This window comes from Pipistrellus hanaki (assembly GCF_964339955.1).
Source record: "Pipistrellus hanaki genome assembly, chromosome: 5".
NCBI lineage: Eukaryota > Metazoa > Chordata > Mammalia > Chiroptera > Vespertilionidae > Pipistrellus > Pipistrellus hanaki.
The window spans coordinates 50,211,965-50,500,322 of NC_140507.1; the positions used below are offsets into that span (position 1 = coordinate 50,211,965).

A 288,358-nucleotide genomic window follows, 5' to 3' on the forward strand; every position below is an offset into this window, starting at 1 on the left:
AGGGAAAAAAGCATGTATTCAATTACAAATTTCTGCAGCTGGGATTTCTTACATTAAAACATTTTTAATGGCCCGTAAAATTCCTGCTCCCACCTGCAAGGTTGCCTAGTTTTACTACACCAAGCTACACTTTAAAGATATAACCATCCCCTAATTATGGTTGTTTCCTATATTATAAGATTAACTGCTACACTTTAGCACTGTGTTGAGCAGCTGGTGCAGCTTTAATGCTTTCTACCCAGACCGCACACTGATTCCTTTTATACTATTCCAGTGTTTCATATTAATTTTATACTTCTTAATTGTCCATTATAGTATTTCTTTTTTTTTTAATTATGGAGTCAAATAAAACATATCCTGGAACCACACAATCAGAACTTCAACTTTTCCAAATGAGTCACTCAACAACTTTATAAAACATAAACGTTTACAAAAGATAATAAAATTGCTCGACACCAAAGTTGGGATTTCAATCTAAATTATTTATAAAGCAGAAGGGAAGGATTAGATATTGCTGAAACAAAGGGATTTTTGCACTTGCAGTATTTTAAAATAATTCTACATGCACAGTATGTTTTTAAAAAGTGTACTGATCCCACATTTAGTAATAAGCTCCATGGGATGTCTGGCAGACATTCCCTGCCACAACAGTTTACAGCGACCATCTGTGTCGGCAAGCAGCTTTCAGATACTCTGCCACCTGACTCGCTGTCCCAACTCTTCTCACTTCTATTCACAGGCTTCGTTTCATTTCCATCGCATACTATATCTGCCCTATAGAGGAAGAAAATATTACCAAAACAATACAGTGTTACATGTTTCTTAAACCAAAATAAGGTTGAAGAAATTGTAACAACCAATTCCACGTGTGATGGATGGATGAAGCTCTTACTCTAAGCGCTGAGGATACATGTGCATCAGAGGAGGTGTCTTGAGAGATTGCTTAGTCCACTGCCTGCCTTAGGCCAGTAAGGACACTGAGGCCCCGCAGAATGATGTCAGTGGGCAGAGAGAACGTGTGGAGGGCAGGTGACTCCCTGCCAGGGCCCTTTTCAACACAGCACTCCGATACAGCATTCCTGCGTGACTAATGACTTCCTCTGTTCTGGATCCAAAGAACAGTCTCTCAATGACCCTTGTGGCTTTGGAGAAAATTTTCAAATATTTTCCCAAATTTCCAAATGCTGGCTTTTCTCAAAGAACTCTTTTTACTCACCCCCACAGCCCTATTTCCCTTCACCCAGTGTCCCCAAACTCTTTGTTTTACAATTGAGATGTAATTAACATGTTACATGTTGCTCTTTTGGGGCCTACAACATAATGATCCTTGGCATATATTGAGAAATGATCACTATAATAAGTCTAGTTAACATCCATCACCACATGCAGCTACAATTTTTTCTTGTGATGAGAACTTTTAGATTTATTCTCTTAGCAACTTTTAAATATACAAGACAGCATGAACTCTAGGCAGCATGCTATACATTATTATAGCCCCCGGACTTGGTTATTTTATAACAGAAAGTTTATTCCTTTTGATCCTCTTTTACCCATTTTCCCACTTCCCACCTACTTCCTCTGGCAAACACCCCCAGTTACCAGTGAATTAAAGGAAGGGCAAAATGGGTGAAGGGATCAATTGTATGATCATGGCTGGTAACTAGACTTATAGTGATAAACAACACACTGTAGTATATACAAATATCTAATTACAACATTGTACCCCTGACATATATGTAATTTTGTATACCAATTTTACCACACAAAAAAAAGAGAGAAGATGATTATAGATAGATAGATAGATAGATAGATAGATAGATAGATAGATAGATAGATTGAAAAAAGTGGCAGCAACAATTGTAAGAATTCCAAAGAAAATTAATGCAAACACAGTAAAGAGAACTGGGGAAAGAGTGAACTAGCTAATGAATAATTTTATAAAGTGTCAAAAGCAGCTGACAGGAAAATAATAATATTAATTCATACCAACTGGCTTCTCAAAAAATAGCTAGAAGTCCCTGTCAGGAAATGTGATCACTGGGTCAAAGTCCACAGATTCATATGGCATCTGGAGCAAATCCTGCACCTCTCACCATTCTGGACTGCGAAGAGCCCTCAGATGGAGCAGTAGTCTTGCTGAGCAGTAATCGTGCCAGGTCTTGGGTAACTTCCCCATCTTCTATCATCTCCCCACAAAACTGTGGGGGTAGGAAAAACTTAAGTTTTCTGTGTTAAAATGTTAACTTGAGTATTTGAGTTTAAATGTTTAAAAGAGGACAAGCAGCCAAAACCGGTTTGGCTCAGTGGTAGAGCGTCAGTCTGCGGACTGAAAGGTCCCAGGTTCGATTCCGGTCAGGGGCATGTACTTGTGGGCACATCCCCGGTAGGGGGTGTGCAAGAAGCAGCTGGTCGATATTTCTCTCTCATCGACATTTTTAGCTCTCTATCTCTCTCCCTTCCTCTCTGTAAAAAATCAATAAAATATATTTTTAAAAAAGAGGACAAGCAGGATTTTTTTAGAGCAAACTGATTCCCCACCCCCCTCTCTCTCTTTAATAATTTGTTTACTTGCAAAAGTAAGGCCTGTTTATTTTCTAGAACTTGGTACAGACAAACTTGTGCATAAAAAAGAAATGAAATCCACCCATAATTCCATCCGTCTTATTGTAACAGTTGATCATTTTTGCAATATAACAGAGATGTGCACCTTTGCATCCTTAGCACCAGCACACCTAGAAGGAAGAATGAGAGAAGTTCCTTCTGTTCCTTGCCTGTGTGAGAAACAGCTTGACTACCCAGTGGTGAAGCAGAATGTCTATCGTTGCAATTTTCCCACTTAAGACTCACATTCTATGGCATCTTTTTCTCAGTTCAAAGTATCTTAATACAAAGCATGTCTATCCTTAAATCCCTCACTTTCAGATGACATGTCTCTGAGGTATGGCCCAGAGTCCTCCCTGCATCCATCACATACTCTCTATTTAAATCGAAAGAGTCCCTCACATATGCCAAAATTGAGAGATACTTGTTCAGCCATTTTATCACAATATAGTAGTAGCTTACCATGAGAAATAGACCATGGTGGTTAAGTTCGGTTCAGTGCAAGAAATATTAATTATGTGTTATGTGCCGGCAACTATCCTAGAAATAAGTGCATAGAAGTAAGGACATTCCCTCTGCTCCTGAAAACCTCAGTCTGAAGAAATTACTTTTGTACAATATAGTAAGTGCATAGACAAAAGAGGGGTACTGTATTAACTTCCTTCCGGTAATTTTCCCCTATTTATACCACTTACTCCTCAGTTTCATTGATTTTGAGATTCTTGGGTTTGGGAATTATTTTTAATTCATTTAGCACTTAAGTATGACAGGCATGGTGTTAAATGAGATGAACATTGCTTCCACATTTTAAAGGTGAAGTAATAACTAAGACTCAGAGATTAAGTTCACCTAATGATAGAACTAGTAAAAGGACACAGTTAATATTCAAATAATACATCTCCAAAATTCATTTTCCCCCAAAAAAACCTAATGCTCTCAGATAAAAGCAGAGGATGGCGATTAGAATGGCAATCACTACAGAGTGAAGAAGTGGGAAGCTTGAATTGGGAATGCTATGCCCCAGTCCTTGAACAATGTTACTTTTTTTTAGGATTATGTTTATTTGGGCCCAATGAAGTGCTCACTATTAACTCAGTCTCATGCATTCCACTTCTTGATAAGTACCCATATTACAAAAGTGGTTCACTTTTGGGATATCAAAATAAATAATTACAGAAGGAAAGAAGTTTCCTTTGATAATATAATCTCCTTTAGCCATTTCCAATAATTACCATTGCCTTTGAGAAAGGTTTTCATCCAAAACATAAACCCTGGCATCCAAGACCCTGTCATAATCCTTCTCACTTCTACTGTGAAGCTTGAATTTACAAAGCCATTTTGAGCCCTCTTCCTCCTTATATAAAGTTATTTATCGGAAACTCACATATACACTACCAAACAGGACAAAGCTCCAATACATGAACATTTAAACTACTGATGTCAATATAAAGGAACCATTTTATTATGATAATGTTATAAAATGACAAAATGATTTTTATTTTCACTCCATCCATCTATATTTAACTCATGTAAAAGAAATAATGAGGTTTTATTTGAAAATTCAATTTTGTTGTATTCTGCCTCCAGACTCAAGAATTTTTAAGTTGCACTCTCTTAGGATCAAATTCAAAAATATATAATTTTTACTTAAATAGGATAATAATGTTTCAACTGCCATAAATTTGAGCTGATCTGCAGTTTTCTTTTATTATAATTTTAATAAAAGTCATATATGTGCACTGAAAAACATTATAAAATACAGACAAGCAAAATAAAAATTAAAATGCCATGTTCCTACCACCAAATAATTACTACTCTTCACCTTTTAGTGTATATCCATGATTTGTGTGTGAATATTTTTCTCAAATTTTATCTTTGAATGCTCAGATAAAAAATATGTTGTCTTTTTTACCATTAAATCTATTAACCATGTTCTGTACCTGTGTTCATGAAAAAGTAAATTCTACTATAAAGAGAAGCCCAAGAGAGGGAGCAGGTGAGCATAAAGAAGGAGCTGTGAAGTCCTAAGGAGGCACAAAATCATTTAAGGGTACACTGCTCTCTTTTAGAAATAACTTCATGACCATCCACAAACTGCTTAGCAACACAACTGGAGATTGTCAGTACAGACAAGATAAAGAAAAAAGCCCCCCAAAAAAAATGTTTTACAAAATCTGGGTACAGGACGAAGCACGGAAAAGAAATGGGAGCAGCAAGTGTAAAACAGAAAAGAAAAGAAAAAAAATCATTCTATAGTTCCAGTTTTTTAATGGCAACGAAGTGGGTGTTTTCCTTTTTGCCTGACCATCTTCTAGGCACCTGGCATGTAATCCTGCTTTTTATACTCACATGAACCCCATAAGATCAGTACTGTCATGCCTCCTTTTGCAAATGAGGAAAGTGAGGCACGGAAGAGCTGAGTAACTCGCCCAAGTGCACACAGCTGGTTAATGAAGGGCTCAGGAATCGAGTTCTGGCAATAAGGCTCCAGAGCTTGATCTTTAAAGAACTGCTCTGCTCTGTCCTTTAACGTCAGTTTCTGGGAAGGCCAACATGGAAAATGGGAAGGAGAAAGTGCCTGCAGGAAAATGTCTCCACCAAAGCCAATAAAGCAGAGTTTTCCAAATTAAGCAGGCAACTTTGATGTGCAAAACCTATCCCCATTTTGTTAGGGACTTCCCTGAGGAATCTCGCAAATACATCACCTTCATGAGCCTACAACTCTGAACCATACCCTGACTCATCCATAGAACCAATCTCCCACAAAAAGCTGGTCCAAGAAGAACCTTTCTCATTCAAACATTATTAGTAATTAAAATGTGTCACCATCAGATCTATGCTAAGATAGAGCTTTAAAAAAAAAAAAAGGAAGAAAAGGATGGGGGTAGGGGGAGGCGGCCGAGGGGAGGAGTCACACTTAAAACTCAAATACCAAATAAATGTAGCCACAGAGTCAATGAGAATTATCATCAAAACTCCATGACATCACCCAGCTGGTTTAGTTCAGTGGTTGAGCATCGAGCTACTAGTATGACCAGGAGGTCATGGTTTGATTCCTGGTCAGAGCACATGCCCAGGTTGTAGGCTTAATCCCCAGCAGGAAGCATGCAGGAGGCAGCTGATCAATGATTCTCTCTCATCATTGATGTTTCTTTCTCTCTCACTCTCCCTTCCTCTCTGAAATCAATAAAAAAATATTTTTTAAAAAGTGTATGACATCAAAAAATATGTATTAGATAAGTAATAAAGACTTCCATAAAATAAGAAATCAAAGAAAGATACAAGAATTTAGAAAAGTTGGCAAAATACCAGAAGGAGATGGCAATGACCTGGCAGACCTTACAAAAAAAGTAAAAAAGAAAATGAACCACCACAGAAATGAAGACTCATTTTGAGATAGTAAGACACTGCTGGAAACACAGTATGGGATACAAAAGACAGGATAAAGAAAAGTGAAAAAATGCAACAACAAAAAAAATAGAGAGAAAATGACTGTTTCCCCGAAAATAAGACAGTGTCTTATATTAATTTTTTCTCCCAAAGTTGCGCTAGGTCTTATTTTCAGGGTATGTCTTATCTTTCCATGTGCTAGGTCTTATTTTCAGAGGATGTCTTATTTTCGGGGAAACATGGGTAGCAAAGCCAAAGGGAGATCCACTATAGGTGTTTGGTGTTTCTAAATAAGAGAGACAAAGTACATTTTTAAAAAGTTATAAGTCCAGAAATTCATGCTAAGCAAAATAAGTCAGACAGAAAAAGTTAAGAACCATATGATTTCACTCATATATGGGATATGAAACTGAAATCAACAAAAGAATAAACAAGAAAAGCAAACAAAAACTCATAGATACAAACAACAACATGATAGTTACCCAGGGGAAGAGGAATGGGGAGTAACAAAGGGTAAATGAGGTCAAATATATGGTGAGGGAAAATTATTTTACTTTGATGGGCACACAATGCAATATACAGAACTTGCATCATAGATATGTACACTTGATACTGTATAATCTTATTAACCTATGTCACCCAAGGAATTTAAGTTTTTAAAAGTTATGTCAAAAACACACAGAATAAATCAAATAAGATTTAAATTTAAAGACTTAAAGATACACCCTGTTTAGGAAAAAATTAACACGTATAGCTTAACACCCAAATATATCCACACAAAATGAAAGGACTTTACATAAAGAATCCTTTAGACACTGAAGCACGAAAGAGCAAGCCATCTGTAAGGAGGGAAGTCAGGGTCCACTTAGATATTTCAGCAACTTTGGACACAAATATATAATTGGAAAAGCAAAAGTACCCCAAAGATTTAATAATCTGGAATCAAACAAACCTTAAATATAGTATAAAGATAACAGAACACATTAAGTGTACTTTCAAAAACTCAAAGAACTTATTTCTCCCTGAATCTTTCTGGAAGATGCTACTAGAGAATGAACCAACTGAGAGATGTATAGAGATCTCTAATAAAAAGAACAGACTGTGAGCATTGATTCTAGCCATAGGACTAAAACTGAAATAAGTCTAGAAATTTAAAAGTGAAGGTTAGTGTAATTATGCTGAGGGCCAAAAGTCATCCAATTTCCCTCTTCTTCCTCTGTCATAGAATTCCTGATTTTTAGCTGCTCTCGGCTTCATTTTCCTGACTCTCATATAGTTCACTGAAGTGCTTAGCCAATAGAATGTATACAAAACTGGTATGGGCAGCTTCCAAGAAGTGTCCTTAAAGGGAAAGGAAAGACCTTCCTTTATTGTTTTCTTTCTTCCTGCTGGCTGGCATCTCATGTTTGGTACAGAGTTCAAAAAGCCACCTTAGAGTATAAGATGACCTTAGAAATAGAAGTGAAGCCATGAGGTAGAAAGAACATAAATCCCTCATGTTGTAGATTATACAAGCTCTAGACTTACTACCTCCATGAAAGAGAGATATAAGCCTCAATTTTGTGTAATACATCATTATTTTATGTGTATTTATTCTTCTCAGCTAAACTTAGTCCTAACCAATGCAGTTCCCTTTGTCCTGGTATTAAATCTTACACAAAAATAAAGTCCAGGAGTCTTAAATATTTAAATGTTAAAAAAATAAAAGTGCTAAAAGAAAAGAGAATTATTTTTATAATTTTGATATAAGAAGGTCTTTCTAAATATAACACAAAACCTAGACCTAGACAATGTAAAATGAAAGGTTTATAAATTCAATAAAAACTAAACAGCAAAAACAAGACAAAACATTATTGTAGCTTGGTTACAAGACAAAGAAGCTGGGTAAATATTTGCAACCCACTTTCCATTAGACTAGGGCTAAAATTCATTCTATCTGTTGGTCAATAACACCAAGCAATAATACAATAGAAAAGTTGGCAATTATTATGAACAGACAGTTTAAACAAAAGGAAATGTGACTAACTCTTAAACATGAAAAGATGTTTGGTCTTACTCATAATAAGAGAAATACAAATTAAAATTACTAAGAGGTATCATTTTCTATTAGATAGCAAAAATCAAAAACTTTGATAATATATTTTTTTGGACAAGGCTTTGGGGGAAAAAAGATAGTTACATATTACTGAGAGCAATTTGACAGTATCTATAATAATAAAAGCGTAATATGCTAATTAGACCAGACAGCTGAACAACTTTCCAGGTGTCATTCCAGACATCCTTCCAGATGAAGCCACGGTGGCGGGAGCCAAGGCAGAGATGGTTAGGGGCAGTCACACAGGAAGGCAAGCAGTTAGGGGCAATCAGGCAGCCAGGCAAGTGGTTAGGGGTGATCAGGCAGGTAGGCAAGCAGTTAGGGGTGATCAGACAGGTAGGCAGAATGGATAGGGGAGATCAGGCAGGCAGGCAGGTGAGCAGTTAGGAGCCAGCAGTCCGGGATTGTGAAAGGGATGTCCAACTGCCAGTTTAGACACAATCCCAATCTACATTGATAGTTGGATATCCCCTGAGGGTCCCAGATTGCAAGAGAGTGCAGACTGGGCTGCAGAACTCCCCCACCCTCACCCCATGCATGAATTTTGTGCACTGGGCATCTAGTATATCTTAAGTACAAGTGCACATACCTTTGACCCAGAAATTATACATCTAGAAATGCATCCTACAATGCATGTGAATATTTCCCAAATAATGCATGTCCAAGGACTATTCATCACTGTGTAATTTGGAAAGATCAGAAAGGATCTAAATGTCCATCAATAGGAACTGGCTAAATGCAATGCAGTTTAATTATGCACTAGAATCCTATGCATCTGTTAAAAGGAGCTTTCTATACACTGATATAGAATGAAAAAAGATACATTGTTGTGTGAAGGAGTGCAGAAAATTTTGTTTTATAATTTGTTTTGTGTTTGAAAAAGCAATATATAGGAGTGTCCCCAAAAATTGATACACAAACTTTGAATAATTATAAACGCAATGTTTATTAAATAAAACATACTTTGTTTTCAAAATTGAGCTTTCAACTGTTACAGTGTGTATACATTTTAGGGGTATACCCTGTACATATATTTGTTTAAGTAATGAATATCTTTTGAAACATATATAAGAAACCCATAATATAAATTGCCTCCAGGGAAAAGAATCTTGATAGGTAGGCAAGAAATAGAGAAAGCTAACTCTTACGATTCACATCTCTGTGCCTATTTTTAATACTGCAAGTATTTATTATATTACCTATTCAAATTAATTATTTAATTAGATTTATATAAAATGGAAGAAAAATGCAAGTCACACACAATGAAAATGATTTAAAAACACACTTTATAATCTCTATTTGCATGTATCATCCTGGGCTATCTTTTCTAGATAGTTTGAAAAGAATATCTAGACTTTTAAACTCAGGTAGCAGTCCAAATATAAGTCCAAGATTTAAATCAGGTAGCTTTATAGAAGACAAAATGTTAAAGTAATTTATTAATAATTAAAATTTAAAATAAAGAAATGATGTCATTTCATTGTATAAAAGCAGTAGTTACAGAAATTCCAAAATAGTCTCCTGTTCTTTCATTTAAAGAAAATCAATACATTCCATGACAGCAGATTCTTTGTCATGTTCCTGGCCATCCCCAGACCTGACACAGAATAGGGACACAACAAATATTCACAGAACAAGTTAAAGGTTTAAGTGGAATTGCACTGGCAGAAACCATCAAAAATGTAATGTTCTACTGTATTATTGGAATTCATTGGCACCATCTTTATCTTAGTGAGTATGAATCCAAGTTTTTAGCCTTTTACTTTCATAGTCTTTTTACCTACTGTCACATTTACGTACTGTTTGCTCTAGTGAACACACTGTAAGGTTTACAATTTCTAGGGGAAATTTTCATGTTATGTCACTTGCTCTTTTCACACACACACACACACACACACACACACTCAAACTCTTCTCAGTTTTACTGTTGTCAGGCTGCTCACTTCTTCTCATACCAGCTGCTCCTCCCACCTGCTTCCCGAAAACATAATGTAAAGCCTCCATCTGATGCACAGAAGGGACATCAATGAAGATAAGGGTAAATTTCCAGGGATGGTTCTATTCTCGACTGAGGCAGAGAGTTTTGAAAGAGCTCCGAAGCTAGGTAGCAGGCAGATAATATGATTTCTGATCAGACATAAAAAATAGAAATGCTGCCGAAACCAGTTTGGCTCAGTGGTAGAGCGTTCGTCTGTGGACTGAAAGGTCTCGGGTTCGATTTTCCAGTCAAGGGCATGTACCTTGGTTGCGGGCACATCCCCGGTAGGGGTTGTGCAAGAGGCAACTGGTCGATGTTTCTCTCTCATCGACGTTTTTAGCTCTCTATCCCTCTCCCTTCCTCTCTGGGAAAAAAAAAAGAAAGAAAGAAAAAGAAATGCTGCAGCCTCAGTCAGAAAGTAGAGGCAGTTGTGATCTCAGGGGGATTTTTCCTTACGACTGAAGTTCCACATCATAAGTTTCTCCTTAGAATGAAGGCATTTAGTGATGAAGACTTCAGTCTTTTCTGAGAAAGCCATGAGATTCAGATAAGACATATTCTCTTGATATTAGTTCCTTCATTTTCAACTTGTGATGACATTCAATAAGGACATCTTATGCAGTATTTTTTTTAACATATATAATAGATTGACACAACTAATTTGGGCACTCTGAGGTCTTTAGAGAATATGAGGGGAATGTAGATATTTTTTCTAGGGAAACTTTCATTTATTTATTTTTAAATATATTTTATTGATTTTTTACAGAGAGGAAGGGAGAGAAATAGAGAGCTAGAAATGTCGATGAGAGAGAAACATTGACCAGCTGCCTCTTGCACACCCCCTACCGGGGATGTGCCCTCAACCAATGTACATGCCCTTGACCGGAATTGAACCAGGGACCTTTCAGTCCGCAGACCGATGCTCTACCACTGAGCCAAACCGGTTTCGGCTCTTCTATGGAAACTTTAAAAAGTTGCTCATAGTAATGTAGATTTGTTAACCCTCAAACTAAAGAATGGAATTTAAAAAGTAATTCATGTAATTTTTTAATTGTTAAATTAAGATGAGTTACTGATATAAAATTATATAGGGATCTGCTTCTTATTTTTCTTTTGAAGTAGATAGCTTATTTTTGTTCAATTAAATTATTTTTATTTTTATTGAAATTCATCTGCTGTGGGAATTTAAAGCAGAGAGAAGGAGGAAGACCCAGTCAAGACAGTGACAAGGCAGGACCCATTGCTAAGAATGAAAGCAGCAGAAGCTAGGAGAAACCAGGTTAAAACCAGAACCAGAGGCAAAAGCTGTGGTGGAGAACAGGCTGTCACAGAGCAAATAGAGTAAGCATCTAACAGAACCACGGCCTATAGCCCAGCCTAATCAAGAAAATAATATGAGAAGAATTCTATTAAGGAGCAATCTATAATAATAAAAGCATAATAAAAGTTAATTAGACCAGACATCATTTCAAAGACCTTCCGGACAAAGCCTGGGCTATAAGGGAAGCCCAGCTCCCAGGTACCATAGGGAAACCGGTGCCAGCAGCTGGGGGAAGAAAGGCCTACTCTTCATGATTTTCATGCACGGGGCCTCGAGTGTGAATAGAAGCATAAAGGTGTTTTTCAAGCACCGCACTGCCAAGTGGAAAAAAAAAAAAAAAAAAAAAAAAAGGAGCTACAATGGTATATGCAACTGACTCCTGAGGGTTTTGTTCCTACATTGTCCAACAAATATTAATTGATGACATAATCTGTGCAAAACGCTGAGTACTGGAGTAAATAAAGCAAACATGGTCTCTAACCTCATGGAGCTTATACTACATCAAAGGACAGGGTGGGCAGAGCAAAGAAAATAATAAGTAACCTGATTGGAAAATAAGAAATAAAATATTTAAGATGATAAGAGTGCAATGGAAGAAACAAGCACAATGCTGAGAGGTAGAGCAGAAGAGGGGACCTATTTTAGAAAGGGCAGCAAGGAAAAGCTGCCTGCAGAGACCTTGAGTTGAGGTGTGAGGGATGAGAAGAAGGCAGCCATGGGGAAAATGGAGGAAGAGATTTCTAGTCAAAGAAGCAGAAGTAAGAAGAACTCAACCCTTTTCAGAGAACTGTGAGAAAATCCACGTGGCTACAAACTGGTGCTCCTCCTGCAGCTGCCTTCTCCATCACAGTTTATACCACAGCTCACAAGCACCCTGGGATCAGAGCTGCCTGGAGCCTCTAAATTATTCCTCTTCTTTATTTCTCCTTAAGAAAGGCTTGTTAAATCATGACCTCAAGCTGGTGACAAATAGAAGAAATTTTTCTTGAAATGTTGTTTTGTGTTTCAGTGTAATGAAATACTTAAAATACAGAAATAACACCAGGAAGTTATCTAATGAATGCAAATGCATTTGTATGTTTCTCTGCAACCACCCACCCTAATTCAGAATCACTGGCCCTGCTCAGAGGTTACCATGGCAGCCATATGCACAGCACACAGCTCACTTACCATCGAGGTAGGTGTTTCCCTGGTAAGTCTCAGTAGGGAGAGATCTTTTAGGAACCCACACAGCAAGAAAGAATCGGCAGGCAGCCTAGACCTGATGAGAGAACAAAATACACAAGATTCAATTAATCACGCAGTCAAGTCCACTCCTCCCTGTATTCATGGATAGTAATGCTAATACTTGGAAAATATATTATTGTATATATGAAAATGTTGAACCTTGGTCCACAAAACAGGAATATAAGAAAGGGCACATTTCTTTATTTCCTTTTTGTGAACATAAATAAAAATTTCTGTCCCACCAGGTGGTGAGAAATTCAGTTTAATTCATTATGGAATTTCTTTCCCTCCTACTCACTGCTACCTCTAAGCAAGACCATGCAAAGGTCTCCTAGGCTCATTTAGAGAGATCAGAAATGATTTTTTTTAAGGCTCTGAAACCACACTATCTACATTTGTATCATGGTTCTGCCATAAGACTAAAACTCTGTGCCACGTAAGAGTGGCATTGGGTGACTTAATCTCTTTCATGATTAAGGGAGATAATGATAGTAACTACTTCAAAGATGGTTAGATGAGTTCATATACGCAATGTTCTTAGAATAATGTGTGGCTCTCATGTGTGCAGTAAGTGTTTATCACCATTATCATCACCATTTCAATATGATATAAAAGTGTCTGGAGCCGAAACCGGTTTGGCTCAATGGATAGAGCGTCTGCTGGGGGACTGAAGGGTCCCGGGTTTGATTCCGGTAAAGGGCATGTACCTTGGTTGCGGGCATATCCCCAGTAGTGGGTGTGCAAGAGGCAGCTGATCGATGACTCTCTCTCATCGATGTTTCTAACTCTGTATCTCTCTCCCTTCCTCTCTGTACAAAATCAATAAAAACATATATTTTTTTTAAAGTGTCTGGAACTTTCCTTCAGTAACTGATCCACTGTGGCAAATCTCCCAGCCCTAAGGGTTTCCTCATATCCCAAGGCCCTGCTGTTTCTGGCTGGAAGCACCTAAGCTTCTGAAATGTTGTCCCCACCCCAGAACAACACCGTAGAATGAGCCACAAGACCTCACCCAGGTGCCAACCATTCTCCAGGAATCTCGCTGCAAGCCTCTCCCCATCATCCCTCTTGGGACCCTTGAAAGCCTCTCCTCCTTCTGAGAACCCAACCAAACGTGAGGTCAGCCTTCATAACAACAAACAGCAGCCAAACTAAGCTTCAGAAATGTCAAGCAGCAATAAAAGACTAGCTGCTTGGGAATGGGTAGGAAAATGGAACAATACAGAGAGAACAAATGGGAATCTTTCTTTTTCTGCCACACTGGTTGTCACGCTTAATTAGGTGAAATGAGTCTGGCTTCACTGTGTGTTCTCTCTTTTTCCTGACAGAGGTCACTTGGCCTCTGTTAAGTCTCAGCTTCCTCATATATGGAAACAGGATAATAACAGAACCTATCTCACAGGATGGTGTGCAGGTTTGATAAAACGTGTATAAATGCTTGCAGCAAAGCGCCTAGCACAGAGTGAGCACTCCACAAATGCTAGTTCCCTCCCTTCGTTTTTCCTTTCCTATAAAGAGGCCACCACCTTTTATCTTTCTGAATTGAAAGTCACATACAAATCATTCCTTTGAGTTTAGGCAGAAGTGTGGTCTAGAAAAGGCAATAATTAAATGCAATTTGGTTACTAAGAAAGGAGTGGGTTTGGGCTTTTAACCCTTTCCTGGGCCACATGAGCCTGGGTTTTGTTTTATTAAACAAGTGGCTTGTCTACTTTTTATTTTATTAGGAAATGGCAAAAATTGCCTAGGGACAATAGAGCATCAGGCACAAACATTTATAAACTTCAAAGTAAGAGAAGGGGAACGAAACGGCCCAATGGCTTCTAACCAAGAGATAAGTATCAGATCACAAGGGAAAGAAAATGAAGAAGCAGTTTTCTGAATTCAGAATTATGCCCAGAATCAGCCTTGGCAACCTGCACCAGAAAAATAAAATAACACAGATCATTGTGATGACAAGTAGGTATTTTAATCAACTCAAATATGTCAATAAGAACTTGCAAGCAATACTTGTTATCTTATGAGAATTAACCACATTCTTTTTCGATTACAAGATTTCTCTAAGAGTAGAAAGATTTCTCAGTTCAACCAGCACCCATCATGCCTATTACATGCTCTCACGCTGGAAGTTCTTGCAGTGACAGGGAATCAGTTCTCTCTACTAACAGTAAACTCTGAAAGGTCCACTCCAAAAGACCAGACAAGGGTTCAGAAGGAATGTGCTATTCACATAAACTTTAATGATGTTTACACAGAATCCATTTTTTTCTGTTCCAGTTGACTTGAGACTGTCATATTTATGAGAGAGAAGATGGCTGATGAGGGTATGATTCTCAAAAGCTTATAGTGCTCTTCAAAAAAAAAAAAAAAAAAGTCAACACTTTTGTGATAATCAAAGCCCAGAATACTGAAGAACTATGGAAGCTATGGAAACTTAGCGTGCATAGAGAACTAAAGACAGCCACGAACTGCATGGAAGACTTCAAGAACAGGTAACTGGTAACCTGTGGGACAGCATATGCCAAAAAAAAGCTGGGGTCTTGATGATCATCAAGGTCTCAGTAGCAGAGCAGAAGGAAGGGTAACTGTGAATGGTACTATGTTTTTTTAAATTTTGTTTTCCACTTGTTTGTTGTCAGTACAGAGGAAAGCTATCAATTTTGTGTGTGCTGATCTTATATTCTGTGAGCTTTCTGAACTCACTTATTAATGCCAAGGCTTGTTCATTGGTTGGTAGGTTTTAGATTCCTTGGGATTTTCTACATAGACAATCATGTCATCTGCAATTAAAAACAGTGTTATTTCTCCTTTTCCAATATACATGTATTTCTTTTTCTTGCCCAATTTCACTGACTAGGACTTCAGGCACTATACACACACACAAACAACACACACACACACATACAACACACACACACGCGCACACACACACACACACATATGCCTAAGTGACCGAAACAACCGGTTGCTATGACTTTCACTGATCACAAGGGGCAGACACTCAAACAGGAGCTACCACTTGGTAGTCAGTGCACTCCCACAGCCAACCTCCCCTGGCCGGCAACCTCCTGAGGTCCCTCCCTGCAGCCAGCAGGTCTCAATCATCACCTGATCTGGGCTGACACTCAGGCTGGAAAGGGGAACTGGGAGTGGGTGGCAGCGGATGCAGCCCCTTTTCCAGGGGGAATGAGGGCTGGCTCCCTCCTTGGGGCCAGCAGCCAACCTCCCATGCCCTGTTCATCCCCTAGTCTAGGAGGCCCTGCTTGGCCCACCACCCACCCACTGCAGTGGCGAGGGAAGGAGGAGGGGGGAGGTGGTGAACCATGAGATGGCGGGACACTGATGATGGCGGTTAGTGTCCAGCATCCATTCCTTCTGCACCCAGCCCAGTGACCATTGCCTTCTCTCTGGCCCGGCCCTGATCAGCCTGGACCCAATTGGCCCTGATTACCAATCAGGCCTAGAGACCCCATCCGTGGACGAATTTTGTGCACTGGGCCTCTAGTGTTTACAAGAATAGTGAGAGCAGACATCTTTAACTTGCTTCTGATCTTAGAAGGAAAGCATTTTGTCTTTCTATCATTAAGTCTGATGTAAGCTGCAAGTTTTTGTTGATGCTTTTTGAATTTGAGGACATTCTCCCTGTATTTCTAGTGTACTGAGAGTTTTATTATGAATGAGTGTTGAATTATGTCAAATGTTGTTTTCAGAAAATTGGTAATGTGATTTTTCTTCTTCGGTTGGCAAGGTGTATTACCTTGATTGAGTTTTAGATATTGAGCCAAACATGTGTATCTGGAAAAAACCCCACTTGGATCTGAAGTATTATTCCTTTTATACATTGCTCTATTTGATTAGCTAAAATTTTGTCAAAGATTTTTATACCTAAATTCATGAGAACTATTGATCTGTAGTTCTCTTTTGGAGGCATTTGTCTAGTTTTTTGTTATCATAAAATGAGACATGTTTCCTTCTCTTCTATTTTCTAGAAGACATTGTATAAAATTTGTGTTAATTTTTTTGAATGTTTGATAAAATTCAAACATGGGCCTGGATATTTATTTTTATAGAGAGTTTTTAAATAATAAATTCTATTCCTTTGATTGTTGTTGGTCTATTCAAGCTGTTTATTTCATCTTTGCTGAGTTTTGGCAGATTGTGATTTTTGAGCAATTGGTTCATTTTTTTCCTAAATTGTCGAATTTATAAGTATAAAGTTGTTCATAGTTAACACTTATTATCCTGTTAATAGTTGCAGGATCTATAATTAAATTCCTTGCCATTAAATATATTGGTGACTTTTTTCAACTCTATTTTCATCTTTGTCAGTCTTATAGTTTATCAATTGCATTGCTTTTTTTTTAAAGAACCATCTTTTTGATTTATTAATTTCTCTAGTATTTTCCTATTATGAATTCTACTTATTTCTGCCTCCTTGATATCTGCTATCCATCCTTCTGCTTCCTTTGGGTTTATTTTTATATCATCTTTCTCATTTCTTGAGATAGAAACTTATATGATTGAGATTTTTCTTCTTTCCTAATGTAAGCATTGAGTCCTCTCAGCACCACTTTAGCTGCATCTCATAAATTTTGGTACTGCGCTTTCACTTTAATTCAGTTTTATGTATTTTTAAATTTCCTTTGAGATTTTCTCTTTGACCCATGTATTATTTAAAATTGCTTGTTCCATTTCTAAGTATGTAGAGATTTTCCTATTGTCTTTCTGTTAGTGATTTCTAGCTAAGTTAAATTACATTATTGTCAGAAAGCATATTCTATGTGATTTCAAATCTTTAAATTGCTTAATGTTGTTTTTTTATGATCCAGAATATGGCTTATATTGGTGAATTTCCATAGGGCTTAAAAAGAATATAGTCTATTTTTGTTGGACGGTGTATTCTATAAATATCAATCGCATCCTATTGTTTGTATGGTTCAGTTCTATAATAGTTATAGTTTTATCAGTTTTTGAGAGTATAATGTTGATGTCCCTAAGTATAAGCATTTTGTGTTTTAACAATCCCTCCAAAAGATTATGATATGCACTAAAGTTTGAGAACCTCTGGCCCAGAATAGAGTAACTCAATAAAGTTAGCTGAGTTGAGTGAAACGTCACTATTTTATAAACTGTAAATCATAATGTTTTAATGAACTTGATACTGTTTTCCGGTGACTAGAAAAAGTCATTTCACATTCGAAGGAAGAAATATAAGGGAAGCTTTCACCCTAATTGTTTTCCCGTATATAATTAAAATAAGCAATCAGTTGTGCCACTACCTAACCCCATGGGGACAGGCTTACCGCAAGTAGAACTACACATATGGGAGTACCCAGAAAACTTGGGAATTTTAGCTAAAGCCAAATTTTGTTTTTAAAGCAAATTTTTAAACTTAAGTGAGAATCTACTTAATCACTTAATTCATCATTTCTGATACTGGTCTGTATATTTGCATGTGCACTCAATTAGTGAGTGTTTATTGATCTCCTCTTACAGTCCAAGAACTGTATAAGGCACTAAAAATAGGGCAGAGAACAAGACATGGAGTTCAATACATACACAGATAATTATTTTATTTATAACTGTAATAAGTACTAGCAAAAAGGACAGACTACTAAAATAGCATTAACCACAGCAGCCCTAGCCTGGTCCAAAAAGATAAGGGAAATTTTTGTGACAGGTAATCTGAAATTTAAAGGAAGAATTAGACTTGACCTAATGAAGAGGAAGGAAATGAGGTTAAAAGCCAAAGAAGTTGCATTTACCAAAGCTAAAAATAATATCCTGGCCTTATACTGGGAAGTAAAGATACATTAGCAAGAAAACCCAGGGTGATGGTAGGATCCAAAGGAAGTACCACCTACCTAAAATGGTTTGTGTGAAGATCACAGCTTCCAGCCAACTCAAGTGCATCTCACCACCTCAGTGGAACTGAGATTTTTTTTTTTTAATATTATATTGATTTTTTTTTACAGATAGGAAAAGAGAGGGATAGAGAGCTAGAAACATCGATGAGAGAGAAACATCGACCAGCTGCCTCCTGCACACACCCTATTGGGGATGTGCCCGCAACCAAGGTACATGCCCTTGACCGGAATCGAACCTGGGACCCTTCAGTCCACAACTGACGCTCTATCCACTGAGCCAAACCTGTTTTGGCAGGAACTGAGATTTTAATAGGTTTCTTTCACCAAACCTACTATGCTCTGGGAACAATACCAAGAGCCTGCGGCACATTCATTCCTGAAATGTCTTGGTTCTGCATCCATGCATTGGTTCTACCAGAACGAAGGCCATGTGGGGCATACATAAAGGGGGAGTGGGGAAACTATCAAACTCTGCATTTGGAGACCTTCCTCCATTAATCCCTGGGCATTGGAGAGGATAAGCAAGATAGGAAAGAAGATTAACTTTTGTAAAGTGCTTACTATATGCCAGACACTAGACTCGGAGTTATCCGTGTTTATTTCTTCTAGCCTTCACTATAACCCTAGAAAATGGGCAGAACTTTTCTCATTTTAAAGAGTTTTTTTAAAAACTGGTTTTTAAAGAGAGGCAAAGGGAGAAGAAGATAGAAAGAAAGAAGCATTGATGTGAGAGCAGAACATCAACCAGCTGCCTCCTGCAGGCCCCCCTTTGGGGATCGAGCCTACAAACTAGGCATGTACCTTGACCTGAAATTGAACCAGTAGGGCACCCAACCAATGGAGCCATACTAGCTGGAGTAATTTTTCTCGTTTTAAAACATGAAAAGCGAGACTCAGAAAAGTGCAGTAACTTATCATGGTAAAAGCTGGTAAATAGCAACGTCAAGAGCTGAATGCAGGGCCTTGTGTGAAAACAAGCTGATTTATACTTGGAGCTGCTGCCCTAGGAGCTGTGTTCTATCCCAAGGACACTAGTCTGATTTTTCTTCTCATTGTTTCTCTTCCTTGCTCTCCTTGTCGACCCTCATCCCAGGACCTGCCCCTGTATGGCTCTCCCTCTTACATCCACCAAACTCCTTCTGGAATACTCAGAAACCAAAGCAAGAATTTTTCCCCCCCCAATATGAAAAACCTGAAAGCTAATAAGCGTAATGTCAAGAAGTCATAATGCCAGCCATATCACCTTAAGAAAGTCCAAATCCATTATTTTATCCTCCCTCCTTTATCACAGTTATGTAATCAAAATCTTAGGACTCAGAGTCTTAAAGAAAACATTTTTAGCTCTGCTACTGATATATTACTCTGTTTCAAAATCTTATTGCTATTGTATTGGTCTGATTTTATTTGGATTCTAATATGACTTTGGGGGAATGTAACATCTGTAAAATATATTTATGTAGCTGCAATAAAAGAATTGAGATGGCTGTGAAGGGAACAAAAAAGAACAAAACACTAAAAGATTCTGGGAATTAGTGTGGATATTCTATTTCTGCTATCTAGTATGAAATTCATACAGGAACAATTTCCTAAAGTACACAGATAAAAACTGAAAAGCCAAAATATAATTTCAGTGGGGAATAAGATTGTGTGTAAAAAAAAAAAAAAAAAGATTGTGTGTAGTGGGACTTTTTTTCTCTTCTGGACAAATAAAGAATATAAGGTCCAGAAAACTATGTTTTCCAAGTTCTGGGGTACACTTTAATAATGACTTTAGATTTTAATCAATTGTGAAACACACAAACATAATGCACCCAGGCTATGGTGGGAGCTACCAAGTTGAATGAGTATAAAAACATGTGAATACTATTTGCAAGATGAGTGGTATAGTTTGGTGAAAAAAATTCTAAATATCTATGAAGCTCGTGTATTATATTTTCTTCATCTCTAGAACAAAGCACCAATAAGCATTACTTTAAAATGATCCAATTTTGAATGCTGTTTCAAACAAAATGTATTTGTTTATACTTTAGATGAACAAGTGTTATGTAAACATCAGCGTTAGGTTGAGATCACTGCCCAGCCTAGCAGAGTACTGGAGAGTTCAAGGAAAAATAGAAAACCAGTCCCACTTACCCTAGGAGCTGCCCAGTAATACTGACAGAGCCTGATGTTGTTGAAAAGTAGAGTGAATTATCTGGTTTACCATGTGGCATTTACTTTTGAATCTCTACATTATACTTGGAACATAGATTTACATCCTTAGAGGTAAAAACTTCCAAGAGAAATATTAACCTGACCCCCGGTGACCTAAAGTAAAATGGTCATTCGGAGCTAAGGAACAGACTGGGAAATACTCCCGCTCCAGGTTGGGGAAATCACAGGGGAGAGGCTCTTCACTGCTCGTAGGGAAAAAACTCTTAAGAGTTGATCTTTATCTGAAAGATATTCAGGTGGATGGACCTAAACTGACCAATTGATTCAGTTACTACCCTAAAAGTGAGCATGTTTATATACGTGTATGTGCTCTGGATGTCTGTAGTGACACTCAGGTACGAGAGGAATCTCTTGTCACCCTTAAACAAACATCAGATGTGCTCAAAGCTAGATCGTGATATCTGTAAACTGTGTCTGGACCCACCTCCCCCACCAACACCTCTCAGATATATTTATCTTATAAGGAATCACCTTGATAAGCACACACATATCCAATCAACCTGGGAACAAATGTGTAAAGTAAGGTGACCAGATTTTTAAAATGCCGCAGGACACAGGAAAACTTGTTAAAAATCGGGACTGTCCATCCAAAAGCGGGACGCCTGGTCACCTTAGCGTAAAGCCAATGTGATTCAGCCAATTTTTACTGGCCACTTATATGCTGCTAGAGGCCCGGTGCATGAAAATTCATGCACTGGAGAGGTGTCCTGCAGCCCAGCCTGCCCCCTCTCACAGCCTGGGAGCCCTCAGGGATAGGAAGCAACCCGGCAATCAGGGGAAGGTGATGCCCCATCACATCTCTGCTGCTGCCACTGCCAGCAGTGCAAGCCTCAGCCAGCTCTGGTTATCTAAGCCTTGGGCGGCCCTGGGCGGCCGCCATCTGAGGCTTGCCTCCACCTCAAGCTGGCCCTGAGTGGCTGGGGGGCTGAGGGGACTGGGCACTGCCATCTTGTGGCTGGGGGCACCATCATCTTTGTGGATGTGGCATTCAATTAACATATTCCCTTTTTATTGACTGTGGGTGCCACCTTCTGTGAGGGCAGGGCAGTTAATTAGCATATTCCCTCCTTTATGACTGTGGGCACCACCATCTTTGAGGGTGGGGCAGTCAATTAGCATTTTCCCTCTTTATTAGATAGGATGAGCACACATAGACATCAGGGCTGGAGATATGAGGATGAATCAAGACCTTGATGTATTTCACCAGCTAAGGAATAGTGAAGGAAACAAGGAGGACCCTGCAGGTGGAGTAAACCACGTGAGTCATGGAAGCAAGGGTGTCCTATGAAAATAGCAAAGCTCATAATAGTCAGGTTGGTCTCAATGCATCCATGAGCAATTAGGAGACATTGAAAGGTTTTTACGGTTCCTGTTTGGGCAGAAGAAATGAGAGCACCAGATCCGTGTTTTAAATATATGACTCAGGCAGCACTGAGGAAAGGAGGTTGGTATGGGGAAGTCACTGGAAAGCAGAGGGAGAAGTCAGGAAGCTATTTTCACAGCGAAGAGATAATATAAGAGGAAAGCAGAAGTGGAAATTGGGTGAGTGTTAAGGGATATAATTTACAAAAACAATTCTGAAAGAGATAGAAAACTTAAAGAAAAACTAAAATAGAAGAAATATAAAATGTCAAAGAATTACTCACTACCACCTTCTCATCAACACAGACACACACACACACACACACACACACACACACACACACACACAGAAGCCAAATAATTCCAGTGCTACTTAAACTATTTCAGAGTATAAACAAAGGCATACAGTGGTGCCTCGCATAAAGAACGCCTCGCACAGCGAACGCTGCACACAACGAACTTCATTTCATGATTCATACAACGAACTTCGTTTCACACAACGAAGTCGCCCGACCTTCCACGACCGCTTCGCCCGAGCTTCCACGATCGCTGCCGATGTATTGCATCCTTCCGCGCAGGCACTGCAGGCAGTCGTTAGTCACTGCGCTTAACTTAAGCACGTATTGCGGCAATCGTTCTTCATTACGAATTAAATCACGCACGTTTCACGGCAGTCGTCCTTTTAAGTTAAACTCAATATTTTTTTATATCATGGCTTCTAAAAATTAAAAAAATGTGTGTTTTTTTTAAAAAAAATTATGTTTTTAGATGTATCTAAATAAAAATAATAACAAAAAATTTATCTTTTTTTATGTCATCTTAGCATATTTTATGCTACAGAACGAATTATTTTTTTTAACATGTATTGTTAAGGGAAAACGCGTTTCACATAACGAACTTTTCGCATAACAAACTTGCTCCTGGAACGAATTAAGTTCGTTGTGTGAGGCACCACTGTACGTAAATAAAGCACTACAGTAATACCTAAACCTGACAGAGCAGCCCTGGGCAGTGTGCTCAGCAGTTCGAGTGTTGGCCTGCACACCTACAGGTTGCAGTTCTGATTCCCGGTCAAGGGCATGTAACTGGGTTGCACATCAATGTCTCTTCTCTCTTTACCCCCTCACTCAACCATTCCACTCTCTTTTAAAAATCAATGGAGAAAATATCCTCTCGTGAGGCTTAAAAACAAAATTATTTTAAGAAAATAAAAATTACAGAGCACACAAAAAATACCAAACTACAGATGAATAGTTCAAGATTGCCCAATGCAAATTGCCTAACTGAAGTATCAGCAAACACGATCCAGAATTATATTAAATGAACAAGGGAAATTTGTTTTAGAAATTAAATACATATATTTAGTCACAGCTATATATTTAATGTTAGGAAATTATCAAGGATTATCTCCAAATACTCTGCAAATGCATATTTTTTTAAATTGACATCCATCTGTTTAAGACTTTTACCTATTTTTCTATTGGGTTACAAGTCGTTTTTATTAATTTGTAGAGTTCATATGGGAAGAATATTAATTTGTAGGAGTGCTTTAATGCAAATTCCTCTGTGGCAAATATTTTTCTCCCAGTCTGTGGTTTGTCTTTTAATTCTCCTTATGGTTTCTTTTGAAGAACAGAGGTTTTTAATTTTAGTCTTATCAAATACATTAATATTTTCCATTTTGTTTCTTATTATTTAATCTAAGCATCATTCTCCAAAAATTCTGAAGAAGTTTTATGTTTCAACATCTGCTCTTAATAAAATTAAGAGTTTTTTAAAATATGTTTTTATTTATTTTAGAGGGAGAGGAAGGGAGAGGGAGAGGGAGGCGGGGGGGAGTGGGGGAGACACGTCAATGTAAGAGAAAGTTACACACCCTGACTGGGGATTGAAGCTGCGATCTGCATGTGCCCTGACAGGGAATGAAACTAGTGTTTGTTTTCAGTGCGTGAGATGATGCTCAACCAATGGAGCCACGCCGGCTCAGGCTAAAATTAAGCTTTTAATAAAATGGAACACATATATACACCTTCCTAATAAAACACACACATTCAATTACAAAGTGAGAGCCAGGCTTAATGAGGAAATACAAGAAATATCTCCTTAAAGGCAGAACCTTACAAGGATGTTCTTCAAACCACCAATCTTCAACATTTTTCTGCACATAATAAGCAAAGCAATTAAAGGAGAGAAAGATACATGAAGGAAAGGGAGAGGTTAAATTACTTAATATGGCAGGATGGCACACCTGGAAAATCTAGAAGAGTTCACTGAAAAACTATGACAAACAAGAAAACTGGTCAAAGTAATGAAAGGCACTATTAATATTCAGAAATCAATAATTCATTCATGAAACCAATAACCAATTAGAAAAATCTAGCCATTTTATACAATAGAAATGCACTTTTTTAAAACATGCAAGATGGACATTATCAAATGTTTAAAATGCTATGAAGGCCTAAAAGAAGATTTGCACGAGAAAGTCATATATTCTCTGATAACAAGATTAAATATTACAAAGGTGATATACCTGTAAATATAACATAATTCTATTTTTTAAAAAATCAAACCAGCCCAACCAGTGTTGCTCTGTGGTTGAGCATCAACCCAAGAACCAAGAGGTCCCTGGCTCAATTCCCAGTCAGGGCACATGTAAGGTTGCAGGCTCGATGCCCAGATTCCCAGTAAGAGCTATGTGGGAGGCAACCAATCAATGTTTCTCTCTCATCAATGTTTCTATCTAACTTTCTCCCTTCTTCTCTCTCTAAAAAAAAATTTAAAAAAATTAAAAAAATAATAAAAACATATTTTTAAAATATCAAACCAATTTCTTTTAAATAGACATGCTTATTCTAAAACTCAGATGAAAAATAAACACAAAGATAAGATAAGTCTGAAAAACAAGAAGAAAAGGAGAAGGCTAGCACTAAAGACATTAAAATGTACCTATATGATAATGTAATAAAAATTAAAAGTGAGATATTGAAGCATAACCAAGAAGACACAGCAACTCAACAGAAAGAAAAAAAAGTGCCAGAAAGAGGTCCAAACACCTGTAAGAACGTTTAAATAATAAAGGCATTACTTCAAATTGGCTGGGAAAGAGTTGGCACTGAGAAGCGGTCTGCATGAGGTGATGGCACCGCAGTGGTGGTGTAGAAGAGCATGCCAACTTCCAGGGCCCCTGGATCAGGCTTTGTCATCTATCACTGGCTGGACACATTGCACTCTCCTACTGGAGAGCTGTGTGCCTGACTATCCCTGCTGAACCCGTCATCAGCCTCCACTGCCATGGGCTGTGGTGAGTCTCAGCATCCATAGTAATGCATGCCAACAACCAGTTGGCTCACAGTTAGGCCTGGCCTTGCTGCCTGCCCAGGCCCCCACCACCACATGTGTGTCTACAACCTGCCCCTGCCATGACAGCTGGCCCCAGCAACCAACTACGTGCACACCATTGGTTCCAGCCACCACTGTTGTGCTGGTTCCTAAGTGCCGGACCTAAAGGCAACACTGAGAATCCCCCCTAGTCCTTGCAGACACCGCAAACCAGCCCACAGTGCTCACAGAGGACCACAGAGTAGCAGATGCTGTGAACCTCAGAGCTTGAGCCAAAGAGACATCATGCCCCCTTCCACCACATATGCCTGCGCTTGACATCCTGCAACACCAGACGCAGGCTCACACCGTGATCCAGCACACACCACCTGCAGGTGAAAGTCTCCCTTACCAAGGTCCGTCCATAAAGTCTACAAGTGGCGAGTGCTTCTTCAAAATCACAGACACCTAGACAAAGTTAAGGGGATCATAAAGAAGCAGGGAAGCCCTGGCCGGGTGGCTCAGTTGGTTGGAGTGTCGTCCCATACACCAAAAGGTTGCAGGTTTGATCCCCAGTCAGGGCACATACTTAGGTTACAAGTTTGATCTCTGGTCAAGGTGCAAAAGGTCGGAACTCAAGAAACTAGAAAAATAATTAAGTAAGCCCCCAAACAATAAAATACATAGGAATAAGCTTCACCAAGGAGATAAAAGATCTGCAAATGAAAACTAGAAAACGTGAAAGAAATTGAAGAAGACACAAACAAATGGAAAGACAGGAATATTTTTGTACGGACTGGAAGAATTAATGTTAACATGCGTATGGAACCAACAAAAAGAAAAGAGCCCAAATATACAATACAAAGCAGTCCTGAGAAAGCAAATAAAGCTGGAGGCATCATGCTTTCTGGTTTCAAACTATCCTACAGAACTATAGTAATCAAAACAATATGATGCCAGGATAAAAAATAAACACATAGGCCAACGAAAAAGAATTGATGGCCCATAAATATCTAACAAGGAAGCCAAGAATACTCAAGGGAGAAAAGACAGTCCTTTCAATAAAAGATGCTGTGAACATTGGATATTTACATACAAAAGAAAAAAATAGACCCCTATCTTACACCACTCACAAAAATTAACTGTAAATGGATTAAAGACTTAAATGTAAGAACTAAAACCATAAACTCTTAGAAGAAAACTTGGGGGGAGGGGAGGCATCTCCATGGCATTAGTCTTGGCAATGATTTTCTTATATATATATGCCACCTAAAGTACAAGCTACAAAAGTGAAAATAAACAAGTGGGGCTAAATCAAACTAACAAATTCCTACACAGCAAAAGAAACAATGAGAAAATGAAAAGTTTTCTCATTTTTAAATAATCCAATTTTAAAATGGACAAAAAACCCTGGCCTGTATGGGTCGATGGTTAGAGTGTGGCCCTATGAACTAAAGGGTCCTGGGTTTGATTCCAGTCAGGATTACATACCTGGGTTGCAGGTTCAATCCATGGCCCAGGTCAGGGTGTGTGCAGGAGGCAACCAATTGACAAAGCTTTTTCACATTGTTGTTTTTCTCTCTCTCTCTCTGTCTCTCTGTCTCTCTCTCCCCCCACTCCCCTTGGGTGAGGATTAACAAAAAAAAAATTTAAATGGACAAAAACCTTGAATAGACAGCTTTCCAAAGGTGACATACAGATGACTAATAGGTGCATATTACTATTCATCAGAAAAATGCAAATCAAAATTTAAATGTAAAAAACTGAAATCAAAATGTATAAAATTATTTTTGTATAATGTTAAAATTTTAAAAATGTATAAAACTTATTTTTGAAATATCAGAATAGGAAAGCCTTTTTAAGTATAACTCATAACCCAAAAGCAATTTTTTAAAATTATGAAAATTTCTAGTGCATAAAAATAAAACAACTTCTGTTTAAAAAAAAAAAAAAAAAAAAAAGCCATGGTAAATATGTCTAAACTAAAAAGTTTGCAACAACTATCATAGACAAAGGGCTAATTTTCTTATTTAAAACATCAACATACAAAAAAAAAATGGGCAAAGAAAAGAAATAAAGAGTTCAGAAAAATTAATTAGTTTTTAAATATATTGCTAAATGCAAAAGCTTACAAATTATACACTAAAACAATGTTAAATTAAAATTACAATAGAGGGCTTCAAAAACGCATGAAGCAAAAACTAACAGGAGAAATAAACCTGCAATTTATAATGAAAGATGTACTTGAGCAACACCATCAACCCTTGACTTAATTGATATTTATAAACCGCTATACCCAAAACCAGCAGAAGAGACTCTTTTCAAGTTCACATGCAATATTCACCAAAATATAGCACATGATAGGATATAAAACAAGCTTCAATAAATTTCATTGGAAGTCATTTATGTTCTCTGACCAAAACTGCATTAAATTTAAAATCAGACAGTTATTTATGGAAAATCCCTGTATACATAGAAATTAAAAAACACATATGTAACATACCAAAGGGTCAAAAGAAGAAATATCAAAGGGAATTAGAAAACATCTTTAACTTTTAAAAAATGAAAATAATTTATAAAAATTTGTGGTAAGTAGTTAAAGTAGTGCCTAGAGGAAAAATTAAAGGCTTAAATGCTTTATCATAAAAGAAGGAAAAATTTTAAAGCCTCCAATTAATTATCTGAGTCCCTCTTAAGATGCTAGAAAAAGAGCACATTGAGAACCAAAGTAATTAGAAAGAAAGAAATAATAAAAATAAAATTAGTAGTCTGATAGATAAAGAATATATAAAGACAATAGAAATAATAGATCATAGTAGTCATAGATATAGAATACAGAAAAACAATAGAGTCAATAATTCCCAAATTTGGCTCATTGGGAGAAAAAAAAAATCAATAAAAAAATAATAAACTGCTAGCTAAAATATTCAGGGGGGAAAAAAGAGAAAACACATTATCAATATCAGAAATTAAATATTCCACAGACATTAAACAAAAATACAAGGGGAATATTGCTGACAACACTAATAAATTCAATAACCTAGATGAGATGAAGGAATTCTTTGAAAGATATAGACTACCAACGCTCAATGGTGGATCAAAGCTCAATGGCCTAGATGCTTCACTGATTAATTCAGTGAAACAGTGAAGGCAGAAATGAAACCAATCCCATACAAACCCTTCCAGAACATAGAGGAATGCCAAGTCAGCTCCAGATGTCCCTAACTACGAGAAAGCCTTCCCAATGTTTCTCATACCCTTCGCAAAGCACGATCAACACAGAAGGACCCAAAAGAAATGTAACATACTTTAACAACTGCTTTCTATTACATGTTGAAAATGAAATGCATTTTAATAAACCTGCCTTTTTAATATTCAAAGTATGTCTACATTTTTTGGTGAGGACACCCTATAGATTTAGCGAAAAGAAAGAGTAAAAAATATGTGCAAATGTGCTCTGCCCACTTTGTCACCCAGTTTGAAATCGTCCAAACAGCTTCTGTGGTGGGTGCTTGGGTACATGGTTTTGAAGATACCTCATCGGAGATTCTGATGGAAGGTGACCCAGCATCCGCCTGTGGAGCAGGGAGCCCTGCATCCGGAGAAGCCTCCCAGTCCCAGGAACATGGCATGAGGGCCACCCTTTTCGACCCTGAATTCCATTGCTGGGTAGACCCAAAACTTACTTTAACTCTCAAGGAAATTCTGCTTCTTTCATTTGGCTTCCTCCTTTACTTCCACAAATTCAAATCAAAAGGTAATTTAATTGTAAAGAATAAAATACGGGCATGAGGTTATCATTCTTACAAATTCCAGCCCCTGCTGTTTTTACAAGTGCTACTGAACAGTGAACTTTTTCAGAAGTCCTAAGCCTAAGGACAGAAAAGAAGGAAAAAACCCTGTAAGGGCAATTTTTACATTACAAAAAGTTAGAATATTCAAAGCACTGTTTTCCGGTGAACCTAAGCATTTTAACAAAAGGCATTAGGAAAACAGTCTTTACAAGATAATTGCCTTCAGTTGCATCCAGTCCTGAAGGTATTGGCTGTATTTACCTCTTCTGTACACCAGATGGCAGAAATGAGCGCTATTTTGTTGCTTCTTCCCTGGTAAGATTCTGAATTGAGTTAGATTTTTCTCAGTTCAAAGACATAAATCAGAACTGTCCTTAGAGTGACCTGTGGATGTAAATTGCCAGAATTTATCATCTGCTGTTACATATGTGGGATCCTTCCTGATGTCCTGCCTCAGAGAGTCATTTATTAAGTGTGTTCAAAAGGAACTTTTCCCTTTGAGGCCCCACAATGTGGTCACTGCAGCGGAGGGCCCATTTCCATAGTTAATGACATACCACTCTCTGGGCAAGGGACAAAGATGAAGAACACTTGAGAGGTATGAGAAGGAGCAAAAGGAAGGGGCTGGATAATGCATTCCATGTCTTCACATCTGTTACAGTCTCTGCAATGAATATGTAAACTGAAAAATACAGCATCTTAGAAGTCCCAGTTCCTCGTGACTTTCTCGGTCATCAGCTTCAAATGCTGTCAGTCTTCCTCTGTTCTTGGACCAAAGGCATAAGCTTGCATCTTTCCATTTGTTATATGATTGGAGAGGGAGTGGGGTAAACTGCATTCACACTGCACTGAGATATGCAAAGAAAAAACATAGCTTCTTTATTTTTCTATTATTTTGCCAACCTTCCAGTAGGTAAAGGAAAACTTTAAACTTGCTTGGAAATGACACCCAGTCATACTCCTTATTGAACAGTCTGCTTTCAGTTTGCAGTAGTTCTTCTCAGGTAAAATTCAGTCTTTTCAGAATTTTTTCCCTTTCCTCCCTCCCCCCGCCCCCTTCTCCTCTCCAAGGTGGCATCTTGGAACGGGGTTAAAAAAAAAATACTTTGCTCATCCTGGAGACCTGGGAATGTGACAAGAGAAAAATTCTGAGATGTCCCAAATTAAGTGAGAGAGTGAGAGAAAGAGACAAGAGTCATTAGCCAGGCCAGAGCTGCAGGCCAGCTAAGGAAGCACTGTTCACATACCTGAATGGATCTTGGCGCTCTCCATCAGCTTCCAGGCGGCTTGCTAGCAAGGTAGCTGACCACCAGCCCTCCACATCCTGCTCAGGCATGAACTTTCAGGACTACCGCCCTGAGCCAATCAAAAAGTAGGATTTTTTTTTTTTTTTTTTTTTTTTATGAACTGTGCACCTATTCCTAGAATGGCTCCCGCTTCCACTTTTCCTGCTCCCGGCCCCTTATTCATAGCCAAGGTAAATATTTTCAAAACCACATCTTTCTTCCCCAAAACATGAAGTATAAAAGAGCCATCAACTCCAGGGAAACGGACATGTCTTTCCCATCTAGTCCTGCTGTTGCTGGTGAAAACTCCATGCCCGGGAACCTGGTCCTTTCCCTGGCTAGCACATGTCTGCATCAACCCTATCTTTCAGGAAAGCTATCAGCCGCGGACGTTGTTTTGTTTCACAGGTGTTCCCCAGGCAGGGCCCGTGCTGGCCTTGGAGAATGATGTATTTTCTGCACCTGGTCAACTCACCCTGTGGACATCCACGCCTGCCATCCGCTCTCTCCCTCTATCCCCTCAGGGCTCTGCCGCCCTCCCTGCTGACTTAGCAACACCAGCCCCAGCTCTTTTCTCAACTCCCTATCTCTCCTGCGATGGGTCTTTGGTTCCCAGGGCAGGTGGCCCACGCTGCAGACTTTGGTTTAAGGTCCCCTACATTCCCATGGAGGGCGAGGAAAACAGCCTTCCTCGCCCTCAACAGGACAAGCCAGGACCTCTGGGTGCTTTCTCCCAGGTCAGAGATAAGGGAGTCTCTGAGGAGTCAGAGTCAGGCCCTCCCTCGGCCTAACCAAGTTATGCCCTGAATCTTAACCAGGTGAGGCCGTATGAACCTCTTTGACGTGGGTTTACCAACCTTATGGCTCTAGTTTCTTCCAGTTAATGAAGTTTTGGTGTTGCTGTTTCCAACCTTCTCAAGGATCTGCTTATCGATGCCACCTAACCTTTGAGAATAATTACACTTTTTGTTTACAAAGGACCTAGTATCTTAGAAAATCAATAAGACAATCCAAATAGATAAGATTAAAATGAAAAACCAATATAGTAGCAGGGCCAAGTATAGTCTCCAGCCATTTAGATATCTCAAAGGGTATATTATGTTAAAGTATCAGAACCATTAGAGGGGTTGGGGGGGAGCGGGGTAAGGGGAGGAACTACTGTTTTCAAAGTGTGGACTTGATAAAAGCCCTCAGGGTTTCATTGTTATGACATCTTTAGTCTTCACTTAAGGAGCCCGAATGCTTTGCAGGGTTTCTTGGAGCCACAATTATAAAACAGAATTGAGAATAACAGCAGCGGCTGTGTTGGACTCTCCCAGAAGTGTGGCCAGATCCTCTTGGAAGGCAGAACACATACAGAGTGCTGTTTCCCTGCGACTCTTCACAGCAAGGAGTCTAGCTGGGTCTGCTGCGTGCGTCCTGTGTTTTCAGACAGGAGTTTGCAAGGCCTGCTCTGTGGGGCCCGGAGGCTCTCCTGCTGTGCTCAGAGGACCCAGCAGGGCGAGGTTCATGTCAGCCTTCCAGTTATGCTGAAGAAAGAGCTTCTCTGTTTTAAAAACAGTTATAAAGCCACTACCCAAAGCCGGTTGTCCCCACCCCCCCAAACTAGTGTGAACTAAGAACATGTTTTGATGATTGGGGTGTAAAAAAAAAACTATGACAGATTGCATGCAAATTATCTTACTAACATTTATTTTGAAAATAATAAGAGGTACACACAAAGTCATTCTCGATCCAGGACACACATCTGAATGGCTGGAGACTTAAAAATAAAATAAAATAATAAAATAAAAGAGCCAGCCCTAGCCAGTTTGGCTCAGTGGATAGAGCACCAGCCTGTGGATTGAAAGGTCCCAGGTTCCATTCCAGTCAAGAGCACTTGCCCAGATTGTGGCCTCAATCCCCAGTGCGAGGCATGCAGGAGGCAGCCAATCAATGATTCTCTCTCATCATGGATGCTTCTATCTCTCTTCCTTTCCCTTCCCCTCTGAAAGCAATACAAATAATATTTTTTTTTAAAAGCCAGATACATAACTGAAAAGGTTCTGATTTAACTGGCCTAAAATGGAATTTAGAAATTAGTATTTTTCAGGTTTCCCAGTGATGCTAATGTGCAGTTATGTGAAGAAAGAGATTATACACATACACCCAGAGAGCAGAGAGCAGAGGTGCCTCTGACAGGATCCTGAAGCTTCCAGCCAGCCAGAGGCCTCCCGGCACCTGCTGCATCGAAGGCACCTGAGGAGCAGCTGTTACTCCTAAACGCTAATGGACACACTCCTCACACCCATGTCAGTCTTAACAACATTACGGTTTGCTTTGTCACAGTATTTTCAAAACGTATCATCTTAAGTGTCTGGAATTTCAAAACTAAACAGTTCAGGCTCTGCTCTTCTTGACTGGGATTCAGCTCAGGAATCTGTATGCTCAAAGGCACCCCGGGAGCCCTGGCCAGTTGGTTGGGCATCATCCTGTGCACCAAAAGGGTGCCAGTTTGATTCCTGGTCAAAGCACATGCCCAGGTTGTGGGCTTGATCCCCAATTGGGGTCCATGCAAGAGGCAGTGATTGAAACACGCGTCGATGTTTCTCTCTATCTCTCTCCCTCTCTTTTCCTCTCTCTGTAAATTAAATCCAAAAAAATATTAATAACACCCCAGGTAATGCTTATGATTTGACAGGCTGGGAACTCCTGCTCCAGAACCTGAATTGCTAAAAGAGCCTCTCATACCAGTCTTAAAATGTCACTATTTCAAGCCATCACACACATCAATTCTAGACCAATTTTGTAATGTCCTATATCCATTATGGCATTCTGTGCTGCCTAGCATGGCCTTTCTAGATATTTTAGCTCCCCTCCCTGCCAGGAATGCAGGAATTGGGTCTGGAAAAGAGGGTTCCATCTGGTCTTGAGCCACAGAACCTGGAGGTTAGGAAAATCCACAAATTTAACAAAACAAGGACAATGAAAGGAAGAAGTCACATTTGGAAGTCAAGCAGGAAGTACAACTGAAAAGCCTACTGAAATGTGCTAGCCCCATGAGTCCCACATATGCACCTGCTGGCAAGAAGCAGATGCAACAATAAATAATGATATACCATTTTTGCACACCTGGTGCTGAGCACTTTACATATACTTATCTAATTTAACCCACATAGTATATGAGGTGCATACTATTGTTGTCCCAGTTTACCTAGGAGAAGACATAGATGTGTAAACTAAGTAACTTGCCCAGTGACACCCAGTGGTGAAATAACAAACATAGACCCAGGAAGCAGGAGCCAGGCTGGGTTGTCTCTGAACCACTGAGCAATACAGTCTCCCACTTACAGAGAGCAGAAGCAAGCAGGTTCAGGAAGGAGCCTCAAGTCCAGGGGTCCTCAAACTTTTTAAAGTGGGGGCCAGATCACGGTCCCTCAGAGAGCTGGAGGGCCGGACTATACGAACTACTAATTCCTACTGTAACACCTCGGCTGCGCTCACTGCCCAAAAAACCTGGCGGGCCGGATCAGACTCCTCTGCGGGCCGCATGTGGCCCGAGGGCCGTAGTTTGAAGACCCCTGCTCAAGTCCATTGTCATCCTCATCCCCTGCTTCCAGGCAACAATTGGCCTTAAAAAACACCTACGCTTAAAAAACACTTGGGCTAGAGGCCAGTGCTCCAGGGAGACGGACGCCCCAGGTATCCCTCTGATGCCCCTTTTGATTAAAGATGCTCCAAAGCTGTTGAACAAAAGTATGCGTTAATCAGATGCAATTTTCTAAAAAGTGACTGTGTTCCCAAGCATGAGAGGATTGTTGGGCTCCTCTTTATGGCCTGACAACAAGACCGGGATTCTGGTACCTAGCCAGGGTTCTGTGTTCTGCTTCACATTAGTTTTTCATCACGATTCTGAGAAATGGGGCCATTCTCTCGGATGTGTTTCTTGTAGTAAGAGGTTCCAGGAACATGGTAATGAAAGAAAAAAGGGGGGGCGGGGGGAGAGGTGATGGGGGAGAAAGAAAGAAACCCCACTAAAACCTGATGTCTCTCCTTTTCTGAGGAATGTGAAAGGAAATCCTTTAGGAAATGGACTATAACATAAGGTAAAAAGGGAAAATAAATGGATTGGGAGTTAAACACAGCAAGCTCGCGGAGAGCTGTGTGCCCCAGATTGATGACTTCCCTCTCAAGGTGATGATGCTTCATCCTTAAAGGAAGGATGGTATTGCCTATCCACAGGCCAAATTGGGCTCCCTTGGATTGGTTTTTAAGGCCCTCCTTCCAAACAAGTTTAATTCTTTTTTTTCTTTTCTTTTCTTTTTTGTTTTTTTAGGGGATTGGATACAACAGAAATCCTATGTGGCCTGTGGAGCTTAAAATATGTACTATTTGGCCCTTTATAGAAAAAAAAAATTGCCAACCCCTGACCTAAAACTAAGATGACCTAATCTGCTCAGGTTATCATAAACAACAAAGCCAAGGTGGGCTGCAGAACCGTAAACAGTCCTCTCATTAGCTAATTGGCTCTCCATCAGCCTCTCAGTACTTGACGTTCAACTTTCTGCTTCAGCAACATTTCAAATGACCATGGGGTCCCTCACAAAAGAGAGAACCCTCCGAGTAAGGCAAAGATCTACTCCGTGCTGAAACTGCATCCATTATTGCTAAGCACCGGGTAGAGGCCTTAGAACAGAGAAAGAGAGAGGACTGGGAATCCATGCTCCTCCGAAAAGTCACACACAAGCCTAAACAAAGAACGGGTGGGTTCGGAGGGGAAGGGTCAGCTGAACCCTCCCTTGACCTTTCTGGGCAGAGCCAAGAGGCCACTTTAAAAACCCTGATGGAGAGAAAAGACATGGCCTTGGATCTTGAGGGGCTTCATGGAATCCCAGCTCAGCCAAAGTCACTCCTTTCATAAGTTTAGGCAAGTCCCATTCCCTCTTTACATCAGTTTTCTCAGTTTTAAAAGATGATCTACATATCTTCTAAAATTGTTTTTTTTAATCTAGTATTACTATATGTAAAGTAATTTATATATAACCACAAAGAATATGTGTTATATATACATATATCAATTATATGTCACTTAATTTGTTCAAACTTTGAAACATATTTTATATTTTTAATTTTATACAAATATAAATAAGTTTAGCTATAATATATGTTTCAAAAATTGAACAAAATGCCATTAACATGCTAAAAAGTACGATAGAAATGCTTACATTACCATGCTAAACGGTAGGATAAAAATACTTAGAATAACACTGGAGGCCTGGTGCACGAATTCCTGTATCAGTGGGGTACTTTGGCCTGGCCTGTGGGATCAGGATGAAACCGCCTCTCTGACATCCCCCAAGGGGTCCCAGATTGTGAGAGGATGCAGGCCAGGTTGAGGGACCCCACTTGTACACAATCAGACTAATGAGGGACACGGGAGGTTGGCCAGCCAGGGAGAGACTGTGGGAAGGCTCCAGCGTGTGTCTGGCCTGTCTTACTCAGTCCCAATTGGCCAGACCCCAGCAGCAAGCTAACCTACCAGTTGGAACATCTGCCTCCTGGTGGCCAGTGCATGTCAAGCAGGTTGAGTGGCCTTAGCATATCGTTAGCATATTACACTTTGATTGAATGAACAGATGACCTGACACTTTGCATATTAGGCTTTTATTATATAGGATGCTAAAAAGTTGAATAGAAATGCTGTATATTGTGAAAGTCTGAACTTCCCCTCATCAGTATGGTTAGGGAAAAGTAAATGTTTCAGCCAGAATGTGGAGAGCTTGCATTCTCTTTGGCTGCCTCCAGCCATCCCTTCAGTGTTTCTGGTTAAGGGACTCATATCAGTCACAGGAAAATTTAGCTTCCATCCAAAAGGAAAGGGAAGAAAACAAAAACAACTCCACTGTAAAACAGAAAGGAAAACGAACCTGACAGATTTATTACTTTCTGCATTTCCTGTTGCTGCTTCCCAAGGCCGGCTTTCAAAAGCAAGACTTAGTCCCTTGAGAATAATCCGTACAGCGGGGCAGCCCTCTTGGAAAAAGATCTGCCTCTCCCTCTTCACTTCTTGAATTATAAAAAAATAAAAAATAAAAAAAATCTGGAGCCAAAACAAGCCCCAGGTGTCCCGTGTGTCCAATACTCACATGTAATGATCTCTTTCCCCTGTTTGTATAAGACTTCAGAAAAGAAAGAGGCGAAAGTTGTCAGAGTCCCAAGGATAGGGAAGGGGAACTCAGGGGCACTCCCAGAGGGAAGAAGAGAGCCATGTGATATTTTCAGAACAAATAGAAATAATGACAAACTAACACTTTCCAAAAAAATGAGAACCATTCTCATTCATGTGTCTGTTTAAAAATGTATGCTTTGTAAGTACATGTAAGTGATACCCCAAAGACAGATTCAGGAGATTGGAGATAGGCAAGCACAGAAGGGCAGGCTCAGGCAAAGGATGGAATGATTCCGTGGGGGCAGAATGGTGAATTAATGTATATTGCATGTCAAAGTTTCTGCCAATGGGGTATGTTCTTATAAAGAATTAATGTTTCACTCACATTCAATACAGTTGACTTGCTCCAGCCGAAATGGACCTAGATAGCTATTTATTATTTGAATGGCTTTAACACAGTATTCTCTATCCTGCAGCTGAAGTTATTGAGTCTAACATGTGGTATTCATTAGTTGAAGTCCTGGAGTGTAATTGTCTAGATTTTAGGCATAAAACTTTGCAATAAAATTCTGCATTAAAAAGAAAGATTTATTTGAAATCTCCTGAGTTCTGCCACCAACATAGTAGAAGCAACATCAGTTTTCTTTTTCTTTGGCTTAACATACACATTTCATTGGCTTCCTGATAGGCAATTACATTCAGAAAAATTAGAGTTACTAATGCAAACAAATTTTAAATAATATTTAGATTTCCTTTCTGGAAAATGACTTAGGAAAAAGAATTCAGTCCCTCTTGTGATTACTACACTCTAAGCATTTAATTCCCTCCCACCATCTTCTTCCTCCTTCTCTTCCCCAATTCCCCACCCCACCCTCTTACTTGAGAATTATAATTATAGAGAGAAAGCAATGTTAATAACCTGAAAAATAACTTGTTAAACTTTGCTAATTAGCAAAATAGTATTTAATCTCTTTTCATATAACTTAAGTTTTGCAATTTATTTTCATTCACTTGTTATTTATTTTAACAGTGATGAAATCATAATGCTTGTAGCCTAAAAGAAAAATCTGGGAACCTTTTTAAGAGTAAGATTTAGGGAACAGTTGTGTTGTTGTTTTGTCCTAAGCACCTTTACTTCCAAAACAGAAAAGTTTTAGATTTTCAATTTGTTTATTTTTTTAAAATATATTTTATTGATTTTTTTATAGAGAGGAAAAGAGAGGGACAGAGAGTTAGAAACATCGATGAGAGATGAGAGAGAATCATCGATCAGCTGCCTCTTGCACACCCCCTACTGGGGATGTGCCCACAACCAAGGTACACGCCCTTGACCAGAATCAAACCCGGGACCTTTCAGTCCGCAGGCTGACACTCTATCCACTGAGCCAAACCAGTTTCAGCATAGATTTTCAATTTATTTTCATAATGAATAAAATATTTAAGATAAGGTCTTCAAATATTGAATAACTTAATTAAAACTGTACTACCATCAGTAACCTAAGGAGTTTGCAACAGAAAGATGTCATAGCAAATGACCTAGAGTTTCAAATTATGACACATATCTATACACTGACTAAAAATAATGCATTGGGGCCGAAACCGGTTTGGCTCAATGGTAGAGTGTCGGTCTGCGGACTGAAAGGTCCCAGGTTCAATTCTGGTCAAGGGGATGTACCTTGGTTGCGGGCACATCCCCAGTAGGTCGATGTTTCTTTCTCATCGATGTTTCTAGCTCTCTATCTCTCTCCATTCTTCTCTGTAAAAAAAATCAATAAAATATATTTAAAAAAAATAATAATGCATTGGGGTTTTTTTTGCTTTATTGTTTAGAGTATTTTTGCTTTATTGTTGAGAGTATTACACATGTCCTCCCCTTTTTCCCCCAGTGTCCCCCTCCACCCATCTCCTGCCCCACACCAGACCTTCACCACACTATTGTCTGTGTCCATGGGCAGTGCATATATGCATATAAATCCTTTGATTAATCTCTTCCAACTCCCCTTCTCCCTACCCCCTTCCCTCTGAGATTCTTAAGTCTCTTCCACATTTCTGTGCTTCTGGTTCTATTTTAGGCAATAGAATACTATTCAGTTGTAAAAAAAGGAAGGATCTCTCATTTTTTGAGACAACGTGGAGTGACCTGGAGATTATTATGCTAAGCAAAATAAGCCAATCAGAGAAAGACAAACAGCATATGATATCACTTATCTGTGGAATCTAATGAACAAAATAAACTGATTAATACATTGTCTTTTATGTTTTTTTATTTATAGTGAAGCAACACATATATCTACTTTAAAAAGTTAAATAGTTCATGTAAAAGAATGAAGTTGGACCCTTACCTTAAACCATATACAAAATTTAACTCCAAATACATCTAAGACCTAACTACCTAAAATTATAAAATGCTTAGAAGAAAACAGGTGACCATCTTCATGGCCTTGGGTTTGGCAATGATATCTTTTCTATGTCACCAAAAACATAGACAGCAAAAAGAAAAATAGGTAAAAATAAATAAATAAATAAATAAATAAATAAATAAATAAAAACTACTTCAAAATTAGGAGCTTCTGTGCATTGAAGGACATAATCAACAAAGTGAAAAAGCAACTTCTGGTTATGGTGGTAAATATTTTCAAGTGATATGTTTGATAAGGGGTTAATATCCTATATAATAAAACCCTAACATGTAAATTGACCCAAAGGTGGAAAGACCAACTGAGGCCTGCAAGCCAAATTCAGCTCACGGATTCTTTTTGTAAATAAAGTTTTATTGGAACACAGCCATGTTTATTTGTTTACACATTGTCTATGGCCGCTTTCAAGCTCTTTAGAGCTGAGTAGTTGTGAGAGAGGTTGTACGGCCTACCAAGCCCATGATATTTACTAGCTGATATTTAAAGGAAAAAGTTTGCCAGTGTTTGCTCTATGCTTCCATATGAGAAGAGGGTTTTGACCCTGCTTCCATGGCAACAGACTCTTTTTTCCTGTCTGGAGTAAAATTGAAAACTATTACCCCATTTGTACAGCACAAAGACATCTACTGTGTAACAGTATCACAAACCATTACCTAACCCCATTAGTGTCTAGGGATATTATTGTTTATTCACATCATGCACAAAAACATACAGATTACAATAATTTTTTTGAAATGTTTACACACAATTCTGAAGAGGCAGGTCAGGCCCATTTACATATGCAAAGGGTAGATGACAAAATATGTAATGGTCCCATCACTTCTCAGAAATTTTACCTAAAATATACATTATATTAAGCTTTAAAGTCACAGTGTAGGAAATCTTAGTGCTATAAAGAGTATTTCCTGAATGGAATTATGCAAAATCTACCATTTAATCTCTATTATGCAGCATATTCATATGCATCTAGAAAAATATGACAGAAGTGCTGAGCAACAAAAATGGTAGACATTTGTGATTTCAAAAAGCATTTAGGAAAGTATAGTATAGAAAACACACATGGCTTATGTGCATAGCATACTTAGATAATTAGCACCCAGATCTCAAAACAGAGTATCACCCCACATTTTCAGCTTTTGCCGAGGCTGACCATTATTCTGATTTCCAACTACAAAAATAAGTTTTGCCTGTTCTTACACTCTGTACTAGTATAGATGGAATCATACACAATGCTCACTTTTGTGTCTGGATTCCTTCATTAGGCATTTTTGTGTGAAACTGAATTGTGCTATTATTCATTCATTCTCTGCTTTACAGAATTCTGTGGTGGAAACATACCACTTAGGTTCATTGACTCTACTGCGTATATACCTGCAGATAGCTCTGGTTGCTGTATAAAAGGAAAGAAGATTACAATAATTTTTAAAGTGACCTACAAAGAAAAAATATTTTATTATCAGATAAAATGGGCATTTGAGTTGCCTGATTAACTATGAATGTGTATAAAGAAAAATCTATTTTAGTTTTATTAGGTGAAACACTTCATTGACTTGTAGAACTTATGATCAAATATTTTCAGAGTTGCTAGTATTCAAATTATTCTCTCCATAGTAGCCATTCTTGATAACTTCAATGAAAAATCTCTTCACAAAGCTGCTTTCCTATAACAAGTATCTATAATATTCTTTTATAATAATTGAATCGTTTTATAATAATTACTTTTTAAACCTATGCACAATGACATTAAAGCAAGAAGACAAAAAACCTAAATCCTCTTTCTCCTCCAAAGTTCCCCGTATCTCAATCACTGAAGCTATAGAAATTTTGTTCTCTCCAGTCAGCATATTTTATAGGTTGCCCAAAATTTGCATTTTAAATGGGAAATTATTGAACTCCATCATTCTGACATTTTAAAAATATTTAGTTAATTCTGCAGCATAAAGAATGGTTTGAGCTCAAATCCAGATTCTCAGAATACAAATGATCTGAGTGTATTTCCCTGCCTGGCAGAAGGTGGCACTAGAGTTATGCGTGCAAAATCACTGCTAGATGTCTACAGTGCTTAATTAGCCAGGCCTCAAACAGCTTGCTACAGTGGGAACTGTGACATATTTAAGTCAGTTTGTAGACTTCAAATATATTTACCAGAATCAAGCCCATGTCAATCAAACTTCGCAGAATCCCCCTCCAAAAACAAGTTGCAAAATACTCATTTTACAAATAGTTATTAATCCCTAATTATGGACAAAGCAGCCTATACAAATGTATGTGTGTGTACACATATGTGTGTATATGTGTATATATCATTAAACAATACAGATGTTGAAATTTACATTCTAATGGAAGAGACAGACATCAAATAAGCCCTAGACAATTAGCTACTTAAATGACAATCATTGCAAGTATTGCAAAGTTGACGTATAGGATGTTATGAAAAGATATGAAAAAAGAACATGACCTGGGTATTGGGCAGAGTAAGTGGTTTTCCTTGAGTCCTTCCTAATAATGCTTATTCTTCATTCCTTAAATGTCATTCTTTTAGGCCCTATTTTTGTTTCTGATCTTAAATACGACTCAATAATTAATGACATTATCACAGTTCTGTCCCATATTCCATTAGGTCATCCAGCACTACGTAATTTCCCTTGGTTTTGCAATGGTAGTTTCTTGTGACCATTCAATAGAGCAGTTCTCACCTGGGGCAGGACCACACTTGTGGACAATGATTTGGAGGGTGTTCCTGGCATTAATGAGTGACAGCCAGGATACTCATTACCCTGGGCACCCTGCCAGGTATGGGATCATCCTGTGCAAGAATAACCTACTCTTCATCCCTCATAACTTTCCAGTGCCCTGCTTGTCACTCATGAATGTGAACAGCCTGCTTATAATTAGCTCATGTTTTACATGTAAACACAAAGTCTTTTGCATGGTTTTTAATGTAAACTGAATTTTCCGGGAATACAACATGAGTATAAATAGAAGGGATACTGTACCTTGTTTCATTTGAATCTTTACCAGAAATTTTTAGCCATTTTTGGAAAATTTTTTCAACTAATGGCAGTGCCACAGCTGGTGTTTGAATTACAGATAGGTCACACCAGCACCATTCTGCTTTTATTGTTGACACATTCATGAAGATCCTATAGATGGTGTAAGCACCTGACCACTTCATGTCTTCCAGTGTAATCAAGTCAAACCATTCACATATTGAAATATATATTATTTCATTAAAAGTTACTTTCCTTTAAATTCTCCTTTATATGAAAGCCAGGGGATTTTTTTTTATTAATGTGTGTAGGGAGTTTGTATCATCTGTGAATTTCATTCCAGGGTAGTAAAGAAGATATTACATGATATTTGTTTTTAAAAGAGATCATTGGTTCTGATGAGGGGAGAGCCAACGCAGCAACAACTAATAGTTATGGAATCAGGAGTTGGCCAGACCAGAGTTAAATCCCCCCGACCCCCCATCCCTCACAGCCTTCAGTACTGTCTGTGTGTCCTTGGGCAAGTTCTTAAACATTTATCATTTCAGTGTCTTTATCTACGTAATGGGACATCAATAGAACATATCTCACAGAGTACTGTTGTTTCTATGAGGATTAACTGAGATAATGTTCAGAAAATGTACAGTGCAGTACCAAGCACATCATAAAAATATATTCATGTTATTTTATTATTTTAACAGTCTAAGTAGCAACGGGTAATACTTTAGAGATTATTTTCCTAGTCAGTTGAAGTATACTTGTGTCTATCCTCTGAATGTTAAACTCACTGTGTTGTGATTAAGAGTCCATATGATATGTGCACATTTTTTTAAAAAAAGTTTTTAATTATTGTTGTTTTAGGTTTTAATCCTTCAGGATTAAAGCCATCTGGCTTCTACTCTGAAACCAGCTACACCCTGCTCCATCATGTTCATTTACATTCCTGTTGCGTTAGCCTAATACATAAATGCATTTGGTGACCCAAAAATGGTAAATAGAAGTCAAGATCTTATATTTGATGAGGAAATATCCTTGGCCTCATTTCCTCTATAAACCCCAGACCTTATAAGCCCCAGACATTTATCAGAACCAAGTAGAGCATTGTCCAAATGAAAATTATTGTCAAATAAAACAGGTTGTAAAAAAAGATTGATATTATTTCTGAATAAACTATTATGCTTTTTTATAATGCCGAATAATTCAATTATTCAACAAATATTTGTTTGGCTCTTACTTTAAATAAGGAGGTGTGCTGGGAGCTAGAGTGAATACTAAACGATAGACTTGTAAGTTAGTATTCACTGATTTATTCTTTCAACAAATATGCATTGGCAAGGTAGGCTCTGGGCCAGGTGCAGTCTCCAAATTTAGTCACAAAGATGAATAATATATGGTCTTTGCTTCAAAAGTCTGAATCTTTGAGAAATAATTCGGAAGAATTTGAAATGTTAGCAATCACAGTTTGTCTCCGGGAAAGTTTGTAAGGTAGGAAGTAAACTAATTATTGAGTAGCTATCATGACCAAAATACTCTAGAGTATAATACTATCACATACACTAACATTCATTTTCTTTTAATCTCTGTACACAATCTGTGAGGAAAGCATTATATGCCTTTTGTTGTTTATGAGGAACTCAATTTAGGGAGACCATGTAAATTTTCCAAATTAGTAACAAACCCAAGAGCTAGTGTTTGCAGGGACAGGCACTGTACATGAAATTGCATTTCATTTTGATAAAAATCCTAACAGGTAGGGACTGTTTTGTTCATATTCTACATTGTGAAACAGAGAGTTAGGGAAGTGTAAGTAAATGCTGCAATCTCACACAACTAGCTGGGGAACCAGTATATGGCCCAGGCCATCTGCTTGTCAGGCTGGAACGCCCGACCACTGCATGACCGTTATCTATAGTCCTGCAGATGTATAGGAGAGCCAGAAAGAGGACTGCCTGACTTCCGACTCCCTGCTCTTTCTGCCAGACTCTACTTCCTCTAGCTCTGGAGTACGTCTGGAGACCGTGGAGGAGCTGAACCCTTAATGAAATGAGATAGAAAAGCAACTGCATATGAGATTGAATGGAACGGCTTGAGACAGACCAATGTTCCTACCCCTTCATTCAGAAAAGTCAAATAAAATACAAAATTCATAGATTTTTAAAGCATCCAAGAGCTTGCGAAGTAAGAGAAACACAAGGACTAAAATGCTGCAGAGGGGAGAGCCTCTCAGAGGTGAGCTGAAGGTCTGAGCTCTTTTGTCCTGTGGGCATTTGCTAATTCTGGATGGGTTCGTAAATTGGTAGCGTGATTTCTGGCTATTAAAACATTGTGTGACTGAGACTTGGAGTTTGACCCAGGCAGAGGCTCTTCTGTGGGAAGAGAAAACAGTAAGCTGTTAATTGCTCCAGGACTGGAGTGACAAAAATTGGGGACTTCAGGAGCCTCAAACGCACAGAGTTAATCATCCACAAAGTCACTAATTCTGAAGTTGCATGAGGTAAGAACTTAAGAACCTAAATCTAACATCTCTCATAAGCAGAGCTGACTTCCCATTTGTCTCTCTCGGTGCCAAAGAAACAAAAACGTGCCAAGCTCTGAATTAAAGCCCTGCAAGGGGCTGGAAGGTCCACGATCAAAGTTGCTGGCTGAACTGGTTTCTGGTGAGAGCTCTCTTACTGGCCTATAGATGGCTATCTTCTCGCAAGTCCTTACATGATGGAGAGAAAGATCTTTCTCTTTTTGTATAAAGCTACAGTTCTAAGAGAGTAGGGTCTCATTTTTATAATCTTTTTTATAAATATATTTTATTGATTTTTTACAGAGAGGATGGGAGAGGGATAGAGAGCCAGAAACATCGATTAGAGAGAAACATCCAATCAGCTGCCTCCTGCACACTCCCTACTGGGGATAAGCCCACAACCAAGGTACATGTCCTTGGCCGGAATCGAAGCTGGGACCCTTCAGTCTGCAGGCCAATGCTCTATCCACTGAGCCAAACTAGCCAGGGCTCACCCTTATAATCTTACTTAACCTTAAGCACTTCCTGCAAACCCTGTCTCCAAATTTAGTCACATTAGGGGTTAAGGCTTCAACATGTAAATTAGGGGGTGACATAATTCAGTCCATAGCACTTATCAAAGTGTGATCTGGCCTTGACACATCTAAATGTGGGGAAGTAAAATAAATATGATTTCCTAACAATGTTGTAAAAGGTTGTATAAATTTAGTCTCTGAGTGTGAACTATCAACAAAAAAAAAGTAGTTGAATGTATTTTTCTCTTTGTTGAAACTACTACCTCAAGATGTTGATCTCTAAAAATGAAACATAAGCAATTAGAAATTAGCAATAAGCTTTCATAGCAATCAATCCTATTTTATAGCATTCTTTTAAAAGCCAACATTATTGTGTAGAGCAGTTAGATCTTGCTGCTGAGCTAAGTGTTTGCTCGATTTGAATTTTCTGGATCTCATTTGTGACATCAATTAATGATTTGCTGAAAATACTTAGTCAGACTATGAGTTCATTTTATCAAACAAACTCTCTGGGGTCTTATTTCTTCATTTGTTCTTAGAAAATGTGTCAATGTCTTATTATTGTGAGGAAAACCTTAAATGTTATAGTTAACAGGCACTCTTAAATGATTCTAAAGTTGTCTTGAAGTCAAGGGTGTTTCTTCCTAATTTGGAGTCAGCCAAGTTCAGACTCCAGACACAGGGAAAATGCAGGACAGGACTATCAGTCTTCTTTGTTCAAAACAGATGACTCTGTAAGTATTCGCTAGTTAAAAATAACAGCATTCTTTCCCCTAAGTTATCAGCTGGACAGTCTAGCCTGCTCATATTTTTTTAACCCAGTCAGGGGAATTAAGGTCAAAAGGCTATGTACTCAGAATTAAATTTTTTTCACAATAGATTATACTGAAAAATTTGTCTACCTTTGATATTTCCCTTCAATGATCTTCCTGCTTCTCAATTATGAAAAATGTAAAAATTTACTTTAAAATGCCACTAAATTGCTTTTCTTTCACTAATTTGCATGTTGTTAGTAGAAAATGTAATTTGTTTCCAGCAAATTGTTGGTTTTCTTTATAGAAGTTTCCAGTAATTCCAATAACAACAATCTTGTTTGAACCAATAAAAACAATCTTGATAGCTAGTTGCTATGCCATCTACCTGGCATATTCTCATTCTGTGGTTTCATTTTCCATCCCCAAATAGATATATCCTTTTATTTCTTTTATTTGATTTAGATAGAAACTTGTCACATTCTTTCCTACTTTTCCTTTTTTTTTTTTTTTTTACTTTCTCATACTCTTTATTACAGCTCAAGGATTCCATGCAAGAGTTAATAAATATATTTTTTATGATAACATATTTTAGAATAATGTATCAGTGCAATATTCCAGACTCCTCCCTATTGATCTATGCTCTGACCCATTCCCAGCACCAAGAAAAGAGAGAAACCACTCAGAGTAAATAAAGTTATATGAACTTGTAAAATAAATGTCCATGCTTTCTCTTTTAAAATTCAGGTATAATTTATTGCTATTATAAAAGATTTACAGTGAAAGAGTAGTTGGTAGCATGACTTTTGGCCATTAGAACATTGTGAGTATTGAGGAGATATTTATATTCCAACCAACATTTCAAAGACTTCAGGAAGATTTTGCTTGTGGTAGTTTTTATTTTGATCATTCATTTGATATGCTGATTGAATCAAACGTTGAGTCATTCAGCATTGCTTTTCAGACCTTAGGGGGTGGGGGGAATTATGTTGTTAGAAAATCCACATCCCCTAAGGGATTCCTGTCACTTCTCCTCTTAATGCCCAGGAGATGTGGTACAAAAGGCAGTGCCTGGTGATATATATCAATGTGGTTCCTGATCCCATAGATAAAGATCATGCCATTGGTCCTGCATGTAAATAATCAGCACTGTTGATGCTGATCTTGACAATTTGCACAGTTAGGGTCCTGGCTACCTGAGATCATCTTTCTCCCCACTGAGTGCTTCACAGTAACCCGAGGGCAATGGAAGGCAGTAAACTTGGTCAAAGACACATGGAGCCACAGGGAGCTTTGAGGGTCACTGAAGGGCAAGTATGCTTTGTGCACCATTTGCACCCCCTCCTCTGTGATCACTGGTGATGAACTGGGGCATACTTCCTCTAATGATTCCCCCAGGAGGGTTTTTTTTCCCCCCATCAAGTTCATGCCCTTGACTTTCAGATCAAGCAATGAAATTACTTAGTTCAATAGCAACAAGGCTAGGAAAGTTAATGCTTCTCTAAATAACTGTAATGTAGCATTCATCGTTTGATTTCTGAGCTAATATTGCTAATATACAATTTTTAATTTAACTTAATGAATTTTTAATTAGGGTATAGAGGTGAGATGGCCCTCCATCCAAGTGAGAACAGAAGTTAGCCTTTTCAACTTTCAATAGAACATTAAGCTTGCCTTGTGCATGCTGATATCCAAATCATGGGAGTCTTCCTTCGAACAATAATGCCTAATACTTTGCACTCTAGGATTTTTGCCAGAATTTAATTTGAACAGACTGCTCCTTAGTTTCTGCCAAAAGGCAACAGAGAGAAACAATATTTGTGCAAGATAGTTTATCCATTCGTCTCTTTAGGTATTCTAAACTGTCTTCTTCATCAAAATAGATCTATAGAGAGCAATTCACTTGGATCATATATACTTAAGCCCTTAAAGAACTATACAGGTTCTGTGACTACTGTTCAACTTCACCATCATAGTGTAAAAGCAGCAGAGGACAATATGTAAATGAACGGACATGGCTGTGATCCAGCAAGACTTTATTTATAGACACTAGAATTTAAACTTCCTATAATTTCACATATTATCAAATAGTCTTCTTCCCCCATCCCCTTTATAAATATAAAAGCCATTCTTAGCACTCGGCCGTATCAAAACAGGTGATGGGCAAGATGTGGCCCGTGGGTCACAGTTTGAAAACCTCTATCTATTTTGTCTCTCTCCCTCTGCATGGCAGCCAGGGATCACTCTCTAAACACATCTGAACAAGTGTAGTCTCCTTTTCAAAGACCTCTGATTTCTTCCTTGCACTTACTCACTAGACTGAAATACAAGGCTCTTCCACCAGGTGGCCCCAAACTTATTTTCTAAGCTCATTTCTTACCATTCTCCCCTCACAGGATGTTCCCCATGCTCCTAAGACTGTAAACCTCAGGCTACTCCCTGAATCTCTTGTGCTCTCTCACCTCTGTGCCTTTATGTTAGCTCAAAGTTGACCTAAGCCAATTGGGTCATGTTCAACTCTTAGATGCTTTATGGTAGAGAACAACAGCCCCAGAAAACATTTATAATGAAAGCAAGTCTCAGGTCAAATTCTTCTACAATAGTCATTTATTAGTAAGCAGTCATAAAACAGGGAGGTTTGAGCTCTTTGTCACATTATTTCACTTGAAATTTCCCCTGAGGCAAATGAGACAGTCCTGGTGACGAGATCCCACTAACTATACACTTGGATTCTGGCAGCCAAGAATCAGGGAATAAACTATTAGGCCCAAAACTGATTGGGGATCAAATATGGGGTGCTATTTTTAAGAGAAAAAAAAAAACTTGCTAAATTTCTATACCCCATTCATACAAGATAGGAGCATCTCCAAAATATATTCACCAATATCCTGAACACCACTAATTTAACCACTAAAAGCCCATTTCTAATATCCTTATGCTAATTAAGTAGCACTAATTTCACCTACAAAAGTCACATAACATTTATTATGGCATATATACCTCACTTTCTTGCTCTCTCTCTCTCTTATAGAGAGGAGAGAGAGGGGGGGGGGAGAGAGAGAGAGAGAGAGCCTCTTATCATGATCAGGGATGAAAACAGCTAAAGTGCTTACAATAGCCACCTCTGGAGTATAGCTTGGCATTAAACATCAGTGTACACACTCCTTAGGTATACATTCAAATTAGATCAAGTAATGACCCCTCCTCTTGTAGAGTGTAGTTTTAACTAATAAATATTATATTGTTCACGTACATAACACCACAAGACATTTTTTCTACCTGAACTATTCTTTCTTCTTTGAAAAAAAAAAAAAAAAAAAAAAAGCCTGCCCTTAGTTGAAAGACTGTCTATTTTCATAAAGAATCCTTACCAGTTTATAAGAATTGCCTGTGATAGTATTGATTTCACCGTTTTGAGGCTCAAGGAGGTTAAGTGGTCATCCCAGGCTACGTGACAGAAGCAGAATTCATACCCCGGACGATGGTGCTGAGTCCTGTGAGTAAAATAATGGGGACATAATGAACAAAAGAGACCTAAGAAGTCCAATTCTCACCAACCTTAGAATCTGTGCTGAGTTTGGTGTTACTACTTGCTTGGAGATAATTGAACTGGGATAAAATATAGAGAATTAGGGGAAACAAAGGTGTCTGACATACCTGGCTGAGAGCCGTGATTTTATTGCATAGGTTTGAGGTGAAACTAGCACTATACTATGTCTTTTTTTATTAGGCATGTACCAAGCTCAATAAAAGTCCTCTCCACCCAATAATCAAGACGCCTGGGTCTCTCTTCCCCTAAAATAAATGCATTGATGACTTAGGTCAAGTAGCCGGACACATAATGAGTGCTCAATAAATATTAAATAAATGAGCTGCATGGCTTGCCATTTATTTCACAGTCTGACTCAAAGCCAGGCAATCAGACATAGGTTCTAGCTAATGATCCTACAGAAACAATTTCTTTGATATACTTCTTATCATTTGGCTAAGGTAACGTGAAGATCCTCTTTCAGAATTCACTTAGTCAACTGTTATTGAACCTTTATGGGTACTCAGAAACAATGTAATTTTCCCACACAAGGCATCTTTTGTAGAAGATAACTCATGCATATGGTTATTTAAATTCCTTAGGATCCTCAGGCATCTCATCTACACCCAATGTAAGACAGAAATAGTGTGGTAAACGTATAGTTATCTATTTAGTCATCTGGGAAAGATGAGTCAGGGCAGTTATAAAAATGGCAGAAATTTTAGGCATAATAGCAAAGCACAATCCAACTTCCCCAATCGCAAAGGATCAGGGCATCCATATTTAAAATAACTTCCCACTCACAGAGAAGTCCCAAGATCAAAACAAGACTGCAGAGCTCCTCACAAGGTGACCTAATTAAGGGTATAGAATTATCCTTATAGAAGGTCACGATGGAGGCATTTGATCAATCCAATTAATAAAATCCTAATATGCAAATCGACTGAACAGTGGAATGACTGGTTGCTATGATGTGCACTTACCACCAGGGGGCAGATGCTCAATGCAGGAGCTTCCCCCTGATGGTCAGTGCGCTCAGCCAGAAGCTGGGCTCACAGCTGGCTAGTGGCTGGAGCTTCTCCTACCTCCATGGCAGTGCTAAGGAGCAGCAAGCAGGCAGGTGGTAAGGAGTGAGGGGTCCTGAACTGCAAGAGGGTGCACATCAGGCTGAGGCCCACTTCAGTGCACGAATGTTGTGCACTGGGTCTCTAGTCTATAATAATAAAAGTGTAATATGCTAATTAGACCGAAAGTCCTTCCAGATGTCCTTCTTTCCAGACAAAACCACAGTGTATGTGGGCTGAGGCAGAGGCAGCAAGGGGAGGGGTGGGGCCACGACCCTTGCACGTATCCTCTAGAGTCTAGTATAAAATAAAAGGCATGACTAGAAAGGTGGTTGTAGAACTTCTAGACCATGCTCCTAATGGCAAGGATTTCTTTGTTGGCATGTATTCCATGGATGATCCAGGTTTTAATTAGTAAGACATTAAAACTCAATGTCTTCTCACATTTTGTATCTTCACACCCCTGTAATTGTTGGGAGAGCAGCAATATAACAAATAGGTTTATGTTCCTCATAATGCACCACCTTTGACTGAGAAACCAAAAATAACTTGAGATTATGGATAATGCCCTTCATCTGGAAGCTCAACACCATAGAGGGTCTTCGTAAAATGTGTAACACAATGACACCTCTTGCAGGAGAAGAAAAAAATGTTCGAAACTAAATAATCCTCGATATTTGGAAGCTTTTCTTTTCTGAAAAAGAGTATCATGGGTTTTACACGTTCTTTCGTGAGTAGGGTAAAGTCATTTTCACAGGTGCCTAAGGAGCACATTTCCTTTCATCATTTTATTGAAATGAAAAATTTCTTTGAGCCCATCTCCCGCTGATAATCCATTTATGTTCATATCACAAACAAAATTATAAATAATTCTTGGAATTCTATAATCTACATTCTAATTTAAAAACAAAAAAACAATATCATTGCTACAACATAAATTTCTGGTATTTGACTCCAAAAGCTCCTGATGAACAGTTTGTTAGCTCTAATGAAAAGAAGGAAGGAAGGAAGGAAGGAAGGAAGGAAGGAAGGAAGGAAGGAAGGAAGGAAGGAAGGAAGGAAGGAAGGAGGGAAGAAGGAAAGGGGGAAAGAAGAAGGGAAAGGGGAAGAGAAAGGGGAGGAAAGAAAAGGACAGGGAAGGGAAGGGAAAGGAAAGGAAGGGAAGGGAAGGGAAAGGAAGGGAAGAACGTCAGTCTGCTGGATAACTTCTGTGCTAGTCAAAGTTTCCCAACTGTTTTTACTTATATGCCAATTCTGGCAATGTCGATGAGCCACTGTTGATAAGCTATAAAGGCCTCCACTTCAGGGGGAAGAAAGTCAGAATTTATTGAGAGCATTCTCTAAATAGCATTCTTCTTAATATAGTCACAGCTTATGTGACTTTGGTGCTAGCATAATTGATATATCTCCTAGGCTTGTGAAACTGATGGGAAACATATGCTTATATAAGTTTTATCTTGTGCATGATACTGAACTTTTCTGCATTTCATTTTCTTCATCTATAAAAATTGAAGTAATAATAGCACTACCATTCCTACAAAATGTTTAAATCAGTTCCTGGCACGTAGTAAATGCTTAATAAATGGTGACTATTATCATATTTTTTTTTCTGACTTTCAAAGTGAAGTGAGAGAATCATTTACCAAAAATAGTCTTACTGGGCCCCTCTAATTCTTGAGAGAAACTGCCTTTAAGCTTCCCATTCTTGTGAAATCTGTTGACAAATTCATGCCATTTAAGAAATTCTCAAGATGAGAATGCACTAGGAGATAATGCAGTTTTACAAAATAAAATAGTGATGCCCTTACCAGTTTGGTGATTTCATTTGTGAAATGTAAATGCTTGAAAAGTGACTGATGGTATTGTGAGAGCTATGCTGCCAATTATCTCCTCAGGTTATTGCTATGGTTCTGTTCTTCACATTTTAAGTGAAGCAGGAAGGGAAGGACCTATTATGCCTTGACATTTGTACACACAGATTTCTGAAGACCCAGCCTATTTCTGTCCTTGTTTCTCTATGGAAGCTTCTGGAACAGAAAATAAGCTGATCAACATCAAAATGTTTTTAGATGCTCCCAAAACAGCTCTTTACACTTTTTATATAAGTAATGCATATTCAGTATAGAAATTTTTTAAAATGTTCCCATATCTAAAGGAAAATACAGTTATCTTAATTCAACCGCATGCACACACAAAAATAATAACAATAAATTTGGATTATACATTACATCCTATTTAGTAATAGACTATTTTTATTTAGTATGTTATTAATCTTTCCCACTCAATGTGAGTGACATAAAAAAACAACAACACAAATCTTGGGGTGGAAAAATAGGTGGAGATCTGGCAAACAGGCCACAGGTTGTAGGGAATTTCTCCAAGGACTAGAGGGAATGGCCAGAGGAGGGAGAGGATGCTGGGCAGAAGAAGCAGAAGATTGTAGGACAGAGAAAAAATTAGACATCAGGAAACCAGACAGGGACCCCACAGCTGAAACTAGAATACAAGGTCGAGACCTGGCAAATTAGAAGAAAGAACAAACACGTGAACAAAATGGAGTACAGTTATTAGACTTGGGACTAGTGACAGGGTTGTCCCGATGTGTAGATGTCACTGTGGTGAACAAGCAGATCAGACCAACAGGCGTGAGGGTTTGGGGCCAGGTTTCACACCGCCGTGCTGGGTCAGCTGTGGGGTGGGGCTGTGGTGGCTGTCGCAGCAGCCTCCTCCTGACCTCTAGGTGACAGCTATGCTGCCGGGACCTTGAAACTTGAAGTTCAATGGCAGCTCCCAGCTTCCACACTTTCATCCCTTCCTACGGTCCAGTAAGTACCTAATCCTTCGTGTTAAATTCCTTTCTGGGAGATTTCTGGTGCCCATTTCAACATGGAAAGAGTTTGGAAGCTTGTCACTCTGCCCTAGCAACCTGAAAAAATGCTGAAGAAACTGAAAAATCAAGAACTCTTTTTAGATGTTCAGAGAATGAAGCCAAACTGCTTTTCCTGAAACTAGAGAATACAGAGAATCACAGCTCCTTAGGAGTGGAACCCACAACAGGAGCCAATATGCAGCCCATACCTAGAGCTAGCCTTGGTAGGAAGGCTTTTAATTGAGGAATTGCTGGAGACTCAGTGTACATTGGCTTGAGAGTTAAAAACTTCAAAAGGCGGGGGAGGGCAGTCTTGGGGAGTGGGGAGAAGTTCATAAATTTTATCTCTTGGAATCTCACAGGGTTTCTCAGTGACAATCAGAGAAAATCATGTAGTAACTTCCCACAGAGGGGAAAATAACCATTTTGGAATGCGCCTGAAGAGCTCAGTTATCCTTAGTAAGGCCTGTTCTCAAGGGAAAGTATTTTAAAAGGGCCTAATGGGATGGGGTTTTACCAAAGCTTAATCTCCCTCAGGGAAAGAGAGATACTCATCTACAGCGCCCTCTACCATTTCTGTGGCAGCTAAGAAGGGAAAGGGGAGGGAAACTGAGAAGCACAGTGAAGGTTACAGCCCAAGGACACAGGCTCACTAAAAGACAGACCTAATCACAGGACTATACAATGCTTCCCTCCCCCCACACCTCACATTAGTAGGGCACCTGTAAAAAATGGGGAGATTATAACTGAAAGAATAGCAAGCCCCAGGCCCCATTTAAGGAGTCTCTAACAAAACATAAAGACAAAAGAAGACAAAAGCAAAGACTAGAGGAAATTTCAACCTCTTACACCACACAGCTGCAGCAACAGTAAACCCAGCCGCACTCCCAGGCAAATTAATATAATACTCAGGTGAAAGGCCTACTCATATAGTATATATATAACAAATCACCCTAATGAACATTTTAAATCTTACCATTTTATTTGTCAATTATACCCCAGTAAAGCCAAAATTTTCTGTGTGTGTGTGTGTGTGTGTGCGCGTGTGTGTGTTTTGTATATGTGTGTGCATGTGTGTGTGTTAATTCAGAGAGAGGAAGGGAAGGGAGAGATAGAAACATCAATGATGAGAGAGAATCACTGATTGGCTGCCTCCTGCATGCCCCCCACTGAAGACCGAGAGATGTCCGCAACTTGAGAGATGTGTCCTGACTGAATCAAACCCTGACCTCCTGGTTCATGGGTTGATGCTCAACCACTGAGCAACACTGGCCAGGCAAACTGAAATGTTTTTAACTACATTTCTTTTACCTAATGTATCATGTTCAGCTTTCAAAAACAAAATTGCAAGGCATGCCAAAAGGCAAAGACACAGTCTAAAACAGTGGTTCTCAATCTGTGGCTGCTGTAGAGCCTAAGACTATTGGAAAAGACAGATATTTACGTTGTGATTCATTAACAGTAGCAAAATTACAATTATGAAGAAGCAACGAAAATAATTTTATGGTTGGGGTTCACCACAACATGAGGTACTGTATTAAAGGGTCGAGACATTAGAAAGGTTGAGGACCACTGGTATAAAATAACAAAGCAAGTATTATAACCGGACTTAGATTTGGCAGACCTTTGGGGACTATCAGAGCTGGAATTTAAAATAACTATGATTAAAATGCTAAGTATTCTGATAAAAAGAAATTAACAATAAGCAAAAAACGATGGGTGATATAAACAGAGATATGGGAACTCAAAGAAAGGATCTGAAGAAAATGCTAGAAATAAAAATACTGTAACAGAAATGAAGAATGCCTTAATGGGCTCTTCAATAGACTGGACACAGAAAATGAAAGAATCAACAGGCCTTGAGAGCTGTCAATAGAAATTTCTAAAACTGAATCCAAAAATAGAAAAGCATGAAAAAAGACAAAACTGAATATGTGTAGACTGTGGGATAAATTACAAAAGATATAATGAATACCTAATGGAAATATCAAAAGAAGAAAGAAAGAAACAAACAAAAGAAATAATTGAAGTGAATGGCTGAAATTTTCCAGAATTAATGATAGACACAAAACCACAGATTCAAGAATCCCAGGAAACAAACAAGATAAATATTTAAAAATCTCCGTGTAGATATCTCATAGTTAGTAAACTTCAGAAAAATCAAATCCCTTTCTGTCTGAAACCACCAGTCATTTCTGTTTCCTGCACTGAACACCAGCTATGTGACACTCTTACTTAATTTTCTAAGCCCCAGTCTCTTCTTACATAAGATAACTCAAAGAGATGTTGAGAGAATTAAATTAGATTTTATATCTAAAAATTTTAGCAGAATGAGAGATTTTGAGAGACCTGTATTTCTCTCTATATCCTATATAATAAAAGGTTAATATGCAAATTGTCCCCTTGGGAGTTTGACCACCTGGGAGTTCAACCACACCAAGGTGTGGTGTGGAATGAAGAAAGGCCCCTGGCAGCCTCCTGAAGGCCCCATCAACACTGATCACCACCCAGGCCTAGGGACTTTACCTATGCATGAATTTCATGCATTGGGCCTCTAGGGTATATACATTTGCACAATATGTGTTAATTATAATCAGCATTATTACAGATGATAAAGCCCAGGAATTCTTCCATTTTTTCCTTTTTTATAAAATGTTTTTAATTGATTTTTAGAAAGAGAGGAAGGGAGAGGGAGGAGGAGAGATAAACATAAATGTGAGAGTGAAACATCCATTACTTCATTCTTGCATGCCCCTTTCTGGGATGGAGCCCACAACCCGGGCATGTGTCCTGACCAAGTATCAAATGGGCAAGCTTTCAGTGCACAGGATGACACCCAACAACTGAGCAACACTGGCCAGAGCTCTTTCATTTTTCGGATGGCAAATCACTGATCTAAATCTGAGCCAAGCCTCATGAGGAGTTACATGACCCCAGGTGTGAGGATGAACAGTTGTCTGGGCAAGAAGCCAGACAGAGCATTCTATTAACCTCCTTAATTCTCAGGAACATGCTCTCTGGGTACCTCTCCAGGGCACTTGCTACTTCTTTGCCAACTTTTTGCACCATATGGCCCAGTCCTATGCCACATGGATTTGCTCTTTCTAATTCATAATGTCACTAGTTCCTTTCACTCTACTCCAAGAGCCTTTCTGAAATGGTCCTTACACTCTTGGCCTTTTCACTATTTTCTAACTCCAGAATTTCAAGATTTTTGCTGTCGTTATATTTCATTCATAGGAGTTAATGGAGTACAGCATAGTATTTGGCACGTAGGTAATTTTGTCTACCACAAAGACATTCTCATGCCTGTGATTAGGATATTTGGAGTTGATATTGTACATTGTAAATGCACACCTATGCCCTGGATAATTTGTGGAGCCCTACACACTCATCTCGCTGGAAGTTGCTTATAATCATCCACTCTATTTGTCTAGAGAAATTAAAGAGGATTATTTTCTTTATCTGTGCTCTTGAAGAGCATTTAGAGAAATTGAGACTCAATGCACAGGCACATTTCCCACATCTTCTCTTCTCCCAGTTTTCTCACCTGACTCAGTTGTTCTAAAGCTTCTCATTCAACCACATCCCCCAAAGAAGTTCTCCCAAGCTACCAAGTTCAGTTCTCCCTCTTTTTTTATTTCCTATTTCCTATTGTAAGTCTTTTTATGATGTTAGTTGGGTCATCCTCTGAGCTCAGCAGAGTATTTCCGCACCTCCTCCACCCCCCAATTCATTTCTCCTGGTACCACATTACACATGCTAGGATCTAGTTGAGAATAAAAACATGAGAAACTGTTCTAGTGCAACCCCCATTTTACAAAGGAAGCCTCAAAAAGTCGAATTATGGAGTCATTTATTAAAAGCCAGGGCATACGAGGAAGCAAAAGTGCTCCAGACCTTGCAGCCCCGGACAGCTTGCCACACCTGGCCGAATATTATATTGGCCGAATATCATAAAGGTATGGATTACATATTTGGGTCAGGAATGAGGAACCTGTTTTGCAAAAAAGCATTTTTACAGAAGCAGAATTTGAGCAACTTAGTTATCTACGAATCACTGAATCAACAGAAACACATTATCTGGGATGGACCACATGGACAATTTAGAATAATTGTGCTGTCCAGATTCTGGGATCACTGAGTCAACAGAAATGTACTATCTGTAGCTACTAAGGCAATTTAGGATAATTGATCTGTCCTGGGTCCCAGAAGAATGTGCTTCGATGACCAGTGAGATAACAATCAATGGGATATTCAAACCATCATCAATGGAATATTGGGAGAGCATACATAAGTTCAGAAAATCAAAATAACTTTTAAATGAGTACAGAACGCAAAACAGCAAGGTTAAAATATTAACAAACAATTTTTACCCAAGTGTGGTTGCTACCAAACTTCAAAACCAGAGTTGTTCCTGGCTTGCACAAAAGAAGGGACCTTAACAGGTGGAGACAAATGAACACTTACCTATAAATAAATCTTAGTCTTGTCAACTAACAAGTTGTTGGCGTTCCTTCCTGCTGCTGCAGGCTGAGAACCCTGTTCTGCCTTCTCCCACCTTTGCTGCTGAGGGGCTCTGCCCTGGGCTCTGCCAGCTTGTGAGGCAGACAAGCAGGGCTCAGCAGTAGAAGGTCACGTCTGCCCCAAGCCCTTACAGCCCAGGGCCCATCCAACTCTATTGGTCTCTTGCTTCCCTCTGGGGTTTGCCCTGACCCTTTCTGGTTTTAAAACACACACACACACACACACACACACACACACACACACACACACACACACTCACATACTTCCCAAATAGGAAAAAAAAAAAAAATAGGCTCCTAGCTGAAACCGGTTTGGCTCAGTGGGTAGAGCGTCGGTCTGCGGACTGAAAGGTCCCAGGTTCGATTCCAGTCAGGGGCATGTAAGTTGGTTGCAGGCACATCCCCGGTAGGGGGTGTGCAAGAGGCAGCTGGTCGGTGTTTCTCTCTCATCGACGTTTCTAGCTCTCTGTCTCTTTCCCTTCCTCTCTGTAAAAAATCAATAAAAATATATTTTTAAAATAAATAAATAAATAAAAATAGGCTCCTAAATGTATCTCTTCAATGTCCTAAAATTACAGAGAATATTTATAATCACTTCTCTCCCCCCCTGGAAGTCTTAAGTACTTTTCCTGGGGAAGAGAAAAGGAAAAGAAGGAGGGCTTGTTTCTCTTCTTCCAACCTTCTTATCTCTCCTCCTAGTCTGTCTTTGATGCATCAAAGTTCCCAACCCACTAGTCCAAGTTCACAATTTTCAAAGCTATGTGCAGATGCCTCAGCAGAGCCCTAGCCTTTCATGGGATGTCACCGCACATGCCACAGGTGTGGGTCAGACGTGCTCAGGCACAGCAGCAGGTTCCTAGGGTGGGGCTCTCCTACACTATGATGACAGCTCTCTGGACCCAAAGAAGAAAGGGGCAGCCCTCTCCAATGCAGATTTAAAATCAAATGACCCTGAGAAACTATCCCATTATTTTTGGAGGTTTAATTCAGAAAGAGAGTATTTAAAAGGGGGTAACTGAGGAGAACTTCCTATTTTGGCAAGATAAATTAAGTCCATGGCTGCCTATCTTTCCCACTGATTAAAACTTAAAACTCTGGATGTGATACAAAAAGAAACTGCCTAAAGACTTTGAAAAGTTACAGAAACTGGTTTGGCTCAGTGGATAGAGTGTCAGCCTATGGACTGAAAAATCCCGGGTTCGGTTCCGGTCAAGGGCATGTACCTTGGTTGCGGGCACATCCCCAGTAGGGGGTGTGCGAGACAGCTGATCGATGATTCTCTCTCATCAATGTTTCTAACTCTCTATCCCTCTCTCTTCCTCTCTCTAAAAAAATCAAATATATATATATATATATATATATATATATATATATTTGATTTTTTAATATATATAAAGACTTTGAAAAGTAAACAATAACAGAAAGATTGAGGAGAAAATGTAAAACCCAAAGAACAAGGTGAATAGCAGTGAATTTCTTGACTTCTTTCCCTGTCTCATTTTTCTCCCAACTTTGACCAGAGGGCAGGCTAAATCACAGAACTAGTTAGTAGGTGCAAACACATACACAACAACAACAACAACAACAACAACAACAACAAAAACTACTTCTGAGAAGCCTAACTTTCTGGTCAGATGGCCAAAAAATCAGATCCTTCAGAGCTGGAAAAGTCACATACCTTCCCTAAGTATTGGTCACTTCTTGCAAAATAAGCCACCTCTCCCAGCTGACACCTGACACAAGCCAAATTTCTGTGATTATCCTCTCTTTACCCATGCTTCTGCTGCCATGATACCTGAAAGCAAGGGCCAGGGGCCCAATCTCATCTTAATTTCTACGGACAGTGTTTAGACCTGTGGGTGGCATCTTCCATACCTCTCAGCAACTAAGAACAGGGGTGGAAGACAGGTGGCAATCCCCTGGTGATCCGTCCACAGTGCCCACCCTCCCAATTTCTCTTTTCCCCAGCCCCAGGGCCACAAGATGAGTCAGCAAATCTGCTTTCAAATTGGCCAATGGGGAATAAGGTACTAGTTTCCCCTTCTTGAACACATCCCCCATGTCTTTGTGTGACTCTGGAACCTTTAATTGGGTTCAGATAAGGGGAATCACCTCCTCCTCTCCTGTATGGAGTAGAGGGTGGCATTCAGTGAGCATTTCACACCCCCTCAAAATACTACTTTCTCTCTCTCTCATAAATTCTGGGTGTGGGAACTGGAGTGGTAGAAAATCCAGACCTGGGCTATCTGGGGAAAACTTGTGGTGAAGAGACAGTTCCTAACTGTGAATGTAGAATATGGAATACTTGATAGCTTTTGCCTTCAGCTTTAGATCTTAGTCACGATTTGGGGACAACAGGAAAATCCTATCGGACATCTTCATGCACAACCCATTATTGGAAAAGGAAAAGATTGACCCAGTGTACAATAAAAAAATAAGGACAAATGGTTCTACATCCATCTCAGTTGACTTTCTCTGGCTGGTGTTAGATTATAATCAAGTATTTTCAAAATGGGCTTGAGCCCTGGCTGGGATAGCTCAGTGAGGGACCAATCTGTGGTGTTTACCACTCAAATAGATGTTTCTTCTCTCTCCCTCTCCGTTTCTCTCTCTCTCTCTCTCTCTCTCTCTCTCTCTCTCTCTCTCTCTCTCTCTCTCTCTCTCAAAAAAGCAATGAAAATATTTTTAATGGGCTTGAGACCCATAAAGGGTTGTAAAATCAACTTGGTCAATCAATCAAGTGGATTTTGATGATCATCATTTCAGATGCAATAGAATAGAATAATTCAGCATACTGTGTGAAATATTAGTTTGGAAAGCCAGTGATCTAACTGTAGGGCAGAGAAAGGAGGTGTCAACTATCCACACATGTGGAGAACCTGACATGGTGAGAGTTCCTCCGAAGAATCCTAGGGGAAATGGCACATTTCTCTTCCCTGATGACTGTTGGCTCCAGAGAACCATGGAGAATATATACAAAACAGAGTCAGGTACTGGCATTTGAAATGTCTTGGAGACAGAATATACCATTTTTATGTCCTGTCCAAATTTGAAAACTTTCTGAAATTTATGTTAGAAATCTCAAATATAATAGCAATAGTTTTTATGTATCCCTCCTTCCACTAATAAGAATTTTCAGTTTCCAACTAACTGTCCATTATTTTACTGCTCAACTAGATTCTGAAACAGAAGTTGGTATTGTTTTTTTCTAAGGTTAAAAGCCAAAATCAAGAAAGGCCATTTTGGAAATTGTGTTCGTATATAGGATTGCTCCCAATTTAATAGTTATTGCGAGTCAGCTATACAAGTCATTATTGGGGACAAAGAGAAAATGAATATGAGACATTTTCTATTAAAAAGAGACTTTTGCCCTGGTGTGACTCAGTGGTTGAGCATCAACCCATGAACCAGGAAGTCATGGTTTGACTCTAGGCCAGGGCACATGCCCCAGTTGCAGGCTTGATTCCCAGTAGGAGGTGTGCAGGAAGCAGCCCATCTATGATTCTCTCTCATCATTGATGTTTCTATCTCTTTCTTCCTTCCTTTCCTCTCTCTGAAATCAATAAAAACATAACTTTAAAGAAAAAAGAAAGAAAACTGTCTGAATTTCTCTGAAAAAAAAAAGGTTATGTATATATAGTACCTATTCAAATCACTTAAGAAAGACTTTGCTTGACTTTTTTAATCTTTGTTTGGATATAGCTGAAGCTCAAAGCAAAATTCAAGTGGGGAGAACTCATAAAACTGAGTAGGATAATCCCATTTAATAAACGTTGATACACACACACACAATGCTAACTCAGTGCTTCATTTAGAATTCTGTTAATGAAAGCAAGTGTTTTGTACCTGCCAATGACCCAATGAATTTATTATTGCTCACTTCAAATAGCTAGGAATACAAGTAGGGAAGCACCTAGAGATTCGGTTATATCTAGCATTTCACTTTTCCATAATGTTTGGCAGCTCACGGAGGCCACACTGGCTTATACCTTCAGAGATCAATGTGAGACATGTTGTTACCTTTTGGCTTAACAGAAAAATTAGCCTGAATGACCAAAACAATATAAGACAAAATTCTTAAATATTCTTGAATAGTGACTAAAATACATTTTTTTTAAAAAAGCCTAACTTGTTGTTTTAAGGGCACTAGACATTAATTAAATACTTGTTAAATTACATGAATTTGATTGTATTCCTACCTCTGGCTGCCTGCATTTATTTTCAGCCTTACTGGTATTAATTTTGTTATTCTTGGGTAGTTCTTTAACTTCTCTAAGACTTAATTTCATATTCATAAGATCTTGTTATGAAGAGGAATTGAGATAACCCATGTAAAGCTCTTAGCACAGTGCTTAACATACGTTAAGTGCTATTGAAGGTTATCCTTTATTATTCCATTTCTCAGAAGTTCTTACTAGTTAGATACTATCCTAATACCACACTGTTAAAATATTTCTATCTACAGTGTGGGCGGATAAAACAGCCTAGATTTTAGAAGTATTTTTTTAATGTTGTTTTTGTAATTTATTTTGCTTAAACCCAGTGTTCAGGATGACCTAGTTTTAGAAGCAAGTGAGCTTAACATTTATTTTCATTGCAATTAGGATAATTTGTTCTACCCTTTTTGTAGGCAAAAACGTAAATCCAAATGAGATTCTGAAGTAGAAAATAAAACTCACAAGTACTGTTAAGGCTTATGCCAAATGCTACTGTTTGTTTTTAATGTATTCATTTCAGAATCATGATATTTTAATATTAGCTGACACCACAATGACTCAAGCATGTCAAGATTCTTGTATATTTTCACTCATGGACCCTTCCCCACCCTTTTTTTAGTTCCAGAACCCACTCCCTGTTATGATTGGGTTTATGAATTTATCTGTCTGCCTATTTGCATCCAAGACTAATTCTCTTCTAAGACAGAATATGCTTAAGTAGTTTTTTGTTTAATGTCAAACCTGTTTCCTCATCTGTAAAGTGGACATCCTAATATATCTTCTTAGCACAGAGACTCACACATTAAATAAACAACAACTTAATACTTTTTAATATTAGAGATCATGACTTTTTTATTTAATAAGCTCCATCTTGATATTGATGCTTTTTCTCAAAGATCAAAATAGAATCTGACTTCTTATATGCCCTTCAGGGGTTTCTAAAATCACCCAACTAGGCAGTGTCCACTAACCCTATGCTTACAGGTTGGCTACAATTAATCCTGAAAGGACTAGGACAAAGTCTTCTTTTCTTTCATATCCACTACAGAAGCCAGAACAAATGTTAACAAAGCTTTTAAAATAATTCCCTTTTACTTAAATTCCCCCCAAAGTCACAATATTTTTTTAGAATTTGCTTTTTCCTTTATTTGTGTTTTTTTTTTTGTGTTTTTTTTTTTTTTTTAATTGTGATAGAATCATGCCTACTCTCTATTGGAGAAAGAGAGTGAGAAAATCAAAGTCAGTTAAAGAAGAAATGAAAAAGTTCTTGGTCCTAGATTAAGGATGTCTGTAAGGAAAGAGAAAAAAAAAATCTTAAACCAGAAGCGTTCCCAAGATAAGAATTTTCCTTGTGCTCAGTGATTTGAAAACAATATAACTGTTATTTAGAAATGAATCGAGACTTTAAAATTTGCTTTAGAAATATATAGCAAACAAATTCAAGTGAAATAAATCTGGATTTATAACTATTCAAAATCTATGCTATCAAGAAAATATTTGCTTTAATAATACAGTTGTCCATTTATAGTGTGTGAGGGGGGACAAACTTTTTTTTTTTAAAGATATGGCGTCCTTCTATTAAAATCATTTAGAACCATGGATTAATAGATTTTGGGGGAAGATCCAGTTATTATATGGCCACAAACACTTGGAATCCATGTCTCCACATAAGGAGAAATAGTGGAACTACCCAGTGAAGTTCAACTCTTCACCACATTTCCCACCATGCTTTCTGTGCAGCTCCTACGTTATTCTGCCTCTGCAGGGAAGTCCAGCCCTTTTGCAAAGTCAAACAAACCAATCGTTTCCTGGCCAATAGCAGTGGTTAAGACATTAGTCTTCAATATATATCCTGGTTCAATTATTTACTAGACCTGTGGCTTTACGTAAGTCACCTCTCAGCACATTTCACATATTCATTCATTCATTCAGTAAATGTTTCTAAGCACCTACAATGTGCCAGGCACTGTTCTGGTCATTAAGGATGTAATCAATGATGTGTAAAAAAAATAAAATAAACATAGTCTTTGAAGTAGATACCATGGGTTGGCTAACCAATACCCACTGTTAACTCTCTTCACTACTGCTATTCCGCAGCCAGCTGCATGACATGACCTCAGCTCCTTGAGCCACTTTTCTCATATGTCAAGTAGCTGGGTTGGTTTCTATTTACTCCATGATCTCATCCAACTCCGTGACTATATCTGCCTGAATTCCGGGTGTTATTACTTCAGCTTCTCCCTTGTGTAAGTGCTAAATGAAACTGAGCTAGAGAAGGAAGCTAAAACATGAAGGCAGGCTGAGGCAACCAAAGCTATAGGAAGAGTAAGCCATTGTCTCCAAGAACCTCTATGAGAGAACTATTGATACAAGTTGTCTTGACTAAAAATATCTCCCCTACCAAAGCATCTGTCAGTGGAGGTTGTGCAGAACTTATGAAATGACAGCATGTTCTTCCCAACCCCTCATAATAGTTTTACATTCATCAGACTGTATTAAAATAAGCATCCAGGTGAGAAAGAGATCACAAAAGAGTGAGGATATCCTCTGTCCTGTGGAAAGAATGGCAGCTTCATATAATTTGCCTCTATAATGGACTACCCATAATACGTATAGCATGTTTGTGGTAAAGAGAATTTGCTACTGAAGGTGTAGATTTTGCTATTTGTGGTCATTTGCATTGTTTGGTTATCCCGTTGCATTCTCTAAGCCTATGTCACCCCTGGGTGTAGACCATTTCTCTCTTGAATGGTGCGGAAACAATGTTGTGCAGACAAGAAGGTAGACCCTGAAGAGGACTTAGGGACCCAGAGAGAAGGACTTAAGCTGGCAAGAAGAAGGATTCAATCTTGCTCTCCTGTCTTCCTTTTCTTAACCTCTACTTTAATGGATAAATGTGGCTAATAATAGCCCTCCTGTTAGAAGGAAAGAGAGTCTTTGAAATGGGATTTTGGAGAATTTTGCAAGGAGAATTGGAGGTAGGGGGAAAAGAACACATAATTTGCCCACATTATCTGGATTCATATTATTCTATTTTTAATTTATTTTATTATTCCCCATCATTGGGATTAAAAAATAGAGCCATGTATAAATGGTTGATTGATTCCCCACAAAGGTATCAGTGCAACTCAGTGGGAAAGAAATATTTTCATAACCAATAATCAAATATTTATGGGGGAGAGGGGATTGAACCTAGATGCCTGCTTCATTCTATGTTTAATAATTAATCTAAGGTGGATTATAGACCTAAATACAAATCCTAGAACCATAACATTTCTAGAAAAAAGAAGGGGGGATAATTTCTTAGGGCACCAAAAGTACTAACAGTAAAAGAAAAAAATGACAACTTGGACTTTATAAAAATTTACAATTTCTATTCATCCAAAGATCCTTTGAAGCAAATGAATAGGCCAGACACAATCCAACAGGTAATGTTTATGATACACATAGGTGACTAAAGATTTATATTGAGAATTATAAAGAACTATAAATCAATAAAAAAATTAAAACCAAAAAAAATATTTAAATAGGTACTTCAAAAAATATACCAATCGCCAACAAGCACATAAAAAGTCATCAGAAAAATAAAAATTAAAACTACAATTTCATACCCACTAAATAGCTGATATCAGAAAAAAATGTCAATTAATTAATATTAACAAAGACGTGGAACAGTATTTAGGAAAACTGCTTGACAGTTCATATAACTCTACATAAATCTACTCTGTAGCCAACTAATTTCACTCCTTGGTAACTACCTAAGGGAAATTTTAAATTAGGTCCACAAAATACTATTCAGCAATAAAAAAGAACTACTAATAAATCAACAACATAGATGAATCTCACACACACAATACTGAGTGAATGAGGCCAGTCACAAAAGAATATATGTCTTACTTCAGTTATAAGAAGTCCAATGCCTATGGTAACAACCATGTCTGTGGTATTAAAACCAGAAAGGATTGACCAGAAAGGGCAAGAAGTGATATTCTGGGGTGAGAGAAATATTCTAGATCTCAATTTAGGTAGTGTTTACATGGGTGTATATAATTATAAAACTCATCAAACTACACATTTAATAACTGTGTATTCGATTGTATGGACTCAAAAATGTAAAATAAAGATACATATATTGACACTATATAGATAGTTGGGACAATTTTACCACTTACTATCCTAACCCACCAATACAATAATAAACATTCGGTTCTGAGCTTCCTGGAAACTGAGATCAAAGGAATGTTCACATTTTACCTGAGAGAAAAGTTTTTTACATGTAAAGGTTTGTTAACAATGAATAAGGGTAAAGATATCAGATTCACTCGCTATCACCTTGAAGCTAACTCAAAGTCATCATCTATATCACCAATCTTTAGAATCCTTCATTGCAATAGTTGCCTACATGTGCACCTGGCATCAGTTCTCCCTCCAATCTGTTTCTCAACTTACAATTAAAGAGATTAAAAAGAGTAATATGTCAGCTGAAGCCGTTTGGCTCAATGGATAGAGCGTCAACTTGCGGACTGAAAGGTCCTAGGTTCAATTCTGGTCAAGGGCATATACATTGGTTGCGGGCACATCCTCAGTAGGGGGTGTGCAGGAGGCAGCTGGTCGATGTTTATCTCTCATCGATGTTCTAACTCTCTATTCCTCTCTGTAAAAAAATCAATAAAACATGTTTGTGTTTTTTAAAAAAAGAGTAATATGTCAAAATATGGCAATGACTCCTTATTAACTACAAATAAAACAGAAACTTTTATAGTGTTACATATATGATACTAGATAACTTCATCCTTAAATACCTCTCTAGCCTCTTCTCCTACTACTCTTTGTTTTGTACCTTGAAGTCTTATAAAGCCCAGTTGTTTAAATGTCCTCACACCCACTGTGTCACTTAAAACCTTGGGCCTTGCTCATTATCACACTCTTCCTTATGCCCAGAGTGCCTTTTCAACCTATCGTGTTCTGAATAATTTACTCATCCTTTTCAGGCTCAGCTCAGGTGTCTTCTTGTCAGGATATGTTCCTCGAATCATCACAGCCCCACAGTACCCAATGTTGACCTCTATACTTTTATTTCATCAACAAAAACTTATTGAGCAAATGCTATGCACCATGCACCGTTTTGGCTCCTAGAATAAATACATCCATTAACTAAACCAAGTGTTTTAACTTCATGTAATTCAATTTGCAAATTGATGGTGTTCAACCAACCCACAAACTCCATGAAGTTCAGCCACGGGTTTTTCACCTTTGTACCTGTAGCAAAAGCAACGCTGGCACGTAATAGCTGCTCAGCACAAATTCTTGTGCATTGAAATGAAACAAATGGTGGGACAGGACATGAGATGGCGACAGTTTGATTAGTAGGAACCAAGGTGAGAACGCCTGATTCAGAACTGCCCATGAGGAGGCAGCAGCCACAGAGGGGGCTCTCCGCTGTCTGGAGCAGCAGTGCAGCTCTGGAAGCCACAGGAGATGAAGTGTAGAAACCAGGCTTCACTGTCTACATGATTTTGCCTAGAGCTACCTCTGCATGAAACAGCCAGAAATAATTTCAAGACCACATAAGCGCTGAGTTTTTAGTGGTGGCAGATCCCCGCTGACATCCCACCCGAGGATGTTTGATTGCCTCCTTATATTCCAAACCAGATGTCTCTGGATGGCAATCTACTTTCTCTCACCTTGGGGTGGCCAGAGGGGAAGTCGGATTAGAGGTAGGTGGGCAATAGGGTGAGGGTTTTAAAAAGTATATTCCATGACTGATTGCCTAAGATTATGTATGAGGTGTGATTATAAAGTAATGAGAGCCATTTTCATGTGTGACTTGTCTGATGTTTTAATCACACCTCATATATGGAATGTGTGTCATTTCATACAATGTTTGGAAATTACCACAACCGAAGGTATTTGGCAGGAAATGTTAAATTGTTATTGAGTGCTCTTTTGCAAGGTAACCGTACTCCGGGTTCTCTTCAGAGCATGTATGTAATTCTGAAACTATGAAGAGACTTTTTCTTATGAGAATATGTAATTCCAGACATGTTACCCAAGAAGAGAGAAACATTATAAAGTTGTGGTCACCTAAACACTCCAACACCTTTTGACAATTGTTATAAATGATTTGGCAGTAATAATAAAACTAGAACTCTTTTATAAATATAAAATGGACATACATTTAGAAATGAAGAGAGAAGTCAACTAAAATTATAGAAGTGAGAATAGTAGAGGATTTTTATATACTCAATAAGTATCATAATTCTTGCAAGTATTTATCATTGTTATCCAAAAGTCTTCAATTGGAATTTACATAGAGTTTGGGCAGACATTAAAACTTATGGGCTTTTTAAAAAAGCATTCTTGCTCTTTCTAAAAGAATACTTGCAGCTGAGTAAGCAAGAGAATAGCCATATTTTCAGAACCTAAGATTTGAAGTGAAAGATGTCAAATTAAAAAAAATAATAACAAAAAATATCCACAACCAATTATGACATAAATGATCATTGGATTCCGTCTTTGGCCACAAGGGATAAATTCCTATTAAAATCAAATCTTGAGGGAGAACTATGGCTAATGCAGCATGAGAAGTAAAAGTGCCAGCAGAAACTAGAGTGGCTGGCAAACTATGAAAAGGGAAATTGAAAGAGTCAATTTATCTGGATAGGTAATTTTCAAAATTACTTAGAGCAGGAGTTCTCAAACTTGATTGTTCATAGAAATTATCTGGAGTGCAAATAACTTATCAAGGGTGGGACAAAAATATGCATTTTATTATTTTTTTAAAATAAGGTCTTCATTTTATTTATTTTAAATGTATTTTTATTTATTTCAAAGAGGAAGGAGAGGGAAAGAGAGAAATAGAAACATCAATGATGAGAAAGAATAATCAATTGACTGCCTCCTGCACACCCCCTATTGGGGATCTAACCTGCAACTCCGGCATTGCCCTGAGTGGGAATCAACTGTGACCTTCTCTCAGGGGTCTACAAACTACGGCCCGCGGGCCACATGCGGCCCGCAGAGGAGTCTGATCCGGCCTGCCAGGTTTTTTGGGCAGTGAGCGCAGCCGAGGTGTTACAGTAGGAATTAGTAGTTCATATAGTCCGGCCCTCCAGCTCTCTGAGGGACCGTGATCTGGCCCCCACTTTAAAAAGTTTGAGGACCCCTGTGACTAGTTCATAGGACAATGCTCATCCACTGAGCCACGTTGGCCAGGCCATTTTATTCTTATACAGGTGGTCTTCTGACTACATTTTTAAAGTAACATATAGAAAATAGGAACTCTTATGTAAGCGTGGTTTTTCATTACAACTTCACTACATAAGCTAATAGTAACAAGACAAAAAGATTCAGCAAAATTTACTTGAGAAATAAACCCATTTAAAAATATTTTCCTGTAAGTTTAATTATTGGAGGGAATCTATATAATTTAGGGTATAGAAGAGAATGCACTGAGAATGTATATTTCTCTAGACTTTGATTAATGACTTGTAAATCATGAAGAAATAGGAAAAATAACATAAAATCTAAGGTTAATTTTTTAAAGCTAGAGGGTATAATAAATAGTCAAGTTGCCAGAGAGTGGTGATTTGACATGGAAATTAGGCGGGAGGCATTCATATTTGTACTGATCTAATATGAGTATGCAAATATAGACTCCTAGCTGAGAAGCCAATTTGCAAATTTTGCCCAGAATTGCAAATGTGAGCTCAGAATGTAATCCTCCCATAGCCTCCCAATGTTCCAAGGCTGAGCCAATCCCATCTGCCAGGGGATTCTACCACTTACAAAAGAAGAAGCTGCTGCTTCTCTGGTTTGTGTTGATGTGAAACTCCAGAGAAAATAAAAGATGGGCACCTGGGCTTAATTCAACTTCGATAGAAACTTTATGCTATGTTTATAATGATTCCAAGGGGGATTTTAAAAATAACAAATGAGGAAGATACATTCCTCAAAATTCCCAACTGAGTTCTCATATACATCTGATTACAAATGTGTCTGTCACAGAAAAACAGGATCTTATTACTTCTACTAATATATAATGGGATTGATGAATAAGATACTATATAAGCAAATACTGACAAAAAAAATTAGCTAACTTGTACTCCAGCTTCGGTATTTCCACATGGCAGTAGCTGTGCATGTGTGATTTTAAAATCAGTAAAAGTATATTTTTAAATGACATGAGGAAGATGACTTCCTTTCCAATGTCATGATTTGTGAGGGAGATGGAGGACCACATCTTGCTCTGATACAAGAACATACAGGTCAAAGATGGGGCAAAAGGAGAAAGAATGGGCCATTTACCTGGAGAAGACTGAGAATTCTTCATAGAGGAGCTGAGCTTATACTGTAAAAATAAATGAAGAGGCAAGGAGGAAAAGTGAATTGCATGCAGGATATCATGGGACTGTCACAGGAATCTGAGGACCCACCAGCAGTAGGATGTGGTGCAGAGAGCATAGTTGATGCCAAAACTAGAGAGCCAGACAGGAACAGGGGTGGCACTTCAGGAGCTCTGACTGAGGAGTAAATCAGAACCACGGGGGTGTAAGGCAGGAGTAAGAGACAAGGTCCTAATTTAGACCTTTTCATAGCTATGTAGGTGATTGTTATGTATTGCTCTCGTGTATCATCTTCAACTTTAACATACATAGTATAGGAACATTCAACATTATAATGTGAGGATTATGCAGTATATATAATACTAAAACTCCAACAGTTCTTTAGCATTACTGCTTCAAACAAATAATGTATTATTGTCATGGTAGTTGGGATAACCTGTGTGGAAGGGATTAGAGAAAAGAAATGGAGGTCCAGGTAGGAGGCTATCCCAGTAGTCCTGGAAATAAGCCTGCAGCCAGGCAAAAAAATCACGAAGGATGGATGTCAGAAATCAGAAGGAGCATAAGTGACAAGACTTGATCACAGATGCAGGGATACGGAGAAGACAAAATCAAGGGAGGCCCCAAGGTCTCTGGTTTGGATAGATCTATGAGTGACCTTAACAGGGATTTCCCACTTAAAAATATTTAGATGTCACCCTTCCTGCCCAAATAAGCAGAAATATCACTTCTCCCATGCATTCCCTGCTACAATAGATAGTGGTCTTACTTGCTTCCATCTTTAGGATTTGATTGCATTTCTCTTGGTACTTGTCATTTCTAACCAGAGCTGAATAATGCATATATGATGTGTATAATAGGTGTTCTAAACCTAATAATTCTGTGCAGTGAATAAGTGAAAGTTTGCCAATTATGCCTCCTGGAAGTTTCTTGCAGATGTAGATCTAAAGCCCATGTTCCTAAGCTTGTGTATCATCATCCCTGTTGACAACCTAGTAGCAATCTAGTGAGGCTATAGATCCCTTTCAGAATAATGTTTTTAAATGCAAAAAATACAACACACAGAATTACAATTATACTGAAACCAGTTACAATGCAATTTATAGTTATCAGGACTTTTGAAAAACAAATGTGTGATCTAATACTAAGTGTTTTTTATTAATGCATTAAATAAGAAAAATACATTAAAGTATAGACAAATTACAAAGAAATGTGTCTTTAAAAACTTATTAGTGGGGAGGCTGTTGTTGCTAGTTGAAGGAAACTCTGGAGAGGTTTTTGAAAGAAACTGCTAAGTAACAACTGAATTCTCAAAAGTTTTTTTTTTTTTAATTAAACAAAAGTTGTAGTTTGGTTCTTTATCTTAACACTAATGAATTCCTCTTTGGCTAGATCACCATCTTAATATATTTTATATCAAAAAGAAAAGGAATGATAACCGACAGTTGAACTTTGATGCCATCAAGATAAAATAACCTGTAAAACTTTTTGAAGTGTTTCCAAAGGTTTGCAAATTTCTCTTTTCAAAGAAATTGACACAGCATTTTGCATCTCATCTTCATGGGGTAAAGCATCTCCTCCAGCACTGATAGTTGACAAGATGTTCCACCTCGGCAGCTTAGAAAGTTTGTAGATTTCTAAGAGTATCCATGAGGTGGCATTGGAACCCAGGTACTGTGTTCAAAAGACCCTGTTGCATTATAGAGAGTTAAGAATTATTTTTTCAAATTTCTACTTTTGTAAAATTTAAAAAACTAATTCCTCATATCAATCAACAAACCATTGCAGACAGGGAAATCTACAAAGCAGCATAAACATTTGAAACACTGCCATAAGAAAACATGACCTCATGTTTGGTGATGGTACAGACTTGACCAATAGCTGGCCAGCAACACTGTTCGACATCTGTAAATATGAAGATTATGATTTCACATGATGTTTCTAATTTAGAAGTTATGAATGAAAATACTCCTGTGGTTTGTTATCTACAATAGATTCATAACTGAAAGGCAGTTAGAGTTAGATATAATAAAGGCATAATTTTTTTTATCCAAGTTCATGTCCTCCCCAGAATTTGTCTTCTTTCCACAGAACTCCCCCTACTCTTAAGATAAAGCAGAGACTACAAATTTACTTCTAAAATTCCAAATGAAAAATGTCAAATGTAAAGCCCTAAGGTTAGTGTACTCATGAAGTGGCATTGTCCCCAAACCATCTTTGGGAAGGAAATGAGTTATATTAATAATTTTGCCAGAACAAGAGTCTCCAAACAAGATCAACCTAAGCAAACTAAGCTTTTTGGCGATGCCATCCAAGTTAAAAAAATATATATATATATTAAAATGGGAGGTGATGCCGAGACCGGTTTGGCTCAATGGATAGAGCGTCGGCTTGGGGACTGAAGGGACCCGGGTTCGATTCTGGTCAAGGGCATGTACCTTGGTTGCGGTTGCGGGCATATCCCCAGTAGGGGGTGTGCAAGAGGCAGCTGATCGATGACTCTCTCTCATCGATGTTTCTAACTCTCTATCTCTCTCACTTCCTCTCTGTACAAAATCAATAAAATATATTTTTTAAAAAATGGGAGGTGAGACTATTGCAGAAGTCAAAGGTGGCTTTATTTTATAAAGGGGGAGATTCAATTCTCCCCTTTTACAAAGAATTGTGGAACCTGAGAGAATAGTGACCCCAACACACATTAATAGTTAGAATGTTTTGCTAACTTTTTAGGAAATATAGTGAGTTGTAGCCATTAATAAAGTAATTTTCCTATGTGTGAAAATTAAGTTTTTGGCACAATGCAAAATTTGCATTGGTCTCATATCCACTTTCTATTAAATATTTGTCCTGGTTGGGGCAAACTATCTTAACATGAAAGTCTAAACTATAATTAAAGCATTTAAATTATGCTTTTTTAACTCTATTACTGGATCGTCACCTGTTGTTAACCATGGTCTTTCGGTACTTTGTGGGCTCCTCACACAAGAAAAATAAGATAGGAATCAAGATAGCTGGCCTTTTCTTTGCCTATACTTTGGTATTGAAGGGCTTGAGTGAGCAAGGTAATTAGAGGTTTCTGAGCTTGACTTTTTCTCTGGAAGCTCACCAAGCTATAGAGACCCAGTGCTCCTGAGACAGAGGGCAGGGAAGAAATAAATCCTCTTCAGTCCCTGCAGTCTTTCCTGAGAGCAAAAGAAAAATATTTTTCCACTGGGAAATTCCCAGAAGGCATAGTAAATTCACAGGCTCTCCATGGAGGTACAAAATTGAGTGAGGAGAGAGTCTACACGGAGAAGAAGAAAGCACTCCTTTTTGGAGCTCTACTATGTACCAGGTATTTAACTATTACTTCATTTACTAATGGCCTGTGAAAGTGCCATTAACTCTGTTTTGGGAAATTTAGGATGGGAACTAATTCAACTTGTTGAAAGTCATGAAGCTTAGAAGTGCCAGAGTTAGGTTTTTGAATCCTGATCTTTTAGTCCAGAGCATTGTTGGCTGTATTCTGACACCTCAGTCCAGTTTGGGATATCAAAGACACCATGCTTACCGTGACCCTTCTCACCTCTCAAATAGGATGTCTACCTCCTCCTGAATCCAAGATCTAAGACTGATCCAAGAAAGAAACAGGAAGGTCTGAATCCCTGAGAAAGAAGAGTCAGGTTCTTTGGGAATACAGGTCAGAAAGGTATTTCATAAGGTAGATATTAAAGTTAAGTCACTAAATTGATGGGCTAAGAGAGCAGGGAGTCAAGGTTTTTCAACTCTCCAGGCAGATTTTTTTCACAGCCCAATGCAATTATCATTTTGACACAGAACACTTATTGGGCTTTGAACCAAGTCAATTATGATTTTATTCATTACAATTCAAATATAGATTCATTGCAACATATGTAGAAAACATGGCTTCAAGTAGTGTTTCATCAATCCTTTCCTGTGCCTACAAGCCATCCCATGTTTTTAGGCCTCAGCTATGTAAATAGAGCTGTTTTTGATTAGCAAAATTAGCTTCCACTCCCCTTTGTATTAACATGTAACACAAAAGTCTTCACTTAAAGATAAGACTGATTGCTCTCTTGGAGAAAAGAGCTTTCAACGGGAATCACAATTAATTGGAAAAGTTTCCCTTGAGCTATAAACCACAGGGTGTAAAAAAAAAAAAAAAAAAAAAAAGGAACAATAATGAAAAATTATCAGGAATTTAATGTTTTATTCTGAAAGACAGCAAAGATTTCACAGCTATGGTAATTATGCAATTTATATTTATCTATCATATTTTTCTATCAAGATACTCCAAAAATGTAAAAAAGATTATAACACTTTTCCATATTCACAACTGTGCACCTACTTTTTCTCACCTCTGTGTTTTTTAAATGACTGGAGTTGGAGGCTAGATTCATTCTTTTATTCATTCATCAATTTTTTAGCAAGAACCTAAAATACAGAGAGCCCCTTCAGAGACATAGTAACCTGAACCTCGTCTCTCCATTCTGACAAGAAAGGGAAAAGCCATTTTCACTAGTTTTTAGTGTCATAGGTGAACAAGAGAGGAAAATCAGAGGCAGAGAGAGAGAGGGGGGGGGGGGAACCACACCCACTAACCAATATAATAACTCATTATCAGGTTCTACTATAAGATAGTAAAAATCTCAACATAAAAGTTATGTAATACTTACAATCAGAGATATGTATGAAAATGAGATGTCAACATGTTCACTCAATTTGCATTTAAAGATGACTAATTTTTAGGCAGCTTTGGTCTCAATATATTTGGATAGTCTTCTAATTAAATCAGAAACTTTATTATTTGTTATGCTAATTGTTTGACCTACTAAAAAAGTAAGTGGATAAATTGGATGAGCATAAACATGCAATCTAGACAATATGGGCCAAACCCACTTTACATATATAGATCTCTAGCTTGAAGTATATAAAAATTGTCACATCTACCAACAAAGAATTGAAGATATTTCAATAGGTAAGAACAAACTGTCAAGTCATACTTGTTATTGATCAACATATGCCATCTAATGTAAGTCATATGGACACTAGCTAGCATCTAGTGTCTCCCAATTTAATGTTTAAATTCAGATCAGCCTAAAAGTGAATGAACCTGGAAAAAAAAATATTTGGAACTTCCTTAAGTGTCCTATAGTATTCATTTGCTAAATTGTACCCAAGTTTGCTTTCATTGAACCTGAATTAAAGTTCTAGTTATGGCATATATTAGCTGCATGACCTTCAGCAAGTTACTTGGCTATTCTGCACCTAAATTTTATCTGTAGAGTAAGAACTACAGAGATTGTTGTGAAAATTATATATATATTAATGTTTGGCCCTGGCCAGGTAGCTTGGTTGGTTTAAGCCTCGTTTGGTAGACCAAAAGGTTGCAGGTTAGATTTCCAGTCAGGGCACATACCCAGGTAGAGGGTTTAATCCTTAGTCCCCTATTGCTGTTTTTCTCACACATCGATGTCTCTCTCTCTCTCTCTCTCCCTCTCTCTCTCCCTCTCTCTCTATCTCTCTGTCCCCTCTCTTCTGGGTGGGGATTAAAAATTTAAAAAATTTAAAAATGAGTGTACTCCATAGAGTGCCAAACACAGAGTACATATTCAATAAATGGTAAATTGTTTGATATCAATGATTGATGCAGTCCTACAATGCTACTGAATTATAAATTTCCCTCAAAATGTTGAGGCACTGGAAACATTTCTATATGTGGAATTATAAACTAACTAAAATGTGGATCTTCTAGGTCATTAAAAGAGCAAGGGTCATAAGAATGTTTGCATCCATAACCTCACTCTTAGAAGTGTATTCTTGATAAATATGTCACAGGGGGAAAATTAAAATGTGTAATGTATTTAATGTGAATTTATAATAATATAGAACTGCAAATCAACTAAATTTCTAACAAAGAGAATTTTTATTAAATTTATTATTAAATTATTTTAATAATTAAAAATAAGATGAAGCTAAATGGAAAATGTAGAGCACAAATTGTATCTACACAAAAACTGTGAGTATGCACACAATGTATGTGTATGTACATTTGGGGAAGACTATACAGAGATGTGCTGAGCTGGCTTATATTGGCTTATGAGAGCCAACTGTTACATTTTCAGAAAATTTGCAGCCAGTTGTTAAACACAGTCATTATTAAAAATTAAATTAAGCAAATACCCATATAGTGAAAATACTATGTAACAGCATGCTACTGCACCTCACCTTACTTGGTGTCTCACTAATAGTTTGAAATTTGTCATGACAGAAGTGTTTACACCAAGGAAACTGGCAAATGCTTCAAACCAGGGCTTATATTTTTTGTTTTGTTGATGGTCCAGACATAAAAAAGCAGTAGAGAATATGCTAATAATGCAAGTTAAATTTTAAAGTGTATCCTATCTGTTGTCATTACATTGTGAATGACATTGAAAACTGAGGGAATATTTTCCCAGTATTTGAAAACTATTATCTAATTTAACCGAAAGTTTGCTGCTCTCATGACAAATAAGTTGTTATAATACATTTTTATTTTCTCTTTCTACTTAGACATTAATGTTAATAATGAAAATATCAACCAATGTTCATGGTAGAGCCACACTCAAGGAGCTGGTTGTTACACATTTGAGCATCATAACACTTTGTATACCTATAAAACTATGGTTAATGATGGTGAGAAAGCAACTCATGAACTAAAATTGCACATGAAATATTAATTTTAAGCAGTTCCATTTGTAACTATTTAAAGATAAAATAATAATTTTTAAAGTAAAAGAATACAACAAATATTTTCAGAAAATTTGATATTTTTCAAAAGAATTCAAATTGTGGTAGAATAATAATTTATCTCTTGACTTTCCTTTCTTTCTTTTTATTCCACAAATATGTATTGGGCCTTACTATGGGGCTCTGTACTATTTTACCACCCCTGACCTTGTATAATCCTGTGTGGAGTTAGAAGCCACACAAATAATTATGCAAACAAATATTTAAATGTAAATTTTGTTAAATACTATAAAGGGAAAGAGCAGGGAACCTCGACTAGGAGGACATAAAGAGCATCTTTTAGAAAGTGACTTTTAAGCTGATACCAGGAGAAAAAATATGAGTTAAGCCAAGAAAGATGGTGGAAAAGAGCATCCCAAGCAAAGGAAACAGTATAAGCAAAGACCCTGATCCAGGACAAAGCTTGGCCTGTAGCTGGACCTTAGGACAGGTCAGTGTAGGGTGGCATGGCCAATGCATGCAGGGTTGGACATGAGTGGCAACAAGCTGGAGCCAAATTATATAGGACTTCACAGACTATGGTGAGAGCTTTGATGGTTATTCTAAGAGTAATCAGAAGCCATCACTGAATTGTAGAATTTCTCAGAGAGTAGAAGCAACAAAAATTAAGAGTCAAGTTAGCACCACTGGGTTCCAGGTTAGAATTAAGCACATTGTAGAAAGTGATACAATCAAGACCTTTTTTCTTTTGCTTTACATTGCACTTTGTGATAATAGGTATAAAACAGAAAGGTCAAAAGGTCTCCGTCCCGACAAATGTACAATCTAAAGGAAATATTGTCATCAGAATGCTCCCTATATTCAGCTGAGATTTAAATCAGATTTGAACCTGCTTCTTTGAGATTCAAATGCAATTACCCCCAAGCCACCCATCCCACACAGTCCAATCTCCTTCCACGATTTCTGCAGATTCTCAGGGACTTCAGTTTGCCTGGTCACTCTGGAACATGAAGTTATTCAAGGAACATCTTGTAAATATTCTACCCAACTCTGGAACCAGCCTTGTCTAACTTCTTTTCCCTTTCCCTCCCTTCCTCCTCCCTTCCTTCTTTTCTCCCTTCTCCCTCCCCTCCTTCGCCTCTCTCTTTCTCTCCCCTCTCCCTCCCTCCCTTCCTCTCTTCCCCCTCCCTCCTTATCTCCTAAAAGTCATGAACTCATTTTGAAACCTCCAATTCCAATTCAGTATTGCAGGGTTTGTCCCCATTTCTCTCTTTCCATAGCTATAATTCCCTTTTCTTACAATGAAAAACCGGCTCCCATTAGCCTCAATATATTGACCTACTTGCTCATCCTTAGAATACACAGAATACCACGAAGACAACAGTCTTCTCCATGAAGAAAAGTAAAATAAAGAAACTGCAGTTCAGAATGCTTAAATGGTTTGCTTGAGAGATTAGTTAAATGTCTGAGCCAGGAGTTTACTTCTATTCTTCTGACTCCCACCACTTGTTTTTCTCAAGACACGAAACAAAATGATGACTCTTAATATTTTATCTCCCCTTATAATTAATCAGCCCTACACTTTAAACAGTACTTGAGATGTCAGAAACATAAGGGAGTTGTGCATGTTGCCAGTTTGGACTAGACTCTTGGGTGAATTATATACTTTTCATGAAGCAGACATTAAAATATAGAAGCAATTTTAAATATAACATGACTTATACTGCACTTTTTTTTAAAAAAATAGCTAATGGTATTAGTGAATTAATTCTAATTCCATGAAAATAGATTGTGGTAAAATAATTTTGACACCCATGGGCCTTTTCTCTAACTTTTACCCATCCACACTTCAAAGTAGGCTAAGCAGTGAGGGTAAAAATTAGCCTGACTCCAGATGGGTGGGGTGCTTGACAATCACAGGGTTAAGACTCTAACATTTGAGATCTTGCATGGACATTTTTATATAATTGAAGGTTACACACTGTATTGTCACCTTTGTGTCACTGTTAGGAAGGACATTGATGGCAGGGTCCAGGTATCATTAGGTCTATCATCAGGTTGAGGTATAAAAGTATAGACTGAAAATAGAAGCAGTTTTGATTTTTTTTTTTTCTTGAGCAAGAATATCTAGGTAAGAAGCATTGTAATTAGAATGCATACAGTAATTACAGATGTGCTAACAGAACATGGGTATTATACTCCCTCAAATCTATTATTGCTTGGTCTTCGAAGCAACCTTTATGATACCATGATGCTAAAGCTGTAATTAGAAGATACGTCCTACCAACACATTTTTGCAAAACAGAGTGAAAAATTTCACCCTTTTCCTCTCTGGAGGAAGCTGTGAGAGCATCTTACCCACACTGTTAAAAAATGAAGAGGTGGCCAAAACCAGTTTGGCTCAGTGGATAGAGCATTGGCCTGTGGACTGAAAGGTCCCAGGTTTGATTCTGGTCAAGGGCATGTACCTTGGTTTTGGGCACATCCCCAGTAGGAGGTGTGCAAGAGGCAGCTGATCGATGTTTCTTTCTCATCGATGTTTCTAACTCTCTATCCCTCTCTTCCTCTCTGTAAAAAATCAATTATATATATATACTTTTTTTTTTAATGAAGAGGTGTTAGAACTACATAGGGAAGGCAACTCTCTCACTTGTGGGCCCCTGGAGCACCGTTCTGCTGACTTTCCCTTCCCAGGACTGCCTCCTGCTACCAGGAAAAAGTCCCAGCAGAGCATGAGGTAAGCAGGAGGAGTTTTGAAAAAAATAGTCATTGTCCTAGAGTCCTCATTTGTAAAAAGGATTTTTAAGTGGACTCTTGGGGATTAAAGTTTTTGCCTTCCCCCACTACCCCCAAAATCTATTGATAAAACAGAATTGTGTGGTCTGCAGTGGGTGGTGGGATGTGATGAGGCTGTTGGAATATCGTCTCCAAGGTCAGTCTGTCTCCCATCCTCCCCAAGGACATCGGATGTAGGTTGGAACCCGGAGTCCCAGGCCCTCTCCAGCTCCATGCCAGCCCGGGAAAAAGCCTACTTGGTGAGCTCTACCGCAGATGGAAGCACAGATGATGTGTGCTTCCATCTCAGTCTCCCGGGGCCGACAGGTGACTGGCTCTCTGAAGCTAGCCTGAACTGGCTTAAAACCATCTCCTGCCATTGATGGATGAGTGAATGAACAAAGTGTGGTATAAACATACACTAGAACATTATTCAGTCTTAACCGGGAAGGAAATTCTGACACATGTTACAATAGGAATGAACTTAGAAAACATCATGCTAAATGAAATAAGCTGGACACAAAAGGACAAGTACTGTTTGATTCCACTTCTATGAGGTGCCTAGAATAGTCAGATTCATAGAGAGGAAAAGAAGACAGACCAGTGACTGCCAGGGGCTGGGGGAGGAGAGACTGGGGAGTTACTGTTTAATTGGTACCGTGTTTTGGTTGTGAATAGTGGAAAGCTTCTGGAGATGGATGGGGATAACTGTTGCTTAACAACGTGGGCACATTTAATGCCACTGAAGTGTATGTACACTTAAAAATGCTTAACATAGTACATCTTTTTAACATGGTAAATTTTAATGTTTCTTTTACCACAATTTTCTAACAGTAGCTCCTGTAACTTATAGGCTTTAATTGTTAAGTTTGAAGTGAGTTCTATCATCACAGTTTCTCATCACAATCTTAAATTATTATTCAAAGTAAAATGATAATGAATAATGAGACTTAAGAGTTCTTTGGGGGACCTTGCTATTCTCGCTACAGACATGCATTTCTTGCCCTCCCCTATAGGACTATTGGTCCTGTCTCCTTAACCCAGTTGAAATGCTTTTAATCTTTCTAAAACAAATACCCCAACTTCCCTTGTTTGCAGCTGCTCTTCTAAATGACCCAGTGGACTATGTCACTGGACCAGAACACTGGACAATGCCTCCTTTGGGCTCCTACTTTATAAGACTGACATGCCCCTTCCCTTGTAATTCTAGGCTGTAGTCAATCCCACCTAAACCCCTAATTCTTCCCATAACTTCCCCATCAGAAGTAATCTTTCTTTCCCTTTCACCCACACATTTTGTGTGTAACTGTGTTGTAGCGTCCATTCCCTAAGACACTTACTTATGTCTCATTGGAATGTGACCACTCTGAGAGTAGATAAATTCAACCACATGATACTAGAACAATTTGACCATTTTTGTTTGACCTATAAAACAAAAAAAATTTCATATAATGCAACTAAGTGCTATTGTATGTATTTATTACTGTATTAAAATAAATAACTGTACAATATTCATGTGTGTGTGCTTCATAGCCTGTATTGCCATGTTTTGCAACAATAGGTGCTCAATGTATAATGCACAAAAGTCTCACCTGAATGACATACTGCACAAAACCATGAGATGAGGTTCAGGGAGGGGTTAAAGATTCTCAGAGAGGAGGGCGTGGAGAGCACAAAATTCTGAGTCCTTTCTAAAGCTGGAGAAGACAGAGGAAAACCTCTGCTTTGCAGGCATGTATTTAATCTTCTCAACTCCCTGCTAACCATTACTTTACCCCATTTGACCCTTAACAGCACTGTAGCTTAGAAAAGTCTGTGATAATTTGCTCAAGTTACTTGTCATACTCTAAATCCTTACTCTACGCTGGGAAGCTAATTTAGTTGTTGAAACAGTGTTTTCTCTCTTTGGAACAGTATTTGTGGCAGGCCAACAGCAATCAGGTGATCATCAGCAGATACAAGCACACTGTTCTCACCAAGAAATGGAAACATTGCATTTTTCCAGAGTTAGGCTGGCAGAAGAACTGTGTACCTGACCTGCCATAGCCCCCATGTAAATAGAAATGGGTGTGCTGGGCCCAGCATCTGCTCAGCCCTAGAACTGCTTGGCTCTACCTGTTTGTGTAATGAAGAGCCCTACCCTCCTACCCATTGTGGCTCATCTCTAAGTTCACAGAACTCTCCCAGACTCACCTTGAGGGAGGGCCAGGCTTGGGCCCAATCTTCATTGCACCCATAGTGATAGGATCTACAGCAGCCCTGTGCCCATGCCTAACATGCCTGCACCTATAGAAGTCTGCCCCAGGTAGGTTCTAGTACCAGGCACACAACCTGGCTTCCCCAATGTGGCCATGTAATCAGCTAATAAGTGTTAGAAGGGGAAGTCACACTGATTCATTCAAAAGCCGTGTATTACAAGGGTTTGCTTTGTGTTAGATCTCCTCTAGAACCTGGGGAACCTGTGGTGAACTTAAGTGCCAGCTTTTAAGAAGTTCTCATTCTTTTGGGGGACTTGGAGCCTGTACTCTTAACCCCTGTGGCTTATTTCTCATTTCACTGGCCAATTATTATATTTGTATGCTAATTTCTATGGGAATATTTGGCAAGCGAAGAGGAACTGGATACACAAGGATCTGTTATAACTAAAACAGTCCCAAATGGCTGCATCTTCCACAGTTCTAATATCCTTCCTAAGTAACCCAGGAGGGTGTGTTGGGCATGATTCAGTGAAGGAAAAAGAAACCGCTCTTAAACAGAGAAGGACTAAACACACAGAATTAGGTGCTAATGAAATGTGTGGAAGAGCTTGGTCTCTAGAAATGAATCCTGAAGCCACCATTTCTTAGAACCAATTCACTGGGAAGCCATTCTTCAGAAGCTAGCATTTGAACAACTGGATTCAAGAACATGTGGTCATAGCTGTAGTGGAGAAATTAGGAAGTGGGAATCGAGACACTGCACACAGCATTCAGCTTCCCCTCCATAGTAACTCCTCTCGACACATGGAAGGTTGGGTAATGAACATGGTAACATTTCACTGACCCTATTTGCCAATGGAATAGGGCAAAAGTCAGGGGGGGAAAATAGCCTATGCTTCTCTTCTGCCTCCCAACTCTTATCCAAGTACACCAAATTGGAGGAATCTATTATGGGAAATGACATCTCCACCTTTCCACACCCTGTAATCTAGAAAAACATACCAGGAGAATGTTAAAAATTGAACTTATCTCCACCCATAAGGAAAGGCTGAGTTTACCATGGTGAGGGGTCACTATGGAATTAAGTCTCATCAGCTTAGTGCCTTGTTCAATGTCTGATACATATTAAATGCTCAACAAATAACTCATAAATGAATGGATAAATGCATTGTGGGTGTCATAGAAAATGACAATCATGGCTTTTTTCTTTTATCCTCTTTTAAAACATATTCCTAAATGATGCAGTGATGGTGGGTTGTTCTCTTATTTCAAGTACAAATTGAAATATTCTTTTTTAATTGAATTTACTGGGGTAATAGCAGTTCACAAAACCATGCAGGTTTCAAGTGTACAACTCAACAAGACATCGTCTGCACACTTCTGTTTCTAATTGAGGAACCTTTAGAAAACGCAGCAATTACAATATTTTTTTTAAATAGAAGAAAGCTAGATTTTTCTCCTTCCTTTTGTCAGCCATGAGTCCCACTTTCAGACTTTTGTGGTTGTTGCTAAATGTTCCCTCCAAGGAGAAGTCTTCCTATTTTGTTTATTTTTAGAAAGTAGAGATTGCAGATAGAGAAAGCTTTTGAAAACTGGAATCTTAAAAAGGAACTTCTAGGCAGTGGCTCTTTACCCAGCCTAAAATAGCAGCAGCTTTGAGTAGGTTATAAGAACACAGCCCTGCAGAGGATCACCCTCTGATCCTCTTTGTTCTGACCAATGCAGCATTAAACAGCATTTTTCAAAACTGCATTTCACTCTCTTTCCCTTTGGAAGGTAGACAACCAAATTCATTTATCTCCCCCACAACAAAAAGCTATCTCTATGTTTCCCTTGCTTAAATTGAAACTAATTAGGGTTGTCACTAAGTTACATAAATTGTTACCATAGACCAGTGTTTCTCAAAGTGTCTCCACAGGGGTATGGGAAGTGTTTGGTGGAGGTACGCGTTGCACCGGAGTTTGGTGGGGATATGCACTGCACCGTGCTTAGCTGTGCCTAATTCTATGTTCTCATGAGTACGAGGGGTACTCAGTGTTACAAAAATTATAGAAGGGGTACACATATGTCAAAAGTTTGGGAAACACTGCTAGACTATTAGAACCAAGAGGAATGTTAAGAGTCACATTATTCTATCCTGTTGTTTGCAGGCAAGGGAACAGAGAAGTTGAGTATTATTTTGTATATTCAGCGTCTTCTTTGTTGATATTCTCTCACATGTATTTATTTGTTCAGTAAATGTCTAGCATGTAGGACACACAAAGCTCTGGGAAAGGTCTTATATGGAAATGCTAGCGTGTTTTCAGCCACATGCCCCAGATCTACATCTAATAAGCAACACACAAGGTTAGCCACACAGAGCTATAATCCACTTTGCAAAATGACATACATTTTCATGATTGCTTATTTCTTTTAAATATTTTAAATATATTTTTTATTGATTTCAAAGAGGAAAGAGAGGGAGAGAGAGATAGAAACATCAATGGGCTGCCTCCTGCATGCCCCCTACTGGGGATCGAGCCTGAAACCTGGGCATGTGCCCTGACCAGGAATCAAACCATGACCTCCTGGTTCATAGGTTGATGCTCAACAACTGAGCCACACCAGTGGGCTTGATTGCTCATTTCTTACTTGAGATTTCCTCCACCAGATCCCATGCCTCCCTCTCTTCTTATCAAAATCCTATCTATTCTTCAAAGTCTGTTCAGTTGTTATTTATTGTAAGGGGTTGAATGTTTTCAATCCCACCCCACAAATTCACATTGAAGTCCTAATGCCCAACATGATGGTTATAGAAGGTGGGAACTTTTAGGTCATGAGGGTAGAACCCTCATGAAGAAGATTAGCGCTTTTATAAGAGATCCCACAAGTTCCTGCTTTCTTTCCATCAGGATAAAATGAGAAGTCCGCAACTTGGAAGACAGTCCTCACCTGGCCATGCTGAAACTGACATCCAACCTACAGAATAAGCTACTCGGGCTAAGGTAATTTGTTATAGCAGCCTTAACAGACAAAGGTATTACTCAATTAAGATACACAAACTCTGCAATCACAATTTATTGCTCCTTCTATGACTTATCATAGGACTTCCTTGACTTCTCTATTGTGATATGTATTAGGCTGACCTCTGGTGAAGTAGATATTATGTAGATGGATACACATCTACTTTTTTGTGGTTCCAGCAATATGGTGAACTAAGCTAATTTGGAAGCCTTCCAGCTATAAGCCCTTAGAAACACTGGGTAAAGAAAACTATAAGAACAGCCAAAACCGGTTTGGCTCAGTGGATAGAGCGTCAGCCTGTGGCCTGAAAGGTCCCAGGTTCGATTTCTGTCAAGGGCATATACCTTGGTTGTGGGCACATCCCCAGTAGGGGGCAGGAGGCAGCTGATCGATGTTTCTCTCTTTCTAACTCTCTATCCCTCTCTCTTCCTCTCTGTAAAGAATCAATAATATATATATATATATATATATATATATATATATATATACTACAAGAACAGAAAAAGTTATTTTTAACTGCTCTTTCCAGAAAGAAGGGAACCTTCAAGTGCTAGAAACATGGAGGAAATCCAAAGCCAGACTGATGAATATGAGAACTGAGGCTGATGGGAGCAGTGCTGTTGGTTCCTGGTTTGTTTCAGGGTTTATTTTTTATTTTTTTATTTTTATTTTTTAATATATTTTATTGATTTTGTACAGAGAGGAAAGGAGAGAGATAGAGAGTTGGAAACATCGATGAGAGTCATCGATCAGCTGCCTCTTGCACACCCCCTACTGGGGATGTGCCAGCAACCAAGGTACATGCCCTTGACCAGAATCGAACCCGGGACCTTTCAGTCCCCAAGCCGACGCTCTATCCATTGAGCCAAACCGGTTTTGGCTGTTTCAGGGGTTAATCCTCAGGAACAGATGCCCTCTAAGGCCTAACTGAAGGGGAAGGTAGAAACAGAGATACCTCCTTATGAGTAGGACCCTCAAAAGCTTCAGTCCCAGTCTAAGAGGACTAAACACCTCAGCCAACAAGGTAAGAAGATGACAATTAACTCTGTTTAGAGAAAAACAAGTCTTCTGATCCCTGACCAAGAATCGAACCATTAACCTTTTAATGGGTGGACAACCCCCAAACAACTGAGCCACACCAGCGAGGGCAAAAAGTAGTAATCTTTGTCCTAGATTCTTTGTAGAAGTGAAATGTACCAATAGGATGAACCAACTATTCATCCATTTTCTCATGAGAAAATAAAGTGCTTGTGTGCTATGCACATTTAAAGTATCCATATTGGAAGTTTTCTTCAATTCAACTGGTATTTTTATATAAGAAACAAGCTTGAATTTTTGAAAGGCTTACCAGTAATTTAAATGTTCTGAACTGAAAAGGTAGTTTTCATCATCCCCTCATGTATAGGTACTGAGGCCTGATGCATGAAATCTGTACGAGGGTAGGCCTTCCTTCCCCTGGCTGCCGGCACCAACTTCCCTCTGGCACCCCGAACCCAGGCTTCCCTCAGAGACCCAGCTTTGTCTGGAAGGACATGTGTTCTATAATACTTAGCATATTATGCTTTTATTATTATAGACTATTACGGATGGTTGATTGAATCATTAGCCATCTAATTGAACTCCACCTCCGGCCCCCCACCTCTCAGTGAAGGTCAGGCTGATAACATGTGGCTCAAATCCTTAATCCTTTAATCACATGGTTGTCTTTTGGGCATGGCCAGCCCTTCTCTGGCCACTAGTCATCTCCTTAAAGTAAACCGGGGACCCAACAACCCCTCATTAGCATAAACTATCAGGATCCCCCGTGAGCAACAAAAATACTCCTATATATTTCCAAAGAAGTCGTCAATATATTTTTAAAGTGCTGTAAAGGACAGCAAAGCTCCCACGGTGCAACAGCAAAATGAGAGAACCATTTGTCAGAAAGTCTTCCCGGTTTAGGTTCAGGTTACAGGGTAGGTTGGAGAGACTCTTCCTGAATAGTTTTGTTTTATGCCCTTTCCCCATTAAAGCTCGACAGAACACATGAGAATTTGTAATCATTAAAGACAATGATATAAAAAATAATGCTCAATTTCAAAAATTCAAGTTCCTAGTCATAGGCACTTTTACTGAAAAACAGTTGTTTCATCACTTTGGCTTCTGGGAGAAGTGCTTGGCACGCCATGAGCAGGATTTATGAAAATATGAGGCAGCAGAAAGTCTCAGCACAGTGCAGTCTAAAAGGTCTGTCAACATCCTTTACATAATAAATAATGGAGTCACTGGAAAACTACCTTTAAAAGCAGAAGCTTCTGGCCAAAATTAAAGATTTGCCAATGCATTTGAGAAATAAAGTAGCACGAAGCAAAAACCAGGAGATATTCAGGGCAAGTTTTTTTTTATGTAAACATCCACAAGGAAGTACATATGTAATAAAATCTCATTTAATCAAATTACACTAAATAAAAATTTGCATTGTATGTCTTTGTCAAGGTGGAGGTAAGGGAAGTGAGCAGGGGAGGAAGAGTTATCACTCGGCTAAAGGCAGCTCTGAAATGGTATTGCTAATCTGCGTGAGCCAAGGAGAAGTGTAGAGAACAGGACAAGCTGACTTTTCCTTCATGTTTGGTTGACTTTTTCTGCCCACATAGTTTTGAGAAGCCCCCTCGTGGGTATCACCAACAAATGGTTCACATCCACTGGATGTGAAATTTAAAATGATTGCATACCAAGAGCAGAAAGAAGTCATTTCTAATCATGGGGGGAAATATGGAAAAGAGATTTTGAATGGAAATTCTTGGATTCTCTGTAGCCAAGGAATGAAGCCATTTCTAAAGTACTCTGCACAAAAGATTTTACTCTGTGTTTGATTAAGAGGGGTTAGAAAAGGATATAGAAAATCCACAGCCCACCGAGAGCTAAGGCCAAGGATTTTCTGCGCGGTGAAGAATCAGGTCAGGGACTCCTAATAAGCCCTTTTACATCAGGCCCTGGCAGACAGAGCTGGTAGACTTTGCAACCACCAAGGGGAATTGGGCCATTTCTAGAAGAACAAATGATTAGGAAATCAGACACTCTTTCTTGGTCAGGACAAAAGGGGTATCTCAACAAAGGAAATGGTACTTAAAACATTTTACTCAGCAAATTCTGTGCAACTTCTTAAAAGGGGAGAATTTTAAATTATGGAGTAACCCAAATTAATTAATAGTTGCCTACCTAGAACCCCCAAATTTTGTTTGCATTAGAATTGTAATGCTAAAGTATTTTTCCACCTCATTAAATCTTCCAATTTTTGCCAGCTGGGTCTTATTATATACTATATTCACTAAGGAAATACCTTAGTCATTGGAAGTCAAGTGATTATATCTTTTATTTTAAATATATTTTATTGATTTTTTACAGAGAGGAAGGGAGAGGAATAGAGAGTTAGAAACATCGATGAGAGAGAAACGTTGATCAGCTGCCTCCTGCATACCTCCTCCTGGGGATGTGCCTGTAACCAAGGTACATGCCCTTGACTGGAATTGAACCTGGGACCTTTCAGTCCACGCAGGCCGAAGCTCTATCCTCTGAGGCAAACTGATTAGGGCTTCAAGTGATTATGTCTTAATTCTTATATGAGTTTCAGGGGTAAAATTCTTCAAACAGATTAATTCAAAGAGCAGGAGCAAAATATTTTTAAACTAAATAACAGCTTTATCTTTTTTCTCTACCCCTCTTTAAAAGCAGTAATCTTTTTTTAACTTAGGGATATAATGTTAGGGAGTAATGTCAAAATATTGACATATAAGATCACGAGAGGCCCAATGCACGAAACTTGTGCAAGAGTAGGCCTCCCCCCCACCCCCTCCTGGGCTGATGGCACTGGCTTCCCTCTGGCACCCAGACACAGGGTTTGTCCAGAAGGATGTCCAGTCTAATTAGCATATTGCACTTTTATTTTATTATTATAGACTAGAGGTCCGGTGCATTAAATACATGCATGGTGGGTGGGGGGAGTCCCTCAGCCCAGCCTGCAACCTCTTGCAATCTGGGACTGCTGGCTCCTAACTGCTCACCTGCCTGATTGCCCCTAACTGCTCACCTACCTGCTTGATCACCCCAACCACTCTGCCTACCTGCCTGATCGCCCTTAACTGCCTCTGCCTTGGCCCCCACTGCTATGGCTTCCTCTGGAAGATCATTTGGCTGTCAGGTTTACTTAGCAAATTACACTTTTTTTATTATTATATATTGTATTCTCTATTTTAAAAGGGCAAAATCTTTCATCAAGGATTTTTGAATGAGAAAATGTGTTTATGTCAGTGTCCTAAATTGAATGATTGAAACCTAAAGGTTTAATGATGGAAGCCTGTGCCATCGGCCTGCAGGATGACCCCAATGATCCCTGACTCCCGGTGGTCATGTCCTTGCATACTCTCCTCCCACATTGAATTGGGCTTACCTGTAACTTTTAGGATATTTGGGGAATGGCATTGTATGACTTCCAAGCCTACATCATGAAAGATGACTTTCACCGTGTTCTCTCTTGGATGCTTGCTCTGGAGAAAGGGATAACACTCAAGAGATTCTAGAGAGGTCCTCATGGCTGGGAAATGAGACCCCCTCCCAACATCTGTGTGAGTGAGCCATCTTGGAAGATGATCTTACAGTCCCAGTCAAATCTTCAGATGAATGCAGCCCAGGCATCATCTGATTTTTGAATCAGCGACTTGGGCTCAGTGGATAGAGCGTCGGTCTGCGGACTGAAAGGTCTCAGGTTCGATTCCAGTCAAGGGCATGTACCTGGGTTGCAGGCACATCCCCAGTAGGGAGTGTGCAGAAGGCAGCTGATTGATGTTTCTTTCTCGTTGATGTTTCTAATTCTCTATCCCTTCTCCCTTCTTCTCTGTAAAAAATCAATAAAATATTTTTAAAAAAATAATAAGTATTTGTAGGTTAAATAACCTCCTCAAAAACCAATAACTTCTGACCATTCATGCATTCCAAGTCGCTGAATGTGCCAAGTCAGTGAACCCCCAGTGGAAACTGTGGAGCCTGTTCCACCAAAGAATTTCTAAATAAAGCTCCAAATCTTTTTTTAAAAATTAAAATTTGTGCCCTAACGCAGTGCCATATTTCAAATGTCTTGCCTAATTTGCCCTGGATTCCTCATTTGGAGGCTGGCTGAGGGATGTGATCCCTGCCCTTGAATCTCCTTCCTTTGTGAGTTTTTTGTTTTTTTTTTTCCCCCTGTGCGTACACATTTCCCAGGCAGAGGAGCGCATGCCGCGGCTGCGCCCAGCCCATTGGCGCGTGTGCGCGCGGGTTTGGAGCTGTCAGCTGATGGAGGCTGCCTAGGACCCAGGGGGAGCCGCTCCCCTCGCCCTGCAGCGCCTCCGCGCCGACCGGTGCAGCCCCCTCCTCTCACCTCACAGCCCCCCGCCGGGGTTTTGGCACCTCTTGGGGGCGGAAAACTCCGCCATCCCTGACCGCGGGCCGCGCCCGTGGCTTGGGGGGGCCGAGCGCAGATGCCAGCCGGTGCGCTGGGTGGGCCTGCGGCGGGGATGGCGGGCGGCCTTATTCCCCGCTAGGGCCGGACTCAGGGGCAGGAAGGGGCCCGCCAGGCCCTCCCAGCCCAGCCAGCGCGCTCCGACCCTCCCGCTGGCCCAGGGCACCAGCTCGGCCGCAGCTCCGTGCCCGGGACCAGGCGCGAGTGGGCGGGCCCGCGGCGCCGCTCCCACGCTCCAGCCCCTCCCCCGCCCCTTCCTTCCTTCCCCGCCGCGCTCCGGGCGGCCGCCGGCGGATGCGAGCCGCACCGGGCGCCCCAGCTCTTGTGCGCCCGCGGGCCGGGGGCGAGCCTTGGGTGGTGGTGGCCCTTCTGGGCGGCTCGGGGCCGGCTCCCCGGCGGGCGCTGTGAGGCGGGGCCCGGGGGAGGAGGCGCTTGGCGGGGGCGTGGGGCTCCCCGGCGGCGGGCGGGAGGGACGGAGCCAGCCGCGCCGCCGGACAATGAGCCGGGCCGCCGGGCGCTGCGGCCGCTGCTAGGAGGAGGAGGAGGGCGCGGGAGGGCGGCTCAGCGCCTCCACCTGCGCGGAGGGCGGGATGCCCGAGCCAGGTGTCCCCGCGCTATAAAGGCCCCTGGCGGCCGGGCGTTCCGGAGGAGTCGGTTCTTGCATTGAGGCTGGGCTACCTGCAGGCTTTGGCTGGGACGTTTTTTGGTTTTGGTTGGGGTTTTTTTGTGTGTGTGTGTGCTGGGAGCCCTCGGAGCCGCCACGATGGCCAGCAGCACCAGGAGCATCGAGCTGGAGCACTTCGAGGAGCGGGACAAAAGGCCGCGGCCTGGGTCGCGGAGAGGGGCGCCCAGCTCGTCCGGGGGCAGCAGCAGCTCGGGCCCCAAGGGCAACGGGCTCATCCCCAGCCCGGCGCACAGCGCGCACTGCAGCTTCTACCGCACGCGCACCTTGCAGGCCCTGAGCTCCGAGAAGAAGGCCAAGAAGGCGCGCTTCTACCGCAACGGGGACCGCTACTTCAAGGGCCTGGTGTTCGCCATCTCCAGCGACCGCTTCCGCTCCTTCGACGCGCTGCTCATGGAGCTCACCCGCTCCCTGTCGGACAACGTGAACCTGCCCCAGGGCGTCCGCACCATCTACACCATCGACGGCAGCAGGAAGGTCACCAGCCTGGACGAGCTGCTGGAAGGTAAGGCGGGGAGGGCCCCGCGCAGCAGGTGCGGCCCAGCAGGTGCAGTCGCCGCGGGGCCGCGCGCGCACACCCACGTAGGGAGGCGGGGGGACGCCTTTCGGGGTGTCTTCTAGGCCACGGGAATTGTAGGGAATTGTACGTTATGCCTGCTTTTCCTTAAGCTCTGTGTGGAGCGCGCTGTTATCCTCTGATTGTCCTTCCCAAGAGATTTGCCTTAAAAAGAAAAAAGAAAAAAGAAAAAAATCCTAAAGGGCTTTGGACTTGGGTGACATCTCTTAAAATGGGCGAACTTGTTTTTTGTTTTTGTTAACTGCAAACTATTTGGAAAGGAGGCTCTCCCGTGAGGATCTGGGTAACCCTTGAGCTAATAAGCTGTTTGCTCAGCACTCTGCGGGCCTCAGTGGAGACACCTGTGGTGCCAGCCTGTGGGAGGGTCCCTGCGGTATCTGCTTTAGTCAGAAGGCTGTGCTAGGAAAAGCTCTGGGTTCGCTTTCCTGGTTGGACTCCCAGCAGAAGTTAGATGAGGTCAGGAGGGGTGATCCTAGGCGATTGTTCTGAATCTTGACTGCATCCTGGGTCACTGGCGACTTTAAAAAATATAGGTGCCCGCCACCGCCCTCCCCACTCCACTTCCAGGTTAGGATGTAATTGGTTTGCGGTGTGGTGTGGGCATCCCGAGTTGTGAAAGCTCCACAGGTGATTCGAATGTGCAGCTAAGGTTGAAAACCACTGTGCGCTAAAGGGTTTTCTACGTTTGGTTGGCGATGAGGTGAGTCAAGGTCAATCTCTCTTGCCCTCTCTTCTGTTGAAATTAGCTGGTTAGGAGGACGGTGAGAAGCCATTGGAATCAGCAGTTGCTTGGCAACTGCTTCACTCTAAAGGACTGATTGGATGTATGTTGTGTCATCCTTGAATTCCTGCAATGCTTACTCTTTTTTCCTTTTTGTAAAAAAAAATATATTTTATTGATTTTTTACAGAGAGGAAGAGAGAGGAATAGAGAGTTAGAAACATCGATGAGAGAGAATCACCGATCAGCTGCCTCTTGCACATCCCCTACTGGGGATGTGCCCTCAACCAAGGTACATGCCCTTGACCAGAATCGAACCTGGGACATTTCAGTCCACAGGCCGACGCTCTATCCACTGAGCCAAACCAGTTTCGGCATCTTCTTTCCTTTAAAATGAAAAAAAAAAAGCATTAGTAAGTACAGGCATACCTAGGAGACATTGCAGGTTCGGTTCTAGGCCACCACAATAAAGCGAGGATTACAATAAAGTGAGCTGTAATCTTTTTGCTGATGGAGTGTCTTGCCTTCAATTTGTAAAGAAACGCAACACCTGTGAAGCACAATAAAGTGAAATTCCAACAAAACGAAGTGTGCCTTTAGATATAATAATAGAACCTATTTCCAGATCTAAATACCCTGTTTCCCCAAAAATAAGACAGTGTCTTATACTAATTTTTTTCTCCCAAAGTTGCGCTAGGTCTTATTTTCAGGGGATGTCTTTCCATGCGCTAGGTCTTATTTTCGGAGGATGTCTTATTTTCAAGGAAACACGGTAGCACTTGTAAAGATTAGACAGAACCCAAATATTTTCTGCCTGCATGCTTACATAGAGTCTGCCCTTGGCACCTTTCTTCATGTCAATGGCACATTTGCTATAGTCAGAGCAACATTGGCTTGGCAGGGAGAGGAAACTGAACTTGGAGCCAACTCTTTTTCTTATATCATTTCATCCTGTTCTTATGTTATGTTCTGAAGGCACTGTGCCCATTTCTCTCTCTCTCTCTCTCTCTCTCTCTCTCTCTCTCTCTCTCTCTCACAAACACACACACACACACACACACAAACACACACGAGGAAAGTAACACGACTTGTCCTGTAATTGCTGCAGTAGATGCTCTTTCTTCTGCAGTTCACTTCCCATACACTGATGTGGCCACACTGAGGAGTCCTGGAAGTGGCTGAGTTTCTCTATTTAGTCGCTGTTGCCAGAAGTTTCCCCTTGTCTGGCTAGATGAGGACCCAGCCAAACTTACATTGTCTCATCAGCCTGTGTGTATGAGCGACTTCACACATTCTCTCGGTCAGTTGTGTGTTTTGGTTTTAAAGGCCACCCGAGGAGGTGATGCCAACTGGAGGAGGAGTTGTAAAATAAAGATACATTGTTAAACAGGCTTTTATCGCTTCCTTTCTTTATGGTGTTAGAAACGTGAAGAGCAACATTTGTCTAGATATTTCAAAACTGAGTAACAGATTGACTGGCCCAACACTAGAGTAGCAGTCCCATGGAAAGATCAAGGCTATGCCTATGGATTCCACACCCGTTACTGACACTGTGTCTGGGGTGGTCCGAAGAGTTTTAGTACCTTCCTCTGAAGTAATTTTAACAGTACATTTGCTATATGAAATTATTGTACTCCAAAGATGAGTATCATCGTAGTGGGAATTTGGTCAAGATAACCATTATGCACATTAATTAATGAGAACACATATTATACACTTGAGTTTGTCATTTGCCTACGCAATACATGGTCCACTGAGTCTAATTCTCAAACTGTAGTTTCGGCTGTACATGAAAGGGTTGGAACATTTTCTTCCCAAGAGGATGAGACCCATAGAGTCCACATTATACCATCAGATGATACATAATGATGCAACAAATATTTGCACAACAGAAATGTTTTCCTAGTCTAGTCAATTGATTGCTTGTTTCTAGCAGTATTCAGTTACTGCAAAAGAGAAAAATTTGTGCACTTCTTTTGTCATAGTGGCATTCTCTCTGACAATGGATCTTTGTCTAAGTCTTGAATATTCCAGTAGTGAGTGGAGTACCCTGTTGCAAGAGAGATTTTAAGAAAAAAGTAAACAAACAAAAAAACCATCTATGCTCTAATATCAATTATTAGAGAATTTAAATAATTTCACATTTTAATTAAAATTGTGTGCTCCAGTGTTTAGATTTACCACACAGAAGAACTTACAGTTTTTATTAGATCAGTAAAAATAGGTCTGTAATATTGCCCATGTTAAAATTGACTAAGATTCTCTGCTATTTTTTACACCATTATGGTTGACTCTCTTCTCCTCTGCCTCTTCTCTCCCATGAAGTTTGTAGTTTAGGAAACACTGTTTTTCCTAAAAGGTTTTCAGTGAGGAATAGAGAAGGTGATGGCTCAAAAGACTGCCCTTGGCATGAACTCTCCTTCAGAACCCCAATCCCATTGAACTCAGATGACAAAAGAAATTTGCATGACCCAGATTTTTTTTCTGCCCTTGACATTGAGAGTCTCTGGCAACTGAAAACAGTGCTGGTGTCTGCTGGCACTCCTGTGCTGCCCTAGGCCAGCGGGCATCAGCCTTTTCTTGGACCTCACCGTGCTAGCTTAATTTCACTAGTTGGTGCTGGGTATCCCAGTAGTCCTGTTTATTCTTTAAAACTGGATGGGGACCTTCTCTCAGTGGAGGACTGTTTGTCATAACCATCAATATTGGGGGAAATGAGACTGAGTTGGGTGAAGCTGTGAGCCAGCTGAGTTTGTGTCATCTCCGGTACATAACTGAAGCTGTCCTGATGACTCACTCTTCAGTTCTCACGTTCCAAGCTAAGAGTCAGAACTCCAAGTCTCAGCTTTATTCCGTGAGTGTTCTCACCTACTGAACATTTTGGCTGTATTTGTAAAATGTTGGTGTCCTAAGGAGAGATGGCCAAGGATAGTAGAAATGATGGCTGACCAAGTGAAGATCCCTGGGTTCTGCTCACTGTGGATTTGAGGGGGGAAACTCGCCTAGTTCCCAGGGCCTCAGTGTCCTTTTCTGTTCAGGAAAGGTGGAACATTTGGCAGATCCCCTCTCCAAGTCAGATGCCTTCAGGTCTAAAAGGACATGCTCTTTCTCTACCTATGTGGCTACTTACTGAGTATATGAGGGCCTGGACTGCCTTTCCCTACTCAGAACCTTCCAGAAAACTGACAAGGCTGAAGCTGTCCTTCTCTCAAGCAGGGAGTGGGCGTGTGGCTCTGGTGAAGTGTTTGCCAGGAGCCAAGATAATTAATTGCCACCAGTCTCTGCCTCTCTCATTCCAAAAGTAAAATGTAGTTTTGTGTTATCTCTGCCTGTTACCCCTCAGTCAACAGTAAGTAAGCTGATTGAATTTTTGGCATGTGAGAGAATTTTTGTGATTTTTAAAAAATAATTATTACTGAGCATGATTTTATTAATTGGAGGGAGGGAGGGAGGAAGGGAGGGAGGTAGAGGAGGGAGGGAGAAGGAGAAAGTGAGAGAGAGAGGGAGAGGGAGAGGGAGAGGGAGAGGGAGAGGGAGAGGGAGAGGGAGAGGGAGAGGGAGAGGGAGAGGGAGAGGGAGAGGGAGAGGGAGAGGGAGGGGAGAGGGAGAGGGAGAAGCATTGATTGCCTCCCACACACAAAACTTTGACTGGGAACTGAACCGTAACCTCTTGGCATATGGGATGATGCTCCAACCAACTGAGCACACATCCAGGGCCGTTTTTATGATTTTGGTAAGTGATAACTTCCATTCTTCAAGTTAACTTGAAATGCACATGAACTAATTTGAATTTAAGGAAAGTAAGCTTATAAAGAAATTAAGCACTCAAGTTTCTGAGGTTCTCTTACTAAATCTAGTTTATTGAATCTGCTGGGTTTGGTCAATTTATTTGAAGGTGTTAAACAAAAATGTAGTTACTGAGAGAGTTTTAAGTAAAAAATAAATCTCTAAGAACCCATATCCTGGGATTTTTTTTCCCACCCTCGAAAGGTGGATTTTTATAGTAAAAATCAAAACTTAGCTATTGGAACTTATTATGGGATTACATTTTCCCCCCTAACTGTGAGTTATAAGACATATTTGCAAAAATAAGTCAAAAGCTGAATGCATTAGAGGCATCTAGGATGATTGGACATGGCAGTTTAACATTGAATCTTAGGTCTGCTTGGCAGACTACTAGATTCTTTAGGACCTGCTTCACGTGTTATCCCTCCAGGACGTCTTTTCCCACACCTCGGGGACATTGGTCTCAAATAGTTGTTGATCAAGAGCATATTTTTGTTGTTTCAGGTGCTAAGGGTACAGTTTCTTCCCTTAAGATGCTCACAGTTAGAAGGAAAGAGATAGCAAACGTGTACACACACACACACACACACACACACACTCTCTCTCTCTCTCTCTCTCTCTCTCTCTCTCTCTCTTTTTCCAGGGAAAGTGTAGTATTGGCCAGGATGATAAAAAAAAAAAAAAAAAAAGCTTCCCAGGGGAACAGGTGTTGGAGCCAAGGCCTGAGGTCAAGCTTATAACTCGTCCTTCTACCTACACCATTTTCCTTTGCCTCTATTATACCACTTACCTTTCCAGTTAGTGGTTTATTGGTCTGTCTTTTGCATTAGACTGACAGCATCATGAGGTCAGGGATCTTGGACATGCAATAAATTCGTTGTATAAATAGCCCATAAAATTACTTTGTTTCTATTGATAAATAATTACTTAGAAAAAAGTAATAAATTTTACTTCAAATAAATAGTACAAAAAATGATTCCCCTGGCTATCATGGGAAGTTTTCTATGAATTAAGTTTAAATGGGGTTGTTCCTATTCAAATACATATTTCCTAAATGTGGAAATATGTATTTTGAAAAATTGGATTACATTTCAAAGGTGCTGTGCTCAGTCCTTATTATGGGGAGAAGGCCTCTTCCCTAAAACCTGCTTCTATAAATTTGATTCTTCTTTTCATCTCATTTACTTAAAATGGGGGAATTCAGCTGTGCAATAATACAGCAGCAAATAGACTCTTTCCAGACATAATGGGAAGAGAAATTTTAATTTGGAGAATAAAGAATTCTAAAGGGTTGGGGAAAGACAGGGAATATTTGGGAGAGCATTTATATGATTAGAGTATGCCATAAGGATTCTCTAGAGTTATAAGAAGAGATAAATATTTTATGGGCTTTAAAATACAGAAATGGATATTTTATGGTCCTGTGAGGTGAAATAAAGGAAGCTCATTTCCCTTGGGCAGTGCTGGTCAAACCCTTACTCCATTGCTGGTGGGACCAGGAGAGTTGCTGTAGGTCTGTACCTCGTAGCCAGGTCTCTTTCTCCTTACCCCACCTGCTCATGCTCCCACTTCTGCTTTTACCTCTTCTGATGAAATTAACAACGACCCTCCTTAGGGATTCTTTTTCTTCTCAGCATTACTGCTCTGTGTTAGATGTTTTATATGCAGTCACTGTGTGAGGGACTTGACCTTGTAATATCTGTGAAAAATGGCAGGGATGTCGTCTCGGTTTTACAGATGAGGAAGCTGAGGCCCAGCGAGCATAAGGAAATTGCCCCCTTGTGCTAATCCTAAGAGGTGGGGCTGGAAGTTGAGGTCTTTCTCCCTGGCTTTTGAACTTCTGTATTCTTTTTTAAAAATATATATTTTATTGATTTTTTAAAGAGAGGGAGAGGGAGAGGGAGAGGGAGAGGGAGAGGGAGAGGGAGAGGGAAACATTGATGAGAGAGAAACATCCATCAGCTGCCTCCTGCACACCCACCACCGGGGATGTGCTTGCAACCAAGGTACATGCCCTTGACCGGAATCGAACCTGGGACCCTTCAGTCCTCAGTCCTATGCTCTATCCACTGAGCCAAACCAATTTTGGCTGAACTTCTGTATTCTTAATTTCTATGCTCTACCACCTTTGAGGAAATGGGGTCCATTCCGACCCCTGAGGTTTGCATAGGCCATAGGACATAATAAATCAGCAGTCCAAACTTCCATCACTGTGAGCCCAATGTGAATCATTTAGAGCTGGGTAATGAAGATTGCAGTAGTGCCTCAGTCACTGTGGGCATTAAAAAAAAATAAAAATGTTAGGATGCTTCCTGTATGATTCCTGGAATAAACACACCATTCTGTACCCCTGCATGGTAGTGTCTGTGCATTCAGGCTCTACAGAGTTCCCTTGTTTGACCTCCATTTTCTCATCCCATCAATGAAAGCTTGAAAGCTGGGTTAGGTCAGTGGTTGGCAAACTCATTAGTCAACAGAGCCAAATACCAGTAGTACAATGATTGAAATTTCTTTTGAAAGCAAAATTTTTTAATCTTCTTCTAAAGCCAGTTCTTCAAAATAGAATCTCCCAGGCCGTGGTATTTTGTGGAAGAGCCACACTCAAGGGGCCAAAGAGCCTCATGTGGCTTGGGAGCCACAGTTTGCCGAATACGGGGTTAGGTAATTGCTAAATCCCCTTTGCTCTTTTGAAGTTCAGTGATCTTGGGAAATTCTTCTGACTCTGTCTGGCTCTATGGACCTCTTTAAAGTTGGCTAGGTCGCCCAGCTAGTGTGGCTTTGTGGTTGAGCATCGACCCATACACCAAGAGGTCCTGGGTTCAATTCCTTGCCAGGACACATGCCCAGGTTGTGGGCTCAATTCCTTGTTGGGGGGCATGCTGGAGGCAGCTGATCAATGTATTTCTTTCATCATTGATGTTTCTATCTCTCTATCCTTCTCTTTTTCTCTCCAAAAATTAAAGACATTTTAAAGCAATAGAAATAAATAAAAGTTGGCCAGGTCTTTTGATCAGATGTGATTACCAAGGTTTAGCTAAAGTTCTTAGAACCCCCCAATAACTTACAAAAGGGTCGTCTTCGTAAAATGCTCTGAGGAAAGGAAAAATTGCAAACCAAGTGAGGGCTCATTGATTTCTTTATCCAATGCAACACATACTACCAGCACAAGATGTTTGATAATTAATGCTACTTTTTTGCTACATGTGAGATATTTTAAATAGTGGGACTAGGTGGATATAGGTAATTTAAAAATCTTTCTGGTTAAGACGGCTAGCTGGACAGTTAGCTAGATTTACAGAAGTAGAATAAGTTCATGTGAAAATCAAGTATTTGTTGCCCTTTCATATTTTGGTATTTAAATATTTTTGTTCAAGAAAAATAATGCAATCTATTTTAATAATGTATAATTTTCACTGCTTCTAAGATGCCTGACTTGATTTTTCTCTTTGGACATCTGTCATAAGTGCATTCTCATACTTTTATTACTTGTGTGTGTGTTTAAATCCCAGGATTATTTTAAGCCTCTACATTTTTCAGTGTCACCTTTGAGTTAGTTCTCTGACATAGCTTATATTCAGTTTTATTCATATGTTGCATTCTTAAGCATTGTCTATAGCAAATTCAATTCATTTCATGTATAGTTTTAATACTACCAGATACATTTTAAGTTCCACTGTTTTAAGGCTAGAATTTTCATCTCTTAAAACCTGCTTTAATTTTTTTTTTTTTTACTACATTGTTTTTTTTTTAATATATTTTATTGATTTTGTACAGAGAGGAAGAGAGAGAGATAGAGAGTTAGAAACATCGATGAGAGAGAGTCATCGATCAGCTGCCTCTTGCACACCCCCCACTTGGGGATGTGCCCGCAACCAAGGTACATGCCCTTGACCGGAATCGAATCCGGGACCCTTCAGTCCCCAAGCCAACGCTTTATCCATTGAGCCAAACTGGTTTTGGCAAACCTTTAATTTTTATTATAATTCAGTGTTTTATTCTGTTTGCTATGTCTTCTGTGGCCTAAATTAAATCAGTCACCTAGTTAGATCGTGTAGTTTGTCAGATGCTACCACTTTATAGACTACGGTAAAACAGTGGTTTGTGAGATCAACTTACTTACTTTTGATTATACTATAACATTTACTATCATCTTAAACAAAGTGGCTACAATAATCTATAGTTATGGCCTACTATATTACCTTTTGTCTGTATGTTGATAAAATTATAATTACCTGCAACCAAAATATATCCTAGTGGACATTTGAAAGTACGGTCATTGATTTATCTCTTCCTTCACTCTGTATGTTTTGCAAACTTAAGATTATTTTTAAACTTTTCTTTAAGAAAAAACAACAACACTGAGCCTATATTGAGTGCTTGCTCTAAGTCCAGTGCTGATATACATGATCTTTATTTCTTAAAAGCAATGATTGATGAGCCCTTTCCCAATACCCTTGCTCATCATCTTGGTCTCTTTACTTCACAGTATTTTTTTTTTTTTTTTGCCTCATCTGCTAAAGAATCAAGAAAATAAAAAAGGAGTGTTGGAAACTTACTATTGGTTATACTCATGTTCATCAAGCCTCTGCGCAGGGAAGAACTTGAGAAACCGTCCAATGTAAACTCATCTCTTGTTAGGTTGGCGATCAAGGCCAATAGCCAGAAGATTCCACATGAACCGTATAATAAAACACTGAGCAGAGAGCCCTAGCAGGCAGTGGTTCTTTGATAAATAGGAGTGATCCTCAGCATCTTAAAACAAAATGTGTGTCCTTGCAGTTCTGCTCCTCACTCTATACCCCCACTTTCCCCTCCCCAGTAATCCTAGAGCCACCATTTGGATCTCTGTAAGGCTCATCATGCTTCTGCATGGCAGTCCTTCCGGTGTTTTGAAACAGTGCTCATATTTTCCTTCACCATTCCCCTTCCCTCCCACCCCCTAAACACCTATTTTCTGGACACACATCTGATTTTTGAGTCCTTCACCATCTGTCCTGGAGCTTTGCAAGCCATCCTCAGCATCAGTCACTACCTTAAAACTGGGCCAGGCCTTCCTCTTAGATCTCACAGCGAGGTTTCAGGGATGAAGGGGAAAGGTGTTTACAAAGAACTCCAGAAGTTGAGGAAGTTCTGTCCAGGAAAGTTTTACCTCTGCTTGGATGATGAGCAATTGAAGGACTGACCCTATACCCTTTATACCACATTTTATTTGCAAATATTATTAGAGGGATACATTTTGGTGTGAAGGTCTTTCTGTCTCTCTGTCTCTCTCTCAATATCCTTAAGATTGCAGTGTTTCTCTAATATTAGCAATGTTTGGGATACTTAAAAAGGAAAACCGTAAAAAGCTAACAGCCGCCGAAACCGGTGGACTGAAAGGTCCCAGGTTCGATTCCAGTCAAGGGCGTGTACATTGGTTGCGGGCACATCCCCAGTAGGGGTTGTGTAGGAGGCAGCTGGTCGATGTTTCTCTCTCATCGATGTTTCTAGCTCTCTATCCCTCTCCCTTCCTCTCTGTAAAAAATCATTAAAATAAATAAATATATATATGGCTAAGAGCAGAATTACAGAAGCCCATTATTGCCTTCATTACTTTAATTACATTGTTACTTAAATATTAATATTTATAAATATAAAGGTAGGTGTGTACTTATGCATATAGGTCTTGTACACCGATACACTCCATACAAATTGATAACGGAAATACCAATAAAACTGTATTGGTATTTACAATAAAAATGCAAAATAGCAACACAAAGCTGCAGATACTACTTGCTCACATTAAATTGTTGTTCCCAGTGTGGCCGTGGTGCTGAATGCTGAGTTCAGATGGCTGAGTGATGAGTCGGTTTTGTGCTGCTAATGAGCCTTCATTCCTGCAGAGTAAAACTGTCCTCCGGCCTTCACTTGCTGTGCACGTCTTTCCCTCGAGTCCACTTTCCCTCCTTCACTGACAGCAGAGTTACCACACCTGATGCCAAAAGATGTGGACAGTGGCCTGGCTGTCCTTGGTTCAGAAGCAGTTGTCCAGAGGTTCCAGAAATGGGTGATCTAAACATTTTAATCATCAAAATATAGGCACAGACTGAAAATGGCCATGGTGAGCTCCTGTAGATTGTGGTGTCCAGCTGGCTCAGACAAGAGGAACAGGTCTGAAGGTTTCATCCTACCAGGAGATTAGAAACAATTAGTACTTTCCCAGTGAGCAAGCTGGAAGGCTTTTTGGTTAATGAGTAGAATTTTTGTTTTCCTTTTACATATATATTTTTTTAAATCTTAAGCAACCCCGTAAATTTCAGTGGTGAAAAGTGGATTTGTGGACATACTTTCTTGTAGACACTCAGGTGTAGCTTTTGTGGATGGTACAGATGGTGAAGCTGGATGTGACTTTGGGAGACAATGTCTCTCTGCCCCTTGCCATCAGATGTGTTGAAAGAACGTTGGTCTTAGAGGTGAAAGATCTCATTTTGTGCCCTTAGTTCTACCCTGCAGGAAAGGCTATTGTATTCACTTTGTGAATGTGACAGCATTGGATCAGAGACACCGCAAAGGAATGCAGAGTGGGAACAGCTTCCGGGCCAGAGAGATGAACTCTGGGTTACTCTACTGATCCCCACGAGTTTAAATTCTGGGCACTGGACAGTTCAGACAGTAAACTTAAGTTGTTTTACACAGAGTAATAAATCAACCTTTTTCCTCACCCCGTGTTTTTCTTAACCAGCCGGGTGTGGGAGCTTCTCTCTTAATGTTCTCTAAATGGAGATAGGCACATTATAATCCACCTGTAGGAAAATCTCCCAGATGCTGTACTGATGAAGGACATCAAACTACCTTGTAGATGCAACACATCCAGCTTTATTTTCCATGGTTATATTCCTCTGGAAGTAATTTTTCTCATTTTGGAAGTTAGAAAAGAATTTAATTTATTTTTTTTCTGGTGCTAGATGTAAAGTGTCTTTTTGTGTTTCCTTTTCTATGGGAACATATTTAAATCTTTGGATGGGGGTTTCTCTAAGCTTGAGAGTCCTTGTACCATACTCTTGTAAACAAGTTTTCCTTTTCATCAAAGTTCAGTGCTTGCTGTCACTGCAAGAGTTAAGTATAGTTTCCGTGTCCGAATTTTGTGTAACTACTTTCTGCCATGAATGTCAAAATAGTTTATAATTACAAACTACTGGTGGTGTTAATGTAGATATCTTAATAGAAGTGGATGAAAGACTTAACAGTAACTGATAGGAAAATAGGCTAAAACATACTGCTGTTAAATTTCTAACTGCATATGGTTGCATGTAGCTATTTGTGTTTTCTCACAGTAACTTGAATTTTAAATGCTGAGGGACTATTGTGATTTAGCTATTAAATAGATATAGAGAATATATAGAGTGCTTCCCTCAAATATATATATATATATATATATATATATATATATATATATATACACACTTTAACAGCTGATGGCTAAATTTTGAAAATGAAATGTATTTTAATAAACACTGCCTTTTTAATTATTCAAAGTATGTGTATACATTTTTGGGGGACACCTTATGTATTATATGTCTGTATATATAACACATACCAGTCTACACTAATAAAAGAGAAAGTTGCAAATTGACCATACCTTCGAGACGCCCACCATCCAATCAAAGATGGTGGGTTAATTTGTATATGCAGGCACCTAATGGCAGGGGGCGGGGTGGGATCCTTGCATTGTCACCATGGCGATGGTACAGGTATTCTGCACTGCTCCAGCTGCTCAGGGCCTCTGGGCAGTGTGGGAAGGTGGGGCTGGAGTGGAAAGAGGCGGTTCCAGGGCCAAAGCAGAAAGGCGGTGATGGCAGCCAGGGAAAGGAAGGCCCATTCTTGCACAAATCTTCGTGCATTGGGCTTCTAATATATATATGAACACACACACACACACACACACCATTAATTGAAGGAGACATTACATCTGTTTGGACTAAAAAGCTACCCTGATCCTGATGCTTTGTAGTGAAAAAAAATGTTGGTGGGTACTAGATAGTCCTCATGTCCTTCTTTTTTTTTTCCTATGTGGCTTAGGTTTCTTTTTGTGGGTCTAGCATTACCTAAAAGTGTCTCAGATCATGCATGACATCTTTCAGGAGCCTGACCCTGAGCCTCCCAGGCCATCGTGTGTAAACAGCTATGCTGTGGAAAAGTAATGCAAATCAGTTTGTTTTGCAAATAGATATTTTTGTCATTCCTTGACAAACATGTTTTGAGTGCTTATTAGATTCCATGTGCTGCACTTATTAGGTGTGGGTGGTATGAAAAAGGTACAGTCAGTTTTTTCAAGGAGCTGCTAGTCCAGGCAATGGTTTGCAATGAGGGATTGTTTGCACATTCACCTGTGAAATTTAAAAATCTTACCTTTATTTTTTGGTGTACCACCTTCCAGTGATTGTGGCTTAGTTGAACTGTGCCGAGGCCTGGACATCTGTACCTATAAAACATAGTCACCTGATTTTTAAAAACTCTCTATTCATAAGCTCTGGGAGAGATAGATAAAGAATAAGTGATTATAAGTCCTACCTTGGAGGCTCAGTTGGTTGGAGCATTGTCCTATACAGCAAAAGGTTGCAGGTTTGATTCCCATTCAGGGCACATACATAGATTGTGGGTTTGATCCCTGGTCAGGGCACAAATGGGAGGCAACCCATTGGTGTTTACCTCTCACATTGATGTTTCTCTCTCTCTCTCTCTCTCTTCCCCTCCCTCACTCCCTCCCCCCTCTCCCTCTCTTTTTTCTTCCCCCTCTCCCACCTCTCCTCCTTCTCCCTCTAAATAAACAATGAAAATATATCCTCAGTTGAGGATTTAAAAAGAAAAATAAATGATTGAGAAATTAACATTGAAAATTCACAGTACAAGAGTGCCCAAGAATGATGTAATTTTAAAAATTTTACTTTAAAATTATGAAACATATTCCTACAGAAAGTTCATAAACCATACATGCACAGCCTATTGAGTTACTATGAGGTGAGCACCCCCATGATTACCAGCCATCTATGACAGTATCTGGGATGCTCTCCCTGAGCCTCTTCCCCGCTATACCTCTTCCAGGGGAACAGCAGCCTGACTCTTGCTATCTACACTAATAAAATAGTAAGATGCAAATTAACTGTACCTTCGTGGTGCCCATCAGCCAATCAGGAGTGAATATGCAAATTAACCCAACAAAGATGGCGGGTTACTTTGCATACGCAGGTGCCAAGCAGGGTGGGGCGAGACACCATGGCGATGGCACAGGTGTTTCGCACTGTCCCAGCCACTCTGGGCCTCTAGGCAGCATGGGAAGGCGGAAAGGTAGCTCTGTTCTGGAGAGAAAAGGCAGCTTCAACCTGAGCAAAAGTGGTGCCAGCAGCTAGGGTAAGAAAGGCCCATTCTTGCATGAATCTTCGTGCATCAGGCCTCTAGTTCTTTATATTTTTTCTACAATGAAGACATCCTAATCAAAATTGTTAACTGGTCTCTGTTTTGAACTCTACAGAAATTGACTCCTACTTCATATAGTCTTTTGTCATCATTGTTTCATATAGCTTGCTTGTTCATTTGCATTACTGTTATGACTGCACTATAATCTAAGTTGGATAATATGAATTGATTCTCATCTTTGGCTATTGAGCAATACTTCTATGAACATATATGTGTGTGCATGTATATATAGAGAGATAATATATATTCTGGCACCCATGTGCATTCATTTCTCTTGGGTACTTGCCTGGGGTGGATTTCTGGCTCTCATGTTACGTGGGTTGTCAATCCTCTCAGCAGTATGTGAAGGTTCTGCTGCTTTACCTCCTTATCAGTGGCAAGTAATCTTGACTAGTCATAAAAAGAGGTAAGGCAGAAGGAGGAGGGAGGCTATTTCAGGTGTATAAGAAGGGATGAGACTAAGAGGGTATGATGAGATTTGAAGGAAGGAAATTGCAGATCCACTGGTGTGGTGCTAACTTGGGAACCTGTGGGAAAGTGGCGGAAGGTGAAGCTGGAAGTGTGTGACGTGTTGAGGACTTTGTCCTGTGTTCTAAAGCCAAGGAAGCAGGCAGGAGATATCAGATGCACATTCTACAAACAAACCTCCCTGTGGAGGATGGGGGGGGGGGGTGAGGCCTGATACATGGGGCTAACTCTAATCCAGGGAGGATGAGAGAAGGCAGGGTTGAGGGTGGATTCTAGAGGTGCTTTGGCCAAAGTGAACAGTCTTGTGGGGAAAGGGAGGAGAGAAGCAGGAGTCTTGTTTTTTGCTTACGTGACTATATAGATAGTGATTTCATTCAATACGTTGTGAAATTCAGGAGGAAGAAAGTTTGAGGGAAGGATGGCAGTGATGGGGCATGATGTTAGTTTTAGACATGTAGCATGTGTGATATCCATGTATTATTTAGTAGAAATGTTCTGAAAGTGACTTGAACTCAAGAGAAAAGATGTCCTCATTGTTTGAGTTGTCTGGGTAGAAGTGGTGGTTGAAGCAAAGAGGGTGGAGAATCTAAGGGGGTTGAGAGATGTCTGGATTGGTGAGAGACAAGGATCCTGAAAAGCAGGCCGAAAGGGAACAATCGAAATAAAAGGTAAAAACAAAAGAAATTAGATCATGGAAGCCAAGAAGAAAGGATCTGCAGGAAGAGAATCATGACGGGTGTCCAGTGCTCTCAGAAAACATCAAGTAAAATTAGAAAAATGTGCTTTGCATTTAGCAGTTAAGAAAGAAGTACTTGGGGGTAAGGGTGAGCAAGGTTTCAGCCAGCCGAGTGCAGGGAGCAGAAGTGATGATGCAGTGGCTTAAGAGCAAATGCTGGGTGAGGAATAGGGAAAACAGATGAGGTGTGCTTAATTTTTTTTCCCAATTACAATTGGCATTCAATATTATATTAGAGTCAGGTACAGAATGGTTATTAAACACTTATTTAACTTACAAAACAATCATCTTCCCCCCCATAAGTCTAGTGCCCACTTGGCAATATACGTAGTTATAACACTATTGACTATATTCCCTGTCTATTTTGTAACTTCTGGTTTGTATTTCTTAATCCCTACACCTTTTTCACTTAGCCCCTTAACCCCTCTCTCACTTGGCAACCATCAGTTTGTTCTCTGTATCTGAGTTTGTTTGTTTTGTTCATTTATTTTGTCTTTTAGATTCCACATAAGTGAAATCATATGGTGTTTGTTTTTTTATGACTTATTTCACTTAGCATAATACCCTCGAGGTCCATCCATGTTGTCATAAATGGCAAATTTCATTCCTTTTATGGCCAAGTAATATTTCTGTGTGTGTGTGTGTGTGTGTGTGTGTGTGTGTGTGTGTGTGTGTGAGAGAGAGAGAGAGAGAGAGAGAGCGAGCTTTATTAATGCAATCATCTATTAATGATCATTTAGGTTGCTTCCATATATTGACTATTTGAAATAATGCTGTAATGAACATAGGGATGCATTTTTTTTTTTGAATTAGTGTTTCAGATTTCTTCAGATAAATACACAGAAGTGGAATTGCTGGATCATATGGTAGTTCTATTTTTAATTTTTTTAGGAACCTCCATACTATTTTCCACAGTGGCTGCATCAATTTGCAGTCCCACCAACAGTGACAAGGGTTCTGTTTTCTCCACATGGTCACCAACACTTACTTGTTGATTTATTGATGGGGGTCAGAGTGACCTGCCATTTTCCTGACAGGTGTGAAGTGATAAACCACTGTAGTTTTAATTTACATTTCTCTGATTTGTTAGGTTGAGCATCTTTTCATATGCCTATTGGCCATCTGTATGTCCTCAATAGAGAATTGTCTATTGAGGTCCTCTGCGCATTTTTTAATTAAATTGTTTGGGGGTTTTTGCTGTTAAGTTGTATAAGCTCTTTATATATTTTATTAACCCCTTATGAGATCTATCATAAGTAGGTATCTTCTCCCATTCAAGTTGCCTTTTTGTTTTGTTGATTTCCTTTGCTGTGCAGAAAAGTTTTAGTTTGATATCATCTACTCTGATTGCTTTTTCCTTTTGTTTCCCTTGCCCAGGAAGACATATTCATAAATATTACTGAGAGCAAGGTCAAATATTTTATGGTCTATTTTTCTTCTTCTAAGAGTTTTATGGTTTCAGGTCTTGCATTTAAGTCTTTAACTCATTTAGAGTTTATTCTTGTATGTGGTGTAAGAAAGTAGTCTAGCTTCATTTTTTGCATGTATCTGTCCAGTTTTCTCAGCACCATTTATTGAAGAAACTGTATTTACTCCACTGTATATTCTTGCCTCATTTGTTATATTGGGTCGGCAACTAAGTAATTGCGGATTTTTTAAAGATCAAAGACAATTTTTTCATGGAACTAAATAACTTTATTCTGTAATGTATTGCCCATTTTGATCAATGACCTTTTGCCATCTTTCAGGCAGCATCATAATCCCACGTTTAAAAAACCTCTGGTTTTTATTAGCAAAAAACTGAATCAGGTACGATTTGACATCATCATCATTATTGAAATTTTTACCGTTCAAGGAGTTTTGTAAAGATCGAAACAAAAAGTAATCAGATGGTGCAAGGTCAGGACTATATGGTGGATGTGGCAAAACATCCCAACCAAGCTCCATTAATTTTTGCCGAATGACCAAAGATGTGTGTGGCCTTGCATTGTCATGATGGAATACAACACCTTTTCGATTTGTCAATTCGGGCCGCTTTTCTTCAACTGCATTGTTTAATTTCATTAGTTGTTCAATGTAGACATCAGAATTGATCGTTCGGTTGGGTGGTAAGAGTTCAAAGTAGACAATTCCTTTGTAATCCCACCAAACTGATAACAAAACCTTCTTTTGATGAATATCAGCTTTTGATGTTGTTTGAGTTGGTTCACCTGGCCTGCTCCACGATCTTTTCCACTTGATATTGTTGTAAACAACCCATTTTTCATCGCCAGTTATCAGTCATTTTAAAAATGGATCATTTTCATTACGTTTCTTTAGCAAATTGCAGCTGCTAATGCGTTGCGTTAACTGTGATTCTTTCAGTTCGTGAGGAACCCATGTATCGAGTTTTTGAACATAGCCAAGTTGTTTTAAGTGATTTTTCATGCATGTATGTGATACATGAAGCTTCTCTGCAATCTCACGTGTTGTACTGTGACAGTCCGAATTGATTATTGCTTTGATTAGGGTGTCATCAACTTCAACTGGACGACCAGAGCGTTTTTCATCTTTGAGTGAAAAATCACCAGAACGAAATTTGGCAAACCAATTTTAACACTGCCGTTCTTTTAAGGCTTCGTCACCATAAACAGCACATAACTTTTTATGAGCTTGCCATGCGTTTTTTCCCTTTGCGGAAATAAAAAAGCAAAATATGACGAAAATGTTCCTTTTGATTTTCCATTTTTCAACGAACGCCAAACGAAAACTACAAAACAGATCAAAAAACTTTTTTTACTGATTAACAGCTGAATAGCCAACTATCAAATAACAAAATGTGTTTTACATTTGTACTACGTCTGCAAACCTAAAAATTCAATTGAAGCCATATATGTGTGAAACCCGCAATTACTTAGTTGCCGACCCAATAGATTAATTGACCATATAGGCTTGTGTTTATTTCTGAGCTGTCTATTCTTTTCCATTGTTCTGTGTGTCTGTTTTTATGCCAGTACCATGCTGTTTTGATTAGTATAGTTTTGCAGTATAGTTTGATAATCAGATAATGTGTATACTTCTGACATTGTTCCTCTTCCTTAAGAGTACTTTGGCTATTCAGGGTCATTTATGGATCCAGTGAGGAATGTTTATTTATTTATTTGTTTGTTTGTTTGTTTGTTTCTTAATTTTTTACCTTAGCAGTGAATGGAAGCCAAAGGTCCATTAGGTTTAGTGAGATGAGGAATGAAGAGGGGAGGATCTGTGTGTGAGAGACACTGTATACAATAATATTATAGGGAGACTGTCTAGTTTAACAGAGGGAAAAAAATGCCCTTGAAATCTAAGTATGAGGAGAGGGAAGGACCCAAGTCCTGGTAGAGGGACTTAACAATGACTAGGAGGAGGGTATCCTTATCACTGAAAAGGGAGAGGGGTGGAAAAATTGGCACAGACTGACATATATTTATAGGGAAGAAGGTTTTCAGAGAACAGGAAATTTGCAAGTTCCTAGGTTTTAACAGCCTTTTGCCTCTTAAATAGGAGACAGTTAATTTGTTTAGGGATAAAAATTAATGGTTAAGAAGTACCCAGGCTGTATTACACTGTTGTGAACTTAATTTGTCAGCCTTCTAAATATAGTCATAAAAAATGTCTTTGAACAAATGTCAATGGGGAAAAGCCACAACCATGGCTCTGGAGAGAACCTTAAGAGGAAATTGAAAGACTTTGTTTTATACCATGCTTGAAGACAATTAAGTGGTATAACCTGCTTAAGCTTCTATCTATCCTCTTTCTGTACAGAAAGCAAATCCTCTTTGTATATAGCACTCATATGATTATAGTTTTCAAAATGGTTTCCACTTAGCATCTTGTGGTCAAAGAACTGGTTTCAAAGAGAGTATATCGCAATTCTCTTCAGCCAAGAATACAACTATGGTTGGGTTTATTAGTCACTGCATCAGGGCTACACGGGCATAAGATGACATTATGGGGTGTTTTGGGAAGAGTGTTGGATCTGTCTTAGAATTGGGGCTTCGGTTGGATACTTTAGGGAGGATCTAAGGAAGCAGGGACTCATTCTGTAGTGAGTGCTGTGGAAAGGAAGGGCATTTCTGTAATTGGGTATCTCATTAAATCTTACAGGGAGAGCAAACTAGATTGAGGAAAAAGCTGTAACTGATAAAGAAGTTGTCATTCATTGAGTGTAAGAGAGGGATATTTGGGGATATTTGATATCGTGTGGATTGCACAGTGACCTAATTTTTGTGTTACTTTATCATAGTCTCAGAGTGACTTTGTTTGACATAGCTATTCTGTGAGATTAGATCCCACGGGAGAACATAGGTCTGATTGTGAGCATCAGACCAGCTTGAAATCACATTAAGTCTAGCTATGAATGTTAGATCAGTTTTGGACTTTAGGGACTGATTAATTTTCTTTATGTGTGTGTGTGTAATTTCATGTACTATGTGTATAATTTTCTTTATATATATATGTGTGTGTGTGTGTGTGTATAAATATATATAGTACATATATATGTGTATATATGTATATTTACACATTTATATCTTAGTTGAACTAGTTTTTAATGAGATTTTATCCTTTCCTTGCTTTGGCAAGTCCAGTATTACCATATATTGGGAAGAGTTAAATTCTCTCATGATGTATTTTAACAGTATATCGAGTCTTCAGGATATACTTTTTCAGCTGTATCAGTAGCATAAAATGTACCTCCATTTGGAAAACTTGTTATATTTTCTGGGAATGAGCAGAAATAGTATGCTTACACTGATCGTGGTAGGAAGCAGGTGGTGATGAAGGCAGATAGAAAGGGTATTTTCAGAAATATTTAAAGGATAGAGGGGACAGAACTCAATGTCAGGATGTATTTAGGGAACAAAAAGAAAGAAGGCTGACCCCTAAGTTTCTAGCTGACAGTTTGAGTAGGAAGTGAAGTTGCTGCCCAAGATGGGGAGGAGGGGATCAGTGGTAAGCTGGCAGGGGAGTAACAAATCTTAAACAAGACTCCACACAGTAGCATGAATCTGGTTGGGGCGAGGCTCATTGCTTCTAATCAATCTTGTAGGTGTCTAGTATCTAACAGAGAATAATAATTTATTGTGAAACTGCCCAAGGAACCAAGATCTTAAATTCTTTTGTCAGCACATAGGCAAAGCTCTTGCTGTAGGCAAATCTGTGTAAGTGACAAGATTACAAACAGGTTGTTTGGCCTGGGTGGGAACATGACAAGGGAAGCTGGCCTGGGTATTGTGGTGATATTGTTACCAAGGTATGAAATCTATACTGGAAGGTTTTATGTGCCAAGTATAAAGAAACACAAAGCTAACCTCAAAACCATGTCCTGGATAGCCATGTTAAAATGTTGAGTGACAAGGATGCCAAAGTAGGTTTCATATCATGTCAGCACCTAGCACACAAGCCGGTGCATAGTAGGTCTTCAGTGAATATTGTGAAGGTCAATCTAGGCTTAATAGAAGAGTATCCTATGAATTATTATTTACATCTCTTGTGAATGTGGAGAAGGGATGAGGCTCTCTCTAGCAGGCACTGGCCAGTCTTGGTTCAAAAATATACATCAAGTTATTATGGAACTGATCTAGGAGTTTTAAATAGAAATATGAAGGAAGGGAGAAGAAGAGATAATGAAAATTTTATCTGTAACTGCACAAAAACAAAAGACAGGCGTCCTTTGCCTATTTTCATTTTGATATTCTGAACCCATGTAATGAGGCAAAATACAGAAAGATTTAAAAGGCAGCTCTCTTGGTTAATATGTCAACTGTGCAGGGACTACATTGATCAAGGAAATCTGACATATTAAATATTTCTTGTTTTATTTTTTCCCCCAGTATCTTTTTCTCTTTCTATTGGGAAAGGCTTTTCTCCAGCTGACTTCTCTCTGGTCTTAAAAGAAAATCACCTTTTTCTTGCTGAGGTTCCTTTTTTTTATTGTAGTGTTTTTGGATCAGAACATACAATTTAATTTTTTATCATAGGTAAAATGAGTCAGAGCTTTTCAGTGGGAGAGTTGCTTTCTCTGTAAAGTTAAAGCAAAATCATAACTGTTTATTTTTTGCTCATTAATACATGAACATGCTATATGGTTTTATTTTATTAAATTCATACCTATTTTGAAAATATGTGACACTTTCCCAGATGATTACACTATGAAAAATTATTTAGATAAACCTACAGAGGTGAAAAAAAATCTCTAAATGGTGATGTTTGGGCTGGACTTCAAACTACTGGTGTGGACGCAGCCTTAAAGCCTGTGACCCATGCCCTAGTTTTCTTGGATAGGGACCCAATTATACCTTCTCTTTTTAGGCCCTTTATATGTCTGATCTGTGACTGACTTGTTCGTGTGCCTTTGGAAGTCTTTAAGTTCTCCAGTAATCAGGATTTAAACAACATCCTGGTAATAATTAAACATATGTGTATTAATAGGTTTTCCTCAGGACTTCTCCTTCAGTATTTTGGTTATTTTTGTTTTAAGCATTCACAGAATTTAAGGGTTGTATCCTATCATTATAATATTAAGAATGAGACTATTACACAGAATGAGTGAAAAGTAGATTCTTTTTGAGTTAGAAGATATCTTAGAGAAATTCTTAAATTGTAACTTTTATTTTATACTAGAGGCCTGATGCACAAAATTTGTGCATGGGAGGGGTGTCCCTCAGCCCAGCCTGCACCCTCTCCCTGCACCCTCTTCAATCTGGGCCTCTTGAGGGATATCCAACTGTCTGACTGCCAGGTAGGATTGGGCCTAAACAGGCAGTCGGACATCCCTCTCACAATCCAGGACTGCTGGCTCCTAACTGTTCACCTGCTTGCCTTCCTGATTGCCCCTAACTGCTTCTGCCTGCCAGCCTGATCACCCCCTAACCACTCCCCTGCCAGCCTGGTTGATGTCTAACTGCTCCCCTGCCAGCCTGTTTGCCCTTAACTGCCCTCCCCTGCAGGCCTGTTCCCCCCAACTGCTCTCTGCTGCAGGCCTGAGTCCCTTCCCTCGCAACTTCCCTCCTCTGCCGGCCTGGTCACCCCCAACTTCCCTCCTCTGCCGGCCTGGTCACCCCCAACTTCCCTCCTCTGCCGGCCTGGTCACCCCCAACTTCCCTCCTCTGCCGGCCTGGTCACCCCCAACTTCCCTCCTCTGCCGGCCTGGTCACCCCTAACTGCCCTCACCTGCAGGCTTGATCACCCCCAACTGCCCTCCCTTGCAGGCCTGGTCCCTTCCAACTGCCCTCCCCTGCTGGCCATCTTGTGGTGGCCATCTTGTGTCCACATGGGGGCAGCCATCTTGTGTGTTGGAGCGATGGTCAATTTGCATATTATTCTTTTATTAGATAGGATGCCAAAAAGTTGAGATTAAATTGGTGGCTTCTGAATCTCACAAAGGAAAAATTATTTTTTAAACTTATAATTATGCTTGTTCAATCAAAATATATTTTTTAACATATAATTTTGGATCTTTAATGAACATTAACTCAGTAAATCAATTGACATAGTATAGTTTTTATGTTTTTCTTAATAAAAATTGAGCATAACACTGTGTGATGAACACATCATTTTAACTACTTAATATCCTTTCCTATATAAATAGATATAGAAAAGGGTATCTACTTAAACTAATTATCTTAATTCACATTCTTTAAGGAAAAAATGCTGAGGTATGCTTCTTTGAGCTTTCAAAACTCTTTTTTGTGGTGCTTCATTAATTGAGTAAATGATCCTGTCACTGAATATAATTTAGCCAGTTATGTGAAGTCGTGGTGATGGTTCTTTGATTGGGACTGAAATCTATAATTAGAAGAAGGAGGAAAATAGTTTTATATATATGACTATTATTTTGCGATATAATTATTTCTTATTTAAAAATTAAATTAGTTAATGGACTTTGGAACTAAGGATACTTTAGAATTCATCTGTTGGCAACCACTTCACGTTACCGATAATGATGTTGAGACTCAGCTTGCAGAGAAACTTTCCAGGAAGACACTTTGGATCAGAACAAAACCTGATCTCTCTTGTTTCTCTATCCAGGGATTTTCACTTTGCGACGCATGTCATTCCCAATACCAACCTAGATGCTGCTAAAAGCAAAGGGAGGGCCGAGACCGGTTTGGCTCAATGCATAGAGCGTCGGCTTGGGGACTGAAGGGTCCCGGGTTCGATTCCAGTCAAGGGCATGTACCTTGGTTGCGGGCATATCCCCAGTAGGGGGTGTGCAAGAGGTAGCTGATCAATGACTCTCTCTCATCGATGTTTCTAACTCTCTATCTCTCTCCCTTCCTCTCTGTACAAAATCAATAAAATATATTTAAAAAAAATAAAATAAAAGCAAAGGGAGGGTGGGGAGAGCGCCAGAGAGGGGGGAGCATGGATCCCTTCAGTGAACCGTCCCAGTTCAAGGGTTCCTTCGATGGGTGTCCAGCATTTGTTCTCCCGTGGTGGGGAAATCATGCTAATAAAACCTCTGTTTGCTTTTCTAGGTGAGAGTTACGTGTGTGCATCGAACGAACCATTTCGGAAAGTTGATTACACCAAAAACATTAACCCGAACTGGTCTGTGAACATCAAGGGCGGGACCACCCGAGCCTTGGCCGCTGCCACCTCGGTGAAAAGTGAAGCGAAGGAAAGCAAAGATTTCATCAAACCCAAGCTGGTGACTGTGATTCGAAGCGGAGTGAAGCCCAGGAAAGCCGTGCGGATCCTCCTGAACAAGAAGACCGCACATTCCTTTGAACAAGTCTTAACCGACATCACCGAAGCCATTAAACTAGACTCAGGAGTGGTCAAGAGGCTCTGCACCCTGGACGGAAAGCAGGTACGGTGATGCTGGCCCCCAGCTCCCCGCCTTACTTTTAAATTCGCCTTGATCCATGGCAGCTACATGCTTGACAATGTGAGCTTTGTATCTGCTAGATATCTTAGTAGTTCTACTTGACCGGGTGTGTGTGTGTGTGTGTGTGTGTGTGTGTGTGTATGTGTGTGTACACGCATGCATGCATGCATGCATGTGTATGAATTAGCCTTTATCATGAAAGGTGTAAGCGGCTCACCTGTCTCTTTACACAAATGTCTCAAAATTATATAGAGAGAATTCTATAATTCTTATGGACACTGGAAGGGAAACGTAAACTTGTAAGGAAAAGTGTCTGTTGAAGAGGCTGCCTACATTAAGTGGGGATGTTCTCTACTGAAGAATAAGAACACCTAATGACTAGTAGAGTCATCATGGGTTTGGGAATGCCACAGAAGTAAAAAATTAAAGATATTTAGCATTTTTTTTTTTTTTTTAGCAAAGCGTTTCCTCCCCACTCGTGTATAATATGGAAAGTGCATTTAAAGGAAAATATTTTCATGAGAATGTTCATATGAATTTCATACGGAAGAATGGAGGCAATTAATTAGCATTTCTGAAAAAACACACACATAAATTACACAGGGAAATGCATGCCAAATTATGGTAACAATATACCAGGAACTCTAATGGACTAAAAAAAAAAAAAAAAAAGGGCAAATTGCAAGTACGCATGAATAACAGTTACACAAATACCGAGTTTTGCCACAATCAGATTATCATTCCTAAAAAGAAACATGTGGTTTCTGAAGTGTATTTTTCCCTAGTTTCAATGAGGTTAAATTGTTTATATTTACATTGTATAAACATAGTTTCCAGTATTCACTTTGTTTCTTCATTTCATTTTGTTTCTTCTCTTGAAAAGAATTTATTTTGAAGTGTTTGGCTCATGTAGTGCTGAAAATGAATAATACTAAACACTGGAGCAAAAATGTCTTCTGGTAGGGGGAAAAATCATTTTCTAAGACCAGATCTAGTTACTATGTTGCTTCCTGAATCATTAACAAAATTTAAAAAATAGTTTCCAAAAACTCCAGTAGAGTTTAATGAAGTTGTGACTTCTCTAACAAATTAATGATTAGAAGGCAGCCTGCCCCAAGACAGGTTCAGATGACTGGAAATAGCCACTTTCCAAGCTGATTTATTCCGCAAGTAAGTGACCACAAGGAAAAAGAGGGATTTGATAAGTCAAATAGCTAATTCTTGGTGGGCACATGGAGAATAGGAACTAGAGAGACAGGTATTTAAGATGCCTAATAAAAGAAAAAAGGAAAATTATAAGTATGCCAAATTAGAAAACCTAAGTGGCATATAAATAGTACATGGAGATGAGATTTTAAAAATTGAAACGTTTTTGGAAATCTCCAAATAAATTGTAGGGAAATTTTAAGTGAAATAAAAAAGTTGAATGTCCAATTGAAAAAGAAATCATTGAAAATTTAGTAGTTATCTTAAATTTATCTTTGAAAAAACTCCAGACTAGAAATATTTATATGGAAAAAATGTTGACTAAAACACAGGCAATCCAAAATTATTAACCTATTAAAAAATAATACACTGCTATGAGAAGGATTTATGACAGCAATGAAAGGATGACTTACTGTTAAGAAACCTGTCAAGCCGAAACTGTTTTGGCTCAGTGGATAGAGCGTCGGCCTGCGGACTGAAAGGTCCCACGTTTGATTCTGGTCAAGGGCATGTACCTTGGTTGCGGGCACATTCCCAGTAGGGGGTGTGCAGGAGGCAGCTGATCAATGATTCTCTCTCATCGATGTTTCTTGCTCTCTATCCCTCTCCCTTCCTTTCTGTAAAAAAATCAATAAAGTGTATTTTTTTTAAAAAATAAAGAAACCTGTTAATATACAGGATCTAGAAGATAAAGTTATTGCACACATAACCCCCAAAAATATTCACAAAAGCACTTGACAGAATACAAAATCTGAATTCAATTAGAGATTTAGTAATAAAAATGGAAAATTCCCTAACAAACTAAAAAAATCCTCTCTGAAACAAAAGGTCTGTGTAATTAGTATACAGATGAGATACTGGAAGTATTTCTATGATAATCTGGTAAGGATGCCTGATACCAGCAGTATTCAACATTCTTCTATACATTCTTCCTGATTTTTATTTATAGTTTAATTAAAATTTCAATTAGAATCTAAATTATTTTTGGAGGGGCAGGGGGATGTACACATGACAAAGTGATTTTAAAAGTTAATCTGAAAAAAAAAAAAAAAGGCAGGAAAATTCTGGAAATAATGATTAACGGGCTCTCATGCTACCAGATATTAAATCACTTTTCTCATAGTATAACAAAAATAAATTCCAGGTGTTTTAAAAATATTGATGTCAAAATGAAACCAAGGAACTAAAGGAAAAGATGTCAATGGTTAGGTTGACATGGGAATGGATTTTCTAAGCATAAAGGAAAAGGTTGGTTAGACAACATAAAAATTAAAACTTCCTAGCTGTTATCAGCAAGGATTATATACTTTTACATTAAGTCATAATAGTTTAATATGAAGAAAAAAAACACCTTCACACTGCCATGGCAAAATGAATTAAACACCAAACAGACAATTTGAAAAGGTAGAATTATAAATACTAAGTGTAAGAAAGTTCAATCTCACTAAATAAATATGCATGAAAACAATATGATCTTTTTTATATTTAAAGTTGACATGTTTTTGAAAAAGAAAATGTCCATTATATTTTGATATTCAATTAATTGGCATTCTCAACGAATGATGGAAGTGTAAATTTCATAATCTTTATGGAAAGCAGTTTGTTTTGTACAACTATACAAATGTCCTTTCCATTTGACCTAATAAATTAACTTATCCTAAATAACCTGAGATGCCAACATAATTATGTATGAGAATTCATCCCAGCAATAAGATCAAAATATTGAAAAACAATTTTAAAATCCCTAAAATAGAAAACAGTTAAATAGTATCACCATAGAATTCATAGGGGTGGCCTTTAAAAATTGTTCGGGGACCATTTAAAGACATGGGGAAATGTTAAGTGAAAAGGGCAGGAAATAAACTCTGTAGTATGGTTTCAATTTTGTGTTAAGAGAGAGAAGTAGAGGAAGAATTTTTTTAAGAACTAATTCAGAAGGAAACACAATCATAGTTGCCATCAGAAACCTAGTACTTGCTGTTCTGATTTCGACTGCTTCTTCCTCGTGTCTGTTTAAAAGCAAAAACTCAAGTGCTGAGAAAGAAAACAAAGACCGTTTCGATCAGATTGTGGAAATTAAAACATTATGAGTTAATCCTTGAAATGTTGGCATGTGGCTATAAAATGTTTCAAGCATCACTTTTGTTACTGTTTAGGTCTAAACATTATTTACCGTGTGCAAAGAGAAGAGATATTTTAAAACCTTCAAATAAGATTTCTTGAGAAAAATTAGATTTTGCTTTTCATAGGCACAGTTTTGGATATTGTATTTTCAGAGTGCCAGGTATCCTTCAAAGCTACAGTCTTCTTGGCATTGATTCAACATCTGTACTCTGGATGGACTTGCTATTTAAAACGTCATGTCTGTTGTGTGGTTGATATGTTATAAATATAAAGAGGACATTAAATCTTGCTTTGAAGTAGCATAAGAAATTTGTCTTATGCTTAAGATGAATGCGTATCTTTAAATGGGCATTGTTTGGTCTGATTTTACTTTATAAATTGATTTTTTTTAGGGGGCATGTAAAACGAGCTGCTTTCTGAAAATTCTCAAGAAAAGGACAGCTTTGCTTAGGTGAAGAGAGAGGCATGAGAAAAGAAGTAGGATCTGCTAATGAGTTGTTCCTGCAAAAAATTTTAGGCCATCTGCCTCAACTTCTTATGTGCTTTCCTACTCACATTGGTCGTTTTCATCTTAAATTAATCAGATCTTCGACACACGCAGAGATAAGCAGTTTCTAGGCAGTTCACTATGCAGTCACCAATTCCATTTCTGATACCCATGTGAAGAGTTTTACGGGGCCCTGGTTATCTTTTTTATGTGTTTGAAAGCTTTCCCTACTGAAGAGGCAATGGATGGTGTGGCATGTGCTAGTAGCATTTATGCTGTTAACGCAACGTCCTTTGAGTCTTTTCTGCTAAAATGGATAATCACGTCTTCCTAGTGGTACTGACTCAATTTACAAGGCCTGACGTGGTGAGTACAGCTAACTCACGTATTCCGTGTCTCTTGTGAAATCGCTTCAAATAAAATCAAATGTTAGGACTTATCCATTCTAACTCTTGGGTTTGCTCTAGTGTAGAGCAGCGTCTCTCAACTGGGTGTGTTTTTGCTCTGTGGGACAGTCAGTGGGGTTTGGAGTCATGCTTTGATGCCACAACTGGGGCTGAGGATTCTACTGGCAATGTAATGGGCAGAGGCCAGGATGCTGCTATCCAGCCTACAGTACACAGGACAGACGACAGACACAATGTAATTCTCAGGGGCCCAAAATGCCAATGGTGCTGAGATTCTGAAAACCAGGTGTAAGTAAGTGAAGTGATTCAGAAGGAAATGACACTTGTTTGAATGTTAACGTTACCGATGAGGCCACATGCTAAACTTTATTTCAGTACTTATCGATTTCCCCCTAACCTGTGTGTGCACTTTTCATCTCATTGAGGCAGGTATGTTGGAATATCATGATGTATGGTCTTTGTTGTCCTGGGTTTCCATTTATTTGTCTTTGTTGTGTAGGGCTGACATGTAGTTGGGGAGAACAGCTTCATAGGCAATTAAAAATGGTTTTGCATGTATTTAAAGAAAGCCTAAGAAGTGATGATTTTTATGGAGTTTTAAATATTTAATACTTAAAATGATGTGATGAGAATCAAAAAAAATTTTTTTTAAATCCACAGCCTATGCATTTATAGATGGGGTGACTAGAAAAAAAGGATCTATCAGTAGAAGTCATGACTATTCTCTTCAATAATTTTTTTTAAACTTGCAATTCATCTAGATCAGGGGTCTTCAAACTGTGGCCCGCGGGCCACATGCAGCCCCCAGGGGAGTCTGATCCTGCCCGCCAGGTTTTTTGGGCAGTGAGCGCAGCCAAGGTGTTACAGTAGGGATTAGTAGTTCATATAGTCCGGCCCTCCAGCTCTCTGAGGGACCGTGATCTGGCCCCCACTTTAAAAAGTTTGAGGACCCCTGATCTAGATTAAATGCTTCACTTTTGTTTTTCTCTTTACAAATGGAACCTTGAGCTTTTACATTAAAGGCATTATATAGGACAACAGGGTTTACTTTTTTAAATTCAAAAGTCACGGGGGGGCGCGGGTAAGTTTCTTATAATAAACTGCAGCAGGGGAGTTCTTTTTTAAAAAAAAAAAAAAAAAAAGTATTCTGTTAAGGGACTGAAAGGTCCAAATATAGCTTTTGTCCACATGTGTAAAAAATTCTAACTTTTAGCTTTCCCAGAAACAGCAGAGTTTTTAACATAAAAGAAACATATTTAGTGGAATTTTGGAACAAGTTGATTCTTGTCATGGGCAGAGGCAAAACAGACTCAGAAATTGCTAGCAGTTGATGCTTTGGGGGTAAAGTACTTCCAGACTTTGGGACCACTGCCAGCCTTTGGATGCCCACGTGCAGCGGGTTCTCCTAGGGGATCACGGATGCCTCCATGTTACCAGTCATCGTACGGTTTATGAAGGTTTCCATCCTCACTTTTCAAAAAGTTTGTTTCATGGGTAGCATAACATAAATATATTTATTTTGTACCTGACTAACTTTTCTGGCATCAGTTTCTTAGTAAAGGTTCATTTTCTTTGTAATGACCCAACCATTCTTATTTAAAGCAATCTCTTCTCAAGAATTGCTGCATAGAAATCAAACGGCTGAGACCTATTTATAAATATTTTCTACAATTCATTTGATCCTTATATAGTATTTCCTTGAAGTAGATGAGGACAGAGTTTGATTTTTAGTGCTCATGTTGCTCCCAATGCATGGGTTTTATTTTATGTTTTTGGGTAGTAGAAATCCAGACAACTGTTTTGTCTGACTAGATACCTCCATACCTCTGAAGCATGGTTCACCCTGATCTATTTCACGTAATGGAAAATTATCTCAATCAGGAATCAACAGATTACAGAAGGAACCATAGTGGAGTTCCCCCCCCCCCCCCCCCCCCCGAGAATAGTAGGAAGCTCAGGTAAAAGAAAGGCAGAAAACATTCATTTTGTTCTTTGATCCCTGATCCAAGCAGAAAAGGTTGAGAGAGGCTTAATCTTGATTTTTAATTTAATGAACACCTCCTTTCAAGGAGTGGGAAGAAAGAAGGAAGAACTTTGTTGAAGTAAAGTTTGTGTTTTCCTATTCTGGGATCCGTTGTATAAGCAGTTTCCCCAAACCTTTAATAAGATCTTTTCCCTTTTAATGGGAAACTGGACGCAAACACAAAAATGCTGTTTCTAATTACTGCAGTTGCAAATGAGCAGAATAGATGCTCAAGGTGTAGGTGAGATGAAAATGTCATCACTGTGAACTCTTGTTTCTTTATTTATTCTTTTGGTGTCTAAGCTGAAGTAACGGAGCGTAAAGATTGTGTTAAATTCATTTCAATTTTGTTATAAATGTATTTGTCAGTGGTTATAATAATAATTATTACAGTGTATACTTTGTTGCATATGGATTTTACAATGCTTAGACTAATAGCTAGCAGCCTAAGTAGCTAATAAAGAGCTAGTAGCTTCCTATGTTAGGCATTTTGATAATGCTTTCCATTACCCGTCCCCTCTCATCCTTACAATAACCTTGTGATGTTCTAATTCCTATTTTACATTGGGGAAATGGAAACAGAGAGAAATCAAGTAACCTGTTCAGAATCACACTGCTGGGGGAGCTGGATTCACACCAAGGAAGTGTGCTTCTAGCCCTTCCCCCAACCCCCAACCCCCAGCCCCCAACCCCCACTCCTCACACCTGTGCTCTAAGCCCTCTGTGGGCGGGCTTTGTGAAGGTCATCGGTGATAATGAGGAACAGGACAAATAACTAATAAGCTAATTGGATTATTTTATTTTAAAAACTGTGTTTGTATGCTTTTTAGAGTGATGCAGTTTTATCTGGGGGTTATCTACATGTGGTAAGATTATTCTTTGAGTAGGATCTGAAACATGAAAAAATAGGTTAAGGAATGATTATATACTTATCAAAAAATAACAGTTATTTTATAGGTTTAATTTTTAAAAAGTCAAGACTATGACCACAGAAAGTTTAGAAAATATAAGAAGAAATAAATATAAAATCTTTCCATTTTAATATTTTTTATAACTATTTCTATTTATTTTCATATACATGTTTTCTTTTTACTAAAGAGACTACTGCAAGTAAAATCAGTGCATTTCTACTGGAAAAAATTTAAACAATTCAGAGAAATGCAGAAAGGGAAAGTTTTTTTCCCCCCCACATCTGCTCTTCTTCACAAACCTCATTCTACTTCTTAAAGGGAATCACCAATAACAGTTTTGTAAATGCAATTTAAATATATATGTATACATAGTTTTTATATAATGTGGCTTTTCTCTGTGGCTTTTCTCTGTAATTTTGTATCTTATTTTTTCCCCATTCATTAATCATATTCTTCCATGTTATGTAATCTTCATATTTCATACTTAAGTGACTGAATACTATTCCATTGGCTAGATGCATCCTAATTTATTTAACCTATTGCTCGACATTTTGGTTTCCAGTTTTTCATTCTTTTAGTCTCTAGAAATTTTTTTGTCTGTAGATTTCAACATGCCTTGGATCATTTCCTTAGGGTAGATTCCTAAAGGTTAATTACTAGAAGAGACTCTTAAGTGTTTGGGGGCTTGAGAGATATTATCAAAGCTGTAGACAAAATTTTGTCCTCATTGGCAATATCACGGCCAGATGCCCAATATTTCCGTAGCTGGGAGAGACTAGTAAAGGTTAGTTGTGACAGCAAGGCTCAATGGACATGCTTAATTTGTTACATAGAAAACACACGTTCTGTGAAATTGAAACCCACCTTCATGCATTCCTTTTATCACTTCTACCTTTGCTGCTACTCTGTTCTAGAAAAATTATTTGAGGAGAAAAGCCAGTTAACCTATGTATCAGTTTTATGCCAGAGACCAGTGCTCAGGGCTAGTCTTGAAAATGTTAAGCTCAGTAGGGAGAACAAAAAGGAAACTTTTAAAGCAAGTAAACCACATTATGAAACTAGTAGTAGCTTTGCACACGAATGCGTGTGCCAGTAGCTCTCTGCTGCCCAGTGGCTCCCCGCGGCCCAGAGGCCCTCCATGGCCGGGGCGGGACACTTGCCTTGTCACTGCGGTGACGAAGTAGGCATTCTGCCAGGCCGCTCACACTGCCAGCTCTCAGCAGCCAGCCCCCAGGACGGGGGGACTCCTGCGTGGCTGAGGGAATTGGGCGCTACCATCTTTATGATGGGGTGATGGTTAATTTGCATATTACCCTTTTATTAGATAGGATGTGGCCTTAATCGTGAACTAAGAGACCTAATGCTTCAGTTAATGTTTGCTTTCTAACCTTTGTAGATGCACAAAATCCCGTATTTAGTGAATTCTGGTAAAATTTGCTTTGTGATATTTTGAGTCAAGATTACTTGAAATGGATACTTTGTAAAGTTCATTGATAGCTTTTGGTGAGTAACCACTAAATTTTACATTTGTTGTTTTTATAAAATATGAATGTCTGCTAATCCCAATTTCTACCACTATGTGCAATATATGATGTTATATTACAAGTTTTATTGAACTTCATGAGAGGGTCATTTATTCCTCATGCTTCATGAGAGCAAGGACAGGTGCACAGTCAGTATAGTATTTTAGAATGTACAACTGATGTGGAACATTATTTAGTCCAGCTTGCTAATTTTATAAAACCTGTTGAAATCTGTGCTGCTTCTCTTGTCAAGTAAAGCCTGACTCAAAAGCTTGTTTGTAGGTCACGGTGCAAATTTCATGACCTCTGCTTTGGCCTCTTCTTATTAGTTCTTTTAGTTGGGGGAAGTATTCATTTCAGACTTGTAGTCATTGACTCTTTTAGAGCAAACGTTAAGCTTACCCATGGTCCTCCACCTTCTTCGGAGTTAATTGAATCTAAACTGAAAATTACTTTGTGTGTGTGTGTGGGGGGGAAATGGTATTAGAGTCTGTGTTGGTTTTTTTTTTTCAGTAACCCTGCACAATTTTCCAGATTTGAAAATTAACCTCTTGCAGGTTTTCGTTTGTGGGTGTGTTTAAGTAATGAAGAACACCACACTTCAAACAGTGAAATGAGCTTCCATGAATGTTCTCCGTATATTTTTAGGACGTTTTAATTGTAGCGTGATGCAGCTGCCAGACTCCCGGCACAGAGTGTTGGAAGACTCTGTAGTCATTAGAGGTTCGCCTCCACAGAAGTGTAATTCTCTGAGCCGGGAGGCTGTCAGAGACGAAGCAACGCTTACCCAAACGGAACATTCTGTTTTTGTTGTTGTTTTTCTTCTTCTTCTTTTTCCTTATGTATTTCAGACTCTCCCTATTGTACTTGAAATAGTAAAAGTTTTATTTTAAAAATGTTTTTTGTATGGCAAGCGTCTCTAATTGTGAGCATAAAGACATTTGATTGCATTTGAAAATACTGCTCTCCCCACATGCTACATCATGAAAATGCCATCGTAAGTATGAGTTATGGGAGGTTTTTAAATACCTGTGTATTGGTGCTTATTAGAGCTGACATCAGTTACAGGGTTGTGTTTCTGAAGGATTAAGTTTATTAAACACCTAATCTTTAGGATCACTTGTGGTATATGTTTTCAGTGGTTAAAAGATTATGGCTGACACATGCCATTGTGAAACTGCAAATTAAAAAAGCTTTCTTTTTATAAATAAACCAGAGGTTGTGTAAATGGAAACTTGTAAAAGCCCCGTTAGGTTACTGAGTCCAAATTTTATCATTGTGTGTCTTTTTCACTTAATCTGGTAGTCCAGATTTTTACATGTAGACAAAAAGTGTAAAGGTTTTAAACTCTTTTTGGAAGTTTTAAAACTGGTTTTCACTTCCAGAGCCTTCCTGCTCAAGCAGCACCAGTGTCTTTCTTAGTCAGTTCTTGAGAACTTCCAGGAGTCAAGAGAGTTTTGGCCAGTGTGATGTGTGCCCGGAGGGACTGACTATAGGCATTGGAGTCAGAAAATGCAAATCTATATTTGATTTACATATATTCATTTCACCACTGCATTCTAGTATTGAATGAGGCAAGCTTCATGCTTAGGCATCGAGGAATGTCATTAAAGATTTTTAATGATGGGGAAGGACATCTGTAGTGCCAGCTATTGTGGCAGGCTGTTGACACATGTTGTCATTTGTTCTCACAATCAACGCACGGTAGATATACGGCGATATCGTTATGCGGGAGTGTGTCAGAGCACGTCGCAGGGCGTCTCTGAGTGCCAGCTCGGTCAGAATGAAGAGGAGACGAGTCTCTGCTCTTGAGGTTCCGGAGACTTGTTGCTCTTTGGTTTCTGTTAGACCCCGTGGATATGGCCGTGTACTTACCCTGTGAGGCTGCTTTTGACCCAGACATTTTTAAACTCTCGGGGCTATTTCTAAGAGTCAAAGGAAGATCCGTGTTACTGTTCTGACTGACATGCATGTGGCTTTGGAATGGCCAGCATAATGACGTAGGTATGCATGTCTGGTTGAGTGGAGATTTTTTTAATTGAAAAGTTAGACAAGGACGAGATTCCGCACAGTGTACACTGCATTTCCAAAGGGTAAACCTCATCGGCGGGGCTTTGGGTTGCCACGGAGGACCTGTAGGATCAAAGTTGCACCTTAGGAGGTTTACTCTGGACAGTGCGACATGGACACACGAAGATGAGCAATCCTAAGGCGGGAGGGGGAGCTATTTCAGGTAATATGCTCTCAGAGGTGTAATAGGTTACACAGTATCCTGATTGATAATGGTAAGCGTTTCCTAAACTCTATTCCAGGTAGGAAGCACACATTCCTAAAGAAATTTAAGTAGTTTCAGAGGGGACAGGTTTGGTTTTAGCAGGAAATAAGAAAGATGGAATGGGTCTGGGGGTGGAGTCTACGTTTATAGACAGAAAGTGTTACTTGGTTAACGATTATATCAAATCTTCATAGTGCCTAGAAAGTGGTATTTCATTTTAAATTTTAGAGTTTAAAAAAGAGCCTTCATGTTCCCTATGCTTTTTGTATTGCCAAACTATTTGAAAGGTTTGTGGCATGATGGGTATCAGAATTCTTTTTTTTTTTTTTTAATATATTTTATTGATTTTGTACAGAGAGGAAGGGGAGAGATAGAGAGTTAGAAACATCGATGAGAGAGAGTCATCGATCAGCTGCCTCTTGCACACCCCCTACTGGGGATATGCCCGCAACCAAGGTACATGCCCTTGACCGGAATCAAACCCGGGACCCTTCAGTCCCCAAGCCGACGCTCTATCCATTGAGCCAAACCGGTCTTGGCGGGTATCAGAATTCTTACTCAGAAGCAATGCTGGAGTGTAGGTAAACACGGCCTTTTCTTTTTATCTTTTTTTTTTTAAATTTAAGTATAACTAATACACAATATTATACCGGCTACATTTGTTTCAGGTGTGAACAGTGTAGTGATTCAACATTTTTATACCCTATGGTTTGATCACCCCACTACTTCTAGTAATCATCTGTCGCTGGGTAAACTTAAGATGATAACACTGCCTCTTCGGTGCCTCCTGGACCTGTGACAGCCTCCCCTCCTTTCCCAGCACACACCTGACATGACCGAGCAGTGGTCGGTGACCATGAGGCAAATCTGTATTGGGGGAAACCTGTTACCATAGTGTGCCAGTCCTGAAACCTTCTGTCTGTAATAACACGTTTATTCATGTTGATTTAAAAATACAGTCACTGTGACAACTAAGAAACTCGAACAAAAAAGTGCTTCTTGGCAGCAATAGATAAGAATACCTTTCTGTGAAATTATTAGAGTGGCATAGAAAAGAAATGGCCTAGTCTCGGGAGTCTGAAATAAGATCTAGTGACATACCTTTAAAATACTGATAGCTTTAAAAATGTAAATGCTCCTGGACTTTAGCTAGTAAAATGTGATCAGAAGCATATTGTTAAAGTAATTGTTGAAGACCTATCTCTACTTTATTTTATTTTTATATAATCCTCACCCAAGGATTTTTCTATTGATTTTTAGAGAGTGGAAGGGAGGAGGTGAGAGAGAGGGGGAGGGGGGGGGAGAGGGAGAGAGAAACATCAATGAGAGAGAGACCCAATGGTTGATTGCCTCCCATATGCTACCTGACTGGGCCAGGGACCAAGCCTGCAATGGAGGTACATGCCCTTAGCTGATCCTCTATCCACTGAGCCAAACCGGCTAGAGCCCTACTTTATTTTAAAAACAAATAATGATTCAGCTTTTTATGAAGTTGTATTTGCAGTTTCATGCTGATATTGCTAGGATAATTTGGTGACATGTACAATTTTGAATTGTTTATATTGTATAATGGATTCTGGTTAATGGCTTCCTCAAACTATATTCAGAACAATTTAGGCATCAATATCGGGATTTGAGAGAGCAAGATTGTGGACATTTTGTCTGGAGGGTTTCTATAAATATAGGCATCTATATACTTTATGTATATTCTATAGAAATGCATATAAAATTTACTTGCTTGGCAAACATCCAGTCTGCCAGTCTACTGAGTCTGGACTCTAAAGCAAGGCTGTGGTGTTCAGCGTGTGGTCGCAGAGCGTCTCTAAGTGCCAGCTCCATCAGAATGCAGAGGAGGCGAGGTCCCTGCTCTTGAGGTTCATATCCTCTATTGGGTGAGAAAGTCGAAAACGTGACATAATTAGACAATGACAAAGGGCTAGGAGACATTGCTATTCAGCTAAAGGCTGGAAGTGTGAACCAGGGGAGTAGGGAAAAGTTCATGAAAAATACGGAACGCAAACTGGGCTTCCGCTGGGGAGACAGATGTGGAGAGACTGTTTCCCCCATCCCCACCCCACTGCCACTCTCCCAGACACAGGCGGCAGCAGAGGAGAAAAGCAAGAGTGAGTGTGAATGGCAGCACCAAGGGGGATGAAAGTAGTATCAGGACATAGTAGGAAATGAGTTGGGAGAAATTTGGAGGGGGGAATAGGCTTAAGTTCAAACAGAAGGCTATTGCGGGGGGGGGGGGGGGGAGGGGCGGGGAGAATGCCAGCTTTAAAATATATATATATATATATGCGTGTGTGCGCGCGTGTGTGTGTGTGTGTGTGTGTGTGAAATTCAGAGAGGAAGGGAGAGAGAAATAACATCAGTAATAAGAGAGAAACATTGATTGGCTGCCTCTTGCATGCCCCACAGTGGGGATTGAGCCTGCAACCCAGGCATGTGCCCTGACTGGGAATTGAACCATGACCTCCTGGTTCATAGGTCGACCCTCAAGCACTGAGCCATGCTGGCTGGGCAAGAATGTCAGCTTTTGGTGAAGCAAAACTGTGCTTTGGGATCAGTCTGTCACTGGACTGATGCTAAAATGAGAGGAGGACCACACAGCCAAGCAGGAGACCCGCCCAGCAGTCTAGGTGTGGTCCAGAGAGCCTGGCAGATGTGGACAGAGGCAAAGATGTAAAGCAGAGAAATGGACTGAGTGCAAGATCTGGAACATGGACCCCTGGGGACATGGGAGAGGGCTAAGAGCAACACAGTGCCCTAGAGCCAGTTAGTTACCAAGCCCCGGCCACAGGTCGTACCACAGAAATGCTTTACAGTCCGTTTCCTAATGGGCCACTGAAGGTTGAACAAGCAGAAATATCGAGACTGATACTGCCTGGAAGCTTTTTATATATATACATGGATGTAGCTATATATTATATCAGTAAATGTATGCCTTCTACACTTCGGCAACCATTTTATTTAGGTGGTATGGCAATTTGTCATTAAGTCTGAGGTAGCACAAAAGCCTAGCTCATTTTCATCTAGGATTAAATTTATTTTTTTAAGACTCACTTTATTGTTGGCCTGATGAGGTAGAAATAATGTTTTTGTTTATTTACATGTCACAAATTGCTTTTGTGGGAGTTTTGCGGGTATATATATATATATATATATATATATATATATATATATATGTAGGGTTGTGTGTGTGTGTTTAAAAAAAAAAACTTTTTTTTTTTTTTTTAAGTAAAATGTAAACCCAATTTTACGTAGCAGATAATCCTTGTTTTGATGTTAGGCTAGTGTGATCTCAGAAAATGTGGCAGAGAACTACCTTGTGACTGGAGCAAATTTCACAGAATATTTGTAAGAACCTGTGCCACTCTCCTGTGGAAAAATAGCCGAGTTCCCTCTGAGTGTTTGTCTGGGTCGCCTCCAGCCATCCTACGGTTCCAGAGGGCCTGGGGCCTGGAGGCGCCGTTCTCGTCCCAAACCTTTTGAGTGGAGATGGGAACCCCGTAGGAGCCTGGGCAGACATTCTTGGCACTGGGGTCTCCTGCTGCCCCTGGGCGGCCCCTCCTTCCCCGTGCGGGTGGTGATGGGTGCTGCCCTTCCCTCCTGGGCAGAGGCGAGCTTCCCTTCCTTGGGACTCACGCTCTGAGTCACAGTGGAGGAGTCCTGTGGGCAGGACTGGCTATATAATTTGTGGGGCCCAAAGCGAAATGAAAAAATGCAGGGCTGCTTATTAAAACACTATCACGAATTTCGACAGCCACATCACACCATGAAAGCAAGCCTGGGGCTCCGTGCACCTTGACCTCTCTCAAGGTCTTAGGAGGCTCAGGTGGGCTGCCTTGCCTTCCATCTAGATCAGGGCTTGGGGACATCCGGCCCACAGGCTGTACGTATAAGGCTTGGAAGATCATTTGTCAGGAACAAGGCTCCCCAGCCCTGGCCTGGATGGAGAAGGGGCAGAGACGGGCTGCTTCTCCCGCCTGCTCCTCACACGCCTGCCCGTGGTCCAGCGGTAAGGAGGCAGGAAGGAGGGTAAGGGGGCAGGAAGGAGGGTAAGGGGGCAGGAAGGAGGGCAAGGGGGCAGGAAGGAGGGCAAGGAGGCAGGAAGGAGGGCAAGGGGGCAGGAAGGAGGGCAAGGAGGCAGGAAGGAGGGCAAGGGGGCAGGAGGGAGGGCAAGGGGGCAGGAAGGAGGGCAAGGGGGCAGGAAGGAGGGCAAGGGGGCAGGAAGGAGGGTAAGGGGGCAGGAAGGAGGATACGGGGGCAGGAAGGAGGGCGGCAGCTCCCCCAGCCCCTCTGCCCTCGGTTGGTTTTGTTCGGAGGAGCATTGTTCCCAGAGGTTAGGTTGACTTCTGACAGTCATGTGCTAGGTTGTGTGCTACTACCTACAGGTGAGGGCTGTGAATCCGGGTGTGCAGGTGGGACTGAACCTCGAGTGTAGAGTAGTATTAGGGTTTATTTAAGGAACAATTGCAAGATTGGGGAGCCTTCCCTGCCCTGGTACAGTTGCTTTTCGCTATTCCCTGTAGTTAGGTTCGATCAAGTTCCCACCAGCACTGAGTTAGAAAATATATGACCTTGCTTTAAGTGTGTCTCTGTTTAAAGACACCTTATTGAATATATATTAATCCATTTACATGAACTTAGGGGCAACAGCTCTGTGTCTCACGCCCAAAGGGAGTGTATCTGACACATGCATTTTCTCCGTAAGACACATTGCACTCTTCCTTACATTCTTCCTAGGCTCAGGGACATGAGACAGCACTTCAGCCCTGTACCAGGGCCATTGAAAGCAGAGAACCAACAACAAGCACCAAAATGCAAATAATGTGGCCACACTACTAAATAGGCCGCTCAAAATATAAGAGCTGAAACCACTCAGCAGAACCTCACTGTTCACACTCAGCCGTGGGATGTGTTCCTTGGGCAGCTCGAAGTTTTCACCACTGAGCACATGGCAGCAAATGACCCCAAAAGTGCCACATGAATTGATTTAGGGGCTAAAAATAAATGTCAGCAAGTAGGCGAATTTGCAAATACAGACGCTGCTGATGTGGATGTCTGAATGTATTTTGAATTTTAGCTCTTAGGTCATCGTGAGCAGGTCTTTATAAAGCAAAGCCATCTATCAACGTGGCAAAAAGAGTTTACTGCTGGTTTCTAAAGGGATGATACAGCAGGATGCTATGCATTCACAAGGCAATGTGTCAGACTTCCTAAAGTAAACTTGAAATGGGTATCCTTCCCTCAGATAAGAGAACATGAAGAGGTGGTGTGGGTTTGATAACTAACTGTGCTAATAATAATCATTAAGTGTCACCTAATTACAATGGGCAAAAATAAAAGGTTCAACTAACAGTAGGTTACATTAGTGTCAGATCCAATCCTCCTGTATAAACAAAGGCTATAACAATGGGAGGGCACGGGAAGGGTTCAGATAGGAAGAGGGGATAAGGGCTTTGCATGCCTTTAAAAGAACCTGAGGAATGGCCCCAGATGTTGTCCCGTCTCTGATTATGTCCTGATTAAAAGAATTACTTTGGAAAACAGAGTTCAGTGAGTATTTGTGATAGAATGTGGAAATTTAGAAAATGAGTGACACATTTTGAAAGCGTTCTCGTCTGAATGTCACTTGTGTGTTCCAAATATTTTGAGATGTTCCCATGGAAGGAACTATTTTGTGAAATAAGTTAGATAAGGCAGTGCTAGCTATGTTAAGATAACTGAAAATGTCTTGAAGAAAATGTTAGTCACTCATAAGAAGCAGTTTGTTATCTACTTGCCTGAATGTGTGTAGTGAGGGTTCACATATCAGTGTTTCATTTTGGTGGTGGTGTGTGTTTTTTTGTTGTTGTTGTTGTTTTTTGTTTGTTTGTTTGTTTTGGGGGAGATGTTTTTTTGTCTCACTATGTTGCCTTATCGCCCCTGAAACAATTCTGTCCAGTGGTGGCTCAGTATTATAGAGGCTAGACATCTTGCTTTCTTGCTGCAAAGGTTTGTGGGTATTTTTTTTAATTTTTTTTTTTTTTTTTTTTTTTTTTGAGTGGAAGAGAGAGATAGAGAGCTAGAAACATCGATGAGAAACATTGATTAGCTGCCTCCTGCATACCCCCTAAATTACAGTTAAAAAGTTGAGCAACGAAAATAATTTTATGGTTGGGGGTCACCACAACATGAGGAACTGTATTAAAAGGTTGTGGCATTAGAAAGGTTGAGAACCACTGGCTAGCACACAACTGGAATTCACAAGTTGTATCAGTTGTCTTTTGTTGCATACTAAATCACCCCAAACTCAAAGGTGTGTATAAGAAAGGGTTTCTTTCTCATCTTAGTGATGGTTGCAGAAGCTCACTGATCCCAAGGGAGCCTGGAGTGGGATGGGGCTGGCTTAGCTGGGGCAGCATTCCTCCACATTTTCATTCTCCTCCCACCTCAGACCAGCCTGGGTATTCTCATGGCACACTAGCTCCTTGATTAATGTCTTTTCATTTAACTTCATCTATATATATATATAAAAGACTAATATGCAAATTGTCCCCTCAAAAGTTTGACCAGGAGTCTGGGAGTTTGATCACTTGCTATTGATATAATGTGCGCTGACCACCAGGTGGTGGTGTAGAATGAATAAAAGTGTCTCCCCCCCACCCCCCGCCCCCCAGGAGGCAGGCAGCTGCTGGGGAAGGGAGGCTGGTAGCAGAAAGGCCCCAATCAACCCTGATACCTGGCCAGGCCTAGGGGACCCTACCTGTGCATGAATCTTGTGCACCAGGCCTCTAGTTTTGTTATAATGTTGAGAAGAACATTGATTCTTATAATTGTTATAACAATGATTCTATGCTGGGGACACTATCTGTGGAATGTACAGGTTCTCCCCACATCTTCGTGGGTTTTCTCCAGAGACCCCGGGTTCCTCCCACACCCCAAAAGTGTTAGATGAATTGGTCTGCACTGTCCCAGTCTGAATGAATGTGGGGTGTGCAAGAGTGGCCCCTCAGTGGAAGGGCATTCTGTCCAGGGTGGGTCCTGCCTTGTGCCCAGAGCTTCCGGGAGAGGCTCCAGCCACCCACAGCCCCATACTAGCAGGCTGGAAAATCATCATCTTGCTTGTTTTTACTCATCTTTTTAAGATGTATGTCTAGCGCACATTTATCTCAACATTGAATGTTAGAAGTTATTTGGGCCTTTATTTAGAAGTATGGTGATATTATTGTAACCAGAAATATGCTGTCGGAGCTTAACGCTTGCTTATGTCCATTAGCCTATGGTACGATTGGTTCCGTTATGCATCCTTTCACTTAAAGTCTCCATTTCAAAGAACTTATCAACAGTGTCAAGTGAAGAGTTTTTCTGTATATCACAGCACAGGGAGCAAGTGGAAATGTGTCTTATTGACTTAAAACATTACATCTGCCTCATTCTGTTGGCCACAGTGAGTCATGGCCAGGCTCCTGTGTCAGGGATAATGAAATACACGCAAGAGACGTGTGAGCAGAGAGGCAGGAAGAATAGGAGTCAGTGGTACCACCTATCACGGAATCCTGAAACATTGGACACTAAGATAGAATAGTTGGGTGCTCTGTCTGATACTTTCATTAGGACTATGTGCAAGAAATTTTTTATCTCTGCCTATTACTCATCAGCAATAATATCTACCCTTCTTCATAGGTTAGTTATTGAGATCAATGGTAATAAAGTATGTGAAAGTAGATTCAAGGCTATCCAGTATCATAAACCACTAATAAATAGTAGTTTCTCTAAGCTTTGAGCTCCTCAACCAAGGAGCCTGGGTCTGGTTTCTGCCTTGGTTGCAAGCGCAGTGGGATTTGGGCAGGGCAGGTAACTTCCCTGTGCCTCAGGTCCTCCTGGTTTGAAAAGGGACTGAGCGTCTTCTCCACGCTCTGAGGTAGCTGGGAGGACTCCGTGAGGTACAGTCTGTGTAAACCTTTTAGCTGGGACTCATTGTAAGTGCTCAGTAAGAGAAGCATGTTTTGCTACAACAAATAAAATATAAAGTTGCCATCGGGCCAACTAAAGGCTCAGAGATCTCTAAGGCAAATCTAAGATAGGCAGTATGTTTTGAGAATTTAAGAATCTGAATGGAAAAGCTCAAAGGGTTATATCCGCTTTGGGAGTTTTCAAGTCTCAGTTTTTTAAATAAGAGAGCCCTGGCTGGGTGGCTCAGTTGGTTTGAGCATCATCCCGAATACCCAAAGGTGGCAGCATCGCTTCTGGGTCAGGGCACGTACCCAGGTTTCAGGTTCCATCCCCAGTTGGAGCATGTTCAGGAGGCAACCAATTGATGTTTCCCTCCCTCCCTCCAATTGATGTTTTCCTCCCTCCCTCCTTCCTGGCTTCCCTCCCTTCCTTTTGTCTTCCCTCCCTCCCTTCCTCCTGTCTTCCCCCTGAAATCAAATAAATAAATAAATAAATAAATAAATACATACATCAATAAGAGGATTAATTTGCAAAAAAAAATCAACATTTACTGTGGGCTAGCCACATGTACAGGAATGTGTTAACACCTAGAAAAGATGTTAAGATATGGTCTCCAACCTTCAAGAAGCTAGCAGGCAGTTGGGAAAAGCAAAACTTGTCCCATCTGCCAAAACTGGTTTGGCTCAATGGATAGAGCGTCAGCCTGCGGACTGAAAGGTCCCGGGTTCGATTCCGGTCAAGGACATGTACTTTGGTTGCGGGCACAGTAGGGGGTGTGCAAGAGGCAGCTGATCGATGATTCTCTCTCATAGATGTTTCTAATTCTCTATCCCTCTCTCTTCCTCTCTGTAAAAAATCAATAAAATATATTTAAAAAAAAAAAAAAAAACTTGTCTCATCGAAGTGATGCCAGCGATAAGTGATATGGTGCGGACTTAACTTATAACGGATATAGCTATGAAGGAGCACCTATCCAAACTGCTGGGCAGGTGCCAGTGCAGCGCGGTCCTTAACTTGATAGCATTGTTCAGGTGACTGCCAATTGGTTACCCACATCCTCGTGCGGTTCTGTGCTCACTTCCCAGTGGCAGGAGATTGAACCGCGGCCTGGGCCAGGGGGGGCTTGTAGTGGAATTGAGAATCCACAGAGGGAGAGGGGAGTGTTGTAGCTGAGGCTGCAGTGCTTCTGCAGACTCGACTCCTCTTCCCGGGAGAGTGCAGAGACAGCCAGGCCAGCACATGCTGTGGGTCTCCTTACAGAGCCAGCGCATCCTGTGTCATTCACAATGAAGTGGTGTTGGCTAGTGCCCGGGGAGGCGGATACTGGTGTAGCCAGCATATGGCTCTGCATTGCCAACGCTAATGCCGGCCAAAAGTATATTCCAGTATATTTGAGCATGACTATCTCTGCAGTCTGAGTTTGTTTCTTAAGTATAATTTCAATGTTTATGGGAAATGCATTTTGATTGCCTATTTCTTATTCAAGTGATGTGGTTTATTTACATTTTTTGGCAAAATGTCACAAGTCAGATATACCTGAAAAATGTCACTACTTAGTTAGAGCTTAGCATTAACATAGTCTATAAAAGTGTGGGTCCATATCTCCATATGGAATAAAAAGGAAGCTTTAAGGAACAATTGTATCCAATAGAATCAAAAACTGGTAATAAGTCAAAGACAGGAATGTAGAATATCATGTCCGCTTCACAAAAACCATATGCATAATGGGTTTTTCTTTTCATCAAGTATATTAAAGCAACAAAAGAAACCCTAAAGCCAGACAGAAAAGGGAGGATTTGTTAGGTTAGCATCTCTATTTGTGATGTTTTAGTTCCTTATTTTTTTGAATTTTAATCTCCTACCTTTTAGAAATTAGCTGCCTTTTACCTTGTTCTCTCCAGCTGACCGGGGCTGAGGGGAAATATGCCACAGGCCTCCCTCAGCAAAAACGGAGGCTCCTCCTGCAGCCTCGTGGGTCTCTAAGTTCTGGGAGCTGTGACAAGAACTGCCCAGGGCCCACATGGCCGAGGGCAGCCATGGGGAAGCTGGGTGGCAGGCAGGAGAAAGGGTCAAAGTCACTCGCAAACCAGCTGCTTGGGAAAAATGGACTTCTTCACAAAATATTTTATAGTTTCCATGGTCTGTGTCCTGCCTTAAGCTCAAGGGTTGAAGATTAGTCTATGTGTGCTAGGGAGAAACTTAATATGTCCCATTTATCCTTCCTTTTCTTTTCCTGTTTGCTTTTCACAGAAATCCCTGAAGGTGCTGCAGCTTTATTTTTTATTTCAAAAATTTTTTTGTTATTGTCAGTGTACCCTTTTAGACACTGAGCTGGGGAATATTAGAAGAGGTTAAAATAATTTGTTGATAATAACAATGGAAAGATCGGAACTGGTAAATAAGTGTACTAGATTATAGCACACATTTATCATATCTGTGTACTTACTGGTTTTCAAAACCTTTGTAGAATGTGTAGAGAAATTGGTTGGGGAATTTATGCATTGTTCAGATTTTAAAAGTGTTTGCCTACTGAACCTAATTATGGGCAAGAATGCTGCTTATTCATCCTAGTTTATTCAAGCATGCAGATTCAGTTAATTAGCTATTTCATTTGTGGTTTTAAACCAAACTGCAAACTGTGTGTGGCTTTGGATTATCTGGCTTTAGGGTGGCAGAAGTTGGCATGGCATTTCTTTAGCCCAAGGAGTTTTGTGCCTCTTTATTGAATTTATTGGGGTGACACTGGTTAACAAAATTATACAGGTTTTAGGTGCACAGTTCTACAACACATCATCAGTGTGCTGTATTGTGTGTTTAGCACCCCAAGTCAAGTCTCCTCCCATCACCATTTAACTCCCCTATACTTTCCTCCACCTCCTCCATCTCCCCCCGCCACAATCACCACTACTGTTGTGTGTGTCTATGAATGTTTTTTTACTCAACCCCCCACCCTCATCCCCTTCCCCCGACAGCTGTCAGCTTGCAAGAGTTTTAATTACATCTTATTTCTTCCTTCTTAACGTGGGACAATATTTCATTAAATTCTCTGAAGTTTAACTTTATACAAATTTTAGGGTGATTCATGCTAGCCTCCCTTCCTCAGATCGTGACTCGTTTTCAGAGTTGTATTGGAAAAGCTTTGTAAGTTAAGCTGGACTATTTAGAGTTTGGCACTTGGCTGTTTTCCCGAAGACGCCATTGGTCTCTGCCAGCTGTGAGTGTGATGACAGGGTTAGGGTTTGTTTCTCAGGTGTTGCTGTTGGTGTTTCATTTTGAGGATCTAAATGGGGGGAGGAGGGGAAAGGGCAGTTAGAGGGGAGTGCTGAAACAGAAGAATAAGCCTTAAAGTTTGGGTTCTTATGAGATGGATGCCATTGAAGACACCTGGCCCATGGGGTTTTGTTAGTTTCTTAGCCTTTCTATTTTATCAGCATCCTTAAAAAGACCAGTCTATGGGAACATTGACTTTGTCTCCTCAGAGTTTCCATTGAAAGTATCTATAAACATTTCGTGCCACAAAGGAGAATATTAAAGCTATTAAGGAATAGAGCGGGATAAACTTGAGGTACACATCCATTTCCTAGTAGGAAAAAAAAAAATATGAAGGACTCTATTTGACTCTAGAGCAGACGTAAACTGCTTTACCAAGGTTTGAAAGAGGCCTTTGAGATTTTTTGTTTGTTTGTGCAGTTTGTCAACTTTGTTTTCCAAGACAAAGACCTCTTTTCCTCATGAGAGGAGCATGATTTCATGCTCTGGACTCTGATTGCTGCGAAGAATCACACAGCTATGATTATAACACACTAAATTGGCTCCAACTCCAGCTTGAGATTTAATGCTTGACATGCTAAATGCTTCCGTCCTCTTGTAGGAGAAATTTCTATAACAATGAAATCATACTGTGTTCAGCTAAACTAGTGGAGTATCTTTTAGGGGGAAAAAAATCATGAAATGTCTGAATTTTTGCCCATTTCTAATGAAAAAAATTTATGAAACTGTCTTGAGTAAAATAATTAGTGTAGTTTGCCTTTAATTTTCTACATTGCCACATACTCTTCTGTGAATCTTTCTTTCATCATTCTCTTCTCACTCCCTTCTTAAATCTGCAATCAGTTTTCAGGAGCACATCTGTCATCATCTTGTATATAATTAATGCAGTGTCTTCGGTGGTGTCATCTGAATTACTCAGCAGGGATGATGGGTTATTTGAGATGTCATAATTGACCCCAGACCTTCCTTCTCTGAAGGGTAATAGTAAATAATGGTTTCTAAACAATTGCACCCTTTTCAGTTGAATAGAATTAGGAGAAAGAATAAAGGGAGGGAGAGAAAGAAGGAAGGAAGGGAGGAAGAGAGGGAGAGAGGGAGGGAGAGAGGGAGAGAGGGAGGGAGAGAGGGAAGGAGGGAAAGAGGGAATGAGGGAATGAGGGAGAGAAGAAAGGAAGAGAGGAAGGGCAGAAAGGAGAGAGGGTGGGAAAGAGGAACAGGGCGGGGGAGGAAGAAGAGAAGGAATGAGAAAGGGAAGGAGGAGGACCAGTCAATGATTCTCTCTTATCACTGATGCTTCTATCTTTCTCCCTTTCTCTGTGAAATAAGGCTGATGAATTTCTGCAGGTAGGTGGGGGTAGGGGGTGAGGGGAAGAGATTAACTGGGGAACTTATATGCATATATGTATAGCCCATGGACCTAGACAATAGTGTGCTAAAGGCCTGGAAGGGGCGATTCGGGGTGGAGGCGGTCAATTCGGGGTAGAGGGGGACACACACACATACACACACACAAAGGGGACATCTGTAATATTTTCCACAATAAAAATAAATTTAAAAACAAAACAAGAAAATGTATGTTGTTGTTGTTTTCAATGAAAATATTCAGCAGGCGTGACTCAGTGGTTGAGCATTTACCTATGAACCAGGAGGTCAAGGTTAGATTCCCAATCAGGGCACATGCCTTGCTGTGGGCTGGACTCCTCAGTGTGGGGGCTTGCAGGAGACAGCTGATCAATGCTTTTCTCTCACCATTGATGTTTCTATCTCTCTCTCCATCTCCCTTTCTCAAGTCAGTAAGAAAAAAAATATATTTTTAAAGGAAGGAAGGAAAAAAGGAAGGAAAGTAGGCAAATCCTTCCTGGGTGTTTTTAGTTTCTGTTGTGTCCTTTATTTGTTATTCAGCATGCTAAGTTTCTATCGAATTTGTTTTCTTTACTCATGCTTCAAATTAGAGTCAGTTTCCTCCGGTATTTGTTGACATCAGAATTGACTTCAAGCATTTTATTTGTGGAATCTCTGCTGGAGTAAGCAATAAGCCAAGCTTCAGGGGAAATAGTATATTAAATCGAGTATTATTTGAGCACCCCTAAATTCAAGATCCTATACTTAGAAGATGGAAAAGTCCCTAAGATGTGGTTCATAACTTCAGTGAACTTATGTTTGAATTGTCTAAGTAAGTATAAAGAAACAGCTTCATTAACAGGGACTAAAATCCTCAATTCTGTGTAAGGTTTTTCTTAAGAAGACCCTCAGAAGGGCAGTGAGATAAGATGTTTCAAGGGATGCTGACTCAGTTTCTCACTGTGTCCCATGTGCTTGGTTCTTGCTGGATCCTGACTCTGATCAGGTCATAATTAGTTTTATTCCTTAAATACTGCAAATTGTACACCCTTGTTGTTCAAGCCCATGGTGTGGAATTAATTGCATTGGAAAACTGGACTATAGAGGAAGCAGCTCTTATTCGAGGGAGTGGCCTGCCTGCAGCCGTGCTGGCAGTACAGAGGGGCGAAAGCACAATCCACAGTATACTCAGCGGCCGGCGTGTCAGTTTGGGGAGAACATTGCCAGGGCATTTCCCTTTCTGGCCGTGATTTGACATTTCATGGAGAGGTATAATAAACAGATTAAGTGAATTACCAATCTGGGCACTGTTTATTGGTACAGTGTTGAAAAGCATTTTGCCCAGTGATGGATAGGGTAGATAGATGCTGAAACAACGGTTGCCTTGGAACTGTGGCAGTGTTAAAAAGTTGCCCACAATAAGAACTGCTGTAGAAATCCTCTTATTTGAATGCATTGCTATAGTGGTTGGTTGATGAAAAGTCTTACCTGAAAGGATCATAAAAAAATTACATGTTTTTTGTAGTAGATTTTAACTTAAAACATTGAGTGTGCTTTGATGCTACAAATATTTGATGTACAGCCAAGGCCTTTGCTTAGAGTGTGATCAGCTGAAGAAAGTTCTACCTTATCGCTCTTGTATAAACCACATCTACAAGGACAAGCCCATCATCGCTAGTTTTCCGTTCTTTGGAGTGAGACCTTCAATCCTGTGAACCAATCGGAGGGCAGGACCCCATTTGTATTTTTATTAGGCCTCATCCCCCAAATCCTAGATGCTTTGAGAACATTCAATTCAATAGCAATTTATTTTAATAACCTATCTTTATGGAGTATTTCCAAATCATTCGAATTTCCATGAAAACTCTGTTTTATAGTCACATTTATGATTTTAACAAGCACACCTGGCATAAGCAGGTTTGGGAAGAAACAAAACTGACCCTTTGTATGTATGAAGTCCAGCCAGTGGAAGCCGATGTGCTTGGGGTCCTAGGAGGTAGCCTGTGAGTACTGAGCGTTCAGCATCTCTCTCATTAAGGCAGGATGTTTCACAGAAGAAATGGAGAGTATCGTGGAGAGAGAACAAGCAACTTTTTACTATAGTATACATTTTGGCAACTGCCTGTAAGATTCCTGGCATGAAATGAAGTGCTTTGTGTTCTGTTTTTTTGGAGGTTTTTTTTTTTTTCTTTTTCTTTTGCTTGACGTTTCGTGAAGTGTAAGATCATTTGGCCAACATGTGCTGTTTCACAACATGAAAGCCTTTTTTCTCTTGGGGCAAGAAACAAGAACACATTTTTCTTTGCTACTGTGAACGTCTCTCGCTCTTGGCTTTGGAATTATGTTTAATATGGAAAATCTGTGCTGATTCTGGACTTGCTGGAAGAGGTCTTGGTGGGCTGGTGGGGATGGAGGAGAGGTGGTCTAGTGACTTAAAATGCTACTGAGTTGTGCATCCAGTTCTTATAGAACCAAAGGACTCAAATTTTGGTCCCCAAAAAATCATTTACATTTTTAAGTTGCTTGTGTTTTCAAATGAATGCTTTCCCTGTTTTGTTCAAACAACATTTTGACAAAGAGCAAAGAGCACAGTTGAAGTTCCTGTGAGTGCCTATATAATATTAGAGGCACGGTGCATGAAATTCGTGCACTGGGGTAAGGTGGGGGGTCATCTCAGCCTGGCCTGTGCCCTCTCGCAGTCTGGGAGCCCTCTGGGGATGTCCAACTGCAGGGAGCCACTGCACTCACCAGCAGTGAGCCCAGCTCAGGGCTTCTGGCTGAGCAGCACTCCCCCTGTGGGAGTGCACTGACCACCAATGGGCAGCTCCTGCATTGAGTGTTTGCCCCCTGGTGGTCAGTGGGCATCACAGTGACCAGTCGTTCTGCCGTTCATTCGATTTACATATTAGCCTTTTATTATAGAGGATGCTCACTTCTAAAAATGGGCAAAGGTGGGTTTTTCCCCCCCACTCCCTTAGAGTTCCATTGTTTAATGGAAAAGTTTAACTAAATGTGTTTGAGATTGAATCGTTTAGAAAGAGAGAACAGTTTATATCCTGTAAGCCATGCCTAGTCTTACCATTGCAGGAAGATCAGTAGATTTGCTTCTGGACTTATGATTAGGTTACATCTTGGGGAATCCATATTCAGTGGGAAATATTTAATATGTCTAAGCTGATCGAACACCATAGCATAGCCCAGCCAGTTTCTGCTGATGAGTTTTACTCGGGCACCGTTGTAAAGTGAAAAAAATTGTAAGACGACTCAATGTGGTTTGGGTACCGCCTGGACAATCGTCTTTCACTCGCTACGAGACAAAGAAGATACGCAATCCCTTGGCAGGAAGAGCACTGGACCTGGAGCCAGACACTTCGATTTCACACCCTGGGCTGCACGCTGTCTGGAGTGCCACTTAATCACTCTGAGCGCTAGTTTCTTCATCAGTAGAATGATGGCAATAAGGCCTCTTTCATCCATAAAGCAGGAGTGATTATACCAACTCCCAAGGCTGTTGTCAGGATTAAGTGAGATACAACATATTAAAAGCATTTAGCACTGTGTTTGGCACAGAGTCAGTGCTTGATAAATGTGGCATTTATCGTTTTAAAAATACAGAGGTGATTGCTCCAGGCCTTTACCCTTGAGCATGACACTTCCATTTATGTAAGGCTCAGTGCCCTCCTGTGCTGAGTAATAGCATTCTGGACACATTGTTCCGGCCTGCTTCCTTCCATCTCTTGCCTAATGCCCCCAAAATAGAGCGAAATTACAGTGAAGGGACTAATAGCCAATTCCTGCTTCATCTTGGCCTTTGTTGTCTGGCAAGCGGCTGGCCATTTATGAGCTGTGAATTGCTCTTGGCCTGTCCTGTGGAGCCCCAAGTGGGAACCTTCCCTGCTGATAGTAAGGCTGGCAAAGCTGAAAGGGATGGTCAGGCCCTCTCCTTCCTTCCCTCTCTGCAGTTCCCAGCAGTAAGGCTGTGGCATAGCCAGCACCTGCCCATGCTGGGAAGGGCTCTTTGGGTACACGGTGCCCACTGCCCTGTAGGTCTCCTGCTGCTGCCCAGGTGGTTTGCTAATCTCTTCTCATCCCTTCCAGATCACACCCTGACTGTATAGGAAGGAGGGCGATCATTGTAGACAGCAATTGCAACCTTTATTTCTGGAGAGGGCAGCCTGCAGAGGATTTGCAGAGGACTGAATGGTTTGCGGGTTAGGGGAAGCATCCTGATCAACATACTTGAGCCCATGGAAGAGTCAAGGTCTTCACATGGATATTGGGAAGGTCCCTATAACCTCTATAAGACCCAGAAAGGAATATACTAGAGCACTGGCTTTCAACCACAAGATTTTGTAAAACATGCAATCACTAACTATAATACTCAGTCAGGGGCACTGGCCTCTTTCCCCTTAGATTGTCAGATTAAAAATGGCAACAGCCAACACTACAATAGCCATCCAGTGTGACTGGATCAAAATTATACTTTTTTCTTTTTTGTCAGATTGACAAAAACTATATTTTTCAGTGTGGCACAGAATTTTGAGTAATTAGTTTATGTGTACCATGAGATGAGAAAGGTTGAAGATCACTGTACTAGAGTGAAGTCAGCCTAGCTTTTTGCCTGAGGCCACTGGTATTTTTCTGCAGATAAGGACCACTGAATTAACTACTTCGGAAGTCTAGAAAAATTGTATTTTGAATGTTTCATTTCTTAAGAAACTTGATATGAAAAACATGGCTCTAGATAAGACCTAAAAAGCTCCAGTGGAATTTTCCCAGGAATTTTTGATTTACAAAAATGTATTAATGTGCCCTGGTTAAGATCTATAGGTAAGGAAATGAACTGCTGTACATAATAACATTAATGTTGTCATTGTAATACCAGCTCACTCAACTCATGTATTTTGTGTCAGTTTGAATCATGTACCAAATTGTTCACTGGTGTGTATGAAGCATTTTTATATATTAATAATATTAAATATATTAATGAGAACAGAAGAGAAAAACCTTACGGCACAGTGAGCATAGATTTGGATCCACAAGATTTGGATCCCATCTTCTGATCTCAGTGTTTGTGAGTGGGGAACGTATAGGTAATTTGAAAGCCCTCCTGTGACATAAATGATTTTTTTTTTACATTGGAGAAGTGAGAGCCTAACTGGTCCAAAACAATGAATTCTCCATATACTGACCTCAAAGTAGCATCTTAGATTGAATTTTTGAAAATGACTATAATTAAATGGCTAAGGTAAGACCATAAATACACATCATCATTGCTCAAAGACACATTTAAAAAAATAAAACCCATCTCTTTTTATTTACAAAGGAAGAAAGAAAAAAGTAATAATAAACCCTGTCTTGCTGGTGTTTGAATATTTAAAATAGCGATTTAAATGCAACAGGCTTACAGAGCAACTTCAAAGCCAGTAGTATTCATTTGTCAGCAAGAAGAGCTGAGTCGTGAACTTGGTAAATGCTTGAAGATATTAAACAAAATACTGCAGGAACAAAGGAGTGATTCATTATGACTGAGAGAGGATATTCCCTCTTCTGGGAAGGTTGGGACATTTTGAATAAGTCTTTGACTTCTACTGGCCAAGGAGGAAGGGACTTGAGGTGATCTGGACAAAGGCATCCAAAGTCCATGGAGCACTTGACCGTTGGTGGAAGAGCTCACCATCGCTCTGGGTGGTTATCTCCTCCTGGTGGTCCCGCGGCAGCTTCAGGGCTAACACAGACCCGGGTTCCCCTCGTTCCTTCTACAAGCTTCTCTACAGGAATTCTACTGTTGTAGCATAATTTCAGAATCGAAACATACTTAGAGACAGTGCTCTGATGGCACTGATCAGAGGCCATCCTGATGGAGTGGAGACAGATGGTTCCCCAAGGAAGAAGTGTGTTCTGTTTCCAGAAAAGTGGGGACCTAGAGGTTGGGAGCCAGAACCCAGATTGCTAAACGAGCTTGGCTCAAAGTCTCCTTGTCTGTGGTTTTGCAATAATCCATTTGCCACCCTTGCCCTTCATTTGCTAATGGCCACTGATGAAAGATTCATTTAATTACATTTCCCCCACTGCACTGGAAGCTCCCTGAAACCGGGATTCATTTATTCAGCTCAATAGTGTCAGTTTCCATTTTGTACCAGAAATCTTTTTAAAAAAAATACATTTTATTGATTTTTTTTTTTATAGAGAGGAATGGAGAGGGATAGAGAAACAGAAACAGTGGAGAGAGAGAGAGAGAGAGAGAGAGAGAGAGAGAGAGAGAGAGAGAGATGGAGAGAGAGAGAGAGAGAGAGAGAGAGAGAGAGAGAGAGAGAGAGAGAGAGAGAGAAATATCTATCAGCTGCCTCCTGCATACCTCCTACCCGGGATGTGCCTGCAACCAAGGTCCATGCTCTTCACCAGAACCGAACCTGGGACCTTTCAGTCCACAAGCCAACGCTCTATCCACTGAGCCAAACCGGTCAGGGTTGTACCAGAAATCTTGCTACGTGTTAGGGGTGTAAAGAGTAAAGAAGTTTGGACCCTATTCTCTTAGGGTTCTTATCATGACCCACATCTGAAAGGTAATTTGAATATTCCATTTTAATGATGAGGTTACAGATCAAGACACTTCATTTCTGTAAAGAGATTTAAATTTCAAATCCAGCTTGAATTTTATGTGGAATGATGATATGACTTTTTTCCTTTTTTTTTTTTTTTTTGTGTGTGTGTGTGTGTGTGTGTGTATGTGTGTGTGTGTGTTTGTTTGTTTGTTTGTGTGGTTTTTTTTCAAGCATTCTTGTTATTACCATGTGCCTTTAAACATGTAAAGGAAACAAATCAACTAATTGTATAAGCCTCAACTAGGTAAGTGTGCGGAGACAGAAATGGGGTGATAGGTTGTTGTTGTTTTTTGTCTTTGTTGTGTTAGAAAGTAATTTTTATTAGCAATAAGCAATGTGTGTGAATGCACACCCTCATTTCAGTAACAATAACTCATGAAAAAGACTCAGGAGTGAATTCACCAGCCTCACCAGCATGTAGGTAAACATATGCTACATAATTTTCTCATGAATCAAGCCATTTGTTTTCCTTCTGTATAGTAGCTGAGATATAATAAGTCCATTTCAACTTTAGGGTTGGAATGTTTTTCAAGGTGAGGCTCTGTCTTTGTACTTAGCAAAGCACTACTTGCTGAAAGGAAGAGAATGTCTGTAGGATGTTTGAAAAGTGAATAAATTGCTTGTCGCCTGTCTGAAAATGTGTTGGGTAACCGTGGTGACCTGGGCCATGGGGATGCCTCTCTGAGGGTCAGGAATGCTGAGGGAGATAGAGAGGCTGACTGGTTACCAACAATAAGGTAACAATTGAGAATGGCTCCCACGCATCAGGGGGGGAAATCTTGCGAGTTCCAGTGAGGCAGGCTACACTGGGCGTTGCTCATCAGCGTGGGCATTTTGAGTTTTTACCCTAGAAATAATGGGAGGAGGGCAGCATCAAGATTGTGCAAATGGGTGGATAGAAGAGTATTCAGGAAAATGGCCATCCTGAAGGAAGGTTAGACTTGTAATTGAAATCGTGAACAAATATTCTGCAGAGTGTAGACCAAGAAGACAGATGGGGCCTAGGACTGAGATTTGAAGAACTCCAGCAGAAATGGACAGGAGGGGGAGGATATGTGGAGATTGGGGAAAAACAGGTGAATTAAAAGCTAAGGGATAGCCTGGTCAGAGTAGCTCGGTGGTTGAGCATAGACCTATGTAACAAGAGGTCACCAGTTGGATTCCCGGTCAGGGCACATGTAGTTGCAGACTCGATCCCCAGTAGGAGTCCTGCAGGAGGCAGCTGATCTATTTCTCTCTCTCATTGATGCTTCTTTTTCTCTCTGCCCCTTTCTGTCTCTCTCAAATAAATAAAAATAAAATAATATATATTATTTTAAAGCCAAGGTGTACGTCTTTCAGGAAGGAGATAGACAAATGCTTCTATGAAATCGCTGGGCAGTGGGCACTGAAATATGCCCATTGGACTTGGATCAGGAGCCTGCGTGAGGCTGGTGGTAGAACACCAGAGTGCCCTCAGGGAGAAAACGGGGAAGACAATCTTCCAGGTATGTTGGTGTGAAAGGGAAGGCAGGTGAGGAAGATCAGGTGGGCTCTGTGGAGACTTCTTGTTTTTGAGGTGGGCAACACTTGAGAAATAATGCAAATGCTCTTACAAATCTATAATAATAAAAGCATAATATGCTAATTAGACAGGATGTCCTTCTGGATGACCTTCCAGGTGAAACCGGACTGCAAGGGAAGCTCAGGTCCCTGATGCTGGAGGGAAGCCTGGGTCCCGGGTGCCAGAGGGAAGCCGATGCCAGCAGCCAGGGGAAGGAAGGCCTACTCTGTATGAATTTCGTGCATCAGGCCTCTAGTAATCCCATAAAGAAGTAAAAACTGACAAGGTTCTGAGAAGATAGGAGGGAGGTGGGTTTGAAGGTGGAAAGAACAGGTGTGGATATAGATTTTGGGAAATTACTCTTTTCCAGTGCTTTTGTTTCTGTCCAGACTTGACAACTACAATAGCCGCTTGTATTAGCCACTCCAGTACTTATCAACTTTCCTTTTTTCATTATCATCCTCAGAGGAGAAAAATTAAAAGTAATATACACATTTATTAACTCAAAATGTATGAACTAATTGGTAAAGATGACAGTGGGTTTTGCTCTGTGGATCGAGAATAAGGGTGTAAAGGTTCATTCCTGTTTGAGCACTTAATGTATGTCAGGCACTGTGTTAGTCTCCAGGAATAAATACGTCTTCAAGGAATGCTCAGCCACACACACTGAAATGCTGCTGTGTAATAGGATAGATACACTCCTAACAGACGGAGATAATGAATGAGTGAGTATCTGTTGGCTGAATAATCAAAGTGTTAGGGTGACTAATTCTGCGGCAAGAAGGAGGTTAGGAAAAACTCCCTGGGAACGGGGCCATATGCGGGGGATGCTGAAGGGTGAATTGGCTGTGTGTGTTTTTTTTAATATGGAAAAGGGCAGCTCAAGCAAAAGTCCAGCTGGATCACAGGCACAAAGGAGTGAACGTGTGGGGCTTACTGAAAGACTCATGAGTAGCAGGGTGTGTGGAAACCTTAGGGAGTGGGATGGGGAAAGAAAGGGTGGGATGTGCAGCTTGATTCTGAAGGATATCGCATAAGATGTTGTTAGGGGATTTGAATTTCTGGCAATCAGGAATCGGCAAAGCAAGCAGGAAGGAGGTCCTGTCAAATACTTGGATTGCACCCTGTAGAAGGACACCCTGTTCTAGGTATGAACCTGGGAGTGGCTGGTGGGGAGGTGCCAGGCGTCTCCGGTGAGCCAGGAGGCCACGGAGGCCAGGCCCTCCTGCATAGGTCCCACCAGCACGTACGAAATCCATGCATAAGCTAATGGCACACAGATATGTGTCTGCTGCACCACTTCATCTACATTCTGGATGCCCCCTGAGGTGGCTCCTCTAGCCCATCTGCCACCTTTAGGTCCCTAGTACTCAACCTCTCACCAACTTGGAACCAGACACACCTCATCTGGAAGACATGGCCCGGGGAGTGGGCACCCTTCTGATGGCTGAGGGTGGGTGTTGTGAGCAGGTGAGAGTGTGGGCTTCTGTACGTACCGGGAAAGCTATGACCCATGCTGGTTCCCCTGAATAGAGCTTTCATGGTGTGCAATAATATCCTAAAGTATACCTTTTTCAAATTTGCACCAAGGTGAGTTGGGAAATGACAGTGAACGTGACAGGACCAGGAAAGTGTTATAGAAGAGTAATCCTGGTGGCAATACAGAATTTGATTAGATAGGCATTGGGACCAGGGGGGAGGAGGTGGCCAAGAGAGCGGAATATGTTTCTTCTTTTCCGCTGCAACAGGAAGAGCAGGAAGCCCTGGGCATGGGACTTAGGAGAGAAGCCTGTAAAACGCGCAGTGGCCCAGCGTGCAAAAGATGGTGAGCCAGTGAGATTTCCTTTTTATCCCCCCTCTTGTTTGCAGACCCTCCCTGAGCTTGGTCTTTGCCCCCTGATAACCAGGTTTGTCATTTTGCAGCTTTGAAGATTTTTTTTATATTCCGTATTCTAGCACCATGTTCATCAGGAGGCCCTGAAGATGACTGTGACCTTCAGCCAGGTGTTTTAGGATCCTGGTATCTCAGTGGTTAACAGCCAAAACTCAAGAATGTTAAAGGGTTCACTGCAGCTCCTGCAAGGGTGTGGCAAGGGTAGTATTCAAGGAAGTGGCTGGCTTTGTGTCCCAGTGAGTTGGGTTAGCCTCAGGACTGATGACCCTTGCTCACTCAGACGCTCCAGAAGTGAAGGTGGACAGTGCCCCCCAAAAGTTGCCCAGTGCACTGAGTTCCGAGAAGAGGAAAAGGAAGGGAAGCATTCATGGCTTAAGGTAGGAGGACCCTTAAAAATACTCTGTGTTCATTTAATTGGTGAGATAATTAAGATCCAGAGAGGCTGTGTCTCGATGGAAATAATGCAGCTATTCGGTGACAAGACTCCTGATTCCAAATTCAGTGAGTATGTGTGTGTGTGTTGTTTTCCCCCCAATCATCCCCACTGGCCTAAGGTTAATAAAACAAAAATGCAACAACTCACTGAGCTAGAGAAGACCATTTGTATTGAAAGGAAATGAGAAAAAGGAGGGAAGCAATATTTAGGTCAAACATCTGATTGCTTTGTAGGAACTTTAAATTATATAGATTGTGAGCAGGAACTATAAAAATCAGTCACTGGGGGTGTAGAAAACTTCGTTTAAGCTTCCCTTTTGTGATGTAAATCAGCCTAGAAATACCTAGATGTAGGCTGTCTTTTAACTCATAAGGGTCTTGTAAAACAGTAATAAATGTGCCTTCTATTTGCAGGCTCAGCTAACCTCCATAAATTAGAAAAATTAATGGGTGCCAGTGAATCTGATAGGTTCTCCCTCAAGAACTAGATACCAGTCTCTGTTTGTGTGCTCAGAAGGCAATACATCTAGGATGTGCATCACACAGGAACAAAACAAGTTTTTTAGTTCCCAGAGGTTTAAGAGCTTTTCTGCTTCTTTAGATTATACCAGATAATTTATAAGATGTGAAACTGATAAAAGACCCCGTGACGCCCCATAATTCAGTACAGTAACTCACAAAAGATCTCTGGAATCAGTTTGGCTTTCTAATATATTAACAGTTTGTGAGGAAAGGAAGGAAACCAGATCGCATACATCTAAAAGTATGCACAGATGTGCCCGGCATCCACAGAATGGGGTTTCCATTTGTAAGTATTTTATTCCATTGGCAAATTACAAAAGGCTGGGGAAATGGGAGATGAGAGCTCGCGATTTGTGGAATTATTTGAGAGCTGAGTCGTCCAGGGAGCTTAAATTAAAAAGGAGGTTGTAAGATATTATGCCTGACTCCTCACATCCATAGTGGGGAGCTACCTCCAGGTTGTATCCTGGGGACTTGGGACCAATGGTTTGTGATTCTTCCCCAGGCCCCGTCAGGCCCCAGCAGCGCCCTGAACATTTCCCCTGCTGTGACTTTTCTTCTTGTCACCACCTTCTGTTTATTGATTTTCATTTGCTTTTAACATATTAAAAGTTGAATTCTTAGGGACAGGGGAGTAGCTCCAGACTCTGCCATTTTTCTAAGGGTGGGGATTTAGGACCAGCTTAAATCAACCAAATGGTACATCCTCCATAGATATTTGGCCTTCTAAATTTTCAGTTCCATATTAGGAAAGATTAGGAAGTTAATTTCTATTAACATGATAAATACCTAAATATCTTAAGGTACTTTAGTACAGATTGTTTCAAATCACATGCGTTTTCTCAGCTTTTACTCCCTCATTATTTAAGACTCTCCTTGCTGTAGACACTTTATATATATATATTAAATGTTATTTCAGAGAGGAAGAGAGAGGGAGAGAGAGAGATAGAAACATCAATGATGAGAGAGAATCATTGATCGGTTGTCTCCTGCATGTCCCTTACTGGGGACTGAGCCCACAACCCAGGCATGTGCCCTGACCAGGAATCTAACCTTGATCTAGTTCATAGGTTGACACTCAACCACTGAGACACATCAGCCAGGCTGCTATAGGCACTTTTGATTCTGAGAGTATTGATATAAGTTCAGTCTGTAACACTGAGGGCGATAACTCAGACCCAACTCAGAACAATCTTCTTTTCACGCCTTTATTCTGCTTCCTGCTCCCACCATTCAGCTTATATTTATTATGGCAGTAGAATTTCCTAATGCCATGGTCGGTAAACTGCAGCTCATGAGCCACATGCAGCTCTTTGGCCCCTAGAGTCTGATTCTTCCACAAAATACCATGGCCTGGGGGAGTCTATTTTGAAGAAGTGGTATTAGAAGAAGTTTAAGTTTAAAAAATTTGGCTCTCTTAAGAAATGTCAATTGTTGTACTATTGGCTCATGAGTTTACATATTACTGGCCTAATGGGTAGTGGTTCTGAGAGTGAACTATGACTGTGTAACACATTTTTCTTTCTTCCAAAATAGCAATTGTTTAATCATTCTGTAGGGCAGCCACCTCATCAAATAAGAGTCCGTTTTGAAACTAGACCTTTAAATAATTCATTTTCTTTTAATAACAGTAAGTTCTATACTAGTTCAGAGTCCAGGATCTTAGCTCACCCTGTACTCCCCTGCTGAATGACTTGATCTTGGAAGTTAATCTGAGTCCCTCTCCTTATCTATATAAGGAGGATAATTATAGTGCCCACCTTTCAAGGTTGTTCTTAGGATTAAAAGAACTTCCAGAAAGTGTTTTCTCTAGCTTTTGTACATAATAACTCACTAAAAACTATGTTATTAGGTATTTGCTATGGAAAAAAAACAGTGTGTAGGTAAGCTCAATATTATATTGTGAGAGGCAAACTTAATTTGTTTCAGATTTTTTTTATATCTAAAATTTCCTGGCTTGCATTCCCATTTGAACCTCATAATAAGAAAATAATGGCTATGATTAAGATGAAGGGTCACCGTAGTATTCTATTTTGTACATATACCACAGCTTTTTTTATCCACTCATTTACTGAGGGGTATTTCAGCTGTTTCCAGATCTCAGCTATTGCAAATAACACTGCTATGAACATAGGGGTGCATATATTCTTTGAATTGGTGTTTTGGGGATTCTTAGGATATATTCCCAGGAGTAGGATCACTGGGTCAGAAGGCAGTTCCATTTTTAAGTTTTTGAGGAGACTCCATAGTGTTTTCCATGGTGGCTGCACCAGTCTGCATTCCTACCAACAATGTACTAGGGCTCCCTTTTCATCCTCGCCAGCACTTGTTTGTTGATTTATTGATGGCACAATAAAAATAAAGAAAAATAAATTTTGTAAAAAAAAAAGATGAAGGATCATGAAAGTTCTCATTGATCTTGGGTAGTTAGTTGTTTTATTTTTAAATTTTCTCAAATTTCCATAGTTAAGGAAGGCACCAAACCATTAAACCATCTAACACTTTGCCATATCCATGGTATTCCTGACACTCATAGTTTTTATGCCAGCATAGTAAATGTAACCTTTAGTTTTTTCCTTGGAAATGAGGGTAGAATGTCTATTCTCTCAGACAGTGGATCTTAACCAGAGATGCACATTAGGGTCACCTGAGGAAGGTTTTGAATGCCACTGATGAAGTACAGATGCCTGACCCCATGCTCCAAAGAGATCAGATGGTCTTGGACAGGGACCCCTGGCATCAGCATTTTGGCTGTGGTGGAAACCACTGCTGTAAGGAATACTCTTGTTAGTACACATGCCTTCCCCACCTCCTACCCCTCCTCTCAATTAAATCCTGTGACTTCTGAACAATTGTAGCAATTCTAGACATACTACTAGAATAGATTCACAGCTGTTCATTAAAAGACAAATTAGAAAGTGTATATACTGTTTAAAAATATTTGAAAACTGGTACAGTGTAGATTAACTATAAAATGTTTTTGGTTTATTGTGAGTTGTGGTTTATTGTGAGTTGCAATCCTATCTAATAAAGGAGTAATATACAAATTGACCATCACTCCAGCACACAAGATGACTGCCCCCAGTGTATATACTATTTAAAAATATTTGAAAACTGGTACAGTGAAGATTAACTATAAAATGCTTTTGGTTTATTGTGAGTTATGGTTTATTGTGAGTTGCAATCCTATCTAATAAAGGAGTAATATACAAATTGACCATCACTCCAGCACACACGATGACTGCCCCCATGTGGACACAAGATGGCCACCACAAGATGGCCAGCAGGTTAGGGCAGTTGGGGGTGACCAGGCCTGCAGGGGAGGACAGCTAGAGGTGACCAGGCTGGCAGGAGAGGGCAGTTAGGGTTAACCAGGCCAGCAGGGAGGGCAGCTAGGGATGATCAGAGTGGCAGGCAGAAGTGGTTAGGGGCAATCAGGCAGGCAGGCAAGCTGTTGGGAACCAGCAGACCTGGATTGTGAGAGGTAGTCAGACATCCGTCAAAGGGTCTCAGATTGGAGAGGGTGCAGGCTGGGCTGAGGAACACTGCTCTTCCGTCCCCCTATCAACCCCCCCCTCCCTGTGCACAAATTTTGTGCACCAGGCCCCTAGTAATATACAGAAGCAAAACCCCCCTTGTTTTCTATCACTCTGTAAGATCTAATGGTTCTCCTTTAAAGATTTTTATCACACTGATTTATGAAAAGAACTGTTTTGGTTTCCTTCAGTAATATTTGATTTTGTAGGCAAGAAATGGGCGCAGCCGTCCTGAGACAAGTTCATTCACAGCCTTTAGGGAAGATTCCCTGAGGGCATGAATATTGCTTCTGTGTCTAAGAAGGAACATACCTTCTGGGAAGGAACTCCTTGTTTAAACGCATAACTGTTAACGACTCTGGACTACTACGGGGTTTTGTAATCAAATGAGAGTGGTCTCTGCCCTGTGAATGTTTATTCTGTGGTTTCTTCTGATCTTTGCCTGCCTTTGGGTGCCTTAGCACTATTTCTGTTCTGTAGGTCTAGCAGCTGTTAGAAATACCACGGCTGTTTGCTGAAATTAGGTGGTAATTTTATATACAGTTGCTGCTGATTGGATTGCCCGGGGTTGAGGTTTGTTTTTTTTTAATCTGCCTTCCCCCATAAAGTTGGTTAGATTGGGGAATTTTCCACAATTGCTAACGATTGCTTTAAAACACGCAGCCTGTGAGCCACAGTTGTTGCCATAAGCAGCTGGACACTGTATTAGCTTGAACACATGGCAAACGTTTTATGGGTGGATTAGTGGATGTTGCTTGGAGAAGAGAGGATATGATGGGTCTATGAGAGAGAGACAGAGAGAGAGAGAGACAGAGAGAGAGAGAGACAGAGAGAGAGAGAGAGAGAGAGAGAGAGAGAGAGAGAGAGAGAGAGGAGAAACCTTGCACCTTCTTAGGATGTTGTATTTGTGAGTCTTCTGTTTAGAACAAACAGAGGGCTTCCCTGAATCCTCGGTTACATTTTACAGTTATCTGCCTTCATTTAAATGGGCCCACCCAGTGTCTGAGTCTGGATTCCAGTCATGGCAGTGAGTTCAGATGCTAATACCAACACACTATTTGTTTTAAAATCTCACCAAAGCTCCACTTGTTCCTAAGCACTCTTGGTCGCTTGTGAAATGGAGAGCATATTTATCTCTGAAGGGCGGAAAGTCTGGGCGCTGACTTGTATGAAGAGCCAACATTTCCCTGTTTCCTTTGTGTGACAGATGACTACCCAGGATGCACGTGTTAATGCAGACGGTAATTAGAGCAGGGCCCCAAGCAGTGATTAAAGGGCCTCTTGCTCAGGCAGGCTTTGTGTGCTGTCATGAAGAGGAGGAGGAGGGGACTCTTGCCTGGCTGATTGCTGGTCCTTTTCTGATTAGGAGACAACCCTCAAAAAGCAGTGTTTCTGATTTTATTTTATTTTTTTCAGATCCCCTGAATGGCAGAGAGCCTAGCCTCCTTTTCAGAGTTCTTCCTTGTGAGGAGGATAAATGGTGGGCGGGACAGCGTCTGATGATGAGTGTGATCATGTAAAATAGCCCTGATTAAAGAGGAGCTCAGTGGGCCTGTCTGGGTGCATTTTTCTCTTGGGAGCCGCATTACTGGGGTGGGGTGGAGGGGGTTCTCTTTCATATTCAGGAGATAAATTGCACTCATCAGAGAACTGTCCTTTAGTTAAGGTAATTTAGAATGAGCTTTTCTCATTTCAAGGGGAGAAAAAAAAATGCCAAATTTTTTCTATTTCAACTGGAAGGCAGAGAGAGGAATAAACATTCTGGCATCAAGCCTGCAGACAGGGTGCTCTCTGGGACTTTGCAAGAGTTATATCCCTGGTTCATGAAGGGCAGACTCGGTGGCAACACAAGTCACTGTGAGAGAGAGACTGTGTATTTAACATTCACGACAGGTTTCCGATAAAGTTGCAGAAGAAAATAGTTTGTATCTGCCTCCTCACCGTGCACCAATCTGCTGCATTATATGTCAGACAAATGATGCAACTATCCTTAGTTAAGACCTAACAGAAGCCCATTTGAGACTTAAATCTAATACTTGAGTGGAAAAGCTGGAAGAGTATTATATCTTGTGGTTTCCTGTCACCTCCCCAAAAGGGAGAGGGATACCTTCTGTGTAGTGCTACCATTAGCTTATTAGTCAACCAGGACAGGAACCAAGATCTATCGTTCGGCCTGTGTGGCAGCTATTGCAATCCCAACACTGTAATGGCCTTCCATTAATACTTAGAGGTTAATAACGTTGCAGCAAGTTGGCAGTGACACTTCCCGTCGCATGTGTTCTTCATGCAGTCAGTCGGTGCTCTGAAACGGCTCACCCACCTTTCTCACCGATCAAGTCTAGATTTTAGCTTATTCTGACTGTGGAATTGATCACCAAGCTGAGCTATCTCAGTTTCTCCAAGGTGATGTCGCTTTTGAAGGTCAAAGATAGGTGACCCGGTTTGATCTGCAGATGTAATGTTTGATAGATGTGATGAGTTTCCAGGGGCTCCGTAAGAGCGTGTTTTGCCATCAGTGTTCATGGGCAGCACGGGGGTCAAACTCGACCAATCACTGTGGTTTGTGTTGATCAGATTTCAGACTTCCGGCTCCTGCATGTCCTCCCCAGGTCCCTGGCTATTCTAGTGAAGGAGAGTGGTCCTTGACGTCCAAGACTGCTAACTCTGATTGGAGAAACTTCTCATCACACATAAGTAGAACCTTTCCTTTGGGAAAATTTCTGAAACCTCTCCAACATAGAAATTAATTTCTAAAAAAGTCTGCACAGGACCGAACTGAAGAATGATATTCATCAATGCTGGCAGATTTGTCAATTTAGGAGAAAAATTATATAGGATATGCTTATAATAAAACAATCATTTGTTGTTTATCTGAAATTTAAATTTACATGGGTGCCCTGTATTTTATCTGACAGCCCTAAATGCAGGTAATGTTAAGAAAAATAAAAAGTTAAAAGAAATATCTCTGCTGATGTTGGGAGTGGGAAAGGGAGTAAATCAGTAAAAGTGTATCCTGATTACTGCAATTGCAAGAAAGTTGACTTCAGTCCAGTTTACAAGAAACTAGAATTTTTTCAGTTAGACTAGAAACAATGAGAAAAGGGAAGTGGGTAGAAATACACATGCGGGAGGAGTTGCATGGTTTAGAAAAGACGGTTGTATTCCTTCTGATCTTGGGAAATGAAAAGTAGCATATTACAGTGTTAAGGCTCTTTATAGATTATTTTACCAGCTATCTTCATTTCCTCTGGAAGGAAATTGGAACTGAAATATTGAGAGGCTAAGATACCTGGTCACATTTTTATAGTCATTAGAAGCAAAACCAAGACCAGACCTTGGTCTCTGACCCTTCCTTTCTGAACACCTGGACAGTACAGCTTTGACATACCTTAAGTTGAGAGTCAATCCACGTACAATCAAGTACTTTGATAATGGCGACATTGGAAGAGAGCTTTCTTGTGTAAAAGGGATTATTGCAGGAATTGAAGCAGCAATAACTAAAATACCTTCTCAGTTTTAGTTTCTTTATCCTTCCTCCTATACGACCAGATTCACAATATTCTCAGCATATATTTCTGCCTTATTTGGGCTCCTTTCAGTAGCATCACAGCTTCCTTCTATAGAAACTAAGGGAATTTGGTTTAAATGATCTCATGGTGACATATGACTCAAAAAAATCTATATTGTGTGAATCTCTCTTAAGGAATTTATCCCATATAAAATAGAGATCATTATAAAATTGTTCAAAATTAATTTTAATTTAACTAAAATTCAATAATTTGATGTAGAAAGTCAGTGTAATCAAGGATAGCATATTCTTCAGGAAGATTCACAGGATTGAATCTTCCTGAAGAATATGAGTTGACAACCTGGAGAGCACAGAAAAGTTGGAGGATTAGAGTTGGGAGTGGAGAAGTACAGAAATAGGTAAAGCACAAACAAGATACAGAAATAAAAATTATCTTAGAATGTTCTAGAAAATCAAACATTAACTGTAGCAAAAAATTTATGCTTGGCAATAGTGTCAAATAGCACTGCCACAACCTCTGTTGTCCTGTCCCTCTTGCCCCTAGTTCTTTTACAATTCGAATGGAACCTCTCACTTTGCCTAGTCTGGTCCACCCATCCCACCTCCTTCCCCTTGAAGTTTTTCAGGGTCTGCCAGTCACTCTCTGACAGACTGGACAGAAGATAAACTAGCGCTGAAGCTGGTTTGGCTCAGTGGTAGAGCGTCGGTCTGTGGACTGAAAGGTCCCAGGTTCGATTCCAGTCAAGGGCATGTACATTGGTTGCGGGCACATCCCTGGTAGGGGGTGTGCAAAAAGCAGCTGGTCGATGTTTCTCTCTCACCGACGTTTCTAGCACTCGCGCTCTCTCTCTCTCTCTCTCTCTCTCTCTCTCTCTCTCTTTCTCTCTTTCTCTCTCTCTCCTTTCCTCTCTATAAAAAATCAATAAAATATATTTAAATAAATAAATAAAAGATTCAACAAAATATATTTTTTAAAAAAGAAGATAAACTAGCAAGTGAGTCCATCTGATGGCACATCCTTAAATGGCTCAGTAATGTTGTTGAAGTATTTCACTTCTCACGTGAATGTTTTCTCTTAAAGAGATGATCATGTATTGATATTTGTTATTTCTCCAATACCAAATATGGTGCTTTGTGCATGGTTAGTGTTCAGTAACATAATTTGCCTGATTGTTTGTTATCTCATATTGAAGACTAGGCTTGACTTACCAGACAGTGAAAAAGGAATGTAAATGTTCTTTGATGAAAGGAACCTTCTTTTCTTGTTGTGTGTGTGTGTGCATGTGTGTGTGTGTGTGTGTGTCTGTCTAATGTGCTTCTAGGATCATGTAGCTGATCTCAGCAAATGTGTGTGTGGACCACGTGCACATGGGTGACCAGAAGGAGTCTACAGATCTTGTACCCTAAGCCCTGAGTTTTGTGAGTGAGAGAACTGACACCCAGAGTGGCTCAGATCTTTCTTTAGCTTACCAAACACATTTTAGGTACTAGAATCAAGCTCACCTCGCTCTAGGTATCTTTAAGATGCCTTATTCTTTCTCATTTTTGCCTGGCAGTACAAGAAAAACTAGCTGATTCAAGGTATTGGATTGTCCGTCTCTTTATGGTATGTGTCTCTCCTTCCCTGTTAAAAGAGCAAAGTAGAAGGCGCCCCTGGGAGTCAGGGGACCTGCTTCTTCTAGCCCTGCCACTCCTCTGTGCCTTAGAGACCTCACTTACCTTCCCTCAGCCTCTATTTCCACATCTGAAAACCGGGTGTGCCTACAGTTCAGCATCACGTGAACGCTAGGTCCCTTAGTTCACTCAGGAATGCAGAGGTAGTTCTGAATTAAATGGACTTTTAGAGGATTTAAGGGTGTGCTGTTCTTCCTTCCCTCTTATGAAGTGTTTCCACAGCTTTTGCCGAAAGTGAAGAGTATAAGCATGAGCGGGAGCGAGGGGGAGGGGAGAGGTGGGTTAGCGGTGACTCTAAGCTGTCCTATGGGACAGACCTGGTGGTTTCCATGCTCCTGCCCTTCGGTTCTCGAGGTAACACAGGAAGGAACATCCAGGCAACTCCATGGGGTGACTGTGGACTTTGGGACAGTGAGACTCTAGGGGGTCCGATGCTCAGTCTTCAGTTCCTCTGTTGTGGTTCAGCTGGGTGTCTCGATGTCTGTGAAGCATCAGCATTGTAACACAAAGAGCAAAAGGAGGCTCTTCCAGAGACATGGGGGGGAGGGGGGGGGGCGACCAGGGCAGCTCTGCCCTCTTCATAAGTGCTGAGCCTAACTGGGAGGATGGGGGGGGGGAGGGGGGGGAGAGAGAGAGAGAGAGAGAGAGAGAGAGAGAGAGAGAGAGAGAGAGAGAGAGAGAGCGCGCGCATGTGTGCATGCATGTGCTTGCTTCCTAGAAGGAACAGCGTACACTTTGGGCAGCAGAACTGAAATAGAAAAATTGACCTTGACCTGTTTCTGTAGCAGCGGGAGGCTTGCATTGTCCTCACAGGCATATGAAGATCCTTGAACTGCAGAAATGACAGCTGCAATCAGACACTTGCATTGAGGGAAACATCACAAATGATCAGAGGAGGGCTGCTCCTGGCTGACGCTGGGAGAGGAACAAGAGCCAAGGCGGTTCCAACAAAAGGAAAGGGGGCGGGGGACCGGCGGCTGGGCCGGCTTCCATGTACAGCTCATGGCAGCGATGAGCGTAGTCTTAAATTATGTATCCCACAATGATGTGCGTGATTTACGAGGGAAGGACTGCTGAACTCCTGTGAAGTGGAAAGGGTTATGAATCTTCCATGAATATTAGTCCCACTGTACTGAAGGCAAGGCAGGCAGATATAACAAAACATGACTCGGACAGCAGTAAGTCCTCAAACACGGCGCTTCAGCAGCACCCAGGAAATGAGCCCGGGGACTGGCCATCACCACCACGCAGATCAAAGGGTACCCCTCACAGATTCGCCACAGATAGCATGGGAGCACGGACAGTCACCCGCCCAGCCGGAGCCCAGATGGCCTTGTCGCCAGCCCTTTGTGCTGGGCACTGCCCTTCCCCCAGGGAAGCGTCCTGCATCCTGTTGGCCCTGGGACGGAAGCATTGGGATCTCTTCCCGCTGTCAGACCTCTTCCCCCCGTTGCTCACTGGTGTTAATATCCCCAAGGTCGTCTCCTAAGCAGTGAAGAATGTGGAAGTTGTGCCTCTTTTCATAACATGTTCTTGTCCCTTCCCTGCCCAGACTAGTCATGTTTATCCGAAGCTGGGAATGCCATTGAAAATTAAAGCAACTGGGAGACACTTTTTAAAAACTCATTTTAAAATTATAATGGATGTACAATATTATGTTAGTTCCAGGTGGACAGCAGAGTGATTAGACATGTATATGCCTAGGAAGGGATCAGCATGGTAAGTCTCCTCCCCAACTGGACCATACACAGTTTTTGTGATATTTTAAGTATATCCCCTAGGCCAGGGGTCCTCAAACTTTTTAAAGTGGGGGCCAGATCACGGTCCCTCAGAGAGCTGGAGGGCCGGACTATATGAACTACTAATTCCTACTGTAACACCTTGGCTGCGCTCACTGCCCAAAAAACCTGGCGGGCAGGATCAGACTCCCCTGGGGGCTGCATGTGGCCCGCAGGCCGTACTTTGAAGACCCCTGCCCTAGGCTGTGCTTTATATCTTGTGACTAATTTTACAACTGGCACCCTTTTTACTCCTCCCCCATCCCTTTACACTTTGTTCTTATTTGTTTCATGGCAATGCTTCATTTTAGAAGGGGGACCTGGCTTTTCAAAATAGGATCATACTCACTTCAGAATGCCGTGTTTCTGAATAAATCATGAAATAATGTGGGGTGTTGTTTTTTGTTTTTTATGGCTTTTTTTTTTTTTTTTTTTTTTTTAGTGAAAATAGCACTTTAAAAAAAAGTACATGACACACTTTGTTCATCAGGTTCCTGTGCTGGTGAGATAGCCCAGGAGGATTTCAGCTACGGCAGCTACCTGCCTTGACACTCCAAACACTGTGAGGGAAGTGCTGCCGAGACCACCACACGCTGAGCGGAGCAGGGACTGTCCTCCTGAAATGGGAGAGCAAAGGTGGAACTCACTTCTTGCTCTGTGAGCTGGTCCTCCTGTGGTAGGAGGGACGTGAGACAGGTGTTTCTATGGAGGGGAATTGGGACTCGAGCCAGACTGAGGCCGAACAGGGGAGAGAGGGAGGCGAGGGACAGGGCTGTCCTCCTCCTTGACTGAAACTCCAGCCAGGGCTGCTCCCCAGGGACCTTGTGGTCCATTTGGCCCAAGCCTCATGTTTGTGAAGGTTGCATATTTAGTCTTTAAAACTCATCTAATGAATGTATATGGCATTGATGTATGTGTATTTGCATAATTTGTCACACTACACGTAGACTCAATCGCAGTTACTGAGGCCACGTTGCGTTTTTGTAAGGCTAAGTGGCCCTTTTCTGCTCGGCTCCTTGCCTGGCCCCCCCATGTGACCTCTTGTCTGTGGTGCTCCTGACAGTGAGGTCTCCACGGGGTCCCATTGGTCTTTGTCCTTCCTGTGTGCTGGGAGTACCCCTCCTGTTGTCTGCACACCCGTCGTGCTGGAGGAGGGCAGGTGGATGGAGTTTATTGCGACAATACCATTTGCTTACATCTGGGGCCCTGCTAGTGTTTCAGTCCACACCACTGGGCAGCCATGGCTTCCTCTCCTCCTCACATCTGTTTTCTGCCTAAGCCCTCTGGCTCTCCATTGGTGTCTCCATGCATCTGCTGGTGGTAAAAGCTGCCCCTCTCCCCCCTCATGAATCTACTACCATGAGCTGCTGAACCTGGAGCCCTGCCTCTGTGCTCCTCATCCACTCATTCATTCAATAAGTAGTTCCCTGAGTGTCCCTGACGCTGAGCACTCTGGGTACAACAGGGAGGAGGACAGACAGTCTCCAGGTGTCGAATGCTTTCCCCATTCTCCGTGGCTGCTCCAAGCTCATGCTGACCTGCTTAAGCCCCCATCTTGATATTCCATCTGGCCATGTGCACCTGCCCAGGTTCCCAAGGTAGCTTGCTTGCCACGCTACAAAAACCCCAGGGTAACTTCTGTTTATCCTGATGGGGAAATAATGTGCCAAGTCGTTTCTCTGGAGAGAGAGGCCTTAATGCCATGGCAAGGCAGGGTGTGCTCCGGGTCACTCAGGTGCCACGATGGATTGGCAAATAGCCAAGAAGGGAAGAGGCTCTTCTTTCCAGGCGGATAACAGCCTCCTTGTTGGGAAGGGGATAATCAGTCCCAGCTGGAGGAGAGCGACCACATTCCCTTTGCTTTTCCATTCACATCTAATCTCCTGACATGAGTTTCTGACATGAGTAGCATTCTTGCCCAGACTCGGGGCCCCAGGGAGGGAATGGTTATTTAAGACAGCTGGCTCCCCGAGCAAGACATAGAACTTGATGATAAATGCTTACAGACAACTTCCCTTCCTCACTGGTCCCGGTCCCAGGTTAACTGACACCCCTGGAGATTTGCAAATAATAATAATAATAAATAAACACACAGAGGTTTCTTTGAAAGAATATCATGTCTCTGGATGCAAGGAAAAGATAAGAAACTCTGCGGGCATGCAGTTCATCAGTATTCCCCGGCTTACGGAATTCTTCAGGGAGGGATTCCTTTTATGCATTCCCTGTGAAACAGAAGTTTCCTGTGCCTTTAAAACCTGACTTGTGTTACAGTACAGAATAAATCTGACATACGCTTTTGTTTTGTCTTCCTTTCCTTTGTCTTTAGAAAGGGGCTACATCTATGAATTAGCAATTCTGTCACCTGGCTGGTTTTTTTTTTTTTTTTCTTCTGGAAGCATAGATAGCTCTATCTTGAATAATTTTAAGTTTTACTAATTTGAAATGTCTTTTCTTCCAGAGTTTATACTTCTTTTTAGGTCAAGAAACCCAGTTCTTTGGAATAGCGGTTATGCCTGTCTCTCTAGAGGGAAATGTCAGGCACTTGCTGCTGGTTCTGTCTCCTAATTGGAGATGAAGTCTGTGGGCAAAGAGTGAATTGCCTCACACGTTTTTCTCCCATTTGAGAACTTAGTCACTATAATAGTTATCAGATAGACATTGAAATGAACATCCTGAGGAAGTCAGATTTATTTGAGAGAATTTGGAAATATTGAGGGTATGTAGAATTTACCTTTGTGATTTATCAAAAGTAAATAATCCTGTTAAATGGTAAAATGATACTTTTTAAAAAACAAAAACTTTAGGAATAGATCAGTGAGCTAAAAAAAAAAAAAAAGTGGGGTGGGGGAGAATAAGTAAGAAAAACTAAGACCTGGTTAGGTTGTAAAATCAATACAGAGTGGGGAAAAAAAAAAGGAAACTTCAGGATGACATATTTGGTATGATATACCATACATAAAATTTTTACAGCACACTAAACAAAATTCCTCATTGTCTGTGGATATGTGCATCTGTAACACAAAGTCTAAAAACATGGTTTGGAAGGACCCCAAGAAAATACATGATAGAATGTTCCTGGGCTGGCGAGGAAGGAAGGAAGGAAGGAAGGGAGGAAAAATTGGGCTGGGGACCAGGAACAAAAGAGATTTTAACTGGTAATGTTTTATTTCCCCATATTAATGGGATCCGAGGCAAACATGAAAAAAATGTTGTTAATTCTGGGGGCTGGACAGTTTTGCCATACTCTCTGTTCCTAAATTTAGTATATAAATTATCTTAAAATGAAAACAAACAGGATTTTTCTACCTTTATTCTAAAGTTCCACATAAATGTAAGAAGAGGTGCACAATCAATAGACATGGCCCTTCTATGGGTATTTGCATTTATTTTAAGTTTTTTATTGATTGATTTTTGTTTGTTTTTTATGAGAGAGAAGCATTTGTTGCTTCTCTCATTTATGCATTCACTGGTGGACTCTTCCTTGCGCCCTAATGGAGCATCAAACCTGCAACCTGGTGTATTGGGATGATGCTCTGGCCAGGGAGGCATTTGTGTTTTTCAGAGCAGGTCTTGATAAACCAATGAACCTAACTGCTGAGCTCTCCAACTAAGTATTTTAACAACTTGCAAATGAGTTGTATGTTAGGGAGACAAGTTTTGGCTGTGTTTCAGGAACAGGTGCCTTCTAAACAGAAAAATCTAATTGTGGTCTTTGCCTCAGCCAATACCAGTTTCATGTTTCAAAATGTTGCCATGAATGATTCGAATGGATGGCATGCTTTTCGTTTCTGACTAGCCACAGGCACGTAACTTATTCAGAGGATTTCTTTGGCTGTACAGGTGAGATCTTCTGAAGACCACCCTGGGGAAATTTTCTCTCCTTGCTTTTTATGTGGGATTGATAGTGGTTTGAAAATGAACATTGTGATTGAAATGAAAATTTTTAATGTGTCATGTGAAAGTAGATGCAGCTAGAGAAATCAAAGTCTTACGTTTTCTGCAACCCAGAACTGCCCCCATTTATTTGGACTCAGAACTTGCCTACTTATCAGGCTGACCCGCACTATCAACAAAACAACAAGAAAGCCCACCGCATGGGAGGACATATTTGCCAATGTTATCTCTGATAAGGGTTTAATCTCAAAATTTTACAGGGAACTCATACAACTTAACAAAAGGAAGATAAACAACCCAATCAAAAAAATGGGCAAAGAACCTTAATAGACACTTTTCGAAAGAGGACATACAGAAGCCCAAGAAACATCTGAAAACATGCTCAAAGTCACTAGTCATCCAAGAGATGCAAATCAAAACAACAATGAGGTATCATCTCACACCTGTCAGAATGGCTGTCATCAACAAACGACAAGTGCTGGCAATGACTCGGAGAAAAAGGAACCCTCCTGCACTCCTGGTGGGAATGCAGACTGGTGCAGCCACTATGGAGGACAGTTCGGAGTTTCCTCAAAAAACTAAAAATGGAACTTCCATTTGACTTAGTAAAACCACTTCTAGGAATATATCCCAAGAAAATAGAAACACCAATCAGAAAGGATATATGCACCCCTATGTTCATAGCAGCTCAATTTACAATAGCTAAGATTTGGAAACAGCCTAAATACCCATCAGCAGATGAGTGGATTAGAAAACTGTTACATCTACACAATGAAATACTACACTGCTGTAAAAAAAGAAGGAATTCTTACCATTTGCAACAGCATGGATGGACCTGGAGAGCATTATGCTAAGTGAAATAAGCCAGTCAGAGAAAGATGAATATCAGATGATCTCACTCATTTGTGGAATGTAATGAACAACATAAAGTGACGAACAAAAATAGATACAGAGGCAAAGAAGCATTGAATAGACTGTCGAACTACAGCGGGAAGACAGAGGAGGGTTCTGAGAGGGGTGCAAGATCAACTGAAGGAGTTGTATGCATGCATCTAAGAAAAACCACAGACGCAAGACTGGGGGGGGGGGGGGGGTGAGGGCAGGTGCCTGGGAGTACGGGAGGCTGGGGGGAGGTCAATGGGGGACAAAGGGGACACATATGTACTACTATTTGTAATATTTTAAGCAATAAAAAAATAAAACAAATTAGGAAATACACAGAGGGAAGGAACTTTGTCATTAGATAGTGGAATTAGGGCACTAAAGTTTATTTTTTTTTCCTTCCCAAAGTCTCTAACCCTCACCCAGTTTGTTCTTATTATACACTAGAAATACCTCTCCCTAAGCCCAGCAAATATTAAGTGCCCAAAGTTAGAAGTGGGCAGAGGAGCTGCTTAAAGGGTCATGGGGGGATCTTTTTTATGTAAGAGGTGAAAGTTCAGAGCATGATGGCAAGAGAGGAGAAAAATAATTTTAAGATGAAAGAAACCTAAAAAGGGGACATGATTTTTTTCCCTATAAACCTAAATAGCCCTATGGGTAGACCAAAGTAATGTGTTTGTGCTGACAGTACTGAGTGGTCGATGTTTCTCAGAACAAGTGTGGAATTCATCGATGGAGTTTTTTCATTCCACCTTAACTGATGGTTCTCCCAGAAGGTCTTAGCTACCTGGATGCGCTCACCAAATGCTAAACTGAAGCCAAAGGTGTAGACTAATCCGAGGATGGGTTTTTAATGTGCAGAGAATATATTTCTGGAAAATGTTGGCGGTTTTGCCTTTATGTTAAAAATTTAAAGGTTATAATAGTAATACATATTTATACTCTTACAATTTCTAGTTTGGCAGCAAATGGAGTTCTATTCTAAAACCATATGAAGCGAACTTGTGCTTTTAATTTGTTTTCAGAAAGAGTTAGCCAATTTGTTTGAAGATATCAATTTCAGAACATACTCATTATTCCCTAAAGTATAGAGGTTGGCCCGAACTTGTGCTGACCTTATGACATTACTTAGAAGTTGATCCTTTAAAAAAAAAAAAAAATTCTAGATTTAAGCTTGCATACTTTTCATTCATTTACTCATAAAAGTAAGACAGAGAAAAATGGTCTGGTTATTTAGGTTTGAGACAAGTACAAAAACTTCTCTGACTTAATAAACTGTCTTACGTAGTTTTTCGTAGACTTTAAATCACACTGTTTTCTTCCTTAGGGAGTCATTGTGTGATCAAGCACAAAGTCAGATAGGCAGTGTTCAGATCTCAGCTCCTGCCTTACTGGCTGTGTGACCTCAAACAATTTTCTGACCCTCTCTGAGCCTCTGTTTCTTTTTGTGTAGAATGGGAATCATGATGCCAACTTCACTAGGTTGTTTTGAGGGTGAGTGCAAGTCATGCGTAAGTGAGACTCCTTGTATGTAATGTATAATTAGGTATTCCATGCTGGTTCCCTTCCCCTTCCTGTTGGGAACAGAGATTTGGGTTAGAAAATTGTCGCCTTTCACTTTGGTTCCCATTCACCTCGTCTGTAACTCCGATGATGTCCCTATTTGTTTATTATTTGAAGTTCACTGAGTCCCAGAGAGTGTTGACTCAGGTTCTGGGGACATCTGTTTGAAAACATTTAGCTCCAGACGTGACAATTACAGGAAATCTCGAGGTGGTTGGCTTAATAGGTTTCCTCTGACTTCCTGACCCGAATTCTAAAATGTTGCTCCAGCCTCTCTCCCTGAGTGGAAAGTTCTAGAGCACATTTGGAACTTTACCCTGAGGGAATTAAAGCTGGGGCCCTCCATGGGGGCAGTCAGAGGGTCAGTTTTGAAATGACCTATTTAATAGGAAGAGTGGTTATTGTCTCTGCTCCCAGAATGCATTTGGTAGCTGAATATCTGAGTTTTTCAAGACCCTTCCATCCTGAGCATAGAGATATTTACTGAAACCAAATTATTGTCCTCAAGGTTCTATGATTAGTCATGATTAGTGAATAGTCATTATGAGGAGACTATAGTGGGAGGAGGAAGGTTAGATCCAGTATTTTTAAATGAAAAGCAAACCAAATGCAGGGAGTCGTCTGTAGGTGCAATTAAGAAGCTTTTACTGTAAGTACCGCCATCTTTTAGCTTCAGTTCTGTTTCCATGGCAACCAGAGGGGTGGGTGAGTGCCAGGCTGAATGGTTTTACAGGAAGCTGAAAAACATTGCTATTCTGAGTAGCTGGCTTTTTGCTGTAGAATGGGATCCTGCTCCCACTGTATGCCTGCCAACATTTACTGGGAACAAAGCAGGGTATTTATGCTAATTATATTCTGAGTGGAGAGTAAAGAAATGGAGAGAGAATCTGAGCCCCTGCTTGCTGCTCTGTGAATTTGGTTTTCTGGTGGTGTTCCTAACATTTTGGAGGAACCAAATGACTTAACCTTTTCTTTATTTCAGATAGGGTTTCCCCATTTTAGCAGAACTTATATTCTAGAGATAGGACTGGTTAAAAAAAGGTGGTGGTGGTGGTGGTGGGTGTCTGGGATAATGTTAGTTATGGTGAACTCAGTCTGCTGAGCTGATGGCTTTTAAGCATCTGCAAAAGGGCAGTCTTTTTTTTTTTTTTTTTTTTTTTTTTCCAATGTCCCCTGCTAGCAATAGACAGATAACGGCTCAGAAGCTATTAGGCTTATCCTTTATTGTGTGTCAAAATTGTCATTTGGATTTTCTTTACATTTTTAAACGCTGTGTTTCTATTTGTTTGCATGATGGAAAAATTATGTATGGTAGAGAAGCCTTTGGGAGGCGTTCAAAATTAAGTGCAGTTTCCTTTTGACAATTTATGTCTTGTAACCTGACTATTCCTAGGAAGAAACAATAAGGATATTAATGCAGTTCCATTAAAAGCTTATGTAATAATTTTAATTTCAAGTAAAAGCCACTTACTAGACTTCTTTTCTGAGCTTCTTCAAATACTCTTTAGAAGTGAGCTAGAAAAAAATATTTTTTAATTACTCTTCAGTAGCCACAACCCTTTAAAGCTGAACGATGAAAACATTTAATTTCAACAGGAGGTGTGGACTTTCATATCTCTCTCTCTCTCTCTCTCTCTCTCTCTCTCTCTCTCTCACACACACACACACACACACAGTTAAAATTAAAATCTATAAAAAAATTCCAAGGTGCATTTTATACTTCTGATATCCAACAGCAACATTATTTTGTTTCTACAAAATGTCGTCTTTGTTCTTCGAGATAGACATTTCAAGGGTGCTAAGATTTTGACCCTGACTATATTTAGATAAGTTGATGCCAGTTTAAGCTAGCCTCTCACTGAGATCCAATGATGTTTCTTTTGCATTTTTATCAGATCTTGGAACTGTTAAATCAAATATACTTGGAAAGCACCTCAGGAGCCGGTTATTAAATACAACCTCAGGTCTCTGAATTTCCAACAAAAGGAAGATTGAATAGTGCATTACTTTGCTTTGAATCCCCGCTACTGAATGGCTCCAGTAGTAGATTTCACAAGTATCTTTTTCTCAAAACACCCTGAAATAATGATGAAAGACATTTAATTCCTCAATTAGTGCTTATGTGATCTAAAATGAGTTTTCAGAAAGTTACTTTAAGCTATCTAGAGCCAAAATTTGATCAACTATTTGCAGAATAACTTCTTTAAGGAGCTAAAGGATGTGACTGGTGTGTTCAAGGAGTTTATAGATTATCTTGGCTTAGAAAGCCAACATAAGTCCTATAACAAGGACTACCTTGCATGATACTGGGTTGACAGGAATTCACAGAAAGAGTGTAGATGCCTCCTCTAGAGATGGTTCCCTAGAGGAAGAGGGACTCAAAGCATTTTTTATTTCAAAAGAAATGTATTTAACAAAGCCTATGCATTGGGTGCCATGTACTCTGCTAGAATTACAGCGATGAGCTAGACAAAGATCCTGTATGTATGCAGCTCAGAGTCTGCTGAGACTCTGGACACAAAACCAGATCATTACCTCAATGGTAATGTCTATGCTGGACAAATTACAGAACCTTGAAGGAACACCTGAACGTGGAAGGCATGAAGATTTTGTTGAAGATTTCTTTGACTGAACTTGAATGGAAATAAATCCCAAGTGGGCAATACTATTTACCTACTTAAAATAGTGTTCCTTTTTTCCCCCCTCTCCACCAGAGTGCACTCCACTTTTCCCAAAAGAAATCTCCAAAAACATAAACATGTAAGCTTTTCTTAGAAACTAAAACAGATTTCAGAATTTCTTAGGAAGAGCTCTTAGAGAAAGCCAGCCTGCTTTCCCTTCCTCTCTTTTATAATGCTGGAAAGGGAAAGAAATAACATGATTTCCAAAGAGCGCCAGTGGGTCGGGAAATGGAGACCTCCTCTGGTTCACAATGCAACGTGCAGGGAAGAAGGCAATCCTGCGTCCTCTACCTTTTTTTGTTTCGAGGAAAGGATTTTCTGTGCTCCTAGTATGTGCATTGTATTTTAAGTCTTTGTATCTGTTTCTATATCCTTTAATAGAGACCAAATAGGGAAAGAAAAAGGAAAGTGGTTGTGGCAATCTGTTAGGAACGAGCACTGAAATTATAGCTGCCACCTATTCCCCTTGACCTAATTAATCTGTCTACCTAAGGGCCGAAAAATTACTGTTTTTAAATGGCGCACATTCATTTGGAGAGCTTAGATATGCTCCCATAGATACATTATTTCTCAGTTGGATGTCGCCCCATTAGATACTGCTGATTGCTTTAATTTCGTACCTTAGCAGAAATATTGCTTCTCATTTGTGCAGCTTTCTCTTATAAGCCACATAACATCCATTATCCCGGGAGAGCTTCTTGCATTGAAGAAGAAATTAAAAGCAAACAGGAGGTCTTCTGAACTGATACCCTTTCTCTTACCCTTGTTAAAAACGACTTTCGGACATTATTCATATTGTTGGTATTTTATTTCCCCACGTCAGATGTAGTGACATGGCCCCTAACTCAAGGTTACATTTAGTTTTTTTTAAATTTACGATAAAAGGAACAGACAGACCACCAGAGTTAAAGAACAAGAAATACATTTTAAGATAAAATTATTTGAGTGTCCAAACATATGAAATAGTCTTAGCTATTGAATATTTTATGGGATGCTATTTTCATTGTTATTTATTCTTTGTACTTCCTAATTTCATTAGTCTCCTAGTGCTACATTTTGCACTGAATTATTAATTTTCTTGTCCGTCTCCATGACTAGACTGTGTACACTTTGTCTTCTGTTTATGCCTGGCCTACAGCTGGTACTTGGTTAAAGTCAGAATGCATATAAAGCAATAAATTAATGTGGCTCCCATTGGTGGAAGAGTTATCTCAACTTACATTAGCCCTTGGACATTTTATAGATGTTTTCACTTTAAAAAATATCAACTGCTAGCAGTGCCCCAAATGCAGTTGATATTTTTTAAAGTGAAAACATCTAATAAAATGTGCTTGTGAAATTCAACCACAGGAAATAAATAATTGCATTGCTTGGTAGTGAAGATGGCAAAGTAGATGGCATCTGTGGCACCACCCACCCCAGAGAAATTATTCTGTGTCTTTGAACTCAATTCCAATAAGATAAACTCCATACCAAGCCACAGTTCCATCAACAAAAGTGTACTGAGCATTCAGCAAAGCTAGAACTCTGCTAGGGTCTAGAAAATGATGACCAGGAGGTGCATGTGCTCATCTGGAGGTCATGGCACTGAAGAGTGGTCAGAAAGGCAACTCTGGCTGAGGACCAGCAGGTGGGGAAATACAGTGGCAAGAGCCAGCACTGAGGTAGATGTGATCCAAGTGTCATCCATAAACAGGATTGGATAAACACATGCTGTATATGCATGTAACCGAGTTTTCCTTCAGCCATAGAAAGGAATGAAGTACTGATATGTGCTCCAACCTTATAAAGAAGCTATGTGAAAGATAACCGGTTGCAAAATGCCATTATGGTTTTATTCAAAGGATATGTCCAAAGTTGGCAAATCCATACAGAAAGTATTTTATGGGTGCCTAGGGATGAGGAGAGGGAGACCTAGAGAGTGACTGTTAATGGACATGGGGTTGCTTTTTAAGTGACGAACATACTCTTAATAGGTTTGGTGATGGTTGCAGAACTCTGAATATATTAAAACCAGCATGTTGTATACTATAAATGAGCTAGCTGTATGGTACGTGAGTTATGTCTCAATAAAGCTGTTTCACAAAAAAGAACCACCAGCACTGTGCAGACAGGGAATGCAATGTGGTGTTGATGTGGCTGAGGCGGAAGTATGCAGGATAAATGACAAAGACAAGAGTTGGAAGGAGGGGCCTGGTAGGTCCGTCCTGGGTGCCCTAAGAAGGAGCATCGTCTTGTCAATGAAGGAAGCCCCTCAGTGGTGTGTGGTCATCCTGGTACCTTTGAGAGACAGAATGTAGCATTGCAATCTTTCTTCCCACACCTGTGAGAACAGTGGTGCCTGAAACTAGGGAAGTAGTGAATACTGGGATTTAGGAACCCCGTTAATGTCCTGGTATCGCAGTGCTGTGTTCAGGTCACCCTCATTTTACTTAATCATGACCCCAAGGCATGAAAGTAGTGATGCTGCTAATTCAGATATGCCAAAGAGAAGGCATAGTGCTTCCTTTATGTGAAAGGGTGTGTATGTATAGGGTTTGGTACAACAATCCAAAGTTTCAGGCATCCACTGAGGGGTCTTAAAACGTACTCCCCTCTCACCCCCTTTCCCCCCCCCCACAGATAAAGGGGGAATCCAGTACTTTTCCAACCAGTTTTCATATATGAATCCCCCAAATACCCAAAGGTTCACTGTACCAGAGGTATAGAGAGTCATGGCCAGGGTGCATATTGGGAGTTGGAGCTGCTGGGAGAGTGAGGAAGGGTAGGTAGTAAAGAGACTAAACAAAGTAGAGAGACCCTTATTCACCCCAGCTTTGCTGCCCATTAGTCAGAAACCTGGAAAACATCGCTCTTCCTTGTGTGTGCGTCCTTGACCTCATGGGGTAGACAGGAATGTTGGTACTTGCCGTGACCACCTCATTCTGGTGTTCTGAGGTCAGGAGACACTCCGAAAGCACTTTACGAAAAGTAAAATTCTTAGAAATGCAATACCAAACAGCTTTTCATTCCAACTCAATATTATACATGAGGCATAAAAATGTATTTAATTTGGGTTGCTTTGTTCATAATAAAGCATGTCCCACCTAAAAAAAAAATGTATTTAGTTTTGCTGACTTTTTATTTCACTTATAACCTTTCTAATTTATTTCTTGGATGTGATTTTTTTTTTTCTAGGTTACTTGCCTGCAAGACTTTTTTGGTGATGATGATGTTTTTATTGCATGTGGACCTGAAAAATTCCGTTATGCCCAAGATGACTTTGTCCTGGATCACAGCGGTAAGGCAGTTCATGGTCCACCTGTGTAACCCTGAAACGGGTTTGGGATGTAGTACTGCCTTTGGGGCATGCTAAGTGGTCCTTAGCCCATCTTTGAAGAAAGATGGCATTGGCAGCATTCTATTTGAGTTAATGGAAGTAGAGAATGAAATCAGAGTATTTACCTACTTGTGAAAGAAAAACAAAACAAAACAACTAACCCTAAGTCAATGATTAAGTAAATTTCATTTTTAGCAATTTTGTTTTATCTCTTTACTGTATTTTTTTTTTTTTTGCCTTAGAAATGAATTTCCTGCCCTCTTTCAAAATGGGGGCTGGTTATGCTAACCTTTAATTGTATGGATAGTGTTGAACTTGAAACAGTTGTACATTTTCTGTGTCCATAAAGAGATAAAAAACGTAATAAATAAGTTGTTAATGATTTTTATCTTACTATTTTGTTTATAACTTTAGAAAAGCAATAACATGTATTGTTTATATATGCAGAAAAATAATGTAATTTTCATTGATGCGATAGGATAATTATTTTCTTTTTATTTTAGCCAATAGATGGAGTTTCAATTAATTAGCAATAACCTTGGTAATTTCCAATGTTATAGTTTCTGGAAATATTGCTTTAAATTTAAACCTATTACAGTAATAGTGATTATTTCCACCAGTGAAATCAATTTCATCTGTCACAAGGTAAAATCATACAGGCATAGCATTTTACAGAGAAGAGGGATATTAGAAATACAATCTCATGCTGTAAATTCATGAATGAGGGAAGTTTTTCAAAAATTAGACTCAGGGGGGACTCCTTCCATTTGTAATGATTCTGACAGTCCAGAATTAGAGAAACATATTACCAAATAAATATAATGATCCATTGGCTTTTCAAGATGGTCCATTCTGTGGAACCAGACTTCTTATGTAATCCCTTCTGCTTCCTCCTCCCCCTTTCACAGTTGCCTCGGGGAAATTTATCTACCTTGTGCTTGCGGTTCATTGATCTCCTTTTTTTTTGTTTTCCTTTTGTATCTTTCACTGCTGCCAAACCTCTTTGAGTGTTTCTGTACTGACTTACATAATCTCTGGGACTGGCCCTGCTTTAAACTGGTAATATGACTGCAAAGTCCTTAAAGAATTGCAGGTGATGGCCTTTCCTATGACCCAGGTAACGTTATCCCCGATTCTCAGGGATGATAAGGTTGCACAAAACATGCATTTACATGTCATTTATATTTTATATCTTTCTTGATGTTAGCATAATTTCATTTTGCAGTTCTTCTTTGATGTCCATCCTGGTCATTTTGAAAGTTGATACTATGCTTTCGGGTTGCAAAGTTAATTTGGGTGACAACAAAAACAACAATAATGAAACATGTATTGAGCACTTGCTGTGTATGCGCCAGCGTTGTACTCCATTGACATTATATGCTGTAATCATTCCCAAGCTAGTTGGATCCTGGCAATTATAGCTATAGATAGACTCCTTAGACAGAAGTGGAAGCTACTGATTGTTTCCCTCTCAATGGCTAATTCCTGAACCTTCTGCAAACTGGGCTGGTAATAGTGGCCTTTTCACAAGATTCTGTGAGGATTAAATGAGTTCAGATATAAAGCAATTAGAAGGGTACTTGGTTGCATAGTATGTGCTATGCTGTTGTTCATATTGTTATTATACCACCACCATCAGGTCTCAAAATTTTTCAATGAAAGCAGGTCTCAGACCTAATTCTTCCAAGGTTACACTTATTAGGAGGCAATTTTTTTTTTCAAAGTCTGTCATTTAACTTGGGTTGTAATCTTGATAAAATCCCAACTCTGTCCTGTTAGATTCCTCACAATGTCTTGCATTAATCAACATCAGTTAACCTAGTGTTAGTCGAGTAACACAACCCTCAGAGCTGGAAGCAGGACTCGGATTCCTAATCCTGGGCTGTGGTTCTGAGCTCCTAGTACTGGCTCTGTAGGTTTAGATATCCTGCTCATAGAGGGGCAGTGCCTTTAAGATGTTTCTGACTCATTCACACACCACTCCCTTCAATGGTGGAGTACTTAGTAGCATCCAAAGGCTGATGAACTGAACTGAAGTTGCTACAACCCCTCCCTGTGAGGTTTTGATTAGGGTCTTTCAAATGCTAACCATTGTCCCCTGATGTGTATATGCCTGATTAGTGTATTTCACATGTTAATTTATGGCCCCTGAGGTATCCATTAAAACCAACCCACATTTCAATCATCTTACATAAATTGAAATATTTTAATGCAAATTACAGACAGTATGTTATCTAATTTATTCCTTAGAACTATCCTGTGATGCAGATTTTATTTTTATGCCATTTTGAGGGGGAGGGGGTAGATTGTAGAATCTAACCATAGTCCCCTAGTTCCGTGGTTGGCAAACAGTGGCTTGAGAGCTACATATGCCTCTTTGGCCTCTGTGGCTCTTACAGAAACTACCACGGTCTAGGTGAGTCTATTTTGAAGAAGTAGCGTTAGAAGAAGTTTAAGTTTAAAAAATTTGGCTCTCTAAAGAAATTTCAATCGTTGTACTGTTGATATTTGGCTCTGTTGACTAATGAGTTTGCCGACCACTGCCCTAATTGACCAAGTCAAATCCATGATTTCATCCAAAATCTGCCATGAATTTAAAAGCTGTGTTCTTAATTATTCCAGTTAGAACTGCTTACTTTAGCTGTAATTAGCTCTGATACCCTACATGTTATTTAGCTACTTATGGGAAGACCAAAGTTACTGTTTAAAGTTAGTTTCCTCCTGTTTCGTGCTCCACACTTTGGAAAGATGGCACAGGTAGGGGTTCATAAATCAGGATTCTACATACCCTTTCCACCTACGTTCAAGATTTACAAAGCTTCTGCCTACCCATGCTGCTGTCTAAGCACCGTTGCCCATGTTTAGGTTAGGATCTGTGTGTATCAAGTTAGGACACTGGGCTGTCTGTGTCCATCTGGAATAATGAGGTGATGTTACAGATGTGTAGTCTCAAGGTGTACTTTTCAGGTGGTAATAGGAAAATGATCAGGTAATGGTTCCAGGCAGGCAACTGCTTTCCCATGTGACCTTCCTCTGGCTAGTATTGGCACCAGATCTATTGAATGCACTTTGCTTCTTTTCTAGAATGCCGTGTCTTGAAGTCATCGTATTCTCGCTCCTCGGCCAAGTATTCTGGATCCAAGAGCCCTGGGGCCTCTCGTCGCAGCAAGTCACCAGCCTCAGGTAGAGAAGGGGAGAGGAATGAGGGCTACTGGGGCCGAGTCTCCTTTTGTTTTCTTCAGTGATTATGAATCCTTGGTCTTCCCACTGCTTGTAGGCAGCCAGGTTCCAGAACAGCACGTAGATGACATGATTTTTAAAACAAAACAGTTGAAATCTGTTTCTCAAAGTTGTAGTAAGCCTCCTAAGACCCTGGCTTGTTTTGTTTGGACACATTTGTTTTAGGACAATCTTATTAGCTCAGTTCTTCTTCTGAGAAGCTTCGCATTTGACCACATTTGCATTTTAAATGTTGTGCTATATGATTGTGGACATTTTCTTCTCTTATCAATTTAAACCACACACACACACACACACACACACACACACACACACACCTAGCATAACAATGTATTTACTCAATAGGTTTCCACAGGCTTTTCCTTCATCAGTCACGCAATTTAATAGTAGCAGCAACTCTTCTTGGAAAGAAGTGCTTTCCTTATGTAAGAGTCAGACTTCACTGTTCTTCAGCTTCTCTCAGGCCCTAGGCCTATAGACTTGTCATCATGTTGACCCCTTTAGCATTTAAAAAAATATATAAAATATAAAAACGTCTCTAAATGTCTTGATGTATCAATCCTACAAGCTTTGTTTATAGTGTAATCATGAATAACTTAGCTGATATTACCAGGGGCAGGGAATTGGTTTTTTTTTGTGTGTGTGTGTGTGTTTTTTTCTGCCAAGGGCCATCTGGATCTTCACCTTATAATGTAATTCTCAGGCCATATAAAATTCTAAACTTAAAAATCAGCCTGCTAATTTGGTCAGACATTTTAATTAACTCACCCCTAATGCCTTGGCAGGGCCAGGCCGAATGATTTCTCAGGCTTTAATATGTCCCGTGGGCCCACCCTTGGGGGAAAGGCTTGTGAAAAACCACGATTTCACATGTGGGCGATCTAGAATATGTGAAAGTAGAATCAACAACTGTCTCAAGCATCAAACTTTTTATAAAATACTGCCTTTGGGGGGCCACTTTCCTTTTCACTGCTTCCCCCTTCAGCACCCACCCCACTTTCTCTGGGCTGGGTTGGTTCACCCTTCTGTTTGTGTGCAAGTTTAAGCCTGCTGAATAACCGCTCTCCTTGCTGTCTCCTCCTCCTCCTCCTCCTCCTCCTCCTCCTCTTCCTCCTCCTTCTCCTCTGTGTATACTGAATGTGCACAGTAAAGAGGGGTGGCCCCTACTCCAGTGCCTACTCTACAGCCAAATCCCCAGGTGAGCCATGGTTAGTATGGCTTTGTCACTCAGCTGAGTTTCTGTTGTTGTCATTTGCCACATTTCCTTTTCCTTTGCTCCATTTTCATGACTGTATCTGTCTGGCCCCCGCGTGCCTCTGTGCAGTACGCTGTGCTTCTTAGTACGGAGGGCGCTTCAGCCTCCCTTACCTACAGGAGGACCGGTCGTTGTCAGAAGGCCGCTAAGTGCCTGTCTGTGTGTAGCCACAGTCCTAAGCGATGGAGGAGGTACAGTGCCTCACGGGGGTTAGTTTCTAGTCGAATTTGGAAAATAACCTATTGAAAAAGATTACAGTTTGTTGGTAAAGTAAAAATGACTACAGTCACAATTGTACTATTCTATTGTCACCTTCATCCCGACCTTGAGCTTAATAGGCTCAATACTTTCTCTTCCGAAAAGAGTAGACAAATATGAGTTGTTGTTTTTTTAACTGAAAACATCTTTCTGCTGTTAAGCTTACTCGATGTTTTCTGTAAGTATCTCACACTGGGAAAGCTAACATAGTAGGAAATTTGCATAAATGAACTGAACTTACTATATGGAAGATGTAGATTTTTGTCAGGTTCTTAGTTTTCATTTAGTGATAGGTTTACAGGTGCTTATCCTAGAGTAAAATAACAAAATAAAAGTGGGGAGAGTGTTTCCAGAATCAGGTATTATGATGATTCCAATTTTGTCTCCCTGAGGTTGAAAGGGAAATTAATATACTGAACTGAAAGCATGTTTCATAGTCACATTTGTCTTTCACACCAAATGCTTCATAAGATCTATATATATAAATGCCTAAGCAAGCAGTCAACCATTTGACCAGTTGACAGATAGACCAGTAGCTATGATGCACATTGACTGCCATGGGGCAGATGCTCCAAACTGGTAGGTTAGCTTGCTCCTGGGGTTTGGCTGATTGGGACTGGGCGAGACAAGCCTGACACACCCTGGAACCCTCCCTGAATCCCTTCCTGGCCCGACAACTTTCTGTGGCCCCTCCCTTACTGTCAGGACCCATTACCCTGATCAGGACTAGGCTAGACGGGCCAGATACGCCCTGGAGCCCTCCTTGGCCCCGATCTTGCACTGGTGGGGTCCCAGATTGCAAAAGGGTGCAGGCCAGGCCGGGGGACCCCACTGATGCATGAATCCATGAATTGAGCCTCTAGTAGTCTATTAAATGCATACATCTTTTTACATTGAATTTGGTATGCTTAGTAATTGATTCTAGAATCATCGCATTCCAGTACCCCACGTTTTTAACAGTCCATGTTTGGATTTGGGTTAATAGAATAGATCTTAACATAAGTAAAAGGTGTGAGATTTAAAATAAAAAAAATACATGTTTATTGATTTCAGAGAGAAAGAGAGAGGGGAGAGAAAGAGAGAAACATCAATGATGAGAGAGAATCATTGATGGGCTGCCTCCTGCACACTCCACACTTGGGATCACCCTGCAACCCAGGCATGTGCCCTGACTGTGTTATTGAATCCTGACCTTTTGGTTTATAGGTTGATGGTCAAACTGAGCTATGCTTGCAGGGCAGGTGAGAGATTTTAAAGTCACCTTTCAGAGGGCAAGCGGCTTCTTTGTAGGATATTAACAATGCATTTCTAGAAAACTGAGACTCCAGTCAGTTGCTGGGACTTCACTGTGATTCTGAAACAAGTTGCTAAGCAGGGATGGGCAAAAATAGGTTTACAGTCCGTATGGAGAAAGACATGCAAGTTTTGATTATTACAGTAGTTTTATTAACTCCAAATAATGTCACAATGCTGCACCTGGAGATTATTATGTTAGGTGAAATAAGCCAGTCAGTCAGAGAAGACAAACCATCACATGATCTTATATGTTGCATCTCATGAGCAGAATAAACTGACCAACAAATAGGTCTGTATTTACTAATATTGTGTTCTCTTCCCCATTTCCAGCAAGGAAAGAGTTTTGTATTATTAAAAGCCACAGTACCCAGGAGTATAACTTGCTTTTATAGACTGCTTCGACTGTGGCCTACCTCTTAACCATTTAAAAAAAAATTCCTGGGGACTATTTGGAATTTCCAACAGAGCTAGGGACTTTGTAAAAATAATATTGCACTTTTTCAATCTTGGGACAGAAATATTCCCATGAGTTTTGTGGTTGACTGCATTCCTCATCCAAACTCTAATTTATTGTAATAGCAAAATAGTGTGTAAGAAGCACATAGAAGTTAATCTGGAAAACATAAGCGGGTAATAGTTACCATAATGGGAGCCTTCATAATTCTCCCTTTAGGTTTCTAGCTTGTGATGCTTTCATAATTGACCAGTATTTAAAAAAAAAAAAAGTATTCAGAGAAACCCTACTTGGTTTGGCTCAGTGGACTGAAGGGTCCCAGGTTCAATTCCATTCAAGGGCATGTACCTTGGTTTCAGGTACATCTCCAGTAGGGGGTGTGCAGGAGGCAGCTGATTGATGTTTCTCTCTCATCGATGTTTCCAGCTCTCTATCCCTTTCCCTTCCTCTCTGTAAAAAATCAATAAAATATGTTTTAAAAGAGAATCATTCAGAGAAAACAAGCAAAGAGTAAAGTCCCCAGATTCATTTCTTACCTTTGGGAGAGAATCAGGGGCGTAATGAAGGTGTGGGAGCATCGCAATGCCGCTGGTCCTTGCTCCTCTCCCTGTGGGCAGCAGCCGTGTCAGGGAGAAGGCACCATGGAGCCCTGCCCCATGCCCCACATTACCTCGCAAAGACTGGACAAGTGTGCAAGTAAGGAATTCTAAGGGCTACTCCTTAGAGAACATGTTTAGAGCCTTCCAAACACTATCAGGAATTTAGAGGGCTCCATGTGACAGTGTCTCTTTCGGATGAGAGTTATTTGCGGGGGGAGGATGTGGACATGTAGGTACTGACAGCAGTTAAACCCTGGCAGTGAGTATCCTTAAGAAACCCTGTTTAGGCCAGGGGTATACTGTTAGGGAGATTGTCTGCTACACAGATCACCATTGGCAGGAATTTGTTTTTCTCTCCTTGAGTCTCTCTTCTATCTCCATTCCAAGGAAGGCTTTGGCATTAGTGTGGTGTCTGAATGTTACAGAGAGCTAACAGCACTTACTGAGTAGGAACTGGTGGCCCATACAGATTGCTGTGTGGTACGTAGGAAAAAAGATCTAGGCTCACAGCAACTCTACTAGTTCATTGTCCATAATCATCTCTATTTTATGTGAATTCCTACTACTAGTTCCCTTTAAAGAGAATTTTAAAAACCTATAACATTAACTGAAATGTAACTTAATAGACAAAAAATCAGGGCTGCTGAATACTCTTAAAAGTTTTTAATTAATTGTATAGTTACCTGTTTTGTACTTGCACTCTAAATACCCACATACATTTGTTAAGAAAATGTAGATAACTGATAGTTATTTTGAGTAGTTTTCAATTAAAAAAAAATTAAAGTTTGGTAATTCAAAAGTAAATAGGACACTTTTTTGTTTTCACTGAATTTTTTTGTTAATCCTCACTGGAGGCCATGTTAATTGACTTTTAGATAAAGGGAATGGGAGAGAGGAGAAGAGATTCAGAGAGAGAGAGAGAGAGAGAGAGAGAGAGAGAGAGAGAGAGACAGACAGACAGACAGTCATCTATGTGAGAGAGAAATATTGATTGGTTGCCTACTATATATGCCCCAACGGGGGATTGAACCCCACAACCTAGTTATGTGCCCTGACTGGGGATCAAACCCTCAATCCTTTGGTGTACAGGATGACACTCCAACCAGCTGAGCCACCCAGCCAGGTCTTCACTGAATTTTTAAAATGGCAATACATACGCAAACATGACTTCATGGGTACCTGTCAACCCCTGTGGACCTAGGATTTATCTAATCCCAAATACCAAACCCAGGACTTCTACCTCCACCTAAGGACTGTTGCTCATCTTGTTTGTGTGTGTGTGTGTGTGTGTGTGTGTGTGTGTGTGTGTGTGTGTGCAATATCTGATGGGTTGTTTTTTGTAAATATCAATATATATTTTATTGACTTCAGAGAGGAAGGGAGAAGGAGAGACATCAAGGATGTGAGAGAATCATAGATTGGCTGCCTCCTGCATGCTACCTACTGGGGATTGAGCCCACAACCCAGGCATGTGCCCTTGACAGGAATCAAACCTGGGACCCTTCTGTCTTCAGGTTGACACTCTATCTACTGAGCCAAATCAGCTAGGGCTGATGTTCACCTTTTTAAATCCCCTAGTCAGGACCTTTATGGATGCATTTTGCTTTTTATACTTATTAACATCATTTAAAATAATAGGTGTCTGCTTTCTCATATTAATAAAAAAAAAAAAAAGGGAGATGCACTTTGCTTTGCTTTCCGTAGAGATGAATGGCCGTTTTGATCTACATTGGGCAAAAACATTAAAGATTCATGATAAAAATGGTTATAAATACTCCTTAGAAAAGAAAAAAAAGTATACCAATATTTGATGTTAACTACCAGCTCTGTGAAATTACAGCAGACATATATCAATTAGGGGAATCAATTAGGAATAAGCGTGAGTCATGTGGAACTGAGTATCGAGCATTCTGTAGTGTCAGTTCTGTGACCTGCCATCCCCTGGAGCAGCAGCGGCCGCACTCTTCCAAGCGTTGGCTCTGAATTGAACTTCAGCCTGAGAAGTATGTGGAAGTTTGGAGGAGGGTGTATAAAAAACAAACAAACAACAAAACAAAACAAACAAAAAACAACATAAAATTTGCTAAATGATGGGGAAGTTAATCTACAAAGAAAATGAATTAGAAATAAGTAGTCTAGATTAAAAAAAAAAAAGTTGAATGTTTTTGTATGGCCTTCAAACAAATAAGTAGATATTACAAGGAAAATGACCATTAATTTTCTTTTTCCATTAATAATGCACTTAGAAAATATGTTTGGATTATGGTGGAACTGATTTGGGAGAGCCATAGAAAGTCTCGGTTATTCAGATAGAGAATATTGGAGGTTATGAGACAATCTGCATAAAAAACCATTACAAAGATAACACTCATTCATCCCTACTCTTGCTGGTAGGCAGGATATATGGACAAGTTCTCAGACTCATCTCTAGTTCTATAATGTTCTGTATCTTTGTCTGTGTCACCGTTGGAAAGCTATTACTGAAAATAATCCTAGCTCCACTCCTTATTTGTCTAATACTTTGTCTGTAATACAGTATGATGCGTTGCTCTTGCTTTTTGCTGGTTTGCCATCTGCTTTGAGCGTTAAATGAATGGAAGCTTCATGCATGTGCTTAGTGTTTGGACATGGTCTGGTTGTCTTGAGTTTTCAGTGACCTCTGACTCCTTTGTGTCTCCTGGTCAGTTAATGGAACTCCCAGCAGCCAGCTCTCCACCCCTAAATCTACGAAATCCTCCAGTTCCTCTCCAACCAGCCCAGGAAGTTTCAGAGGAGTAAAGGTATGAAATAGTCTATGTGGCATGTTTGCATGACTTTGGTATTTTGAGTTGCATAGCTGAGCAATTTAATTTGTTCAGGGGCTTGGGTGCAGTCACAGCTAGAGAAGGAAAGAGGTTGGGATTTGGACCAAAAAGACATGGCTTTGACATGATCTGTCTGGTGAACCTGCATCCGCTTTCATTTTGTAATGTTGGCCAACTTGATTAACTCTTCTGAGCTGAACTGTTCACTTACCTAAAATGGGAATAGAAGGTTGTGGTTAGGATTGAGTAACATGGCAAAATACTGTCAGTAGTAGTTTTCCTATTATTAGCAAAATGCCTGGTAATGATGAAGCCTGGACAACTCAAAGATTCTTCTTAAAATCTCATTTTGAATCACAAATTTAATATTACTAACATAGTTTGGCCTTGCATTTATAACTGCTTATATACACAAGTAGTAACACAAAAACAATATATTCATTTTGATGAAGAACTCAGAAGTTAATCTTAAGTTTTGAATGTGATGTCCTTATATAAACAGTAAGTTCACATGATTACCAGTTGGTTTCTTAGGCATTTTATCTAATAGGGACAAAAATTATGAGTAAAAGCAAATTTGAAAAATTTCAATGAGCTTAATTTGACTTAGTAACTCTCAATAATTTAAATTTACAAGAGAAAATGTTCCTGGTAAAGTAGCAATAAATTGTTGAAGTTAAAGATGGACAATTTCCTTCCGTAGAAACAGCCAGATTGTCTTTGTGAGAACTTCATGGGAATGTTCTCTGAGAATACCTAAATACATAGAGTGCCATCCGTGTATATGTGAATGTGTACATTAACTTTCATGCTCCTGGTGTGTTGGATTTGACAGTGGAAATATTCCCATGAGGAATACATTCTCCACAATCAGTGTCATCTGGGTGTTTGTGTGTGTTTTTAAGGATGTTGAAAAATGTTTTTCATTAGTAAATTACCTGGTGGAACACCCCCCCCCTCGTCCCCCCTTTGAGAGAATGAGGAATGAGAACTCGCCAAGTGGGGCATCCAGACCCCTTCAGAGCCATGAGTTCTGTGGTTCCCCCACTTCTCAAAGGGTTTCATTCTCCCTCTGACTCTGAAGTTTGTTCATCCTGCCCTATGTTGTGTTTACCCCAGAGTGAACTTGCATGGTTCTCATTTAAGTGTCTGAACTTTAAAAAAAAAAAAAAAAAAAAAAAAAAGAAAGAAATTTTGTCCTGAAAAAGACAGACTGTTTTTGTATCTCCTTGCTTCTGTTGATTGGCAGGATTTGGACTGAGGCCAGTAGTAGGTTTGGGATTGGAAGTCCTTAGCGCTCACCTACCTCTGTGTGCTGGGCTGGGCGCTCCTTGTTTTTATAACAACCAGGCATGAAGCGCTGAATTGGCATAGGTCAGTTCACAGTTGGATGCCAATGGAATTCGGAACCATCAATGCTAAAAGACATCATGTAAATTAAAGTTCGCTATAATTTAAGTATTTTTAGCTTTTCTTTCCCAACTTATTTTCCCCCAGAATAGATCAAAGGTGCACTATTTTTAATTTGAGTAAATTTCAAGAGAACTAAAATAAAAATAAATATGCGTTGATTCACCTTTGTTCTAGTTGCAGTTGTTTTATCATTTGTTGAAGCAAAAGCAAGTGGCTCCTAGTGCTGGTAATTGTTACCCCAACATGAGCTGTCTGGTGAGCCTGTGCAAAGTCATTGGGATTTTCCTCCAGGCCATTGATCCAGGCAGGGCTGGGATCCTTGACCTAAGGCTGGTACTTCACTCCCCGCTTACCAAGGGTCGTGGTCATTTTCTCCTTTTATGTTATCCACTGGGGACAGGGGTGGGGGTTGGGGGTGGAAGTGGGTCCCTCAGCCCAACCTGCACCCTCTTCAATCTGGGAGCCCTCAAAGGAGCCCTCTCCAATCCGGGAATTTGTCTGTCTTTGCAATCAAATGAGCGAATTATCTGAGACCCTAACCCAGTTTGGTTTGGTGCTCACAGAATAATAGAGGTCTTTTTTTTCTTTTTTCTCTTTGCTCTATTGGTGGAGATTTCCTAGTAGTTGCAAGATATCTTCCTTTAATTTTTCCTTGACACTCTGACTTTACTTATGTTACCCACCTTTGCTTTCCCTCCATCCCCCACCCACAACAGTAAGTTGTTCCTGGCTCATTTGCTCTAGTGTCTAGGAAATCCCACAATGCATTTGCCACCAGAACTACAATTCCCAGCATTCCTGGTGTCCCCCATGCTCTTGGTTCCGGCTTCCAGTCCAGGGGCTGCACAAGGAAAAGGACTGTGAACTTCAGCTGCTCCTAGGCTGAGCTAATAGGACAGGACACCCACCCTGCTCCAGGCTGCTCTGTGCCTGCATACCTCCGAGACCCCCACAGGCCTACCATCTTTGTCAGGTTGATTTGCATACTCACTCCTGATTGGCTGTGGGGCATCTCAGAGGTATGGTCAATTTACATATTTGTCTATTATTGGTGTAGATTGGTAACCTGGGCTCCCATCTTTCTTCCTGGTCCATCTTCAACTCTGAACACAGCCCTTTTTGGTTGATGCCCCTGGGTCACTAGGTGCTGCTTGGTGCTCAGAGTACACATCGCTCCTTCACACATGCATACAAATCCCACAGATCATTCACATTTCTAGATTGAAAATTCATGAAATTTTAAAATTGTAATGATTTGTATCATTGCTGAGACATTAGATGGTTGATTTCACTATGCTAAGTTTGTCTTAATTATTATAGTAACCTTAGCATTTAGCACACAGGTCCCTTTGGGGCACATAGTAAATTCTGAAGGGTAACTTATTGATGTCAAGAAGAATAAAGGGAAATGTTGATTTCTGGAGGTAAAAAAAAATTATCAGTAAAGCAGAGAGCAGAGATCTTCCCAGGCCCCTTCACCCACCCCCTCCTCCACCACCCCTGAACCCGTGGGCTTTGCTAACAGCTGTGAAACCTCTGGATTTTCTTTCTCTCTCTACAATAAGGACGTTTGATTTTAAAGTACCTCTAAAAGTGCTAGGATTATAGTCTCTTTTTTTTTTTTTTTTTTTTTTTTTTTTTAAGTTGCCAAAAAACTTATCTAGGATGCTGAGGATTCTATTTCTCATCTTACTTTAAAGCTGATGTAGACTCGGCCAAATTTTACATCAGATATTAGCAGCTAAATGAGTCCCTGCCACACTGACCAGTTTTTAGGACACAATGCTAAACATCTCCACCCCTGCCTATCCCCACGGGCCGTGCCTCGTGGAAAATTCATCTCATTACCCTTCTCAGCAATCTGTGCTGCATATTGTCATCGGGATGAAAATCTGCCCTGGAAGAACTACAACTTAGTCATATGTTACCTACTGTATAAAATAACCCTAATTTCAATGTCATTGTGAAGCTCTAGTCAGCATCTGTCCACATTTGCATTATTCTCCCCATTCAGCAACATTACCAATGGAGAATTACAGATAATTATTATGTGTTAGTGCTATGCTTTTTCTCTCCCCTTCATTTACAATCACCCATTAAGATCAATTAAGAGGGGATGTGAGACAATGGAGGACTGTTTTTCATGGGCTGAAACTTTTTACCACTATTTGTCCTCATTAGAAGCTTTATGGCTTTGGGGATAGATAATCTTTTCCAGAGAATCAGAGCATTGACAAAGCACGCTAAGCTGGGATGGCGTGTGCAGGCATCGACGCTCATGTCTCTCTATCTGCTAGGACACAAGCTTTGGGCAGATTTTATTTATTTATGTTTTACTGTCTGGGTTTTACTTCATAGGGAATTTAAGCAAACAAGTCACAAGCAAGCAGAGTTTGGTGTTCTACCACAATTTATCCCCCCTTTGTGCCAATTTCTGGGAATTGATTTGGTGCTTTGGTGGGAACACTGGAAGAACTGAAAGTGAAAAGAGAGTGACTTATAATGTTTAATCTCTGACCACAGTGTCAATGGCATTTCTGTTTGCCCATATACAAGGATGAGATACACAAAAGCAGCCCTTTCTCCACAAAGGCACTCAGCGTGTTCTCCCCACTTTCCTTGAGGGGACAATGTCTGCACCCATAAAATGTCCTGGCTCTCTGCGGGCTGGACACAGTCTGCAGAGGAAGCAAAGCATTCTTCCAATTGTAAGAAGTTTTTGCAGGATGGGAGCTTAAAATTTAATGTGGTGACTGAGTAATCAAGGTTCTGAGAGCCTTTAGGACGACTGAGAGTGAGTTGTACCTTGGTTGTAATTTTTCACTTTTGCTAGGTACTTCAAACCATTGCATGTGAAACAGGAAGTCGTCTCGGATCTTTTAATGTAGTGTTCATTTTATAGTTGGAGAAACAGGTTCAGAGACGTGATTTGCTCAAGATCCCAGTGGCCAGTGGGATCGCTGACCCTGTCAGTGGTGCCATCAGCACACGGGAAGCCCAAAGGCCTTTGCTGTCAGTCCAGTTCCTGCCACATTGTTCTGGGCCCGTGTCGGAAAGGTGATGGCTCTTCAGGACTCTGTTTTTCTTTTGCCCTCCTTCATAGTTAAAACTTGCCAGAGTGCCAGAGTATCTGGGATTGGTCTTGCTTGCCTATTCATTTAGCTCTGTGACCTTGGGCAAGTCACATCACCCTTCATTATAGAAAGGGGAATAGGACCTGCAGCCCAGGGTTGAGATTAATTGGTTAAATATAGAAAAAGCCTCAGAATAGATTTGTCATTCTTTCTTGGGGTTTTTCCAGGTTCTGTTTTCTCATGAGGGCAGTTTCACTGACAAAAAAGAAATGGACATTCAGTGTAGTGTAGGAGAAGAAAAGAGAAAGTGAGACAAGTCAGACTCCAGATCTTATTTCCACTTCTGATTTATTACCACTTTCTACGATGACTTTCCCTCCCAACTCTATCTTTCCTCCCCTCTCTTCCTATTCTAGTCCTATTAGTAATCTGTAGATAATTCTATTAGCTATAAGTTATCCCAAAATTTAGCAGCTTAAAACAACAATAAAAGATTTAGTTTTTTTAAAAATCACACCGTTTTTGTGGGTCAGGAATTCAGGAGCAGCTTAACTGGCTGGTTCTGGCTTAAGAATTTTGATGAGGTTGGTTGTCTTGTGGTGTCAAGAGGATGCTGGCTCTGGGCAGGAGGCCTCTGTTCTCTGATGTGAGCCTCTTCATAACTGGCCTGCGTACCCTCCGAGCAGGGCAGCTGGGTTTCCCCAGAGCAAGAGATCCGGGAGTGCCATGCAGAACCTCTTCTTTCTCTGACCTAGCGTGGAAGGCTGACGCCATTTCCTTCATAGCTTAGAAGTCACACTCACCAGCTAGTTCCGCATGGGAGGAGGGAGGAGACTACACAGGGGCACAAATGCCAAGAGGCGAGGCCCATGGGAACCATGTTGGAGGCTGGCCCCTTCTCTCTGCTTTCATCTCTGTATCAAGCCACTCAGCATTTCTTTCTTAGGCTGCCCCTGCCCCCTCAATGGCTTTCTGTACCCTGTCCTTTGGCGCTCTCTCTCCCTGTTACTACTTTGTTCTCCTTCCAATCCTTTTGTTCTCTAGAGCCATCACTCCCTGCACATTCCCTTCTCTCCCCTTCAGCTCCTAGAATCCCACCTCCACCGGCATTTTCTTCTCTTTATCCCCATCTTCCTGAGCCTCTGTCTTCCCCTCGACCTCAGAGGTGACCTGTTTCTTCTGCCCAGCTCTGCGGAGTCCCCTCCATCTAGCTGATCACCCCCTCCCCCCATGGGAATATTTACTATGCTTAAATCACAGCATGTTCTTTGGGACAGAGCGGCAATAAAGAGTACTAAATGTGTCATCAGCTGCTAGATGGATGAAGAAAGCATTTCCCTGAGATTTAATTCATCATCCACATCCCAATTTAAGACTTTCAAGGCGGTAGTAACTTCAGGTTTTCAGAATCCGGGGCACATCTGCGGACACTGAATAATAAAATGTCTCGCATTTTGAGGCTGAAGTGTATGCCCAGAGGCTGTCTACTGTGAGCATTCTTGTTGGTTAAAAGAAGAAACAAGAAGAAGAAAAAAAAAAAAGTACATTTGGAACAGTTATCCAACATCTTGAGGTTATAAACTGTCTGGTGCGCTGATATTTTATCTGATGATGTCTCCTGGGCCTGCTGGTGGTGAAAGATTTTCCAGATTTGTGAGGTGTGATGAAAGGGCTGGTAGTATCTCATACTGATTGGCAGAGCTAAATGTAACTCTTTGACCTTCTGACCTTCAAAACTTCTTTTCGAAGCTGTGAAATGTAAATCCCCAGTAGCGGCTGACCCTGGATGATTGTGCTTCTCCCTGGAGCTTTGGCTTCTTTTTGGTATTTCAAACCGGTTAAGAATCTTTGGAACTAAGAGACTGACTCCTTTTAGATCCTTTTTATTACCCCAGAAAGGTTCGGTGGTAACTTCATCTTAGAATGTACAATAGTAATGGATTTTATTGACAGAATCCAAAAACAAAAGAGGGACCGGGCAGTTTTGAAGACTCCAGTGCCTTTATCAAAATAAATCATTTTAATGAGCCTCAGACTCTGGTTGAGGACAGTGATTTTGCACATGGAAGCTGCTCAGTAAATAGAGGCATTGGGTGGGTAAAGGACTCAACGAGGCTGCCCCACCCCTTTGTGGGAAGGGAGGGGGAGTTGGCGAAGCACAGCAGTGTACAGAGTGGATCCACTGTGAAAACATTATTTGAATATAAGCCACACGCATTCATCTTCAATGTCCCCTTATTCATGGAAATGATGGTACAAAAAAAATAATGCTTCTGGGCAGTGCATTAGAGATAATTGGATGGAGGTAAGAGTTAAGACTTAGAGCTCATTGTAGTAAACGGGCCTGTGCAATGTGCACCACTGGTAGACTTCGTAGCTGAAACCGAAGGGGCAGGCACCTCCACCACCACCTGGGTGGGAGGTGCCTAGGAATGGATGGTACCTCTCACGGAAAGCAGGCAGACATGGCCCTACCCATCTGTCTGTTGCTCAGAATCTAATAAGCCAACACTGCTTGAAGCTCACTTGTAGGAATGTGCTGAGATTCTGGCCTGGTTTGGGAAGGCAGCCATGTAGTCAACTGATACGGCAGCGATCGATGCTCAGAAAGGCACACGTCGGCCACTTCCACATAGCCCGTTCTTGGATGGTTGAGCTGGTTGCTGTCTTCAGTTTACACCTGCACAGTTGGGTCTTTCTCTTTATTACTGCTCACCACTATTGACCAATCATAGGTCTCACGGGCCGTTAGTTTTTCTAAACGAATCTGCATCTAAGGTATGGCTACAGATAAGAATACTTTGAATGTTACCAATCCCTAGGTGCTGATTCAGATTAATTGTTCACAGATCTCACCACTGTACTAAGTATCGATACTTCAGAGTAAGTTGTCACAAATTCTAATATAAAATGATAAAGCTTTCTGTTTTAAAATGCCTGCCCAATTCAATATTTGTAATAATTGACACTAACTTTCTTTCTAAAGAATGGAATTGATGTTTCTGGTATTTTTTAAAAAGCAAAACACAAAAATAATAATAGAAGCAAAATCTGCTTGCAAGTAATATCTAGTGTACTAATGAAAAATGTTTAGGTATTTTCAAAGAAAAAAATGAAGGTCTCTATGTAAAGATAGGCTGTGAGTTTATGTTTGTATATTACCGTATATTATACGTTTACAGGGATGTGACTGAAAGCATGATCTAGAGACACCACAGTGAATATTTTCATCGGTGAATCTGCTATTGGGTGGCATTCTTTGGTTAATTTCATAACCTTGCAAGACTTCTCTCTTCCTGTTCTTAGAGGGGATAGTGTGAGACTAGCCAAATAGCCTCTGGGCTCTGGAGCCAAACCTGGGTTTAGGTTCATTTGCTGTGGTGTTTGGGCAAGTTATCTAACCTCCCTGACTTCATAAATCAGTGGGTGTGATGATAATAATTCATAAGGCGTAAAGTACTCATTTCAGGACTTGGCACAAAGTAGGCATTCAATAAATGGTAATGAGTCTCCCCTTTTCTTACAAAAGAGAAAGTTGTTCTTTGGCTATAGATGACTTGCAATGACAGTGTTATTGGATGAGTGACAGGGAGAACGTAAAGTAGTTGAACAATTAATTACACTTGCTGCCAGAGACTTCCTCCACAGAGGTTCTCCACCTTGGCTGCACCTTGGTTAGATCTTCTGTGGAACTTAAGTAACACCGATGCCTGGGCCCTACATCCATCTTTAATCCGGGGGACAGCCTGCAATAGAATTTTTCAAATCTTTCCAGTATGTACAGCCTTTCCTAGTGTAACCAAGGACTGAGAGAGACTGCTTTAAGGCAAAAACACTACTTTGAGGGCAGTTCTGTTCTAGAGTTTTAAAGTATTTTGTTGGAGAAAAAGCTTGTTCAAGAAAGTTTTTGTGGACCAGAGATGTGCCTATGACCAAATTTGGCCCATTGCCTGTTCTTTATAAATAAAGTTTTAATAGGAATACAGCCACGCTCATTTGTTTCCATGTGGGCTGTGGCTGCTTTCATGTTATGACAACAGAGTTGAGTAGTTAACGACAGAGACCGTATGACCTACAAAGGCTAAAGTGTTAGTCTCTGGCCCTTTGCAGAAAATGTGCCTGACCCCTGCAGTAGGCCATTTAAAATGGAATCATAGTGCCATTTTATAAAATGCATTCAAGAAAGTCTACTTATTACACAAGACTATCTTCTAGATTCTGTTCAAGTTCTTCCCTCCATGAAAAATCAAATAGTGTCCTCAAAAGTCAATAGTCACATGCTGTAATACATCCATATAGCCACTTTTGCTACTTAAAAAAATATATATTGCCTATTTCTGAACAAAGCATTTTAATACAGAAATTACCATTCCTCTCTATTTTATTTAATATTTTTATTGATTTCAGAGAGGACGTGAAATCAATGATGAAAGAGAATCATTAATTGGCTGCCTCCTGCACACCCCCTACTGGGGATCGAGCTTGCAACCCCAGCTTGTGCCCTTGACTGGAATCAAACCCGGGACCGTTGGTCCACAGGCCTGTGCTCTATCTGCTGAGCCAAGCCCTCTAGGGCCCATTTCTCTTTACATTTTAGGTTTTGTAAAAATTCAATCATCCATGTATGAAAGAACTTTAATGTAGGACACTCTGCCTTGACTCTCTGGCTAAAAATGCAGAAAGCTGGAATGCGACTCATTATCACATGGACTCACTCAGCCGTGAGTGCCTTTCTAAATGATCCTGGCAGCTGAGAATACTTTATAGCCTTTTCCGCTCCGTTTTAAGTCTTTTATTGAAAAAGTTCTTAGCAGAAGCGGATTCGTGTGCATTTCCCTTCCCTGCTCATAAAATTGGAGCTGCTCCTGCCGGAGGAGGAGGTGGGCAGGGCAGCGGGGCAGGTCACGGGGAACACGCTCCCCAATATCTCCACAGCTTTCATCACCTTCCCCCCTGGACCAATCAGGGCCTCCTCAGGAAATAGCCCCCCTCTCCTCCCACCCCTCAACACGATCCCTTCGCTTTGAACCGCTCAGTAATTATGGAAGCTATCTTGAAAGAGCCCAGATGCTGTCATCCACTTATGCTTTATTGAGGGGGACCTCCCCAACGGGCAGCGGCCAGGCACTTTCTTTGTGCTGTCTCAGCATCGTCGCTGCTGATGGAAGCATGAAAGCTCATTAGCATCGTAAGAGATTTTAATAACAGTTCTTAGTTAGACAATAGAAACAAGACAGGTTTCATCAGGGATGCCATGTGTGAATCACTCTGGCGCTAATGCAACCCTTGCTTCAATACGAGAATGATTCTTTTACCAGAGAAAGGGAAATACATACAATTGTGCCTGGGAAACAGGGAGAGTTTCTTTTTTAATGTATTTTATTGATTTTTTTTTTTTTTTTTTTTTTACAGAGAGGAAGGGCGAGGGATAGAGTTAGAAACATCAATGAGAGAGAATCATCCGTCAGCTGCCTCCTGCACACCTCCCACTGGGGATGTGCCTGCAACCAAGGTACATGCCCTTGACCGGAATTGAACCTGGGACCTATCAGTCTGCAGGCCAAAGCTCTATCCTCTGAGCCAAACCAGTTTCGGCAAAACAGGGAGACTTCCGTAGGCATAGCATCACCCCTTGGTTTTCACGCCTCTTTGTCTGTGTGTCTCTCGGGACACAGGGAATGCTCTGCTCCGTAGCTCCCAGTAGACAAGCTCTGCGTGCACCCAGGATCTGTCCAGAGATGGTGGTGAACACCCAGCTTTTCCTTTTCCTTTTTTTTTTTTTTTTAAATATATTTTATTGATTTTTTTACGGAGAGGAAGGGAGATAGAGAGCTAGAAACGTCGATGAGAGAGAAACATCGGCTAGCTGCCTCTTGCACACCCCCTACTGGGGATGTGCCCACAACCAAGTTACATGCCCTTGACTGGAATCGAACCTGGGACCCTTCAGTCCGCAGGCTGACGCTCTATCCACTGAGCCAAACCAGTTTCGGCCACCCAGCTTTTCTTGGACCTTGGATCACCGAGCTCCATGTCTGGAGGTCAAGTGAACTTAATCACTAGCGGTGAGAACAAGCGTTGGGAGTGCAGATCTTTGAGCAAAGGGGCTATTTTCCAGCTCCCAGACCCTCGGAACTGCAGGAGCCACAGCCTGGATGCCCGGGCCCTGTGGATGGGCAGAGGTGCACACAGGAGCCTCTTCACAAGATTGCAAACTTCTGGGCTGCACCAAGCGTGTCCCTTCACTATTGTCGCCTCCAAAAGCCCAGCACAGGTCGTCGCTGAGGGAGGAGAGGAGAACCACTCTGTGTCTAGGCATGCCACACTGTCTTGTCCGTGGGGCTAGAATGAGGGGATTCCCCTTAGTTTTGCATGTTGTCATTTTCTTCATGAAAGCTCTATTTTTTTATTAAAGGGACATATTTGGATAAGTAATTACATATCACTCCTATTAACTATTTTTTAAAATGCTTTTAAAAAATATCATCCCATTTGAGAATTTTGAAAAATGTCCTTTTTGCCATTCTTGGCTGAGAAAGCTGCATTTCCCGGGGATTTGGTGAGACTTTGGTCAGGTACACACGGAAGCTGGCTTTCGTTTGACCCTCCACCCTCGCCCTCTCTGTGAGGACGCCCTCTCCTCGGAGACAACACACCTTCAGCCCTGTTGCCACCAAAGACTGACTTCTTAGAAAGCCCTTGAGTCTGAAAGGAAGACATCAGCTTGCAGTGAACTAAAGCTTACTCAGTTTGGCTCCAGAAAGGGGCTCATTTGAAGAGAGTGACCTGTTTCCAGGAAACGTAAGCAGGCAGTCTAGGCAAGCGGCCTTCAAAGGCGGGGGGGCGGGGGGGGGAGGGGGGGGGGCCGAGTTTTTCCGTTTACCTTCTGAAACCCAACTTTCAAAAAGAGGACACTTCTCTCGTCTTGATTCCATTAAGAATTTGGCTGATAGAAATTGGATTTGGATCTCTCTTTCCCTTGACAGTTTTCAGACTCGGAAGGGTTGGATGGGAGGAGGAGCAGACTTGGAAGGAATCGTTTAGCAGGAGTTCTCTCCTAGCCATTGTGCATTCAACAGCTTAAAAGCAGTCTGCAGTCACGTGCCTCTAGGCTCCGTGTGGGATAGACGTTCTAAGGAAAGACGCTAATAACGGATACCGAGTTAGTGTTCCATGTCAGTGGCTGTGCTGAATGATTTTACCAATGTGAGCTCATTTTAATTCTTTAGCAAATCTTTGAGCTGGGTGCTGCTGCTGTCCCTATATTCAGAGCAACAGCAAGACTTGGAAGGTTAAGTGACTTTTCAACAAAAAGATGATCTGAGTTAATCTAAGTGTTGAATGTAGGGGGGCGAGGGGAGAGGGGGGAGATGGTAGTGGAAACAGATTGTTCAGGTAGGTATGGAGGCATGAGGACCTGAAAGCTACACTGACGATCTGGGGGTTGTTCTGTTGGTAACAAAGATCCACTGAGGTCTTTGGATCCTGGGGCCGATACCAGAACCATCCCGTGGAAATTTCTCTGGCAACAGTGGGTGGACCGGGGGAGCCGAAGGAGCTGCTGATAAGCTGCTGAGAGAAGCTTGAGGCGGGCAGGGACGAGGTGGGAGCTGCGGGGACAGAACCGTGGAGAAGGTGGTTTTCCTTTCCCACTGATTTACATCCCCACTCTGGGCCCTGGTTTAACATCCTAGTTTAGACTCCTGCCTGTTTAGAAGCTGCCTAGTATTGAGTGACTTAAGACATAAACAACAAACAAATGCAAATGCTCAATTTTTAAAACCCTTCCTTGTTGACCAGTTGTGAGGAAGCAACATGACTGACTTCTGAGGAGTTGGGTGTTTAGCTTAGAGCAGCCTCTGCCCCTCAGAAAGGGACCCCCACGCACGCCCACGCTCCTGCACAGGGGCCTGCCAGGGCAGAGGGAGGAAAACAGACCCCTGACGAGGTTGTTGGCTTATTTAGTGTATCCCACATTCCTTCCCGTGGCCTCGGGGTTCCTCACAGGACACGCTGCCGCCGCCGGTGTTATTGTCCACGCAGGTGCGGTTATCTGGGGTCTAAGGAAACAGCGTGGTGTTGCGTGTCTCTCATTCTCAAGCCTCGTCTTTTATTCCAGAAGAACTTGTGGGTGGTCCTGTTTGAAGGGATGTTTTATAAGCGTCGGGTGTTCGCGGGGTCTGAACCAAACCCAGCTCCGGTGAAGTTCACCTCACTCAGAGGAGAACAGACCCAGAGACTCCGACCAGTGGGCACTCTGGGAAGGGCGGTCCCTGCCATGGGCCGGTGTCCTTGACGCTTTTGTGGAGCAGGCGTGAGTTAAGTGCCGTCGGTACCAGACATGGTGCTGCCTATGGGGGGGAGGCAGGCATGAAGATGGGCCAGAAGCCACCAGGATAGTTGGATTGTGTGGGCACAGATGCAAGTGTGGAAACATACCAAGACAAAAAAATGTTGAAGACGCTTTCTCAAGATTTCGTAGGTCCTTTGACCTTGTAAGCTCCTGAAAGGAATAATAGAAGAGAAGTGAAGAAAAGAGAAGAGAAAATTAAAGATCAAAGGGAAACATTTTAGTTCAAAGCATAAGAGCCCTTGAGGATTAATAGAAATTCCATAAGCCTACCGAATAATAAACTTAATATGAATAATATTCATAACATGAGTTTTTCAATTTAACTAAGAACTAGAGATATTGCTGTGTTAGAATGGGAGCTTCAGTTTTTTGTTAGTTTTATATTTTATTTCCCTCTGGATCCTGGTAATGAAAATCCTCACGGTGCTCAGGAGGGATTCCTGCTACCTCGGTGGGTAACGACGAGGGTTGAGCCAGGGCTGCACGCTGGCCCTGAAGGAGGTGCAGTCGGGAGCATGGGGCTGGTTGCGGTCAGCCTCAGGGCGGGCTGTGAGATCTGGGGATTCATTGCTGACTTGGAATAATCTGTAGCTGGAAGCCTTCTTTTGCCACTCCTAAGTATCCCATAGAGCTTCGATGCCATAGAAATCTTTATTTTATTGCATTGTCAAAAGTAACACAATATTGAAGAGTAACGTACTGTCAATTTTCCTGATGTCTAATCCTAATTGAAAATACTGTCTCTGAGGATAAAATGCATTAATGTCATGAGTATAGGGAGAGAAGTGCGAGGAAGAGAAAGACAGTGCCCGCTCTCTTTCTCTGTGCCTGTATTTTACATTCTATAAGCATTTTCTATTAACTAAGGAATAGCAAGCTGAAGATGTGTCACGCTTTCCTGATAAATAATGGTCACTCTCCTCTCTCAGCAGGTTTCTGCACATGGCAGATCTTCCTCCAACATAAACGGTGGGCCTGAGCTTGATCGTTGCCTGAGTCCCGAAGGTAGGGCTCAATCTGATGGTTAAGTGTGTAAAGAGAGTCATCCGTGGTGGCCACCCCAAACCCATATTATCTTTCTAAGCAGGGAGGTGGTCGTGTCACCCATTTGGTCTTCGTGGGTTGTTAAGCTAGTCCAATCTCACATTTTAGACTTGAACTTTCTTTATTTTTCCTTAGTGGCAACCTGCTCACAAGTCCTAAATGTAGACTTTTCTTTCTCTCAATTGGTTAACAAAAGAGTTTATGTGATGTTTGCAATGTCCTGTTCCCCACCGCTCACTATCATCACCTTTTTGAGAAGACTTTGAGCCAGGAATTAGCTTTAATATCTTCTATAATAGTCTACAATAATAAAAGGGTGATATGCTAATTAGACGGGACATCATTCTGGACATCCTTCCAGACGTTCTTCCTGATGAAGCGGGGCCTGGAGGGAAGCCAGCCGGGGACCCAGGTCCCTGGGGCGGCTGGAGAGGAAGCCTGGGTCCTGGGTGCCAGAGGGAAGCCTGTGCCGGCAGCAGGGGAAGGCAGGCCTATCTTGCACGAATTTTCATGCGTCAGGCCTCTAGTGTTACATATAAGTTGAATTTATTAGGGTGACTTTGGCTCAAAAAACCATACAGGTTTCAATTGTGTACAACTCAGTAAAACATCATCTGTACACCACATCGTATACCCATTTCCCCAAGCAGAGTCTCTTTCTGTCCCCATTTTCTGCCCCTTTGCTCACCTCCACCTACCCTCCTCCCCCTGTCCCTCTCCACACTGTTGACTGTGTCTATGTGTTATTTATATATGGTGGTTTGATTTTTTTTTTTTTTTTGTAGTCCCTTCACCTTCTTTCATCTAGTCTCCCCTAGACTCCCCTATGACAGCTGTCCGTCTGTTACTGTATCCATACCTCTGTTTCTATTTTGTTTGTCAGTTTATTTTGTTCATTAGAATCCACGTATAGGTGAGATCATATGGTATTTGTCTTTCTTTGAGCTGGTTACTACAATAGCTTTAACAGGCATCCTAACTGGCTAGAGTTTTCTTTACTAGAAAATCTTGAGGAGAAATCTTGTGACAATTTCTAAGGTTAAATCCCAGCATCATCCCCTTCTTCTTTCTCAAATTTGACAAAGAAGTTTGAAGTTTTAGTTAGACAACTTTGTTACACTTATTTTAGCTGGTATTTCAGATATTTGTTATCTTTATTGATTATATTGGATTCTGATTCCAATACCTGTGATTCAGGTATTCTATTCAGTCAATATGCTCAGAGACGTTCCTTATAGTTTTACCATAGATTTAGAAATAAATGCATTGCAATTTATTGTTTGACAAGTATATGGGAATCAAGATGAAATGTTGGTTTCAGCTTTGCATTTATCCTCTTTCATAGGCGTGAATGGAAATAGATGCATTGAATCTTCGACTCTTCTTGAGAAGTACAGAATTGGAAAGGTTATTGGTGATGGCAATTTTGCAGTAGTCAAAGAGTGCATGGACAGGTGAGTCGATGGTGAGGATAATCATTTTTCCACCTACACATACATGTCTCCTTGGAGTTTATTCTTACCGGAGCGAATGCTTTTATAAAAGAGCCTAACTTTGGCACCAGCTGTTTTGCATGCCTACAAGCAGCTTGTCAGGGGAAAAGCATGTAGGCCGATAGATGTTGGATTGAGCACTGTATCATGTCTCATCCATGAGCCAGAGAACACTGGGAAAGAATAAGATGTCGTCTTTAAAAATCCCGTGTCGCGTTTACCTGTACCAGGCACGGTCCTCAGTGGTGTAACTCACTGAACCCCACAGGGACCCCCTCAGCGAATATTCAGCTGCAGATGCCAGTAGTTCGGGCTGCGTGAGCTCTGACTCCCCTGAAGAACAGTGTTAGGCTGTTGCCTGTATTAGAATTATATTTTTGTGTGTCCGGCTTTATTTGAAGGTCCTGAATTCTCAAGTGGTAAGAAATGCATTCTTTCAAATTGCAGGCCTTTCGAAAACAACATCAAAACCGGAAAAGACTCAGATTAGTCCCTCTGTTTATTTGCCTGCCACTTCCCTGCCTGTTCCCAGTAGTATTTTTACTCTTTGTGGGGAATTTCCAGGAAGCTCTGGCAACCACTGCTTGTCCATTCTGCTGCACCCCCTTGTAATGGTGCCCACTGCCACCCCAACCCCCTTCCTCCCTCCCCCCCGCCCGCCCGCCCATCCTCTCAGCCTTCTCCTTAGCTCTGTCTGCTTCACAGAGTGCCACCCCGGCAACAACTGAGGCATCGAAAACAGGACTTCTAAAGACCCTTCAGAAATCCGAGGCAGGGTTTGGTTTATGTGATAGGGAAGCAACTTAAATAAAAGTTATTTTTCCAAGGTGGCCTCACTGGTGGGTAGTGTGACCACTGGCAGGAACTGCTATATTACAGAACTACTGAAACATTGGTTGTTGAACTGTTTTTCTATATGCAAAGGTATTTTTGGGCAGGTTCAGATTAAAAGATGGGAAAGGTGGTTAAATGTTAAATAACAACAAGAGTCATGCCTACATGTACATGAGCTCGCTGGTGTCAGAAGCGGGCATGGAGAGGTGTGCTGGAGACGGCCCCGGATGGAGTAGGAGCTGAGAAATAGATATTGAAAGTCTGGGGACTTCTCAGGTTGGAATGATGGACTCTTAGATTAATGTGAAGACATATTGGCAATAGGAAGGTTTCAGCTACTTTGAATCATTTTTCTTCTAATTTTATTCTGCCTTCCAAGATAACTCTCTTGAGATTTAAGTATTGGACAAAAACCAGTGTTTTGTCCATGTCGGATATAGCAGGATTTAAGTACTTTTAAGTATGTAAATTATTTCATAATACTGTGTAAAAAAGGAGATGGGCAGTGTGGCTTCAGTTTTTTTTCTTTTTTTCTTTCTTTTCCTTTGGGGGCACCTTTCTCCCGGGCCCCAGGCCGCAGGGTCTGTGAGGAGCGGAGGAAGCAGTCCTTCCTCCCCGGGTCTGTGCTGTGGAGGAAACGGGAGGCTGGCGCTCGCCTATCTGTGACTTGCGGCTTTAAAAGGCTTTCCTCTGATTATTCCGCAGGGCCACCGGAAAGGAGTTTGCCCTGAAGATCATAGACAAAGCCAAATGTTGTGGAAAGGTACGGTATACATAACTGCTTTGTTAAAGAAATCGAGAAACCTCAGTAAGATGATTCTTGTGCTGAGGGCATTGAAATGGGGATGTGCCAAGTCCATAACAGGAACAAACCTGTGAAACTAGTGCAGGAAACACTAGAAAGCTTTTGCTTTTTTTTTTTTCCCCCCTGCCATTTTTCAGAAACCTTAATCCTAAAACAGTACATTGTTTTGATCTTGGTCCTCACTATAAAAAATATATATATTATTAGAAGTGGCCAATGGAGGTAAAGGGGGACATATGTAATACGGTCAACAATTACAGATGAAAATGTTACATTTTAATTTCTCCTCTAGGAGATACATATTTCAGAATAAAACCCAGAAGCACACACAAAAGGTGTGAGAAGTCTGAGACTTGACCCTCCTTTCAAACAAACAAGTTGGCCTTCCTGCTTTAATGATGCTGGCAGATGCTCCAGTTTCACATAAAAGGCGACAGAGTTTCAGGTTAGGTGGCGGAGGCCGAGCAGGGGTAGGAATTTTGGGCGAGTTGGTTACTCAGCCTATACGTTGGCCAATCTATCACGCTCCCTCTCCGAGTTAAATTTATTCCATTGTTCGTGTAATAAGAGCCCGGGGGAAACATTCTTAACCTCTCTGCTCTTCAGTTTGCTTGTCTGCAATATACGTGAGCATTACTAGGTAAGTTTACCTAAACTTTGACATGTGCAAGGTACTGTGCTACAAGAAGGGTATTTTAGCGTATAAATGAATACCAGTTCTGCAAACTGGAGAGTTTGTGGGGAAACATCTGAGAGAGAAAGAATCAGAGAAGACACCATAGGGCAAAAAGTATTTGCGCCGGGCAGGCTTTTCAGCAGGAAGCAAAGGGAGGAACTCCTGCCTGGGGACACAGCCTGAATGAAGGCCCGAGGCACAGAGAGCAAGCTCGGACCTCCTGAGCAGGAGAGTATTGCAAGATCAGCTTCGGGGCCAGATTTATGGAGGCTGTTGAGAAGGCTGTGGTGTTTGTAAATTTCAGAATTCTTCCATGTCTAATATGCTAAATAATATTCACTCTAAATGAATATTTATTGAGTTCGCACAGTGTCTGAAGCTCGGTGCTTTCTGTTATGGTACTCAGAAGTGGTCCTTCCTCCTCTTCCCACAGCCTTGCATTCATTATCCACGTGTTAGGAGCCCAGACAGGACATAAATCCAAACGAATGTTGTAGTCGTTTCCTAAGGACGTTGGAATAAATTACCACAAACTCGGTGGCTTACCACAACAGAAATTTATTCTCTCACAGCTCGGGAGGCCCTGGGGAGAGCCTGCTCCTCGCCTTTGACTGAATGGCTCCTGGTGGCGGATGGTGGTCCTTGGCTTCTGGCCACATCACTCCCACCTTGGCCTCCATCCTCACCTCACTCTCTCCCCTGCGTGTTCATTTTCCTCCTCTGGGTGGGAAACTTCCCCCTGCCTCTTATCTCCTAAGGCCAGCTGTGAGGGCACCCAGCTGATCCAGAGCGATCTCTTGCAGAAACTGTAATCACATCTGTGAGCCCTTGTATTCCCCCCCAAACCCCCAAATAGGCACCATTTATGAGTTCCAGGGACTTGTTCTCTTTGGGTGACCATTATCCAGTCCACTACATAGCTCCACCACAGAAATCACAGACGGTGATTTAAACATCATTCTCTCTGACTGCATCCCCCTCAGCGATTCTCAGAGGGCACAGCGATACCAGCTGTGAAGCCAGTGTCCCTCGAGAGCCAAGCGCAGTGTGTTTCCTCACTCACTCACTCACTCACTCACTCACTCCAGCACTTCGGGACTCACTGGGCCGGTTACTGGAGAGCAAGATAAACAACAGCCTCCAGCCCAAACTGGTTTGGCTGAAAGGTCCCAGGTTCGATTCCAGTCAAGAGCATGTATCTTGGTTGTGGGCAGCAGCTGATCGATGATTCTCTCTCATCAATGCTTCTAACTCTCTATCCCTCGCTCTTCCTCTCTGTAAAAAATCAATAAAATATATTAAAAACAAACAAACAAACAAAAAAACACCCTCCAGGTCAACCAATAGCGGCTGTGCCAGGAACCAGCACAGAGGGCCCTGAGAGCAGCTAGGCGAACCTCACCCAGCAGGGGGCGCTGTGTAGAGGAGGTGAGATCTAAGCTGGTCTTGAGGAATAAACAGGAGTTCACTGAGATGTGGTTCCAGGCAGAGAAAGTACCTGTGCAGATGCCTAGAGGTCTCAGTGAGAGCAGGCACTGGGGATGGAAGTGAGTGGGCGGATCCAGTGGCCATTGAGAAGGTAGACCTGGTGATGCAGGAGCTGTACTGGAGGGGAGGGTGGGAGGGTTTGCGGGGGAGAGGAGGGCGGGATTCCTGTCTGCTCTGGGCTGCCAGGTTCCTTCAATGAGGCAGGGCACCGGGAGGAAAGGACTGTGTGTGTTTTATGGGCTGGGAAGTGTGGAGACAGGATGATTAGTTTGGTTTGGGAGAGTTGTTTATTCCCTAATCTCCCTCCCTCCCTCCTTCCCTCCTTCCCTCCTGCTCCTCCCCCTCCTTTTGTCTCTCTATCTGTCTCTATCTCTGTCCCTTTTGTACGTTCAAAACCACCACAGCCAGAGATAAGGCAGTCTCCTTTGCCAAGTTAGCAGTTTCCTTGTCATTTACTCACCCAGAGCCAGGGCACACTGCCAGGAAATGATTCATATGTAAATTATTCGGCGTGGAGACCATGAATCACTTAGCATACATAATGGTAGATGGTCGAACCATGTTTAGTTCAGTGCAGTTCAAGGCAAAAGTGGTGGTTCCTATTGTGTTTAGAAATCTTTTCCTGGAAAATGAAATCTAGAGGGTATTTTTAGGTATTAGAAGCGAAGATGAGTTATGGGCTGCATGGGAAATGAGGAGATAACATTTGTAGAGATTCTCATGCATTGCTTTTTGCTTTGCTACTGATGGTGATTTCGCCTAAAAGTGGGTTCGCAGACAACCTCAAAGGCGCAGTCAGAGGCTGGGAACAAAGGCTACCAGCCCCCGCATCCCAACAGCAGCTTCAGCTCTGTGCTTAGAATACCAGCCCGCGGCCGAGGAGGACACAGCGACCTGAGATAACAAATGTGGCAGAGAAGGTGTCCCTGCCCTGTGTGAAATGCAGCGCTGCCTGCCGGCCAGGGGGAGCCCTCCATGGCGGCCCAGAGCCTTTCTGTCGCGCCTTTCGTGGGAAAAGACAGCGCTGGGGAGGCGCAGTCTCCTGAGGTGGCGGACATCTTATTTCAGCTCCCATTTGAGGGAGCTCCTGGGTCCTGGTGATGGGGGGTCCTGGTGATCGGGGTCATTTTACACGCATGGCTCGAAATTAGCATCACAAACAGAGGTCACTTTGCAGGCTCTTCCAACTTGGGTGGAAATGGAAAGGAGGTAGAACTGAGGAGATATATCCATTTAGCATTTTTTTTAAATGCCTCTTTTGCTACAGTGGTAGCAGCAGCTCTGGCTTCACAGAGCATGGAATGCATTCATTCTCTCCCCTTTGTATTCAGGAAAGCACAGCTCACTCTGCTCCCAGCCCTGCTCGATAAGGGCAAAGGTTTTCCTTCCTGCTCCAAGCCTGGCTGCCCAGTTCATTATCATGCAACCTCTCGTTCCTGTCTTTTCGAGAAATTAAATGTGTACAGCTGTGCAGCTATCATTTCCTTTTCAAAAATTCCAACCTGACGTTTGCCAAAGCACCCTCCTTGGAAAGGTGATGTGGAGCACAGGAAGTGTGGGCGTGGGTGTCAGGAGCCTGGGCTTTGCACGCTGCCTCAGTGCTGTCCTAAAGGGCGAAGGGCGAGGATGGTGCACAGGCACCCTGCACCGCGATGGACAGACAGCGACCGGATTCCTGGTCAGCAGGGTTCTTTTCTCTCCGGTTAGCATTTTCACCGTCATTGGCCGGTGCTGACCTGGACAAGCATAGGGCATTCCACGCTCAAGAAACACAGCCCGCCCTATGCGGGTGCTTACAACCGATTTCCCCTGCAGGTTACTTATTATCATTTATACTTCCAACTGTTGTCAGAAAAGCATTTGAGATGGCTTACGGTGAAAACACACGTTCACAGGGATGCATGAAGATAAGAGAGGAACCATAAACACTATCCTGAACTAGAGATAACTGTTCCCACTGCAGTGGAACACTAAATTTAGTTCTGTAATTCATGATAGCAGAGGCACAAAGGACACACACACACACACACACACACACACATATGTGTGTGTGTTTAGGTAGCAAATGCTGTGTATAGAATGTGTCAGAGGGCAGCTGGTTAATTTTACAGAGTGTACCCCAAATTCAAAATGATTCATGATTGCCGTTCATGTGGACCCTCTGGTGTGACGTTGTTGAGGGGTTTCATGACTCCTAGTTGCATGTGGAGAATAACCCCTTCATGCCGTGAGCAAAGTGGTGCTGCAGTGCAGATTCAATGCATGACTCACCAGGACTGACGATCGGGTGGTCTTTTCAGAGGAGAAGTGAGGAGGGCTAAAATCAGAATCACGGTCCCCATGAGCACGTATGCTTCCTGGCTTCTGAAATACAAGGTCAGCGGGAACACCCTCTGGTGAACGAAATGTTAATGCCCACGTCCTATGCCTCAAGCATGCCGTTTCCTTTTATGCTGAGTCGTTTCCAAGGAAACGGGGACTAAGACGTGGCTCCGGCTGAAGAGCGAGCACAGTAGTGCCCTGTGCCTGCACGTTCATAGCGACACAGCCCCCTGAGGTGTCAGAGGCCGGGAAGAGACGGGAAGGCCGTCTGTTGTATGTGCCAGGGCGGCCCCCCTGAGCCCTGCGGAGGGCTGTTTTGAAGGGTGCCTGCTCTTTTTGTTAGTGACTCTGAGATGTCACCCTGACCTGTCCTTGTGGGAACCAGCGAGGCCAGAGCTGGGTGTGTCTGCACTGAGGGAGCTGCTTCCCTGAGCACCAGCTCTACAGACGTCCTCCTGGGTACAGACAGGGCAGGGATCCCATACCCCGCCCCCCTCTGTCTGACAGGAGCACCTGATCGAGAATGAAGTGTCCATCCTGCGCCAAGTGAAGCACCCCAACATCATCATGCTGGTGGAGGAGATGGAAACGGCCACCGAGCTCTTCCTGGTGATGGAATTGGTCAAGGTAAGGGGGGGCGGGGGGGCGAGCCCTCAAGAGGTTTCCCTGGCGCCAAATCCCGAGACCTAACCGTATTCTTCAAGGACCTAATCAGAAACGTGTTTTGCTACCTTGAAGCTTTATTCACAATCATCCACTTTAGTAGCATTTTAAAAAAATCGACTCCAGGCCCATGGCCTTCTTTGTTACCTTCAAGGGATTGCCACTGTGGATATTTTGATGTGTTCTTTTGTGTCCTTCAGGGTGGAGACCTCTTTGATGCAATTACCTCTTCAACCAAGTACACCGAGCGGGATGGCAGTGCCATGGTGTACAACCTAGCCAATGCCCTCAGGTACCTGCACGGCCTCAGCATTGTGCACAGGGACATCAAGCCGGAGAACCTCTTGGTACGCCACCTCTGCTTTTCCTGTCCCTCCTCATGCCTCTCTTCCTTTAAAAGGTCCGTTATCCCATGCGAACAGTGACATTGGAGAGTCTGTGACCAGTCCTGCAGCAAGGGACTGAGAGAGTTTAAATCTGGAAAACCAGTCTGATGCAAGTCATTCACCGCCAAATATTATTGAAGTTCCTCAACTAAATTGCATTTCTGCATGTATTGTTTACCAGATGTTAGAAAATGTGCTTTCACTTCCATTTTGTTGACAGTCCTGACTGAAGAAAAGTGAGCAGGGAAATTCATTTGAGGCAAAAGAGTCTGAAGAATAAATGGGAGACAGAATAGGAACATGAGGGTTCTTTTATGAGCTGGACAGAACTTTGGACATCAAGTACATTTTATCTCAGCTTCACAGATACAGAAATTGAGACCCAGAGATGCTAATTTTTCTTGCTGAAAAGTCTCATTTGCCCCATTGTTCCACAGAAGAACTGTGTTTTGTGGCACTTAGGGTGCATATATATATACCCCATAGTTAGTTGAAACTGACTTTATCAACAGCATTATACCTCATCTGCTTACGTCCGTACTGGTCTCTGCGCTGCCCTGTCTCCCAGCAGTGTGACAGACACCCCGATCTTGTGAGACTGAGCCAAAGGCACGACTTCTTTGGCCTCAGCCCCGAGCAGAGGCACCTCTGGTTTTTGTTGCACCAGCCATGGTGCGCCGATGTTATCCTCTACTTGTCTGTCTCCTATTCTAGATCGTAAGCACCAGTGGGGCCAAGGTTTGTGTCTCAGTTACCCTAGCGTCCCCGGGCCTTGAACAGTGGATGTGCAGGAAATGTTTGGAGATTGGCTGACGGTCACTCGGCTAGCTAGCTGCTGGCACAGGCACCACGCAGATAGTCGTTGGGAGGGTTGTGCATGGATGGACAGGCATGGAGGCCATGCTGGGGGCTGCCTGCCCATCCCCAGTGTGTTTCCCCTTTGGGTAACACCATGTGATGACTTCTGAACGTCCGTTTGAAAGTGTGTGACTTTTTTTCTGACTGATTTCTGCCAGGAGGGCACTCTGTTTTATTTCTATATGTTCCTGTTAGGGAAAGAAAAATTGTGAAATCAGGTGTAGTGTGGATTCAGTCTTAGGAACTTGGAGGCGCAGAGACTGCATTGTTCCTGGGCCTCCGGGTGGCGGCGAGGACATGGTGTGCTCTCCTCCACACAGGCGTCTCGCCCACGGCGGTGCTGGCAGGCCCAGGCTCTCTCGCCGTCTGGGCGGGTTTGCCTAAGGGCTTTGCCGGCGGAGGTGACAGGACTGTCCTCGGTATGGCCAGGCACAGATGCTGTGGTGTTAGTGAAGCCACCCCCTGGATCTCTCCCGGCCGTCCGTGCCCCTTCACCCCAGGGCTGCACTCCAAGGAGCCACAGGTCCCCCCGAACCATTGGCTGCTGTGGAGCAGCCCCAACCGCAGCTCTGGGCCCCGCAGGAGGCTGCCCGAGCCGTTACTGACCTTCCTGTGGACCTGCGTGTCCATTTCCCAGCTCCCTGCGTCCACGCTCGCCTCTCCTTTCTTCTCTGTCCCGCTCACAGTTTTTAATGCATGCACAGTCTCGGAATCAGAAAGAGCGTTATGCATCAGGGGAAGGTGCTGTAACAGGGCGTGACGTCTTAGGCGACGTGCCCCAGGATGTCACCGGGACATCGGGATCGAGCTCCTCGTCTGTGTAGCCAGGCCCCCCGTGCGACCCAGGAGGGAGGAGAGAGAAAAAGGTGACCACACCGATGTCTGGACGAAGCCCATGTGTGAGATGGGAAGTAGGGCCGTCGGGCCGGGCTCCGGACACCCCTGGCTGTGCGTGTCTAAGGACACACGTGCCTGCCTTCGAGATCCCGGCCAGACCACTCAGCAGAGTCTGGATTCTGCCCGCAGGTGGGCACCGGCCTCTGGTGAGGCTGAGGGTGAGACGTGCCGGTGGCGCTGAAAGCACACACAGTGACTGCCAGCCTCCTCCTGCCCCAGGTTTGCTAAGCGCCAGGGCAGGCATCTGATGTGTGTCCCCTGCTCTGGCAGCGGTGCCGGTGTCGTAATTTAAATCTGCCTTCGGGCGCGGTCATGTCAGGGAGCGCGGGGTGGCCCTCTCTGTGAGTTACGGCCGCGGGGCCTGTCAGAGGTAACGGTGAGGCCGTGATAAATCCCGCTCCCCGGGAGTCCCGGGGACGAGCAGAGGGCCGGGTTCTCACGTTGAAGCCCTTCTAAATCACCCCTCTGACGTTTTATTTGGAGAGCATGCGGTGTTCGCCGCGTCTGTGGGATCTGCATTCCTCACGTTTTCCATGTTTGCGGTCCGAGAGCCGCTTCTCACAGGCGTCGCAGCCCGTGGCGGGGCACAGCGGGCCTGTCTGAGTGACCCCGGGCCCCTGCGTGTGGGGGGGGCTCTGCCAGGCCGGCGGCTCCTCAGAGCAGAGGGTCCCGGGACGGCAGTGGTATTGGTTGGATCATGTGCACAGGGCTAACCACTGCTCACGAGAGTTCTCTGTGCCTCAGTTTCCTCATCTGGAAGGGTTGTGCATGGATGGACAGGCATGGAGGCCATGCTGGCAACAGTTCTCTTCCTAATGGCCCTGCGGGGTGGTGACAGCAGTCCGGGGAGAATCTAGGAATCTCTGGAGTCCTGCGAGAATGCGGGTGATCGGGGAGGGCTGAGCTCTGCCAGAGAGAACGCCTGGAGCCCGGGCACTGGCCTCCTTCTCCAGCTCACACTGCAATGCAGCGCCCGTGGTGTGTGTGCGAATCAGCCTCTTAGAGCAGTGACGTGTGTGTGTGTGTGTGTGTGTGTGTGTGTGCATATAGACTGATGGTAGAGAGATGTTCCCTGTCTGAAGAGAGTCTCCAGCGGAGATTTGAAATGGGCTCACATTGTCCTTCACACACTTGCCTCTGTGTCTACCCCTGGGGAGAGATGACTCAGATAAAATATTATTATTTCAGGCTCGTCTGCCCCTGATGACGCTTCCCTTTTGATGCTTGGCCGGGAACATCACTCGCTCAGACATAACTCGGCGGTTGTGGACTGTTCAGCCCCTTCCTATTCCCGCTCCCGCCTCTGACTGGCTGGGAGCTCCTCACGGGGGCTGTGACAAACGGGGCTTCTGGGACTCCTGAGGGTCTGACCACAGCCCTTGCGGACCCTTAGGCATCCCTAAATTGAATGTCTAAAATAAACACTATTTTTCAAAAAAGGTACCTAATGAGTGTATTTTCAAGTTATGAAAACAAAATAACCAATGACATTAATGAAACTGTGGGGTGTGTTTTTTTGTTTTGTTTTTTTTTTAACTGTCATGATGCATTTGGAATCATAATGCTGCTCATAATGTTCTTATCGCTGCCATTACTTCGGGAATTTCTTCCTGACGTCTGGGTTCTGGTAAATGCGTCATAAATTCTGGCTGTAATTTCCTCCACCCGCGTGTTCTCACCCGTGTTTACGTTAGGCATAATGGATGGACCGGCGGCCGAGGCCGGCAGCAGGGCCCAGCCTGGGTTCTGTTGCTTCAGGCTAACCATTAGGAGCTTTGACTGCGGTCCTGCTGAGTCGGGGTGACTGGGATGATGGATGTCTGTGAGGGGCTTCGGGCCTCACGGCTGCCCCTGTGAAACTTGACCGTCCTGCAGTTGTGTGCTGGGTGTGCGTGTAGGACACCGACGTGGAGGCGGGTGTCCAAACCGGGTGAAAAACTGTCTTCTCAAACCCAGGAGGACATCCCACGGAAAGACGGCATTCCGGGGTTACCCTTTATGAAACGCCTGTAGAGATGTGGGGGTCATTGAGATGGGGGCGCCCGAGGCCCTTGATGTGTTTTATTGAGGGCTGTATAAATCACTCGCCTCTTAAAGTATCAGACTAATGGATGATGATGTTAACATGCTTATCTTGAGAAAACATAATTTTCTAAATGTTTTACCTCCTCTCCTAAGTAGCAATCTGGGTGAAAACCTGGGCAGCTGATAGTAAAATATGAGGGAAAGCGAACGATAAAGTAGGAACATAGAGAAGATGTCACATGAGTCCAGATTAGATAGTCTCTGAAATTCAGGCTTTTCAGAACGGACATCCAAGAGACAGATGGAGAGCACGTTAAAGGTTAGAGTCAGACCTATACTGTGCTCTCAAACACACTGGATTGCTTCCAGATCCATTCGTTTAGGATGAACTTCCAGACTTTGGTCCCATAAGGGAAATTTGCCTGCATATAAAATTTTTCCTAATCATGGCACCCATGCATGTTCATTTGGAAACTATTGAAAAGTAAAAAGGAGGAAGTTCAAGTAATCCTCAATGTTAACACCTAGAGACACCCTAAACAATTTGGTGTGTTATAACACACACACATATAAAATGTTGAATATTTCTTTTTATGTTATGTAATATAGTGTGTCCACAGGATTAATGCTTTTTGAAATGTGCTTATTAGTGACAGCATATTTTATTGCAGGGATGTACCATGACTTAGGTTGCTTCCACTTTTTTTTTAAGATAAGTCTGAGATTGATGCCTGATATATAACCTCAGGGTTCATCTCTGTTCCCTCAGGGTTGGTTCTTAGAAGTAGGTTTACTGGATCCAAGGTTATAAATGATGTTAAGAAATATACATGTTGCTGAAATGCTGTCTAGAAAAGTTGCTTCAATTTAAGCAAAAACATTGACATCTCAGCAACATTGTTAGACCTTTTCCAATATCATGGTTATCTGCTTGAGCCAGCCAGACCTTCCAGGCGAGGAAAGGAATGTTCACAGAGCCCTGATCCAAGCTTGCTCTCATTGTATCTTCACACCAACCCCATATCATCCCATTTCGCAGAAGAGGGAATGTGCTCAGAGAGGGTGAGTGACTCTTGGAGGTCACACAGCCAGAAAATGAGGGGAGTGCTTGGTTATTCACATTCAAGCTGTCTGATCCCAATGTTCATTTTCTGCCTACACTTCCAAAGCTCCCCCCATGTAATGTTTATATTCACCATCGACTCTGCAGAGAACAAGTCCTAATTTTATTTTCTAAAGGAAACATGCAAGTCTCTTAGAGAACACCTAGTGCTTTAGTGGCACTTAATAAACACGTTTCCGAGGCTCTCGAGCACCTCCCTCTGAGAAGCATGCAGTGAGGCCTGGGCCCACTTCCAGGCGGGAGGCCTCTCCAGCCTCGTCAGGTGAGCATCTCTCACTGCTGTGTGAGCATGCGCACGTGTTCAGTAAACTCCTAGGTAAGGCCCTTTTTTATTATTTTTATTTTTTATTTTTTTGCAGAGGTAGGAAATGTCTTTTTCAAATTCCATGCAATCATGCAAAAATATCTCCGGAGCAACATTCGGGCTTCAAAGCATCAAAGATAAATCATAGTGTTACTATCACAAGCAGAGATTTCTTTTGAGTTTGTTGGTCAGTATGTCTGTGCCATTTCTACCTCATTCCAAGGCCCCTCTTGGAATCATTGAGACGAAAAACAACGTGTGACAAGTCGGCTGGTTTCTGTTCCAGGTGTGCGAGTATCCCGACGGAACCAAGTCTCTGAAACTGGGCGACTTCGGGCTGGCCACCGTGGTGGAAGGGCCTTTGTACACCGTCTGCGGCACACCAACCTACGTGGCTCCAGAGATCATTGCTGAAACCGGGTGAGACCCTGGTGGTTTGGGTTAGCGCCCTTCTTTGGTGGGGAAGGTATATTATGGGCATCCTCCTGTGTTTTCACGGGACTCCCGAGAAGATGGAGGGAGGGAGAGACAGCTTCCCTGCACCATGACTCTGATCTTGGGAACTTAAGTCTGTGCTTCTACGTTCAAGAGCCCTGGGCCTGGGCCGGGACTTTGGTCCCCAGGCTGGTCTTGGGAACATGGCAGTGTCCCCAAGGTTGTATTTAGGACTGGGAGAAGAGCAGATGCCTTTGTCCAAAGGGCAGTGAACTCCTCTACGTGAAACGGACAGTTCGATACCAAAAAGCTCCCATCCCCCACCCCCCCTTTTTTTTTTCTCACAAAGGCAAGTACTCGGGTGATGTGGAGGATTCTGGGGGAAATATCGTTATTTCTCCCCCTTCCACCCACTTTGTTTCCCTAGCTATGGCCTGAAGGTGGACATTTGGGCGGCAGGCGTGATCACGTACATACTTCTCTGTGGATTCCCGCCATTCCGAAGGTCAGTACAACGTTTGAATTGTAAACCCTCTCCCTGGATCAGGAAGCAGAGCTGGTCAGTGACAATGCCAGCTAAAACTTACAGAGACCCACCTTTCACTTTTTATCTTACTCTACAAGCTGTTCATGTACATCCCTTGACCACACCTCTGATGTGAGGCCGGGCCTTTGCTGTGTATGAGCTTCTTGTGGTCATTCTTCTGTAAACCACACCCATCGTCCAGAGTCTGCAGTTTCCGTTCTCAGTTATTTTCAAGGGGAGTGAGATTTAAAGATCCTGCAAAGTAATCAGATCCTTTTAGGAAAATCTTTTCCAGTTTTTACTAGTTGTCCCTCCTATTTAATTTGGGAACAGTTTTTTGACCTCTTATTTTCCAAAGCATTCAGCCTAGTTCTCATCGAAACAGGGAACTTAGAACATTCATTTTATCCACTCACATAATGCTCAGGGGAGTAGAATTACAAACACTTTCGGCAAAAATAGGCCCGGGGACAAAGGGATTGAGTCCTTGATAGCCATGCCCCTGGAGCAGAGGGGGCACACGCGGGTCACCGAGGCACGGCATGCTTGTTACGCAGCAGTGAGTGTGCACAGGTTTGACATGCGGCTTGGCCCTTACTTTTGATCAGTTCCTTCTCCTCCTCTGGAGTGACTTTGAAGCAGAAGATTACCGATTGACGCACATTCAGTGTTCTTCTGTGCTTTCTCGAGCACTCTTTCGTTTTAATCTTTTTTGCTCACTCTACAACTGCTTGTGGAGTAGCTGCTGTGTGCCACGAGCTGTTCTAAAGGTCAGGGATCAAATGGCGAACACAACATATCCTCTGAGGTCGTGGTATTGACAGTGTGGTGTTCGGTCCGTATGTGAAAAACAGGCTTGTTTTGTCACCCAACCATTGTATTATTATGAAGGATTTCAAAGAGCCAGAAAAGTTGAAAGTTTTATCTTTTTGAAATGATCGACGTTCAGCTGAGTTGACCATTTTTATGGACACTACCGTGAGCACAAGAGTGGCACAGAGCTGTCAGCGTCTCCTTTTGAGAGTCTTAGGGGTCAAGACACACATCGCAAGAATATGGATCAAGAAAAGTAAACAGAACTTGGGGGTATGCTGACTGAGGGCTGGGAACCACAAACATTAGGGAAAGGCGCAGAGGTGAGTGGGACCTTGTCCTCGTGGCATGGGCTGGGTTTCTCCAGGTGGGAAGGAAGCTTTCCGTCTGGCCATGGGCATCCTGGTCTTCCATCAAGGACGTCACCCAGGTGGATTACACGGACTGTAGGATTATTGCACCTATCACTTAACATTTTTCTGAATAACAAATGACTGCAACAGTTAGGGCTGTCCATTGGTTCTGTGGATCAGTTGGGCGGGTCTTCTGGTCTGGCCTGGGTTGGCTCAGTGGCGGTTTGATGGCCCAGGGTGACCTCACTCACATGCTTGCTAGTTGACTCAGCATCAGCTGGGACAGTGGTCGACAAACTCATTAGTCAACACAGCCAAATGTCAACAGTACAATGATTGAAATTACTTTTGAGTGCCAAATATTTGAAACTTAAACTTCTTCTAACGCCACTTCTTCAAAATAGACTCGCCCAGGCCGCGGTATTTTGTGGACGAGCCATACTCAAAGGGCCAAAGAGCCGCGTGTGGCTTGAGAGCCTCAGTTTGCCAACCATGGAGCTGGGATAACAGATATGACCTGGTTGTGTGCCCTTCAGCCTCCAGTGGGCTAGCCTGGGTTTCCCATTCGGTGGATTCAGGATTCTCCAAAGCAAGTGCCTCTGAGCATTTTTCAAGCCCCCCGCTTGCCTCACATTTGCCGTGTCCTATTGGCCAACTGAAGTTTAACAGTCAAGCCTAGAGCAAATGTGAGAGAAGATGAAGGACCCATGCTTAGAGGGAGGGGACTCATTTGTGGCCATTTTTTCAATCACGCGGGGCCCTGATTTCTGCCATGCTGGTTTCTGCCATGAGATGACCTGTTTTGGGAACTGGTGAAGCGTGGAGGGTAGTGTGTTATGGTAGATGGTGATCCTGGGGCCAGTTACACCCTAACTCCCCTCCGTGATGGTTGACCCAAGTGGAGACCAATCGGAAAAGGGTATCAGGGAGGGATCAGTGTTAGAGGAATGTGTGCTCACAACTCCCTCTAGTGTTTCCACTTGTCAGTGCAGCCTGGGAGTTTTTTTCCTTGGACTTTTTTTTTTTTTTTAGTTTTTAACAAAAGTGAGGCTCACATTAAACAAGTATGTGCTTCTTGTGACTTGATACCCAGTGGACAGTAGCTTCTTTGTAGGGTTTGGAGTTAAGCCTGGCTAATCAAAGGCCGTAAAGCTACTGCCCTTAAACGTTATACTCAGAAGCCGGGCCCACAACTCCAGGTAGCTGACTTGGGAAGTTTACGGAAATGCCTCCTGTCTTTCCTACGCTGTGATGTAAGGGACTCTGGAAGGTTAAGTGCTTGTTACAGAAGCGTCTTCGCAGCACAGAGGCCTTCCGGAGAGATCCCAGGCCCGACTTCATCCAAACTGCACGGGAGCACAGTATGGAAGTGACCCTGGAAATCATGATAAAGGGCCCTTGTGCAAAATAGATGGTCTGCATAAATGTGCACCTAAAACGGAAGTCCTTCCAACAGATCTTTCAAACGTTGTCTTTGCTTTACCCCCAGGGTCATGTTAACCTGAAGCCTTTTCATTGAAATTGTTACGTGTGGTTCGCAGTTTCCGTTTCTTTAGCTCCAGGCTTTGTTTGGCCTTAGGTTGGCATGAATTATTCTTTCCATCTCCTCACCCCCAGGATATTGGTTTTCTAGAGGCAATCAAAAGTTATTGCCTAAGCAAGTGTTTTTAGGGCCACTGACAGAAAGTAGTATTTGCATGACTAGACAGAGACTTTTTCTGTTTTGTTTCTCTTAAAAACAGACACAGCCCATCAATGAAATGTTTGGACATCACGTGTAGAAGAGCTCACCCACATCCTCAGGTGACCTAACCTGACCTTGACGTCACCTTGACTCATCCCTGAAGAGAGTTGTTTTTGAGGTTTTTCTTAATGCACGTTTTCAGATGTAGAGCGCCTTGATTCAGGGCTGTCTTGTTTTAGGATAAGTGCCCCAAAGCATCTTAGCCAGGTTGTGGCGTGTACATGTGGTAATAAACCCAGCGTACATTCAGGGTGGCTTTTCTTCTGTGACGACGAAGAAGGATGAATTATCTTTCGCTTTCTGTTCTTTTAGTGAGGGAAGCCTGAACCGTTTGCTTGGGGTGAGTCCTAATTGCCAGGACATTCCATGGTTCTGTTTATTGACTCAGGCTCTGTTTCCCAAGAACCGGAATGAAGGCTACAGACTCACTCCCCATGTTTTAGCTGTTTATTAACAAAATAAAAGCCGTATGTATTAACAGAATATAAGTCACTTGAGATTCCAGGAGAAAAAGAAAAGGAGATGAGAGAGGGATGGAGGGGATGATTCTGGAAAGAGGTGACTTGTTTTATAGCTTCTAATACCGTCTCCTGGGGTGCCCTGGTTTTTAAAGGTTTTTGTAGGACCTCATTATGGTTTAGGTGCATCCTTCACTTATTTTGAAGGACAGTTGAGCCTACTGCAGTCAGTAAGGAAATGAGTGAAAAGGAAAGAAAACGTTTAGACATCTAGAAAGAAACACTGCCCTGGCCGGTGTGGCTCAATTGATTGGGCATCGTCTCCTGCACTGAAAGGTTGCTGGTTGGATTCCTGGTAAGGGCTCATTCCCAGGGTTACAGGCTCAATCCCTAGTGGGGGCTTGTAGGAGGCAGCCAGTTTATATCTCCATCTCATATAGATGTTTCTCTCTCTCTCTCTCTCTCTCTCTCTCTCTCTCTCTCTCTCTCTCTCATCTCTTCCTTTCTCTCTAAAACTCAGTACATAAATAAAAACCTTAAAAAACAACAATACATTTCCTAGCCAGTTTAGCTCAGTGGATAGAGCATCATTCTGCGGACTGAAGCATCCTGGGTTCAATTCCGGTCAAGGGCACATGCCTGGGTTGCAGGCTCCATCCCCAGTAGGGAACGTGCAGGAAACAGCCAATCAATGATTCTTCCTCATCGTTGATGTTTCTCTCTCTCTCGCTCTCGCTCTCTCTTCCTTCCTCTCTGAAATCAATAAAAAATATATTTAACTAAAAAAACAATAAAACAACACACAAATAGAAAGTCTGTCCACATGCAAAGAAAACCATTTTTCAGGAGCACAGTGGGTATCTCGTGCTTGCCCAGTTTTCAGGCTGACATTGGCTTCTCAGGGTGTCTGCTGACCCAGGCTCCGTGGCCAGCAGCCGTGCATTGTACTGGGCTGGGGTAGATGTCATGGATATTTGCAAACCTCAAAGACACTACTCTCTTTCACAGAACAAGAATGAAATAGCCCCGTCCTCTCCCCTCCCCAGAGTCTGGCTCTGGGTGCTGTCCTACGGCCTGTCTCTGAGGACACCTCACTCCCTGCCGCTCTGGCAGGGCTGGGGGCCGAGCCCGTGGGCACCCTGTGCACGTGGGCACCCTGCACACTCAGCCGCGGGTCGTGCTGGAATCTAGGAGAAACGCTGTACATCTGCCGGGGGACTGGGCTCCACTGGGTTGTGATCTTGACTGAGTTTTCTGCTGGGGCCTGATAATGACCCTAAAAGGCAAGGACATTGTTCTCACGCTGGCCAGGGATGGGCCATTAGCTGAGGGGCTCTGTGGCTGTGCAGAAGCAGGTTCTGGGGGGCAGGGGAGCTGGGGACATCAGATGGCTGCATTTTTCCGGCACTTCCTGCCACAAGTCATCATGTGTTTGTTAGGCACCAGCCACTGCACCGTTACCGTCAGGTAGTGACAGTGAGGACGCTGCCCACCGGGCGGCGAGGAGAGCTCCTTTCAGCCTGTGCAGTTCTCACTGACGTCCTCCAGGGGCTCCTCCTCCCAAGGAGCTTACCTGAACGCCAGGCTCCCAGGGGAGCCAACGATGTCCTGACTGTCCCCCCCGACTCTGACCTCTGAGTGATTTGTTCCCGTGGGGGCCGCTTCGCTCATCTCTGGCTGTTTGGTGGGGAAAGGGGAAGAGGACGGGCAAGAGATCTGACTCAGCATCACTGCTTTTCCACTCTTACTGCCTGAGCGATGAAGTGAGGCAGACGCTGAGGTGGCTTTTGTTCCTGGGATGAAGATTTATATAATTCATGGGTCCATGTTTTCTTGTCTTTTAAAAAAAAAAAAAAAAAAAAAAATATATATATATATATATATATATATATATATATATATATATATATATCTTTACTGATTTCAGAGAGGAAGGGAAAGGGAGAGAGAGACAGAAACACCAAGGATGAGAGAGAATCATAGATTGGCTGCCTCCTGCACATCCCCCACTGGGGACCAATCCCTTGACTGGAATCAAACCTGGGACCCTTTAGTCCGATGGCTGATGTTCTATCCACTGAGCCAAACCAGCTAGGGCTTTCTTGTCTTTTTTATTGTGGCAAATATACATAGCAAAGTGGATTATTTTAACCTTTTTAAGTATATAGGTCCATGGCATGAAGCACATTTCCAGAGTTTTGTGCCACCACCACCACCATCCATCCCCAGGCCTCCTTCCTCTCCCCACACTGAGCTGTGCCCACTCCGCACCTTTCTTCAGTCCTTGTGGGTCTCTCTTCTCTCTCCCTCTTTTCTCCTCCCCCCTTCTTCTCTCTCTCCCTCTCTCTCTCTCTCTCTCTCTCTCTCTCTCTCTCTCTCTCTCTCTCTCTGATTCCCCGGCCATTGGAAGTGTTCTCGAGCTCACTGTTCACATCTAAAGGGAAAGAGTGTGGTCACAGGTGCAGCAGAGATGGGACATGCCCGTGCCTGAGGCTGGGCTCCGCTCCCGCCCTTCCCGGGAGTGTTTTGTTGGAAACTCGGTGGTGACTTTGGCTCTGCTTCTGTTTCTTTGTCGCCAACAGTGAGAACAACCTCCAGGAAGACCTCTTCGACCAGATCCTGGCTGGGAAGCTCGAGTTCCCAGCCCCCTACTGGGATAACATCACCGACTCCGCAAAGGTACCCTCCAGGCTATCCGTGGGCTCGACATGTCCAACGGTCCTCAGCCCATGTGGGGCTTGTAGGAGGCAGCCAATTCATATCTCCCTCTCAGCTGTTTCTCCCTCCTCTTCATTGTCATCATTGATGTTTCTTTCTCTCTTCATTCTCATCATGTTTCTCTCCCTCTCTCTTCATTCTCATCATGATGTTTCTCTCTCTCTCTTCATTATCATCATTGATGTTTCTCTCTCTTCATTCTCATCATGATATTTCTCTCTTCATTCTCATTATTGATTTTTCTCTTTCTCTCTCTTCATTCTCATCATTGATGTTTCTATCTCTTTTTCCCTTCTTCTCTGAAATCAATAAAAAAATATATTAAAAAAAAATAGCTCCAGGTCTGTTCTTAACTTTGGTTCTTCTGAAATTCATTCCATAGTATAATCTTAGACACGGTTAACCAAGCCCTGGAAGCTGGCTCTCCTCCCAGCAGGTGTCTGCCATCCTCCTTTGCTCCTTTAAGTCCTAAACATTTCTTCATGTATTCAAGAAATACGCACTAGGCACCATCGGAACGTGTGGGTGGACTCGTAAGACAGAGTTGCCAAAAGGAATAGCAGCGCAGTGTTGCATTGTGGGAGGGTGGCAATGACCAGAACTCTTCGGAGGGAACATCTGGGCGTGAGGCGGGCTCAGGAGAGACCTTTCCCCTTGGGTGGCCAGCATGAGAGGCGGCTGTGCCTGTGGACCCTCCTGGTGGGCGCCGGGAGCGGAGGCAACAATAGCTTTTCAGCTCAAGTGCTGGCTCTTCCTTGAAGTATGTGGTGCAAATTCAGATTTCTGAGTTTGTGCTGGAATGGTCGCCCTTTTGTCACCTCTGTTGTCTTCCTCATTTCTTTCCAGGAACTAATCAGCCAGATGCTTCAGGTCAACGTGGAAGCGCGGTGTACTGCAGGGCAAATCCTGAGCCACCCCTGGGTGTCGGTATGTACCCTCATTCCCTGGAGTAGTCTCCACTGTGCACCCCAGGGCCCACGGCTTCTTCCTCGCCACGGCTCTCGCACACCCACTTCCACAGCAGGTAGATGCCTGTTCTCCCCATCGAGGGCTTCTCGAAGGCGGGTGGCACCAGGATCCTTGAGTATTCGGTTCTGCTCTGTGAGTGGCCCGGGCAAGCCACTGTCGCTTTGTCTGCGCTGCGGGAGGAAGGGGCTGGCTGGGATGTCCTCTGAGGAGCCTTTCTGCTTTGCCTTCCGTGGCTCTTCGGGCTGAGGGTTTTCAGGATTTGGCCAGAGATGAGCATATTTCAGACCCTGGTCCCTCTGTCTTCAAGGCCATGGCCACAGGAGCCCCGACGCATGTGGGGGTGAGGCCCAGTCCCTTCCAGAGCCAGGCGGGCGGAGGGCAGAGTGTGTCCTGTTGACTAGAGTTCTTTGGGAGTACGTGGTGCCTGTGGGTTTAGTTCAGACACGGTCCCGTGAACAGTGACCCTGGGAAGGCGGCACCCCCTCGCCCTGGAGGCTCCCAGAGTGGGGAAGGGGGGTAATTTACCCGCCAGGCCCTCAGGAGCCGGTGAGAGGTGTCGGTCTTCCTGAGGGCCCAGCGCTGCAGAGGAGCAGGGTCACTGTTCACAGGTCGTGGCTCCCCTGACCCTGTGCCTAAGATGGAAGAGGTGGTGGTGGTGGTGGTGGGTGGCGTGTGCCTGCCACTAAGGAATCCACACCGCTGTGTTCCATTCCTCTCCACAGGATGACGCCTGCCAGGAGAACAACATGCAGGCTGAGGTGACAGGTAAACTAAAGCAGCACTTCAACAACGCGCTCCCCAAGCAGAACAGCACCACCACCGGGGTCTCCGTGATCATGGTGAGAGGGCCCGGCTCCGCCCGGGAGCGCCGTGGCCGGCCTGGCTCCGCCACCCCTGACGCTTGCGAAGGGAATAGCTAAGGAGCTTCCCCCCCATGGAAGCTGCGCCTTCCATGGCCTCCTCGCGCTTGGAGATGGGCTTGGCGCGGGGAATTGTGCAGATCCCAGGGAGGCCAGGCCCGGCCCGGGCGCTCCTGCCCGGCTGGGCGCAGTGCCCGGGGCGGTGGCTGCTGCTCTCCTCCCTGCGGGGTTCACAGCACCAGGAAGCTACTCCCTGCCTGGCCCCGGCTTCCCACGCAGTGACTGGAGGTGCGGATTATTCTTCGAGGTTTAGGATAAGAAACAGCCCAAGTGAAACAAATGCCACTTTTAAAAATCAGCCTTTTGTGGTTTTGAAAAGTACAGAACACAGTGGAGAAATTAGTGTTTTTCAGGAAAGAAGGTTAGAAGTTAGGGACACGACCGCCGTATTTTTTCAGGCCTTCGTTCTTCCAAAGCGTGTTCCAGGCTGTTTACCGAAATCCACAGACACAACCAGTTTGCGAGAAAGTTCAGCGAAAAGGAAATAAGGGCAGAGCAGGCCAAACGGAGCCAGAATGGCGTTCAGCCCCCCCAGCCACGCTGTCAGACCGAGCCCTTGGCAAAGGAGGACCACGCAGCCAGCTCTGAGCAGCCCCGTACCCGCTGCCGGCCGGCATCTGGGCCTGGGCTCTCCATCTGCCCACACCCCTCCCAGGCCCCTCCCCTCCCCTCAGAGCCAAAGAGTCAGCTGGGGTGTCTTCACAGTCAGACTTTCTGGGAAACAGCCGCCCCAGCTGTTAACATCTAGGCCGCTCCTGACAGCCTTGGGGTCCAGCACCTGACCTCAGGCAGCTCCTGATGGCCACCCCCCATCCATCCTCCTGGGCAGGTTTGATTTGCTTCCTGACCAGCTGGAAGGAGCTCAGTGGCTTACTCCCCGGGTGCACTGTAGTCTAGGAAGCTGAGGATATCCCACAGAAGCTGGGGTGGAGGCACACCCCTCCCCGGTGAAGATGAAATGCAGCTGCTGAGTATCCACCACCTTCTGGGCCTCGCTGGTCTGTCCCTCCCCCGTCCCCGGGGAGGCTGCGTGCACTGGGCAGCCCTCCGCTGTCCCTGCACCTCCCTCAGCTCTCCCTGCTGGAAAGCTTGCTCCCCGCCCCCCCTCCTCTCCCCCGGACAAAGCCTGCAAACAGGATCTTTTGACACGTTTCAGGGCTTCGGGGTGTTCTGTGCCAAAATCTGGGAAGGCCTCTTGAGTTGTGGTTTTCCTGGCATTGCAGCCGTGCTCGCAGAGAGCCTGAGAACGGCGGCGTTGTCACAGGATGGCGGCTCACGCTTTGAAAAGAACCATCTTTCCCCCCAAAAAATGTAATAGAAAGTTTATTTAGAAAGTCACAGAGGTAGAAGCAGTGAGCTGTAGAGGATCAGCATGAGAAGGGCCCTTGGGACTTAACGGAAATGGAGACAAAAGAAAAAAAATGGGCTGGGGTGAGGGGGAGGAGCTAAGGTGAGATAGAAGAGAATGGGAGGGAGACATGGCTGTGGGGGAGAGGGGAGAAAGAGAGAGAGAGAGAGAGAGAGAGAGAGAGAGAGAGAGAGAGAGAGAGAGAGAGAGAGAGAGAGAGAGAGAGAATGACAAAAGAACCTCCCGGACTGAGCCAACAGCTTGAGCACATGCCCAGTGATTCCCGATGGGGGACGAGATAAGGAGTGCAGCCTGCCACATGCCCCGAAGTTAGGCAGCTTCTGGGAAAATTCAGGAAAACGTTGTAAATTGGCGCACTTGACACATAACGAAGAGTCTTAGGAAGAGTGATTTGTTAGAATTTAAACCTAGTAACTACGTTAATAAAGCTGCCTGGTCCCTGGAGGAAGGGCCTTTGCTGAGCGGGGCCCAGGGCCTGGGACAGGACTCGGGGCCCCCGTGGACATCAGACATCGCTGGCGGAGGCCCGGGCCCCGCCTCCTGCCCCGGACCCTGCACAGGCTCTGTTCCGGGTGAGGCCGTTGAGACCCCCTCGGGCAGAACCCATTCCTCCGTGTGCTGAGGGCGTTCCACAGTCAAATTTTAAACTTCTGAGCTTTCCCTGGGTGTTCCTGTGAATGAACAGCCTGCTATTGTCTGTAACTCCCTTGGTGACTGTAAACGTCGTGTACTCACACGTATGTCCTGTTGTCACTCGGAGCATGCTGGCAGGGCTCTGTCTAGCCCTGTGCTCCCTACACAGCTCTGCAGGTGGTTACCCCTGAGGAGCTGCTGAGGGACGCGGTCCCATTCAGCGCCTACGGAGATCCGTAAAGCTGGGCTCTGGCGGTACCAAGTCCCGATGGCCGGAGGGCCGGCCTGTGAGGTTTGGCTGGTCCCCGAAAGCAGGGGTGACTCCCGTCACTCTCCTCACCCACCTGAGGGCCTGACGGGGGCATGCTTGTGTGGGGGCAGCTTGCAAGGCTTCTGTGTCGTTCTCCTGTGTGTCTGTGTGTCCTTGGGAACAGTTTTCAATGTTTTCCATATTAAAAATAACCACAAATTAATCTCCCTGGTATTTATACGTTCTCCATACCTGGAGTATGTGAGGCTGATAGGGTTCCTGCCGATGCAGTTGGCAGTGGGAACGGTGCATACATGTTGGAGGTGGGGCCCCAGGTAACTGTTGTGTAACCGACAGGCAGAGCCTTTCTACCCACTGTCACCCCTAATGTTCCCCCCCCAAAAAAAAACAACAACAAACAAACACGTTGGTGCCTGAGGCTCCCAGGAGAAAATGAAAGGGTAGGAACGGTAAATGCCAGTGAAAGAAGGTACAGTTGATGCTGATGTCTGCGTTTCGTTTGACAGTTTGATTTGACAGTGTGAGACACACTTCTGAGTTCCACTCTTGACCCAGTTGAGGCTGTGGGGACTCCCGAAGCAGAAATCTGGTATTCACCACGCCGTGCTTCCCAGAGCACCTCTCGCTCCCGGCCCCCCTAAATCTGCACGCTTTTCTCAGACCTCTGACGCCAGCGCTGCTTCTGGTGCAGGTCTCCTGCACCTGCTCACACCCTCTTGGCCAGCCGAGCACACCCCTGGGAGCCGCCCCAGCCCGCCACACCGCCTGCTCCGCAGAACGACAGCTGGCGAGTGCAGAGGAGGACTCTAGGAGTTCTCTTGATACATGTTTTTTTTTCCTCACTTCTGTGAAAAAGCATATTTTTTTTGTGTGTGTGTGTGTGAGTGACAGCATAAGATGGGTACCTTTGTGGAGGCCTTTGCTCTCTTTCTCCAGCTACTTTTCCAGAGATGGCTTTTTATCAGCAAGACAGTGTAGCCTCAGCTAGCCTTTGGGATAAGAGAAGAGAATTCTATTGGATAGGTTTTGGTGTAAGACAGGCCTGCTATTTTGGATTGCACTTGCATTTCTCCACTGATCCTTAGCCAGGGGCAAGTCAGTGCATTTGCCCAGGGGGCTATTGGTCTGTCCCATTGGGCTCCTCCCAGCCTGGGGACCTGATGGCGCCACCTTGTGGCAGAAAAGGGGACGACTAGAAACCTGGTTCCCATGGAATCTTGACTTTGAGGAGCCATGAATACAAAACAGAGTGCTTTTGGCTCTGGGGGATTATGCTGCTTTCCCGCGTAATCTGGGAATGATTTGGGCTTAATTTAAGACAGACAAAACTGTTTCAATCGTGTTGCTTCTGTTTAAAGTAAGTCTAGTTTCTGTCCCTGCTTCTCTCCCCCTCTCCTGCCTCCCCGCCGCCTGCCTTTGCTCCCTCTGACTAGGTCCAAGGCCATGGTATGTACTAACTGCCTGCGATGCTTTGTCCCACTGCATCCACAGGAAGAGAAGAGGAGAAATAACGGGATGGCTGGCGGTTTCTTCTATCAGCAGAAATTCTGGGGTAGAAAAAACTGAAGGCTGCCTCTCGCCTGGTCCATGTTCTTGCAAGGGGTGGCTGGGGGCGGGAAGCTGGTGGAAGAGCGACACTAAGGATCTGATTTGGCTTTTCCACAGTTACCTCTGCCCGGTCACTGAAATGATCCTTGGAAATTACCTATGTTCAGCCTGAGTTCGGAAGGGCCCATGGACCGCTGACACCAAGGGCCCTAAGGCAGCCACCCCTCTTCTCTCAGAAAGTCCTGTGATGATTCAGATTTCCTCCAGACTTCTTTATTATTTCAGTCAGAGTACTGAAGGAATCCGGGGTACATTCCCCCCTCCCCCCAAGGTAGTTGGGTTACAAAACGCCTTCTGATGGCTGTGCCTTTTAGCTAGGTGCCTAAGGGCTGACCAGGTCCCACTGGACAAACAAGGAATCCTCAAAGTGAGTCAGAGGAGGGGAAAGTCTCCCCGCCAAGGGTAGGGCCAGAAAGCAAGGTGATTTCTTACCATTTGGGGCTGTCGCTGTGCTCCCCGATGGCCGAGCAGATTAGAAAGTCGGGGCGCGATGAGATAAAGCAGGGCAGGAGAGGGATCGTGGAGGGTCTGAAACTGGTGCTATGGCAGCATCGGCCCCCAGAGCTTCCATGGTGTAAGCAGCCGCGTGGGGTGTATGACCCACGAGTAGCTTTTCCACCCGAGATGGAGAGCTTTCTGGAACAAGGTTCACGGTCAGAGCCCTAACCTTCTCCTAGGACAGTGGTCAGCAAACTGCGGCTCTCGAGCCACATGCGGCTCTTTGGCCCCATGAGTGTGGCTCTTCCACAAAATACCACGTGCTGGGGCGCACGTACAGGGCGATTGAAACTTCGCGGGCCATGCGCCGAAGTCGGTTTTCGGCTCTCAAAAGAAATTTCAATCATTGTCCTGTTGATTCTTGGCTATGTGGACGGATGAGTTTGCCGACCCCTGTCCTAGGGTTTGCTTATGGAAGCAGGTTCCTTTGGGCTCCAGGTCTGGGCCCCGGAAGAAACTCTCAGAACTCAGGTGCAGCTCGGAGCTGGGGGAGTCCCCGCAGCCGCCATGCAGGGCGCAGGGGCGCCCGGGGAGCCGCAGGGGAGGGCCCTGAGCCTGTGGGTGCGCAGGCTTCTGCCAGGAGAGGCCGGTTATTTCTCCTCCTCTGTCCCTGAGCCCTGCATGCTCTGCGCGCTGTGGTGGTGCCACTCCCGGGCCGCAGGCTGACGCGCTGTCCCGCTCTCTCCGCAGAACACGGCTCTAGATAAGGAGGGCCAGATCTTCGGCAGCAAACACTGGCAGGACGGCGGCCGGCCCGGGCCGGAGCCCGCCTCTCCGGTGCCTCCCTCCGCCCAGGAGCCCCCCGGCGCCCCGGAGTCCCCGCCGCCGCGCCCCTGCGCCCCCGGCCCGGGCTGCGATCGCGCGGGGACCTGGCGGCGCCACCGGGACTGACGCCCTCGCTGCGCCCTCCGCGCTGCCCTCGGGCCGGGGTGGCACGGGCAGCGGCAGCTTTGGTGACCCGTTCGCAGCGGCTGGTTTTAAAAGACCTGAATTTCGGTTCCACGGACCTTTCACAGCGTCACCAGAATGTGCAACTTTTTTTCCAGCATACGATGCATTTTTATAGAAACACTTTGGATGAGCCAAGACCACCTTGCCCTCCTTGATGGAGCTCCGCGCGGCTCCGAGCGCCCCTTTTCTCACCGGGAACCTGGGGCTGCGGCCGCCCCGGGTGGGGGTGTCCTGGGGGAGGCGCTGGGGCTTCCCTGCGGACCTCGGGGACCGGCTTTCCGTGGAAGATCCCACCGGGAGGACAGCGCGCCCGGACAGGACCCCCCGGGCCCGGGCTCGCGGCGACAACACTGGGTATTTATTTGTACACGGAGCCCAGGGGAGGGGCCTCTCTCCCCTGGACATTGTGTGTTTCCCCTCCACTCCTCCCACATGTGAACTGAAAACGCTAATAAAGTTGGCCTCGGGCTTGGATGGAAGGCCTGGCGCTGCGGCATCGCGGGCTCCGAACCCGGGAGCGAGCGGGACGCAGGCCCAGCCTCCCCCGGAGCCGGGAGGCAGCGAGGAGCCGCCGCCAGGCACAGGGCACCGGGCACAGGCAACCCTTCTGTTACTAACCTCCTGGAAGGCTGCTGGCAGTTTTCCCTTGTTTTCCACCACCTGCTCTTTTTAATGGTTGTACATAGCCTGTGTATCTGTTCTCCCAGCTTCCCCTCTTCTCACCTGGTGGGCCCCGTAGTCCCTTCGCATTGTTAGACTCCTGCCTCCTTCCTGCAATAAACGCTTCCTTCCCGAGACAAGCTCGCCGCCGGGGTGGGCAGAGGCTTCTGTGTGGTCATTTCTCCAAGGGCGTGTGGGCGGAGGCCCAGGGCGTGGCAGGTGTCAGGGTCTGTGTTGGAAGTCTCAGGGCCCTGCGGGGCTGGGAGGTGGTGCTGGGGGAGCCGGTGTGTTTTGGTCGAAGCCGGTTTCTTACAGGTGCAGAAGCTTCTTACAGGGATCACCGGCATGGCCACTGCGGAACCTGCGGGCAGGAAGGTGAGGCTCCGTGGAAATGGGGGGCCAGGGCAGGTGTCCTCTCTCTCTCTCTGATTGTGCGGCCTCCTGCCTCTGCTTCTGCAGCATTTTGGCTCTTGCTTTTTCCCTCTGTAACGTCCACTTGCCTGTAGCTCAGGCCATGGCCCTGAACCTGCCCCCAGGGCTCAAGGCTGTGCAACGTCTAGGCCGGCTCTGGATCTCCTGTTCCAGTTGCTGTAGGGATGACGGGTGAGGTGATCCTGCAGGGACTCGTCCCCGGGCCAGCCCCGCCCCTGGATGGAGAGGCTGGAAATACAGACAGGCTTCCTGGCCTGCAGTGGTGGCAGGTACTGGCTCCCAGTAAAGCAGGAGGAGTGCGGGTTCCAAAAAGCTGGGATGGATGCCTCTAGGACGTACTGCTCATCTCTCTCCGCAGTGTCCAATTAAATTACGTTTGTTAATGGAGGGGAAAGTCACATAAAGGGAGGAGCAGGACATGAAACCGTGATGGCACGAGGCCTCTGGCACTGACCTGACCCTGGAGCCTGACCCTGGCCCTTCAGCTGTGACGTCCAAAGACATTTGCAAAAGACTTAATAAGTGGCCAGGGCAGTGCCAGTCACTGGTGGCAGGAGGAAGTAGCGCCGTCTTTCCGGCACATGCTCCTGCCCTCTGTGCCACCCTCAAGAGGCCAGGAATGTGTGATGGGGGTGGGGACGGCCCAGGGAAAGGAAGGGGCATAGGCCAGGAGTGGCGGGGACCCGGCGTGTCCTGGCAGGTCTTACGGAATCATCTTTATCCCCCAACACCTACAGCAGAGTGTGGGGTGGACAGAGCAGCCCAAGAACCTTGGTGATAGAACCCAGACCATAGAATGGGCGGGAGACAGCCTCAAAACTATCGTTAAGTCCTGCCAGTGCCAAAGCCTCCTTCCTGCAATAAACGCTTCCTTACCGAGAAAAACTCGCGGGGGTGGGCAGAGGTTCCATGTGGACAGAGGCCCAGGTTCAGCAGGTGCCAGTGTCTGTTTTGGAGGTCCTGTTTGGTGGTTCCTGTCCTCCAGGTGCAAATCAGGGCCTGGGAGTGCGGGGCCATCTGAATACTGATCCCAGATAACGGTTCTGCCACCACAGGCACACTGGCTGCTTTCCCATGCATTTAGGGGACATTGAGCTCTTCTGCGCCCAGAATGAAGGTTAGTGCTGGGCTCCTGCACTCCTGCACAGTGAGACTGGCCCGTGCCTGCTTTATGCTCATTCCTTCACCTGAGCAGGTGATCAGCGCCCAAAGAAACTGACCCCTAACCAGGGGTAGGAAGAGGGAAGTGCTGACCTGCGAAGCCATCAGCTGGGCTCAGCAGCCAGGCCAAGAGTCAGTGAGTGTGTGTCTCCTTCCTAAGGATTGCAGAGATCTGGAAATATAAGAAATCTATGGGTTAAAAGCAGTTGGCAAAACTTGCCCAGAGTATTTTCACAGGTAAGACTGTGGTATGTGAATTAGGAGATCCCAAAGACAGTTCAGAGCAGGTGAGCCATCTGGGAGGAAAGACTGCTGACCGACCATGCTGTCTCAGAGGAAGATTCCTGGAGCAGCTGCCGTCCCACAGAAATGCAACGGAAGCCACATCATTGGACACCTCCTGGTACCCGATTCAAAAACAGGAGTAAAGAGGAACAGGTGAAATGAAGGGTATAGTATGTTTTTTGTTTTTTAAAGCAGTACATCTAAATATGTCCAAAGTATGATTTCAATGTGTGATCAATGCAAGAAACATTGGGATATGTTACATTTTGGGGCACTAAGTCTTTGAAGTCGGTGTGTGTTGACAGTTACGGCACATCTCTGTGGCTTAGGCACCTTCAAGTCCTGGTAGCCACCTGTGGCCACACCGGACAGTGCAGAGGCCGCAGCCCTCGTCTCTGTTCTTTTGTTTTTCGGCATCTGAGGTGAGTGGTGATGCAGAAGGATGGCTTCCCCATCGCTTTAGCGGGTGAGCTGATGGTCAGCAGCGGGGCGCACCGGTGCAGTCCTGGGGGTGAGACCCAAGGGTGAGCCCTGTGTGCGATGACAGAGCCGCCCGGGGACGTCCTGGGCGTGGAGGACTGCGGGGTCGCTGTTGTACCAGGTGAACCGCGCTGTGAGAAGTCTGTGCGGATGTGGGCAGTGTTGGCTCAGCCCCCCTGGGGTGGAGTTCCGCTCTGGGCCTTGGAGGTGTGCAGTGCAGGTAGTGCAGGTCGAGGGCGGCCCGCGTGGTGAGGGGTGGAGCCCTGGCAGCTGAGGACAGGTGTCAGGAAAGCCAGGCACACCTGCTCAGTGCCTGTGGCTGAGGCCTGCTCTGCAGCAGGCATGCAGACGTCTCTCTGTTGCTCGGGATAGTGGCCTGAGGTTGGGAGGTGGGAGCGCGAGGGGCCAGGGGTGAGTGCACAGCCGGAGGAAGAGTCTAACCTCAGGGCAGCCCAGGGACAGACTGAGCTACGTTGTGAAGGAGTGACCCTCTGATGCCTCGATACTAACTGATCACCACCACGGGAGCTTTCCGTCCACAGAGCATTCCCTCCTGTCTCTGAGCCACACTGCAGCCCCGAGAGAGACGCTCATATCCCCGTTCACTAGATGCAGATTCCTGGGGTCAGGAAGCCCTCGGGCCTGCGGGACCTGGGACGGGCTCTCGGCTGCCAGGGCAGCTGATCTCACAGCCGGGCGGTCCCCCTAGGTGGTCACGGGTGCTTTGGAGGGGTCATTTGTGTCAGAAGGCAGAGGCATGGTGGGTGGCGACATACCTGGCAAACGGGTAGAAAATGGAGGTGGTGACGGGTTATGGAAGCAGGAGTGTGTGGGGCCTGTCAGAGGAAGAGAGAGGAAGTACTTTCTCTGGAGGGAGGCCGATGTGTGCTTGCCCAGGGCATTTGAAAGAGCTTCCTGGTGATAAAACCTGCGGGGAGGAGTTACACCATTAATGGGAGGGGAAGAAAGGGTGTATCTGGTACAGTAACAGCCACTTGTGACCGACATGCCCTTCCCAGCATAAGCCCTTCCATGTTGGGCGGCGCTGGGCGCCAGAGGCCTGCAGTGGGGTTGGGCGAGCTGTGAGGACGGGCACCTGCCTGTGCTGAGGCTGGAGTCAGGTCTGGAGAATGTCTTTCCACTGATCCAAGCCCAGAGCTGCAGAGCAGCCAGCTGCTTCCTGCCAGGTCTGGGGAAACCACAAGCCTTCCCAGCTGCCCCCAAACCTTGGTTTTGGCAAAGAAAAATATCCCTGAACCCGAGAGAGAAACATAATTCATGTTTCTGGCACATGACTGCGGAGGTCTCAGCATTCACAGGCGCACTTGTAAGGCCGAGCGCCTGCCTGTCTCGGGAAGATAGCTTGCCCAGAGGCCCAGCCACCCTGGTTTCATTAGAGAGAAAAATGTGATGTCCCCCGGTGAGAGCAATCTGCATTTCTGGTTCACAGCAGCCAGGGCTGGCAGTGATGTGTCAGTGTCATGGATAGCGAGTGGCCTTGAGCTTTTTAAATAGTGATCTTATGACTCCCGGGAACCCGGGAAATGCATTATGGACCACTCTTTCCACCTCTAAGAAAATCCCCGGGAGGTTTCTCCTACTCAGCTGAGAGGAAATAGAATCTTTATTTTGTTGTTTTATTGACTTGCTACGCATGGTCCTTCCTTTATAAGTTAGGACAGTGTGAGACTTCCCAGCTTCCCCTGCACTCACTTGCCATGCCTTTGGGCTTAACATCACAGGGCATGCCATGGAGGAGGGAGGGAGAGAAGCTGCTCTCCTGGAGGAAGTAGGAAGCATTCCGTCCTCTCTCAGGGCGAGGCAGGAACAGCTGAGGAGAGGCCCTGGCCTGTGCTGATGACAAGCAGGTTATGCAGGTCTTGAGATTTAAGTCCTGTCCCCTCCTTTCTGTTTGTGAGTGTGCTGTGACCCAATATGGTGCCACGTGGTGACGTGAGGCTACGGGCCGGCCGGTTTGCTCCTCTGTGACCTGGGACACATACCGGAGCCTGCAAGGCTTCTCTGCTCGGTGGAGGTCCTTCCTGCTGTGCAGACCCTGCTTCTGGCTGCAGAGGGACCTTCACCCGGGCCTCTGTGCTCCCTAGCAGGACTGGAGACTGGGGCAGGGCTGACGCAGAGAAGGGCCAAACCAGGTAGGGTCCGCAATTGTGTGGCCAGGAGCTCTTGAAATCACAGCCAGTTAGAAGGTATTGAAGACACCTAGTGAAACTCTCTCCCTTTGATTCCCGTTTTGGTAGACCAGTTATATCATCTGCTGTTTGGACACCACTGTATTTGCTGAAAAGGGTGCAGAGCAGATGAGTGGTCTGGCTGCATCCAGGAATCCCTGGCCACCTTGTGAACTTGACCCCTGCGATCTCTGCCATCTCCCTGACCCTCTGACGGGAGGTGGGAGGACCTTGGGCACCAAGTTAGTGTGGTCAGGCCCTGGCCTGTGCACTCTGCTCGTGGAGCTGAATGGAAAAGGGCAGCCAAAGAAGGTTTTATTCAAGAGGGTCTCTCTCTTATTGGTTGTTCAGAATCTGTGACTGAAACAGACATTTTGGGGGGTAAATAATTGTTTTATCACTGTCTTAGAATTAGGAGTGAAAAGGTATTTCCAACAACCCAGTAAACAGTGGCATTTAACTTCTCTGTCAAACTGAGCTGCTCCCAGTCCTGGCTGGCAGAGAAGAGCAGAGCAGAGCGTGCAGAAAACGTAAAAGTTGCAAAAGAAACAGATGGGATGTCAAAGTTCACAACATATAAAGAGTTTATTTATGTAATACAGACCCTTTCTCAAATATTTTTCACAGAATCCCACACAGCAGTCTACTAGAAAAGTAGAATTATACACCAAAATAACATTGTTTCTTAGTATAAACTGCTGATCAAAAGGAGGTGAAGATAGTCCAGTAACAAAGAGAAGGTAAGACGGGTGTTACTCGATACAGCACCTGGCAGCCTCTGTCCTCAGACCCACGGGGCTGGGCCTCAGTGCTGGGCACAGTCACACCTCAGGGGGGACCTTTGGTACTTGCAACTCAAAGAAAAAGTTGTGAGCCCAAGAACATTGCCATCATTTCACTTAGGTGTGCCATGAAGACCGCAAATCAGGAAAACACTGCAAATAGTTCACCCTTGCTATATAACGTTAGATCCTTTCATGTTAACCACACAGTAAAATTGCTCCCCCCTAACCATAATTTTCTAGGTCTATAACATGCTTGAAGAAGAATATCGATAGAAATAACTCATTGAGATGTTTTAAATTACATGTAGCATAATTTAAACATTACTATTTAAATCGCAGAAAGTTCAGCTCATAAGAAGCACAATTATTTGGAAAAAATACAGGACCCAAAGTATAGCATAAAATTCCCCTATCCCAATAGTATAACCCATTTCCCTATTGTTAAAATCATAGCTTTCTCAAGATTACAGATAAATGGGAAATGTGGTGTTGTTTTTTTTGTTTTTGTTTTCATAATGTAGCTAGAATAAGTGGGTTTACTCACTCCAATGTATATTTTCCATAATTGGTGAAAATAGACTTCTCATTATGACTAAAAATATATAGATTTTTTTTTTAAAACTACAGAACCCAGCAGCCAGTTTTCTGCTTTGCTATATACTTCCCCTCCCCCCCAAAAAGTCAAGCAAAGTCTACAAAAATAGCAATTAACTTTTAAAAATATCTTGCTTCTTTGAGCAAATTAAGGTTACATTCAGATGTGCTCGCTGTTCCTAAGGGAAGGACGCCCCAGGGCGCCCCCTCCTGGGCTGGGAGCAGGGCTGGCCCGTCAGTAGCGGGTCTGGTACTCGTGATGCCACCGGTTAAAGTCGTTGTAGAAGAGAACGATGCTTCCTGAGGCCATGCCGGCAATGATGCACCTGGAGGAGCAGAGAGGAGAGGGATTCACACACCTAATTCAGTCCCGAGGCATCTGCTGCTACAGAAAGAGCTGCCCTCCTCAACTCTACAGATAAAGGAGAAGTTGGCGGTCAGAGCTACAGTGTGTGCCGACGAAGGTACGTGTTTTAATGACTAAAATGCAGCCCTGAGTAAACTCCAGTGCCGCCTCTGCCATTCTACGAGGAGCCAAGCCACAGCTTCCCTTTTACAGAAAACACAGCGAGTCAGTGAGCAGGCCTGGCTGCCACAATGGGTCTCTCAGTCATTGCTGGTGGCGGGGTGCACGCAGGTAGAGAATCAGTGAAGGGGCCGTGTGGCCGGCGTGGGCTCTGCTCCACAGGAGAGTCCTGTCCATCACACTCTGAGCAGGGCCCAGGTCTCAGAACACAGTGACTCCCTGAGGTGACCACTGCAGGTGTGTGTGTGTGTGGGGGGGGGGGGTGCTGGGGGGCACACTGCTTTCCTGACGCTGTGCAGGGCGTGAGCTCCTCTGAGGTCCTATTCAGCACCCTCCCTACCACTTCACAACAAAACCAGGAACTAAGGTGCCGCTACTCAAGCTCAGATACACATGATCAAATATGTGCTGTCTACGAGGGACTCACTTTAGGCCTAGAGACAAACAGGCTAGAGGGAAAGGATGGGAAAAGACATTCCCGCAAACAGTAATGAAAAAAAAAAAAGCTGTCCTCCAGTCAAAGCCTGTGAGGAGAGACAAGGGCACTAGGTATCCACAGAAAGCTCAGTCCACACGGAGGTGTGTGGGAAGCGACAAGTTCACTAAACACAGTGGTGGCGGTTAGACTAGCGTAACACTGAATGGACCTGAGGCCACAGACGTGTACACCAAAAGGTGGCTTTCAGGAAAAATGTTGCCACACAAAAACAATTAGGAACTAAAATGAGTGTCTGTTTATTAAGATAAGGTGACCGGACATCCCGATATTTAACAATTTGTCCTGCGTCCCGCAGCGTTTTAAAACAGTCCCGATTTAAAACTCTGCGGACACGGGACAAATGGTTAAAAATCGGGACTGTCCTGCCAAAAGCGGTACGTACGTCTGGTCACCTTATATTAAGAGGCAATGAGAAACCAGATAAAAATGATCACCCCCAAGTTTCTCACTTGGGAGTGTGTAGGAATTCTCATGAACGGAGACCCAGGCATTTTGCATTAAAGGTACTTGAAGAAACATAAAAGGCTAAAAACCGCGATGTAACCAACCAGAGCCTTTGTTACGCATGTCCACTGCTGGAGAAGTCAACCTTTCTCCTCGGGGGTGTGCCAGCAGAAAGGAAACCACACATTTTCACAGTATCCTGGAAACCCCACTGTTCACTGGCTTTTTTCATTGCTCAGGTGACCGCCCCAACCCAGCCCGTTCAATTCCCCCCACCGTGAGCAGACCTGACTGCAGTGTTACCTCTGGTCGTAAGACAGGGCCATGGCCCGGATCCCAGCATCGCAGCCCGGGTAGGCAAAGAGCTGCTTGAGGTCAGACACCTGCCAGACCATGACCACGCCGTTGTCTCCTCCTGTGAGCAGGTACTGCCCGTCCCGGCTCAGCTGGATGGCCTGTGAGACAAAGCAATGCTCAGGTGAGAGGTGGCTCCAGGGAAAGCTCACCTGAGTCTGCACTGCAGCGTAGGGAGAAGGGAGAGACCATGTGGCTCCTGAGTGTCAGGATATTGAGAATCAGGAAACTTTTGCCATTTTAAAAAAAAATCAGTGGATGGTCAGGCCATGCTTGAGTTTTCCTTTTTAAGGCTGAGGTGGCAGACGCTTTTCCCAGCTGCACACTGTGGACTGGGACCAGCACTGGACAGTGAGGAGCCCGGGCATCTCTGCAGGTGTCCCGGGCACGGGCTAAGCACGCTTTGTACCAAGGCCGGGCGGACAGAGCTCCTGACTCGCGTCCCCAGTGAAATGCTGCTGCCTGCAGGACCTTTACTTCACAGCAGCGGGGAGGACAATGTGGCAGGAACCCCGGCTCCGGGTACTCAGCCCCAGGCTGAGCATTTCCTTCTTGCCCGGGGCAGACGGGGAACGTGTTCTTCCATCCTGTAAAATGGGGCAGAGGCAGGCCAGTGCCTGCTTTTCTATGGCTGTCTGCATTTTCTAATGGTTGAGAAAAATAAAAGAAAATTTCATCACAGGTGGGAAGTTACATGCATTCCACATTTCAGCGCCCATAAACAAGGGTTGTTGGAACGTAGCCACACCCACTCCTTTATGGCTCCTCTCTTAAGTAATTGCAACAGATTACAGAGCCTGCAAAGCTCACCATATTTACTGTTTGTCCTTCCCACCCCTGCAGCTACTCCTCTCTGCACTGCCCTCCGAGCCTCCGTTCCCTAGCTCAGTAAGACCCACCGCCTTTCTTAGGAGCGGACACAGCGTGCTCCAAGTCACTGCAGCCATCTGTGATCCGCCCGTCTGGACACCACGGGCCTGGGAATACAGACTGTGCTAGCAAGCCCGGAAGGATACCTGTAACTTCTGATAAATGTATTTATGCTCCGTTTCCGTACAGTTGCCTTAAGTCTTTAATCTACCCTTTGCCAAATTTTTAAAAATCATCGTAAGGATCGTCTCATAGCCATTCGATTCACATTCACATAAACGCCAACTTTTAGTGGTCCCTTAAATATGGCTTACTCTCACAAAAATCTAAGATGTAAAAGCCCAAGTGTGGAAGGTAGTTACATAGAAGAAGTATCCTCCAAATCTAAACCAAATGTGAACAGTAAGATTTCTCTAAGTAAAAGTCAATATCCTCTGCCTCCCCTCATTTCACGAGTGGCCGTCTCCGGGGGTCGGGACCTGCAAGGGAGCCTGGGACAGGTAATCATTTGCTACACTTATAGAATCCAGCTGATGAAAACCCATTAACCTTCTGGTTGTGGTTCACTTGAGTTTTATGCTTGAGGCTTTTTACTGGGTAAGTGCTATATAAAAACATAAATTAAAACCATTAATCTTTAACTCTGTTTTAGTAGAGAATCTCTAATCCTAGTTTCGTTTGGAATTACTTTAAACTTGGACTTTTAGGACCATCCAGGACATTTTAATAAGGGAGAGGATGTCTTCTCGGCCTTTCCCGGGAAGGACTTGCCCAATTCTCCTGAGCAGCGCCCTACCTTCCACCCAGACCAGCACTCGGGGGGACCTCAACGCTAACATTGTGCCTCAGCACCAGGAGGGGTTGAGATGAGGGTTCAATCCTCTGAAATCCCAAGTGCTACGCTGGGGGTGAGCGCACCATCAGGCCTGTAAGTAAGAGGGTCTCTGCGCCTGCTGCCTGGGTCCTCTCAGCCTTCTCTTTCTGCCTCACCCAACTCTTCCTCTCTCAGCCTTTTCTCTATGCTCTCCTTTCTCTCTCCACTACACTCTCTATTACCCTCTCTTTTTGTTTCTCCTTGTCTTTCTTCTCTCCTCTTTTATCCACTTCTCCCTGCCAGGCAAGCTTACTAATCACAGAGTGCCACCACTTACAATTAGTGTGATAAAGCACAAAAGTGCTGGTGGAAAAGCAACCGGGCTGTTTAAGCTTGAAACCCAGTGGGAAATATTAGAGGAGGAAAAGCAATGGCTATAGGACAGAGAGGAAAACTAGTGTAAACAAACAGTCTGCAGGAAGCCAACCACCGCCTCCAGGCACTGCCAGAGCCTTGGTCCTGAGAGCCCCGGAACGTTAGCAGGGGGTTTCAAATGATTTTACAGATTTATTAGCGTAGCTGACAATATAATCGCAACTCCGTGTGATAGATGGTCAGCATTATTATTCCAAAGAGGAAAGGCAGCCCTCTGATGGGTACTTGGTTTAAATGAAGTGCTATGGGGAGGAGGGGAAGTGAAAGCAGAGAGAGGCCCGCCTGCCTTTGTGGCAGAGGTGGATGCAGAGCGGACATATGGAGAGAGAGACATGCTACTTAGTAAATTAAGAAACCCGTCCCAGAATAAAGGAGCAGCAAGTGCCCCTGAGTTCATCTAATCCAGGGGTCTTCAAACTACGGCCCGCGGGCCACATGCGACCCGCAGAGGAGTCTGATCCGGCCAGCCAGGTTTTTTGGGCAGTGAGCGCAGCTGAGGTGTTACAGTAGGAATTAGTAGTTCATATAGTCCGGCCCTCCAGCTCTCTGAGGGACCGTGATCTGGCCCCCACTTTAAAAAGTTTGAGGACCCCTGATGTAATCTATAGGTAGGGTTTTACTTTCGAGAAGGGGTGATCAGCCCAGATCTGGGAGAACGTGTCCTCTAAGCCGCCCTGGTCAGGAACAGCAGTGGCTGGGCTAAAACCACACCAGCGGGCACAGCAGCCTCCACCAGCAGGTCAGGAGGTGGGACAAGGACCTGCAAACAGCTTCTCCAAATGGCAGTCCTTACTCCCTCCTTCTACCTAGTCCTGAGGGAGCCCTGTCTTGAAGAGGAAGTGAAACCCCTGGAAGGCCCACTAGCATTATCGTTTCTTCACAGCAAAATGGGAAAGTGTTTGCCTAATTCAAATCACAATGTGAAATCCAACTCTGTCACCTTGGCAAGACTGGGTCTCATCCTCCACGGAGAAGTCTGGAGCCAGATGCTAATCCTAAATAGTCCTTACCCCCACCACCCCACCAGCCTAGAAGGAGCAGACAGGTCTAGATGTCCTCTGTTGCATTATTTTAAATTTGATGCTCAGATACAAAAACACTGAGCCCGTGCCCTGGTGAGCCAGCCTCTCCAGCTGAGGGCTCCCACACTGAGCAACACAGTCGGCACAGCTGGGACATGCCGTGGTTGGCGGGGCACACGGGCCTCACCTGGGTGCTACCTCATTTCGGGGTGGGGTAAGGGAGGGAATGCAGGGAAAGAATCTCAGAAGGAGCTTCTTTATGGAACCCTCTCCCCTCCCCACATGCCCCCCTGAGGTAAGTATCTCAAATCCTGAAGAGTCTGAGAGGCACTCACCCGGATGTTGTCCTCTGTTTCCATGGTGGCCTGCAGCTTCCCGTTCACGCTGAACGTACAGAAGAACCCGTTCTCGTAGAAGATGACGCAGTGGCCCTCTCTCGAAGCCTGGATGAGTTTTGGTTTCAGGCAGTTTTCAGGACCCTCCAACGTCCTTAACAAGTCTCCGTTCATGGAATGTATGAGACACGGTCCTTCTGAGAAAGGGGAAAGCAAAACGCAAGATTCATTTTGAAGTGGGAACAGCCCACTGTGAGTGAATCGTGAGCACAGGTCAAAGGGCGTCCCAGAAAGTCTGCAAAAGGACATCTTCCCGGTGCCACTGTGCACAAGGCCCTGTGCGTGCCGTGGTCTTGGGAGAGGAGCAAGCTGAGCCACATACGTTCAAACTACTCTGTGAAATCATTAGGAGGAGGGAAGCCAGCAAAGGCCCTCCCGTTAAAGGAGTCCCGAAGGCAAGGAGTGTGAGACTGGTCAGGTGGGAGGGCTTGCTCTCCACGTCCTGTTCTATGAAGAGAAAGCGGCAAGCACTGCCGTTGAGAAGGTTCTCACAAAGAAGACACATGAATTCTGTTTTAAATGACAGTACACTAATAAACGTGTGTTCTTCCCACCCTTTCATGTCCGTGTATATGTACGTGTATGTATGCAGATGTGTGTATAAAGAATTTTTAATGTTTTGAGAACCTTCTTAAAAATGCCATGGACCGATCATAAAATTCCCTGTTGATCATTAAACTCACTTTGCCGGTTTTAGCTTGTATTGTCATGTGCATGGCCTCACACTCAGTGCAAAGCTAGGACAGCCTGCAGGGTGACAGGTTCATTTACACAGCTGATGGGAACCACATCTAGTCCAAAACCTCATGCCAGCTAAGGATATGTGACATTGTTGGGCACAGGAAGGTAAAAATTCCAGTCGGTACAGGATTTTTGCTATCATCACTAGTGTTTCAATGTTTTGACCAGCTAAAACATTCAAAACCACAATCCACTGACTAATAAGTGTTGTTACCTAGACTAAGTATAATAGTTCAAAACAAAGATAAGGTGACTCAATACCCCATGCTTCCCCATGAGATGAGCCTTTTTGTGTGTTCCAAGCGTGTGCTCTTGGAATGCCTGCTTGGTATCTGTGGTCTAAATACATGCTGATGTTGCTAGGACGAACCCCTGGGCAGACCTTTCCACGCCATTCTTGGTGCCATCCTGGTTCCTGACTAGCCTGGGATTTGGAAGTTAGAACAGATGGGTCAGGCGCTTCCATTCAGGTGTGAGATGGAAGCAGCCCAGCCAGAGCTCCGAAGAGTAAACAAACATAGATGTCCCTGCTCTAGCTCCCCCCCCCCCCCCCTTAGAGCAAGGCTGTGAAACAGAAGCATGTGTGGTGTGCTGTCCAATATGGTAGCTACTGATGAACACCGCACCTGAAACAGGGCTGGAGCTGCCACTGAATGAAGGCAAACAGCACATTTATGGCAGTGCCACCGACTTACCTGTGGAGCCACTCAGGACCAGGCCGAGCTCAGCGCAGACGGCAGCACAGGTGATCGGGTAGTCATGGCCAGTCAAAATGGCCCGGGGGGTGGTGGTCCCACCTTCAGGAAAAGAAAAGACAGATAAAAAGGGCAAACAAATGAATTCAAGTTCGTGCAGGGAATTCCCTCCTCCTCCTCAGATGAAATGATCAGCAAGTAGTTCCTAATTCCCATAATGGCTAACTCTTTTACTTATTACAATAGTTTGGGAATTTGTCCAAAAACTCTATTTTAGAACCAGGTCGAAACTCTCTGTTATATTGTGAGGACCACACGTTAAATGTGTAAGCCTTACATGATTATCAGGCAGTAATGGTTGAAACCTCAGGGTAAAGTAAGTCAGAAATCTGCATTATAAAATGTGCCTCAGGTACTCTCCCAACATAAATACAAGACCCCCGATCAGATGATTTATGGATGGACGACTATAAAAGTAGGGATTTAGGCTTGATTCACATTTCAAAGAGAAACAGCCATCTTTTCTCCTTCCCTCTCCGCCTCCCCTATGGGCCACCGTCACCCTGCCACAAGGAAGACAGTTCTGACTGGGATTCATGGTGTCTCAAGGCAGGCCCTCTTATTATCTACCGTCTTTACTGAGCATATGTATGTTCCTCACAGATAAGTCTCGGAGTATATTTCTCTATGATGCAGTCAAAAAAGATTAAAAAAAAGCTCCTACATGTAATTCTACTGGTCGTGCTTGAAAATCAGGGAGGGGGAGAGGACCGAGGAGGGGTACCCAAATAACAGGAGCCGCTGCAGAGCATCCTCACAGGAGGGAGGAGCCGTCCTGTACCTGGGTCCCAAGCAAAAGAGAAAACTGATTGGCTGATAAGGAATCCACACCATGACCGGCCCCAGCACAGAAAAGGAAAACAAAGATGGGCTTCATCTGTGGCTTGATTCATGCTGAGCTACAAGGATAAACTGAATTCCACAGTTAGCCCGAAGATAATATTTTAATACTAAACCAGTCCTTTACTTCTATAGTCACTAAGAACCAAGACACAAAAGCCTTTACAAGTGGGACTTGGGAGCAGGGTGTCGGCATTTTTAGATCTCCTTGGCCTGGCTGGTTTCACAGCATAATGATGAATGACACTGTATAATCCAAATGGGACAATGCGCTTAGAAAGTAGGTCACTACCACCAGCTGCGGAGCTCTGCAGAGAAGAGTAACTCGTCATCCTAAGCCAGGCATGTGGCTGTCCTTGGTACAGTCACACTGAGGAGAGGCCTGGCGGGTCAGGGAAAATCCAGCAGGACCCTAATGTCCTTGAAAAGGCAAACACATTCAACTCCAAAGCAGTGGTTTCTACAATGGGTCCATGGGTTCCCTGAAATTTCATGCAAAATGTATGTGCATACCTATGTTTTTCTGGAAGGATGAAGGGGGTGGGGGGGAGGAGAGGAAGAGGATAATAGGTTTCACTGAATGCACGGATATCCATGACCAAAAACAGGTGAAGTGTGTCTACTATGAAGACACCTGCCCCGGAGCCTACAGGTACTTCGTGTCTTGTCATTCCACACCACTACCACAGCCTGCCACCGAAGGACACCGTGACAGCTGTGTCTAGTGTCCTTCGTGGCTTCTGGTGACTGTGGGTCCCTGTGAGTGAGACTGCAGCACAGCAAGCTGCACCACACTGGCCTGCTGCGCGCTGCCTGACCTGGAGCTGGCTGACATGCTCGGTGATAAAGGGAGACCTCAAAAACCTATGAAAAAGCAAAGGAAGGTTGATTTGATTCCAAGTTTCAAAACTCCTTTGGGGAGGGAAACCTACCTTAATTACAAAGTTTACTTAATTTTTCAAAACAAGAAAGAATCTGTCACAAGGACTTTTTTTTTTCCCCCCGTTGAAAAAAGTAGACAAATTTGGGGAAATTTTTAGGAAAAAAAAACCCCTACATAATTTAAACCAATCTGAATTGCTAATTTTCTGTTAGAGATAAGCCTTGCCACAAAAATGAGAAATAGGTGTTATACATTTTTAAAGTTACCAATACTGTCACCCTCATTCATGCTTCATCCCTTTCCCAAGATACTCTACATGCCACAAAAATACCTACAATGTTATTTTTAAAATTAATGTGTAATTATATCAGCAACTTATTTAAAATCAAGAATTAAAATCATTAAGATCTAAGGCATACATTTTCAGTGATTACTCTTCTGTTTTCATAAATCAACCATTTTAAGGGAGCGAGGGGTGAGATTTGTGTTTTAATTTGAATTGTCTTGGAATTCCTTAGTGGCAACTGAAAATGACCTAAGTGTCAACCAAAGTAAACACGGGGCAGATGGGTAATGGCGGACCCAGGGAACACCATCACCTAAGCATGTCAGGGCTAATTTTCCTTTTCCCAGATCTAAGAATACTTTCCCAGGAACATAGGGAGGAAGTGAGAATATTGCTGACACTGTATTTCTTTCATACAAAACAGTTCGAATATTGAGAATTTTCTATGACTATAAAGTCAAGAGTTTAGGGAGCCTCCCAATTAACCCCATAAAGTGGGTTAAGGTATAAGCGCTCTTTCCTGTAAACTCATAATTAAAATTTTAATAAGTATGCTCTATTTGCAAAATACTAGTTTCCAATAATCCACGCCACACCAATCATGTATGCCTCTACACACATACGATGTAATTTCAAAACAGAAAAAAGGCTGTTTCTTTTCCTTGGGCCCAATCTCTAAATAAAGAACTGTTCAATGCTAAGATGTTGGCTTAAAAGTTTGGCAAAATGTTCTCTAACCCAGGAAGCAGGTCAGACAGTTCAGGAAATACAGGGGGAAAGAAAGGAGAAGAAAAACAACAAATTAAAAGCATAAGGGCAGACTTATAATCATTGGGTTCTTCTCAGGTAACTGGTTTCACAAACACTCACTGAATTTCCAGTAAAAAGATTGTGCTACTTAACTTCCCTCCCTTTAGGAAACGCACATTAATGGCCTTTAAAAATCCACATATGACAACATATGAAGAAATAGCATTTCCCCCAAGAAAAGCTGTTTTGAGTCTTGCTTAAAAATGGACTTTGTATTCCCTTATTATCTGCTGTGTAAATTGAATGTTCTTTTTCTTTTCTCATTAAAAACTCTGTTCAAAATAAATACTTGTGGACTTTTATAAATGCAAAGAAGCCAAATGTTCTAAATATTAATATTTCACCCGAGTGAAGAGAATTCTATGATACAGGGTTTAAACCCAACAGGTTCAAACTGTTTTAAGTTTTCCAGATATTTCGGGAACTTCTTATACTGAAGCTATTAAAGGTGAAGGGCATACTCAGAGGCAGAACACAGACCTACTGGTATATATGGCTCAGAATTGATTCCTCTGTGGTTACATGATTATACATCACCTGGATCCCAGAGCCCGAGCAATCACCTCCCACAGAAAAGGCAAAATCCTACATCTCTCTCTCTCTCTGTTTATGCTTGCAAAGCCTAGAAACCATATAACTCATGCTCACTGCAGCACCCACTTAGACCTACCCCTCCCCACTACTTGTCACCCACAGACTTACTACCTATGAGGAAATCAGCTCCAGGAAGACAATACTGGCCACATATTATCTTTTCAAAGACCCCCAAAGCTATCTCCATCTCTCACTGAAGTCTCCAAGCCAAATAAAGAACAAGGGGGAAAGAAGTCTTCTGGAAAATATCAGGCTAATTCTTTGATAAAAGTTTGCAGTAGTTAATGGATACCAAAAGTCCCCACTGTTGCTGGCTGAGATAGCAGGATCCACTGAAAGCTAGATCACAAAGCAGAGCAGATCCCCTTAAGAACCTTTTAAGTCTTAGTGCTTGAAAAATCGTCATGGCTTTCAAAAAAGCCAAGAGAAAAATTTATCTTGATGCTGGTTTAAGGGGCTACATGTCAAACTCATCTCAAAGAAAAATAAAAAGAGAAAGAGGATAGACTCTTGGACTGCCTTGAAAAGCTTGAGCAATTACTTCAAAGGAAAGGGGGTCTTTGTCCCGAGGGCAGGTTTATGACCACTGGTGCAAATCCACCAAAGGCTGAAAGGGATGCTTGGCACATCTTTATGGACGGCCTTAAAGGAAGATGAACAAGTCAAAGGAGATTAAAGACGGGCCAAATCCTGCCACAGATACCAGGGCGCACCGGCTTTTACAGATGCGCTTTTCTCCGCACACAGCACTGAGGATCACAGTAACTTACACATCGTGGTAACAACCCACCGCACTGACAAGATCTCCACAGGCTCAGTTAGCATTGATATCGGATCTGTGCTGGAGTTAAAATATTAGGTGAAAGGTTTACACCGTTAGGCAGAATAACAAATGTTTTTATTAAATGTGTTTCTTCTGTGCCCTCATAATACTAAGTGTATTTCTCCATCAAATGGACTCTGAACTACTTATAGTTATACCTGAGAGAAGAGAAGACAGTAATTTATTTAGTATACCGCTCATAAATATCCAATGAGAAAAATATTTCAAAGACTCTGTTGCTATAAGGCAAAATGGATTAATAATCCAGGTAAAAATAGACCTGACACATTTTTGGCAGATTTTGAATTACATTTTTAAAAATGAATGAAGTTTTTGGTATTTCTGACATCATCTCCTCAGTCTTATGAAAATTACCATACAGTGCATTGCAAAGTTCTCATTAGCAGTTTAAATATTTTATACCTCTAATTATAAAATGAAGCACAGTTTAACATTTCCCTGTTCTTATTTTTATACAAATAAAATTATTTCTTTCAATTAATGCTTAGTTTAGAAGATTCCTGTGCCAGAAGCTAACATGTCTCCTTTTTAGTTCATTGTTTCCTTCACTCATCCATTCACTTAGTAACATTTAGTGGGTACTTACTTTGTGCAATGTACTACAGAAACAAGGAGGGGAATAAAATGTGGCCTGCATTTTTAAGTGACTTGATTTCAAATGGTCACTGAGCAGGTTTTGTCGACCTTCTTGTAATCCTGCAAATTACATGTATCTCTGTAACTGGAAATGTCCAAAAGCTGCACTGACTAATACAGAAATCCAAACTATTATAGTTCAATTTTTATACAAAATTAATATTTAACATCAATTAATAAAGTCTTCAAATAAAAAGAACTGGTATAATTTCCCACAGTACAACCTAACAGCATCTGATCTCTCAGAGAGGTAAAAACAATATGTGAAACCTGACTTTGTTAAAAAAAAAAAAAAATCATTTCAACAGAATACTCATGTTGAAAGAAAATATGGTTACCAGAGGGAAGGGGGTGGAGTGGGGTAGAAAAGGGTAAAGGGGACCAAATATATGGTGATGGAAGATGACTTAACTTTGCGAGATGGGCACACAAAGCAATAAACAAATGATATATCCAAAAAATGTACACTTGAAACCTATATGATCCTATTAACCAATGTCATCTCCAGTAAATTTTATTAAAAATAAAATAAAGAATGCTTAAGAATCTAATAAATTTATTAAGTATATATGTGCTTTAAAAAAAAATCTAAGTATTATACATTATATGCCAGTCATTTCCTAAAGATGGATATTTCTGTTTTACAGATGCCTTTTGTTCCATTTTAATTATATTTTGATTACTTGAGAAAAAAATATCTCATTGAGAAAAAATATCATGTAAAAGTGAATACTAAGCTTTCTCATGTGACTCATAATGGTAAATCAAGAAAAAAATGACTTTTCTGAAGTGGAAATGAGGTTGGCTATTAAGTGTTTCTTAAACCTGTCCCATTAACTTCCTAATTTTTCTTTTCTTTTTTAAAATTTGGTAAGTTTATTGGGGTGATATTGGTTAATAAAACAGGTTTCAAATATACAGGTCTATAATACATCATTTGTATTGTGTGTTTGCCACCCAAAGTTAAGCCTCCTTCCATCACCATTTATTCCCCCACACCCTCTCCTTCCTCCCCAAGCCCCTTATCCCTCCGGTAATCACCATACTGTTGCCTATGTCTATGAGGGTGATTTTTTTTCTTTTCTTAATCCCTTCAGCTTTCACATCTATCCCTCAAAACCCCTCCCCTCTAATAGTTGTCAATCTGTTTTCTGTATTTTCTAATTTTTCAATGGGCACTATAATACTATATAGTAAGTACACAAAGAGAAACTATTTGAAATTTGTTCTGTTTATTCTATCTCCACCAACTCTTTCCCCCTCCTCTCTATTCAGCATGGTCTCTTTGGTGTAAAAAAACAGAAAACAAAGTTAATTTGGTGAAACATACAGATTACAGAAAAAAAAAAAAAAAAAAAAAGCCAAACAGACTACAGAAAAAAAAAAAAAAAAGAAAGAAAGAAACCCATAACTGCACTCAGGATGTGGCAACCATCAGATTGTAGCTTCTACTTGTAAATAAGATTAGAATTATTAATGCAAGATAAGATAATGGTACAAAATCAATTAAAATTGATAATCTTGATTTATAATCTTTCTCTTCCTCTATGATATGGAACTATATATTACATATATAATATGTAATTTATATGTATATATACTACATATAAACATTGTCATATAGTTTATGACAATGGAATCATCCTTTAAGACTCATTAGAAAATGGGTGTGTGTAGATATGTATCTATAATTATACATGTAAAGTTATAACCCTTAATGTGTAATATTAAAAAAAAAATCCTATCATGATAAATACTTACATAAGAACATAGTATAACAAAGTTACCTCATACTGTCCTTTGCAGATACTGAGAGGGCTTTAGTGAAAGGGTTGCACCAAACTGTCTACAGCTGACAGTCCTTCTGAGTGGTTAGGAATGGTGCCAATGGCCTCCAGACCTGAGTTCGAATTCAGCCTCCAGCACTGCTAGCTCTGTGACCCTTACTGGGCAAGTTCTCATAGTCAGAGTAAGATGCAGGAGCTTCAAGGTCAGGGGGGAACGTAGAAGCACATTTATAATCCCTCTGTGCCTCAGCCATAAAGCAAGGGAAACAGTAGTCACCACACAGGACCACCCTGAGGATTAACGAGCGGGTGTGCAAAGTGCTGAGGATGCACCTGGCACATAGTGAGCACCCAGGAAGCATCGCCCGGCGGCCGCGGCGGCAGGAGCGGCAGGAGCAGCAGGAGCAGCAGCAGCAGCAACAGAATGATGCATATTTTCACCCTCTGTGGTGGACACTCCTTTTAGAAAAGTGCAATATTATACAATTCTGTGCTGCATACATGCCAATTAGAGATGGTCCTCATTATTATTGTGGTGTTTTTGTTTTTGTTTTGTCACGGAGAAAATAGACCTTGATTTCTAGAAATTCTCTCATTTGTCCTTTTCTTAGACTTTCCAACCTTACCTAACAATCCATGTAAACTCTGCTACAAACACTGATATCTAGAAGCCTACAGCAGAAAGTGAAGGTATATTACAAGAATTTTCTCTCTCAAAAATAAAGTATCTCTATTATCAAAGTAAAACATGCTTATTAGAAAAAATGAAATCTGTAAATTGTAAAGAATAAAATGAAAACTGCCTCCAAATCCCACTAACCGTTGGGATAGTTAACCATTGATAACATTTTGCTGGCTATCATTCTAGACGTTTTTCTATGTACAAATATACATGGAGTACAAGGTATACACATACATAGACATTTAAATTACGTCATGTTATACATATAGTATGGTGATCTTTTACATTTAACATTACAGAGAGCAGATCCCTCATGTCAATATTACAAATCCAAAGACATTAATGGCTGTACACGATTTCATATGTGGATACATCAAACTCAACTGACGTGCTTCTTTCTTCCTGCTTGTTGGACTTTTCAGTTTCGATTCCCCCTTGAGGGGCTTGTTTTGGTTCTAATTCACTGACAGCTTCTGTGGCTGCATATGGGTTTCTGTAACATAAACACTATACAATTCCACCTTCAATAAAGAATGCAGATTGAACACTTACTGACGTGCAGTCTTATTCATATTAGTTGATATTCAAAATTAAGCTTTTTCTTTTTCTGAATAGCAATTAAAAGTAAAAACTAATTTTTAATCTATCTATCCTAAATACCCAACTCACATAAAATTCTTTGTAATATGTCCTCCTTAATATTCTATTTTTAATCCTCACTTGAGGATATGTTTCTTGATTTTTGAGAGTGAGGAAGAAGCCGGGGAAGAGAGAGAGAAACATCAATGTGAGAGAGAAACACTGATAGGTTGCCTCCCACACGTACGTGCGCCAACCAAGGATCAAACTCACAACTTACGAATGTGCCCTAACTGGTTACCAAACCCACAACTTTTTGGTGCACGGGACAATGCTCCAACCACCTGAGCTAGCCAGGGCTCCTCCTCAGCATCTTCAAGGTTCTTTTGTTAAAGATACATAAGTAAGGCACTATTGAGAATTATAGAGAGTTTTCACGTCTTTAACTATTAGAAACATTCTGGACTTGACCCCAAAAGCAGACAACAAAAGCAAAAAATGAACAGTGAGGTCTAAATCAAACAGAAAAGCTTCTGTTCAGCAAAGGAAACCAACAAAATGAAAAAGCTATCTATGAAATAGGAGAAAATATTTGCAAATCACATATCTGATAAGGGGGCTAATATCCAAAATATATAAAGACATACAATTCAGCAAAAACAAAACAAAACAAAACAAACACACACACACATACATACAAACCCCTCCCCCTAATTTGATTAAAAAATGAGCAGAGTTTCTGACAGACATCGTTCTAAAAAAGACCTACAAATGGCCAACAGGTACATAAAAGGTGTTCCACATAATTAATCATCAGGAAAACGCAAATCAAAACCACAATGAGATATAAACTTACACTTATTAGAATGACTATTATCCAGAAGACAAGAAATAACAAGTGTTGGCAAGGAGGTGGAGAAAAGGGAACCTTTGTGCACTGTTAGTGGGAATGTGAGCTGTGCAGTCGCTGTGGAAAACAGTATGGAGGTTCCTCAGAAAATTAAAAATAGATTTACCACATGATCCAGCAATTCCACTTCTGGGTATTTATCCAAAGGAAACAAAAACACTAACTTGAAAAGATATCTGCACCCCCATGTTTAATCAGCATTACTTACAATAGTTAAGACATGGAAACAACCTAAGTGCCCAGCGATGGATGACTGTGTAAAGAAAATGTGGTTTATATACACAATGGAATATTGTGCAGCAACAGTAAAAAAGAAAAAGGAAAGCCTGCCATTTGAGACAACCTGGATAGACCTGGGCATTATGCGAAGTGAGTCAGAAAGAAAAAGACAGATACCATAGAATCAAACATACATGTGAAATCTTAAAAAGGAAAAGAAAAAAAAGCTCTTAGATGCAGAGTACAGATTGGTGGTTGCCAAAGGTGGGGGTAGGAAAAACTGGTAAAGGCAGTCAAAAGGTAGAAACTTCCACTTATAAGTATGCCCTGGGGGTGTAATGGACAGTATGGTAACTATAATTAACAATACTGTATTGTTTATTTGAAATTTGAAATTTGCTAAAAGTAGATCTTAAAAGTTCTAATGAAAGGGGGAAAAATCTGTGACTGTGTGGTGATGAATGTTAACTAGACATATTGTGGTGATCATTTCACAAAATATACATGTATCGAATCAGGGTGTTGCACACCTGAAACTAGTATTACACGTCAATTATATCTCAATTAATAATAATAATAAAAAAGAAAATATCTTGACCCCACTCACCCCAAGGAAATAGTGAACTCTAAGGTGTAGAAAGTTACAAACTACAAGACTAAAAGCGAAAAAGACCAACAGTCATGAAGCCCTAAGCCATGAGGGGGAAAATGGCTTCTGAGGATTTTTTCTGTCTAAAAACACTTCAAATCCAAAATCAAAAGTTGGACTAAAACTATTTGAAGGCGACAAACATAACTTTAAAAGATAGGGCAATTGCTGTTTTGTAAAAGAAATCAACAGAGGCATTTAAGTACTTACTTTCCTATAAAAATGGATCTCTTTTCATAAATTCTCAGGAATATCTAAAGTGTAATATGAAGTACATATGGCCAAAGCTGTCATATAATTTCTCTAATGAGACCAACTTTGGGGAAGGTGATAAAGTCATTGTAATATGTTTTTCCAGGAGGTATTAATTAAATGTATCATTAGTAGTTCTACAATAATCTCTCTCTCTCTCTCTCTCTCTCTCTCTCTCTCTCTCTCTCTCTCTCTCTCTCTCTCTTTCTCTCTCTCTCTCTCTCTCTCTCTCTCTCTCTCACACACACACACACACACACATACTTACAATATTCTAAAAGCAGAAGAACCCTGATTTTAGGTGAAAAGGAGGGAGGAAGTAGCTTATAATTTCAGAGTATATTCAGTACCAATTAAATGAAAAAAGACATTCAAATTTTTCTTTGAGAGCCTATACAATGATACTTAGTTGACTAAAGGAAATCTGTACTTCTTAAATTAATTCCAGCACTTGTTTGAAATTAAATTTCTATCTGAGCATATAGTATTATACAGACAGCTTTCTTTGGTGTGGCATTATGAGAGTCTACATATGAAGACACTCAGCTTCAATTTGAGGGCATAAATCACCAGTTTTTCTGTTCTCATATTTATATGCCTATAGTCTGTGGGCTGAATGGTATAGCCATTTTTCTCTGCAACTAAACAAGGTAAATAAATGTGATATATTGGCACATCACCCCGCCACTCTGCATATGGTGCACATTAAGGTTGTATTCATTTGCCATATGAATATAATTCCTTTTACCACATCTACTATTAGTTACAAGCAGTAAATACAGAGTTGTTTTGCTGGAACTTGAGGGCCTGCATTACATCATGGAGCACTAAACATCCTGGACCTTCTGGAGAATTTCATAGACGTAGTTTTAATGTCACCTGAACTCGAACACTGCCAACATATTGTTTCAAACCCTACTTGATGAATTCTTCAAGGAAGAAAAACACAGGGCAGTCTCAGTGTTCGTGCAAAGGTGCACGCCAAAAATAGGGCCACAGGAAAGCTCCCAATGAGACATATACAAGAACTCATGTTGTTGACAAAAGAAAAGATCAAAATTCACATCCAAATTATAAGAAGGCTACTTGTTGCAAACACATTGCTTTCCTATTCAGAATTTAGTGAAGGTTAAAGTTAAAATATCATCCAAAGAATTTTCTCCAACTATAGCTTACTGAAAACCTGCGGACAATAAGAATTTAAATCTCATGATAAACTGTGATGCTTTGCTTCACTGGGCATATATTTTGCTCACTTTCTCCTTAAAACAATATTTACTATCAAGTTCCAAATCCATGTCGGCATGAGGCATAAGAAAGAAGAAAGTGAGTTATTTTATAAACCATTATGGTTCAACACATATGCATACATATTGACATTTGGGTCCCACAAATCATACGTCACAGGCAATTAAAAACAAAGTACACCTGTCTTATCAAGTGCTGATTTTCAGATTTACTAACATTAAGTCCCCAAATGCATCCAGCAGATGGTGCTCTAGGACACCTACAGTTTGTGTTGCATCTACCTTAACTTTGGCAAGACAAAGAATAAGGATTTATCAGTGGCTTCCATAAAACATAGTAGGCTTTATGATAAAAAGAACATAATTCCTAAATATGTGCACAAAAATACATATGCATAAGACATGTGCACAGAGGCAACCAGTAAATATTTCACACCTGGATGATACTACTTTTATTATGGACTTACTTGATGAGTAGTCTATGTATATCTGGTATTTATGCTCATATGGCAAGATCATTCTAAATTCATTAAAAAAAATTTAGAATGCCTTAAAGTTAGAATTCATTTTTAATTATAGCAAGAATGCCTCATTAGGGTGATACTAGTAAAATTAACAACAGTAGGATTTACGGTAATGACTTAAGTGATTGATGAGAGTATAACAAAATGAAGTTTTAGACAGAGAAAGAAAGCAGGGCAGCTATGGCATACAGTACTTTAAAAAGCAGCTCTGTGGTCTGTTAGTGCTAGCCTTATGGTTAATAAAACCTTCTTTCTAATTAACGGTGCTGAAATATTCTTAAAAAACAGAATCCCGGTGTTATTGGGGGAAAAAAAAATTAGCTTTTTCTTTCTTGCAGAAGACGCCATGCCCATAAAGAAGAAAGCTGACATAGATTAGCATGTCTGATTGCAACGAGGGGGAAAAAAATGCCACCTTTCAATCAAATCAAAAACAGAACGTGAGAATAGAGAACCACTTTACCAAAATACTATACACACAAATCTACACGACACCCTCACAGTCAGCAATCATTTGCTTCTAAAGCTAACCAACTGTGGCTTTAAAAAAAAATCACTTAGATAGCTAAAAATACTTAAATACTTTTAATAAGTATTTCATTTTAATTTTATGGTATATTAGTACAATATAAAATAGTGGATAAATAACGATTTTGGAGATCCTTATCTTGCTTGTAAGATCATTTCAAAGTTTTAAAATATTTAATTGTCAACTGAATGTATTGGGCAGCATTTTCTCCATTTTGAAGGAAAAGGGATTGTTCCGGGAAAAGCATTTTGGTGGACCAGATTTGGTTCAAAAAACACACAGAGTGGTCAGGCAGAGATATGCTTCCAAACAAAAACATCTTTCATTGAAATGTTCTTCGTTGATTTTATTTTTAAAAGGCAAAACTAAACGGAATCCTCTGTTTAATTTTCTTTTCCTGGAGAAACTGCATTTCCCAGGAGATAGCCCACTCAAGACAACAGACGTAGAGGAACCCTCTCTGCTGTGCAGGCGAGCAAGGCTCTGCCTCCGAATCCAGACCTCGGAGAACACGTGCATCCTTTCATAAACCCCAAATTGAACCACATATAGAGCTAGCCTGATTTTGCCCAAACAATATACATATTAATATTGGGAAACATTATTTTAAAAAATAGCAATAAAGCTATTAACTTTACATATAGCACAAAGGTTTATAAAAAATGTTGCAGGCTTATGATCCCAGCAAGTAAAATTACTAGCTTATTTTCATTATTTTTGAAATAAAAAGCGCACAAAATACTTGAATAAAATCTATAAAATGCAGAAAAAAAGCAACACCCTAGGTTTTTTCTTTAAAAAAATCTACCTATTTTCCCTTTAAGCAAGAAAAGTCTAAATTCAAAAATTTAACTGGAGGCATTTATAGACCACAGTGCAATTATATATATAAAAGCCTGACCATCTCTTAAAGGACACTTACACTGCATCCAACAGATATAATGCAGAAATAAGCACAGCCTAAAATTCCTCATCTGAAAGCCTCTGACTTCGGAGACTGCTTCGTGGAGCCATCAATGAGCCAGAGGCTTGTAAAATCCGAACCAGCTTTCATGAATGCTTAAAACACACGGTGAAATCTCTCTCTCTCTCTCTCTCTCTCTCTCTCTCTCTCGTCATTATGTTTTGAAAAGCTTTAACTGGTTGTTCATTTTTCTGTTCTAATGTGCGGAAATTCTCATTGCATGAAAAAGTGCCTATTTGTCTTTCTCCCAAATCCACCCTTCAGAGTTAAAGCAAAATTAAATTGGGACATCAGATGCTAGAAAAGGGCCAGAAAGGATGCGGTTCACTTTGAGAAAGGTAATTTAATTTAGTCAAGATACATTACAATTTTCTAAAATTTTTATTAGCTGTGCTATTATGTTATTCTTTTTTTTTCTTTTCTTTGCATTTCCAGCACTGCTCGGAGTTAATGTCCACCATACTGCAGACAATGAGAGGGTATAGATGAAGTGCTTTATGAAAAATGTAACATTATAATATATACTCTAATGCTAACATGATGGTGTGTGTGTGGTGATTTATTTGCTCTATGCACCCAGTGCTTCTGATAACACCTTAGTTCCCATTGTTGCTTTAATTTTGCAGACAAGACACAAGGACTACAGCAAAGCTTAGAACTCAGATTTGTTTTACTCCAAACTCCAGAGTGTGGTCAATCCTGCTTGATTTATTTCTTTAGAAGACAAGCATGTAAAAGCCATCTCTAGGGTGATTCATAAGGTATTAAATATGTAAATACATATTTCACCCATATGGAAAAGCTGAATATTTCTAGTTTTAAAATATACTTAAATGTATGAAATGTAATTGCCTATACATGTGCTATGGCTAGTAAGACTTTAGCTACTTCTCAGAATACACATTGTATTGTAATAACATGAACTTGATTAGGTTGCATAAGTAAATATATATATATATATATATATTTTTTTTTCTTCTTGCATCTGGATTGTTATATGTGCATGAAACATCATGAACCATTTTAAGGCAAGAGAAAGTTCTTCCTAAATATTTTCTAATAAATAACCAAATGATATATTTACTAACTATGTCAAATCTAGGTCTGAGTTAAGTTAGTGTATCTCAATAACTAAATTTATAGACACAGGAAAAGAAGAAATTGAAACTAGTCACTCATCCTAAAAAGCCAAAAAAGAGAATGAGCCAAATGCATGGGTCCATAATAAAAATACTATGAAGTACCTTTCAAAATAATGTGTGTGGGGGGGGAAATTACTGAAGTTTACATATTTCAAAATGTTATCATAGTTATATATAAACTGGACCTGTCTGTATAAATATGTGAAATACACACATGTACACACTATCCCCCATACAGACACATTAAAGTTGATCTTATCACAAAGACTGTGTTATCCACAGCACTGCAGCCTTATTTTTTATATCCTATTTGTATGGAGAATGATCTGTGCTTTGATTAAAATAAGAAATATACAGTAGAGGTTCACTGAATAAAAATCACACCAACCGAACACAAACAAAGAAGAACCAGCTCTGAAAAAAAAAAAAAAAAAACTTTGCTAATACTTCTTTTAAAATTGTATTGGCTTTCAATTATAACGTTTCACTTTCATACATATAATATACATTTAATAAGCACATCTCAAAGAAGTCAACCCAAAATATGACGGACTTAAATGTATTCAGACTGTTTCATAACCTGGGGCTGAGTGACAGATGTACCGCAGGATTCAGGTAAAGTAATCAGCAACAACACGATCCTTCCTTAGCCAAATGCATTGCAACTTGCTTTAAATTAAGAAACTGTAAATATTTAAGAGCAGCTAAAAAGCTCCACCTTATGAAGTAAAAATCTAAAGCTATTTTTGCAGGAACCTTTCAGTGTTGTCATAATCATTTTAATTAAATTCTCATTTTTCAGGTGGTCCCTTTAATTGTTTTTTCCTACTTCTTAATGTGTTTTTCTAAAGCCATTTCTTCTCTGCAGCTGTGTGCGATTGGCTTTAATGGTAGCTGCTTCCTTTTTTGCCTTCTGTGAATTACAATTTTAAATGGTTACACATTTTTTGTTTTACTGCCTTCAGCATAGTTTCATAAAGATGTTTCAGGCTGTTGCTGAACATTTTCATTTCCCATCTGAAAAACCAAGAGCCATTTGAATATTCCATATTGGCCTTTTATGACCTGCTTTACCTTTTAATATGTAAATGAAAGCATATTTTTTTTTTTATAAAGACTGGTTTGTTTCCATGAAATCATAATTTTGCTCTTTTAAAATATAAATTCAATAAACAAGATAATATGTGATTGTTCTTTTTATGTTATATCTTATTGTTCATGAATGAAACACCTCTATTTTTATGTGATGACAGTCATTTACAATGAAGAACTAGCATTTTCAGATCATAAGAATAACCTATAATGTGAAAAATGAGGTTTCACACTTGGATTTGAATTATCAGCGGTCACAAAATGCCAATAATGAGGCTATCTAGACCTTTCTTAAATTTTAAATAAGAAATTAAAACTACTTAATGATTCAGTTTCACTTTCACCATGATGTAAAAGATAGCTTTACTACAAACTGCCATTACATTTCACTTGTAAAAGTTATAACATAAATTGTACTTACTGCCTGGGTTATCTCCAATCCCATTGCTTTTTCCATTCCAGTACCAGAGCAAAAGGGTTGCGTCACGTGACCCGGAGAGAATGTAACAATTTCCCCCAATGTACGACTCGGAACGAGTGAGGCAAGTGACCACACCCCAATGGCCAAACACAACTTGGATCAATTTTCCTGAAACACAAAATAATTTTCTTAAAAGTTGCTATAAAATTTAAAAAATTGTATGCTCATCATGACCATTTCACTTATAAGGTAATAAAGCCTTATAAACTCAGATTCTGATAATTCAGATTTTATAATAAAATTTGATCTGGTCCAATTTGGAAGCTTTCTTTCGATAGTAACACAAATAAAAAAAATAAATTAAACTGTGATAATATTTTGAAAGGCAAAAACTATTTTCAATTCAAACTATAATATTTAATGACTATGATATCATATCATATTATAATAGCTACTATAAATTACAAATGAATCATATCTACTGATGGAAGTAGGCCTGGGGAACCCCTATTGGGAACCACTTCAACATTTTCTTAAATTACTCCATATGATTCAAAACACAATGAAACTTAGTTGACTTTTGAGAAGTACTCTATACTTCAGACTTCACTAATACAAACCCCTCTCTGACTTAGTAAAGATTTAATGCATTTCAATGTAAAGTCATTTTGGAGAGCTTCTGTTTTTGAAAATCAGGATTACATGAACTAAGTTTTGCTACAAGGACTAATATACTGTGATTGCAATTTAAACCAAGTCATTATTTCTTTGTTTTAATTTCATTGAATGATGAAAATTTACTGGGGGGGAGGGAGAGCCTGATGATAAAATTGAGATTAAGGCAGTTTATCTAAACTAATGACTTTGGGGGTGGGGGAAGGAACCCAGTGAACTTTATATATCTAGGGCTTCAAATATAGGATGAATTGTTCACATAATGGTGTCAGAAAAAAAGTAAAGCCCCACTTATTAGAGCCTTTGTTTTAATTAGATATGATATTTATAATCCATATAAACTTCTCCAAAGAATTAAATACCTATAGATCTTTCCTTTCATCCCTATAGTTTCTAGCCAACATTTGCTTTTGAAATATCTGAAGAATCTAAAAATGAATGTCATAGAATATCTATCCTTAATATTCACTATGACTTTATTTTTTATAAGTTGTTTCAGGGGTCATTTGAACATAACTCAAATGCTCAAGGGGAAAAGACACTAAGCTGAAAAAAAGTTTGCATGTTTAACTTGGAACACATCATAATCTATTCAAAAGCTTAAGGTCTCAATTAAGTATTGGTATCTACATGTATTTAACTTTTAAAGATAATAATAAATATAATAGAAATATTTACATTAAACTGTTTTAATTTTCCATTTTAATAAATGTAAAGCTTATTTTAAGTGCCACAAATTTAGAAATAAAACATTGAAATATAATTGTTCTAAATCAACAAAAAAGTCTAATACAATGTTTCCACTCTTGTACAGAGACTACTACCGTGTTTCCCCGAAAATAAGACATCCTCTGAAAATAAGACCTAGCGCATGGAAAGATAAGACATCCCCTGAAAATAAGACGTAGCGCAACTTTCGGAGAAAAAATTAATATAAGACACTGTCTTATTTTCGGGGAAACAGGGTACTAGTAACTTTAAAATCAGATTCATTTCGATCTAAAATTGCAAAATTAATAAAGTACACTTTAAACACTTTTCCCCTGTGAATAAAGAATTTGGTCAAAGCAGGTGTTTTAACTGCAAAATGTTAAAAATATTCATTTTTTAACTCCTTCAGTCTTTTAAACTGGCATTAAAACATTTCATTTTTAAAACTCGCTTTATCAATAAAGAATATGGTAAGAATTCAAGACCTTGTAGAATAAAAAGTGTAGGGGAGGAGCAAATAAGTATGAACAAAAGGAATAATTTTCACATCATTTATAATTTTCATGCCAAACGAAGTGGAAGTTTAGTGTGAAAATGGTTGGGCTTAAATTAGAGGCAGGGCTTTCAAAGGCCAAGAGAGAAGTAGGTCACTCTTAGCACAGGTTAGAAAGCTGAAGGTTAAATCAGTGAGTTTTGACTACTAAAGGAACACGGCCACAATATTGTGATTGTTTTGATCACGAAGTATGTACAGCGACTTCTGGCTCAGCCTGTACCTGAGTGCTGAGAGCGTATAAACTAGGAGTGACTTAAATAGGCCATTTAGAATAGGCTCATTTAAGATGAGACACCCATCAACTCAGTGGGCTGCAGGAGCGAGAATGAGTGAAATAACTACGAGTGGCTACGTGAGGTACGTGGGGCCGAGGAAACCAGGCCCTCCACGTGCGCCGGGCGCTTGCCAAAAAGAGCAGCTTCTCACTCAGTAACTTGTGTCATTTCCAGCTCATGTGAGGACAAGTGAAAAGTGTTATCTGTAAGAGTGGATGGAGTAAGCTTAGTGACAGAATGATCCAAGATTCATTTGTTAATTCTCATCAGTTGAGTCATCCCTCTGCATCTAGAACATCAGTGCCAGGAAAATGGACACTCACTTACTGTGGTTTCTTTTCCAACTACAATTTCCTAGTGTTATAGACTTTGTCCCAAAAGTTATCACAGTGATTTTCCATTCAACAAACACTGGCTAAGCACTTACTAAGTGCCAAGCAGGAGGCCTTCTCACACCTATGTAGAGGTAAATAGACATGGCAAACAGACGTGGTCCCTGCCCCCAGAGTACTGACTGTCTAGTAAGGCAGACAAACATTAAACACAGGTATGTAATTAGGAACAGTGAATAGTTTTATTAAAGAAAGAGTACAAGGTAGGATTAGTGGGAATAATAAGTAGAACAAAAGTATACTGGGCGTCAGGGAAGATAAAAATGAGCAACTGACATTCAAGTATTAATATATAAAGGGTTTCATACTTTACTACAAATTAATCTTATTCTCTACAATGTATACTTTGGGCTCAACTCTGAAAAACATTATCTTTTTAAGTTTACTTTTTCCTGTTCTGGCAGCCTTTCTCGGTGATATTTGTTATTGCTACGAGGCTGAAGTTCACTCCTCCTAAATAAATCACAACATATAAATACCTGCTGCTCTTTTGGTAAATTATTTTCTGATAATCTCATAAGTGTTCCTCAACCTTTATTTTTTGTTTCCTTTAATACCAGTCCACCTCTCCACACACTAGTATCAAATATTACCACAAGCACTAGAATATCCCTTTTTTGACAGAACAAATTTTCTAGTTAATGTTTTATTTGACAGCTGTGCTACAAATAAAAAAAATTCAAGTTCAGGACTTCACACCACTGAATCTAAAATGTGGCCTGAAAATAATTCCCACTGCTGAGGGAAGGTTTTATTGTTGCCTCTGCTGTTCTGGTTGTGTCCTGAAAACATGATTTATGTTAAAAGAATTTCCTGTTACAACCGTGTTTCTTCCCCCTCCCCATCCCAAACCTAATAAGAGAAGGATTTTTATTTATTTATTTTTGCTTATGTGCTAAAATATAATTGAATTCAACACTTAGCCATTATATATTATTATTTTAAATTTATGCTTATTGTTGAAAGTATTACAGATGTCCCCTTTTTAAGCCATTATATGTTATTGATCATACAATTTAACCCTTGCTTCTCTGCCAAACTTAGGAGAATATATTTAATATTCCTATTGTCATGTACACATATTGTAAGGCACATAGTTATCCTAACTGAAATTATTTTAAATAAAACTAGCATCTGAGTTTATTTGTATAAAAGATATTAAGAAAGATATGAGGACTATCATTTGAGAATTTTTTCACACCTTTTCTGGCAAGTGTAAATATTTTTATTGTACAAGCCAAGTCAGTATCATTAACATGAAGCTTAAAATAAAGCTACTTATTATGAAAATGTTTTACACACACACTTATCTGAAAAACAAAACAAAACAGCCAAACAGAAGATTTTGGAAAGAGGGAAGAAATGCAATCTAGTTTATTAAGTCTAATGTCACATGGCAGACATACTAGGAACTTAGTGTTGTATATTATAGTGCTTTCCAACTTCAGCAATTATCGACGGGTAACACCTGTATGAGATAACGTGGGATAATCACGAAGAACGCTGCATTTGAAGTCAGAAGAGCTGGCTCCAGTGCCCAGTTCTGTCACCGTTATCCATACATACTTCAACAAATCAACCTTTCTGAACCTCATTCTCATCATTTGAAAAATGGGATAAGGACACCTGCCCTATTTCACAGGATTATTGTGAGGCTGGAACAATATGCACGTGAAAGAATTTTGTAAGTTCTAAAGAACTGAGTGTAAGAATTTTCTTAATTATAACTATTATATAATGTAAGGTCAATTTTACAAATATTAATATACAATGCCTTTTAAAAATGATATGAATGGAGAATAAAATCAAGAGCCCTCAAATGTCAAAACCAAAGACTGAGATAATATATAATTGCACTTATACGACATTCTGGAAAAGGCAAATCCTAGAAATGAAGACTAGATCAGTGGTTGCGAAGAGGCTGAGCAGTTGAGCGGGGAGAAGAGTTGACTACAAAGGGGCCGCACAGGGAATTCTGGGGGTGAGAGCAGCTCTGCACCTCTATTGTGGTAGTGGTTATGGGACTCTGTAGTCCACCCAAACTAATGGAACTGTGTACCAAATAATGAAATTTATTGCATATACATTCAAAAACTATGTTCAAAAATGTGTAAAAAACCATGTGCGATATAAAAGGATCTTTAAGAAAATCTTTAAGAGTATGAAGCAATTTTAATCTGAAAATTTGTGCAAACAGGAAGCACAATTGGAGGTCAAACAGTGCTAGAGTTGTCATTACCACATGATGAAAGTAAAGGTTAAAATTTTGTTATTAAATCAGAGAAAATTCATTATAATTATACAGCTATTTTAGGAAAACGTATAAATCCCCACTGCATTTTTAACGAACTCTAGAGGAGTTTTAGGTTTAACAGTAATCAACCTCATAGACCTAAACATGTAATAAAAGCCCAATTAATCAGAAGGATTTGAATGATGAAGTTTTCTTTCTGGACATACAGAATAAAGATGCAAATTATTAAAAAAAACAACAACAAACAAACAAAAAACACCAGATCATCAATTCCATAAAATAAAACATTAAAAAAATCCTGCCTGAAAACAACTTGTAGGGTTTATTGTAGGAACGGTACATGTTAAACTATTTTCCCTACTCTTTCATAGCTGTTACAATATTGTCACCAAAATACACTTAGGACATACTCTTTCAATACCAGCAATTATCTTTTCATATAATACACTGTACTTACTAAGGCAGAAGAATGGACTCATACATTTATAAACATCATTAACAAGACTGAGAGATTACTTGCTATAAACCATTTAATAAACTAGAAATTCCAGTGAGAAAGAATTTTCTATTTCCACATTTAAATCAAGATATTTGTAGAGCCTTGTTTTAGCTGAAATATGTACTTCCACAGTATCCATCAAAGTTCTAATTATGATCTTTAATATCTCATTTTAATTATTTTTAAATATTCACCTATATACTTACTAAATGGTTATTTAATCCTCTAACAGTTTCTAAAATATTTTAAAGAGACTCCATGAAATTTTTCAATGTTTCTACATTTCCTAGATGCAAAAATGTATATGCATTTACTGGATCAGGTCTCCTTGTCATAATTCCGGGCTGTGTTTGGTTTGTCCTGCATGCAAATGAGTATATAGACTTAAAACTTTATATTTTAACAAGAGCTGTCATATAAAATCAATAGTCAGCTACTTTTCTTCATGATGGTGTAGATTTCAGCAAGATTCTATGCAGAATTGGGTGCATGAAGATTTCTACTCCTAAGCAATACACCTAATGAGAATTTCCAGTCAGGAAAAAAAATCCTCTAAATAATACAAAAGTGGGAAAATACACACACACGCGCGCACACAAACACACATATGCTGGTGTTAAGATTATGCAAATACATGTGCATATGGTATTTACATACCATCATAAGCCTGGGTGACAAATCTACTATAAAAAGCTGCCTCTTAAAAACATGCTGAAGCTAACTTAATGGTAGACTATATAGTAGATTGGGGAAAAGTATATTTTCCTTATTTTATAAATGTTAAAATCATGTGATTTTTTTGGGAGGAAGAAGACGAGGAAGCATTCTAAGTGCCTCTCTCAATGTTACTTACAGTAAGCTTTAGTTCACGGATGAAGAAAATAACAGTTACCTGTGTCTGTAGAATAGACTCGGAAACTTTTATCCCAGAAACCACACACGAGGATGTAGCGGTTGTCTGAAGTGATGACAAAGCACTGGGAATGGACTTGAATACTCTGGTCCAAAAGGTCAGTGATCTGCCTCCTGTGCATTCCTGTATTGCTGGCTATGAGAACAGAGGAAGGAAAAATAAGCTTACTAAACCCACATGTGCAAAGAGGTCCTATAGTTTGTCATACTCAGGATAGGGGGTGAGGGAGGAGAGGCAGCGTGTTCCAGGGTAGGAATATTTGACCTTTCATTTTAAATATAATAATATTTGAAAAACCAAACAGGAAAACACATCCCAATGCTGGAAGAATGTGGGCAGCTAAATCCAACATCTCAGAGAGAGATTTTGCCTAGAGGAAAGAAACAATAGCATGCTACAATTTAAAAAGAGTGTGCGACTCCCGGAACACGCTTTCTAGCTCTTGGGCAGGACCAAACTAGATTACAATCTGCAGATTGCATCATGGTTAGGTTTGTGTTTCTGACAATCTCATTACACCTATTGCCATGAGAATAGATTTGTGTTGTGACAATCCATTACCTTTAACTTTTTGTCACAAGGAAGAGATATTAGAATTTAAATGTCATATAGCTGAAATATTGTACCATCTTGTACTACTTTTGCTGTAACAGGTCTTTAATTTGACTAGATGTGAACTCCCCTTTCCCCTGTTTACAGCTGCACTTGCATGTATGGAAAGGGGAGAAGGACTATTTATTAAAGATACTTGTAATTGAAAAAGTCAAAGCACAGCACGCGGCCACTCTCTTACCCCTTATGTAAGCAATAAAACAAGACAGCCTGGCAGTGTGCTTTCAAAGTGCTACAGAGCGCCTGAGATGGGGTTTGTCACAAGGCACAAGGTCAGACACGGAGCGACATTAAGCCCGCGGGAAGAGTAATAATCCCCTAGAAACACACTATCAAGTCTGTCATTATCAGAAAAGGGATTTTCACCGAGGTGCCTTTTTTGGCATTATGAGGCCAGCCAAATAGAAAGCTTTGTTTCTAGTCATCTCAGGGGTGTTTCACACCAACTTTCCAGCATAAATAATGATTCTTACATTGCTAAAGAATCTTGATTGTATCAGAAATTGGAACAAACACAATACATTTCTGCATCGGATTATTACGTATTTTGTATTATAGTCTGTAGGCTTAAAAGTACTATAAATGCATTATGACAAAAAGAGGAAAACATTTACATTATATTCATTGTTTATAACTAAGTTAACGTGGCCAACTTAATGGAAGGCTCAGAGAATAGTACAGAAGAAAAATGTGTTCAAAATACTACTCAGTGCTCTGCTGGGAACACCTGGGGACACAGAGGAACAAAATATTCCCTGCAAACATACACATGGCAAACATAGACATGTGTAATACTGCAAAATTCTGCTAGTGTCTGAGTACACAACTTAACTGTGTGAGGTTATTAGGTAGCTGTTTGATAATGGGATTCATATTATTTTGGGTGATTAAATGGGCTAGAAAGTAACAGCAGTAGTTAAAAGGGCAGGACTCCAGTTTGGGAACATTCCTCCATCCTTCCACACAAAGGGAAGCTACTGGCAGATGAGAACTTGTATGGGTATCACCGTGTATCACACAGAGAGGTTAGTATCCCACTGGATGAAGCTGTGGGATACAGTTCAGTTGTTTTTTTAATACCAAGAAACCTAGCAATTAAAAACAAAGTAGATACTACTTTCTAGACTGGTTATTACAGTATTTAATCCCACATGAAAATTGTAAAAAATGTCCACTTTTTCTGTGTTTAGGTGACTTTTGCTCCTACGATATAAACTTTGATCCTGGTCTCCTTTGAGGTGTGATCTCTTGGGAGGGCCTAGCTCAACAGATCTGGGCATGTGCATAATTTTGAATTGATTCACCAAAAGTACCAATGGATAAAGGCTGTTGCCCCTTGAGCATTCAGATGAATTATTCTATTCCAAGTAAGTGCTTATTTATAAGTTAATATTGCAACATCCATCCATCTATCTATCTATCTACCTACCTACCAACCTACCTACCTAATCTATACAACCTATACAACCTACATATCTCACAACTGCCTTTCCTTTATCTTATTGTTTTCTCTGGCATATTCCTGAGATTCAATACTGAAAGTATTTTTATGTAATGAAAATTAGGTATATTTATTTGTCTAGATAAGCAGTCTTCAAACTTGGGTGGGCATACCCCTGGGGATTAAAGATTTCCCCAAGGATACACAGGCACAGATGGTTTTAAGGGAATCAATTTCTAGTTCCTTCATATGTTCTCCTGCCTGAAACAGGTTTGCCTAAGGACTCCTTTCTAACCTTGCCTTTTGCATGCTCTTCTTCCACTAGATTAAGTCAAGTCATATTTCTTTCCTACCTAGAACCTTACTATGGTGCTTCACCTCAGGATATAAGTACCTCTTGAAAGCCAAAAAAATCGAAAAATTCAAAATAGTGAATATGTAGGTAGCAAATCATTCTACAGGGTAGGTAACTTCCAATTCAATGCTTTCAATCAAATAGAAGGAGCATCTAATCAGGCTGTCAATTGGTAGATCATTAAAAATAAGTTTCATGACAGACTGTTAAAATGGCTGGTGAATGATAGACCATAACAATATTTCTTAATAGAACACTATATGTTTTCACATAACCTAGAAAGAGCTCAACAATTTGAGTGACATTATTAAGACAAAACTCTTTCTTTTCCCATTTATTTGCTCGTGTGAATGACATTCATCAGAGCTTCCATCCATAACAAAACAAAAAAATTAAACAGAACTGTTGACAAATCCTGTCCCATTCAGCAACAAATAATATTCATCCATGAACACAGGAATTGTTTCATTAAAAATACATTTGTACTAAATGTTTTTATGTTTCATAATGTTTATTAAAATGTTTAATTTTCCATAAATCTTAAAGTTATATTATAATTGTATAGGGGGAGTAAAATGAAAATACAAATTCAAGATGAAAAAGGAATAATGTACAATTTTCAACTAGAGATTTTTATATGTTTTTAAAAAACAAAATGTTGGCGATTCCTTTTCACATTTGGATTCCATTGGATATATTTAAAATTTTATACACTTTGCAACTATTTAAATTTGTGATGAAACTGTTCAGCTGTCAACTTAAAAGTGTGTGGGAAGCCAAAACTGGTTTGGTTCAGTGGATAGAGCGTCGGCCTGCAGACTGAAAGGTCCCAGGTTCGATTCAGGTCAAGGGCATGTACCTTGGTTGCGGGCACATCCCCAGTAGGGGGTATGCAAGAGGCAGCTGATCAATGATTCTCTCTCATCGATGTTTCTAGCTCTCTATCCCTCTCTCTTCCTCTCTGTAAAAAATCAATAAAATATATATTTTTAAAAAGTGTGTGGGAAGATGCATGGTTTTAAATAATTATTTTAGGAGATATAAGAGCAAACAATCTGATGACCAGTGATCTGGACCAGGAAAGAAAACTATGGCCCACAGGCCAAATTTGGCCCATGTCAGTGGTCATTTGTTTACACATTGTCCATGGCTGCTTTTGTGTTATACCAGCAGAGTTTAGTCCCTATGTCTGAGACCCAATAGCCCACAAACCCTAAAATATTTACTATCTGGCCCTTTACCAAAAATGTTTACCTATGCTTATTCTAATGGGTTGCAACTGCCAAATTAATTTAATTATAGACTATATTCTATAGAATATTTATTGTCAAGTTTTAAGTTAAATAATAAGTCTATACTTTAAATGACTTAGCAAATGGGTTTTATTATTTGTCTGACTTTTAAAACTTTACCAAAGTGAGCATTTAAAAATTTTTCAATATATGGCAAATCATGTCTACTCAAAGTAAAACAAGATTTAGGAAAAAGAGTAGCACTTATCGTACATATAGATAACTACTTCTTATATTTCCACTTATATTTGGGGAAATGATAAATGACTTAGTTTAGAGTTTAAGATTATGTTAGCTCGTCTTGATAGTTTATCTGCAAACCTTGGCCATTTAGCTCTCTGGTGAAAGAATGGTTTTAAACACAAAAAGGATGGCATACACATGAGGAATATCTTGAATTTCAAAATACTAAATCAGCTTACTCAAATGCTTCATTTAAAGACTTTAAAATCCTAACAATGTATTTGTGCCAGGGAAATTTGACAGTCATAAGGCAAGCACTAATACTAGTAGTATACCCCATAGTTACGCAATTAAATTTTTTTTATCCTAAAAGTTATTGGATAGTGTCTTTAATATCGAAGCTTAAACTCTTAGTGAAGCCACAGCTGCAATCCCCACCCTTGGGGATGAAGAATACTAAAACAGGCTATTTTAACTATAACCTCCTCAAAAGGCAGATCAGCAAGTAAGCATTCTCAGTCACCTGCTGCCGGGACTCATTTCATCCCCATGGCTCTTTCTGCTCCTCCCTTTTCTTTTTCTTTCCCCCTGAACAAATTTAACCTCCAATGGCAATTTATTGGGCTGTAGGACCCTAGGAAAATGAATACGAATATCTTAACACTGCCATTGGCTAGGCAATATATTTCAACTTTGAAACTGCTCAGCAATTGCCCATTAATCCCCTCCGACTGAACAGAGGGTCCAGGAAGAAAGGATTGATCTCCTTTAATGATGAAACCCTGGCACTACAGTTTTATTTTTCACAACACAGTGCTGCTAAGAACCCCACTGTTATTATGAAAATTTCCCCAGCAAAGGAGCTCCATCACATTACTGGGGCACCAATTCATCATAATGCGCCTCGCTCCTGCTCATCAACAAGTCTGAGTGATGAAAAGATCCAATATTATCCTGACAGTACTTCATGCGCATTCTCAATCACACATTATTACAGCATCCATATTAATTTTCAGTGACACGCGTCCTAGGCCTGTTCAAATTAGGCAAACCAACGAGGGGGAGTTGATGAAATACCAGCATAGCCACAGCTCATTGCATTCCAATTTGCATGCAAATGGTTTATCAGGAAAATTCCATTCCCAGCAACCAGCAAGTGAAAAACAACTGTAATCTACACTTCAGGGCCACCATACAGAGCTTAATGAATCGCAAAGAGAGAAGGAAGTGACAGACCTATGAGAGGATCGATTTCCACTGGCAGCTGGTATGGCTGGTCTTGTACAGCACCTTGATGAGCTGGAATTTACAAAAGATAAAAAAAAAGCATTATTTTTTAAAACACAAACCACATAAAAATGCACAAGTCAAGTCTTATGTACAATTGTTTCCAACCCTCAAATTATGCAGTTTTGTGAAATTTAAGGGAGGAAAAAATCCAGGTGCTTTCCTGGCGAGCTTATTAAACATTTATTTTAGATTAGTGCTGTTCTGAACCTGTGCCATCACAGTGGCTCCAGTCCTGGGCCATAAGCTAGAGCAGATGCTTGACTGGCAACCTCTGATGCTGCAACAAAACAAAATTAAGTGGTAAAGCGCACTGAAAACAAAATGTGACAACCATCTGCTGACTGTAGCAAATACTATTTTTTTTGTTACTTTTTAAAAGGCAGTTTTGAATGCTGCAGCACAAAGGATCCACGAAAACGTCAATTTATGATGGAGAAAGAGAAGACTCTACGTCAGGGAACATTTACTGTTTCATCCATCACTTAAAATCAATCAATTGAAAGTTTGAATAAAAATAAAGAAAGCTATCTGCAGATAAATGTTTTAGCTAAATGCATTTGACGGAAATATTTTCCTAAAGGTTTGAGGTTTTTCTTTTAAGTTTTATTAATATTTACTATTTCCATGGTTTCTATTTTAAAATACCCTAAGAAGCAAATGCGTAACAAAAATCAATCCATACTAAGAATAGTTGGTTCAATTCTCAAAACGGTTCTAAAGGCTCAGGCTTGCTTTTTTTGTAATCGAGAAGAGATTTTTGTAAGCTGTTTCTCTGTGAAGGGCAGAGGTCTTTGGGGAGAGGGTGTAGGGCCAAAAGGTAGTGATGCAACCTTGGGCAAGTCATAAGCCCCAAAATGAAGGTTTTGGAATAAATGATCTTTTCAGTTTTAAATAATTTTCCCCATATGACTCAGCCATTCACCCTGCTCAGTGTCTGCCTTTTATAGACACAAGCATTTCTAAGCTGCTTGGTGGGTATTAGAGCTCTGCTTAAAACCATCTGATTTTAGGAATTCTTTCTGTCTTTGAGGGTTGGGGAAAAAATGGGGTACATTCCAATGAGTGCACTAGATTCTAAATTTATTATGTCACCATTTCCCCTGTTAGTAAATACCGACTTTTCAAGGATGTTTGGAAGATAAAATAACTGAGTAAGTACAGTAACAGCACTCAAAAAATTATAGTTGAGTGTTTATAAGAAATTAAAATAGCTGGAGAAAAGAAGTCATAGGACTCACTCTTTTTTGCTGAAGATATTTTCTTTGCTGATCACTGGCTCTGCCAGTAAAGAAATCACAGGACACATACAGACAGGGAATGATTGGGAAAATGTTCCACAGCCTCTGATGTACCCAACAGTGCCATTTACTGCCAGTACTGCCAGTACTGACCAACACTAGCAGCTGCAGAATCCGGCCTCATTGAAATGCTAAAACCAAACTGTCAGTGAAAGGTTTAGGAGGTCAACCATCTTTGGACATATCTCTGCTACTGATTGCCTGTGTGACCTTGGGCAAGTAATGCTGTCTCTGTGTGTTCCCTAATCTGTACCATGGGTTACACAGGTTTATTAGGCTAACCATATGAAATTACCAATACCTGACATCTTAACTCATAAATACAGAATCTACATCCAAAGGTTGTTGGGGAAATATGTATAAAGTGATTAAAACAGTAATTAGAACTTAGAATATCTACACTAATAAAAGAGTAAGATGCAAATTGTACCTTTGTGACACCCACCGCCAATCAGGAGTATGCAAATTAACCCAACAAAGATGGCGGGTTAATTTGCATATGCAGGCACCGAGCAGTGGGGGTGGGACACAGATGTTCTGTACCACCCCAGTTGCTCAGGGCCTCTGGGTAGTGTGGGAAGGTGAAAGGTGGCTCTGGCTGGAGTGAAGGCGGTGCCAGCAGCCAGGGGAAGGAAGGTCCATCCTTGCACTAATCTTTGTGCATTGGGCCTCTAGTGTTCTATTAATATTAGCTGATTTTTCCCCCCTGAAGGTTCTGCAAGGGTTTTTAAATGAGAAGGAAGGATAAAGATATTTTTCCCCCTAAATCAAGATTCAGAGACAACTGAAATAAATGACAGGAGCCAGTGGTCTAATCAACAAACTGTGGAAATCACACGCTCTCATAAAAGAAACAGAATCTAATACCCTTCTCCACTAGTATAATATGAATTTGATATTCATTGGAGAAAACTGTTAGGGATGTTTGACATTCGTTTTAAATCAGGGGTGGGGAACGTCCAGCCCAAGAACTGTTATAAGGCCCACAAAATCCTTTGGTCTGGTCCTGCCAAGGCAATACTGGTGAGTTAATTGAGTGTTTGATCAAATACAGCAGGCTAATTTTTAAGTTGATAATTTTGTATGGCCCATAAATGATGTTATAAATATCCAAATGGCCCTTGGCAGAAAAAGGTGCCCCACCCATGCTTTAAATCAAGGCATCCTGAAAGGTAATTTAATTTGGCATAAGGTATAGCAAGATAGGATGAAAGACCAGATTTATGTAAATATACCTGAAATGAGGCACAGATTTAATAAAATGGGTGCAAGCACTGGTACAACTCAGCACTGGAGAGCACATTGTGTGGAAAGCTAAACACTAGGTATTACCATGTTACCATTCTTTGTGTTTCTCTGGTGAAGAGCTGCTGGGCCGTACTGTAAAGCCAGAAGGTGGGGACAGAAATCACGAGTGGCACAAGGCACAGGCACAAAGCAGCCTCACTGGGGAGAATTATAGGCAAAGAATCGGCAAAACATATGCACTCCCCAAGCTACTGTCTTACAGTAAGGTGAACGGGGCTGGGGATGATAAGCGGAACATCAGCACATGGAAGCTGCCCCTAAACCACTTTACATATCTATAGAAAAGCTGGAAGTTGGGAAAAGGACACCTGACAACCAAGCATGAAGGAAGCAAGCTTTACAGTCAGGAAAATGGGCTTGCTCCAGAGGGGAGAAGGAGCTCGGTCATCAGTGCTAAGCAAGTGGGCCCACACCGAGTCCCAGCTATGGTGCTCTGGCTGAGCTCTTTGCTAAGCTAAAGTAAAGATGGGAGCAGAGAACAATGAAGGCTTTCCAGCAGATGGAAAGGTTTTCTCTCCTCACACATGGCGTAACTGTTTAAACTGAAGAAGTTCTCAGAGCCGCCACCAATAGCAACCCTGGATAAGCACTACGGTGGCCCTGATGTCACAGGCACTGGGGCTTCCACCAGCTCTAAGGGTAACTGCACACCCTCTTATCACATTTGATAAACACACCACCAGCATGTTTTTCTCTAATGAGTAGCATTTAGAGCACATGTGTCAAACACAAGGCCCGCGGGCCAAATCCAGCCCGCCAGGCCTTGCAATGTGGCCCGCACCGCGCTGTCATCACTGCACTCCGCTGTCAGTTTATGACATTGTCAGTTTATGACTGTTCAGTAAACCATTCAGCCCGAGATTTAGGCTGGATTTTAGAGTTTGGCCCCTTCTCTGATTGAGTTCGACACCCCTAATTTAGAGACTCCAAAAATCACATTTGTTTATCAAATTATAATCTTTAGTCCCAAAATATCTGTAATAACAGAAGTGTAGCATGCTAATTAGACCAGACAGCCAAACGACCTTCTGGACACAGCCAGGGCTGCGAGGGCCGAGCCCCTTGCACGAATTTCGTGCATTGGGTCTCTAGTAAGTAAATATTTGCATATACATTTACCTTTCTAAAATGAGTTCACTTGAAGAAAAATGTCTGCCTTGATTTTTACCTCCTGAACTTCTTCTGAAATCTGTTTTCTAATCAAATATTGGCATTCATTTCATTTCTAATGGCCAAGAAAATGTTCTGTATCTAATAAATTCTGATACCAACCCAAATTCTGCATTATGGGGTACATAGTACCTTACTGAGGATAGTCTGTGTGCCAAATTTTTGTTTGAATGTCAATTCAATTCTATCCCATTATAAAAACTCTTCCATTTAATTTGGCATAAGGCCCTTGTTCAAAACTATATATATAGTTTTGAACAAACAATTATAATGAGCAAACAATTCAGGAATTATAATGAGCAATGCTTTTACACTTTACAGATTTAACGACAAGTTAACAAACTATTAAAATATATTTTAAAAAACTTCCCACCTAAAGCAATAGCTTGTGGGGTAAAAGCCTATAACCTCTAGGACTTGATTTTCCTTCTTAAAAAAAAAAAAAAGAATTTCTAACTAGTGGCCAAAAAGAACAGTGCTAAATCCAGATCCCAACATTCCTGTTCTAACGAGAGGCACTAAATCACAGAGGGATGATCATAAAGTCTGAGTGAGAAAACATGGGTGCAGACCTGGCCCTGCCACTGACTGGCCACGTGACACTGAACGAGGAGAGCTCCCTGCGGCTGTGTCTCCACAGGAGAAACGTGGGCTGGACTAGATGAACTCTAATGTCGCTTACTTGCTGATGGTTTATGATGCTAATGGTTATTTCAGTATCTACCATAACTATTCAGCACTGAATGGAAGAAGAGAATGTACTTAGGGTTTTGGCAGACAAATTATTCTTTTTTCTATCATCCACAACAATACTACCATGTCACACACCAAAGGCACATAGTAGACAATCAGAAATGTCTACTGAGTAAATGAGTAAGTGGAAAAAAGGGTATAGGTGTTAAATAAATGCATAAAAATTATAATATAGAAATGTTGTTATATTAAAATATTGTTAGAATAGAAATAGTATTTATCTCCTAAGAATAAAGACAAACCACCAGATGCCAAAGAATAGTTTATGTTTTAACATTTGTATTCTATGCCTCATATGGGATTTCTTTAAGCCTTTCACATTATTAAACATTTTGACTCTGAATAATGCTTGAAAGTTAAGAAGCTTAATCGTTGAGATATATATTTGAGTAGATATTACAATAACTTTATCCAGAGTTCATCAGTTACCATGCCTTATATAATGATGTTTCTTTTCTTACCAGGAAGGTTGTGCCACTTGTTCACAGCAAACAGCCTGTTGGCGGTGACTGTGATCACAGCAGGAGGCACCAAACCGGGCTGGGTGTTGGCTGCCACGTGAGTGACAGGGGAGTTGGAGGGGAACTTGAGGACCATGATGACATCCTGCTGGGCTTGGTCTGTGAACATCAATGGGCTCTGCAGGAGGAGATACTATTGAGTGGGCATGACAAGACCCAGACACACAAGAAGGAAAAGACAACGGAAAACGAGAAGAGAAAGGGTGCAGGAAAAGAAGAGGAGACCGTGTTAACACAATAGCAAGTGAGAGCGCAGAGAGCAGATAGGCTCCTAGAAACAGCACTTAGGATTTGCCTGTTTTCATGCATGTCATCAGTTGAACTTTTTGGTGACTGAAGGAGAATACCTTAACAAAAACACTTTAAAAATCAATGAATTTTATTCGCTGCCTTCCCTACCCCACTCTCATGAAGAACCACAAGAATGATTTGATTTAGATTCCAAATAGGCAAGATATTGGGGATCATATTAACCCATACTGATTGCTAATATGTGTCAAGTACAAAAAATAAATAAAAGAGAATGAGAATAGCAATAGGCACAAAAGGAAGCCAAGGTAATTTCCAAAGATCATCAAAAATTGTGTTGAGTTAGCATGAAGATTTTGACAACTAAATAAAGAGATAATTAAAGCAAATACATTTATAAACAATAGTTATGCAACTTGCATGTATTATTTCAGTAGAGAAATAAGTTACAAACATAATACACAAACTTAATTATAAAAGTGTTTCAAAGCAATGCATAATTAAATATACTTGTAAAAACAATATATTTATATAGTGTACCAAGTCATAAACACTGCCCTATTATAATGCAAATGCCACTGTTTTCTGCTGCAGCTAAGAATAAAGTGGAATACCTAGATGGCCCTGTCCCTCTGGTAAAAAACAAAACAAAAATAAAACCCAAAACCTTTTGATTTCTCTTCTGAAAAGGAGAAAGTAATTAAAAATGTCACACAAAACACTGTCTGTTCTAATAGATAGAAACGAAATAAATCTTGAAGACTACTAAGGATTTAGGACATTCCTACAGCCCATATGTCATAATCCAAGACATATATAACCCCACTCTGATTTACTGGCTTTATTTATACTTCGGGGGAGCAGGCTACCATGCAGTAATTGCACTGTACATTTTCAGCAATTCTCTTCTACCGTGTCTATTTTCTAATAGCTGATTAGTATCATTCACAACTGAAACGCTTTGATGAAGTGCTTCTGGCTGCTTTCCTACGGCCATATTTCAAAACACCAGGTATATGTAAATGTGTGCAAGCACATATATTTAACATGTATTTGTTCAGAACTGCTAATAAAAAATTAAGTACATTTGCATTTTTATTATCAGTCCTTTTAAAAAAGTTATTAAGAGTACTTAGAAAAACATATTGCACTAAGAATTCCTATTTGCACTCTTTGCATAAAGGTGTAAATAAAGGCAACTAATAAGCTACCCAGACACCCTTCTGAGCAAGTGGCTAAAAGCCAATCAATATTATGAGTTAATCCTCCCTGGATGCTCATTCAATTAAAGGTGTCAGTAATGCCTCATCTGATGTGGCCTCAATTAAATCCAACTATCTGATGGTGTGAAAACACAGGGGGATACAGCAACAGCAGCAACACCAGACAAATAGGCAGCCTTCCTGTGCCTGCTAATTACTACACCTGGTGTATATTATGGCTCATGCACTCAACGCAGCACGCCGTGGTTTTAATTTCTGCTATATCTTGCATGGTGTGTGTGTGTGTGTGTGCGTGTGTGTGCGTGTGTGTATGTGTGTGTGTGTGTGTGTGTGTGTGTGTGTGTGTGTGTGTTGGGGTGCACTGATGGTTAATGGGGGAACTGATCTGTATGGCACTAAAAACAATAAACATTTGCACATTTTATTTTTTAAACCCCTGAAATAAAAAAGTAAACTCTGTCATAGAAAGGCTCTTTTATACAGTTGTAAGGAATTCTGGGGAATTGGGTAAAAATGAGAAACAAAGAGCAACATCAAACAAAACCTAACTAGCTATGAAGAAGTCCTGGGAAAGGAAGTGAAAGTCATCTCAGACTGCCAAGCTTTATTTTTCAATTATGTAGTTTTTTAAATAACATTTATGAAAGTCAATTTATAAACTCTGAGAAAGTCTGAGTACAACATACATCATAAAGTCTCACTGCAAGGAAGTTGATACATATTTTTGAGCTTAACAGCTCATACTGTAAATACAATTAGACCCACGTCGAATAATTCCAATGTTTATGTCCTTAAGAAAACATAGAAAAATCTCCAACGTGTAGAAGGAATGTTTACATAGTGACTATAGTGGCAACTCTTAGCCACAAGGCCAGGACAAGCCACTTTAGACAAGACGCAGAAGATACCACCCCTGAAACTGTTCTTACAAGGGGCCTCCCTCGAGCCTGTTCCTACAGTCCATCCTGACTTCAGTCACAACGCGGGCAAAGAGCAGGCAACTCTCTCCAAGCCCATCACACCCAGGGCTAATAAGTATGGAGCAGCAGCAACCCCAGAACACAGGCTGGTCAGCCGTGATGGCAAATGCCACAGAGGGGCCGGACAACTGGTGAAACAGGGAGGAAACAGACCTCGCCAAATCCTGGGCGTGTCTGTGAGCTGAGTCTGAGGCAGAAGTAGGAAACTGCAAGGCAAATTTCATCCAGTTTTCTCAGATTCAGTGTACATACTGTTGACAACTCTGGTTTCTTTCTAGCACACCTTTCCTTCCCACCCACATATGTGCCAGATGAAAAACACAATTTGCACGTGTCTGAAAAGGAGTTCAGGTTTTCAATTCAGAGGATCAAGCCCCTGGGAGAGACGGTCTTCCATCTTCATAAGAACAGGTGCCTTCCCACCCTAGGGCCAGTGAAGCTGCCCTGCCCCATGAACCAGTGATCCCTTTGCCGGGGAGGGAGGCTGGCAGTAGGAACTCTGGCTGCCCTAGCGACCACAGCTGAGCAGTGAACCAGGCAGAAAGGCATCAGACCAGCAGCGGGGCCTCCATCAGCCAGCACCACGGCCTGAGTCTCACAGACAAGTTATTACTAAAACTAATTCCAAACCCCAAACATAAATCATCCTTACTGTTTTTATTACTATTTTTATGGCATTATCTCCCATTGTTCTGGCTAAATGTCCACTTTTTGTGTAGTCTTCTGCTCACTAAAGTCGTCCTTTATGTTCATTTAGATCTGATTTCACCTGTTTAAAAACACTTGGAAAAGATGATGCAAATAATTTTTAAATGCTTGTTGTTCATTACAATGGTCAATTCATTTTAACTGGGGGGGGGGCGGGGGGAAAGGCTTGGAAGAAAAAAGATGACAAAGAAGGGAAAAGGGGGAAAGAGAAAGAAAAATGGGGAAAAAAACCCAGAGGTAGAAGGGACCAAATTCATCTCTCCCTGCTTGGCTGCTATACTCTCCTTCCAGTATCTGTCAAAATTCTGCCACCTCGGAACCACAACATGGAATCAGAATCTATCTCAAATTATTCACTGTACTTATGGAAACAGACTGCATAGTTCATATTATTGATTATTTAATTAGTTAAAACAGTAACAAATAATCTGTCTTATTGAGGGACAATTTAAGAAAAAAAAAGCATAGTACTCATAGTCTGTTCTTTAAAGTAATTATTTCCTTTAATCACTGAAAAATGTAACCCCTGGAATTTCAGGAACTCTAAAAGGAGAATGAGCACATATTTTGCAGACTGAGTCTATATCCCTGCTCCTGATTCTGGATTGGCCTCCAACTTGCTCTGACCAAAAGAACGTGGCATAGATGATGCTGTGCGAGCTCCAAAGTGAGCTCCAACAAGTCTGGCAGGAGTGTTCTGGTGGAACCTGCTCCTCCCAGATGACCTTGCTGATGAAAGACCCCTTGAAAAAAGAGGCCCAGACATCTCAGCCTGCCCCCAGAAGTGTGTGAGGGGGCCAGGGAGCAGAGCAGAAGAAATGCCTCAGAATCACAAGAAATACAGATCACTGTTTTACACCACTAAGTTTTGGATGGTTGGGTACACCAAACCATCCATTTTTTTCCCCTCAGGTCTCTGACTCTCAGCAACAATGTCATATATTAGGATTTCATTTTAAAATCCCCAAAATGAAAAACATATGGGATATAAAGAATACAATTATCAGAGGAGAAACCAAGATGGCAACATAATTAAACACCTAAACTGCTGCCTCGCACAACAATTTCAAAACTACAACTACAAGACAAAACAGATATCATCCAGAATCACAGGAAGACTGGCTGAGTGGAAATTCTACAACTAGAAGGAAAGAGAAAAGCACACTGAGACTCAGAGGAACTGCAGGAGGCAGAGGTACTGAGACGGGCGTGCGGAGAAGACTGGCAACTGAGTTCGTGGCTGGCTTTCTCAAGGGGGAGGGACAAAAGCTCCCGAATGAGATGAATTCCAGTTCTGGGCGAGACTCTGGGGACACAGACTCACACGGGGTGAAAATGAACTGTCAGGAAAGAGAAAAGCACACTGAGACTCAGAGAACTGCGGAAGGCAGAGGTACTGAGGTGTGTGTGTGGAGAGGGCAGGCAACTGAGTACATAGCTGGCTTTCTCAAGCAGGAGGGAGACAAAAGCTCCCAACTGCACTGAACTCCATTTCCAGGTTAGACTCTGGGGACCCAGACTCATTCAAGGAGAAACTGAACTGTTGGGCAGCGGGTGGAACTTGAGGGCGGCTTTCTCTCAGAGGTGCTTGCAGCAATTACCATGGGACACTGAGACACAGGGACCTATTAGGGCAGGACTGATGGGAAACCAATGCTGTCTGCTCTGCCCTGAGATTCCGTCCATCCAAGCTGAGCACAGAGGCTTAAGTCTTGTCTCATAAGGGTGTCTCTAGCACAGAAGTTCTCCCAGCATAGACACAGCTTATCCAATTAGCATGGAGGTCAATTCCTCCCAGTAATACCAACAACAATCAAGACTTAACTACAACAAGACTGTGCACATAGCCCACAAAGGGGTGCCCCACCTCAGGTAACTGGGGAGGCTGAGCCACTGGGCCCTATAGGATACCTAGCACACAAAGCCACTCTTTCAACTCAGGGAAGCAGCCAAAATGTGGAGACAAAGAAACAAGTCACAAATGAAAGAAATGGAGGAAAGTAAATGACTGGATATAGAGTTCAAAACCACAGTTATAAGGTTTTTCAAGAATTTTCTAGAAAAGGCCAATAAATTTAGCGAGACCCTCGAGGGTATGAAAAAGGATCAACTAGAAATTAAGCATAAACTGATTGAAATAAAAAATATTATACAGGGATCTAATGGCAGACTAGAGGATCACAAGAATCAAGTCAAAGATTTGAAATACAAAGAAGCAAAAAACACTCAACCGGGAAAGCAAAAAGAAAAAAGAATTCAAAAATATGTAGATATTGTAAGGAGCCTCTGGGACAACTTCAAGCGTACCAACATCAGAATTATGGGGTGCCAGAAGAAGAAAAAGAACAAGATACTGAAAACCTATTTGAAGAAATAATGATTGAAAACTTCCCACACCTGGTGATAGAAATAGACTTAAAAATCCAGGAAGCATACAGAACCCCAAACAAAAGGAATCCAAAGAGGACCACACCAAGACACATCATAATTAAAATGCCAAGAGCAGAAGACAAAGAGAGAATATTAAAAGCAGCAAGAGAAAAACAGTTACCTACAAATGAACACCCATACGACTGTCAGCTGATTTCTCAACAGAAACTATGTAGGCCAGACAGGAGTGGCAAGAAATATTCAAGAATAGCAAGAACCTACAACCAAGATTACTCTACCCAGCAAAGCTATCATTCAGAATTGAAAGGCAGATAAAGAGCTTCACAGATAAAAAAAAAAGCTAAAGGAGTTCATCTCCACCAAACCAGTATTATATTAAATGCTGAAAAGGCATTCTTTAAGAAGAGGAAGAAGAAGAAAAAGATAAAGATAAAAATTATGAACAACAAATACATATCTATCAAGTGAATAAAAAAATCTAATGATTAGAATAAACTGGTGAATATAATAGAATCAGGAGCATAGAAAGGGAGTGGATTGACAATTCCTGGGAGAGAAAGGGGTGTGTGTGTGTGTGGGGGGGAAAGAGACTGGACAAAAATCGTACACCTATGGATGAGGACAGTGGAGGGGGATAAGGGCAGCGGGTGGGGTGGGAACCAGGTAGAGGGGAGCTATGGGGGAAAAAAGAGGAACAATTGTAATAATCTGAACAATAAAGATTTATTAAATTTAAAAAAAGAATATAATTAACAAAACTAATCTAGAAACTCATAGGATCAAACCAGAAAAAAAATCATTCCTATGTCTGGAATTTTTTCTAAGTGAGGATATGTGATGGTTATAAACCTGTAAATTCTGTAACAAAACACAAATGGATGAAACACCAGAGCGCTGGAGAAACGTCTGCTTTCCCAGAGACTCCTGGAGGGCACTCGAAATCCTTTGCTGGTTGTTAGCAGTTTAACAAGCATTGGATGAGAACAGGCCCAGGCGTGGGGGAGAATCTCAAGCACAAGGCAAGACTATTAAGGATGTCAAGTGTGGTCTCAAAGAGGCGAGAACCAAGGAGAGTGAAAGCACCACTTACCACTTGCATGGCGGAACTTCGGGGAGGATGAGGCTCTATGAGTAGCTGAGAAGGCGTCTGTCCAAAGCTTCGGATTTGAGCTTCAACAGCCTGAAAAAGGCATGGGCAAGTTTGAGGGTTAAGAGGTGCTAATCACAAGCAATAGAACCACAACTGTCACCTGAAAATGTCATTCCAAACTTCTGGCTTGTTTCATGCTGAAAATCAGCCTTGTGTTTCCACAGTGGGGCTGAGCACCTGGCAAGGGCAGTGAGGGTGAGGTCATCCTGTAGTACTGTGGGAGCCATTCCTGCAAAATCCTGCACAACTTTCTCATCTCGCTCAGTGATATGAAACAGAAACCAGCTATTACAATCAGAAATTGTCCTTCTTGGCTTCATTTCTGTTTTCTTGCATTTTTTTGCTGCTTGCATCATCCCCGATGACTAAAGCTAATCTTTTACAGGTATAGAGAAAACCCACTGTGGCTTTGATTCTAGGCCCCATTTCATCCTGGACAGTGGAAAGGAGGAAGAAAGAAACAGAGCACCTGTGAGAATGGCTTGATGCTATTAGTTTTGCCATAGGAAGAGCATTGTTGTTGACAGTCTCTTTGAACTTAGGTGGCTAAGCAACAAAGTAAAAGCCATATGTTGCATCCAAGCATGCGATGGTTAAACCAGAAACTAAACATGTGTGTTATGTGTGTGCCCTGCTCGAAAGCTGTGTGCATGCACCCTGTGCAAGGCACCCCCCTCCCAGGCTCTCCTGCACACCTCTACAGATGCTCACTTTCCATCACCAACGACTCCCCCAGCAGGGAAAATAGGAAGTGCCAGATGCCATCACTGTCTGTAATTACTTTACTTATTTACTTGTTTATGTTGGATTCCTCCCTCTGAAATACAAGGCCCATGAGAGCAAGGGCCATATATATCTTCCTCACTGTTGGATCCATAAACTGGTTGAATAGATGCTATGCTATGTGTGAGGGAGTGGGAAGCAGAGATATATAAAGACTACTTTTACACTTCCCCAGTCACTGTTCTTAACTTCCAGGATGAAGAAAATCCCAGATTGATAAGAGAATATCTGTATATCATGTTATCTTTTTAACCTTTAAGAAAACAGGTCTTCAATTTTTATATGCTCTGAAGGGTTATAATAAATTAATAAATCACAAACAAGAAAATATAATCAATATCCAGCATTAATTTCCTTTTTGTATTTGATGAGATAGCACTAATAACGTTTTACAATGAACTTGTATGAAACAATGAGCAATTCACTCATTTGTGCACTCAATGATCATCAACTATGTACACAGACAGGTCTCAATGTCTGAAGAATGTCTTCCTAATATAGGAAACAGGGTAAGTGTAATTGGATGTTTGAATAATAGTTGGATGTTCAGGCATGCTCTGTGACTGGTGTGGGCAGTAAGGACCGGCAAGCACCTCTGTGAAAGCCGAGGGGTATGGTGGAGCAGCCTGGGTTTTGAAGTCAAACAGACTGTGTGCAAATCCTGAATGCACACCACTTATAAGCGATGTGACCTAGGGTAAGTTATTTAATCTCTGTCAGTTTCTATTTTCTCTCCTGTAAAATGTGGGTAATCATAGTGCCCACTTCATAGTGTTATATTACAAATTAAATGATACAGATATAAAAATACAGCAAACTGCTTAGTACAGATTAGATGCTCAATACTATGCCGTCAACAAATATTCACTGAGGACTACTAACACAACAATAATGAATCTTTATTTAGTACTTACTATTTACCAGAAACTTTTTTAAATGATTTACAATCATATAATTTCATCTTTAAGCTGTATGATGTGAGTAATTTGTTATATCCATTTTATAGATGAGGAAAATAATGCACAAACAACTTAAATATCATGCCCAAGGTCACACAGTAATTAAGTGGCAGGCTCAAAACTGGCATCCAAGCAACTTCATTCTAGATCTTGTACTCTCAACCATTCAGCTATCCTGTCTCCATATCTGTAAGGGTCTATGGCTGGGTCTGGGGATAAGACTAAGCACCAAAAACAAACAAACAAACAAACAAACAAACTGACACGAACAAAAAAGCCAAAAAAACACAAAACAAAAACATGAGCTTACAATCTAATGAATGAATTAATAAGGTAGCTCTGTTATCATCACCATCATTATTGCAGTGCACTGAGTTTTTTTGGACACAATCAGTAGAGCAGTGTGGCTTGGCAAGGGCTGGGAGATAAGAAAGGGCCTAGAATTTAGAAACAAGAGGCCAAGAGGAAGTGAAGAACAGAGACTAGGACCATTTCAGAACTGAATCTCGAGGGGGTTTTTTTGTTTGTTTGTTTTGTTTTTGATGGGGAAAATCAATTTATGACCAACATCAAGGAGAGTCTTGAGGTTGAGGAAGAAAAAAAAAATGACAATGTGAAGCCTAGAAGTAGTCACAAAGAAGAAACTTGGGGCACTGTTATTTTATGATCTGTAGGTTTTGGGGTTGAGTTTATGAATGTGAGCCTTGTGTTTCTGTAAGAGCAGTTAGCACAGCCAGTGCCCTTTCCCTGACCACTGCCTTGGTGGTCCCTGCCCAACAGCCTGAATGCCTGTTCCCTATAAGAGAGAGGGGAACAGGCCGTTTCTGCACTTGGCCTATGTTGTCAGATGGTTCAGAGTGCTAACCCTGACTTTACAAATTACCAGCTGTGTGACCCTGGACAAGTAGCCAAATCCCGTTTCTCAGCTATAAAACAGAGGTCATAATAATTCCCAGCTCATAGAAATCATTTGGAAAATTAAATAAAATAATAAAGTGCTTAGCACAGTACCTAGCACATACAAAGCACTAAATGAAATGCTATATGGTTATTAGGTGTGGGGCTCAGTGTGATCCCCATTTAACACAGCTAGGTTAGGGAAGGAATAAATACTTCAGGAGTTTATAATGATGATGATGAACACATTATTTCAGAAAACTGAAATCTGGATCAAGGTTTTAAAATACCCAGAGATAGATCTCTTTAGAGGTTCTGAGAGCACTCTAAAACATAAGGAATTATATGCCCTAATCCTGGTGGAAGCTGTGGTATTTGGAAGAAAGGGAAGAATATGCAAACCATGACCCAAGGAAAAATCAAAAAGTCCTGGAGACTGATGACTTCGAGCAATGACTAAAAGAAAAAAAGGTGAAAGTAATTGCTTTCTTTTGAACTTGCATATTTGAGAGAGTGGTAAAGTAATGGATGGAAATACAGATTTCTGTTAGGGAGAACATTTGGCAGGAGAAAGACAGCTCATTTTATGTCAGAGGTGGAATCTGAAGTGATAGTGATAGCCATCTCTCCAGGTCGAGATGTGCAATGCAAAAGGAATGCCCAAGACTGGCTCTGAGGTGAGAGATGGGGGCATTGAGCTGGGTGTTACTCGTACAAAAGAAATTTAAGTCATTGGTCTTTTCCTCTCACTGTGAATATATATGTGTTGTTTGAAGCAGCAGAAATGACTTTTTCAAATGAAATTTTACATGAACCTCCAATATATAAAAAACACAGAGATAAGGCTGTTCTACTTAGAAGGTGGGAGAAGCTTTATTAAGCTTCCTCAGCAGCTCAGAGATGATTCTGAGAAATAGTAGGGCATTGCAGCACAGTTAGAAACCCAGGGGTTAAGCTGCAGAAAGCAAATACAAGAGACACACTCACACAAGGACCTAGAGCTGAACCCTAGGAAACTCAGGTGTATGGTACAATATGGAGGAGATAGAGGAGGGATTGGTAGAGAGGAGCAGGATAGGATGATATGGAAGCCGACGAAGAGAGTTCCAATGACAGAGTGGTCAGCAATGCTAACTACTATAGAGAAACTAAGAATACTGACATTACTACATATAAACCTTTATTAGAGGCTCATTGTATAAAGATTTGTGCAAGAATAGGCCTTCCTTCACCTGGTTGCTGGCACCGGTTTTCCTCCAGTACCCAGGACTCAGGCCTTTGCTCCAGCCAGAGTCTTCGATCCGGCTGGTCCAAGTGGCGCCAGTGAAGACGGCAAGCTCCCTGGTTGCGGGGTGGGAACTTCCACCGCATCTTTACTCATGGTACTGGGTCTGGGAGCTTTCAGTCTTTGCTGCCAGCCATAGATGACATACACTACATCGCCATGGTGACACAGAGGAAGTTCCCACCCAGCTGCTGGGAAACCTGCAATCTTCACTCATGGAGCTGGGGGTAGGAGCTTCCAGTCTTTGCTCATGGCCCAAGCGCCACCCCTGTAGCTCCCTCTGGCCCCTGCTCTGCCTGGATGCTCCATGGCTACATATGCAAATTAACCTGCAACCTTTGTTGTGTTAATTTGCATAGTCACTCCTGATTGGCTGGTGGATGTCGCAGAGGTACGGTCAATTTGCATCTTTCTCTTTTATTAGTGTAGATTATAGATGTATATTTAATGTAACTGGTCTTAATACTACATAACACTGTTTTGAAATAAAAGAAATATTGATGAGAAAACTTAAAAAAATACCAATCCTCTCTTAAACACTTGAAGTCTTAACATCTATAATAATAAAAGCGTAATATGCTAATTAGATAAGATGGCTGAACAGCAGAACAACTGTCTGGATGACCTTCCGGATGAAACTGGGGCTCTGAGGGCCGAGCCCCTTGCATGAATTTTGTGCACTGGACCTCTAGTTTTAATATAATTTGCACATTATAGACCTCTTTGAGGAAAATACTTTTTTCTTTTCTAATTTCAGAGGGAGAGAGAAAGATAGAGAAAAAGAGAGAATTGTTGTTCCCTTATTTACACATTTTTTGCTTGATTCTTGTATGTGCTTTAAGAAACTAAGCTACCTGGCCAGGGCTTAAGACTTTTTTCAGGTCATGTAATAATATAGAGGCCTCATTATTCTGTCTCCATAACAGAATACAAGCTATATTATCCAACATAGGTAAAAAATAATTCTCTTTCCAAGTCCTCAAGGCAACTAAAAAGATTATAGAATTCTTAAACCCAAATGCTTTATTTCTTGACTAACCTTTGAATTGTTGGTAATAAGAATACAATAGAAAGAGCTTTTTCAAATGTTGAAATATGGAATAAGATTGTAAGGCAATGGCTATAACCCAAATATTTATAGTCACACTTTATATCATCAAATGATAATTCTAGATCTGTCTCGTTGCTTCTAAGACTTACCTGCCATTTTTTATTCACCTTGATCTCTGAAGCAGTTTCCAATGCTGATCACCCCCAGTCCACACTCTTTTTTTTTCTGGGGCTTCCATGCCCTTACACTAGCCTGGCTCCCCTTTATTCCACGTTTACTCTGTCTTTTTCTGACTTCTACTCTTTCTCAAGCATAAATGAACGCATTACTGTGAATTCTCTTTTTTAGTGCTCTCATTTTTGCAATTTAAACTTTCTGTCCTGGAAACTTTTCTATTGTCATAACTTCAAACCGTACTGCGATTTGGATGATTTCCAAATATAAAACCAGAGGACCATTGATTTCTATGATGAGTCCACTTACATTTGCCTGATGCCCGTCTACGCATACTCATGTGTGTCTCAGCACACCTGAAATTAACATATCTAAAATCTGGAAAAATTACTGTTATTTCAGCATTCCCCAGTCAAGGGTTAGACTCCTCTTTTCATTTTTAATGCTCAAAAACTTACTGCCATTTAAAAATGTTACCTCTTTCTTTCATATATAATCAGTCACCGTGAATCACTTCTTTTAGAAAATTTCTCATATTCATCACTCCTTTCTGAATCCAGGTTCCTTATAATTTCAGGTATTGAGACTATGGTCTTACTACCTCTCCAATGTTCATTCCTTCATCCAACTTTCTTTCAATGTTCCTTTTCAGCGAGGATCATTTTCTCCCACAAATATAACCAGCCATGCCTACCTTCTGTCATTTCTCACACCACTGCCCTTCCTACAATGGCCGCCCTCATCTTTAATTTGCTAAGACCTACCCATCTCTAGGAGACCCAGTTCACCTTGTTGGTGAACATTTCCCTATCTTACAGCTTGTTCACACTGCCAATTACACACTTGATTTGGGTTTCCTTGTAAAGCTAACTTTTAATAGATTACTAGTCTGTCTCTACAACTAGACATAAGGGTTAGAATAACATATTGTAGAGTTGTGCAGCTGATAGAACAGTACCTTATACCTAGTATTCACTCAACAAAGAAGTTTACCAAGTGTCTCCTATAAAGAAAGCTCACCCAGACCTCTCAGCCTCACCTAGGGTCGTACTGGGATAAAACGGAGCTGGAGAGATGAGCACAGTTCTTGAGGGGAAAACAGGCGTGCAGGGGAGGATGGAATGTGTTATGCAAAGGCTGACAGCTACTGTTACCAAGAGACCAAAAGAGCCTTTCAGGGAGGCTCCAAAAGGTGTCACTGAAGGCGGTGTTTCTCATTTCTTCAGCTCACACACCCGAGGGACGTGACAACACTCCAGTGTCTCACCAAAGCAGTGAGGCCAAGTCAGAAATCCTGGGGGAAATGTGCGATTGAAAAAAGCCCCTCAAGTAACTTGGCCTATCACTCTCTCTTCTCTTTTTTTGCTTTAGCCCTTTGCATAGAGCAATAGAAAATTTCAAAGGGAGGTTTAGAAATCACAGAAAACACACAGGTGTGAGGTTGAGGAAGTGGGATGTTAATAGAGAAGCCACATGAACACTACCAAATGCCTAAACTGTTTTGAATGAATTTTCCTTTGCCTAGAGAGTTTTAATGCCAGGTGTTATCTTTTAAACATTTAAATTTGCAATGGAAGAGGATGATGAATCCCAATTAACTTCAATAATAATTATTAACACATTTAGCCTTTAGTCATCATAAAGGAGCTCAGTGTAGGCCAGTGGTCGGAAAACTGTGGCTCTCGAGACACATGTGGCTCTTTGGCCCCTTGAGTGTGGCTCTTCCACAAAATACCACGGCCTGACCGAGCCTATTTTAAAGAAGTGGCATTAGAAGAAGTTTAAGTTTAAAAAATTTGGTTCTCAAAAGAAATTTCAATTGTTGTACTGTTGATATTTGGCTCTGTTGACTAACGAATTTGCCAACCACTGGTCTAGGCCATTTGAAAAATAAGAGAGTATTCCTGCCTTTAAGCAGTTTATTTTATTTTATTTTATTTTATTTTATTTTATTTTATTTACCTCTACTGCAAATCTACACTGAGAACAAATATTCTACAATGACCAAAAGTTATAAACATTAGCCATTAGCCTCAACTTTCTTTGGTGGGGGTTAAACACAACTAGACTTGCAAGGAGATGTTCAAACTTAAAGTTGGAAATCTGATTATGTAACTTCTCTTGTAAAAATCTTTCCATCCAAATTCCTTATCCTGGGGTGGCACCACAGCACAGGGTTAAGTCTGCAGACTGGAATCAGAACCCCTCAGTTCAAACCTTAGCTCTCACACATTAGCCAAGTGGCTTTAGACAATTCACTCAACCTCCTATGCCTTAGTTTTCTCATCTAAAAATGGTGATAATAATAGTGGGTATTTTATTGGGTTGTTGTGAAGATTAAATGAGTTAATATAAGACAACAGTTCTTGACACATTGTAAGCTATCAGTACACGTCTGATATTATTATAGCATACACATAAAATACTTTAAACACAGTGGCTGGCTGGGGTTAAGCAAGCATTTAACAGATGTTACCAACTACTCCATTAAGATGAGTAATAGTAGAACTTAGCTCCTCTCTGTGTTCCCAGTCTCATCCTCCTGCCACTGTCTTCTCATACTCCATAATGTGAGAGGCAATGTGTCATTCGGCATTTGTATATACTGTTTTCTTTTCCTATTCCCCGTGTGGTTGACCCTTTCTCATTCTTTGGGAAATTTCTTTCCCATTCTCATCCAAACTGTTGCTACCCCTCCCAATGTGCAAACTACCAACTTATCTAAAGTTCTAAATACTGGTTTCGTTTCTGTCTTATCAATTACACTGGAAATCTCCTTGAGACCAGAGACTGCCACATATTTCTGTGCTTCTGGGGGCTTAATGTATAGGAGATGCTCAATTCACTTAATGAATGAATGGCCATCTAAGTCAACATAATTCAGTGGGATGAGCTAAGAAATATACTTCTACCACCATTACAGAGCAGTCCACCATTGAATAAAACATTCTATTAAACATTTCTACTAAAAAGCTTCCTTTATTATGTAACATTCTTATTTATCAGTTCCCAATTATTTCTGTAAATAGCCTGTTACTACTTTCTATAATAAAACCTGAATTCAGCAGGCAGCATTCCAGATGTTGAAATACATAGTAATAAAAAAGACTATGCAAATACCTCGAGACATTTTAGTAAAACCACATTATTTATATTTTATAAACAGCATCTCAAATATTACCTAGAGAATTTATTAATGGATTTCCAAGTGGAAATATTATGAAAAGATTTTCAACAGGTTGTGTATTCTATTGTTTTCTGTGCCAACTAATGCATACTTGCATGATTTTATGGCTATATATAGAGAAAGGGATAGTACATCTGAGAGAGAATACAGACACACACATTAGATTCACTGAAAGGAAGAAAGATAAAGAAAAGAAATAAAGGTCAAGGAAAGCAGACTTGGCTTAGTGACAATGCAGTATTTGGCTTCAATTTAATAATGACTATTTTAGTCTCTCTGAACTAGTCTTTTTAATCTGAAGGAGGAAACAATTTTACTCAATACAACACTTAGTAACCAACAATAAAGTTGTAAAATTTTATGGATGTGGGGAAGAAATTACAAACATATGGACACAGTTAAAATAAACACACATGCACGCAGCCTTTTTAAAGCACATAATTCTGAAAATGAATTTTATCCCCTACATATTTACATCTAAAAGCACTATAAAATTGAGATAGAGTAAAAAATATATTAAGAAAAAAAACATGCCATTTGTTAATATATTAAAATTTTCTGACATTACCAAAAAAATTCTAGAAAGCTGTCTTAAGATTCTAGAGAAACTCTTTATCAAGAAATGTTTAAATGTTTAAAATTTCAAACAAGACTTCATACTTGTATTTCAGAGTCAACTTGAATTTCTATATTTTAAGTCATATGAAGACTACCAGTGATTTCATCACATTAATGTGTTACGTATCATGCTCACTTATGCCAATATTCCTCTTGCCCAAACACATTTGAACTTAAGCTGGAGAACAGCCTGTTGGATATTCCACTCAGAGTTTTACTGATCAATGTTCAAGGTGACCAGCGCTGGGCCCTTTGGGGCCACTATGACATCTAGCTCTGATATCAGCAAATTTAAAAGTGCACCACTCCAATGACTGCTTAGTCGTTCCATGTTGGAGTTGTGCAGACTAACACCTAACCTAGGAAAGAAATACAAAGGTACCTTTTAGTAGCCAGAGCATCAAAGGCATTAAAAATTTAAAAATAGCATAAAAGCCTAATTCAAATTTTTAAAAAGGGATCTTTTAATATTGAAATGCAAATGTTCAAAGTGCCCTAGAAATAAAAAAATACATAAAATTCAAACTTTTAAAACAAAGGAAATAGCCTATCAAAAAAAAATGTCATGGCTATAGTAGCACATGGAAATATTTAAAATTCAACCAGATAAATGTTCAAAATATAGACCAGATGATATTTAATCAGCAAAATATACAAAATAATCCATAGAGAAAAGGGCTATGGTGAAGAAATAAGTTAAATGAAAGAGAAATCTATGTAAATTCAGACTTGAAAGACTTTTTCTTTAATTTTGAGAAATTAGACTTAGAGAAAAATAATAATTAATTTTATGTTTTCAAATAAAGATTGAACTATTGATTCCAATTTTATAAATTCTCTTAAGGAAAGAATTAGATGAATGCAAAAAATATTTTAAAATATTACAGCATCCTATAACAGTAAAAATTAGAGAAAAGCTCCTTAACCTATGGTAGTGGTCAGCAAACTGCAGCTCAAGAGCCACATGTGGCTCTTTGGCCCCTTGAGTGTGGCTCTTCCACAAAATACCAAGGCCTGGGGGCAAGTCTATTTTGAAGAAGTGGTGTTAGGAGAAGTTTAAGTTTAAAAAATTTGGATGTGATCTCAGGTAAAAACTTAAATTTAAAAATATAAACACACATATACTTACGTGTGTTATGTTAGTTCACATGAAATTAAAAATTAAAAAAGAGAAACTAGAAACACTCAGTTTACCAAGAAATCTTTATGCATACATTGATACACACATATAAAACCTGGAAGAGAATGTACCAAACTATTATCAGCTGTTATTCCTGGTGAGGTTTGGCTTCTCACAGAAAGCATGTGTGAGAAGCCAAAAAATAAAGAATAACAAAAATAAAAAATAACAAGCCTTTTTATTTTGAAAAAAATTCTAAAACTAAAAAATTATAATAATCTAAAGAAAAATCTGTCAACATCAGATAGAGTTTTATGAGATTTAATTTTCTCATTCACAGTGTAGCCAGAAGAACTTTTTAAGCATCTAAGAACAACTCTATTTGATAAACTGGTTGTAACTATGAAATCAGCAGACCTTGCTATAAAGTTAATTTTATTTTTAGTTCATTTCCTAATTTATTTTTTATCAGATTTCAAGGAGCCACTGGTTTTAGCAATAGTTTACCATCATTCAGTATAAATTAAATATTTAGAAAGGTATATACATTTTATAAGTATATGCTTTTTACAATGAATCGGGTATCTGGAAACATAAAATGTCACGATGGTATTGAGTACATAAAGAGCAAAGAGAAAGAATAGTTTGCTAAATATTGTAAAACATTAAA

General features: G+C 41.4%; 2 protein-coding genes and 1 long non-coding RNA gene across 11 annotated transcripts in view; 2 read left to right on the forward strand and 1 right to left on the reverse strand.

Moving 5' to 3' along the window:
• Positions 1-90,653: 90,653 nt before the first annotated feature.
• Positions 90,654-225,898, forward strand: DCLK2 (doublecortin like kinase 2). 5 transcript variants are annotated; one of them, XR_014795100.1, is made up of 18 exons: positions 90,654-91,705; positions 115,439-115,773; positions 173,013-173,115; positions 176,239-176,337; positions 177,542-177,592; positions 182,942-183,036; positions 196,830-196,905; positions 198,290-198,398; positions 199,977-200,034; positions 205,070-205,189; positions 205,426-205,572; positions 211,105-211,238; positions 211,681-211,758; positions 217,730-217,826; positions 218,712-218,792; positions 219,557-219,673; positions 222,534-222,616; positions 224,824-225,898. XR_014795100.1 is itself a non-coding variant. In XM_084884904.1 (17 exons), exons 1-17 carry the CDS (start codon positions 91,282-91,284, stop codon positions 225,022-225,024), a joined length of 2,322 nt encoding a protein of 773 aa, XP_084741030.1. In that variant the 5' UTR covers positions 90,655-91,281; the 3' UTR covers positions 225,025-225,898. The 5 variants fall into 5 exon arrangements, 4 of the variants coding, with proteins under 4 accessions (XP_084741030.1, XP_084741031.1, XP_084741032.1 ...); XM_084884904.1 differs by lacking the exon at positions 222,534-222,616 and having other exon boundaries at positions 90,655-91,705; positions 196,833-196,905; XM_084884903.1 differs by lacking the exon at positions 222,534-222,616 and having other exon boundaries at positions 90,656-91,705.
• A 4,953-nt stretch (positions 225,899-230,851) lies between these two features.
• LRBA (LPS responsive beige-like anchor protein) overlaps positions 230,852-288,358 on the reverse strand; it is a 514,593-nt gene continuing 457,086 nt past the window's right edge. For 3 of the 5 annotated variants that reach the window (XM_084884876.1, XM_084884872.1, XM_084884874.1), the window contains 9 exons: positions 277,555-277,644; positions 270,854-271,046; positions 265,810-265,872; positions 260,670-260,825; positions 254,416-254,583; positions 238,466-238,567; positions 236,970-237,166; positions 233,443-233,594; positions 230,852-231,996 (listed from right to left, as the gene is read on the reverse strand). In XM_084884876.1, the coding sequence (XP_084741002.1) occupies positions 231,906-231,996; positions 233,443-233,594; positions 236,970-237,166; positions 238,466-238,567; positions 254,416-254,583; positions 260,670-260,825; positions 265,810-265,872; positions 270,854-271,046; positions 277,555-277,644 (1,212 nt within the window). In that variant the 3' untranslated portion in view covers positions 230,852-231,905. The remainder of the gene's footprint in view (positions 231,997-233,442; positions 233,595-236,969; positions 237,167-238,465; positions 238,568-254,415; positions 254,584-260,669; positions 260,826-265,809; positions 265,873-270,853; positions 271,047-277,554; positions 277,645-288,358) is intronic. The other 2 variants (XM_084884875.1, XM_084884873.1) reach the window with 1 other exon arrangement.
• Positions 233,511-236,960, forward strand: LOC311623131. Its single transcript, XR_014795104.1, has 3 exons — positions 233,511-233,617; positions 234,337-236,020; positions 236,221-236,960. It is a non-coding gene; the product is annotated as an uncharacterized lncRNA (long non-coding RNA).

Excerpts from the sequence above, each read along its gene's own strand:
- DCLK2 (XM_084884903.1), top strand. The coding sequence starts at position 91,282 with ATGGCCAGCAGCACCAGGAGCATCGAGCTGGAGCACTTCGAGGAGCGG. Across the intron at positions 183,037-196,829 it reads GAAGTTTCAGAGGAGTAAAG|CAGGTTTCTGCACATGGCAG; the intron begins GTATGAAATAGT and ends CTCCTCTCTCAG. Across the intron at positions 219,674-224,823 it reads CCGGGGTCTCCGTGATCATG|AACACGGCTCTAGATAAGGA; the intron begins GTGAGAGGGCCC and ends CTCTCTCCGCAG.